The 226684-nt window shown below is 38.4% G+C and overlaps 15 protein-coding genes and 3 long non-coding RNA genes across 20 annotated transcripts; 7 read left to right on the top strand and 11 right to left on the bottom strand.

Moving 5' to 3' along the window:
- The first annotated feature begins 25711 nt into the window (after window positions 1–25711).
- Window positions 25712–29404, top strand: LOC106908658 (prostasin-like). The gene is made up of 6 exons (XM_014974810.2): window positions 25712–26364; window positions 26737–26757; window positions 26833–26998; window positions 27799–28070; window positions 28478–28623; window positions 28715–29404. Exons 1-6 carry the CDS (start codon window positions 26310–26312, stop codon window positions 28958–28960), a joined length of 906 nt encoding a protein of 301 aa, XP_014830296.2. The 5' UTR covers window positions 25712–26309; the 3' UTR covers window positions 28961–29404.
- Window positions 29405–31101: 1697 nt separating this feature from the next.
- LOC106908661 (testisin-like) lies at window positions 31102–35721 on the bottom strand. Its single transcript, XM_014974814.2, has 6 exons — window positions 35620–35721; window positions 35456–35476; window positions 35196–35358; window positions 33740–34011; window positions 32417–32562; window positions 31102–31643 (listed from the first exon to the last, which is right to left on the bottom strand). Exons 1-6 carry the CDS (start codon window positions 35672–35674, stop codon window positions 31398–31400), a joined length of 903 nt encoding a protein of 300 aa, XP_014830300.1. The 5' UTR covers window positions 35675–35721; the 3' UTR covers window positions 31102–31397.
- A 4818-nt stretch (window positions 35722–40539) lies between these two features.
- Window positions 40540–43265, bottom strand: vkorc1 (vitamin K epoxide reductase complex, subunit 1). The gene is made up of 3 exons (XM_014974815.2): window positions 42971–43265; window positions 41281–41390; window positions 40540–41146 (listed from the first exon to the last, which is right to left on the bottom strand). The coding sequence occupies exons 1-3, from the start codon at window positions 43150–43152 to the stop codon at window positions 40935–40937; spliced, it is 504 nt and encodes a 167-aa protein (XP_014830301.1). The 5' UTR covers window positions 43153–43265; the 3' UTR covers window positions 40540–40934.
- Window positions 43266–44204: 939 nt separating this feature from the next.
- Window positions 44205–52583, top strand: mapk7 (mitogen-activated protein kinase 7). The gene is made up of 7 exons (XM_014974811.2): window positions 44205–44321; window positions 45531–45811; window positions 45908–46073; window positions 46577–48015; window positions 48794–49845; window positions 49927–50057; window positions 51864–52583. The coding sequence occupies exons 2-7, from the start codon at window positions 45547–45549 to the stop codon at window positions 52009–52011; spliced, it is 3201 nt and encodes a 1066-aa protein (XP_014830297.2). The 5' UTR covers window positions 44205–44321; window positions 45531–45546; the 3' UTR covers window positions 52012–52583.
- An 18-nt stretch (window positions 52584–52601) lies between these two features.
- LOC106908660 (serine protease 33) lies at window positions 52602–57170 on the bottom strand. Its single transcript, XM_014974813.2, has 6 exons — window positions 56912–57170; window positions 56632–56741; window positions 56377–56453; window positions 55321–55592; window positions 54295–54455; window positions 52602–53077 (listed from the first exon to the last, which is right to left on the bottom strand). The coding sequence occupies exons 1-6, from the start codon at window positions 56955–56957 to the stop codon at window positions 52823–52825; spliced, it is 921 nt and encodes a 306-aa protein (XP_014830299.2). The 5' UTR covers window positions 56958–57170; the 3' UTR covers window positions 52602–52822.
- A 98-nt stretch (window positions 57171–57268) lies between these two features.
- Window positions 57269–62511, top strand: LOC106908663 (uncharacterized). The gene is made up of 3 exons (XR_015761512.1): window positions 57269–57534; window positions 62276–62333; window positions 62410–62511. It is a non-coding gene; the product is annotated as an uncharacterized LOC106908663 (long non-coding RNA).
- Window positions 62512–68969: 6458 nt separating this feature from the next.
- pax10 (paired box 10) lies at window positions 68970–77380 on the top strand. Its single transcript, XM_014974809.2, has 7 exons — window positions 68970–69172; window positions 70271–70471; window positions 73741–73823; window positions 74091–74247; window positions 74540–74613; window positions 76267–76399; window positions 76495–77380. Exons 1-7 carry the CDS (start codon window positions 69067–69069, stop codon window positions 76593–76595), a joined length of 855 nt encoding a protein of 284 aa, XP_014830295.2. The 5' UTR covers window positions 68970–69066; the 3' UTR covers window positions 76596–77380.
- A 7424-nt stretch (window positions 77381–84804) lies between these two features.
- Window positions 84805–97422, top strand: mmp25b (matrix metallopeptidase 25b). Its single transcript, XM_014974817.2, has 11 exons — window positions 84805–84883; window positions 84970–85073; window positions 86546–86678; window positions 87855–87999; window positions 88926–89212; window positions 89810–89989; window positions 91148–91232; window positions 93131–93213; window positions 93297–93449; window positions 94046–94333; window positions 95764–97422. Exons 1-11 carry the CDS (start codon window positions 84862–84864, stop codon window positions 96018–96020), a joined length of 1737 nt encoding a protein of 578 aa, XP_014830303.2. The 5' UTR covers window positions 84805–84861; the 3' UTR covers window positions 96021–97422.
- Window positions 97423–100097: 2675 nt separating this feature from the next.
- LOC106908666 (carbonic anhydrase 4-like) lies at window positions 100098–103805 on the bottom strand. Its single transcript, XM_014974819.2, has 9 exons — window positions 103704–103805; window positions 103463–103538; window positions 103329–103355; window positions 103085–103255; window positions 101454–101602; window positions 101273–101368; window positions 101116–101191; window positions 100741–100904; window positions 100098–100652 (listed from the first exon to the last, which is right to left on the bottom strand). Exons 2-9 carry the CDS (start codon window positions 103536–103538, stop codon window positions 100476–100478), a joined length of 936 nt encoding a protein of 311 aa, XP_014830305.2. The 5' UTR covers window positions 103704–103805; the 3' UTR covers window positions 100098–100475.
- Window positions 103806–109260: 5455 nt separating this feature from the next.
- Window positions 109261–122874, bottom strand: LOC106908665 (uncharacterized). Its single transcript, XM_014974818.2, has 17 exons — window positions 122728–122874; window positions 122532–122583; window positions 122330–122356; window positions 121414–121590; window positions 121180–121328; window positions 120997–121086; window positions 119320–119386; window positions 118715–118881; window positions 117267–117366; window positions 116269–116298; window positions 116004–116180; window positions 114781–114935; window positions 114611–114700; window positions 113272–113319; window positions 113108–113189; window positions 112850–113013; window positions 109261–109766 (listed from the first exon to the last, which is right to left on the bottom strand). Exons 2-17 carry the CDS (start codon window positions 122581–122583, stop codon window positions 109611–109613), a joined length of 1731 nt encoding a protein of 576 aa, XP_014830304.2. The 5' UTR covers window positions 122728–122874; the 3' UTR covers window positions 109261–109610.
- A 6233-nt stretch (window positions 122875–129107) lies between these two features.
- LOC106907700 (uncharacterized) lies at window positions 129108–133672 on the bottom strand. Its single transcript, XM_088000969.1, has 6 exons — window positions 132841–133672; window positions 130203–130306; window positions 129734–129805; window positions 129589–129643; window positions 129485–129521; window positions 129108–129391 (listed from the first exon to the last, which is right to left on the bottom strand). The coding sequence occupies exons 1-6, from the start codon at window positions 133418–133420 to the stop codon at window positions 129370–129372; spliced, it is 870 nt and encodes a 289-aa protein (XP_087857095.1). The 5' UTR covers window positions 133421–133672; the 3' UTR covers window positions 129108–129369.
- Window positions 133673–135782: 2110 nt separating this feature from the next.
- Window positions 135783–155997, bottom strand: LOC106907699 (transient receptor potential cation channel subfamily M member 4-like). Its single transcript, XM_014973525.2, has 28 exons — window positions 155794–155997; window positions 152909–152970; window positions 152662–152839; window positions 151654–151834; window positions 150493–150662; window positions 149131–149308; window positions 148943–149007; window positions 148635–148868; window positions 148260–148362; window positions 148061–148182; window positions 147670–147969; window positions 147287–147388; window positions 147034–147165; window positions 146332–146461; window positions 145750–145895; window positions 144734–144846; window positions 144527–144643; window positions 143332–143378; window positions 143020–143258; window positions 142830–142945; window positions 142056–142188; window positions 141806–141980; window positions 141257–141422; window positions 138389–138570; window positions 137754–137886; window positions 137606–137678; window positions 136701–136794; window positions 135783–136537 (listed from the first exon to the last, which is right to left on the bottom strand). Exons 1-28 carry the CDS (start codon window positions 155854–155856, stop codon window positions 136506–136508), a joined length of 3786 nt encoding a protein of 1261 aa, XP_014829011.2. The 5' UTR covers window positions 155857–155997; the 3' UTR covers window positions 135783–136505.
- A 2308-nt stretch (window positions 155998–158305) lies between these two features.
- LOC148153764 (uncharacterized) lies at window positions 158306–160570 on the bottom strand. The gene is made up of 4 exons (XR_015761511.1): window positions 160410–160570; window positions 160082–160169; window positions 159369–159413; window positions 158306–159189 (listed from the first exon to the last, which is right to left on the bottom strand). It is a non-coding gene; the product is annotated as an uncharacterized LOC148153764 (long non-coding RNA).
- Window positions 160571–163183: 2613 nt separating this feature from the next.
- LOC148153765 (uncharacterized) lies at window positions 163184–165024 on the bottom strand. The gene is made up of 4 exons (XM_088000975.1): window positions 164923–165024; window positions 164609–164690; window positions 163824–163967; window positions 163184–163730 (listed from the first exon to the last, which is right to left on the bottom strand). Exons 2-4 carry the CDS (start codon window positions 164677–164679, stop codon window positions 163568–163570), a joined length of 378 nt encoding a protein of 125 aa, XP_087857101.1. The 5' UTR covers window positions 164680–164690; window positions 164923–165024; the 3' UTR covers window positions 163184–163567.
- A 6911-nt stretch (window positions 165025–171935) lies between these two features.
- LOC106907698 (chaperone Ric-8A) lies at window positions 171936–182307 on the top strand. The gene is made up of 13 exons (XM_014973524.2): window positions 171936–172025; window positions 172121–172168; window positions 173037–173054; window positions 173147–173236; window positions 174423–175021; window positions 175474–175609; window positions 177323–177511; window positions 177761–177855; window positions 178841–178991; window positions 179071–179166; window positions 181015–181159; window positions 181249–181519; window positions 181874–182307. The coding sequence occupies exons 1-13, from the start codon at window positions 171936–171938 to the stop codon at window positions 181989–181991; spliced, it is 2046 nt and encodes a 681-aa protein (XP_014829010.2). The 3' UTR covers window positions 181992–182307.
- irf3 (interferon regulatory factor 3) lies at window positions 182001–190582 on the bottom strand. Of its 2 annotated transcripts, none has more exons than XM_088000964.1 (11): window positions 190351–190582; window positions 187653–187819; window positions 186838–187009; window positions 186686–186753; window positions 185811–185871; window positions 185670–185735; window positions 185314–185568; window positions 184637–184727; window positions 183741–184027; window positions 183544–183662; window positions 182001–183451 (listed from the first exon to the last, which is right to left on the bottom strand). In XM_088000964.1, the coding sequence occupies exons 2-11, from the start codon at window positions 187815–187817 to the stop codon at window positions 183338–183340; spliced, it is 1398 nt and encodes a 465-aa protein (XP_087857090.1). In that variant the 5' UTR covers window positions 187818–187819; window positions 190351–190582; the 3' UTR covers window positions 182001–183337. The 2 variants fall into 2 exon arrangements, with proteins under 2 accessions (XP_087857090.1, XP_014826696.2); XM_014971210.2 differs by having other exon boundaries at window positions 185670–185738.
- Window positions 190583–191590: 1008 nt separating this feature from the next.
- prr12a (proline rich 12a) lies at window positions 191591–220112 on the bottom strand. Of its 2 annotated transcripts, none has more exons than XM_088000955.1 (15): window positions 218932–220112; window positions 217066–217223; window positions 214888–215049; window positions 209352–214042; window positions 207696–207923; window positions 206213–206906; window positions 199527–200029; window positions 198367–198483; window positions 198131–198264; window positions 197022–197761; window positions 196810–196929; window positions 195524–195621; window positions 194434–194565; window positions 193056–193151; window positions 191591–192951 (listed from the first exon to the last, which is right to left on the bottom strand). In XM_088000955.1, the coding sequence occupies exons 1-15, from the start codon at window positions 219009–219011 to the stop codon at window positions 192817–192819; spliced, it is 8088 nt and encodes a 2695-aa protein (XP_087857081.1). In that variant the 5' UTR covers window positions 219012–220112; the 3' UTR covers window positions 191591–192816. The 2 variants fall into 2 exon arrangements, with proteins under 2 accessions (XP_087857081.1, XP_014826693.2); XM_014971207.2 differs by having other exon boundaries at window positions 197022–197779; window positions 218932–220106.
- A 2605-nt stretch (window positions 220113–222717) lies between these two features.
- LOC148153766 (uncharacterized) lies at window positions 222718–225714 on the top strand. The gene is made up of 3 exons (XR_015761515.1): window positions 222718–223286; window positions 225185–225295; window positions 225554–225714. It is a non-coding gene; the product is annotated as an uncharacterized LOC148153766 (long non-coding RNA).
- Window positions 225715–226684: the final 970 nt, after the last annotated feature.

The following is a 226684-nucleotide window of genomic DNA, read 5'->3' on the forward strand; positions in this document are numbered from 1 at the left end:
CAACCTCCTCATTAATGGGTTCCATGTTGTGGGATGTCACCAGCGGGACCGGAGGGTTTGATGCCCGCAGCTCTGCTAACCGACGGAGGGTGACCTCCCTCTTGATGTTATTAATTATGTCGGTCAGCAGGCTGGCGGGCAACTCCGGGTGAGACTTGGAGGAGAGGTGGACATCTAGCCGGGATGCGGCATAGCCGCACCCATGCAGATGTTTCCCTATGTGTACAGGGCGGAGCTCTGGGTGCAGCAGGCCGCTTGCCAATAATAATGGTTGCTGCTGCCTGAGGTCTGTGGGGCTCCTGTTCCTTAGGCATTCTCGTCTGCAAAAATACAACAAAACCACAGAAAGGACCATCACTAAGTGTTAGAAAATCTAAGCACACAGATAATCCAACTACTTTACAATATTAACTTCTTGTTTATTTCATTCATTTCTAGTTTAAAATAAACTTGACGCATGTTAACATGAATTAAGTTTTGAATGAAAAGTAGTAGTTGAATATTGTACAGTATCAAAAGAAAATCTACAAAACAATTACCGCTTTGCATTAAAATCCAAATATTAGCAAATAGTCAAACGTTATATAACGTTAATTATGTAAATAAATATTTAGCACAGATAGGATTTAAATACAGTGCTCAAAAAATAAAGGGAACACTTAAACACAATATAACTCCAAGTAAATCAAACTTCTGTGAAATCAAACTGTCCACTTAGGAAGCAACGCATTGATGATTTTTGTGTGATTTTGTTGTCGGCACATTCAACTTTGTACAGAACAAAGTATTCAATGAGAATATTTCATTCATTCGGATCTAGGATGTGTTATTTGAGTGTTCCCTTTATTTTTTTGAGCAGTATATAATTACTAGATCATGTCAAATCTTTTTTCACATTCCTGTCAATCCAAACAAACATGCAATCAGTTTTTGTTCTTATTGATCCTACGACGTTTGAGCTGCAAATGCGGTCGTCCACAAGCTTTAATCCAACCAAGGCTTTCCATTTCAGATTTTGGAAATCTGTGAATTTTAGTTCCACAAACACGATTAGGATACCTGACATCGCCTGTACAGATTCCCCACTGACTGTGGAGAACCCCCCCCCCCACACCCCCCGAATCCTGACGCAAAAACTTAGTCGGTCTGGATTGTCCACAATGTATATTAGCATGAGTTTGAGACTGTAAGGCTGCGCTGTGACGTGCCGCCAATGAAATGCGGCCCCTGTCCATTGAAAAAAAAGGTCTCCAGGGGGACCTCGAGGGTCCCTGGCCACCCACCTCCTCATTAATGGGTTCCAGGTTGTGGGATGTCACCAGCGGGACCGGAGGGTTTGATGCCCGCAGCTCTGCTAACCGACGGAGGGTGACCTCCCTCTTGATGTTATTAATTATGTCGGTCAGCAGGCTGGCGGGCAACTCCGGGTGAGACTTGGAGGAGAGGTGGACATCTAGCCGGGATGCGGCATAGCCGCACCCATCTGCGGGACAGGTCTGTCCCCTGATATTGACTCGCCCTGTCCCGTAGTTGGCTAATATCCTCCTCTCCTCCAAGTTCACAACACCATGCACTTCCTGCAGGTGTTTCCCTATGTTGTTAAATTGCTGGTGACATTCCGGGCAGAATCCCATCCTGGATCAATCTGTCAATGACAAATGAAATCAATTTTTAATTATCAACATACATACGGTAAGTATTTAAGCATAACAGTTATGCGTCACATCCAGGGTAGCTTGCTACCAAGTGAGCAGCTGGCGGGCGGGCTGGCTAGCGCCAGCTAGCCGGCTAGTTCATAGACATAAGAATAGACGCCTCATGGACCGCTCTCGCCTATTGTCGCTGACGAGTTTTAGGGCGGCCATCTTGGAGCGGTAGACCACTCCACTCAGCCTTTTGTGTTTAGCAGGCAAATGACGTATCAGTGCATTTAATCGATCAAAACACGCTTTTTTGTTATTGGAAACCATATATCAAAGCTAAATTTATAAACAATTGTATTACTCAAGTATGTTTTTAATACATAGTTCAGCATATTTAAATATGATTAGTGGCTATAACAATAGAATAAGAAAGAAATATTCTGATATCGATGTATGATGAGCATATTACAAAGTGTGTATAATTTATTATAATGCATATACAAACACAAATGATTAATACTGAGTAATATATATTGGATACACGTTTATATGTACATACACACACACACTATGACGTGTTGTTCACTATATACACATTTTTTTTTCAGCCTACGAGTTCTAGCTTCAGAGTGATTCCGCAGCTGAGATCGAGTCCAAAATCCGATGTGAGATTCATACCATAGACATAATATAAGAGTAGACCCCGCATGGACCTTACCAAGCTCCGTCCAGAAACGCCCCTCGACAGTCCCACGTGGCTGCATGTCTCACAAACAAAGCATTGCGGAGCTTAGTTTCTATGTAAACATGGCGTCTTTCGTTTCAACTGACTCTGCAGAGTATTTCTGAGTCGATTAGTGTAGCTTTTCTGTGATTTTCAAAAAATATCAGCCACGACAATGGACAGGGGAATCAACAAGTTCATGTCATCTTTTTTGGACGACATCAAGGTGTTTTAGCCACGCGATGCCTCCAACATTGTGTGCATCACAGCTAAATTCTACCGATCAATGAGGAAAACAGCAGATCCTCACACCCTCAGCATAAATATAGCTGTGGACAAGATCACTGATGCCTATTGTTCTTGCGAGGCTGGGCAAGTCGGGCATTCATGGTTTTGAGGGTTACTTTTGGAATCGGTGATTTCTGATGGCAAATGTTTGAGTGTGCCTCGGCCTGATACTCGGTGCTAGCGTGGCTACTTTACAATATTAACTTCTTGTTTATTTCATTCATTTCTAGTTTAAAATAAACTTGACGCATGTTAACATGAATTAAGTTTTGAATGAAAAGTAGTAGTTGAATATTGTACAGTATCAAAAGAAAATCTACAAAACAATTACCGCTTTGCATTAAAATCCAAATATTAGCAAATAGTCAAACGTTATATAACGTTAATTATGTAAATAAATATTTAGCACAGATAGGATTTAAATACAGTGCTCAAAAAATAAAGGGAACACTTAAACACAATATAACTCCAAGTAAATCAAACTTCTGTGAAATCAAACTGTCCACTTAGGAAGCAACGCATTGATGATTTTTATGTGATTTTGTTGTCGGCACATTCAACTTTGTACAGAACAAAGTATTCAATGAGAATATTTCATTCATTCGGATCTAGGATGTGTTATTTGAGTGTTCCCTTTATTTTTTTGAGCAGTATATAATTACTAGATCATGTCAAATCTTTTTTCACATTCCTGTCAATCCAAACAAACATGCAATCAGTTTTTGTTCTTATTGATCCTACGACGGTTGAGCTGCAAATGCGGTCGTCCACAAGCTTTAATCCAACCAAGGCTTTCCATTTCAGATTTTGGAAATCTGTGAATTTTAGTTCCACAAACACGATTAGGATACCCGACATCGCCTGTACAGATTCCCCACTGACGGTGGAGAACCTCCCCCCCTACACCCCCCCGAGTCCTGACGCAAAAACTTAGTCGGTCTGGATTGTCCACAATGTATATTAGCATGGGTTTGAGACGGTAAGGCTGCGCTGTGACGTGCCGCCAATGAAATGCGGCCCCTGTCCATTGAAAAAAAAAAGGTCTCCAGGGGGACCTCGAGGGTCCCTGGCCACCCACCTCCTCATTAATGGGTTCCAGGTTGTGGGATGTCACCAGCGGGACCGGAGGGTTTGATGCCCGCAGCTCTGCTAACCGACGGAGGGTGACCTCCCTCTTGATGTTATTAATCATGTCGGTCAGCAGGCTGGCGGGCAACTCCGGGTGAGACTTGGAGGAGAGGTGGACATCTAGCCGGGATGCGGCATAGCCGCACCCATCTGCGGGACAGGTCTGTCCCCTGATATTGACTCGCCCTGTCCCGTAGTTGGCTAATATCCTCCTCTCCTCCAAGTTCACAACACCATGCACTTCCTGCAGGTGTTTCCCTATGTTGTTAAATTGCTGGTGACATTCCGGGCAGAATCCCATCCTGGATCAATCCGTCAATGACAAATAAAATCAATTTTTAATTATCAACATACATACGGTAAGTATTTAAGCATAACAGTTATGCGTCACATCCAGGGTAGCTTGCTACCAAGTGAGCAGCTGGCGGGCGGGCTGGCTAGCGCCAGCTAGCCGGCTAGTTCATAGACATAATATAAGAATAGACGCCTCATGGACCGCTCTCGCCTATTGTCGCTGACGAGTTTTAGGGCGGCCATCTTGGAGCGGTAGACCACTCCACTCAGCCTTTTGTGTTTAGCAGGCAAATGACGTATCAGTGCATTTAATCGATCAAAACACGCTTTTTTGTTATTGGAAACCATATATCAAAGCTAAATTTATAAACAATTGTATTACTCAAGTATGTTTTTAATACATAGTTCAGCATATTTAAATATGATTAGTGGCTATAACAATAGAATAAGAGAAATATTCTGATATCGATGTATGATGAGCATATTACAAAGTGTGTATAATTTATTATAATGCATATACAAACACAAATGATTAATACTGAGTAATATATATTGGATACACGTTTATATGTACATACACACACACACACTATGACGTGTTGTTCACTATATACACATTTTTTTTCAGCCTACGAGTTCTAGCTTCAGAGTGATTCCGCAGCTGAGATCGAGTCCAAAATCCGATGTGAGATTCATACCATAGACATAATATAAGAGTAGACCCCGCATGGACCTTACCAAGCTCCGTCCAGAAACGCCCCTCGACAGTCCCACGTGGCTGCATGTCTCACAAACAAAGCATTGCGGAGCTTAGTTTCTATGTGTAAACATGGCGTCTTTCGTTTCAACTGACTCTGCAGAGTATTTCTGAGTCGATTAGTGTAGCTTTTCTGTGATTTTCAAAAAATATCAGCCACGACAATGGACAGGGGAATCAACAAGTTCATGTCATCTTTTTTGGACGACATCAAGGTGTTTTAGCCATGCGATGCCTCCAACATTGTGTGCATCACAGCTAAATTCTACCGATCAATGAGGAAAACGGCAGATCCTCACACCCTCAGCATAAATATAGCTGTGGACAAGATCACTGATGCCTATTGTTCTTGTAAGGCTGGGCAAGTCGGGCATTCATGGTTTTGAGGGTTACTTTTGGAATCAATGATTTCTGTTGTTGGCAAATGTTTGAGTGTGCCTAGGCCTGATACTCGGTGCTAGCGTGGCTAACACGATTACAGTTTCGTAAAAAGCCTTTTCAGGTAAAATAAAATCATTAATGTATGTCAGATACGGTACACATTTTATTGATCTTACGACGGTTGAGCTGCAAATGCGGTCGTGCACAAGCTTTGATCCAAGCTAGGCATTCCGTATCAGATTTGGGAAATCTGTGAATTTTAGTTCCACAAATACGATCAGGATACCTGACATCGCCTGTACAAATTCCCAACTGACAGTGGAGAACCATTCTTATTTGAGTTCCGTCGCAAAAACTTTGATTGTGTAGATTGTGGTCTGCTAGTCCACAATCTACATTAGCATGTGTTTACTACTGTAGCTTTTGTTTGTGAGACGGTCAAGCACGTGGTAGTGACGTCAAATGGGCATTAGCCAATGAAACGCGGACCCTGTGGTAGGGTCCATTAGCTGCTCCCGTGCAGGAAATACGGCGGCCATCTTGGAGCGGTATACCCTCCTACTTTGCTCAATCAAAACAGCAAAAGATGCCTCAGCACTGAGGGATATTGTTGTTCGGATCTATGGATTATTGATGTGAGGGCTTCACAGACAACATTTCACAAGTAAGATGGACATATTGTGTATATATTGATTAGAATATTACTGTACTGCATTTATGTCCACTTATGACTTAGATTATCTGACAAAAGAGCCTATATTAGAAATGAAACAATGCAACACATATTATAAAACTTATATTATGCGTTATAACATTCATCAGCAAAGTTTACACAGGTGGTAAAGACTATTATGGAATTTTTTCATTAGTAAGATGCATCCCAAATCTTCCATTTTTGTTTTGAAAGTTTCATAAAGACACGATGTGAGGAAGAAGAGGGAGATATCTATAAAGAGAGACGGATTCACTGCAGCACGGATGAATCTCACATCGGATTTTGGACTCGATATCAGCTGCTGAATCACGCTGAAGCTAGAACTCGTCGGCTGAAAAAAAAAATATAGTGATTCTTGAAAATAGGGACAAAATAGGTTTTAATTTTCCCATTTTTTTTATTATTTCTCAACCTTATGTATGCAAATATGACAAATAATGTTTAGGAAAAGTAAAGATGATATGGTGCAGGTTCCCAGTTGCAATTTTTTTTTATTACATTTTTAATCGACCTGACCCAGAACTTTGTCATCACCATCTGACAAAAATAAATATAGAATGATTTTTAAAATACCCCATTAGTGATATTTTTACTCATTTTACAGACAAATGCTTCTCAAGAAACATTTCTCAGCTTCTTCAGGAGAATATTGCTATATCTTTTGGTAAACTTCACTATTGCACTTTTTGAAATAATTGCCCTTTTGTGCAAATTTATTGCCCCATTGAAATACATGGTGGAATTCACTGACGTCAGTTGCTTGAGTGTCCACTCTAGTAACTGCTGTTTTTGAACTTTTTCTGCTTTTTGACAAACAAAATGATGCTGTTCATACATATTTCACTGTAGAAAAATAATTTAATCATTAAAATGTAGCTACGTGTGTCTACTTTATGGAATTATTACCATTATTGCTACAGGTCTTACTGTTTTCTGTCAAACTCTTCTGGAGTACAACCATGTCACACTTTCTCCTATTCTTTCAATGTATTTTTGTCTTGTGCTCTGTTTTTATCCGTTTCTATGCATTCTGCAAGTCTACTTTTCTGTTTTGCCTTCTGGTTCTACTGGTTTTTACCATCTTCTAAGGTCTTCTGCAATTTTTAATCAATTTTAGCAATTAATATATGAAAATGTTCTGCTTCTTCTGATCCTTTTTGCTTTTGCTGTGTTTTACTCCTTCAAATATTTCCGGTTTTTCTGCTTCCCTTAATGTAAGCTTATTGCTGTTTCACTCTTCAACTGTTTCAACTATTTATGGTTTTGCACTAATTTCCTCTTGTGCTAATTATGATTTTTTTACGCTCCGTTTCACTTTTTGACTTTTTCAAATAATTCATGTTGCACACAAACTTCTGCTTCTTCAGCTGAATTCTGCAAAACCTTTACTAAGTTTCACTACTTGACAAAGGATTTATACAATGTATAACTGCAGGTTTCTTATGCTTTTTTCCAACTTCTTACTCTTTCTTCTCAAGTTTCTTCTATTTCTCCATCAATCATTCTGCAAATATGCTTCTTTGGCCCTTTATGTTAAGTTTCACTCCTTCAAATATTTCTTCAAATATTTCTACTAATTTCTACTTCAACTAATTTCTGTTTGCTACGTTTCACTTTTCAACTATTTCAACTATTTTAATTTCTTCTGCCTTCTCTGACTTCTTACGCTTTTCGCTACTTTTTCTTGCATTTCTGCTGCAGTCATTCTGCAAATATGCATTCTCACGGCTGTTTCGCTAGGAACAGCCATTTCTCTAGTTGGGGCATGCCATTAGCAATGCATAAGGAGAGCAGTGACTGACCTACGACTTATTCCCGGCATTGGAGCTATTATTTTTATTGGGAATCGGAGTTACGATGGCGAAGTAAAAAGCGAACCAGCGAAATTTCCAACTGCCGAACCCTTAGAGTGTAACTGAAACCAACTCCCGCTTTTTAGAGTGAGAAAAAGGGTGGAATTGTGACCCCAAAATAATTTTGAAATCGCTCTCATGCGTGCAAAAATTGCTCGATTGGTATGAAAGTCGGTCATGACATTGATATGAATGCCTGCTCCGGTAAAACGTTTTCAAAATTTCCCTAGGGCTTACGGTTTTCGGTCCAGGTGCTTCGGAGCAAAGTTTTGGGACAGGACTAACTGACGCTCCTCCCCAGTGTTTTACATACATTTCTGCAAAAAGTTCTGAGCTCAGCGCACACCATTTCTCTCTCATCACTGCAATTACTGCGAATGAGCTACAGATATGAATCGCGGTACTAAATGAGACGCCAAATAGCCCCCTCATACGCTTTTTTTTGGATCGGTCTTACAGATCCTGAACGGGAAGCAGTTGTTCCGACTGCTTTTTCCATTAAAACTGACTGGGTGTCTCATAAAGATAGATAAGTCTGACACACACACACAAGGCACTTTCATCACTATAGCAACAGAATACAGAGATAGGGAGAACTGCTGGGGTTTGGACTACAAAAGCTGTGTCCGAATTCAGGGTCTGCATCCTTCGAATGACTGGTCTATGTAGGACGGTCCTTCGAAGGCCGGGAATAAACTAAGACCGGAAGAAAAATATCTGTGGATTCGGACAGGTCTAGCCTTCACCAACTGTCCCCGCCCCCACCTCAGCGTAGCTCATGTTGCCAAGCAACGGTGACAGCGCGAAGCAGAGAGGAGAAAAAACAACGGAGCCGAAGTTTGTTTTTCAGTCATGTATTACTGATTTCTATATTATTCTTCACTTTTTATAGTAAAGGATGTTCCATAGTAAAAATGAAATCTCTTAGTTTGATTATAAAATGTTCAAATGTGTACTGCACTTTTCTACGAGGAATACAAATTATTAATTTACAAATATAATACTCTCCACACCACAGATAGGACATTACGGTTAAATAAACATATTATATTTGAAGGCTTAACTTTAATTAATCAATCAAACCGATGTGCTCTGTTTTGAAATACTTTGTAAACCAAACATTTTCAACCAGACCTGTCTGAATAATATCGGTGTTTAACTCCCACTCATTGGGGAAAGCTAGCGGGAGTTTTTATAACAATGTGCCAGGAGTTAGGCGTTTTCTCTCGGTGTACCGAACCTGGAGCGCCCGGCCGGCTGACAGCTGGCGGGGAGCTGGCTGTTAAAGCAGCGGTAGCAGACAGGTCCGAAAATGTCAGAGCAATATTGCAATTAGGTGATGTATTGATGAACCGAGCATATATTTGAGATTTACACACTTACATTCTCGCCTAAAAACGTTGAACCAAATCACGTTGTCATTTAAAGTGTTATATAGCTAAATAATTTGTCGCTATTTACCGCCATTATCGCTCTGCCTGAATGCCCAGTTGGAACCCGCAATGAATTATGGGATATCGTGGGCCGTGAAGGACACACCGGACCCATCCTTCAAATCTGGGGAAAAGAAGGACGCATTTGAAGGATGCATTTGAAGGAGTCTTTGAATTCGGACAGGCCTTGTCGCCACGCTATGACGTAATCGGCCTACAAATCCGTCCTTCGAAGGATGCAGACCCTGAATTCGGACACAGCTAAAGACTCTGTAGTTCTAAACATGGCGGAACACTTTAATACAGAGGGCATAGCAGAAGGTCATGGCTGAACACTCAGTTATTACATAGGAGGGCTGAGCTGGCAGTTAGAACTACATCCTACTACATACATTAATAAACTGCCTTGCGCAGCACGGGTGTCTCAAAGATAGAAATCCTTGCCCAGCTTTCTGTCTCACACACAAAAAGCAGTGGGCAGAGGATTCATCACTATAGCAACAGAATACACAGAAAGACAGAGCTTTCTGTGTAATCCCCAGTAATCATGTTCAGTAGGTGCACCGCCGCAGGCGGTGCAATAATATTAAGCTTTTTTTAATGTTTGTTTTCTCAGGATAGTGAACTGCCTCTTGCATTAGCATTTTACCTAAAATAACCTATTAGTTAATTTTCTTATTTGCCAAGTTTAGTATACTGAATGGAGTAAGTCAATAACAGAGAACATGCTAGTGATGCCCCACATGCTACTGATAGTCTTCATGCTAACATTAGCATTTTGGCATATTTTAGTTTATGCATTAATTTTAACACACTGAATGGTACAAGTACAGCTTAGTCCATATGCTTCTGACTCTCCACAGGTTATTGACTACGTTGAAGCTTTTTTTAGCATCGGAATGCTGGGTCCAAACCGACGGGCACACTTTGGCAGGCCCCTTAAAATTTCTGCAGGAATTTTCTAGTTATATCCTTAAGATTATGAGAATGCGGGAATTTTTCAGCTTGGTTCCCAACGCAAAAATCACACCGGAAGTAAAGATACCCAGTTTTGAGTTATGGCGGCCATTGTTTGACATCGCTGTGAAAAGGGTCTAGGCGAGAGCGGTCCATGAGGAGTCCATCCTTATATTATGTCTATGGGCTAGCTAGCAGACTAGCAAGCCGGCCAGCTAGCGCTCGTTCTACCAAGCTACCCTGAAGAAGACTGTTAAAAATTCCAAGACTTTCTGCTTACATTAACTGAGCAATTACATGGATAAGCATCTCACGGTTAGATAAAATTCAAAACTAATCGGTAAGTATCATATGAAACAGTCACATCACGTTTTACATTAAATAAAAACTTACCCTTTTTGTGAGAATGCGTAGCGTATGAAACCCCTGCTCCTCGCCCACCTGTTCTTCTTCTTCTTTTCTATTATGGCAGATTGAAAGCAACTTTAAGGTGCATACCGCCACCTACTGTACACGAGTGTGTAGCAACATTTCTTTACATCTATTAAATTCTATTTATTAATCTTGTATTTTTAAGAAAAATAAATAATGCTTTCCTTAATCTATAAATATCCATTATGTTTCCTTCACTTCCTAATATTCCTTTAAGACTCCATTCTTTACCTGTCCTTCCATTAATTCTTTTCAGATTCATATGTTACTTTTCTTTCCTATTAAATATAAGGTGTCATTTAAATAGGTGTGTCCTACTCTTAATCTGGTCATAATTATTTCTTCACTTCTGTTTCTCTCATTAATATTTCTAATTAATACTTACTTTTGCACTTTATATAATTTTCTCCTTTTCTTATCTTCATTCCACCTTTTTTGCCATTCTTCCATTTCCTTATTTTTAATGCGTGATTTCCCTTCCCCTTTCCCAAAAGGGATTATAATCGTTATTGTCATTTCTAATGCCCTTTATGCCAATTTATCTACTTTTTCATTTCCTTTAACCCCTTCATGAGCTGGTACCCAGCAGAACCAAACATCAATACCACCTCTATATAATCTAAATAAACTATGCATAGTTTCTAATACTAAATCTTTCCTATCGTTTCCTCCTCCCTGAATAGTTTCTAATACTGCTTTAGAATCTGTACATGTCACCACCCCGTCTGGTCGAACCTCCTCTACCCACTGTAAGCTTAGTATAACTGCTGTATTTCTGCTGTGAAAACAGATAGGTGATCTGATAGTCTCTTGGAGATGTGAATTTCAAAATCTGGTATATTTATTCCTATTTCCACACATCCTTTAAGATTTTTAGAACCATCTGAATACATTTTAAGGTAGTTGTAATATGATTTTCTTAAATGTACATCAGTCTTAACCCCTATTTCACTTAAATTCCAGTCGTTTTTCATTTAAAAGTGGACTTGTTGATTTTTATATTAAACGAATTTCACTTTTACAAAATATATTATGAATAATCTCAGTTTTTAAGAAAGATATCTGCAATTTCAACAATACTTTTACTCAGTTAAACATTTATTTAAGTGCATTATGCATAAGAACTGATCTCAGTGATTGTACAATGTTGCAAAACATTTATTCACAGTTTTTGGAACTTAAAAACACTGTCCTGCATCACAAAATACAACAGACAAAAGTTAAGAAAAGATTTAAAATCAATTTTCCACATCTGGGAAGCAATTTGAACAAATTATCTGGCTTCACACATTTGAAATCTTAAGTGTCAGCTGTTTTAAACAGACATTTGATTAAGTACATTTGTTGATGCATAAAATGCATACATATAGAAAAACTTGCATACATAACATGTATGTATGTTAGCACGCACGAGAAATATGAGGTTGCCAGGGCCAAAATAAAAAGCTGGTAAAGCATAGAATCGAACTTTACAGAACCTGAAGCTCAGTGCTGCCATCTGCTGTTAGTTCCGCTGCAGTGTTGCATCATGTTGTGTGCTCTGAATAAAACACAGCGCCCCTCGTGGACAGCATAGGAACTGCAGATTTTCAATTAAACAAAGTATATGTTTTTTCATGAATAATGATAATGCATTTAGCCCCCGGGCCGGACTAAATATTTTATTAAATAATTGTAATATTAATTTCAATGTTACTTCTGGAATCTGTCGAAACATAGCATAACATAGATGATCTTCTCCTGGAGCTGAGTATCCTGTCCCTTTCAATACTGTTTTCTTTTCTTTCATGGTTATATTCATGTCTAATGTTGACATGCATTCTTGATATTTTTCCAAAAATATTTTTACAATTTCCAAGTTTTTGTATTTTCTGCCGTCTATGAATGTCTGCAAGATGTTCACCACTGTGAACTGCAGAGAATGTCTCCCCTAATGAATCTGCCTTATCTTTGTTTAAAACTAATATTTCCTGTCTTTGGACTAATGCTGGCATTTTAACTTCATTCCTTTTCCCTGTCATTTTCCTAAACATTGACCAAACGTTCTGCAATTTTATTTCTGAACCCATTTAGGAACAATATTCCCTCCATGTTTTTTTTTAGCTTCTTTAATAATTTTGCGAGTCATTGCCCTTTTCTTTTTATATTCAATAAGGCTTTCGGTTGTTACATTTTTCTGTAATGTTTTAAATGCTTTGCTACGTTCTTTAATTGCTCTACTGCGTTCATTATTCCACCAAGGAACTGCTTTTTTCTTACCTTTAACTTTGATCTTTGGGATGCTAGAATTTGCAGCATTTAAAATGTGTTCTGTTATCTGTTTTGAACATTCTTCAATGTTGCCTTTTAATGTAACCATATGGCTGGTATTTTCACAATTGATTTTAAATTTTTGCCAATTAGCTTTATTGAAGCACCATCTTGTTAAAATGAAATCTTGTTGCCCATTTACATTGTCATTAATTATTGTACTTACTGGAAAATGATCACTCCCTAATGTAGTCTCCCTGTTAATATCCCATTCACATGAACTAACATGACAGTCAGTTATTAATGTAACATCTAGACATGAAACTGTATTTTTATGTACATTTACTCTTGTACCTTTTCCATTATTAAGACAAACTAACGATCTTTTATCCATCATTTATTCAACTATGACACCATTATCTGTCTTCTTGCTGCCCATAGACTATTGTGTGCATTAAAATCACCACACCATAATTCTCGTATACATTTTTTCCCTGCTACTTCTTTAAACATTTCACTATCAAGACTTTTACAAGGATTATAGTAATTTATAATTTTAATATTTCCATATTTCCTTAAATTAAATATTCCTATATTAACACATTCTAATTCTTTATTTGTTATGTTTTTCTTATAAGCTATTCCATCTTTAATTAAAGTGGCACATCCACCTCCATTACCATTACTTCTATCTTGTCTTTCTATACTATATCCTGGAATTTTAAATTCTAGGTTAGGTTTCAACCATGTTTCTTGTATGCATATTATATCTGGGATTATTTCTAAATCATATATAATTTTTTTAAGTGCTTATCCATTGGTTATTAAACTTCTAGCATTCCAATGAAGAACCATTATAAAAGTTTGAATCCTAATCCTGAGCATTTTCTGTTGTTTCAGTGGCACTCAAAATGGTATGAATCTGATCTGCTTGGATTTCTTTCATATTTAAAAATCTTCCTGCTGCTGTTACGATTGCCTTTATTTGATCGCTTTTCTTCCTCATTTGTACTGTAACATTAATATGGCACATAAATGCTAAAATGTTTTCCTTTTTCACCATCATTGAGTTTTCATCCACTCTACATTTATGCAAGCATGCTTTCTGTATATTTGTTGTTAGTACTAAAATTTGTCTTTGTTCATTCTGCCCCTGATTTGAGCTCCAAATTGTGTTTCTTTGACCCGTTTCTCCTGACCTAATTTCTCTTGAGTCATCTTTCCTTACTCTTTTTAAAGCTTCGGCATATGAACTCTCTGTTATTTTAATTCTTTGAGCTTCTCTAGCTTCATTTTGTATTTTGCATCCACCATATGCTGCACTATGCTCTCCTCTGCAGTTACAACATTTAATTTTAGCATCTTTATCACATTTTCCATATTCATGTGGACCTCCACATCTTGCACACCTGGATTTTCCTTTGCAATGTGTCCCATTCTTTGACAAGCAAAACATCTGAGGGAATGTATTCTCTAACTCTGTAGTTCATATATCCTAGCTGAATATTTTCTGACATGATATTTTCAAATTTTAGGATTACTGCCATTGTGTCTTTAAGTTCCCCATCTCTTTTACTTTTAATCCTAGTGGCATCTGTTATCTTCCCTCCTTTGATTTCTTTTTTCAAATCTTCCATTGACATTTCCATTGGAACTCCTGATATTACTCCTCTCAGCCTTGCTAAAGTCCCTGGAATATATGATTTAATTCTTTCCCATCAAGTTTTTCATTCTGATTATTTTTTGTTGTTGTGTTTCACAGCTAGAATATATTAGCACTCTTCTGTTATTCATGATTCTAGCTGTTTTAATTTTCCCTATATCTTCCTCTATTGCTCTGGTCAACTTTATCAGGTGGATAAATCCTCCTTCTTGCTTGAATTCTACTATAACTTTAAATTCCACTTCTCTATTGCAGTCATTCTGTTCTCGTGAACTTGCCCTGTCGTTTGTTTTTGTCTTTTTGTTAGCTTCTTCTCTTGCTTCACTTTCTTCTGACCAACTTCTTGCCCTTTCTTGATATCATCCACTCCATCTCATTTCCAATATTCCCTCCTGATGTAGAAGCCATGTTGCTACAGTCAATGTACAGCTTATGCAATCCGCCAAATTCAAATCCTACCGCCTTCGTTGTTTGCACTCGCTCCAACCGGCAGCAGCAGCGTCGTCGTCGTCTTCTTCTTCTTTAGGTTTTAAAGGCAGCTTGCATCCATTTACGTTTCTCCCACCTGTTTTCGATTAACAGCTCATTTAATTGGACACAGGCGCGTGTGACGCAGGAAGTGGGAGCAGTGGCGGCTGGCCAGTAGGGGGCGCTTGGGCGCCGCCCCCTTTAAATTGTTTAGATAATAAATGATTTAATTCTGAACTGCAAAATACTTAGAAATGTATGTATTCATACTGTGTGTCCAATAGACATGTTAGAATTTATTAAAATAGTAAATACATAATTCTATTTAATTGCTCACATTGTGCACACTTCCTATGTGCAGGGCGCCGTTCTAATGAGAGTGTATGTAGGCGCATCAACTTTTGGCAAGCAGGTGATCTGAGGCTGACTTTTAATTGGTTATTTAAGGTTTTCCACAGGGCGCAGCGCTCTGCGTCCCGGACACACCCATTCTGTTGTGTCATTACTGGTAGAGTGTCAGTACTGGCTAATTTTTTTTTTTTAAAACATTGTGTGATTGGACAATCCCCGATTCGAGGGGAACAAGTTGCCCAGACGGAAGCGGATTGACAGTCTGCAGGAGGAGTAGAAACGACGGCTGGAGGAAGAAGGCGGAAAAACAAATTGCAAATTGAAATTGTAAAAGGCGGATTGAGCATAAACTGGTATGTGAATGGTTCGGGTGGTAATGGAGATAGGAGATGAGGAAGATATGGATTTTGATGGGTGGACGCCAGTGGGGAGAGGAAGAGGGAGAGGACGTGAAAGAAACAAAAAAGACGAAGGAAAGGGAATGGGTGAAAGTCAAGGAAGTAAACGAGAACTGGAAGAAAGTAGCTCAGAGGAAGAAAGGATAGTTAGGAGAAAAGTTGTGCGAGAGGAATTTAAAATAATATTAAAACTGAAAAATGAGGAAGGACAAGATAACATTAGCCCCATTGTGGTGTCAAGAGAAATAAAAAAGAAAATTGGAGAAGTTGAAATGGTAAAGATGTTGAGAGATGGGAATCTGTTGGTGGTTTGTAAAAACGAAGAACAAAAGAACAAGGCTCTAAACGTGGAGAATATTTGTAAAAAGAATGTGTTGGAGAAAAGAATCATTGGAGAAAATAAAAAAACTAGAGGAGTGATTTATGGGATCCCTCTGGATGAAGATCTTGATAAAATCAAGAAAAGTGTAGTTGGTGCCAAAGTGAGTAACTTAAAGAGACTGTCCAAAACAATAAACGGGGAAAGAGTGGGGAGTCTGTCAATACTCATGGAATTCGAAGAGAAAGAATTACCACTAAACATCAAAATAGGTTATCTCAGTTTTCAGGTCAGGCCTTATATCCCTCCACCACTTCGTTGCTTTAAATGTCAAAGATATGGACACATAGCAGCAGTTTGCAAAGGAAAGCAGAGATGTCCAAAATGTGGAGAAGATCACAAATTAGAAGAATGTAAAGAAGAAGTACAAGAAAAATGTTGTAACTGTGGAGGGAATCATAGAGTTACATTTGGAGGATGTGAAGTCAGGAAGAAGGCAAAAGAAGTCACACAGATTAAAATGACCAAAAATATAAGCTATGCAGAGGCAGTTAAAAATGTGAAAGAACTGAAAATAAGAGAGGTTGAAAAAACGAGGCAAATTCCACTGCAAAGTGAGATACAGACAGAGGAAAAGGTCGTGATACCAGTAGAAAAACTAATATTATTCATGGCATATGTCATCAACTGTACTGACCAAGCCAAGAATAAAACGGAGAAGATTAAAATTATAGTGAGGGGAGCGGAAAAGTTTTTGGGGTTTAAAGAGGGATCATGGGAGAGCATAAACAAAAAATTGGAGGTAGACAGGAAGCCAGGAGCATCTGGTGGAAATAATTCATGTTAATAATACAATGGAATGCAAGAAGTTTGATTGCTAACGGACAGGAACTTAAAGGATATATTGATAGTCTTGAGGAAAAACCAGAAATTATTTGTATTCAGGAAACATGGCTAAAAGAAACGTTAGATTTTGTGATTAACGGATATGGTAGTGTAAGAAGAGATAGGCAGGAGGGAGGAGGAGGTGGATGTGGTATATTTGTTAAAAAAGGGATACAATATCAGGTTTTAGGGAAAGGGAAAGAACTTGAATATATAATAATTGAAATTTGGGAACAAGGTGGTAAAGTTAAAATAATAAATTTTTATAATCCATGTAAATTATTATCAATTGAAATAATGGAGGAATTAACTGAATATTTGGAAGGAAATGTAATTTGGTGTGGGGATTTTAATGCTAATAGTACATTATGGGGTAAATGTAATGATAAAAATGGGAAAATAATAGAAGAATTAATAGAAAGTAAAAATCGTGTATGTATTAATGATGGGAGGGGAACTAGACTTAATATAAGAACAGGGATGGAATCAGCTATTGATTTAACAATAGTCTCAAATGGGTTAGCTAGTATTTGTGAATGGATCATTGATAAAAATACAACAATAGGTAGTGATCATTATCCCATTACAATAAAAGTAGGATTAAATATAAATAATAAAAGTAGGTCAGTAAAAAATGGGATTTTAATAAAGCAGATTGGATTAAATTTAGATTTTTAAGTCAAATAAAATTAGAAAAAGTGGATATGGAAATGAATATAGATGAAATAAATTTAAAAATTTGTGAGATAATCTTGGAAGCAGCAGATAAATCTATGAAGAAAGTAGGTTGTAAAAATTCAAAGAAAATAGTACCATGGTGGACAAATGAATGTAAAGAAGCAATAAAAGCAAGAAACAAAGCATTTAAGGTATTAAGAGGTAACTCAAAGTATGAGAATTTAATTGAGTATAAAAGAAAGCAAGCTATGGTAAGGAGAATAATTAAGAATGCTAAAAGAGAATACTGGAGAAATTTTTGTAGCACAATAGGGAAGGAAACAAAAATAGAAAAAATTTGGAGAATGATTAGAAGAATGAATGGCATTAAAAGAGAATTTGAATATCCTATATTAAAAGTAGATAATATAAATATAATTAAAGATGATGATAAAGTAGAAATATTGGCAAGAGCATTCAGTAAAATCCACAGTTCAGACAATATTAGTGAGGAGGGTAGAAAAGGAAGAGAAAATACAAAACTCAAATATAAAGATGTGTTGCGGAATGAAGAAGAAGCAAATAACTTGTTAAATGTTTAATTCACAAAAGCTGAATTGAACTCTACATTTACAAAACTTAAAAATACAGCACCAGGTAAAGATAAAATATGGTATAGAATGATAAGTCAGCTCAGTGAAAAATCTAAAGAGATAATATTGAAATTATATAATAAAATTTGGGAGGAGGGGAAATTACCAATGGAATGGAAAGAATCAATTATAGTACCAATAGCAAAACCAGGGAAAGATAAATCAATACCAGAAAATTATAGACCAATAGCTTTAACATCAAATTTGTGTAAAATAATGGAAAAAATGATTAACAATAGACTAGTATATTATTTAAATAGCAAGGGGTATATAGTAAATTATCAAAGTGGATTTCGAAAAGGGAGGAGTACTAATGATCCAACATTATGTCTAGAGCATGAAATTAGAAAGGCACAAGTAAATAAAGAAAATGTGGTGGCAATATTTTTTGATATAGAAAAAGCGTATGATATGATGTGGGTAGAGGGATTATTAATTAAATTATATAGGTTGGGCATTAAAGGAAAGATATATCAATGGATTAGAGACTTTTTAATAAATAGGAAAATTCAAGTTAGAATCGGTGAAGTAACATCAGGAGTATATAGAGTAGAGAATGGTACACCACAGGGGAGTATAATAAGTCCGTTATTATTCTCTATTATGATAAATGATATTTTTAAAGGTATTGATAAAGAAATGGGATGTTCACTCTTTGCGGATGATGGAGCGGTTTGGAAAAGAGGGAAGAATTTAGATTTCATTGTTAAAAAATTACAAGATGTTATTAATGAGCTAGAGAGATGGGCATGGCAATGGGGATTTAAGTTTTCGGTTGAAAAAACAAAAGTAATGGTATTTACTAGGAAAAAATAAACAGGGAAGTAAAATTAAAATTATATAGTCAAGAGTTAGAGCAAGTAAAATGTATTAAGTTTCTAGGATTATGGTTTGATGATAAACTAAAATGGAATGTACATATTCAGAAAGTTGTTGATAAAAGTAAGAAAATTTTAAATATTTTGAGATGCTTGGTTGGCAATGATTGGGGAGCAGATAGGCAATCTTTGAAACAGGTTTATACAGGTATGATAAGAGCTAACATAGATTTTGGTTGTATTGTTTACGGTTCAGCAGCAAAAGTACATTTGGCTAAATTAGATGTAATACAACATCAAGCATTAAGATTGTGTTCTGGAGCATTTAAAACCACACCAAGAGCAGCAATGGAAGTAGAGATGGGAGAAATGCCATTAGAATTAAGAAGATTAAGGTTGGAATTAAATTATTGGTTAAATTTGCAAAGCAATAATTCAGATCATCCAGCTATGGAAATTTTAAAACCATGTTGGGAAAAAGAAACACAAGAAATGGGGAGTCTTGGATGGACAATTGAAAACAAAATAAAAGAATTTAACATGAATAGTCTGGAAATTAGTCATACAACACCAACATCAGTAATACCACCATGGATTTTACCAGAAGCAACAGTAGATATGACAATCATGGAAAAGAAACAGAATAAATCTTTCATCATTGATAGTAGTTCAGTACAGGTACATTTAAACAATTACTATCAGTATATTCAAATCTATTCAGATGCATCAAAAATAACTGGAAAAGTAGGAATAGCGTTTGTAGTACCAGAATTCAATATAAGTATAGGAAAACGAATTACAGACGGATTATCAGTATACACAGGAGAAATGATGGCAATTTTATTGTCCTTACAATGGGTAGAAGAGATAAAACCATTAAAAACAATAATCTGTTCAGATTCAAGATCTGCATTATTAAGTATTAAAAACAAGCAATCGGATAGTAGAATGGACATTTTATTAGAAATATTTCACACATTATATAGAATAAAAAATATGGGTGTGATAGTTACTTTTGTATGGGTTCCAGCACATATTGGAATAGAAGGAAATGAGAGGGCAGATGAAATAGCAAAAGGGGCAATTCAAAATCCAATTAGCATTAAAGTTAAAACAAGTAAAGCTGAAGGAAAGAGTATGGTCAAGGAAAAACTGATGGAAAAGTGGCAGAAAAGGTGGGATGAAGAAATAACAGGAAGATGGTATTATAAAATTCAGAAGAAGGTTGAAGAAAGGGAAAAAGAAATAGAAAAGAGGAAAGAGTGATAACCAGGATAAGATTTGGGCATACAGGACTTAACTACTCACTTTTTAAAATTCAAAAGCATGCAACTGGTAAATGTGAGTATTGTGGAGAATGGGAAACAGTAGAACATGTTATTCTAGAATGTGATAAATACGAAAGAGAGAGAAGATGTATGAAAAAAGAGTTTGAAAGTATTAAGGAAAAGTTTATTTTAATAGATATTTTGAGGAAGAGTTTGGAGAGCAAACATATACAAATAGTTATTAGATTCTTAAAGAAAATTAAGATATTCAGTAGAATTTGATAGAGTAGACATAAGAGTTGATGTGTGGATGGGTGTATGTATGAGTATATATAGGTATATATATACAGAGAGAGCGTTAGACCAACGCGAGCCACACTCCATACCAGTAAGTGGCGGTAATGCTACTAGTAAGTTTGTTGCCAACCGCCAATAAACACAACAAGAAGAAGAAGAAGACAATCCCCGATTCGAGTCATTAGCACAGCTGCAAAGTGGAGTAGTTTCAAAATGAGAGAAAAATCGTCTTTACATTGTCTTTACAAAAAAATGCTTTTACAAAGCGTTCACTTGAAGAAGAAAAAAACAGGATAAAGGAGCTTGGACCGGATCGTCCCAATTTACAAATTCAGCAGCAGGCAAGTGATCGTGGACGATCCTACACGCTGGCTTTTTCCAGCTCTTCTTCTGACAAGCGGAGTTGGCTAGCTGGATGTGATGTAAGCAATGCCTTTTACTGCTGAATCGGCCCTTCTCCACAATCTTCCTCAGGGTCCGGTCACCTCTTCTCGTTGTGCAGCGTTTTCTGCCACACTTTTTTCTTCCTACTGACTTCCCACTGAGGTGCCTTGATATAACATTCTGCAAACAGCCGATTCGTTCAGAAATTTCTGTTTCTCACCCTCTTGCTTGAGGATGTCAGTGATGGCCTTCTGGACAGCAGTCAGGTCAGCAATCTGACCCATGATTGCGGTTTTGAGTAACGAACCAGGCTGGGAGTTTTTAAAGGCCTCAGGAATCTTTTTCAGGTGTTTAGAGTTACTTTGTTGATTCAGATGATTATTTTTATTGCTCGTTCAGAGAACCTTTTCATAATATTCTAATTTTTTGAGACAGGGATTTTGGGTTTTCATGAGCTGTTTGCCAAAATCATCAAAATTAAAACAATAAAAGACCTGAAATATTTCAGTTGGTGTGCAATGAATCTAAAATATGACAATTTAATTTTTATCATGACATTATGGAAAATAATGAACTTTATCACAATATTCTAATTTTATGACCAGCACCTGTAGTTGCAAGACGTTCTTTTAGGGCTGTAGCAATGGAATCAGCTGTAGCCGACTGCAGAGGGATAAACTCAAAAAACCTTTCCTGCACAGTGTTTTTGGCATCGATATAGCGTAGTACAAGCACAAGCTGGCACTGAGTAGCAACATCCACAGTCTCGTCTGCCTGGATTGAAAGAAAATCACTACTCTGTGCTTCTTTGATTACATGCTCCTTCAGAACAGAAAACATACAGTCCAGAAGCTCATTCTGCACAGTTTTCGAAGTTCCCTTAAACACAGTAGCATTCTCAAGGTGCTGTTTTAGTACTCCATCAAGAGAAGCAACAAAATCAACCAACTATGAGTATGAGAGGCCCCATAGGCCAAAACCTACAAACTCTCTTATACGTACTATCAAACTCCCTGACAGAGTTTGGAAGTTATCTTAAAATTTCAGTTTCTGATTGGACCCCTGGCAGGCTTTTCAAAATAAAAGCGGACCTCCGGTTTATGTTTGATTTATGTTTCTCTCCTGCGGCTTTAAAAATGTAAAACTTTGTGTTAATTGATTTGCTAAATGTTAGAGCCATAAATAGGAAATATTTAAGTTATTTGTAAGATGGTTTGTTTGTATTTTATAAAATTTAGTTAGGACGATTGATATTTGTTTAGGCATTTTTATTGTGCAATTTAGTTTTATTTTGAAAGGTCTAGGGAATGAAAGATATTGGATCTATTGCCATAACACTAAAGGAAATCATGTATCTGAAAATAAATTAAAACATATTATGTTGGCAAAAAATTCTGTAAACCACATATGTGCTACCTCAATCAAAACTGCTGACATTTGACATTTAACAAATCTTTCAGATTACATAAACAATACCTTACCAGGTACTTTTCTGACTTCAGGATGACACAGGGACACCTATCAGACCAATTTTAACTGAGGTTGCACATATGTGCTTTACAGGATTTTTTGCCCACACAATAATTTTTTTTCAGATACATAATGTTTTGCAAATTAAAACCCTCTATGGCCTGGCGTTGCCCTCGGGCAACAAACCACATTTCTGTACCTCACATTGCTCTGTAATTTTATTTTGGGGGTAATGATTTAAAATACCTCCAGGAGCTGCATCTGGTCCAGCTCCTTCCAGTTCTCTCCAAAAACTTGCCTTCCTTTTAGACTTGTCATTTCAACAATGATTTTCTGTATTGCACTAGACACGAGTAGCTCAGAATGACTTGATGTTTGTGATGTGAGTTACTGCCATCCTGGCATGATCAACAAGAAGTTCCAGAGCTTCCATGGTTGTCATCTTTTTATTTTATTTTTGTCCAAATAAAAGAGGTATCGAGGTTCATGTGACCTTTTACTGAGAAGAGGAACAGTCCTTTTTATGAAGCAGAAGTGGGATAGGGTTAGGTGGAAAGAAGTCATAAATGGACTATTTGTGAATTTGTAGCTTTACATTCAATTTTCAGCCTTGTGTTAGATGTTGGACAGCTCCGAAATGCTGAGCATCACCAGATATGGCTGTATTAAACTGAAATTAGTTGATCTGCTTATGTTCTAAATGATCAGCAAGCCAGAAGCCAAAAACGCTTTATTTCAGCGATAGAAGTCAAAAATGGACTATATGTGAATTTGCAGCTTTACATTCAATTTTCAGCCTTGTTAGATGTTGGACAGCTCCGAAATGCTGAGCAGAACTAGATCTGGCTGTATCAAACTGAAATTAGTTGATCTGCTTATGTTCTTAATGATCAGCAAGCCAGAAGCCAAAAACGCTTTATCTCAGCGAAAGAAGTCAAAAATGGACTATCCGTAAATTTGCAGCTTCGAAAATGCTGAGCAGAACTAGATCTGGCTGTATCAAACTGAAACTAGTTGATCTGCTTTTGTTCCAAATGATCAGAAAGCCAGAAGCCAAAAACGCTTTATCTCAGCGAAAGAAGTCATAAATGGACTATTTGTGAAATTGTAGCTTTACATTCAATTTTCAGCCTTGTCAGATGTTGGACAGCTCCGAAATGCTGAGCAGAACTAGAGGGAGACCCGCCGCCACCTGGTGTCAGGATGGTCAGCCGCCGCCACCTGGTGTCAGGAGGGAGACCCACCGCCACCTGGTGTCAGGAGGGAGACCCGCCACCACCTGGTGTCAGGATGGTCAGCCGCTGACACCTGGTGTCAGGAGGGAGACCCGCCACCACCTGGTGTCAGGAGGGAGACCCGCCACCACCTGGTGTCAGGAGGGAGACCCGCCGCCACCTGGTGTCAGGAGGGAGACCCGCCGCCACCTGGTGTCAAGAGGCAGACGCGCCGCCACCTGGTGTCAGGAGGGAGACCCGCCTCCACCTGGTGTCAGGAGGAAGACGCGCCGCCACCTGGTGTCAGGAGGGAGACGCGCCACCACCTGGTGTCAGGAGGGAGACCCGCCACCACCTGGTGTCAGGAGGGAGACCCACGGCCACCTGGTGTCAGGATGGTCAGCCGCCGACACCTGGTTTCAGGAGGGAGACCCGCCACCACCTGGTGTCAGGAGGGAGACCCGCCACCACCTGGTGTCAGGAGGGAGACCCGCCACCACCTGGTGTCAGGAGGGAGACCCGCCACCACCTGGTGTCAGGAGGGAGACCCGCCACCACCTGGTGTCAGGATGGTGGTCAGCCGCTGACACCTGGTGTCAGGAGGGAGACCCGCGACCACCTGGTGTCAGGATGGTCAGCCGCTGACACCTGGTGTCAGGAGGGATACGCGCCGCCACCTGGTGTCAGGAGGCAGAACCGCCGCCACCTGGCGTCAGGAGGAAGACGCGCCGCCACCTGGTGTCAGGAGGCAGACCCGCCACCACCTGGTGTCAGGAGGCAGACCCGCCACCACCTGGTGTCAGGAGGGAGACCCGCCACCACCTGGTGTCAGGAGGGAGACCCACGGCCACCTGGTGTCAGGATGGTCAGCCGCCGACACCTGGTTTCAGGAGGGAGACCCGCCACCACCTGGTGTCAGGCGGCAGACCAACCACCACCTGGTGTCAGGAGGGAGACCCGCCACCACCTGGTGTCAGGAGGGAGACCCGCCACCACCTGGTGTCAGGATGGTGGTCAGCCGCTGACACCTGGTGTCAGGAGGGAGACCCGCCACCACCTGGTGTCAGGAGGGAGACCCGCCACCACCTGGTGTCAGGAGGGAGACCCACCGCCTCCTGGTGTCAGGAGGGAGACCCGCCACCATCTGGTGTCAGGATGGTCAGCTGGTGCCACCTGGTGTCAGGATGGACAGCCGCTGCCACCTGGTGTCAGGATGGACAGCCGCTGACACTTGGTGTCAGGAGGCAGATCCGCCGCCACCTGGTCTCAGGAGGGAGACCCGCCGCCACCTGGTGTCAGGAGGGAGTCCCGCCGCCACCTGGTGTTAGGAGGAAGACCCGCCACCACCTAGTGTCATGATGGTCAGCCGCTGACACCTGGTGGTGGCAGGTCTGCCTTCTGACACCAGGTGGTGGCGGCTGACCATCCTGACACCAGGTGGTTGCGGGTCTCCCTCCTGACACCAGGTGGCGGTGGGTCTCCCTCCTGACACCAGGTGGCGGCGGGTCTCCCTCCTGACACCAGGTGGCGGCGGGTCTCCCTCCTGACACCAGGTGGCGGCGGGTCTCCCTCCTGACACCAGGTGGCGGCGGGTCTCCCTCCTGACACCAGGTGGCGGCGGGTCTCCCTCCTGACACCAGGTGTCGGCGGGTCTCCCTCCTGACACCAGGTGTCAGCGGCTGTCCATCCTGACACCAGGTAGCACCAGCTGACCATCCTGACACCAGGTGGCGGCGGCTCTCCCTCCTGACACCAGGTGTCGGTGGGTCTCCCTCCTGACACCAGGTGTCGGCGGGTCTCCCTCCTGACACCAGGTGTCGGCGGCTGTCCATCCTGACACCAGGTAGCACCAGCTGACCATCCTGACACCAGGTGGCGGCGGGTCTCCCTCCTGACACCAGGTGGCGGCGGATCTGCCTCCTGACACCAAGTGTCAGCGGCTGTCCATCCTGACACCAGGTGTCGGCGGCTGTCCATCCTGACACCAGGTAGCACCAGCTGTCCATCCTGACACCAGGTGGCGGCGGGTCTCCCTCCTGACACCAGGTGGCGGCGGATGTCCATCCTGAAAGGAAAAAAATAGAAAAACTGTTTGAAAATATATAATTTTTACTTTCTGCAGGTGAAAAACTTTATTTAAAGTAGTTTTGATTGATTTGACTGAAAACCCTGATTGGTAGTTTTAAATTACAGCAGATTCATTCAAAGTGATTTCAGGCAAACTTTAGAAATGGATGTACAAAAGACAGAAACTGGATACCATAAAAAAAAATCTTAGCATTTATTTTTTTAGATATTGACAAACCCTATCAAATATGTCAGTGTGATAAAAGTCATTTCACCAAAAGTAATTTTAAAAAATCAGTGCCTGACATAATCATGAGCTGTTATGAAACATGCACGTATCACAGTTTAATCTCTTCATAAGAAATCTGACTACTAAACCACAGAGTAGCTTATTCACTATGACTAAAGCTAAAGCTGCACGTTATGCACACAGGTTGGGGAGGGAGCGTCATCCTGCACCTTTAGGAGGGACACAGTGGACAGGGTGACTTAAGAACCTCAGATATAAAACCTGACAGGAGGATTCTGCTGCTACATTCACAATGGCTTCGTGGAAACCGCTGCAGGTTCTGGCTCTGCTGAGCCTCCTCTTTGCAGGTAAGTCTTTCTTTTGTTTAGAAACATTGAAAAAAGGATAAAGTTTAACTAAAACCTGCGATGCAATGCTTTGCATGGTTTGGTTGTTTAGAAAGAAAAATTATTCAAAACTAGCTGTGAAATCTAGTTTAATATGCACACAACTGAGTGTATGAGTCTTTTAAAATAAACGTTTTGGTTAAATATCAGACTAAAATATATTTTTTGCGCCTATAGAACTATTTTATTCAACATGTTTGATTTATTATTCGAAATAACCAAAATCTATAACTTTAAGAAACTTGAGATATGCACAGTACTGTTTTTACATGTTATTACTATGGAAAATAACAGATTTTTTAATGTCTTTGATGTGTTTTCTCTCCTTGTCAGAATCGCACGCACAGCTTGGCGGTATGTAGACAATTAAATCTGATTTTCTTTAAAGAATGTTAGAAATAAAATAAATTGACCCGATTTCTCTTTCAGAGTGCGGCATCGCTCCTCTAAATCCCAAAATAGTTGGCGGTCAGGATGCGACCCCTGGAAGTTGGCCTTGGCAGGTCAGCCTGCAGAGGACTGGACTCGGACATCTGTGTGGCGGCTCCCTGATCACCAAGAACTGGGTGCTGACCGCAGCTCACTGCGTCAGTCGGTTAGTAGAAAAATTATTTGTCTTTGAGAGCAAACATTACTTTACAAATGATTTACAATAGAGTTGCTGACATTCCGGAAATATTTGACTGGAAATGTTGCTTACATTGTAAAACATTTGAGCTCCATTTAGTTGTGTCTGCTATGTTCTAGTGAGTTTTAGATTTTGAACCTAAATGTGTGAGTTTGTGAAAGATAAACTTACAGCAGAAGTTCTGTTCACACTAAATGTTTCTGAGCTGAATTCATTGAGATGTTTAATAAAATTCATCATCAGATCAGAAATTTGGTTCATGCAATTTGAATTAAATTATTCTGAAGTGAAATAAGTAGTTATTATAACTTGATATTATGAGTAAAATAATAGAGAAATGTTCCTCTTTAAATGGGTGAGGACATATTTTTTTTCTTGCATATTGTGAAATAATTATTTGGTTTATATTACAGCATTAAGTTAAAACTCACAATTCAAGATTAATTAACTTAAAAACAATGTTTAGACAACTTGTCTCTTGTTGTTAAATCAACTTCATGAACTTTAATTTCTGAGTTAAAACCAAAACTATTTTCTTGTTGACTTAAATTCCATTTTTCAAGGCAGCAGGTGGACTTTCATCTTCAAGTTAAACCATCTTCAAATGTTTAACAGAGTTGTTGCTCAAAATGTCACATAGTTGCCCAATTTTTGAAAGAAAACACAACAAAGCAGCAGGGAAATCTAAATTAAATTATAAAAAATGCAAAGACTAATTCAAGAAGGAAGCTCCATGTTCTTGAATGAAACTTTCTTCTTTTATGCAGGTCCAGACCATCGGCATTTCAAGTTTTTCTCGGTCTGAATCAGCTGCAGGGTGGCAACACAAACACCCAAGTAAATGTGGGAATTGCTAAAATCTTCGTGCATCCTCGATATGACAGCAGTACCTCCAACAACGACATTGCGTTGCTCAGACTCTCCTCACCAGTGCAGTTCACAGACTACATCAGACCGGTGTGTTTGGCAGCGAGTGGCAGCCGGTTCAACAACGGCACCGATAGCTGGGTGACCGGCTGGGGAAACGTAGGAGAAGGAGGTGAGATTCGCATGAATACTGTATGGTTTTGTTCTGATTTGTTTGGGTCTCTGCCCAGAGTGGCATGCCCAGAGGGGCGGCACAAACTCTTAAAAAATGGGGATTAAAGAGCACAGCTGTGCCTTAGATTAAACCTGCAGGTACTTGAGACCCCTTCTGAAAACGCTTACAATTTCCAGAGGTGGTAAAGTGCCCAGAAATTGTTCTCAAGTAAGAGTAGCACTACTTTGTCTGTTAGAAATAATTAATGACATCAAGTTTTTATTAATTTAAAATACATTTTTCTGAGAGTTTGGACTAAAAACTGGATTCTGATAACAGATGTTTTCAGATGTTGATGCCTTGTGTTGCGTTGGTTGTTTGGTAAAAGTTGATCAATGTGTGCGCCTCCTCTTTTTGCTCCACAGTACCTTTACCCCCTCCTCAAACTCTCCAGGAAGTGGAGGTGCCAGTTATAGGAAACAGGCAGTGCAGCTGTTTCTATGGAAACATTTTAATCACCAACAACATGATCTGCTCTGGTGTTCTGTCCGGAGGAAAAGACTCATGTCAGGTAAACTCCTTGGTCCGATTTAACTTCAGGATGATAAACATGACCGTTAACGAGTTTTTACATTTCGAACTCGTCCTTCCTGTCGCTGCAGGGTGACTCAGGAGGTCCGATGGTCAGCAAGCAGCGCTCACGCTGGGTCCAGTCTGGGGTTGTTAGTTTTGGCAGAGGCTGCGCTCGGCCCAATCTGCCTGGCGTCTACACCAGAGTGTCCCAGTACCAGTCCTGGATAAACTCCGTCATCCCAGACAATAAACCAGGATTTGTACGGTTCACTTCCAGTGGAGTGGATCCTGACAGCAGCTTCATCTGCCAACGGCGGCCATTTTTACCCAAATAACAAGAACAACACTGAAACCAACAACTCCTGTGAAAAGGGGTTGGATCAGATGTTAAATTACAAATTTAAGTAACATAATTCACTGCAAAACCACAAAATCTTATGAAGTATTTTTGTCTAGTTTTTAGTGCAAATATTATTCCTTAATATTGATGAAGTACATGTTCCATGTTATACGTAAATTTATCTGCCAATGGATCTAGTATGTTTTCGTCAATATTAAGGAATTATTTACTTACATACTGCTGAAAAGTTACTTGTAAGTTAGTTTTGTTTTATTTCTATTTGACCAGAAATACTTGGTAAGCTTTGCTATTTTTTGCAGTGTTCTTAGTGTTGGTGGAAAACTGTTTTCTTTAGTCCTTCTGTAATTTTGCTAATGTTCCTGTTTCTGTGAATCATTTATAGTGATTTTGATCATTTAATAAACTCATTCTAGCATCACACCACTGCTTTTGTCCTTATTTAACACACACAGCATCAAATTTTAACAAATCAACAGACTGACACCAATATGGATGATATTATTGATGTAAAGAATACAAACAGAAACCAATGATGAGCGTTACTGATTGGTTTAAATGGGAGTTTGATTTTTTTTTTTAATTTTGAGAGATCAGTGATCAGCTGACATTTACATGTGAATCCAATCTTATCCACTGATCTTATTTATCTCAGAAAATGTCTAAAAATCATCCACTGTCCTCTGCTGTGCAGTGAGAGGTTTGACTGACAGACCGGACCACCAGGTCACTTCTGTCGCCCCATTGTTACCAACTCAGAGACCTTGATAATCTGTGATCAGCCAGAAAACTGCAATCGGTGCAGCACAAGTATTTTAGTCAGGAGTGGAAATTAAAAATTTTCAGAAATTTTTTACCGGCCACTCAGACATTTCACCAGCCACTGTTTTTTTATTACAAACCCCATAAGTGCAAGCAAATTATAGAAAATGTATGATTTATTCTTAACTCTATGAAAACCGATTTACTGACAATAAGTTTACCATACATATGTACATATACAGAATAAATGGACACCTTAACAGGGTTGTGGAGCAATAAGTTCATTTAAAGTAATTACTAACAGCAAACTAACTACAAAACTCTAACATTCTTGCAATCATATGTTGAACATTTCCACATTTTGGCAACAACTCTCCCTGACAGTATTCATTAAAGGTGTGTCTAGTCATATTTAGACATTTTAAAATTGTATCAATAGCGCTGTTTTCTATTTTATTTGTTTTCTTTATTTATTGCGTTTTCTATTAGAATTCACAATTATTATTACTAAAATATCTCAGAACGTGTTCATTATTAATTCCACAGGCCGTCATCATTCCTGTTTTATTACAGAGTTTACCTGGAGCTTAGTGTTCCAGGTAGTTTGGCCAGTGGCGGGGGCTAATTTCCACCCCTGATTTTAGTGAAGTTTTTGTATTTTTGACAGAAGTTCTTTGTTTTTTATTATGGATATATGTAACTCTTCTTGTTTAGTTGTCGGTCACCTAGTGCAATACAGAATAAAAAACTCTTCACAATGTGGCTTTGACTGCAGCCAAGTGGTCCGACAGGCTGAAAAATAAAAGACACAGTTAGCGCCGTGACTGAGTGGTCAGCCACGAACACCAACCGGCGCAGCTCCCACTCATAGGGTCACATGTTTCCAGCCCAACTACGAGAAAAACATTACAAATTATATTTGTAGATGTTAAATATTCTTACAGTACTTCGTTAATTGTTGAAGTAGAAAAATATGACCCTAAGTAAAAAAAAGGAGTGAAGAGCTGCCTCTCTCGCACCTGCCTCCACCAGCGCTCAGGTTTCTGGTGGGGGAAGCCGCCTGAGGGACCCGCTGCATGCAGTCACTCATCACACCACTAGGTGGCTCCAAACAAACGCATCGATCAAAAATCTCATAAACATACAATCCTACAATCATTTTGATCAAAACTCACACAGACACACACAAGCTTTTCTCTCTCTTACATATGTATACAGGGCTTTTTGTCTGAGACCAGCAGTGTGAAAACTCTTTCATCTGTTGTTCTATATCACCTCACTAAGCAGAAAACAATATTTGACAGAGTCTGAAAGCTTAAACCAGAGTTCAACAGAATGTGCAACACGGTTATAATTGCATTAGATTATCTTTATTAACAAAACATTTTAATTTATAACAACCTCATAAGTTAATTTATTGTGTGGAAAATACATATGTGCAGGAATTACAGTGATAACTGAAGAGCAAACAAATAAATATTAAAAACACAATTTTAAAATAATTTTCCTTAAATATTAATTACTTTTTTCTCTTTTTTCTTGTTTTTCTCGTTTTTGTTTGTTTTATTTTACTTTTTTGTGTAAGAAAATATGCATTAAAGGGTTTTGGGTGGAAACAAATTGTCAAAGTGAATCTCTGAGGTTTTGTTTTGTCATTTGGTGACAGGCGAACTGTGCTGGCAGGTGAAGCTGCTGTCTGGATCCTCTCCTCTGGAGGTGAACTCGACAAAGCCCGGTTTGTTAAATCTGATGCGGGCGTTTATCCAGGACTGGTACCGGGACACTCTGGTGTAGACGCCAGGCAGATTGGGCCGAGCACAGCCGTCGCCAAAGCTCACAACTCCAGACTGGATCCAGCGTGAGCGCTGCTTGCTGACCATCGGACCTCCTGAGTCACCCTGCAGTGCCAGGAAGTTAAAATTAATGACTTATTATTGTCTCTCCAGGCTGGGCCAGCACAAGCATAATATATAAAAGTTAGATACCTCATCATTACTATCCTTTAACATGCCTATTATTAGCTTTCAGTGCAAAAACAGATTTTCTCATATATTTTTGGTCTAAATTTCTAGTGCAAACTTAGAACACATGAAATAGGACAAAACTAGTAACTTTTTAGCAAGATGTAGGAGTTTAATTTAGGTAAATAATTCCTTAATATTGATAAAATAAAAAATTAGTAGTTCCACTGGCAGATAATTTCACTAATGGAAAAAATATTATTAGACATGAAACAATCTGCCAAATGTTTCATCAATATTAAGTATTTACTTAAAACAAGCTCCTATATCTTTCTAAAAAGACTAACTTGTAAATTATTTTTGCCTGATTTCAAGCGAATTAAGATAAATATCTTAGTTCCAAGAAAATACTTTGTAATATTTGTGTTTTTTGCAGTGTAAATTATGTTGGTGTTATTATTTGTCTTAATTTTAACCTTACAGGAGTAACAAGCAAGTAAAGATGCTCTAATTAATTTGCACTTTGATATGCAGAGTGGTTTTTACTGCAAGTACTGCATATTCATTTAACAATTTTAAAGTAACATCTGCAGACAAACACTGAATTTACAGTAAACAAGTTCAAAATTACTACAAAATAAACCAAAATTATGCTCTGGTGGTGTTGGGCCGGCTCTGCATCCAGGCGGCTGATGAAACGATCAGCCTACCTGACAAGAGTCTTTTCCTCCTGAAAGGACTCCGGCACAGATCATGTTGTCTGTGAGGCTTGTTGTTCTGAGCAAACAGTTGCACTGTCTGTTCCCAATAACAGGCACCTTCACTTCCTGAAGGGTTTGAGGATGAGGCAGAGGCTCTGTGGAGGATAACATTACTGAGATTAGTCATTAAACCAAACAATGTGATTGTAACAGAGAAAATGCATGTTTTTTTAAATGAAAAAAGTTAGTTTGGTTTAATTATGGGACTTCATAAAAACAAAAAACAAAAAAAGAATGATAAGTGACACTTTAAGCATTACTAAATATTATTGTTTTTAATTTACATTTTCCTTCATAATTCTCTTTTTTCCTTTTTTCTTGACCAGTAGGCTGGAAAAGGAGCCAGTTTTACCTCACAATGAACATAAATCTGTAAAACTCACTGTTAGAGAGCAGCAGCAGCTCTCATGTTGGAGATAAAATGGTTGTTATGCCAACCAAAACTATGGGAAGCAGTAAAAAGTCTTCTCTGTCTTCCCATCACAAACCTAAACCTGTGTAATTTATTAAACCCAACTGGAACTTTAAAGGTGACCTATTATACTTCCTTGAAGAGGTTTTGACTGGTACAAAACCTGTTCATTACATTTTGTTGCACAACATCAGTTTTGGATAATAAGATTTCAGTCTGCTCATTAAGCTGTTTAAATTCAAATAAGCTGCTGCTGGCCACACCCCAAAACTCAATATTTACACTCGCACATGAAAATAGCAGCAAACAGATATGCCATTATACAGCTGTATATCTGAAAAGCAGAAGTGGAGCCTCCTGTGCAACCAACAGGAACTCAGCAAGTTGTTTCTGGATGGTCAATCAACAACAAAACACTTATTTTTTCCAGCAGCCATTGTAAAATACTGTACAGTGATAAAATCAGCTGAACAAATATGTTGGAGCTCTGCTAACATTGCTTGGCTGGTGTTGCTGTTGACTGTGACTCAACAATTGGGAGATGTATTTAAATAGCTTATTTTAAAACATTGACTCATTGCCAAAAACTGGCTGAGTGTTTAATTTAATGATTTGAGTTGAGACTCAAATGGAAACATAAAAATGTGCAAAAAGTGAATCTTCCACAATAGATCCTCTGCAACTACTGATGTTGGTTGGATAGGAAAAAGGATTGAATGAAACCAAAGTGGTAAATCGAAACAAAATTAACTTTTTTTTGGTCATCTCAAAACAACAGGAGATAACTTAGCCACTCAATAAAGGCACTAAGATTAAAGTTTGGTCCCGTCAGGATGAGAGTCTTCTCAGGTGAATCTCACCTCCTTCTCCTATGTTTCCCCAGCCGGTGACCCAGCTATTGGTGCCGTTGTTGAACCGGCTGCCACTCGCTGCCAAACACACCGGTCTGATGTAGTCTGTGAAGTTCACTGGTGAGGAGAGTCTGAGCAACGCAATGTCGTTGTTCAAGGTGGTCCAATCGAACTTGGGGTGTACGATGATTTTTCCAATGTTCCTTTCCACTACGGTTTTCGTGTCTCTGTCTCTCTGGTTTTGCTGCCCCAGAACGGCCTTCCACATGGACGGAGCTGGACTGCAGGAAAACAAACAAAAAAATGCAAGGAATTTATTTCATTACAAAAAATCATGACAATGTTTTCAACTTCTTTCAGCTGGACTCAGACCTGAACCTTCAGAGTCACATAAAGACAGTTACAAAGTCAGCCTTCTATCACCTGAGTTCCTGAAACTCCACCTGTTTAGATTTGCTTCAGAACCAATGTAAATGGAACATTAACCAACATATTGGACGTTCTCTTTTAATGATGATGATTTTAATGATGAAACATAATAAAATCTTACATTGGGCTACTGAAATGTTGTGTTGTGTTATGTACAAAACACTGTAAAACATTTATGAAGCATTTAATTGTCTACTATCTTCTGCTCTTTCAGTGAAATAAATTTAGCGAGTTTTAGATTTTGAACCTAAATGTGAGTTTGTGAAAGATAGTAAGTTCTGTTAACTTTTTATTAAGAGTTGAATAAACAGAGTTTTTAGGTTAACACTTTAAAAAGCTGAAAGAAGAAAAAGACAGGAGTGGGAACTATTTCCCAGAATGCTTAGCGGTGTGTTTTTGTCTCCTGAGATGGAAGTGTGTTACGTTGTCCTGTTCACACTAAATGTTTCTGAGCTGAATTCATTCAGATGTTTAATAAAATTCATCATCAGATCAGAAATTTGGTTCATGTGATTTGAAACAAGAATTTAAATTATTCTACAGTAAAATAAGTCGTTATTTTAATTTGATATTGTGGGAAAAATAACAGAAAAATGTGGCTCTTTAACTGGGTGAGGACAGTTTTTTTTCTTGCATTTTGTGAAATAATTATTTGGTTTAAATTGCAGCATTAAGTTGAAACTCACAATTCAAGATTAATGAACTTAAAAACAATATTTAGACAACTTGAGTCTTGTCAGTAAATCAACTTCACGTTCTGATTTAACTCAGAACTTTAATATCTGAGTTAAATCCAAAACTATTTTCTTATTGACTTAAAGTTTATTTTCCAGGCAGCAGGTGGACTTTCAATTTCAAGTTAAACCACCTTCTAATGTTATAGTGTGCAAATAAACTGAATTGATTTTTACATCTTTCTTTCCAAATGACCCAGTTGAGAAACTTAATTTTTTTTATGACACGCTTCCTTTCACTGCAACCAGCAAGTTTTGCATATGAAAATCTTAACGTGAACTTTGTGTGTCTTTGAACTTACTCTTTGATGCAGTGAGCTGCAGTCAGAACCCACTTTTTGTTGATCAGGGAGCCTCCACACTTGAACCAGCCATAAAGCTGCAGCTCCACCTGCCAGGGCCAACTTCCAGGTGAGGCATCCTGACCTCCAACTATTTTGGGATTTTGAGGAGCAAAGCCACATTCTAAAACAAAAAATCAGTTCAAACGATATTAGGATGCAAACGTTCAACAAATCTTATTGCACAAGATATTTTAAAGAGGTTTTAGGTTTCTACCAACCATTAAGCTGTGCATCGGATCCTGGGAAACGGAGCAAAAACAGACAAATGTCAGTTGATTTTCTTCAACAAAATTTACACTAAAAATATATTGTTTTTATTTTGCATTTTTTGATGTTAATAATAATAACAGAGAGCAAAGAGAGAGAGAGAGCTTTCACCTACCTGCACAGAGGAAGTTCAGCAGAGCCAGGATGGGCAGCAGAGTCTTTGGAGCCATTGTGGAGGGAAATGCAGAATCTGTGTCTGAAGCTCTTTAAATATTTTCTCCCATCTGTCGCCTCTTCCTGTGTGTTTCACCTAAAAAACCAATCACATGGCAGCTGCTCAGCTGATTCCTCTTTCTGAGAATCATTTATGTTTCTTTCAAAGAACTACCATGATGCAATGCTGTCAAAAATAAACGCTACACGCTTCACTTTAGTCTTCCTACAGGTTTATACAGGGACTGTCCTGCTTGCGTAACTTTATGTTGACAAACATACTGCAACTTTTCTGTCAGTAGAATTTGAGTTTTGTATGTTTAAATGTTATCTCAAATAAAATAACAATAAGGAACTTCAACATGATTTGTCTCATCTGAGGCTTGAACTCCTTACAACGTTTTTACCAGTGTTTCACTGAGAAACAGCAGCTCCACCAGGTGTTTGCTAATTGCTGCTGGCTAGTCTGAAGGAGCCGAAAAAGGGAGTGCTGCTGTGCTCAGAAGCTTGGAAACACAATTTTTAGGTATTCCAACTATCTGCATTTGCATCACTGAAACAGATTTTAAACACATCCAATTTTCTGATTTATTTGTAAAGAATAGGATTCACAAAACTCTGTATATTTACTTAATAACAGACATGTTTTAATAATTCCCGTAAAACTAAAAGTTTACATACCTTAAAATGTCTGACTTTTAGAAATTTGAAGATGCCCAGATGATGATGTCATGAATTTGTACATTGTACATTTACAAAGTCAGATTAATTCACAACATGTGTTTTAATTGGAAGTACTGTGGATGCATTCGAGTAAAAACACCACAAAAATATTCAGCTGTCACACCGATAAGGAGGAAGGCAGGTAGAAATCGACCCAAGAAAAAAAAGCAAAAGACTTTTTAAATATCATGGTTTAGACTTGGACACGGATTGAAAAGCCATGAATCCAAAATCAACATACAAAGTGAAATCACAACAACCTCTCCTGATCAAAGTGCTTCACAACAATCACTTCGCAGGTAGATAAATGATAAAACAGAAAATAAAATTAAGTGTAGTAAAAATACAAAGACAGTTACAAAATTAGCAGAAAATACCAGAGAAATTTAAAGTCAGATTAAGTTTTCAAATGTTCTCAGGCAGAAAGAGCTTAAAGTTTGGAGACTAACAGTGAAGTGTTTCACTTCACTGTTAGTGAAGTGAAACACTTCACTAACAGTGAATCTTCTGTTAGATTAGAAGAAAAGTCATAAAGCTGGAGCTTCAATAAATCAACATAACCATGAAGAAAGAACGTTATGTAGAAATATTGAATCCACAAAGTGGAAGCTTGAGTAATGTGTCCTGCATGTTCTGGCCCAAATTAGTCATAAATTGACGTAATAAAAAAAGTTCTCATGTGTTTTTATTTAAATTTGGACAGAACTGGTTAAATTGCTCATTCTGATATGTTTACTGTTTAGTTATTGGCAACAATCTGTGACGTAAACATGAAAACCAGGCAGAGTCCACATCTGATTAATGTTTTCTGTTATTTCTAAAGAAAGAAGCAATAAAAAGGTCAATATGACACCAGGCAGTCCAGTCCTCCTGCCTCCGACTTCCTGGAGTGACTGTGTGGTTGATTGTCGTTACTATTCATCAGTATTCATGAAAATGACTGATCGACTATTGGGTATTAAGCTAAAAATATAGTTGGAAGTGATTTATTTCTAAAGAAATTTTAATTTTGCACGCAAGGAAATGACTAATTAGGGGAATTTAGGAACGTTTCTTTAAAACTCAGTGCGGACATTCAGTGGTATGGCTTCTGCCCAGGGCGACACAAACCAAGGGATAGCACCATGCAAAAAAATAAAAATAAAATAAAAATCAAGAAATAAGTGTAGCTGAGCAAGTTTTCTACTCATAATCTGCATCTCAAGTCAAAGAGAAACACTTTGACACAAATACAAACTTCAGCTGATGGAGGCTGAAGTTGGTATTTGATTCACAGCTTTATGCGAAACTGAGAAGTAATTAAACTTTTTTTAATTGATCTAATTAATCAGATTATCTTTTTTCCACTTTAGGCCATACAAATTGTCAGTCAGCTTTAAAAATAATATCACATGAAGATTTAATGGCTGTTGTAGTTAAATTAAACATAAATAATACATGATGCACTTTTTCTGCTAAATACAAATCCTCTCTCTCTCTCTCTCTCTCTCTCTCTCTCTCTACATATATATATATATATATATATATATATATATATATATATATATATATATATATATATATATATATGTAGGTATAACTTAGAAAATAACTACATTTCTAAGTTTTACTGAGTTAACGCGGCTATGGATGACATGTAAAAGATTAGTCTTTTTGCCCCCCAGCGTTGGATGCATGCGCGAAATTTCCGTACGTCCAATAACATGGATGGTGTCTAAGTCATAAGGCAGTGCCTCACCAGCAGTGAACCTCACCGCACATCACATATTATATATATATATATATATATATATATATATATATATATATATATATATATATATATATATATATATATATACACATTTTTATGATTGAAAGTGTCATTTTAAAAACATTTCCTGTCAAACAACATTAAATTGAGGATAACGAATGACAAATATCACAACGCTATAATAAAAATAAAGAACAACCACAGACATTGACAATAGACAAATTAGAATGAATAAAGTAAAAAATAAAAGTTAAATAAATACATACATTCATGTCTAAACAATGTCTATCTTTTAGTTTATCATTTTCTCTTAACAAAATGCACATTCAAATACAAATAAAAGATCTGCTACAGTAAAAAGAAAAGTAAAAACTATGACAGAAAGATCTGCAGATGACATCATTATGAGTTCATATCTTTACAAGTTTCTGATTATTAAAGTTACGTTTTTCAACAGAGGCAGTAAACGTTTTTAAGTGTATTATTAAATGAGGGGACATAATATGTGGACGTAATATTTTGCAAGGATTGTTATTAGATTTAATTTACATATTTCATCTGAAGAAAAGGTTGAGTTAATGGGAAAAGTACAAAATTACCAGAAAAATCATGAACAGCAACAAAGAGAATGAAAAGAATAACTTATTTTGGTTTTACTTAAAAACTTTAATGATTGTCACAGTACAGAGCTTATTACATGTCTTATTTACATCACAAAGATTATTTAATCTTATATTTCTAAAAAAAAATCACCTTCAGAGGAAGATGACGATGATGATGATGAAGTTTACAGCAGTGATTCTGGATTCATCATCAGAATAAGTCAGTTTATAAGGAAGCAGAAACAGAGGAATGTTTGTGACGCAACATTCAAATAATCAGCCAATTATTTGGAAAATGATTCATCTTTTGTACATTAATAGACTTTACCACATGTAGGATGGAGCTAAATATAATCTGTACTCTATAAATAAACACCAGTCGGGTAGGTCAATCCGTATTCTGTGGTATTTTATAAAAGTTCAATGAGGAGTTTAACTGTCTATTTAAATACTCCTCAGAAATGTTTAAGGTGTTTTCATTTTGCTTTTTGTCACACTAAAATCTTTTAAGTCATCAAAAAAGTTCAGCAACAGACTGAGATAATCTGAGTAAATACAAAGTACAGTTTTCAAATGAAGATTTCTTTTGTGAAGAGAAAAAAAATATATGTGAAAATTAATTTCCCCCCCTTTTTAAGTGATATGTTAGTTGTGATAAATCACATTTCTTAGTTGTTTCACTATCTGTACCCAGGCCTGAGAATTCACTGTCTTTATAAGATTAAAATAATTTCAAACCATAAAAAGTTTAGAACAACATGTAAATAACATAGAATACACGGTTATGTTTTATTTAATGTTTATTACTAAAATTATTATAATATGTAAAAAAATGTGGACTAAATTTGGCATAAAAATAAATGTTGATCTCTGCAGATTGAATTTCCTCTCCAAGAAAACAAAACCTGATATTTGTCTCCCTCTGCTGGTAAAATTGAGTAATTACACACATGATCCTACGAGTCTTTATAAGATTAAAATAATTTTAAACCATAAAATGCTTATAAAATTTTTTTGAAATATCACAAATAGAAAAATATTAAACCTAGGTATATTTTTTATTTAATGTTCATTACTAAAATTGTTAGAATATATAAAAAAACGGAACTAGTTTGACGTAAAAAAAAAAAAAAAAGTTAAGGTCTGCAAGAAAACAAAACCTGCTTTTACGACTCTGAACCAAAAACGGTTTGTCTCCACCTGCTGGTAAAACTGAGTAACTACACCAAGAATCATATGCTGCTTCATAAGATTAAAATAATTTCAAACCATAAAAAGTTTAGAAAAACATGTAAATAACATAAATACAGGGATATATGTTTTAATTAATGTTTACTAAAATTATAATATGTAAAAAATTTGGACTAGTTTGGCCTAAAAATAAATGTTGTTCTCTGCAGATTGAATTTCCTATTTAAGAAAACAAAACCTGCTTTAGCGCTGAAACAAAACCTGATATTTGTCTCCCTCTGCTGGGAGGGAGACAAATCATTGCATATACATGTGAAATATCACAAATAGAAAAATATTAAACCTAGGTATATTTTTAATTTAATGTTCATTACTAAATTGTTAGAATATATTAAAAAAAAAACCGAACTAGTTTGACGTAAAAAAAAATTGTTAAGGTCTGCAAGAAAACAAAACCTGCTTTTGCGACTCTGAACCAAAAACTATTTGTCTCCACCTGCTGGTAAAACTGAGTAATTACACCAAGAATCTTATGCTTCCTTATAAGTTTAAAATAATTTCAAACCAGTGTTTAGAAGAACTTGTAAAGGGTTTCATGAATGGAAAAATAGAATACATGAATACGTATTTTATTTAACATTTATTACAAAAATTATCAGGATAAATAATCTGAACCAGTTTGGCCTAAAACAAATGGAAATTCCAGCAGATCGTATTTCTCAGCCAGGAAAACAAAACCTGCTTTTGTGACTCTGAACCAAAAACTAATTTGTCTCCCTCTGCTGGTAAAACTGAGTAATTACATAAAGCATCCTATGCGTCTTTATAAGTTTGAAATAATTTAATAAAGTGTTTAAAAAACGTGTAAAGAGTGTCACAAATAAAAAAAAACAATATAGTACATAAAAATATGTTTTATTTAATGTTTATTACTAAAATTATCAGAACATATAAAACACTGAACCAGTTTATGTTAAAACAAATATTGCGCTCGACAGATAGCACTTCCTATCCAGTCTTTTTCTTCATTCCTTCGATTGCTTTCCGTCTCTTCAGGTTGGTGTAGAGCAGCGCGAAATTGATGACATAGGTTGAGACACACACCATGCAGAAATCTCCCAGAACAAAGGCGAGAATAGATGCGAGATAAAGCGAGCCGGCTACAGAGACCCAGGAGCAGATGACCAAGGCCAGGGCCGCCTTTTTAGACAGAGACAATCCTGCAGTAAAGAAAAATGAGTTTATATGCAGAAATCAACCCCTATAATTTCACACGCAGGCTGAGCTATAATAAACATAACGGTTAGCGTAAAATCCCTGCTCTGTAATTTTCAGAGGACAATGGTGGACCTACCAAGGCCCATCTGCAGAGTGTAAAACAGGATGCCGAGGACGCTGTTGGGCTGGTTCAGAACGCTGTCTTTGGCCACAAAGAACTGGACCAAACCAAAACCACGTCCCCATCTGCCAAAAAAAAAAAAGGAAAAAAAGGCAGTAACATCAACTAAATGCATTCTGAAATGCTAGTTAAAAAACTGCTGTGTGACAGAAATATTGGTGCTCTTTCCTGTGTTTTGTCACATTAGTCGGAAATCACAACGCCTTGTTCTGGTGTAATGGTTAGGTGGAAGGAAGAAAAAAAAAATCATCATTTAATCATAGTGAATCGTCAACTAATCAGCTAGTCACTAACTGGAGTACAGACTCAATAAAAGCTAATTAGCTGCAAGAACAACACAGAGCAGTAATTAAGCCAAACCGTACAAAAATACATACATTTTAATTTAATATAGAAAAAAAGTACCTCTGTGTATAAATATTTTATACCCAAAACTCCTGAAGTGGCAGTTTTAGCTTCACTTAGTTCAAGTTCTGTAAAAAATTAAGCTGCAGCATGTAACTTTTATTAAAAAAAACATTTTTTTCTTTTTACATATTTATTGAAACTGTCACAGTTTGTTATGAGACAATAATGCTCCTCTGCCTTCTCCCAATGCTAACTAAAAACAACCAATCAGAGCCAGGAGGCGGGACTTAGCGCTGTCAATCATAATCTGGTGTGGCCCATGTTGTGAATGCTCAATCTAGTTAGCATGACCATCAATAATGTCAGATAAAAGGTTTTCCTGTAAAGGTAAGTTGATTCTCTGCTGTTAGCTCAATTAGCAGCAAGTATATGAGATTGATTGACAGCGCCAAGACCCTCCTCCTGGCTCTGATTGGTTGTTTTTGGTCAAGCGTGCCACATTTTATCAGAGGGCAGCTTAGGAGATGGTGCTGTCACATGTTTGGCCAGTTTATTTAAGAATGAGGACAAAGATTTGCACAGTTGGAAGTTTTGTATTAATATTATTATTTAGTTTTGAATTTTAAACACTATACAAAGACTTGAGACTGAGGAGGTTCACCTCTCAGCAGGACACCCACCCTAAACAAACAGCCAGAGCTGCAGCGGAGTGGTTAAAATCCAACTGTACTATTGTGTTGTAACGGCCCAGTCAAAGTCCTGACACTCTATTTTTAATATGGTTTGCGAAGCAGAATAAGCACAGCTGGTAGAAACAAACCCCAAAAGTTTAACAGCTATAATGTCAGGAAAGATGGTTGTAAAACGTATTTAATCAAGGCGGACTGAATGCAAGTGTATGCCACACTTTTAAGATTTTAATTTATTATAAACATGCAAAAACAGAGTATAATTTCACTTATACTTCACAAATACAAACTTATTTTTCTTTTGAGGATAATATAAAATCCCCAAAAGAAAGAAAACGTATGTATTTGGTTGTTAATACTTATTCAATAGTCAAAATAATCAGCTATGCAGTTCATACACAGAAGAACGTTCACTTTGTGGGTTAAAAAGCACAAAATTCCCAAAGGAATTTCAAAAATTCAACACGTGGCAATAAAAAGGGGCTTAAATGTCTTTAAATATGTAGACACAATCCACTCTGAGCCACAGTTATGTAAATCTACATGGTTTACCTGCTTCATGGATTCTATGATTTAAAAAAAACAAAAGGTGTGAATGAAATTCATACCTGGAGGTAAAAACCTTGGAGCAGCTCACAGACTCCCCCAGGTCGCACATCGCCCTGTACTCTGGGTCTCTCTCTCTGGAAAGCTCCACATGAAGAGCATAAACAGACAAAACCAAACCCAGAAGACCCAAAACGATGCGCGCCGTCGGCTCCCACCGCGGCAGCCCCTGAGCCGCAGCCATGTGGAAAACCTCACGGAAACAGTAAATATATAAACTATAAATCGACTCTAATAGTTTCGGATTTCTTTCTAATCCAACCGAAGTCCGTTTACAGTGGGCGACGTGTTAAAAATCACATCCTCACTTCTGATTGGCTGGCTTCATTTGTGTCCCTGCCTGCCATTGGTCGGTCGGATCCAAACGTTGACTCGGCCAAAAATGCTTTTATTTTTCATTACATAATATAAAATTAATCCATTACAGCTTACTTTTATTACTGTTATAGCTATTTTTTTATATATCTAACAGTGGGTGGAGCAATTTTAAACTATTTTGTTGAATTGAAAACCAATAGATTTTTTTGTTTGTCTTTTGTGCAAAAACAATAAAAAGTTTGTTAATCTGGTGTAAGGGCATAGGTTTTCACTGGGATTTAATTAAGGTGTAGCTCTAAATTAGCTAATAAATAGTCTAAGAAGATTATTTAAACATTTTAATGTAAATACGATTAATTTAAGTGACCTTTCATTCACACTTTTTATGCTTAATATGTGGACATTTTGTGAACAGCTCTCACAGAGTGGTGTATCTTTTTTTAGAGAATATAATTGATTCCAAAACTTCAGAAATTATGTATTTATTCTATTAAGGCAAAAGTTGGAATAAATCAGTCTTGAACTTGAACTAACTTTAGCTTGAAATCAGACCAGCTGATTTCTATCATTAAAATATTTAATGTTTTGTTTATTACTGAGCAAATAAATCTTCCTTTCTTTCTTTCTTTCTTTCTTTCTTTCTTTCTTTCTTTCTTTCTTTCTTTCTTTCTTTCTTTCTTTCTTTCTTTCTTTCTTTCTTTCTTTCTTTCTAAAAATATATACCATTACTTCATAATTGCCCATATTTTTCTGCAACTTTCGTAAAATGTGGAAAACGACGTCACCTCACATGAATAAATAAACAAAATCACACAGACTCCATTCTATTTGGCATGAAGCCCCGCCTCAAAGTGCGTACTGTGCACCTATTGGACAATGGTGCCTCCCTCCCTTCGTCTAATTGGCTGGCCACATGACACTCAAAACAAATCCGGAAGTGGACGAGGAAGCGGCTGACAAAACAAGTGAATTATCGCGCTCGTTCGCTATTAAAACTGGAGTTATGGACGGTGTGGTTTCGCTCACAAGCTGAAAGTATGTTAATCTTTTTTGATTCGCATTCATTTGCAGTTTTGTTTGGTTTTATAACTGAGAAGGTGCAGGTTTAACGGTACGTAGGAACCCAGAGCTCCAGGTAACGTTAACAAGCCGACGCCCCTGCGTCAAGAAGTGGGAAAGGTTCACCCTTGACCAAAATAAACTAGCGTGCCTCTCTCTTCAGCTATAAAATGGGGTCTGTTTTAGACATTTGACTGAGATCTAAAGTCTTCCTTTCATTTAGTCAATCCAGGCCTCCACTTGTTAAATTTAAGGCAGCGTTTGCCTTATTCTGTTAATTTTATTCCTCTATTTTGAATCTTAAGAAATATTATCTGTCTGACTCTGTTGTCTATCATTGAGGAGAAAACGGAGATAGTTCTAGCATTGATTAAGTCAGTGTTGAATTTTGAATAATGTAGGTTTTGTGCACCATTCATAAGCACCTGCTTCCAGTTTCTCTCAGTTAATTAATAAGTAATCCCATTCAGTAATCTCACTATATGTCAATATATTAAACTTCTTCACACGGTTGTTTCACCATACATTTTTTTTCATTCGGAACACTAAAATGTAGTTATGTAAAGGTTTCTAAATAGATTGGACACAGAAACAGTTTAGTTTCATTGAAATCTCACGCTGAAAAGTTGAGAAAAATCCAACCTCTTATTTGAGTGAAAAAAGTCAATTTCAATAGATTATTTTAATATACATCACTGTGTGATGTGTGATTTTCCACTTCCCTGCAGGTGTTCAAAATCTATAAAATGTATTCACCATGTTGGAAGTTTTACCCTTTTATTGCTTTTACAAATCAATCATGTCCAGTAAAATTTGGCCTTATTTCACTCATTGTGAGTCTGTCAGTCACTGTAAAGGTCTTGGATATTTATGCAATCATTTGTCTTACGTTAAATAATTTTTATCTGTCATTATTTTTCTTAGAAATAAATTTTGGTTGATCATGATTGATTTGTAAAAGCAATAAAAGGGTAAAACATCCAATGGGGTGACTGCGTTTTAGAAGCACTGTAAATATGATGTGACAGAGCGCTGTACATCTTTGTGGTCCATAAAAATCTTCTAAAAGTAACAAATAACTGCAGATACAGGTAATATTTGACCAGAGGTGGACAGAGAAAAAAAAAGGCAAAAGGAACATTTTTAAAATCAATAAGGAACATTGTCTCTTGTTTTTTTGTTTAGGTCTCATTACAGCAACATGTCGACTAAAGAGGGTGGAGGTGCCAAAGTTTTGGCCTCTCCTGAAAAAATGGCCACAGATAAAGGCAGACAGAACCAGAACCAGTGTGGAGTTGAGGTGATACCAGGCAACACAGACACCAGCATAGCAGCAAAAAACTTGGCCCTGCTTAAAGCACACTCTCTGGACGTAAAGTTTGACGTCGGAGAAGAGTATGATGTCATCGAAACTATCGGCACCGGGGCGTACGGTGTCGTTTCATCTGCCAGAAGAAGGGACAACGGTACATCTCTTGATGTGCTTAATTGTGAATAATTTCACTTAGTTGAAATTACTCTGTGATCTTTTCCACTCTGTTCTTTATTTTTACTTCTTGTAGGCCAGCAGGTGGCAATAAAGAAGATCTCCAATGCTTTTGAGGTGGTGACAAACGCCAAGCGAACACTGAGAGAGCTGAAGATCTTAAAACACTTCAAACATGACAACATCATCGCCATCAAAGACATCCTGCAGCCGAACCTTCCTCACTCTGCCTTCAAGTCTGTGTATGTAATTATTTTCTCAAAATGCAATTTCTTTTTAATCATATACATAACGTGTAACCTTTCATAGATAGGACTAGACGTTAGTAGATAGGACTAGACGTTAGGGGATAGAGGATGTTTTCTTGATCGTTTTACTTTTTTCTAATTGTTTTCTCAAAATAACAACTTCATTTTCTAACGGTCTGTTTTCAGGTGATGAGTTAGTTTTCTGTTTACTGCATATACTTTTTCCAGATGGTTTTCTCAAGATGATGAGTTAATTTCTCGATGGTTTTCTCAAAATAAAGAGTTGACTGGTGTGTGTATTAAATGCGTGCATTTGAAGGATGGAATCAGGTTTCCCATCTCGTGATCTCGAACAAACAAACTTTGTTTTCTCAAGATTAACTCATCTAAAAGAACAGTGCATGCAGAAAATGTCCGCTCTAGGCTTCTGTGAAGGACAGCCCATGACTTGAGTTGCCATTCCTATTTATCTCTGTGCTGCTGTCCTGTGTTTGCAGATATGTTGTGTTGGACCTCATGGAGAGCGACCTGCACCAGATCATCCACTCTGCCCAGACTCTCACCCCTGAACACACGCGCTACTTTCTCTACCAGCTCCTCCGTGGCCTTAAGTACGTGCACTCTGCCAACGTCATCCACCGTGACCTCAAACCCTCCAACCTGCTGGTGAACGAGAGCTGTGAACTGAAAATAGGGGACTTTGGCATGGCGCGGGGTCTGAGCTCCCACCCGGAGGAGTCTTACTGCTTTATGACGGAGTACGTGGCGACCCGGTGGTACCGCGCTCCTGAGCTCCTGCTGTCTCTCAATCACTACAGTTTGGCCATTGACATGTGGTCTGTGGGCTGCATCTTTGCTGAGATGATGGGGCGCAAGCAGCTTTTCCCTGGGAAGAACTACGTGCACCAGCTGCAGCTCATCTTGAGCGTGTTGGGCACTCCCCCTGAGGGTTTGATCGGATCTATCAGGGCTGATAGGGTCCGCTCCTACGTTCAGAGTCTCCCATCCCGAACACCCGTTCCTTTGGCCAAGCTGTACCCGCAAGCTGAAGCCTCGGCTTTGGACCTCCTACAGGCCATGCTGCAGTTTGATCCTCGGGAACGCATCAGCGTGACGGAGGCGCTGGCGCATCCTTATGTGTCCAAGTACCACGACCCAGACGACGAGCCAACGTGCGTGCCAGCTTTTGACTTTGAGTTTGACAAGCTTCCGATGAACAAAGAGCAAATTAAGGAGGCTATTCTGATGGAGATTCAAGACTTTCACAAAAAGAAACTGAGTTCTCGTCCAAGGCTGCAGTTCAGGCCTTTGCCGAGGGTCGAACCTGCGGCGCAAAGAAGTAGCCAGCCAGCAAACGCTGACCTGACCAAAAAAACGATGGTCGCCATTTCACACCACCTTGAGGCAAAACAGATTCAGCAACAGAAAATGACAGAAGCAAACTCCCAGAAGCAACAAAACAACCCACCAGCAGATGTGAACCCAGCATTCCCAAACCAGGTGCGCCACCATCTACCCCTCCTCAGCAAACATGTAGGCGCTCCAGTCGACGTGGACATGCCCAGTGCCAACTCCGACAGCGGACAGCCAGAGACGATCGACCTCACCACACCAGTGTCCACTCAGGATGCTCCGTCAGAAACGATGAGAGACGGAGAAGGACAGGAGGGAATCCCAGCCATCCAGAGCCAGCCCATGGAGCCCAACGCCGTTCCCTCAACACAAGCACAGACCATGACCGCCCTGCCAACCAGCGTGCCTTCCCTGTCTCTGTCGGCAGCACAGGTCCAGTCTCTGTCTCAGGCTCTTTCACACTCGCTGTCCAAGAATGCAAGGCCTCCGCCTCGTGCCGCAGAGGGAACGAGGAAGGAAGGCGCCATTTCTGAAGACACCAAAAATGCCCTGAAAAAAGCTCTAAGAAATAAAGCCAGAGGCAGTAAGTGTATCAAATTAATCTACAGTACTCTGAGGAAGTATTCCTACACTTTAAACTTTTAGACATTTTGTCATGTTAGAACCAGAAATTATTACATATTTTATTGGGATTTTACGTGATACACCAACTAGGGCTAACTCAATTAATTCAGTGAATTGCATCATAAATTAAAATTCCATTTGCATCATTTATTGATTCCCTTTTTTCACATTTTCTACCAGAAATGGATGACAAAAGTCTTCAGTCTTCACTGCAAAAACACACAATCTTACCAAGTCTAGTTTCTACTGCAAATATCCGAGTGAACTTGAATTAAGACAAAACTAATTTAAAAGTATCTATTCAGCAAGATATAGCAGCTTGTTTTGAGTCAACAATTCAATAACATTGGTGAAAAAGTTCTTGTTCCATTGGCAGATAAATTTACTTATAAAAGATAATTTCTCCTTGTCAAGTGAAATAATCTGCTTTTTCGAAATTGTTGACTTACAACAAGCTACTATATCTTGCTGGAAAAATACTTGTAATAAGTTTGTTTTGTCTTATTTCAAGTGTAATAAAATACTTTCACTATAAAGTTTTTGGTGCTTTGGTCTCAGCTATCCCAACTTTGTTTACAGAGACTTCATAGATCTTTTGTTTTTTCTGTTGTTTTGTTTATTTATTTTAGATTCTTCCAGTTTCGGTGTTGAATGTTCATTAGAATACAACAAACTCTAATGACTAAGAGCAACATTCCTAAGTTTAAACTGAACTGAACTTAAGTTCCTTCTTGCAGACGGAGGCGGCTCTGGGTTGGGCATTGATGGAGGCGCAGGAGGAGGGAGCGTCTCGTCTGTGGTGTCTTCTGTTCCCGAGTCGCGGCGGCCCGTCACGGCCCAGGAACGTCAGCGAGAGAGAGAGGAGAAAAGAAGGAAGAGGCAGGAACGAGCACGAGAGAGGGAGAGAAAAATGAAGGAGAAGGAAAGAAAGGAGAAGAAACTGGGCGACTCGCTGGGCGGCGTCCTGCTGAGCGACAATGACAAAAGCCTCTTGCAGCGCTGGACGAAGATGATCGACAGCTGCAGCGACAAATCCCAAACTGCTAGTAACGACGGGAAAACTAAGGATTGTAACCTGAATTCCCAAAGAATCAGCGAGAACAATAAAACCAACATGGAGGCGAGGAAAAGTCAGTCTCATGAGCAGCTAGTTTCTCAAGTAAAACCGAACCAGCAGGGGCTGTTTCCGCCTCCAGCCACCACCCAGCAGCTCACTCTGCCTTTCTCCATGAGCCAGAGGAAGCCTCCAGGAGACGCTGTACGCGGCGGCATCGACATGATGGCCGTCACTGGTGGATATGTGAAAAACGACACACTCCAGCCGCACGCCGAGGGCAACAGGGAAACTGAATTCACCGGTGTGGGGAACTGGAGCGGCCAGCAGCTGGAAACGAGGCCAACGCAGCAGCCGAACAGGACGCCGCAACCGGCGTCCAGCTTCCTGCAGAGCCAGCCGCCGCCCGACCCCAAACCTCAGCCGCACCTGCTCCCCCTCGAGAGCTTTCTGCCCAAAGCTCCTCCGGTAGCCATCAGAGAGACAAATGGCAGCGTGGATGTCAGAGGTCAGAGTAACCTCAACCCGTTGACTGCGAGTCCCGGACTCATGGAGAAGCTTTGCTCTTCTCTGGGTGAGAAATCAGTAGCACAGAGTATAAGCCATCTCTGTGGGACTTCAGCGGTTCCTCCCTCCCAGCCACACCCCAGCTTAGGATTCACAGACACGGGGCAACAAGGGCCCTCTGTTGCCCCCGACATCCATACGGTAACGCTGCAGCTGTCAAAGTCACAGGTGAGCAGTTTTCTTCCTGGTTACACCAGGTTTTAGTTTTTATGAAGGGTTCATAATTTGTAATAATTCTCCCTCTGCCAGGTAGAGGACCCGTTGCCCCCCATGTTCTCTGTTACCCCAAAGGGCAGCGGGGCAGGGTACGGGGTGGGCTTCGATCTGGATGACCTTTTCAGCCAGTCTATGGCGGAGCTGCAGCACGGCGACCGGGACAGGTGAGTCCAGGACAGGCCTTAGTTTTTCTGTCTAGTAAGGATTATTAAAACCTGGGATTGTTTTACATCACCTTCATTTTACCACTTAAAGGAGATGTATTATGTAAACTTGACATTTTCAGGTTTACATTATGTTATATTGTCATTCCCTCATCAAAAACATGCTTTGATTCTTTCATTCATGTTTGAGAAATCCTTTAATCTCCATGGCAACCACTCAGCTGTGCAAAACATCACGGTGGGCTTAGCTCCGCCTTCAAGACGTAGCTCCAGTGTCCAAGCCTCTGAGCTCCTGCTTCACAAAGCACCCCTCCCCCACTCTGCTCCTTCAAACTAGCCAGCAGCAATTAGCAAACACCCGATGGAGCTGCACATCTGCTGAGCTCATTATGAGCTCCTTCTCAATGCAATGCTGCTAAAAAGGGTTAACAGAGGAGCATGTCTGCTAGAACCTTGTCCAGTTTCCATGATAATCAGCAGTTTCTAAATCTGCACCACAGCATGGTGCAGATTTGCAACAGAGCAGCTGATTAGTATCAGTTGTGTCCAAACGTTGCTGTTGTGGTTAAAAACAAAAACACAGCAGTTTTTCTTGTGACCGTTTATGCTCACAATAGCATGAATGTAAATAAGCACCCCTTTTATTTAAACATTGGCAAAAAATGCAGTTGTGTCAATAACAAGCTCCAATGAAAACCAAAACATTTCATATTTTTAAATGTTTAAATAACCAAAAACTCTAAAACTAAAGAAAGTAGAGCAGTGGATGGAAAAACAAGTAGACCAAAGCTAAATGACCTGACACAAGGACCAAACAGATGTACTATGAATTTTAATAAAAAGCTTTATTTCAGATTAAACATTATAACTATATGAAGGTTTACTGCAACCAGTCTCTTTAAACTATTTGACATGAGGGCCAAAAACATCACAGTGAGAAAAAGAGAAGCAGTCAGTCCGGATCCAGAACAGATGATTGTGTTAGAGAGGATTAGTTCTCAGTCCTGCTAAAGTCTTTACAGTAACTGCTACAGCATTGCTGTAACTACCGTTGTCATAGCAACAGCAGCAGGATGTGGTTGTTTCAAACTGCTGACTGCATTGACAAACTTCCTAAAATATCTGAATCTGAGTAAAAGTTACTGGATGTTTGTTCCATTTATGACAGAATTCAAAAGAAGAAACTTCATTTTTTTTTGTCAGAGAAAATGTTTCCCTAAAAGACGACGTTCAGTCAGGACAATTAAATTATAGTTTATTTATGGCGAAGTGAAATTAAATGTTTTAACTCTTGTCACTGAAGTATCTTTAAAGAGTTGTTGTGGACAGGAAGGATCTCCAGCATCAGTCTTGCAATGAATCTGAAAAAGCCTCTGACTGAAGACACTTAAAAACCCTTAACTGCTAATCCACCTCATTTGCTTTTGATGCTCTTCTTTAAATCTGTGGTCAGAGGACAGATTTTGGGTTTTAAAGGGAAACAAATCATATCAAATCTACAAAACGGAGCCACTAGATTAGATTAAGTTTAATCTCTTGGTCCAACATTGTTTTTTTTCTCCCAGGTTGGTAAACTCTACAGACCAGTTAGCTGAACTATGTGCAAACAGCATGACTCCTCGTTTGCCCATAGTAGATGATTAAACAATCTCATACTTATAAGCAACACATTAAGCTTTAAAATGGTTAATTCAGTGGATATTACCAACACGTCTAGATTATTGATGATCTGTACTACATGTAAAACACCTCTTTAAATAAAAAACCCTATTTAAATATTGACTTTTTGCATTTTTTTCCCATCAGCTTCGACTCGGCGCCTCTGTCTGCCTCCCTGTTATCTGATTGGAGCGAGGTCCACCGCATGACTCCGGCTGACCTCGAGTCTCTGCAGCAGGAGCTGCAGCTCGGCTCACCCATGATCCTCTCTGATACCATCCCCCATGATGCCTGACTTGACCTCCCTCCTCAAACACACTTGCATTTGTGTTTTAACCACCAACTTGGGCAACATGCATCAAGTCCATAAGGTTTCCTTCCATAGGCAACGTGTAGAGCATTTCTTAAATCATGCAGCTCTTTAACAAAAACATTTCGGCACCACCTGTCTGCTGCCGTTGGGTGCTACACGAGTTTTATGAATAAAATTTGATGATTTTGCATGAAGAAAATCTGTTATTTCCACTATGGATGGACAATAAATCAATGTATATAGCTGATCAATATCAATAGATAATACATCTGATTAAAATATTCAATTTCACTGAACTCCGATCCAGAATCGCACAGCATTCTGGGGGATTTAGGCAGAGGAAACGCTTTAGCTGTTCAACCTGATGGCCAGCTAGCAAATCACTAAATGGTTACCTAGCAACTCACTTGTCTTATTTCAAGATATTTTCACTAGAAACTACACCAAAAACACTACAACCTTGATTTTGCACACCTATTTGAAATGCTTATTATAAGTCTTCAGTCATATTGTCCAGCTTTAATTTCCATTCTGAGCTAAAAAAAAAAAAGAAACCCCAGAAGAGTCAAACATCTTAATCAAACTTTTTCTTTAATTCGAAATTAAACTTCTCATTTGTATTTAAAATCAAATAAATTTTCATTAAAAACAAGATCTGGTTACAAAGTTCCATATGGCTTAATGTGCAGACAGGATAAAAGAATTACAAATTTGATTAAAACTATCGGAAACAATTTAACTCCTTCATTCATAATGGGTTTCTTGTTCCAACTCTTGCATATCAAAAACAGTTTTATCTCCAAGTCAGCATCAGGAAGATGGACAGACAGCCGGTCAGCACAACAACACAGCCACACACACTCCGATGCGCTCCTCCGTACAGCTGGACCTCTGCTACTGTGGAGCGGATGAAGTCGGAGTAGCTGGTCAGCCTGGTGTAAACACCCGGCCTGTTCTGCTTCGCACAACCAAGTCCAAAGCTCACCACTCCCGCCTGCACCCAGGTGCCATTCACCATGCTGCAGACCAGCGGCCCCCCTGAGTCGCCCTGAAGAGATGAAGAGTTATTCAGATTGCAGTGTGATGTAATGTGTGCAAGATGCTGCCCTCTGCTGGACGAGGTCTGTCACAATAGTTTCCTGGATGATAAATTGTTCCAGAAGTTATGATGATAAATTAATAATATTGCAGTTTAGGGACCATTTTTAAGTGACATAATGGAAATGGAAAAATAATAATGCAAGAGCACATTCTACAAGATCAGTAAACTTTAAATCCTAATGAACATTTAACACAAACTTGAAGGCATTTTAAATAAATAAAGAAAAAAATAATTTAAGCCTTCGTAAACAAAATTGTCCTTCAAAAAAACAAAAAAACAAAATTTGTTGTGTTTGGTGAATTGAAGACTTCTCTCTTTTTGGTAGAAAGAGAAAAAAGAAACAAATTATGTCAATGGAAATTATTCAGTTTTAATTTTATTATGCGATAATTTATTGATGGAGGGCAAAATTGCTTTCTTGCAATGGCTGCCATTGGTTTTAGCTGTCCAGTTGTCAACATGAAGGACTAAATCTTAAATGTAAACCTGATGTATAAAAGAAAAACAAACAGAGCTTTGCTACTGATTGGCATCACTACAGCTAGATAAGATCAGTAAAAAGTTTTTAAAAAAAACAATAATGAGAGGGAAGTAGGTCAGTTGTACTAGCTTGACTATGACAACCTTCATGCAGATGTGCTGTGGAATTTGGTGTTTAGGTTCAGTTAAATTATTAAAAGACAAAAAAATAAGGCGACGCGCACAGACTGACACATCATCAGTGTTTAAATTAGCTGACCACCTGCTCTGCTGCAAAACAAACATAAAACATATTGAATTTCTGTTCTTTGTGTGGGTGTCAAATTCTGATACGTTAGCACCATTGCTGTAAGTCAGTTGCTATGGCAACACACAGCAGACCCAGAGTGAGTTGTTCTTCGATAGTTTTTTCTGTTTTTTTTTTTTTTTTTTGCCATGGCGGTTTCACACGGCACTAAATTAATACCCGCACCTCCAGGTTTCATTTTGTTCAGAGTGGTTCTACCACAACAGCACAGCTGTGGATAGCATGTAAAAAAAAAAAAAAAAAGAAAGTCTTTTCGCCCTTCAGTGTTGTGCACATGCGTGAAATTCCCAAATGTAAACAACGACATGCAACATGTCTTTATCTCAGGGAATGCACTCAAACGAGTGAATGTTTGTTAACATAAATTAAATGGTACCTGGCAGGAGTCTTTGCCGCCCTGCTGGTATCCTGCACAGATCATGTCGAATAGAATGTCCACCTGCTCCACCGGATTCATTTGGTACATTTCCTGACAGGAAGCCTGGGAGATGATTGGCACCGCCACTTCCTGCAGAGTCCCAACTCCTGACAGAGGCACTGGAGGAGATAAGCTAGTTAATTACAGGTGGTTTTCATTTAGCAAAGCATGTTTTAAAACTTAAGATCATCTTACATTAGAATAGTATTGTTTTAGTGTTTAGACGATATGGCTGAAACATAAAAGGGTTTTCTATCAGCTGTTACTCGGGATGCAAGTTATTGATTAATGAATTAATCAAAAGTTAACTGATCTTAATCAACTAACAATTGATAAGCAACTATTTTCCTGAAAATTGTTGTTTTGTGTTAAGGGGGCCGACCGTCTTTCCATAAGGGTCATTTTTCCACAATATGCTATTTTTTTTTTTTTTATAAAAAGGACTTTTTTTTTCTTTTTACAAATATTGTATATTAAGTGTTGAGTGAATAAACAGAAAATTCTGGTTTCTCTCATCAACTTTAGACATTAATGGAACAAAAAACAAGAACCTTTTAGGTTAGAAAAATATGGAGTAAAATGTATTTATATTTTGAAAACAGATTTGGATTATGTTTGGACTGTTCAGAAAAGCGCCCTCCACCATCTTGTTTCTCCTAGAACATGCACGTCTTAAGAATGACCAGTGGCGCCCTCTTCTGGATGGAGGTTTATCTACAACACTTATTAGTTAATCAATTGGAACTAATTTTAATCTGAACATTAATCATAAGTCAATTGTTTGCATCTGCAGTCGATATAATTATTGATTAGTTTTTTTTGCTTAATCATTTAAAGACACCCTTCTCTTTTTTATTTCTTTGCACTTGGATGTGTGACTAATATAACATCAGAGCCCCATGTTCTGAAATGAAATACATCAACTGAGGATATTCTACTTTCCAGAAAGCTGCCGGTACCACAACAGAAAGTTAACGGCTTTACCGTCTTCCCTGATGTTTCCCCAGCCAGTGACGTAGCAGGTCATCCCAGTGGGAAACAACGTTCCCGGCGCAGGCAAACACACAGGCTGGATGTAGTTGCTCCAGGACACGGGGCTGGACAGCTGCAGGAGAGCGATGTCTTTGCCACTGTTGGGGTCTTGGTAACCAGATGGAATCACTATGCGCTGCACTGTACGGGACAACTCGTGCTGGTTGATCCCATTCAGCTGGTACCGTCCGATGTACAGAACGTAGGAGGACAGATCGGATGGACTGAAAAATGACAAATTAGAGACGTTAAATAAGAAATAATTACGCTTTAATCTTTCAAATCAGAGCAGACCTCGAGAGCCATCATAGAAAGTAGTTCTAATAGGTGAATAACTTAAATACGTAGTGCCACATTTTACTACTGGAATGCTATGAACAAGAAAAGCACAGATTATGCAAACATTTTAAATCCAAGGCCCTCTCAGAGCAACGCTCTGGTCAGTCTTCATTTCCTCTTGTTGAAAACAATTTGGAAAATTTGAATTATTTTTGCCTACATGCCAAAATGCAGGCTTTGAGGATCGGCCTGACTCCATTTTCCTCCTCACACTTCTCCATTTCATGACCAAAATGCAAAAAAGCTGGGTGTTTAAAAGATTTTAAAAATGGTAGAAATGTGAACTTTAAAGGCTGTTACTCTTTTTTGCATGAAAAAAGGTTTAAATACAGATTTTCTGATAAATATTCACACCACACTGTGGTTCAATTTAAACAGCAAATACCACGAAAAAGCACATAATGGATTATGAATGTTGCTAAAAGTTGCTTATTTGTAATCTGTGCAAAGGTTTGACATAATTTAGCATTTGATTTAAATAATAAAATAAAGATATGCAATATGCATTTTTGAAAGGTCCTCTTTTGGTTTCACATATTGAATAAACAACTTAATCTTAAGGTCAGTTATAATGTTTCAGATTCTGATTAAATGCAAAACAACCCAGATACTTTCAATGCAGTGAAATGGCAACTTTTAGCAGTTTCTGTCCGGGTGGAGCTTTCTTACTTGAGGAAGCAATGTGCAGCTGAAAGCACCCAGTCCTGCGTGATGAGGGAGCCTCCACAGACATGTTCGTTAGCTTTCTGGAGGCAGAGAGGAGGGGAATGAAGGAAAACAGCAGTGAGTCACATCTGCATCACAGGCAAATCCCTCTCTCAGCAGGTCAGCTTCACAACAAAACCCAGACCAAAGCTTTCCTCCGGGCGCAGCTGTGAACCCACGGGATGAAAGTGGAAACATTTCCGTTTAATTGGGGTTTACCTGAATATCTATCTGCCATGGCCAAGCCCCATTCGAGGCGTCCACCCCTCCTACAATCCTGTCCTTCATCTGCAGACGGCCGCATACCTGCGCGTTGGAGCCCCGCAAACCTGAAGAAAATGCGACTTCATGACCCAAGAGCAAAGCATGGAAACATTTAATCACCGCTGAGCACAGACAGCCGAAAACAAGCCGAGAGTACAAAATGTCTGTTTATCAAACAAAGAAAAGGGCAAGGCGGGGAGGGAACCGACAGGAAGACCCTTCACTCTTCACTCACCTGTTACGCACAAAAAAAATACAGAAAGGAGCACCTTGGTCGCCATTTTGACGAACAAATACGTTAAAAAAATCTCTTTAAATAGTTTGAAGCTGGTTATTTCAATAAATCGTCAAACGATGCACTTAATCCTCCTCTTGATGACACAGCAGAAACTAAAGTTTAGGAAGTTGTATCACTTTTCTTAAAACTTTATTAAAAACGGACAGAAATCCGTTTGTCCTAAAAAACCTGCGGTCTCCGCTCAATTCTGACTCACAGTTTCAATGTAGAAACCTGTTACCTGAGCGGAACGTCACACCCTATAGGAACCTTCGTCCCGCCCATGCAGCGCACCTGAGCCAGTGAAATTAACGGAACTGCGTCCTTGCATTCCTTGCAGGTTGTTTTCCCATGAACCGGGTTAGTGTTCGGTGAAAAAATGGAAAATACGTGGTATGGATGTTTTATCAAAACCCCAGCAAGGAGAATCCAAAAGGTTAGCTTGGAGAATTACACAAAGTAGTTTAGTACAGCAGCAAGGCAGTTTCAGTGTTAAACCTGATAACGTGAGATTGAGGCCTTATAAAATGGAATTTGGATGCATTTGGAGCAGAAGAGAGAAGAATGGGAAGAATTTTCAGGTAGGATCCGGTTGGTTTGGAAAGCTCTTTTCTCTTCAGAATCACAATATATATTTTTTGTGGTGATACTATCTTTGATTTTTGTTCTTAAATTTCACATCAACTATAATTTAGATTTTTTTCATTTTTGGTACGAAATTGTGCCTGAGCAAGAAAATAATTATTATGCTTCTTAAAAGACAAGTTTGGCATCAGTTCTTAAAGTAGATTCCCATTTGATCAAATTTCTATCTTTAAAATTTTCTCAAACGATGTTCAATTTGTTTATTTTTTTTAATGGTAAAGACGTTTTCATGTATTTGGATTTGAAGTAAAAGGTGAAAAAGTTTTTTTTGTCTTTAGCATAGAGTTGAAAATATGAGTTTGAAATGTTGCATTTTCTTCTGTGGAGAAAAACAAAAAACAAACAAAAAATGGGCCAAGGATGGAACCATGTGGAGCGCCCTCATAGACCTGCAATAAATCTTAAGTGTATTTGCAAACTTTTAGCCACTTGTATTGGAAAATATGATGTTGAACTAAAATTAAGCCCACAACAGCAACAGTTTTTTACATATAGAAAAACACAAACAGAAAACTTGAAATTAAGAACTTTGTTTATGTCGCAGTCGACTTTCTCTGCAATTATTTTAGTTGTCACACTTTTAATAAAACTTCTTTTTAAATCAGAAACTATGTGGCAGATATGAATTCTTACATTTCTTCAGTAAGTATTGAAGCACTTTTGTCAAAATTATTGGGTAAACTCTAAAACTAAAATAAGAGCTTCATTTTCCTACTGTCTGATATGAAGTCAAACTAAAGTTTTCCATTTTTGCATTTCCAAAGTTTACAAAAAAATGTTTCTTTTAGCTAAACAGGATTTTTTTGGAGAGGTTTCTTCAAATTTAGACATTTACATCTATTTCATCAGTATTTGGTTAAAAAAAAAGTCAAACTTTTGGGTTTACTTAAACAAGATTTGGTTAAAAGTTTGCTGTAATTTTGACCATTTCCTCCTGACAGAACTGCTGAATCAGTTAAAATCCTATAAGTTCAGATTTGCCCATATATATTGTTTCAGGGGTTTCTGATGGCTGCTACAAAATGTTTGGGGTCATTGAGCATTTGGAAGACAATAATTCAAAGTTATGTTATTTTTTTGGTTTTGTCATATAATTTGAGAAGTGCACCAGTCCCTCCTGCAGCAAAGAAGCCCCACAGCATGATGCTGCCACTCCAGCCTGCATGGTTATCCAAAAGGACAATCCACATTTGTACATCTGGATCCTACAATAAACACTAAGTGTGATTAAATATGTTATCAATCAAATCAATGCAGTTTTTATCTGTTTACTGCCAAATTATTCCAGTTTCTTGAGAATTATCTTGGAAATTCATGGAAAATCAACAAATCCCCACACTTTTGGCACTAATTGGGAGTTTATTGCATATTTTTCGCAAAAATTGTCAAAAACTTTCTTACTTGCACTAAACAGCTGCCTCAGCTTTAATTGATATCAGGTTATAGTCCATGATCTACACAGCAAGGAATAAAAAGTCACATTTACCGTCACAAACAAGAGCAAATATTGCAAATATTTCCAAATTAGTACCACAAACACTTTGATTTTTATTTTTAAAAATCACAAAAGGAATCACAAAATCCTGGAGGGACTCAAAAGAAATTAAATAATGTATTTAATTTTAAGAACTATTGATATTTTAACAGTTTGTGATCAGGTTTTATCAATATACTCGGCACAGCCGGCCCTTTAAGAGCATTTATGATTTTGATTTGGCCCAAAATGAAAATGAGTTTGACACCCTGGTCTGATTTAAGGTCAGACAACGAGAACAAATAAGGCACAAATACAAATAATGCTGTTTACATGAGTCAGTATGAGCAATGGCAGCAGTTCTGAAAACACCTGCATGTTTTATGGTCGCCCAAAATAGTTTTAACAAAATAATTGATATCTGGTGCAAAAGAAGAGGAAAGTGAAGGATAAAAAATAAAATCTCAGGAGATTTTAAAGATCCTCAGCTTCTGTTTGTTCAGGATTCAGTTGTAAAGCTGTTTCCCTGTCAAACCAGTTCAGCAGGTTTAAAAACCTCATTTATTGTGTTTACGGCAACACACGCAAGCAGGTCAAGGGTCAAACACTCCCTGGTTCAGCTGAATTAGTCCTGTTGTTTTAAGTGTTTGATTATCTGGACAGAATGAAAACAACATGATCGATTTTTTTCTTTTCATGTGATAATCCTGTTTGTTTTACATGTCACACAGCGCTTATTCCTTCTGTCTGTCTGTAAAGCTGTCTGTCTCCCCTTTTCCCTCCCTTCCTGCGTCCCTCCCTCGCTCCGTCCCCCCGCCCGCCCCAGGCAGTGTGTCTAGTTTCACAGAGCAATTGAAGGTGACAGGGACAGAGAGAGAGGGAGCGGGAGGGAGGGACAGAGGGAGGACACATCACAGTATCGCCCGCGGCTACACAACAGTACAGGAAGAGCGAGAGATGGAGGGACAAAGAAAGGGAAGGAAAGACTCACCAAAGTCCTCCCAGTGAATCCGATAAGCAGGTAAAGTCACACAGGAACAGGTGAAAAAACTCAAAATGTGTGTGTGCCACATGCCCACCGCCTGCAGGGTCAGCAGATATTTTAAATAGATTTTTATTTTATTTTTTTATTTTTCATTTTTAACCTCCCTCCCACTCTGCCTCCCCTCACTCATAATATATGAACGCATTATTGGGTCCCAGTCAGTAAGAGCAATTATAATGCACTCCCATTTGTTTTTATTCTAACAACTTGATGAATATTTGTCGTGGCACGGTAACCATGGTGACTGGCTCCACCACCGCCCCTCCCTCCCCTGCCCCATCCCCCCTTCAGTGCTGAAAAAGCAGAGGATGGAGGGAGGGAGAGGGAGAGAGGTGACAGGAATGAACTAACAAGATGCACTAAAAAAATGCATGTCCTGGAGCAACATAAATCTTTGCAGTGAAGCACGCGCCACCTCACACACACACACACACACACACACACACACACACACACACACACACACACACACACACACACACACACACACACACACACACACACACACACACACACACACACACACACGTATTACTCCGCTCGGCATGCACAGGGATCAGATAGGTTCAACCAAATTCCAACAACTGAAAGACAATAAGAAAAACAAAAGCTTAAAATACACAGCCGACTGCTGCAATAAAACATTGTTTATTGATTTTATGGTTAAATTAATGTCACAATTTTAATCCTTTTTCTCATCCTCAAGTTTTGTTTGATTACTCAAATGTTTAAACAGGGATTTTCCTTCTCTGAGGTTTTAATCTCCTGGCATTAATGCTCAGAAATCCAGATTTTTTTTTCCAAACTATTATTTAATGTCTTACAATGTATTTTTTTTACAGCTTTGTCTGATTGGATAAAATTTGATAAAATCACCACACAGGATATTTCCAAAAGACAAACAGCATCAATCCAACTCATAGTTTCATTTTTTTTTTCGCAGATTAAGGGTTAAAAAATAAAAAGTACACCCTGTTACACACCTGAGTTCACACAGTTTTTATAGAGCAAAAATTTTTTATATCCTTACAATTCAATTAAATAAAACTTGTTTAGAATATTGACTGTCATTTTTAGAGGAAAATTATTTTATTTCTATTTTTAGGTTTTAAAATAAAGAAAAACATGAAGCTTTACAAAAAAGAGGATGGATACATTTGATCATATTTTGTGGGAAATTATGTAAACAAAACAAACGAATCGATGTACGTTTGAGAACATTACTGATACTTTTGTGGAAATTCAATGCTATTATTCCGTGAAAAATTTTAAACTGAAAAACTGCTTAAACCTGCATTTATTCTAATGACTATATTTAAAATCATTAGTTGGTTCTTTTGTAATTATTATCCAAAGTTATTGAGAGCTTTCCATTGTGTAAAGTCAAAAAGCCGCTTTCCGCTCCAGAGCCACAAGTAGCCAAACTAAGTACACCCCAGCAACCAATAAAAATCCAATATCAGGAATTTTATTCATAAATATATATATTTTTTGCTGTTTAAAGCAAACAGTTTAAGATATTTATTATTCTCTTTGATTTATTATCTTATTTAAATTCTAGTTTAACAGTTTTAGCATCTTTTTGTTGTAGCGTTTTAACTTCTAGATAAAATTATTACTTCAGTTTATTTAACATGTTCATCACTTTTGAGTCCTGTCATGTTTGTAACAATATCAGATGTCAATGTTTGATATTTATGTTTTTGTAGGTCTCTATTTATGGTTTTAAATGCTTTTATAAACCTGCGAAGCTTTTTTTTGTTACATTTGATTGTATGAAAGGAGCTTTACTGATAAAGTTTGATTCAAACATTCAGTCTGAAAATGACATTTCTTTGATTCTGATTGGTGAAGTGATCCGTTTTTCTTCATCCTTTCTAAACGAGGCTTGATTAAAGGGTCCATGAACAGATGAGCTGTAACTTGGTTCTGGTAACAGAGCCAAACCCAACTAAATGGGTTGGAAAACCAGTTGGATTTGCTTATTGACGTGCTCACTGAGCAAGCTAACCCCTGTTAGCAATTCAGCTAACAACAGTTCCTTTGCATTTTGTGGTTTAAAGTTGTGCACTTACCTGTTTATGTAAAAGAGGAGGATATAAGGAAAGATTTAATGAGATTCAACTCATCAGATGTGCAAATTTAATTTGTTTTACAGAAGCTACCGTTAACTTTTGGATGCAAGGCAGCCATCTTGGATTCAGTGGACGAGATTGGTGAGAAACTTTTGATTTGTTCACATGTAAATTCAACTTTTACTTATTTAAACTTGAATTTTTTTTATTTCTGCAGGCTTCGGCAAATCAAACATTGCAGTGGACAAGAACAAATTTTGTCTTTTTTTTTCATGTCCTGTTTGAAAATCGTTTATAGTTAAAAAAAAATGTTGGAGAACCACTGGTTTAGATTATTTTACATTTTTCACTTTATTACCAGAGACTGGAGCCAAATCATTGTAGTTTTGATCATTTCATTAAATGTCTTGTGGAGAATATTTTGCATCATTTGTACTCCATAGAGTGACATTTCATACCCAATTTCACACTTAAATATGTAATCCAGTCTTCTTTACGCTACTTAGAAAAGTTTTTCATGTGACTCCAATACAAATCGAACAACAGAAGCTTAGAGATGTTTTGATCTGGATTTTTAATCTGATTCATAAAATTCAACTGGTTTAAATGGGAGAAACTGACAATTTCATTAAAATATGAGATTTCACTAATTTTGTGACAATTTATCTTTATAATTAATGAATATGCTGATACAGTTTAAGTGGATGGATATTTAACTACAGATGGGAAATGGAGGAAGAGGAAGATGAAATGGGAAGGTAGAAATACAAAATGTGGTTACAAACTGGGAAAAATGGGAAGAAACTAGGATGAGAATCAACAACATGGACGTCCAAATTCATCCCAAATGTTTTCCTGAGGCATCGCTGCTGCTTGATTTAATAATTAATGATTATAGCAGTGATAATTGTAGTTGAGATTTTTTTTTAATCACATTTTTCCTGGATTTACCCGTACACAGAGCAGGGGCGTCCAAAGAGCGGCCATTCGTGGCCTTTGTGTTATTTTTGTGTGGCCACAACTCAAGAATGGCACGTTTGTCCCTCTGACACTTTTTTGCAATTTTTTAAAAATAATAAATGGGAAGAAAAAACAAATATCATTTTATTTTGATCTCATAATAAGTCTAACTAAAGCAAAGTTTGTAGAAGAAAAATCTTATTTTCATTGCTGGGAATAAACTAAAAACCTTTTATAGATTTTAAAAATGTAAAGTAATAAACCCAAACAGTTAAATGACTGTAGACGTTAATATTACATTTTATTTTTTTGTTCTCCAGGTAAAAGAGAAATAATTTACAATATTTTTTTATGACTGTGACATAAGTGTAAGTGTTGAAAGTTTCCTAGAGCATATTTTAGATGTTTCCTTGGTTCTGCACACCTGAAATGATAAATCCTGCAGAACCCGACGACACGCAGAGGAAATTCAGCATTTGAATCAAGCAGAAAGAACTGAAACATTTCACTCAGGTAGCAGCAGAACTACTTCAACATGTTTTTACTCAAGGATAAGTAAAAAGTAGTCGCCAAGGAATGACTCAGGTGTTTTGTAAAATGTTTACTCAAGTACTGAGTAACTGATCAAAACATCAACCGTTTAATATTTAAAATTTAAATCATCAGATGAACCAAAACCAAAATGTATGATTAGGACAAAAATGACAATAATTTATATGAGTACAAAAAATAACAAAATAATTTTTTTTTTCAATAAAAAACTTTTGAAACTTTAACAAAACTGCAGGTGTGTGTTTGGTGAATTTCTGGTTAAAACATGTTTTTCATTCAGTGGGTAGAAAATCCAGACGTTTTACTCAAGTAAGAGAAAAGATACTTCATAATAAAATGAGTCAAAGAACAATGTAGTAAAAATAGTCCTAAAATTAAATTTTTTCACACTCAAGTAAATGTAAGTAGTTATTACCCAACAGGTTCCCCAGGAGGACCGGAGTTTGACTCCTCTGATCGAAGGCCTTGAACTTCTGGCTCACATTTTGTTGCTGCTTCTCATTTTTATTGATTCATTTCTGGTTCGAAAGCAATCTGCCATCCTCCTTAGAGAGGCAGCCAAGGATAACCAAGATACTAAAATAAAAATAGGATTTTTTTCAAAACTTCATTTTATCTTTTGGGATTAAATGATCAACTTTCTTTGATTGTATTTCCTTAAATTAGCATCACATTTGACTGAATGTAGTTAATTTGAGGAGAAATAGAATTCATATGAAGTGAAGTTAGACATAAATAGATGATGTTTAGGTGAAATTTCTTGTATTTTGGTGTTTTATAAACAGATCTGAACTGTTCTGATCACATCTGGCCTCACTCCACTGCCTGCCTGTGCATTTTAGAGTTTATTTCATTTTCACTTTTAAATGTCTGAATGATCTTTCTCCACCAAATCTCTGAGCTTCTTCAATCTTACATACCTAGTTTGTTTCATGTTTAACTCTTGGTCTTTTTGTGTAATATTTGTATGTTTGTAGCTTAAAACAGCTGTGGCTGTTTTAAAGTGTTTTATAAATATATATTTTTAAAAGCCGTTAGCCTCCACCAGCAGGGAAAGTTTCCTTTCAATCAATTAAACACAAAATAACCCCAAAAGCATTAGGTGGAAAAGCATCCCAAATGAACCGATGGAAGTATTGCACAATGTTTACTTGTAGCCAAGCAAGAAACTTTTAATCAAGTATTGTAATTCCTTTGCTTAAGTGGAGTGTCTGCACGCATCTTCCACCACTGTTCTTTTTACCTTTGAACTTGTCATGTCCTTTCTTTTCTCCAAGGCGCATCTCGCAGGAAAGTAACAGAGAAGGGGGGAGCGGAGGGGGCAGCAGAGAAAGAATAGCAGAGTATGAAAGAGAGAGGGAGCGACAGAGAGAAAGGGAGCGCAAAGTCTTGTCAACCGGAAATAAAACAAGCTGGCACCCTCCCCATCCCCAAGCCCCTACTCCCACCCCAAAGTCATATACTTCCTCCTCACTCTCTTTTTCCTCCCCTCTGCCTCTCCCGCCTCCATCTTCCATCTCTCCCTTCCGCTGCATGGAGATATATTTAAACCCGGCTTCTGCTCGGCTCGGTGCTGTACATACCGTCATACCTGCGTCACCGCATAAACCTCACGTCGGGCCGTGTGTGTCCGTCGCCAGGCTGGAGTTCCTGGACGGATCCTTTAAGCTGCTCCGAAAGGCCCTGATGGAGCCTTTTGTTTGCTGTTTGGACCAAAAAGTGTCTGTGGAGAATCAGGAGTGTTGCTGCGTCTTCACAAGCTGCTGAGTCCAGTTGGACAAAAGACTCTAAAAAAGCAGAACAGGTTTACAAATCCAACAACGCATCACGTCTCCTTTCTCTGATGTTTCAAAACAAACATATGTGATCGGATTAAAAGTTTATTGTCCCTCCAGGTGGTTATTTACATGACATAATGAAAAAAACAATAATAAAAATACACCAAAATATTCATATTGCACATAGAACAATTACACAGCTGTGACCAGTGTCTGTTATTTTATTGTTTATATTTATATGTTTGAGTAAAATGAACATTGTTCTTTTATTCTATGAACTGCACAGCGTTGTCAATTCAACGCAAAATTTTTTATTTATCTGCAGAAAATGAGAAACGGTGAAAATAAGGAAAAACATGCAGAGCTTAAATAATGCAAAGAAGACAAGTTCATAATAACTTATAAACAACAATATTAATGTTTTAACCCAGGAAGAGTTCAGAAACGAATAACCAGGAGGTTTTCAGTGCTGTATTCCACCACAGTTTGTTTATGATTACCTGAGACCGACACTAATGGGGATAAATCAACATTTATACCTTTAGTGTTAAATTTAATCTCCATATATCTACAGGCTGAAGGCTCTTCAGACGGTTGTTACCTTCAAACTGTAGACAGAAGATTATTAAATGTAACATTTAATTTACCTTTTATTGTTTTCTCACATTACAGCCACATAATTATTTGGTGGTTCATTCAGCTCCTATTACTCTGATGCCACTGAATAAAATTGATCGTAATCAGTCAGAACTTATTCTTCTTCTTCTCACGACTGGAATAAAATATCAGGAAGCCTTTGAAATGATCTTCTAACATAAATGTCTGCTTTCTAGATAATCAACTATCCAGGCACTGATCATTTGATTCTTATGTTTATTCTGTTTTCATGTATTGTTAATGCACACCACACTTTTCAGATTGTTGAAAACTTTTAAAACCATCACAGTTATGTGCTGTATAATGTTTGTTGCTGTAGCCTGACGAAATATGAAGGATTTGAAGGGATGCAGATACTTTTTCACCGTTTCTGCTGCAGCTGCAGCTGAAACGTCGTTTTTCGGGTGAAAACAGAAACGGACTCTCTTTAAAACCCTCCAGTGAACCGTTTACACTCCCCATCATAATCTGGACCTCATGAAAAGTGCACCACTAAACCTTCATCAAATTTTAATAACGCTCCAATTCAACACAGGTCAACTTTTTAATTTACAACAAATTCGAACGAAAATCATTCTCATCATCAGACTTGTATCACTATATTTATGTTTTGGTGACCAAATGCAAACGTGTTTAACAGAAATAATGAAACTATTTAAGCCTGCAGTATTTTCAAAGATAAGGGGAAATCAACCACGTATTTGAAGATGCTCTTTAAAACGTCCAACCTGAGCTAAGAAACGAGGTGCTGTCGTTTCTGTTTGGCTGCTGCTGAGCGTGTTTGGACTCAGAGTCCAGCTCTCTGTTTGCTCTCAGTGGATGTAGGTCATTACTGCTAAAACTGCTCATGTTTTCCTCCTCTAACCTCAGACATGAGCTCCAGGTTCTGGTCCGGCTGGAAGACAAACGAGTTTTACCTTCAAGCAAGTTTCCCAAAGCTAATGGACGGATTTTTGTCTAAAACTCTTGATAATCACCTGCTGGTGTAGATTTCCAGACCTTGGTTTTGAAGATGTTTCACTGCATGAACACAAAGCAGAAAAATCTTCTTTTTCTTTCAGCTGTAACAGATTGTTATTAAAATGTGTCGTCATAAGGCCTTTATCCAAACTAGGTTTTGTTATTAAAGCTGCAGTGTTATAATAAAACACCTTGGATTGTTTCTGTCTTATTTCTTAGACGCTTTCTTGATATTTCTGACGTTTCCTCACAGCTTCAGAGCTTAAATATGTTTTAATTATCAAACATTAACCATTTGTTGCCATTGTGGGAAAAAAATGTTTTTTGTTTTTTTTGGTAAACTCAAATCATGAAATTATTTTGGTTGTGAAATAAATATGAAGTAAATTTTATCCTGCAAGAAAATGTTACATGTTTTAATTAATTAATCAGAAATATTTTTAAATGATCTTTTTTTTCTTTTTAAAAATTTATTGCTTTATTGTAAGATTTCAAGATATGGGTGAGATAAAGGCACATTTAATTTATTGCATTTATTTCTGAAAATATTTAAAGTACATACTGATTCTCACCACATCCAATTATTCACAGAAATATTGAAAAAAATAAAAATCCTCACACATTTTATCAGAGATAAAGAAAACACAAAATGTTCATAATTTAAAGGCCAAGAAATGAGAAAAATTCCTACAAATGAGCCAATAATTAAAGATTTGACCCGATTCAACGCAGTCTGGTCTGGAAATACCTCCCTGCTGATTTGACTCGGTGTTTATGTGTAATTTATGGCTAAAATTGAACCCCATCATCTATTTATCATCCCCTATCTTTCCATTATCTGTGCTTTATGCTCCTCTCTCCCAGCCTTCCCCCTCCTCCTCTCGCTGGCATTAAGTTCAAACTTGACACTGATGTTGACTCACTTTGTCACCCCTCGGTGGCTCCCTCTCCCTTCCTCTCTTCCTCTTCCTCTCTCTCCCCATCGCTCGGAGGACACGAGCGCCCGCAGACGCATTTCTCTCCAGAGCCCCCCTCCTTCCACCTCCCTCCATCCCTCCGTCCCTCTCCTCCCTCTTTCACTCTATCTCACCCTGTCCAACTCTCTTCATCTTTCTCCCTGCACTCTCCTTTGCAACACACACACACACAGCGTTGTCAACAAAGCCGGACGTTGGGGGAATAAAGGTCCGCCGAGGAGGAGAGGAACTCTCAGGACGACTGCGTCCGTCTCTCTGGTCAACTTGGTAAGTTGGTGAAAATTAATCTTTTAAGCTTTTAAATGTTTTATGCTGAATCATTTTCTTAACCCAGTTCTGAAATTTGTGAGATTGTTGAATCTAAATGAATCCAAATTGACCTTTGACACTTTTTCGCTTCAGTCGCACTCTTATACAACTTTTAAAAAATAATTTATTTTGCAACAACTATGTGTTTAAGCGTTATGCATCCTAACTTACAGCCTTTTCTTGCTTGTACAACACTGATTTTAAAGCTTTCCAACTCATGCAGTGGCTCCATTTCTGCACGTCTGCAAAGAAAGTTTATTTTCCTCACATAAATTCCTTCTTTTATGTGTTTCTTTGCTCATTTTTGATTGCATTCAAGCTTGAGTTCTGCACAAACGGAGCTAAAAGCAAGTCAAATGTCACGGCTCTCAGAGTGGGTTCTAATGTACCTCCTCTCCCCGTGGTATACTAGCACCGCAATGTATAACACACACACACGTTACGACAGCGAGCATGTAACTAACTCCATTTATGTCTGTCATCATGAGGCTAATTCGCCACAATGCCAACCATGTGTGAACTCATGCGATACGAACCCCTCCTTCCTCCTCCTCCTTCTTCTTCGTTTTTCTGCCGTTTCCAAACGGATCCAAGGAGGCGGACAGGAGTAAACGGAGGGGATCACACGCAGAGGACGGGGGTTCCTTTATTTCTCTCCATGCTGGTCTGGACGCCCGTAGTATGTATGAGAAGTTAACCATGCTGAACCTGCAGAGTGGCTCCAACTGGAGCGGGCCCAACAACTGGTACCATGACCCCACCGGGGTTCAGACGCAGCACAGCGCAGGTGAGGAGACGTCCAGGATGGATGGATGCATGTCAGCTGGTTAATGTCAGATCTGTTGAATTTTAGAGCACATTAACTTTTACAGCCAGCAAATCTGAGCCTGTAGTTTGTGATATGGGAGATGTGGCTCTCCACCCAGGACGCCAAGGCCTACGGGGCTACAACGTGCATCTGGGAGTGAGAGAAGTTGCTTCTCATTTGCATCCAGAATAAGTTTTTTTTGTTGCTTATATGCATGATTAGTCAATGAGTGGGCGCCCACTGCGTTATATATACAATTTAAAGAATGTTTTTATGCAGTTTGTGCAACATTTACATGTAAAATATTAAATATTAAATATTTAAACCTGTCAAACCTGAAGAGGACTGTTCCACAGAAACCAGACATGCTTAAAAACAAAAGGTTTGGATTGTTTACATTTTTATTCTGTTTGTAAAAACTTAAAAATTGAGAATTTTTCAGTATTTTTGGTGCATTTATTACTATCTTGAAGGCCAGCCTGAAGATTCAAGATACAGACTTGGACCAAATTATTTTATGCTGCTTACACATTGATCTACAGTATTTAGTACTATATTAAGAAAAAATAAATACAATTAAAGTTACGAGAATAATTTCATAAATTTACAAGAATAAAGTTATAATATTACAAGAATAAGGTAATAATATTATGAGAATAAAGTTCAGGAAGACGATAAAGTCATAGTATTATGTGAATAAAGCCGGATTATGATTTTAATCTCATAATTTTATGACTTTATTCTTGTATTTGTATTGATTTTTTTTTATAGTGTGACTCTAATAATCGGTCATATTGATCTACGTCTGTCCGTATAAATCTATGGGAAATTCTTTTAGCTAAGCACAAGATGTTACATTAAAAATATCTGTTAAAGTGGGTGGCTGACTCAGATAAGATACACTGTAAAAACATTTGTTTTTTGTAAAATTGGCTGTGTGTGTGTGACATGGGGGCCAGAAAGCGGGGCTCGCCCGGGGCGTCATTTATTTAGCAACCACCCCTGCTGCAGCCCTAAAAAGCAACATTTCTTTTAAATAAATTTCTCCGTGTGTGTTTTTCCTCTGCTTGCTGGCAGTGTCCGAGGGCTGCATGCTGGACACAGAGGGCAGCATGGGGGGAGAGGCGGGGGGAGGAGGCGCTGGCAGAGGAGGAGGAGGAGGAGTCCCCGTGGAGCGGGATGAAGGCGAGGAGTCTCAGCTGAGGCTGCAGCTCAAGAGGAAGCTGCAGAGGAACCGGACCAGCTTCACGCAGGAGCAGATCGAGGCTCTGGAGAAAGGTCAGAGCGATAACGCACGCAAAGCTCAAACCAGCCCCATGACGCAGCAGCAGCAGCAACAACAAACTGGTTTACGGCTTTCTGATTAATACAGTACCACAAACAAAACCAGTTTGCATATTTTGACAGGTCGTGATCTTTATTGGCGCCTGCAGCGGCCAACAACTCCACTTCCGATAGCAAATCATCCATTATCTTATCTCCGCAAATATTCCCGCTCTGTTCCAAAAAGGCCCGTAGCGGCGGAAAGCAGCAGAAAACGCGTCGTTGCTGCAGCGGGATGCGGCCCCCGGATCAGGGAGCCACCGCTGACTGGATGTGGCTGCGCAGGGCCCCGGGGCCAAATGAGGAGGCAGGGCCCACTGTGCGCCCGAGCAGAAACCGATGACTGCGGTCAGTCTGTGCAGATGACAGTAATGAGGTACACTGACCTCAGCGCGCAGCCGAAGCGCAGTAAACATGGCGCGTTAACACAGACGCCAGTTAAAACGAAGCCAATTAGAGGAATTTCTCACACAGGTTTAATTTAAACTCTGGTGGAGACATGATTATTAGAGATGCACCGATCCGATACTGATATTGAAAAGAGTTATTGTGATAATGTAGCCGATCCATAATTGCAGATCTATTCAGTCTAAATCTATTCTTTATTTATTTTATATTATTTAGAATTCCTAACTGCTCTTTCTGAACAATTGAAAAGGTTTGTTGCAGTTTATTTTTACATATTTGACCAAGATAGTCAACCTATTGTTTTTGTCAGTCTCATTTTATTTATTGGTATTTATTTTACATTGGCCCTTTTACTCCTAGTTGAACTAACTGGACAAAATAGTTGTTTTTACATATTTTACAAAGCTTGCAATACGATCGTGTGCTGCACTGGTGCAGAGTCGTCAAATAAACTTGTAATTCAGTAGATTTATGTCTGTGGTTAAAAAATGAAATGCTTTAAGTAAATTCAGTGGTTTTTCTGTATTGTATCAATATCAGCCAATACTAAACCTCAGATATCGATATCAGTATCGGAAGTCAAAAAAGTGAATTGTTGGGTATATTGGCTTAACTTAATGCTATACCTTCCTTTTGGAATTTTACTTTTTCTACACAAAAGATGTAATGCAAAACCTGAATATTGCCAAACGTATCCTCCTTATAAGGGAAGAAAATGACCTTTTGATTAGCCAGCTGACTAGCAGTGCTCAGTAGCAGGCAGCACAGCCCTGCTCTAGTTTTATAGTGGTTTTAAAACAGCTTCATTGTAACTGAATGCATTATTTGTCTGCTTTAAACAAACAAAAAATAAAAATAAAAAAGAATGCAAAATCACTTTCTGCACCATCATGCAAGAAATTATGAGTAATTTGTGATTTTCTTATTTCGGAAGTGAAAACATGGATACACTGTATTTACTTCTGATACAGATAACTGAGGTTTTGTATTGGCTGATACGGATCTAATACAGAAAAACAGTTTTGAAATGACTAAAACGCTTCATTTTTTTAAACGGAGACATAAATGTACTAAAATACAAATTTATTTGATAACTCTGCACAAGTACAATAATAAAGAAACTGACAAAATTAATAGGTTGACTACCAACTCTAGTTATTCGTCCATTTTATAGAAAGAAAACAAAAAAAAATCTGTTATATTGTTCATAACAGATGGCAGCTGTTACAGAAAAATGCATAATTTTTACTCTCCAAACCATAACTGTTTGTGTTTTTGGCGACAGAAACACCCAAATCGTTTTTTATATGTTTGACCAAGACAGTCAACCTATTGTTTGACTATCTTGATTATTGTGCACTGTCAGCACCAGTGCACAGCAACAGGTGGGGAAGGGGCACCGTGCGTTGATATGGCCTGAGAAACTCGGTAAGACAACTTTAGACTGTTACTGGTTTTGAAACTGCAACAAAAACTCAAAATATTACCAAGTATAATTTATAGTGCAAATATCTTAGTACACTTGAATGAAGACAAAACTATCTTACAAATATCTTTTTTAACAGGATATGGTAGCTTGTTTTGAGTCAATAATTTGTGAATATTGTTTTAAAAATGCACTGATTCCACTGGCAGAATATTTTACTTATGTTTTCCTATTTCATAAGCAGTACTTGTTCATCAATATTAAGGAATTATTTCCTTACAACAAGCTTGTATGTCTTGCTGTAAAGTTATTAAGATTTTCTTTTTGCAGTGTTGGAACATGTCTACTTATTCTCTAAGTGTTTGCAGAGGTTTGGGTTTTAAGTGATCGGTTTTGAAGTGTGAAGTTTGCAGCTTTCTGTGGAAGTAGACCTGAAAACTTGGGGATCAGGTTGTTGACTCAGCTGGCTGCTGACAGGGTGGGGCTTGTTCACGTTTTGACTTGTCAACAACAGAAATTAACCATCTGCTGAGCAATAATGAACCTAAAGCCTGACTGCAGCGACGAAGGACAGAGTTCACTCATACCCAGACTTAGTTTCTAATTTAGTACGCTGCAAAATCACAAGATCTTAATAGGCATCTTTAGTTTCTAGTATAAATATCTTAGCTTTGTCTTTTTTCTTAAAAGTAACTTTTAAGCAAGCACTAGGTGCTTGTTTTATGTAAATATCTCCTTAATATTGATTAATTAGTATTTGTTCCATTGGCAGATTATTTATATTTTAACAAGATATTTAGTGAAATAATCTGACAGTGGAACTACTACGTTTTCATCAATATTAAGGAATTATTGACTTGTAATTTAGTTTTGTCTCATTTCAAGTGAACTAATATATTTGCACCAGAAACTAGACCAAAATTGCTTGGTAATGTTTTGTGTTTTTGCAGTGTAACGCTGGTTTATCTCACCAAATTCAACCTGAAACCAGTTTTGATGAGATTAAAATCAAAGTGGACTTCTCTGCTGTTTAGCTTAAAGCAGCTCTGCTTTGAAATAAAATGCTAAGGCAGCTTCTCAACTTGAATCCTTTCAGTTGAAATTTGTGCGTGTTCCACGTGGATGAATAATTTACACAAAGTGCAACAGATAAATATTTCAAAACGGGTTTTAAGCATAGAAGCTTAACTTCCTGGATTTAAGGTTCCTGTAAAACATAATTAGAAATGCTAATACTCGACATAGAGCACAGTCTGTTAAAATTAGCCTCTTTTTCATTATAACTTTGAGTTCTGATGAACTTCATCTGAAGCTTCAGGGCGAACTGCTGTCTAGTGGTCCTGTGTTTTCCTTATTGTGCCGCGTGTCTGACGTTATGTATCCTCCACAGAGTTTGAAAGGACACATTACCCAGATGTTTTCGCAAGGGAGAGGCTGGCGAACAAGATCGATTTACCTGAGGCCCGGATACAGGTGAGCAAATCAGGACGGATTCCAGCAGATGACCTGAAGAGCAGACTGGAGATTAAAGTCAGAAATTTAAGTTGGAGTTCTGAGATTAAAGTCAAAATTCTGAGAAAAAAAAAATCATAATTCAAAAATTAGAGTCAGAATTCCAACCTTTTCTCATAACTTTGATTTTTTTCCCTCAGTATTCTGACGTTAGTCTCCTGAGATTAAAGTCAGATTTCTGAGGAAAAAGTGAATTTGTTTGGAGTCTGACTGGAGTCTGACTGTCAGGTGTGGTTCTCCAACCGGAGAGCCAAGTGGAGGAGGGAGGAGAAGCTGCGTAACCAGAGGAGGTCGGGCAGCGTCACCTCCTGCTCCCAGAGCCAGGCGCCGCTCAGCACCTCCTTCAACACGTCCGTCTACCATCAGCAGCACGGCAGCAGCTCAGGTAAAGCCCAGACCGTCACATCGGAGCAGCTGTCTGCATCTGCTGCACATGATTTAAACTTCCGAAGGCTGGAATATTTCAGTAGTTTATAATTACAATCCTCACAGCGGCTCCTGCAAAGCATCAGGGTTTCTCCATTAGAGTGCAAACGTATTAAATATTCCCACCTCGAGATGGTTTCAGTGAGTCTAAGTGTGTGTGTGTGTGTGTGTGTGTGTGTGTGTGTGTGTGTGCGTGTGTGTGTGTGTGTGTGTGTGTGCGTGCGTGTTCACCACCATCTCTGTCTCTGCAGGGTCCATGTTGAGTCAGACGGAGCCGTCGCTGCCCAGCTACAGCTCGCTGTCCGTCTTCTCATCTGGAGTCCAGGTTGGACATTCAACACTCATCATTCATCAACACCTTCCAGACCACGTCACGGTCCGAGCCACGTCTCTGTCTACGGAAGAGGATTAGGGCCAAAACAAAAAAGAATTATGAGATTCGAGTCAGAATTCTGAGGTTAACTAAATTTTGAAATTAACGTGAGAAATTAATGTCAGATTTCTGAGAAAAATGTCAGAAATTAAAGTTAAAATTGTGAATTAAAAGTCCGAATTCTGAAAGTAAAGTCAGAATTATAATTTTTTTATTTTTGGTGACCCTAATCCTCTTCCATACTCTCATTGCAGAGAAACCCTTATCTGAGCCAGTTTTCTAATGCAGACATTGTTGACTTATTTTAAGTCAGTTCTTTATTTGGATATTAAATGTGTAGCTCGTTGTCTTACAGCGAGTGGAGCGTTGTTACAAATGTTCCTGAAGGAAATGTCTGCACAATAATATAAAAATAATGTTTGGTTCTGCTTAAATATGAAAAAAAGAAAGGTAGAAATCCTACTTTTCAGTGTAATGCAGTACATACATGTAGATTAGACATAAATGATCATTTCCATGCAATTATTAAAGCATAACACACACGATTAGGAGTGATTCAGACTCCCGCTGATCTACACGCTGTTTTACACACCTCTAGCTCCTCCTAGTGGTGAAACTCCAGCATAGCTTTATCTGTTTGCGACTGTCTTGATCAGTGCTGTTGCTTTGGGGGCCAAAACTCCAAAACTGACAAATCTAAACTATTGGTGTGTCACAAAATGTATTGAATAAATAAATTTGACATTGACATTTGACATTGAATTAAAAATGCAAAATTAGTTTTCTGTGATTTGATTTATTATTTTTTTGTCTTTTGGTTTTACCTGCTCAAAAGTAAACAATCTTTTTTTTTTATAAAATCTGTGGGTAATTAAAACTGCAGTATGTAACTTTGATAAAACAATATATTTTTTACATTTATATTAAAACTGTCACCATGCTGTGACTGTTTGTTATGAGATAAATAATCTATGAAAAGATCTGCCTTCTGCCAGTGTTATTTAGAAACAACCAATCAGAGCCAGGAGGAGAGTCTTAGTGCTGTCAATCATCCTCCATGTGGCTACACTGCAGCTAGCACACCATGTTGGGAATACTAAGGCTAGTTAGTAGTGACAGAGGATAAATGGTTTTCCTGTAAAGGTAAGTTGTTTCTCCAACATCCAGCACATTCAGCAGGGAGAACATGAGATTGATTGACAGCACTAAGCCCCGCCTCCTGGCTCTGATTGTTGCATTTCTTCAGCTAGCAATAGCAACTCAGGAAGGAGGTGGAGGATGTAGATCTTTTCACAGATTATCTGTCAAATATTAAACTGTCACAACATAAAGACAGTTTCAACAAAACATATGTTTTTATCAAAGTTAAATGCTGCAGCTTTAAAGATCCAAAACATGAAAAGGGGCTTCAGACTTATTGAAAGAAAAACTGATCATTTCCAAATCATTTCGGTCATCAATTGTTTTTTACCCTTCTTGACCTGAGGTGCAAACAAAATCATTTCAAGGGCTACAAATGGCCCCCGACCCCCACTTTGAACCCCCCTGGTCTTGATGCTTCGTTCTCTAAAGCTGATTTTTTCCCCTCTCTTTCGTCGCTCTCAGTCTATTCCTCCCCAGTCGGCCTCCTCGTACTCCTGCATGTTGCCTCCGTCGCCCTCTGCGCCGCGCAGCTTCGACTCGTCGGCGTACTCCTCCCCTCACCTGCAGACTCCGCCCTCAGCCAGCTCCAACACAGGTGGGTGTTTGGTAGAAATGTCTCATTTTTCTCTTCCAGTTCCCTCTGTTTGCTGAAATCAGAACCGTGGCGTTTCCCTCTCTTCTCCCGCTCAGGGCTCATATCACCCGGCGTTTCGGTGCCAGTCCAGGTCCCAGGAACCGAGCCGCAGAGCATGAGTCAGAACCTGGGGCAGTACTGGGCCAGATTACAGTGAGCTCCAGGCGAATGCTGATGGACAGAAGAAGAAGAAGAGATGAGGAGGAAGAGGAGAAAGGGCATGTAAAGGTCGTGTCAACGTAGCAAGATTAGCATCCATGTTTAAAGGAAGCGCAGGTCGGAGCTGTAGAGGAGCCTTGGAGGGTTGAAGACCCCGAAATGCATTAAATGTTTACAGAATCAACCAAAAGCAGCTTTGGTTGCACTTCACAGTACTCTGCTGGGTCCGGTGTCGTTTCTGAACGGGTTCACCAATTTACAGGAGAGCTGAAAAAACAGGACCAAAGAAGTATTCACACCCTTTGAATTTCTCAGATTATTACTACGATGGAGCAACACGGCCACGCTAAGGGAAAAAAATTACAGTTATAATATTACAGTAGTAAACACGTACGAGAATAAAAATAGAGTTGAAATGATGCAAGAATAAAGTTGTATTTTGAGAATAGTTATAATTCTATAACTTTGTTGTTGACTTTATTCTCATATGTTTTAATTCTCATAATTTTATCACTTTATTTCCATAATTTTATTTATTTATTTATTTGTTTGTTTATTTATTTAAACTATGGCCCTTATTCTTTGTCGTATCCATAAGGTTTTTTGTGTTACTGGGATTTTATGTGATAAACCAAAACAGGTACTGCATGATTGTGAAGTGGAAGAAAATCCTCCATTGCTGGTCTGCACCTGTATTGAGACCCCTTTTACTCTGACACCACTCAATAAAAACCAGAAAGCACAATTGCCTTCATCAAAGTAGTATGAAGAGAAGATTTAAAATTCAAATGTCTTACATTTCAAAATCTGCACAGTGTGGCAGGCATTTGTATTTAGTCTCTCTGAGTCAGGACTTTGTAGAACCTACTTTTGTTGCAGTTAGATTTTTGTGGTGCATTTCTTCCAAATTTCCAGAGAAATAATTCAAGCAAGCATTTATTAACTCTTATTTGGAAGTCTTGTTTGAAATTATCTTTTATTTTGCATCCGGCCTTTGAGTAGGCCATTCCCACACATAATGTTGATGGTTGTTTCAAGTCTTTTTCAGGTTGGTTTTTCTCCAACATTGCGCTCCTTCCAACCCCCACAGCATTATGCTGCCAACACCATGTTTTGCAGGGTTAATTCTTCTCCATGCATATGAGGAAATTCATAAAGCAGTGCCATCTCCTTCATTGTTTACAATGTTTTTCCACAGGATAAATGAACCAAACTGCACTAAAGACAGTTGTGTTGCAGATTGTGCATAGAAAAATGCTTTAATTTAAATGTTTTAATTACATTTCTCAAGGACAGTTGTTGATGGCCTGAATTTTCAGGATTTTATTTCTAAAAAGTGTTTAGCACCATCACTGCAAAAATCCAAAGTTTTATTTAAGTATTTTTGGTCCAGTTTCTAGAACAAATATCTTTGTACATTTCAAATAAAACAAACTGATAAGTGACTTTTCAGCAAAATATAAAGGCTTGTTTTAAGCCAATAATTCTTTGATACTGATGAAAAAGGTTTCGTAACACTGGCAGATTATTTCACTTATAAATGGGAAGAATGTGATGTTATAAGTTAAATGATCTGGTAATTGAACTATTATTTTTTCATCAATATTAAGGAACCAATCAAGCTGGTATATCTCACTGAAAAGTTACTTGCAAGTTAATTTTGTCTTACAAAAATTACTGGGTAAGATTTTGTGTTTTTGCAGTGATTTTTGTTCCAAATCACAATTATGCAATACCTTGTGTCGGTCTCCCAGATAATCCATCCATCTATCATCTATAACCACAAATAAATGGAGAATTAAAATGTTCAAGAATGAATTCAAAACTCAAGATTTAGATTTTTATTTTTAGAAAAACTGATTCTAATTTTGAAACATTTGAATCTGAGGAAAGTGCGAGGCTGTGCCGCACACACAGATCACTCATCCCAGGTAAATACCAGCATATTTCAGGTGTATTGTGAAGTGTAACCACTGTCTCTTGTTACTTGAGCAGCTTAACCATATTGTTATAAACTAGCTTGTTCCCTAAGCTGTGAGACTACTGTGAAGATTTTAGACTCGCTTATGGCAATCACTTGTACTTAAAACTTTAAAAATCTACCATAAAAAGTGTAAATCCTGCCTATCCTGACTGCACTGAGGCTGCATATTTTTGTACAGACATCTGTGGGGGAAGAACGTAACTGTGGAAGACTGCAAAGCGTCATTAGAGGAAAGAATGTAGCATGATCTGGGCTCCAATCATCCTTAAAACACAAGACAATTTATCAGAAATAACAATATTGCCATTCTGTTATAGGTTTAGCCCTGAAACATGAAATCTGCAGCAAATTTCTTCTATATTTGATATTAATTTGGGGAATATTTTTATCAAGTCAGTTTAAAAGGACAGTAGCAGCTTGTAAAGCGATTAAAAACTGATTCACAAAGTCTTTTAAACTGTTTTATACATCACTAATGACACTTTTTCTTCAGCGAGGGACAATCAGAAATTCTTGCACGTCAAACTGAAATGCAAGCATTTCAAAGAAACAATAGGAGGTGGAGGAGAAAATGTAAAACTACTACAGACTTGAACCAGCTGTACATGACCAAAAGATGGCGCTATAGAGACAATCAGCTACTCAGAAACAAATCAAATATTATACAGAAGCCTTTATTGTACTTTTACAGAGATTTAGGCTCTGCTCACTTTTTTCCCTCTGGTTCTGTTGATGCAACTCATATGAAATGTCCTTAAAATCTCCTATTTATTTGTGTTTTCACTTGTTCTCACGGGTCATTTGTGTTGAGGTTTCATTGTTGTCACGTGTTGTGTTAGTACTCTATAGCTACCAAGAGTCAACCCCTTTTTGTGAAGGCCTTGGATCCCTTTAATGAAAATAAAATGGTGTGTCATACACTTATGTGCATTTGTGGTATATTTTACTCAGCACAAGTCTTAACAGATGATTAAATATTAAAATCGTTTCTAAGATAGAATAAAAAATGTGATCTTACCTGAATATGTGGTTTGTTTAATGTTCATCCATTGCTTTTTTTTTAAATCATCACCTCATAAAATAAGAGTAATACAAAAAAAAAATCAGCTAAAACAACTGTGATCAAAACCAGTGTGTTCTCTCTGCAAAGACAAATCATTGCAAAAAAATGACTTTCAAAGTAAAACTTAGGCTCTGTTCACACTGCAGCCTGAAGTGACCCAATTCTGACTGTTTGTCAAATCGGATTTTTTTTTTTTTTTTTTTTGCCGTGGTTGTTCACACTTCCAAATATGCGACCCGTATATGTTCTCCAGTGTGTAACGCATGTGCAGTTGAGGGTGCAATAACATTACAAATAGAGAGCGTGCTCAGTGTTTCGCCAACCCTCATAAAAAAGAAGAGCTCAGTGTTTGCGGAAGTAAACATAGATGCTAATGGTGTAGCATAGCTTACGATTTTGAAGTAGTTGTCCGACCGAAGCAGCACATTAACAACTTAATCCTCGTTATCGTCCACCATGGTGGTTGTTTTTCTTCCTGCTTGTGCATATCAGGCGCAGAATAGTGACGTTTGTCGAGTATCAATGACGACGTTCATGTCGGATCAATGCGACATGGCTATACAGACTCCGGTTATGTTTGAAAAGATCGGATACTATCGGATATCCAAATGGCCTGGATCGCATTCAGAATAATAATAAAAAACCTGATCTGAGTTGTTTAGACGGTTATAGTGATCAGATACATGTCACAAGAAGAAGAAGAAGAATCAGAATTGGGTCACTTCCGACCGCAGTGTGAACGGAGCCTGTGTGTGTAGAGTTCTGGTCATGTTTACATGCAGACATGATATGCATTGTAGATTTGAAACTGGGAGTAAACAATAATTTGGTAAATACCGATGCTTATCATAAACTAAAAGCTGTGCGATTCATAGAGTAAATGTGAGAAGAAAAAAACTTCTCCTAAATAAATATGTACAAGGCCTGTCTCGTTTCTAGTTCAAACATCTTACTACACTTGAAATATGAAAACTCTAACTTAAAAGTAACTTTTCAGCATGATGTAGGAGCTTGTTCTAAGTCTATTATTCATGAATATTAATTTTAAAAAGTACTAGTTGCAGTGGCAGATTATATTATTTCACTTTTAATATGGTAAAAACGTTTTGTTAAAAGTGAAATTATCTTCCAGTGGAACAAGTATGTTTTAACAAAATTCAAGACATATTAACTTAAAAGAAGCTTCTACATCTTGCTGAAAAGTTACTTGTTAGTTTTGTTTTATTTCAAGTGTAGTAGGATATTTGCACTTGAAACTAGACCAAACATACTTTGTGAAGTTTTGTGTTTTTTCAATGTATTCTGATAGAAACAAACAGCAATTTCTAAAATAGTAAAACCAAATTAATGATTTTATATGTCTTTGACCATTTTAAGGTTGAAATTGATCATTTTTGTGTCTTAAATAAGGAACTCAACTCTCCAAAATCTGGTGTGTTCAATCTGGCAACCAAATGACAAATAAAACTGGGAAACATTTAAAATCCAATATTTTCAGTTAAGAGCACAACACTTCAAAAAACTAATAAATATTAGATTTTGGATGATGGAAGAAAAATCCCCTAATAAATCATGGCTGTATCTGCTGAATATGTAAATGGCTAAGTGCTTAAAAACAGTTTCATTGAGTATGACATAAAGTAGTGGTGTCATGTTGCAGCTGCTGTCTGCTCCCTGAGCTTTGAAGAAATCAATAAGGTGGATTGAATACACACCTAACAGAAGAACAAAGATGGAGAACAAGCTGGGCTCACAGGCCTGTTGCTTTGTTGCCCAATTTGTTAACATCAATGTGACACTGGGACACACTGAGCAGCTAAAAAAAACGCGTTTATTTTTCCACAGGGCAGAAATAAAAACTAGACATGACGGAAACTGGACAGCCATTAGCAGCTCTGCACTATGTGCTAATGGCATGACTCACGTTAGTCCTGGGGGATGAACAGAAATTAAAGACAAGAAGAGAGGAGGAAGTGGAAGGGGGAGGAGGATGGAAAGATAATACTATGGATGGTTTGCAGTGAGTCAACATCAGAATAAAGACGCTGACCTGCAAACATAATGAGACTCTAAGAGGAGACAGGAAATGCCAGAGCACTTCGGCTCAATGCAGCATCATCTGCATCTGTACAGAATAAAGGGAGAATTATTTCCTGTTAAAATGTGAGAATGACAAAAAAAAGACATTTTTAATGCTAATTATGTTCTTTTCACTGAGTTAAAGTTGCACTTTTTATGATCAGAATTTATCCAAGATCCAGTTTAACCTTTTTAGAACTGATAATACAGTATTTCTCAAATGTAAAAAGGAATATATGTGTGGGAGGCACATTTTTCCAAATTATGCTTACATTTTAAAAAGGGACATTTTATGTAAAATTCACAGTTTTATACTTCTCTTTGAGTTTTTCCTGCTTCTAAAAAACACCCAACCATAAGTTAATGTTTTGTGGTTTTGTGTTTTGTGAGCCGTTTCAAAAACCTCACATGTGTTGAGTCTTGATCAACGGTCACTGCGCCTTTACTTAGCAACCCCGGTGGAGTTCCAGCATGTTTGGTCAGCTGGTTTTACCGCTGTATTTGCTGTGCAATGGCTGCTGGAAAAGACAAAGTGTTTTGTTATTGACTTATGGTCCAGAAACCACTTTCTGGATTTTTGCTGGTTTTGAAGGAGCCTCCACTTCTGCTTTTCAAAGATGTATGGTTGTATAATTGCATATGAGTTTGCAGATATTTTTACATGTGAGTGTAAATGTTGAGTTGGGGGCGCGGCCAGCAGCAGCTTATTTGGATTTAAAGTGACAAGGCACTCTAAAACACAATAGGCAGAACTGAGCAGACTGAAATCTCATTATATAAAATGATTTTGTTCAAGAAACATGGAACATGTTTTGTAAAGCCTACAGACCTATACTAACCTGTTCAAGGAAGCATAATACTGAGGTTTATAATGAACTTTTGACAGGATTTAATTTACACTTCTATGTCCAGAAACATCCCATCTTCAGAAAACGTTAAACTCTGTCAGAAAAGGACGTTTGTTCAGACTATTCTCTGCTGAGCATAATGGTGTCACAGTGCAGTTGACCTCTGGACTTACAGAAATAAATTGTTACCACCTCATCTGAGAGACTTTTGTGTAAAAACTGTCGGAATTAGAGAATGGATTCCTTTGATTCCTCATCTGATGTCAGAACTGCTGAGACCTATCACCTTTGACCCTCAACATGTAATCATGTCTTTGTTGAAGCCCTGTGGACAGCAGGGAACTTCCTCAAAGCGTTCCTGAAGAGTCGCTCATGGGAACGGGACGGAGGAGAGCAGAGAACCAGACTGGAAGAGCTGCTTGACTCAGGAGGAAAAAGGAACGAGTCGGCATTCTGAGGCTAAACTGCATTAAATTTTTGTTGTATTATCTTCTAAATAGGTTTCAGAGACCAAACCTGATCAAGTTGGAAAATAAATCAGTTTAATTTTAATTTATTTAGTTTGAGTTAAATAAATTTAAATAGAAAAAAAAAATCAATGATGTGTGATTGAAGATAAAAATTGATTTAAATGACAAAACTAGACAAAATGTAAAATGTGACTGTATGATGTTTTTATGAACCTTGTTTCTGAAATGTGCTACACAAATAAACTTGATTGATTTAGCTTGATTGAATGATTTTAAAATATAATAATAGTACTTATAATATTAAAAAAACTCTAAATATTTACAAAAACACAATGGACACTTATTCTGGGAAAGGGGGCGGAGCTTAAAGTAATCAGAGATAATTATTGGCTCAGATGTATTTGCTGACAAACTGAAGCTCAAACACAAAGACAAAGTTTAATTCCTGGCGTCAGATGGTAACTATGGCAACACAGCAATCACACTATAATATCATACTTTTAGAAAGTAATCTTTATAATTACTTTAAATGTTAAACTCTTTTAATGTGTCATTGACAAAACTATTAAATCAAACTTAATATTCTTGTTCTTTCTAAGCAGTTTTCATCTGTGGTTTGTGTTTAAATACAAGCATTTATTGGCATCTTCAGTTGCGGCTCGGTTCTCTTATTCCCTGGGCCGGCTCAGGAATGGATGTAATTAAATGCATCTGGACTTTTTATGAATCCTCTGAAAGTAACTGAACTGGATTTTCTGGAGGGGTTATACGAATTAAATCTGAAGTATGTAACTATATATATATATATATATATATATATATATATATATATATATATATATATATATATATATATATATATATATATATATATATATATATATATATATATATAAATATATAAAATTACATGTTTCTTGGAGCTGTCACTATATTGTGAGACAGATAATCTGTGAAAAAAAAAATCAAGCTTCTCTGTTTTCTCCCAGTATTAATTAGAAACAGAGTCAGGAGGCGGGTCTTAGCGCTGTCAGTCACTCCTCCATGTGGCGCATGTGCTCTGTGCTACATTCCAGATAACACTGCCATGAATGCTAAGGCTAGTTAGCGTAGCCACTGATGACCGCAGATAAACATTTTTTTTTCTGTTACAATAAGTTGTTTCTCCACCATTAGGACATTTACATGAGATTTATTGACAGCGCTAAGACCCTCCTCCTGGTTCTGATTGGTTGTTTTTGGCCAGGATGACTTGGGAGCTTGGGAGCGTGCATTTCTTTAGCAGCAGCTGGAGGTTGAGGAGATCGACCTGTCCATACATTATCTGTCTAATAACATACTGTCAAGACATGATGACAGGACTAACAAATATGTAAAATATATATGTTTAAATAAATGTTACATATTTTACCTTTGCGGTGGCAGAGAGAGAAAAAAAGCAAGCCACACCTTTCAGATTTTAGTAGCCATAAGAAATTTTAATATGTATAATAATTACTTTTTACTTCACAATTTCGCGCTGCTTTGTGTTGGACTTCTACACGAAATAAATCCAAACAAAATACAAACAGTTTTATTTTTATAGATATTATATTATAACGTAACGTCAGCCTACAGATCCGTGTAGGCGACCTGGACTTTGAGTATTTTGTGGGCTGCAGGAATCTAAGTTTAGATGAGCCTTTTCACCTTAAAGGGAACTTATGAGCTCGACATCCGCTTGTGGGAAATAAAAAAACAGAACCATTTTACTCTGCAGCCACAAGGAGCGCAGACGGTTCGGAGCGTCGATCAGCCCAGCCTAGTCCCCAGAGACAGCGATGCTCCGGAGCAGACGCAGCGGTGAGCTGAGGCTCTTCTTCGCTTTCATACGGATAAATGTCGGACTTTCCAAAGTTTCAGTGAATGACGCCGCGCTTTGTTTGCAGGGATGGAGCTTCTGCTGTGGATGATGATGATGATGATGATGATGATGATACTGAACTTCACGGGACGCGCAGTGGGGCAGTCCAATCAATACAGCAGAGCGGTGGTGAGTGAGCCGCTTCTCCAGTGGTGCAAAAATGTTCTGATTTGACGCAGAGAACTGCGCTTGTACTGGATTTAATGTTTGCAGCACATGTGAGGTTTTTAGGGGGGGAAAATTGCATCTTATTTGTATGTGTCGTTATATTGCAAAACCTTTAATATTTTAGTAACATGAGGCTCCCAAAAAGCTGGAAACATGAGATGAAACGAAAGCCGAAGATATTTATTTATTCATCCATTTATTTCTTAAATTATAACCCCCTTTCTGTCGTATTTTATATATAAAACATGGATTGTATAATTTTAAATGTTACAAGGTCCCAGAATTTCATATGAGAATTATTAAACACATATAAGACCAAAAACTCATACTTTATGAAGGATTAACAAAAGATTTATTTTTTTTACAGTAAAGAGTTCAATTAATATTCTGTCAAGAGTTACATGTATTTAAAAAAACATCCAGATTTATTATTTACTTTTCTCCTTGAGAATAAATATTAAGAATGACACAATAATAACTGATAAGTGTTATCGTCCTGAAAACAAGAACTTCTCTAACATTTCCTGACATCTTACATCTCAGTAACTTATTCTTGCACAGCTTCATTTTTCTAAGGCAGTTATGAATCAAAACAGTTTTTTTCACTTCTGTCTTTGAAGGTAATATTTCTTTAGATTAAAAAGAAAAAAGAAACAATATAAAATGTGTGTCAAACTCAAGGCCCGGGGGCCAAATCTGGCCCACCATATGATTTACGTGGCCCTCAGGGACACAGTTGTGTTATGAAATATTATTTTCACAATCAAATCAAAGCAGTTTTTTCTGCATTGTGCCAAACATAAAGAAAGTGAAAATATGTTTAATATTAATTTTAAGAAGTAGTTATCAAATGCAGAGAAAGCTTTTTATTAAAGTTTTAAAAATACATTCAGCCACAATCGGCTCTTTGAGGACATCGCCCAGAATGACACACCTGGGATAAAACATCTTAAGTTTTGCAGTATAACAGAACAAAACGTTTCCTTTTAGTCAGGTATAAACCAAGGAAACCAGCAACCACCCAGAAAGAAAACCACAAAGAAACCGTTGCCAACAGCTTTTTCTCTCGGCTGCAACATCAAACGTTTCTGTCAGGGTGGAGTCTGACACGGTTTCAAAATCACATTTCTTAATTTCTGAAGACATTTCTGTCACATCTGGGCTTTTTAATGTAATTTTAAGTAGAACATTTGATCTGGTATCTATCCTGCATAATGAGGATGGAGGTGTTGCATCAGTAATGGCCGGCATGCTGCTGGTCCAGACATCATCAGTGTAGCAGCTGGTGTGATATCAAATGATTCAGATTTCTTTCCCTGTTTCATTGTTGCAACAGCCAGTAATTTACTATAAGCAATAAAAACAAGGTCAGTTCTTTTTCTTGTTCTTCTTCCAGCAAATTGGTCAATTTCCTTATTTCTCTTCCTGTTTAGGACTGGCTAAGCAGATATGGCTACCTTCCTCCTCCAGATCCACGCACCAGCAAACTGCAGACCAAAGAAGGGATTGAGCAAGCAATCCGTGTCATGCAGAGATTTGGAGGGATCCAGGAAACCGGATTAATTGGTAGAACACACACACATGCCAAAAACATAATTTGTGAATGATGTTTTTCATGTATTGCCTTGCAAAAGTGTTCATTTTTTACATTTTGACATATTACAGTCAAACCTCCAGGGCCGGTCCAAGCCTTTTTGGGGCCCCAAGCAGATTTTCATTTAAACCCCCCATCCCAACATGTCAACACCAAATGCTTTAACATTCCTAAACTACTTAATATGTGTAGCATAGCTGCTATCATTAGCATCATTCATAATCCGTTTATGTCATAGCAGTGCTACTGTGGCTGTAGATTTTAACTTTACAGGAGCAGCAAAGTAAAACGAGAATATTTGGATTTTGAAATGCAGAGTAGTATTTAAGTGTGCTGTGTTATTTTTAACTATTTGAACGTAACAACTGCTGAAAAACACTAAATTTACAATAAACAAGTTAACAAGTTTGATATCTGTCCCCAACAGGAAAATATTAACCTATTATTTCTGTAACAACTACAAAAAAATAATATAGAAATTGTTTTTCCACATGTAGTACAGTTTTGTTTATATTATTCAATGTTATTTTAAATATAAATATATATTTTATCACACTAACTTGGTGCTCTTGGGGGTCCCCTGCTGGTGTGGGGGGGCTGTAAGCAGCTGCTTGCTTATCTTGCACATGTCTTAAAAGGCTGTTTGAAAAGGCCAAGACTGAACCTTTTCAACTGCTGTTTTTACAAAAGGAAATAAAAAGCTAAAACTCCACATAATCCCGAATACATCATCGCTGCCTTGTAACACAGGAGTGGCTGCATTATGCTGTGGGAATGCTTTTGTTTCAGAAGGAACAAGGAAGATGGTCAGATTTGATGAGATGATGGATGGAGCTCAATACAGAGCAAATGAATGGCTAAAGTGTTAGAATGACCTAGTCAAAGCCCATACCTGAATATAATTGAAGATCTTTGACAAACTATGCTTTTGATAGAATTCGCCTGAACTGAAAAGATGAATTTATGTAATTTTCTGTGAGTGCAAGCTAAATTTTCCAGACTTTATTTTTAAAATAAACATTTTAAATTTAAATCCCATTAAACCTCACTGAGGTTTGCGGCTCTTACATCATATCGAGTGGGAAGCCCAACATTGTCCAAGTTCTCCTTTTGTCAGTTTTAACACATGATATTGAACTTTGCTCCAGACAGCGAAACGCTGAAGCTCATGTCCACGCCGCGATGCTCGCTCCCAGACATCGTTGGAGGCGAGGAGATGAGGAGGAGGAGGAGGAGGAGGAAGAGATACGCTCTGTCAGGCCTGAAGTGGCACAAGACTGACCTCACATGGAGGTGGGTTTCCTGTCATGCTGGTCTGTAGGCTTAACACGCAGCTGCATGAATCATGGTAAAACCGCAGAGTTTCACAGCTTATCATCAGTCATATTAATAGATCTTAATATCAGGTGAACCAAATATTTATTTTTAACTCTTTGATGTTTCATATCAAACTAATTTTAGTATTAAAAGTAAATACATTTGAAAACCCTAGTCTATCTGAAAGTGTTCTTGTTAAATTATAAAGTAGTTTTGATTAATCGCAAATATTTTCTAATCATGAAATAAATTTATCCATTTACGCTTATTACTGTCTAATTTATAGAATCAAGAAACAAGTTAAAACTGCAAAAACAGAAAATCTTACCAAGTATTTTAGTCTAGAATCTATTGTAAATATTTATGTTTCATACTTGAAATGAGACAAAACTAACTTACCAGTAGCTTTTCAGCAAAGTACACAAGAATGTGTTAAGTAAACAATATTGATGAAAATGAGTTGGTTCCATTAGCAGACTATTTCCTTATAAAAAACATCTTTCAAATATTATAAAAGCAAGAAGTAGGAGTTAGTTTTAAGTCAATAATCCCTTAATATTGATGAAAAAATAGTTGTACGTGAAATAATCTGACAGTGATTATGAATGCATGTTTCTCATATTGTAACTTCTAATATTATGGGAATCATTATAAGATATTATATTGGGAAAAATGTCTTGGTTCACTGGCAGATTACTTACAACTAGTACTTCTATCAATATTTATGAATTATTGCCCTAAAACAAGCTCCTATGTCTTACTGAAAAGTTACTTATAAAATTGTTTTGTCTTAATTCAAGTGTATCAAAATATTTGCACTACTGATTAGGTCAAAAATACTTCTTTCTGGTTGAAGTGTAGCTGTATATTTGTTTTAATAAACTTTTTTGTCTTATTTGCAGCGTCCACAGTTTCCCGTCAAGATCCTCCTTTAGGCCTGAAGAGGTGAAAATTCTCCTGGCTCTCGCCTTGAAGGCCTGGAGCGACGCCGCTCCGCTGAACTTCAGAGAGCTGCCGGGCGACGGCGAGGCCGGAGGGGACATCAGAGTTTCTTTTGCCTCCCTGCTCCATAACGACGGGTATCCGTTCGACGGGCAGGGCGGCACTCTGGCCCACGCCTTCTTTCCTGGCATGGACGAAGTATGCGGTGACACACACTTTGATGACCATGAGACCTGGAGCTACAGAGGTACAAATTTACAATAACAGCGACATAAATATGAAACAGCACTGTAAAAACACAAAATCTTACCAAGTATTTTTGGTCTAGTTTCTACTGCAAATATGTTAGTGCACTTAAAAAAATCACAAAACTAACTCACAAGTGACTTTTCAGCAAGAGATAGGAGCTTGTTTTAAGTAAATAATTCCTTAGTATTGATGGAAAAAGTTCTAGTTCCACTGGCGCCGTCACCTAGCAACCCCAGCCAAGGTCAGTCCGTCACCTAGCAACCCCAGCCAAGGCCAGCCGTTACCTAGCAACCCAGTTCTAGTTCCACTGGCAGATTATTTCACTTACAGTTTAATATGGGGAAAATCTCTTATTATAAATGAAATAGTCTGCCACTTATAAAATTCATGAAACTAGTATTTGTTTTAATCAATATTAAGGGATTATTTACTTGAAACATGCTCTTATATCTGACTAAAAAGTTATTTGTAAGTTAGTTTTGTCTTATATCAACTGTACTGAGACAGTTGCAGTGGAAACTAGACCAAATCCTTGGTAAGATTTTGTGTTTTTGCAGTGCACAGCAGGTTTTTGCTGATGTTCTCACTTCCACAGAGGGTGGCAGCACCACAGACCTGTTCACCGTGGCGGTGCACGAGTTCGGCCACGCTCTCGGCCTCTCTCATTCCTCCTCGGATCCGTCTATCATGAGGCCGTATTACCAGGGTCCGGTGGGAGACGCCTCCCAGTACAAGCTGGATCTGGACGACAGGCTGGCCATCCAGCAGCTGTACGGTCAGTGGCTCTCACAGTCTCTGCTCTGTAAACTACAACGTTGCATTTAACTGAAAAATATCAGCGAATATAACTCGACTCTGGTCAAAGTTTATAACCCTCAATTAAAGACCAGTGAATTTTTGGGTGAAAAGTGAATTACAATGTTGACATTAGTGAAATAAATTAAGTGGATTTATTTCTCTTTTTTTAATGTAATTATAATAAGCACTTGATTTAAATAACTTTAGGGCCTTTTCTGGTAAAAACATTTTAAAATTGAACTAAAACACAAAATCTTCCCAAGTATTTTTGCCTTGCTTCTAGTGTAAATATCTTATTACACTTGAAATAAGACAAAACTAGCTAATACGTAACTTTTCAGCAAGATATAGGAGCTTGTTTTAAGGAAATAATTCATAAATATTGATGAAAATGTACCAGAACTGGCAGATAATTTCACCTATAATATGAGAAAAATCTTTAGCAAAACATAATGTTTTGTTCTTTTAATGTTTTTCCTGTGATGTCCTGTAAATTACTATGTTTCTTGTTGTGTTTGTATGTTGATATCTGAAAATCAACTGCCTGCTTTGCCTCTGAAAAAGCTGCAGTTAATATTTAGTTTGACCCACAAAGCAGCTCAGACTATTTACTCAGTTTAAACTTAAGTGCTTAAAAACACTTCAGTTCAAATGTTGCTGTTAACTTAAAGTGAAACATTAATTTGCAAATGTTTTAGAAGATCTTTAAGGGGTTAAATCATGTTACATTCTCAGGTAAAGCTGTATTTTTTTTAGATCAGTTGTAAAAATCTGGGGAAAATCTTCATCTTCAGCCACTTTCACTAAATAATAAAGTTTTGTTAAAGTTAAAATGTTTTACTGATTATCATAAAATAAAAATAAAAAAGTTCAGCTTGCTGTTTTTGGAAATGATGTTTGTGTTTGATTATAACTTTATTTTCTCTTAAAACAAGCGTTTTAAAATTTGTTATTGTTAGTTTTAATCTTTATCTTGAGATCTCAAGGACTCAGTGTTTGATTCCTTAATGCCTGTTTAGCTGCAAGCGGTTTGACAGAAACCCACGCTTCCAGAGAATAACGTCGGTTCCTCCACCACGTTTCTCATGCTGTCATCAGCTTTCAGTTCCTGTTTAAAGTCATGATTCTGTTTCAGGAGCGAGAGACGACACACAACCAGGTGGTGTTAATCCTGACCCACCGCTCTTTCCGACTCCTCTTCCCCCGAGACCAACAAGGCTGTGAGTTCACAGCCTCTACCACAACTTATAATTCTCTTCTGCTTAAATACAGCCATCGCAGACGTTTCAAATGCATGACTTCATGATTCATTGGAACTGTTCTATTTCAGTGAAAATACAGACTCAGTGACAGAAACTTTCTGAGGAACCACATGTTTTTGGAAACAACCAACAACATTATTCTGTTCAGATATTTGGCCACTTTTCTCTAAGAATTGGTAGAGCTGATTTAAACTGGTTGGTTTCCTGGTTCAGGACCAGTGAAGGGTATTAACTAGTGATGTGCGATGCATCAGCCTGTATTAGTCCGTTTATAACATATCCGATATTAATTGAAAAAAACCCTGATATTTATTTTCGTCTTTTTGCAATTTGTTTCTGAAGGCAGAATGTGATGCAGTGCAGGACGGTGGGGAATTCAACTGAAGCAGAAAAGCTTTTCTTCAATATGTCAAAAGATAGTGAAATTTATGTAATATGTATAATATCAAAAAGTGTTGAAAGATGGTAAAATATACAGCTCTGGAAAAAGTAAGAGCCCACTGAAAACCTCATGGTTATTCCACCAAATAGTTAAAACATTAGTGTTGTTTCTAAATGAACATGAACTTGTTTTCTTTGCATCATTTCAAGTCTGAAAGTTCTGCATCTTTTTTATTATTTTGACCATTTCTCATTTTCTGCTAATACTGTAAATAATACATTTTTGCTTTGAATTTCGGAGACATGTTGTCAGTAGAATAAAAGAACAATGTTCATTTTGCTCAAACATAAACCTATGAAGAGTAAAATCTGAGAAACTGACCATTTTGCAGTGGTCTCTTAATTTTTTCCAGAGCTGTATATATCTGTAAATATCGTTTATCAGCAAAATGGCAAAAATAATATTATTGTTATCGACCCAGATTTTCATATCGATGCATCCCTAACAGTCTGATTGCTTTTCTCAAGTACAGTAAAGGATTACAGTTTGTCTTGTCATTGTGGCCAAACTTTGTCTTCTCTGACCTTGAACTCTCCTTCAGAAGACATGAAGTTTGTAAATTTGGGTAGATGTTGGAGGAGGATTTTATTTTTTATTTGCTAGTTAATCCAGTCTGACTGTCAGGAATCAAAAGGATGAACATTAAAAATAATCCAAACTGGTTTTGGAATACAGAAAGCATCCTAGCATTGGCCTCCTTCACCTTGTCTCTATTAAAAATGCACAGACTGTTCTTAATCTGCAAAGTGTCAATGTTAGGAAGATTGAAAATTTAAAAAGAGCAACCAAGACAGAAATCAGAAGTCAGAGAGTCTCTGAGTGTTTTACTTGTCAACAAGGCAAAGTACATCAAATATGCAAAATCTGAATGTCAGGTTTCTTCTAATAATAATTCAAAGCATAATTTTTATATTCATGTCTGAATCTGTGGCCATCTAGCTGCAAGTAGAAAGGAAATGAACTCATCCTGTTAGCGCTCAAGGTGTTACAATGAGCAAAGGCAACTTTCCACGCAATATGGAAAGTTGTTATCGACCCAGATTAATCACATGTACATGTGATTAAATTTAAATTCTTTCTTTTTTCCTTTTGTTTTTGTTTTTGGTAAAGCTCCTCAAGATGATATTTGTTGTGTATTGACTCTATATAAGTACATGGAACTGAATTGAAATGAATGAGAATTAATAATAGGCCTCTACTTGTTCAGATACACACACACACACACACACACACACACACACACACACACACACACACACACACACACACACACACACACACACACACAATTTATTAACATATTTAATCAAACTTTAGTGTGTGTATATTTGTAAGCCTCGCTGTGGTCACATTTAGTCTTGTTCCGCCCTCTAGTGGTATTCTCCTGTAACTGCATTTAAAATCTCCTGTTTAGTCCTGAGCCTTCATCCGATGAGCGATGCCAGGGAAGCTTTGATGCAGTAGCAAACATCAGAGGGGAGGTTTTCTTTTTTAGAGGTAGGAAGAAACACATGAGTAAAAGTTTAACAATTAAAAATAAATATAGTTGTCATGTTTTAACCCTGTTCTTTGTTTAATAGGTGCACATTTCTGGAGAACTAAGCGAGACGGCTCTTTGGTATCCTTAAGGCCTGCTGTGATCACCAACTTTTGGATTGGCCTTCCGACAGGAACAAACAAAGTCGACGCCGTTTATGAGAGAAAGAGCGACAGCAAAATCATCTTCTTCATCGGTAATAAAGCTACAGATTAATCCGTAGTTCTGTTTAACAGTAGAAAGTTTGATCCTGGCTAATTCATCTCACATGTTTGCTCCTTTCTAAAACAGCATGCAGCAGTTTGCTCAAACTTTTATTAAGGAAGCAAAGAGAAACCAAACCAACACCGCAAAAACACAAAAACTAACCAAGTATTTTTGTCTAGTTTCACACAATTTCCCTTGAATATTAATAAAATATTCTTCACTGAAAGAAAACTAAATCTTATCCAGTATTTTGGTCTACTTTCCATTGCAAATGTCTTAGTATATTTAAAATAAGACAAAACTTCCGCACAAGAGCTTGTTTTAAGTAAATGAAAAGAAACTTAAGGTATTTTTCTTATATTGTAAGTGAAATAATCTGCCAGTTGAAGTAATATTTTTTGTCAATATTAGGACTTTTTTTTAAAACTTAAAACAAGCTCTTATGGCCCATTAAAAAGCATTAAAGTTTGAGATTATGTTAGAGAATATGTAAAAAATCAAGGAACATGAATATTGTTTGCGAGGCAGATGTCCGTATCAAAGCAGATATCCACCAAATGTTTTTAACCACTTTGATGTGTTCAGGCTCGCAGTACTGGGTCTTCAGCGACACAAAGGTGATGAGCGGTTACCCTCGGCCCCTGTCGGACTGGAGAATGACGATGCCGAGCGGCGCCGCGGTGGACCGGGTGGACGCCGCCTTCGTCTGGGCCCACAACGGGAAGACGTACCTGTTCAGCGGGGGGCAGTTTTGGAGGTTTGATGAAAGCCAAAGAACAGGCAATCAGGAGCCAGACCCCGGCTACCCACGGAGCAACGACGTCTGGACGGGAATGCCAACCCACATGGATGATGTCATCACCTGGGGTGAAGGTAACAACGATCCCAGTCGTTGGATGAGTAACAGAAGCTATAGGTAGACAAACCAAACTATGTGTTTTCATATGTAGGATGTAGTCAACACTGCACAGCAGACAGCTCTAGTTCTTTATAAAAAATAAACAATTAACAAAAAACATTCAAAAATGATTTAAGATATTTACAAGCTATGGGGGGAATCACAGTTTAAAATATGAAAATGCAGAACTACTGTAAAAAAACTTTAGTAACACTTTATTTGAAGGGGTGTGAGTAAGACTGACACGACTCTGTCATAAACATGAATCATGTTTATGACATGATAAACATGTCATAAACATGTTGTCATGAAGTGTCATTCTGTAAATAATCACATTTTTAATGCAAGTTGACACTTAATGGATATTTAATGCAACTTTTAATAGAACTTTGCATTAAAAGTGTCATTACTGTCCAAATGACAAGTCATGACCACACTTGTAAACATTCATGAAGACTCCTTCATGTTCATAACAGGTGTTTTATGTTTATGACGGCGTCATATCAGCCTTATGCACAGCCCTTCAAATAAAATGTTACCAATACTTTTGGTAAGGTAATTTTATCTTCATAGCACATTTTCAGCAACAAAGCAAATCAAAGTGCTTTACATGAATTAGAGGAAATACAAACAAAATAACAAAAGAAAGCAACATGTATAAACTAACAGGAGTTTCCCTGGATGAACTAATAGAAATCAGACTAACTAAATCAAACTACAGAACCATTCGACTTACACAATGTCCAAACATAAAACTGTTCAAATCACCATATAAACATGAGATTATTATATAGTATTATTAACCAATTAGTGTTGGTGTTTTTGTTATTGTTAGTTTTTTTTGTGTATTTAATAAAAACAATTATTCATCCTTTCAGTTAAAATTACATCTTTGTGGAAATTCAAGCAAAATCAACAAATCCTCACACTTTTCTGTGCTAATGCATAATTGTGAGTTTATTGTAGATTTTTTGACAAAAGTGGTGAAAAACATCAGGTTTAAATGATGCTGACTTTCTTACTGTCCAGTTATAGTCCATGACGGTGAGTAGTAAAACGTTGCATTTACTGTTATACATATGTGCAATTATTGCAAATGCTTCTAAATTAGTTCCATAAATGTTTGATTTTTATTGCAAATAGTCACAAACAGCATGCAGCAGGGTCTTATTGATGTATAAAAAAACAAATGTAATTTTAAGAATTTATTAATGTTTTAAAAGTTTGTTCCCAGGTTTTATCATTATATTCTGCCACAACCGGCCCTTTAAGAGCCTTCGTGGTCTTGATTTGGCCTAAAAATGACAATGAGTTTGATGCTCCTGGTGCAGAGAATCATCACAGCTGCAGAGAAAACAGAACTGTGGAGATGAAATGCAGCTGTTCTCTGGTTGTCGTTCTTCAGGAGACGCCTACTTCTTTAAGGGCGACTTCTACTGGGTGATGAAGGACGGAGGAATAAACCAGGAGTATGTCTCTCCCAAGGCCACCGGGATGGACTGGCTGCGGTGTCCGAGTCCTCCTCCGACGGCTGCGCCGCAGGATCCTGGGAAGCCAAAGGAATGCATCTGTGCCTTCAACAGATCATCTCTGAGGAACGACTGTCTGCTGCTGGTTGCCGTTATGCTGATAATTAACGGGTTGATTTCTGTAAATAATTAACTAATGTGGGCTGTTTTCTCTACACTGGAGCATAAACAGGACTCCTTTCTACCATCATACAGTTTTATTTCTTGAATTAAAGGTTTTACTTGCAGGATTTGGCACCCTAAGACAGTAGCACTCTCCCATCCCGGTTGTGTTTCACATATTTGTGTTTGTAGGATAAAAATGGACAAAAATGCTTAAATATCAGCCCCTTTGGTAGAGATTGGCATTTAACACCATTAGTCAGCAAATGGAGCTTTTCTTTCACATTATGACATCTGATCCAGACAAACGAATTTAGAAGATTAAAACTGAGGTGCCGTCTTCTGATTTCCAAATCTAGTTCTTCCAATATATTGTAGATATTTTAAAATGTATTCAACCAATTATGCATTAGTTTATTCTGTTTTTAAATTATTGCAATTTGAAATATGGTAGTTAGATTTTGTACATCTTGCACAACTTCTGGTTATATTTTCTTATCTTTGTTTCTTTACTAAGGTTCGCTGCTTTATAATCGTCTGAATTTACTAGTTTTTGTGTTAAAATTTGGATAAAGGGCTGTTATGAATGAAATCCTCAGAGATTCACACAGAAGAACTTGAAATGTTTGTTTTAATGGAGTGTAAAATGAACAATCAGACATATAATTGCAAATATTTAAAAATGTCATCAGAACCTCTCACTATCTGTCTGATTTTTTAGGTTTTTTAGGTACAATAAGAGCAGACAATGAATGTTGTGTGTATTGTTTTTGTCGGGTCTAAAGGTGGTTTGACTGGGTCACTGTGAACTCTTTCCCCAGGAAATTAATTTCCCAGAAGCTTTTATATTGCTTTGGCATTATGAGGGCTGCTGCCGTGTTGCTGCTTTGGAAACTTGGCAATTACAGGAACCTCTGAGACGCCGGATGGCCACCGGCAACGCTGGACACTTTTTTACTTCCACAGAGTCTAAATAAAATAAACAGTGAAAGCATAAAACCGTTACATTTTTAAAGAGCAGTTATGGTTTAAGATTTAAGTAAAGTAGGAAACAGGGATATTAAATTGCACCAATTGTAACTTCCTGTTGGGGTGAAATGAGAGTAAACAGGGTTTCTGTCACAGTGATTCTGACACTTGTATGCATGGAGAAAACCTGTAAGTTTCCTAAAGAGGAAGGCAAGCTTATCTAGCAACATGAATTGGATCAATTATCACAGCAATAAAAAAATCTGTGTATGTTTATAGCAACATGCAGTGTTTGTGAACACACACATTCTAACAGGTGGCATCAAAATTCACAGGTATTTTGGATTAATGAACTCGTGCAAAAGATTTTTTCAGATTTTTTTTTTTGTCAACGTTAAAGTTTGTATTTTCCTTTTATTGTTTTTTATTTTTTCTGTCTGAAATGAAGCAGATCTAAAGTGCTACACTGCATTCCAGTGTGTTTCCTTCCTGTACTCTAGCTAAGAGCCGGTGCTGGGTCTGTGCTCAGTGCAGCGTTTGAATGTTGTATTTGCAAACAATAAGACAAATCACCTCTGTGTTTAACTTTAAATAACTGCTGTGGAAAAGTTGAAAGTGGTTCCCTGTCAGGGTCTATTTATGTGGTAAATTTCCATCCATTCAACCAACCTCTGCTTGCAGAGGTGGGTTACACCCTGGAGAGGTTAACAAACAATACACACACACACACACACACACACACACACACACACACACACACACACACACACACACACACACACACACTCTCTCTTAAAGCGTGTGAAGACAGTGCTGACACCTGCCCCACCGCCACAGTAAATTTCCAGCCTGTTAGTTCGATTTTTGCCCCGTGGTTCTGTTGATTGAAAGAGAACTTCCCCGAATCATGGAAAAGGTCCCTGCTTTGAAAAATCACACAGTCAACGTACTACTGCAAGTTTATCTTTCACAAACGCACAGACTTTGGTTCAAAATCTAAAACTTGCTAAATTTATTTGACTTAAAGAGTAGAAGACAGTAGACACAACTAAATGCGGCTCAAATGTTTTACAGTGTAACTCAGGTTATTAAATACAGTAAGATAAATTTCCTTATTTAAGCAGATGATGTACAGTTATGCATTACAATGTCACTATGTGACTATGAACCAATCAAAATATTGAACAGATGGTCAGAACAAATCGATGCATGGATGCAGAATCAATTTAACCAAAGGAGGAGCGAAAACACGAGTCTGTAGAGCTTCAGGTATGACAGCTACAAACCACTGACTGGCCCTTAAACCTGACGAACTCAGACCTGAACCTTCAGAGACACATAAAGACGGTTAGGAAAGTCAGTCTTTTATCGCCTGAAGAACATTTCCAGGATTAAAGGACTAATATCTCAGCAAGATCTTTAGAAATTCAAACATTATCTTTATTCACATTGATTACTGCAACACACAGGTCTAACTAACGAATCCTCCAGCTGCAGCTGATCCACTGCGCTGCTGCTGGCGTTCTGACTAAACCCAGGAAGTTAAAGAACATCACACCAGCTTAGTGTCGTTACACCGGCTCCCCGTAGCTCAGAGAAAAGACTTTAAAATACTTTTGTTAGTTTATAAATCACTGAATGTTTTACCACCAAAATACATTAAAATCACTGAATCAATCTTCCAGACTCCTCAGGTCTTCTCGCTCTAGTCTCTGCAACCCCAGAACCAGAACCAAACATGGACAAGCAGCAAAACACCTAAAACACTGATTGTCTGTTTAGATTTGCCTTTGATTGTTGCTGAAAAGTGCTTTTCAAATAAACTTGCCTTGCCTAACAGAGGAATCTAAATGAGAAACGAGACGCTGTGAAAAAGTTCGAAAGCATTTGCTGATGAACAAGAGCTGCAACTTTCTTTCATCTGTTGAATAAACACAGATACAGGTGGAATGCACCTCAATTACCCGAACTACACTTTACACGTTAGTACTTCATAAATACCATGTTAGGTTGTAATGCAACCTCGTCTAATCGCCCTGAAGCAAATGTTTTAATGAATTTGTGATGTGCACCTGCACCATGTTGGAGAGGTGAAGGTTGTTGTGTTTGTCACGTCTGTCGCTGCACACAGGTAAATTCTGATCATTCTTCAGAGACACTACAACAGATCATGTCAAAGATCAACAGATTGTTCTAAGGAAATACTGGTACCACACAGCGTGACCTACGTATCTGAAAGACACTCGATGCTCAGCTGTTGTTAACCTTCTGTGTGATCAAACAAATCTGAATTTAACCAAACCTACAAAAGAAACATATTCAAAGGAAGACTGATTGGTTTGTATTTTAGAAAAACTTTTCCATTCAGACGTTTGATCTACATTTACTTAATGAATCAATTCAATCATTGTTTAGCTGTGACTCAGAGCAGGTGTTCAAAGTCTGTAATGTTATTTGTCCCATTCCTGAAGTGAAATATAGTTGCTAGGGTTACACAAGACTCAGGTGTGCCACAGTATTCTTAAAGGGACAGATACACTTTTTATGTGAATTACTGAGAAGGTATTAGTATTAGCAAATCCACCCATTCATGCTTCATCCATGCAATAAGAAAATCTTCTTGAAGAAAATGCATTTCTATCTTATCTCTAAACATAAAGGCATGCATAGTTTGTCCAAAACACAGAAAACTTTATAAATTAATTTAAATACTAAGCTGAGCTTAATGCACTGTTTGATCATTTGGATTAGTTTCTATTTATATTCAATTGAATTTATGAATTTGGGGACAGAGAAGATGGTTAGGGACAATTCAATTCAAGTAAAAGTCACACGACTTCAACATATTTTTACTCAAGTACAAGTAAAAAAAGAAATTACTCAAGAGTAAAAACGCCTTTGGGAAAAAGAGAAGAGTACTCAGGTACCAAATAACTGATCAAAACATCAATCATTTAATATTTAAACCAAAATATAAAGTTATGAGAAAAAGTCTGGCCTCTAATTGTAAACAAATTTTATACCGAATAAGTTTCATTTTATACAAGCATGAAACCATCACACAGAATCTCCTGTAAAAAAAAAAAAAAAAAACTAACTCAAAAACTATATTGAAAATTAAAACCCAAACACTCAGAAGTCATTGGTAAATATTTTATTGGTAAATATTTTATTGAAAAGGTTTTTATCTTCACTACAATGTGTGGATCATGCCGGAGAACAAACAAGCTCTTCATAAACCGGAGTTACACATTAAACCTTCATCACAAACTAAAAACATTCAGGTTCCATTTTAGTGCAATTTAAACACGCAGACATTTCTGAAAAGTGCAAGAAGAAGAAGAACAAGAATAAACGAGTAAAATAATAACAGATGCATTTGTGTAGCATGGTTAGTTCAAGACAGGCAATAATTTTCATTCTACACACATACAAAACCTGCAACATGTGAAGGGCTGAGGTTTGGCACTTTATGCATGTTTTATCCAAAAGTTGACCTTCCACCTTAGCTTTTGTTTTAATATCTTGCCATTATGAGGGCAAAGGTCATCAGAGCCAGAGAGTAGCCAGATTTGGTGGAGGAGCTTGCCCTCGGCTGCGTTGAGACCGGCTGTGACGGCTGGGTGCTTCGATACACATGAACCATCAGAGAAGTGGAGTTTTTGATGTACACGCTTGAGCTAAAGAGGTCGATCTGAAGGGAGGATCGACAATGCTTAGCCTCATGGGAAGAAACCACTCTGTAAGATCCAAATCAGAACCTCCCTTACGGAGACACTCACCAGGTTTTTGCTGACTTTAATCGGTTCCTTGAACACGGTCCAAACTACGGCCTCGTTACACAACGGAGTGGTCAGGGAGCCGAGGTAGCGGTAGTAATTGGTTCGGTTCACGCCAGAGAGGAGATCGTCTAGAGAAATATCACCTTGGATTGTGATTTTCTCACCTGAGGAGAGGAAGAAGCATCAAAGTGAGGAGATTCAACTCAAACACACATAAGCTTAATCACAGAAACAAAGAAAACAACAGACTAATATTTTCATTTCGGCTTGTATATATTAAGATGTGTTATTGTGTAATTTCAAGTCAGTTGGTTTGTTAACGAGGTTAAGTGGTGCTCATCCTGAAGAAGTTTCAGAAACACGGCCACAGCTTACCAGCAATTGAGATATTTGACAAGTAGGAGGTCAAAGTCTTCCAGCTGGCTGGTTGATCATCTACACCTGTCAGCTCCTTTAAAAGTGAAGAGCGATGCTGATAAAGCAGCAGCAGAAAATGAAAAAAGCTCTCAAACGTGACGTCATCTCTGCTCACCTCAATCAAGAAACCGAGAGCAGCGAGTCCTTCAGAATCCTCCACAGCGAGGGTGGTGTTCCGGCCGTAGGTCGACTTGCTGTTTACAATGTGAAGCTGAAGGAGGAACGAAAACAAAATAGGTTTTTAAAGAAAGTTAACACACACGAGGCTAAAAGGTTTGCATGAAGATTAGAAATACCTCCATGGGGAAGCGCTTGCCGTCCACAGTATGCTCCGATCCGGGCTCGGCCGTCCCGTTTCCCCAGTGAAGGTGGAACTGCAGGCTGTCGTAGCTCTCAGACAGGCCTCCTCCTGAGATCTTGACCCCAGTATTTAAGGTCACTTTGACTGGAAGAGTAAAAGGAAACAAAGACAAACTGAAGCTCTAGGTGATATATTTCCTCAAACACTACAAACCAAATTTCCGACAAACCACAGCACACCAGATTTATTACTGTTTGGACTCAAGTGGATCAACATTTAAACTCTACATCAGGGATATCAAACTCATTTTCCATTTGGGCCAAATCAAGATCATGAATGCTCTTAAAAGGCCATTTGTGCCAGAATATATTGATAAAAAGTACAAAATCATTGAATTCTTAAAGTTAAATAATATTGAACATCTTTATATTTCAAAACAGAATCCCAAAAAGTGCATTCAGCATCCCATATGGGACTCTGTTCCAGCTGTATTTCCTTCTCGTTCTGACATGGCCGCCATCTTTAACCGTGTACCAACGGCTGGATGACCAGCGGCGCCCTCTGCTGGATGGCGGCCAAACTACAACACTAAATGAAGGTCTAAGCGGCATTTATTACTTAATCGATTGGGACTAATTTTAATTTTAATAAAGAACTAATCATCCCAAAAACTAAATCTTTCTATTAAGGCCAAAGTTGACATATGATCTGTAATGAGTTTTATATGTGTGGCTATCTGACTCACCAATAAAAACATCACCATACTTTATAATGCCAAACAAATTAATTTATGCAGCATTGACTTCAGTTCTAAATGAATTTGACATGAAAAGCCTGAGCCTCAAAGTTGAAGTCCAGTTAATTGAAACAAGTTCAATTAACTATCAAACTAAATTTACTTGCATTGGTTTAAATTGACAACTTAATAAATTTGATAAATTAACTTAATTCAGTTACTTATTTGTGACTAAATGAAGCAACTTATTAAAGTCAGATAAAAGAAAAAGTCAGGCCAGAAAATTTTCGTTTTTGTGTTTTTCTTCAATTCAAAGTATTAATAGATTTTTCACAATTGATCACGGAGTAATTTGTGAATAACTGCCACACACTGAAGCATCCACATTAAAAAATGGGTTAAATCATTCCCAACTAGAACATCTTCTGCCCTTTTTATAGCCAACATAAATAAAACGCAGATAAGGAGGCTTAGGTGTAAGATGGTTCAAGAAATAGACTCTTAGATTTATGCAACTTATGAGTTAATGTTTATGTAAATCTGAGCACAATTACTCAGCATTTTCTACATATCAAACTTTACATTAACAAGTAAAATTAGTGTTTCATTTGAAAGCTATACGTTTTTTATATATTTATATTAAACTAAATCCCCGTTTACCGCGTCTGGAAAAAAGTGACTGAAGATGTCAAGAAGGCTTTTTTAAATCTGGTTAAATAAATATTAATATTATTTTTCCATGCCGTCTTTCAGTTTAGAGCTAATAGTGATCCAGCGTCTGATTCATGCAACTTATCTGGCCACAAAATAAATTCCGCGTCCGTCGGAAGCCGTATAATCTCGTCGGGATGCGCGAAGAGATGCTGCGCCCTTGCAGTCTCACCACATACCAGTGTCCCCGGTGTTCTCTATTATGTTCAAGGCGGATTTGCTGTTATATCCCTCGAAGGTGAACTCCGTCAAGTTTCCGTCCTCCGTCGCGCTGGCAGACACGATGTTGATGGGCGACTGACGCGTCCCGTTGCAGTACAGCGCAGCGATGGTCGGCCAGGTGCTGTCACCTGCGGAAGAGGGACGGAGCTGAGCGGCTGCAGCGAAATGATGTTGGAGCGGAGGAAACAGGCGGATACTTACTGCAGACTGGGTCATGGTAGCACCACTCTGGGAGAGAATTAAACCGGTTAGTAGGTTCCGTTTGTGTAGAAGTAGTGATGAAAATGTATGTGCATATTATTTTATTATTTACTTTTTTCGTTTTTTTCCCTTACCGACTGCAGATGACTCACAATAAGCACTTGGTGCAAGGATGCACACAGCAACAGCAATTACTGTCAGAAAATTCATCTGAGGAAGAAAAAAACATGAAAAATGCGAATAAAACTTGAAAAAAAATTATTTGCATTTAACAATTAATTAAATGCAAATAAATTGAAAATTAAAACTCAAATTTGCTGATTAGAAAGGGAGGGAAAGTGCAAAAATGTAAAAAGTCAGTCCAGCTGCCCCTACCTTTGGGTACAGGTGTTTCCACGCAGGTCTCTGCTGCCCGGCCTCATCTTAACCTTTTATAGCTCTTGATATCTGCAGGAATTCAGCGGATCCTTGAATGACGTCAATACCTGATTGCATGACTTACAAAAGGAACGAAATCACATGCAGAGCTAAAATACTTTACATTGGTAATGCAAGTTGAGGAGATTTAAACAATTTAAAGCGGAAATTTTTGGTTTTTGTTATAAAGGAAGTTTTTTTTTTCTGTATATAATCCAGAAATATCTCTTTGGTCATTTCTTTATTTTATCAGCGGAATCGAAGTTTAACCGTAATAGGAATGTAAATTATTCTAAATATTTGCTCACTGTTAATTTGATGCATAATTGCAGACTAAGCAGGCTTACAGTTTGTAGTCTGTAAATAGATCAACTAATAAACATTGGTGGGTCTGTGCTGCATTGTGTGAATTATTGAAGGTGTACACTCTAAAAAAAAATGTAACATATAAATACGGTAACCCTGAGCCGGCATTTACGCATCAAAATTGTATCGCATTTTACCGTAAATATGGTAAAATTCTGGCAACCACATAATTTTACCATATAAATACGGGAACCCTAAACTGGCATTTATATGGTAAACTTTTACCAAATTTTACCATAAATACGGTAAAATTTGGGCTACCACAGAGTTTTAAAGTATAAATACGGATTTTACCAAGTAAATATGGTAAAATATAATAAAATTCTGGCAACCACAGAATTTTGAGTATAAGTGTAGTAACATTTTACAGTACAAATACGGTAACCCTGAACTGTATTTTACCTTAAATACGGTAAAAATCGGGCAACGGTCTTTTACCGTAATTTATATACTTTTTTTACAGTGGAGATGTCAAACACAACTTCAGAATTTGTTATAAATTTAGACTACCAGCAATGGACTCACCTATTGTTTCACTCAGATTTCTCTGAGCTTAAACCACAGCTTGTGACGCTCAGATGTAAAAACAAAAGCATGAACTAAATAACAGAGATACTTCTAAGAAAACCACAACAAACTTCGAATAGTTCTTGGACGTCTGAGTCTCTATTTCCTCCTAAGTGTGATGATTTATTGCACTTAAATGAAGGAAGTAACTCTAATTAATAGTTACTGGCAGGACTTGCATGACTGATGCTAAGTCTGACATGTTCATTAAAATATCAGCTTAAAGCCTCCAATTCTTGGCATCAGTCAAGTAGATTAGTCTTTGTCTTGGCATAAAATGTTTCTCCAGAAGGGACTTGACTTGTTGGAAACACTTTATTTGAGGATTTCACTGTCATAAACATGACATGACAACGTTCATGAACATTCATGAAAAGTCCTTCATGTTCAGAACTTTGCGTTTTATACTGTTAGTTTATAAATCACTGAACGGCTTAAAGATCTGATGATGTTGGATCCACCTTCCAGACTTCTCAGCTATTCTGGTTCTGGTTCTGCTCTGCATCTCCAGAACCAGAACCAAACATGGAGCAGCAGCATTCAGTTTCTCTGCACCACAAATCTGGAACAAACTTCCAGAAAACTGCAAAACAACTGAAATACTGAGTTCCTTTACTAAAGGTCCAGTTGGTTTTGTCTCAATAAAATGGAACACTGTTCCAATATTTTGATTTGAAATGATGGAACTTGACAAAATGTAATGTTTCAGTTGTTGGCTGTGTTATTTTCTATGTTTTTATGATGTAAAGCACTTTGAACTGCTGAAAAGTGCTGCACAGGTAAACATGATAGATTGATATGGAGTCATAAAACCTAAAACTGCAGCTGCCATCTTTAAAAAACAGTTTTCAGTCGAGCTACTTTCACCTTGGACATATTCTTATATCCTTACTATCCAATCAACAGCTACAATTTGAAATTCACGCCTTTGTAAAATAAGAAGAAGAAAAATGGAAAGCTCTCCTTTGAACAGACCTCTTCTCCAAATGTTTTTCTTTTCCTTGGGTTTTTCATTAAGTTCATAGGTTGCTCGTCTTTGGTGAGTAAAAAAAAAAAGTGCTTTGTTCGTGCTAAACAAGAACCGGATCAAACACTTAGTGTGTGAAAATACAACTTTGATGATGGTGCCAAAACCATAAATGCCACTTCTATCACCTGTCTTCATGTTTGAAAGGTTTCACTTCAACCTGCCAAACATTCTGAAGCGATCATTTACAAAATTACTCTGGTCTCAGTCAGAAGGTTTCCGCCTGCAGGCACTGACAGAATGATCTCCTGCTTAACAGCAACACATTTCTGTGAAACCTGCTTTACTAGATGACAGCCAGGTCCGTTTTCACATGATTGACTCAACTGAGATGTTTCTCATAACCAGATGCTTTAGCTTCTCTACATCAAATTTCATTTGCAAACTTGATGCAAACTCCATTCTTAGAACATGTGGCTAAACAACACACTGGTGTGCTCTGTTTGTTAAAGAAGACAATCCTGTTATTGAGGAGTATCAAAGCGGAGATATTTAAAATACCAAATTTTCACTTTATTTTATAATTATGAACAACTTTGTGCTTGTGTGTTGCATAAAATCTCAGTAAATTAAGCTTTATTGCCAAAAGTATTTGCTCACCCATCCAAATGATCAGAACCAGGTGCTCCAATCCCTTCGTTGGCCTCAGGTGTATAAAATGAAGCACCTCGGCATGCAGACTGTTTCTACAAACAGGAATGGGTCGCTCTCAGCAGCTCAGTGAATATCAGAGTAGAACTGTGACAGGATGCCACCTGTGCAACAAATGCAGTCGTGAAATTTCCTGGTTTCCTAAATATTCCACAGTCAGCTGTATTATAAGAAAGTGGAGGAGTTTGGGAACGACAGCAACTCATCCACCAAGTGGTAGGTCACATAAACCAACATAGCGAGGTCAGCTGATGCTGAAGCGCGTAGTGCGACGAGGTCGCCAACTTTCTGCAATCACTACAGACCCCCAAACTTCATGTGACCTACAGATTAGCTCCAGAGCAAGGAGCAGAGAGCTTCATGAGATGGGTTTCAATGGTGGAGCAGCTGCATCCAAGCCATGCATCACCAAGTGATGCAGTGGTGTGAAGCACGCTGCTACTGGACTCTAGAGCAGCAGAGGTGCTTTCTCTGGAGGGACGGATCGCGCTTCTCCATCTGGCAATCTGATGGACGGGTCTGGGTTCGGCGGTACTTGTCTGACTGCATTGTGCTAAGTGTAAAGTTTGGTGGAGGGAGGATCATGGTGTGGGGTTGTTTTTCACTTAGATCCTGTAAAAGGAACTCTGAATGCTTCAGCATACCAAGACATTTTGGATAATTCAGCTTGGATCTTCCTCTTCCGACATGACTGAGCACCAGAGCACAAAGGAAAGTCCATGAAGACATGGATGGAGAGCCTGGTGTGGATGAACTTGACTGGCCTGGACAGAGACCTGACCTCAACCCGACAGGACACCTTCGGGTGGAAACTGATGCTGTGTTCACACCGAACGTGTTTGACGCACTTTGAAGTCAGACGTTGACATTTTGCTCCAGATGCATCAAAATCACTCCAGGTGGGCGGTGAGAGGAGACTCCTTGGCAAATGTGTCCTTCTAACTCCTCCACCGTCTCCTGCATACTTCATTCAAATAAATGTTTATTTAACGTCACTCAATGTTTTTGGTGGATGGATTTGGATAGCTGAATTGTGGAGAAGTATTTTCAAATAGTAAAAGTTATAACTTACCGGACATTCCAACTTCCTCGCTGATCCTCCTCCAAGCGAAGTCCTTTCTACTCCCGTTTCTGTAGTCATAACTTGATTGGTCATCGATTAAAGGATGAGAGCAAACAGCAACATTTAGTTTATCCTCCATAGTTGCTGGTTGGCGGTCTGCGTAGAGCGGCGAAAGTTCAGGTTTTCCAACTCCAGTGTTGGATGCGTCAAACGCTCAAAACTATTTCAGACAAAATATAAAACATGTTTAAATAATTGCATATTTAAGGATGGGAATGTGAGATTTATACGTCATGTAAGGTGGAAATAATTTAAGTTTATCTGGTGTTTGCAGATTTAATTGTTTATAAGTTGATGAGTATGAAAGGGGTAGGAACTCATGAGATCTCATATCGTCTATCTGATAATTTGTTTTAATTTTAATTTCTTCTTCTTTCTTGGTTTTACTTTTGTCTGTTTGAAATAAATAAATAAAAAACACTCGAAAAGCTTCAAATCATGCAACGTGCAAAACGTGTCACAACGAACCTGGTGCTCAAAACGTGTTTGGTGTGAATGCACCCTGAGAGCCAGGCCTTCTCGTCCAACATCAGTAGGTGACCTCACAAATGCGGTTCTCAAAGAATGGCAAAAGTTCCACATAAACTCTAATACACCTTGAGGACAATATTATGGCCTATTTTCTGTGATGCATAATTTTTTTATTACAGCAAACCAGCCAAACAGGAAATGTTCCCAGAAAATGAGTCATTAGTGAAAAGATATTTCACACAGCAGTACTAAAGAACTATAAAGGAGAAACTGATTGATAGGCCGCCTGACCGGCTCCAAAGACTATTATCCCATCCAATAACACACCCGTTTGAGGCCTAAGCTTGCTTAGCAGGGCAGTTTTAGAGAAACCAGTTAACCCAAAAGTTGTGTTTCTGGAATGCGGGAAGAAACTAGAATAGCCAGGGAGAACACGGATGCAGAAAGTATGGTTCTGTATTTCCTTTTGCAGTGACATCTGAGAAAGTTAAGCATAAAATAATTTAATGCTGAGACCTTCTAACATTTACATGCTATTTGGTTTTTACTGCAAACAGGCATTGGATCAGATTCCACCAAACACCAAATGAACCTCCTGCACACTGTAAAACATATGAAGTTGGTTTAACTTGAAAGTGAAAGTCCACCTGCTGCCTTCAAAATGCAACTTAAGTCAACAAAAATATTATTTTGTTTTTAAATTAAAGTCCATGAAGTTGATTTAACAAGAGACAAGTTGTCTAAACATTTGCCGTAATAACACAAGAGTCAGATCAATGTAACACACTTCCGTCTCAGGATACAAAAACACGCCACTAAGCATTCTGGGAAATAGTTCCCACTCCTGTCTTTTTCTTCTTTCAGTTTTTTAAGTGCTAACCTAAAAAGTTTATTCAACTCTTAATAAAAAGCTAACACAACTTACTATTGTAAGTTTATCTTTCACAAACTAATTTAGGTTCAAAATCTAAAACTCAGTAGATTTATTTGACTTAAAGAGTAAAAGATAGTAGACACAACTACATGTGCCTCCAATGTTTTACAGAGTATTTTTTTATTTATTGGTTTATGTTTTTTTGTCTTAGATTTTAAAATATTACCATCCAGTTTGTAATGAAAATAAATCCAAAGTCATAAAAGATGCTAAAAGTACGAACATTTCGCTCTGGGGGGTTTTATGTTCTTAAATATTCTGTACCTTTATATTAATCGTTATAATACATCATACTATCTTAGAAAATAAGAGAGAAATCAGCAAAAACCCCGGTTTTAACAGAAACATCAAAAATCACAAAACAGTAATTTTAAAAAAATATATTTTGTTTATTTTATAATATTTATCAATAATAATATTTGTATATCATTTGAAACAACAATATGCAAGGCAGAATCTGTATCACATACTTAAGAAACGTTAAATGAAGGCTACTTTAAAATCTTTACATTAACTTCTACATTTATTGTGCAAACGGCAAAATCATAAATATAAATTATAGACATGCAGACATTACAAAACATATTTAAAATCACGCTCCACCTCTCCGGCTTTAACAGCATCATGACTACTGATGAAATGTTACATTTGGTTTTGCAAGCAGATAATCTTTGAGGAATAGTCGTTTTAATTCACATTTTTAGCTCCGGTTTTGACGAAGGGATCTCAGCAGAAGAGAGTGCAGAGACAGGGCAGCAGCAGGTAAACCCAGACGGGAAGGAGGCCGGCGGCTGCAGCCGTGGTGAAGATCTTTCTGGAATGAAGAGGCTGAGTGGGCCGGAAGATGTTGTGATATCCTGTATTCTCCGGGAACATCGCCATCTGATGGAGTCAAACGTAACGTTAGTTCAGTCAGAGACGAAACTCACACAACCTGACATAATGACAGGAGAGGAAGAGACGAGTACAGGAAGAAAGGTTTAATTCTAATTGATGATTTTAAATCCAAGCAAGGACATTTTCAGGTCCATGTTCTTCCAGAATATAGTAAAGGAACTGGATATTATAGAGGAAAAAACACATTTTTATCATAAAGCAACCAGGAGATTAGAGAAGAGACTGCATCGCCCTGAGTCACATGGTTTTCGTCACATGATGATGATGATAACATCTGTCCTGATAGGAGCTGATTACCACAATTTTAACTAACCCAGGAAGACACAGATTTCACTTTTTGAATGCATTTAGACCCGTGCCATTTAAAGGACTGAATTTTAGTTAGTTTTTTTAAGTTTCTAAATACTGACATGAATATTTAAAGCAGATGCATAAACCCATAGGGTTTAAAACAGGATGTGCTTCTTATGTAATTTGTGACATTTTGATTCTGATCAGTTTTCTGTTTGACTTTTGAGAATGCAGCACGTGCCATCCGTACGCCGCCACCATTCTGTACTGACGCCGTCAGTTTGCAGGTGATAAACGGCCTTTTGTCTGAGCAGTTAGTCATCAAAACACATGACCTCTGCTGCGTGTGCACATTCATTTAGAGTTCGACATACATCAGGCTGGCATGTTTCACGTAGAATTTCCACCTTTTGGTTCCTTAATCTTGCAGAGTTTCTTCAAAGCTCCAATGTGACCATGTATAATCTTCTATTTACATACGGTCACTTGTTTTTATTCACCTCACTTTGCAGCTTTTTCAATAGGATTTATAAATTATTTCCTAGAATGTAATTAAATCAGGTCTACTTGTTCCATGAACACACTAAACATTTACAACTACTCATACAATTCAAGGTAATGCTAGAGTAAACACTGAGATACTGTAAAGAGTAACAGGAAATGTTCTTCTTAAATCTTTGATCATTCACCAGTGGTGTGTATCCATGTGTGTATAATGAAGATACCAAACAAACCGTAGCATTAAAAACTTTACAAGTGCAGCACTGTACTTCAGTCCTGCCTGCACTTTACTGCAAAAAGACAATAATACAACTGACCTAGCCACTTTCTGAACTACTTTAAGCTAAATTTAGGAAGCGCTCACATCTGTTGCACTTGACTCAACTTTCAATCCATGTCAGAAGTTTTGGGATTGCAACAGATGTTGTAATGCCAAAGTTTTTATGTTTTTGAAAGAGTTTAGGTGTTTTATACCACAAAGCCTTGTTGAGGTATTCAAACACCGAGAGTTTCTACATATTCTGTTGCAACCACAAACTTGAATGTCTTTTATGTAGAATTTAACAGAACAACACAAAGAAGAACAAAATCATAAAGTGGAATTGAAAAGATACAATGCTTCAGACAAAATTATAAAACGCCTTTAGGGCAGGTATGTTTTCTTTTTCCAGAAGGATCTGCCAGATAAAAACGTAATAAAATCCAATAATCTTTGTGTTTGTAATGTGGCAAATGTGAAAAACGGCTACCTACCTATGAAATAATGTTTTTTAATTAATTTTTTTCAGTTGCCTCTGAGACTAAATCTTTGCGTAAAGTCTATTATTTCTGCCCATGTGACTTGTTTCTATTATTTGTTTGCTCACCTTTAAACACTGATTTAAATATTGTAATTTTTAAACTGAGCAGTAATTTTTACATCCATGGAAACTCAAATGTAATATTTAAAACTTCAATACATAAAATCAGTTATTTAACAATATGAGGTGTTTAATGTATTTTTAACATTGTATTTTTATACATTTATGCTAGGGCTGCCCAAGTCTAGTTTTCCAGACCATCTGCAGCTTTAGATGCATTCCTTCTCTAACACACCTGGACCATTGAATCATTATAAGCCTCTACAGGCCTGAATGAGGGAAGTCAACCTTTTGTCTGGGTGTGTTTTAGCAGGGATGCCCTCCTGATTTGTACCATCAATGTGGCCCGTTGAGGGGGGCCAATATGCTGAAGTGGCCCTCGGTGAAATTGAGTTTGACACCCCTGGTTTAAAATAAAAAAATGTAAATCTGTATCTTAAAGCTTAAGCTGCGACCAAATCCATTAATTTCTCCTTTATCTTACGGACAGACTGACTGTTGAATGGTGACAGATCAACTGGGAATTGTTGACTTCTTGTGTTTGCAACGAATCCCTCTAAAACTTTCAGTTGCAATAAATTGTCTTCACATGCATAAATTCCTGCGAATAATACCGAAACTAAAACATTAATTCCCTGGAACATGAAACTCCAAAATAAATAATTCAGTTGAAGTAAAGAAAACTTCAGGAAGTCTGGAAATACCCAGCAGGCACTCAGATCACTTGAGACATAAAACTCTGTTGCCACCAGCGCAGAGCTTGATCTACGCTGGATGCTGCTACGCTGACAGATTTGGACCCAGGCCAAGGAAAATCCACTGATCTTGCACTTGTGTACAAATATTTAAAAGGAAGTGGATGAACAGATCAACAACTCCAGGCATCCATGAGGTCACGTTGGATCACCAAAATCCAGAATCTGACCCAGACGTTTATATCCAGCTTGTCAAAATGGACAAAAATAGATCTATTTCTGAAAGAAAAGTCTGTTTTAAGTTAGTTTTGTCTTATTTCAAGTTTACTAAGATATTTGCACTAGAAAATAGACAAAAAATACCTGACAAGATTATTTCTGCAGTAAAATTATTTTCATCGAGCGTAGAAGCCATCTTTGTTGAATGAATAACTGTTTGGTTTTTGACAGAAAAACTGCTCCTGCTTGTTTTAAGTCTTGTAATATTTCTGACTCCTGTTGTTTTGCGATTTATGGTTGTGATGGATGGTGAAAATATTTTCTTCCCACCAGCTTCCAGAGCGTCAAAAGGGATAAAAAAATTGGATCTATTCCTGAATAATGCTTTAAATTATATATTGTTCGCATGTTTTAACTGCTAAAACCTTTGTTAAACCAAAAGACTTAGCCGTATTTTCAGTTTTTGATGCGTTAGATGTTGGGGATGATGAGTGAAACATACCAGGACTTGGTCCACTTTGACTGATTCTTTAAAGATTGTCCAAACCACGGCTTCGTTGCAGGAAGGCGTGGTGAGAGAGCCGCTGTAGCGGAAATATGATTCACGGTTCACGTTGCCAAGCAAGTCGTCGATAGAAATCTCATCTGAGACTTCAACTTCTGACTCTGTTTCAGAGCGAAAGATGCAACAGATGAGCGGATGAACACACATCCTGCATCTATTCTGGTTTTACTATGTAACAAGGTAAACCGCGCTCACCGACATCTTTGATATCTGGCAGGTGATGAGTCAGAGCTTTCCAGGCTTCTGCGTTAGAGGCAGAACTCGATGTGGGCGACGTCTAAACAGAAAAATGAGACAAATAATTCGACTTATAACAGAACGACTGAAACACAGATTAAAAAATAATAATAATGCCTTACTGTTTCTGCTGGAGCCGTGGAGGAGGAGCTTTTAGTAGATGAAGGAGACTGAAAATGGATATAGAGAAAGTTTAACAAATTTCCATGAAGCAGAAAACATAATAAGTCAACTGAACTGGCCTATTAATTTTTATCTTATCCTCAGAAACAAACAATTTCTTCTAACTATTTTAGAGCTTTTATATCTCATAAAGAAATCTAATAAAATATGTTGTTTCCTCTTTCCTGCTCTGTAATCTTCATCAGGCGTGAGCGATACTGGACATCAGATAACAGAGAATGCTATGTACCGTATACAATAGGGGTAAGATGAGCTGTTCTTACTCTGCACACATCTTTGTCTAAAATATCACATGATTTACGTTTACAGTTGACAGTCATGCCATTTTGTCTCAGTTTACAGGCATTCCTCAGAGGAGACACCCACTGAGTTATGGAGGTCAGTCTGACATGGTTTGAAAACATTTTTTAAAAACAGGTTGCATGTTTTTAGCTACATTGGAAACTTTAAGTTTGCTTGAGTCATTCCTGACTGCAGGTATGTTCGCCCCCAAACGGGTTTTGGTGAGTTTGGATGGATAATAAGAGCTGGATCTCTGGTTATATGGGATCAAAACGTACACTGTAAAACATTAGAAGGTAGTTTAACGTGAAAATGAAAGTCCACCTGCTGCCTTGAAAATGAAATTTAAGTCAACAAGAAAATTATTTTGCTTTTAACTCAGAAATTAAAGTTGATGAAGTTAATTTAACAAGACACAAGTTGTCTAAACATTATCATTAATCTTAAATTGTGAGTTTTAACTTAATGCTGCAATTTAAACCAAATAATTATTTCACAAAATGCAAGAAAAACAAACTGTCCCAGTTAAAGAGCCACATTTCTCTGTTATTTTACTCACAATATGAAGTTAAAATAACTTATTTTACTGTAGAATAATTTAAATTCTTGTTTCAAATCACATGAACCAAATTTCTGATCTGATGATGAATTTTATGAAACATCTGAATGAATTCAGCTCAGAAACATTTAGTGTGAACAGATCAACGTAACACACTTCCATCTCAGGAGACAGAAACACGCCGCTAAGCATTCTGGGAAATAGTTCCCACTTCTGTCTGTTTCTTCTTTCAGTTTTTTAAGTGTGAACCTAAAAACTCTGTTTATTCAACTCTTAATAAAAAGTTAATACAACTTACTGCTGTAAGTTTATCTTTCACAAACTCACATTTAGGTTCACAATCTAAAACTCACTAAATTTATTTGACTTAAAGAGTAAAAGATGGTAGACATAACTAAATGTTGCTTAAATGTTTTACAGTGCATGTCAGTCTTTACCTCAATTAAAAACCCCAGCACTGCCAGGCCATCAGGAGTCTTTAGTGCCTCATCCAATGTTAAATCCTTCCTCTTGCTCACGATGTGCATCTGCACAAAACAAACCATTTATTGGATAAAACAGTCATAAAACAAACTCTTGTCTGAGTAACATGCTGGTGAATTGCTACCTCCATTGGGTATCGTTTCTGGTCCACGGTGTGCTCTGAGCCCACAGAGTCGGCTGAGTCGGTTCCCCAGTGGAAGTGGAACTGAAGAGTTGAGTAGACGTGACTCAGTCCACCTCCTGACACCTCCACCAATCCGTCCTCCAACACGCACTGCACTGGAAGATTAAAAGCAAATGTTGTGGTAACTCAACGGTTTGATCCAAAATGAAGGAAAACCTCAGATTTTTTTAAGATCATTTCTTTCAAAAGGGTCTAAAAACACAACGTCTTACCTGCAGTAGGTAACTCTATTGATATGCTGATTTACACTGCAAAAACACAAAATCCTACCAAGTATTTTTGCTTTCAAATACAAATATATTAGTAAACTTGAATAAGACAAAACTAACTTACAAGTATCTTTTTTAGCAAGCTATAAGAGCTTGTTTTTAAATAATTCCTTAATGTTGTAATGAAAAAGTTCAAGATCTACTGGCACCGTTACCTAGCAACGCCTGCCAAGCCCAGCCGGTCACCTAGCAACCAAGTTCAAGTTGCACAGGCAGATTATTTCACTTGTAAAAAGACAGTTTTACAATAAGTGCAATAATCTGCCTGTGGAACTAGAACTTTAGTTTAGTCTTATTTCAAGTGTACTAAGATATTTGTAGAAACTAGACAAAAACACTTGGTAAGATTTTATGTTTTTGCAGTGTAGCATAAATCTGAACCAGTCGTACTTGAAGGCTAAAACATTCAGCAGAGAGCGGCCTGGAGCAAAGCTGATGTTTACCGACTCAAAAATGTCATAGCAGTTAATGCAAATGCTATTTTAGGAACCTTAAAACTGCTGTCATGTTTCAAAGTCAAGTAAAGCTTTTCTGGTCACAATAACTGAAAATTATTGTAAAAAATAATTTTACAGTTCGACTTATTTTTTTTCCCTACAACACTGTGACTGCCCTTCAGATTTGTCATGTGAATGTATTTTAGCATCTACATTTGTTGTCTTTCCCAAAGGTCTCCAGTCCTCATCCTCAAAATCCATAGTCCTGCAGGTCTGAGAGGCAAACCTGAATCACCTGAGTGGCTTGTTACCTGGCCTTCTGCCAAACTTGAAAGCATGCTGAAGAGGAGATTCAACCATCTGATGCAAATGTTTTGCAGCAGGGATGCATCTAAAACTTGCAGGGCAGTACAACTCGAGGACAGTAACTACGTTTAAAAAACAAAACAATCCAAACCTGTGTGGCCTGTATTGGTGATAGACTTTATGGCATGTTTGTTGTCAAAATTAGTAAAGTTGAAAGAATTGAGAGCTCCATTCTCCACAACGGTATCAGTGCTGATGTCGATGGGTGACTGGCTTTCATCGCCACAGTGGGAACCAGACAGCTCAGACCAATGAGACGGCGTGTAATCTGGAGTTAGAAAGCATTTAAAACAATCGGAATGTCAGTAAACTCAGGATTATAATATTAAACTATATTTCACATAGTTGATACATACCACAGTGGTCCTCATAGCACCACAGATGAACTAAAGATGGAAAAAAAACAGACATATTTAATCAGAACAATAATAACAATCAAATTTCAGATTTTTCAGCTCAATTTAGAAGAAAAAATGAGCTTGTAATAAAGATTAAGACTACTTGGTGAGCTACATGCAGACAGAAGTTTTTCTGAGGATGTAAGACTTTGGAAGCAATCCTGTTAAATATTTAACCACTACTTTAGGTAAAATTGGTACAATGTAGAGAAATCAGACGTCTTCTGTCACAACCTTGCTTTTAAAAACAGACATCCTTGATTTAAATTTAATTTGAAAGAACTATTAATTTCCATCTTCTTCCTTGCACCAGTTGTGTTGTTGACGTATTTTGTTGTGTTGTGATCTAAACTGCCTGCTAATTTGCTAGCACCATATAGCTAAGTGCTGTAGGAGGTTTTGCTATGGAGGCTAATTCCTCAAAAATTAACTAAAACTATAATATGTGTCTTCTTCATAAATGTTTGCCAAATGTTTTTACAAGCAAATTATCACAAGTTGTTAACCACTGCTTTTCTAACTTAAAGGCCCAGCTAGCTAGGCTGGATGACAAGCAAGTTGCCATTCGTCTTTTTATTTCATTTTTACCTTAACACAGCTAAAGTTTCTATGTTTTTTTTAGCCCTAATAAAGAACTGCAGCCCTCTAAGCATCTTTCTTCCTGCAGAAATGTCCTCCTTCATTATTTTTCAGTTTAGGTCTTTTATCCTCACTATTAGCGACACAAATTAGCATCGCTAATTTTTCAGCAATGTTGCTGTGACTGAGGCCTCTGATTTCACCTTCCAGCACATTTTACCCTCATCCATCTGTTTGAATTAATCACACTGAATGTATTCCTTTCACTTAGTGTTGTTTTGTATAATACTGCTGTGTAATGTTGACACTGAAACTGTCCTGATCCTGAACCACATGCTAACTGCCCTTGAAAAGCTAAAACAAACCGTTTGACTTACGTGGAGGAGTTGCGGGGGAGGCGGTGATATTTCGTCCATTAAGAGGTTGTATAGGTCGGTAGTTTGGTGCGATGCCATTATCAGTGGAAAAACGCAGAAGCTGCGAACACAATATCTTACTTTATCACAAATTCAACTGTAATTTAATGGAAAAAAAAAAGAAAAATCAACATCTGTATATGTCTATATATACAGTATTAAGCATTTCAGCGCTGAAAATCTGCTGAATATAACAGCTCTGAGATACTTCGAGGTTCTCAGGACAGGTTTTGCATTTATTTGGTGTTAATTTATGATCATTTAGAAGTATTGCAATAAACCGTTGGTTTTAAATGGAGCCAATCCAAACTCAATATATAGTACACAGGTCAAATAAAGTTTCTATTTTCACACAATTCAGAAACAAGGCAATTCAAAGGGCTTTACAAGATAAAAACAACCAACTGCAATTTATATCTGAAATAAACAGCTGAATTTCTCTAACAACAGGCTGCGGAAAATGTGCTTTTACCTCCCCTATTTTGTACCCAATAGTGGGTGGTGGCAAAATAAACATAGGTGCTCATCCTACATTGCTTCTCACTGTACATAAGGGCTTTTTTTGCAACTTACTGACCCATTCCACGTATGTATACCTATGTGGCATGTTTGCTTAATGCCATATTTATGTAAATAACAGGATTAGATTAGAAGTAAGAACACCCTGATAAACTAGTAATTTTAAAAAGATTGGGTAAAAGTAGTTACCCAATACTTCTTGAGTTTTCTGTCCACTGCAGACGTAGTCAAATAAAATTATAGATTTTTTTTTCTCAGTCGTGAAGTGCGGAGATTTCTATGTAAAATCTTTAAAGATGCTACGCCTAACTCTAACTACAGGGAGTTTTGTGCTCTCTCTTAGTGCTTTAACTTGTTTTTCCTCTTCCCAGTTTGATATATTCAGCAAGCCCCTGCTGCACAATGAGAAGTGAAAACCACAGACTAAAGTATGAGCACCTGATAAATCAAAGTGTTATCACCTGACAGTTGGATCAGATAAAGAACTTTATCAACCTACTAACACGCAGATACGTCCGTGTTTGTTTGGAGTCACGTGTGGCGTGATCAACATGTTTGCTTGTTGATACAGTCAACAGAAGAAAAGAAGAGACTGAACCTGATTGTGAAACAGAAATTTCAAAGCAGACGCCGGCAGGTACCAGTATGTCTGCCAGTGCCTTCCTGTATGTCACTGTATCTCATGACACTTGAATGCATCAGTGGATGCTTATATAACAGATATTACAACCACGGGTCACATAATGGTTCAGCTGTTTGGAATGACTAAACCCTGAATGAAATGATTCATATATGCAAAATGACTGCAGGTTCATATAAAATAAACCCTTTTGCCCTCTTTGTTGGCTCAACATAACCTTAACCTCACTTGTTCTGGAAAGTAGACTTACCAAATCTTTGTGAACTTTTATCGGCTCTTGAAAGATCGTCCACACGACAGCTTCGTTGCAGTAGGGTGTAGTCAGAGAGCCCATGTATCGATAAAACTTTGTGCGATCCACGTTACCAATCAGATCATCGATAGTGATGTTGTCTACTTTCACACTCAAGCCCTCCTCTTTGAAATATATGAAACAAATCAGGAGAAAGTTCAACATCTAATTTTGATCATATTTAAGAATAATATACAGTATAAAGTACAACAAGAATGCCAACTTAATTAAAAGCAACAGCAAATAGATTTTAAACCCATCTGAGCTCAAAGTGGAACAATTTTTGAAACTGTGATATTGTGCAATTTGCTGCATCATGGTTTGAAGAAAGTGATGACTCTAAACACTGAAACCATGCATGGTATTTGTCATTGTTTCTCCCTGTGATAATTGCTGCTAGTTTTACTTGTGTTGTGTCTATCACGCTTCCTGTAGATGAAAATACAGTAAGCTTGGCGTTTATCCTGAACCGTAGTGACAACACGGTCCACTTCAGACTCTCCCAGGTTGGTAACAGTATTTAAATAGAAAACAGAGGAATTTAAGTGAAATGAAAAACTTACCTGGGATGTCTTTCAGGTAGGATGTAAACGTTTCCCACGGCGCAGATATGTTTCCATCTTCTGTTACCTTTAGGAATAAATCATTCAGTGTCAACTGTATACAATAAATACTATTTTTACATCCTATGTCAGACAGCATTGTTTTCACATTAGCTGTTTGACTGAAATTCACATTTAGACATGGGATAGCTCGATCTATTAGATCGGAGAAGACCCCTGTGAAACATTGGTAAGCCCCACCGCAGTTCTTGTGATAATGTATATTTTATAAAAGAATTCAGAGAAACTAAAAAAATGAGGGGCTTAAATATTGATCTTATATCTATAAGCCCAGATTACCAGTACTGTTTTTTTTTTTACATGATGAACTTGAAGGGAACGCAGCTCATTCTGACTGTGGGGAAAACTTTGGAAATATCTAGAAAGTGTGCTTAAGAGTGAATCAACCAGGCTACACAGAACGTGATTTCGTTTGATTTGACCTAAGTTTGACTGAAATATATGATGCACAGGTTTCAAACTAGCATGAAACAAACTTCTTAGAAAACTGGAGACAATTTGTGCCTCTGCTAAGGCATAGACCACCAGTGGATAGGAAAGTTTGCTACGTCAGAACTTGGGCTGCATTCACACTGTAGCCTGAAGTGACCCTATTCTGATTTTTTTTTTTCGTAACGCAACCTGTATCTGATCTTTTCATGGCAGTCTCAAAAACACAGGTCGGATTTATTAAGAATGCGGCCCAGACCACTTTCATATTGGACCTGTATCTGACTCAAATGTCACAAACCCCCAGGTCGCATCCAACCGATCTGAAAGTCACTGATACTCGACAAACGTCACTATTCTACGATCTGATACACGCAAGCGGGAAGAAAAACAACAACCATGGCGGACGACGATGAGGATTAACTTGTTAATGTGCTGCTCCGGTTGGACAACTACTTCGAAATCGCAAGTTACGCTCCACCGTTAGCATCCATGTTTACTTCCACAAACACAGTGAGCTCTTCTTCCTCATGGCGGTTGGCAGAACACTGAGCACGCGCTCAGTGTGTGACCTCACTGCGCCCTCTACTGTGCATGCGGGACACTTTCAGGTCATTTTCCGTTCACGCTGGAGATCACATAAAGGTCGCTTATATTTGGAAATGTGAACGACCGATGCAACAAAAAAAAAAAAAAATCAGATTTGACAAAAAATCGGAAGTGGGTCACTAAAGTCTGCAGTGTGAACATAGCCTTATTTGGCAAATGTGTTTCCATCTCTGCTCTAATGCTTTCAGAAAAAAATTTAAAAATAAAAAAAACAATGGAACTAGCAGCTAAAGCCCTCCAAGTGGAATAACCTGGACATCCAACAGAGCTCTGAGCTCAACCCAACAGATCTTTGAGAGGAATTAAAGCTCCAACATCACTTTCTGACTTTACACCTGCACACTTTGGAAGAATGGTAACAAATTCTTCCAAACTATTACACCTTGTGAAAAAAACCTTTCCAGAAAAAGGGGAACTGCTACAACAGCAAAATATAAGTCATGTCATAGTTAACCTTCAGACTGGGATGCAGCTCAAGCTCCTGTGTGGTACAGAGGCAGAAACCCTGTTCAGCATGTTTCTCAAGTCAGATAATGGAAATTTGTCAGAGGAATAAACTGGAGAAAGTTTATAACTCACGTCAATAAAAAACCCAAGAACAGCAAGTCCGTTGTTATGATTAAGAGTCTCAATTGGGAGGATTCCTTTTTTTGCAGTGACTATGTGCATCTACAGAAAAAAAGACAAAAACGCTTTGGTAAGCAAAGGATGCTCAACCAGACGAATCATTAGAAAACTAGAGGGGATGTTTAAAAACTTTACCTCCATTGGGTAACGATGGCCGTCTAGAGCATGCTCTGAACCTGAATTGTTTGCTACATCCCAGTGGAAATGAAACTGCAGTACAGAATATTCACCATCAAGTCCACCTCCACTCACTTCAACCATATCCGCTTCAATGTCACATTGCACTGAGGACAAGATCGAGAAAAATGAAAGTGGTTAAAATCAAGTTAAGCATGTTTTGAATACTGCTAAAAATGTCCAGCTCTGTACCTGAATGTCCATTATTTGTGATATTCTTGATGGCGGATTGAGAGGAGAAATTAACAAACGTGAAATTACCCAAATTTGGGTCAATGGTAACGACGCTGGTGACGATATCAATTGGAGATTGTTTTGTTCCTCCACAGTGAGATCCCTCTAAGGCTTCCCAATGCTGTGGAGTGTGACCTATAAAAGATCCAGAAAGATCCTGTGAGAGCATCCTGGAAACCAGCATGTATCACAGACAGAATTATATCCAAGTCAGAGTACTTCAACATAAGTTAAATGGAAATGTTGGTATTTTAAAGATAAAAATGACAATAATTCATATAAATAACAAAAAAATAACAAAATCAGACAAAAGAAAATTTCTTCAAATCACTAAGTTTTTTATTATATCAATAAAAAACTTATGAAACTTTAATAAAAACTGCAGGTGTGTGTCTGTGCCTGAAGTTTTGGTTAAAACATGTTTGTTTCTCATTCAGTGGGTAGAAAATCCAGAAATTTTAAAAAGTAATTTTTTTCAAAAAAGTTCCAACTCTGAATATTAGTTAGCTAAAATACTTGATTTTTCTATTTTTCTTGACAGTTTTTTTTATTTGTATTTATTTGTTTCATTATTTTCTAATATTCCTTGTTTTAATCAACTTAATGTCAAACAAAAATACTCCAACAATTAAATACAAACAACAAACATGTTTTCTGTAGGTATTATGTTGACTAAAATACGTTTTGGTTAAAACATGTTTGTTTTCCATTCGGAGGGTAGAAAATCCTGAAATTTGAGTCAAATAAGAGTAGAGATATTTCATAGTAAAATTACTCAAATAAAAGTAAAAAGTACAGAGGGTTTTTTCAAAGAAGTTACTAGTTACTGTCCAACTCTGACCATAAAATATATCAGAAATAATAGTTTACTTACCACAACCAGAGTAGCACCACAGATTGGCTAAAGCAGAGGAAGAGAAGCATGAATGATGGAGTTTGTGTATTTAAATGTTAAATGAAATGGATCTGACTTTGAAACTGAAATCTGTTTCAATTAAAGAACTTTATATTTTGCCAATTCATGCTACATTTACCCATAGCTCCAGAAGGAGGTGGAAACATGCAAAAATACTCACATTTCACCAGAGCCACCAAGGTCAGACCTAGCACCAACCTTAGGAGACACATCTTCAAATGAAGAAGAAATGTTTTCATTAATAATTATGCAGCCAGTGGTTTAAAGCAACTCCATCGGTTCCACCCAAAATAAGCCAAACACCTTAAAGTCCTGTAGGTTTTTCTGCATTTTTAGACTGTGAGATATTTACTAACCTTACAAATCAGTTAGTCTTCTCAAATGTTGTATGAAATGAATGATTCAGCTCAAATATGAGCATCTATCCAACAAAGAGTTTATGAACAAGAAAACAGAAACGTTACACCAGGATGAGTTGAGATGAATATATAGGCTCTCTCTGGGAGGGGCCCCCTGCTGTGTATACAACGCTGAGCCATGATGGAAACACAAACAGCTGTTTTCTAAATAGGCCTGATTACAAAAAAACAATCGACCTCATTTGCATTTTGTGTCAAAACAAAATAGCGTGTTCTGAAGGAATCTGAAGCTCTGATTTTCTTTACTTCTTCGCTGATCTGCATCCAAAATTAAAAATTAACAATTATGTATTCGTCTTTTTACATAAACCAGAACTTAACTGATGTATAATTTATTTGTCTTTCATCTGACAAGAAGTTATTTAACTCCAAATGATTCTCATTCTTAAACAGCTGCATAAAAACACAATCCGCAGTCGTGAAAAAGATGTTTATTGAAATTATCAAAAGAAATTGTTTAAAATACTAAAACTGGTTTAAGAACTTTTCATTGTTAATAAAAACTGTAGGGAAAGTAGGAAACCATTGCATTCAAATAAGAAATGTAGTTAGAAAATAATCTATAATGATCGTGATCAGCAAACATTTAAACGTTTCGTGAAATCAAGTAGAAGAAAAACGACAGCAGAATTAAGAGTTTTGTTTAGTAGTGAAAGTATTTCTACATGCACAAATCAGAGACAATAACCAGAGAAAGAGGCTTCAGTTTGCAAGAAAGCATAAAGATGAGATGGAAGAAGGAGATGTAATGATGAGTTCAGATTCACCCCGATGGGTCCATTAACCCCTTCATGCACAGCCGTCACTGCAGTGGACAGACACCTGAAAGCCATTTCCTTCTGTTTCTTGTGGATTTTTATGTTTTAAATGCACACAGACCACAAGTGGACACTAGTGCATCTAACAATAACCAACTACTGGCCATCTGCTGCAAGTGCAAGAAGATTTCTGCTAAATCCAACATGGCGGACAGATGAAAACTGCAGACCAACCCAGTCTGTCCTTCTGCTGTGAAGGACTCTGGCAGGTAAACAAAACATTGTGACGTCAAATAACCGCTAAAGACTAAAACTACTGATGTAGTTTCCAATTAACAATTTTGCATTTGGAGAAAATTACAACGGATCACCTAGAAAAGAAATACTAGAAAAAAAATCGCACTTTTTTTAATGCCTTATGAAAATCAAAAAAATTTTGGAAAAAAGTCCTGACATAAAGGATCATAATTCTGAATGAAAGGGCTGCAGAGGGAGATAAAGGGATGAACCCGTCATGCTGTACAAGCATTATGATCTGGAGTTACTGCAGCTGGTCAGGTCAAAGGTCAGCAACATTATGGCCCAAAGAATGAGATCAGCTGACCACCTGATTGTCTCAGGTCTGATGAATAAAGATAAAGTTCTTCTTCCTTTCATCCTCTAAACTGAAAACTCACAGAAAGTTTCTGAAATCCTCAGACCTCTCAGTCTGACACTAACAATCTTTACTGTCACTTAGGTTATTTTCATCTTGATCACTTTGACCTCTGGTCAAGTCATGCTGCAGCCTTGAGATTTGCTAATTCATTTGCTGTAACAAGCAGTTGCAGAAGTGGCCGGTAAGAGGATGAGCTCATAAACATGTTTGTTTGTGTTTAGTTTTCCATTTTGCCCGGATGATTGGCATAATTAGAATGACAGACTAATTCCTACAGGAACCAGCATACCATCAGGGTGACATAACTAATTCAGGTTCAGTGTTTTCACACGCAGCACTAAAGTTGTTATTATTTCAGATTTGGGCCAAATGTTCTTGCAATCTTACAAAGTGCTCTCTGTCAACAGCTCTCCATCTTTTCTGTTTGTTCATGTTCAGTTTTCCGTTGGATTTCGGTGAATTTTCCCGTTATGTCTGACTGACCATGTTCACAAAATGTTTAGCTACTTCTCTGGTCCCTGAATGTTTTAGTTTAGAAAATAGATAAACTGGCTTTCTCTCCACACACAAGTTCATTAAGTTTAATTTACAGCAAGCAGCTTCATGAAAATACTAAATGTAATGCTACAGAAGATGTTATCGTGTTAGCTGATGCCTCATCTAACTGGATATTTTGAAAAAGAATCGTATTTCTTTCTGGTTTTGGGTCTGGACTGTGCTGGATGTTTCTGTTTCTCTAAGATTCTGTTGATCTGCTGAAAGTGTCATTTTTAAAAAACACGAGAACTGGAGGGAAAATAGGTGAAAAGTCAGAGTCCAAAGAAAATTAGGTGAAAAATTGAAGACCAGCATCACATTCAGAAACCGACTTTTCAGTTCAGAGTTACTAGAGAACTGAAACTAACAGCAAACAATGCAAAATTGAAGAGCAGTAGGAGAAAGTACAATTATATACTAAACTGTCTGCATACCAGACGACCAGGTGTCTGATCCTTCCTTTCCTGTTGGCCTGTGGAAAAAATTGTTTTTACATAAGAACAATAAGACAAGAATACCTTGACATCTGGTCTCAGTACAGTTTGCAGGTAAATTTGCAAACTGATAGTACAGCAGATTACAGAAGTGACTGAAAAAGTGCAGCTTGTGCATAAAATCACAGTTTAGAAACGCTGATAGAAATTTCTTTAAAGAGAACTTTATATGTTTTATATTTATAAAAGAAGAACGATGTAAACTCACCGTTTCCTTTGTCAGAGCCTCACATGTCTGACCTTCTGGAAACGCCCGGCCTCTCTGTCCTTTTGTCGCACTTTGTATTTTGTATTTATTAAACTCGTGGCATTAGATGTTAATAATTGAGCTTCAGAGTTGCTTGCAGGCAGTTTTATTTCTAGCATTAAGCTCAGGAAGTGCCTTCTACTTTAACATATGACAGAAATATCATTTATGTACTGTTAACACTAGTTCTCTGCAGATTTTATTCACTTTCCTTGCCGTTTACAGGAACATGTAAGCACTGAGAGGTGAGGTAACAGCAGACGCTGTCCTGCAACAGGACCTCATGTCACAGCGCTCACTTCTGTTTAATGTAATTTTTCCTGTGTTTGTACAAACATCATTGCACTTAATGAACCGGTTGTTTGACCTTCACCCAGTGTTCTCACTCACGCTTCACCGCACATCATTAGTCCTCTTTTTATTTGTCCTTTTAAAGCACATGTCTATTTTTGGGGCCCTCTAGACTCTAGGTTACATCAATAAATCTCTCCAGTTTTTCACAAATCTGTAAAATTCATGCAAAAACAAACTTTTTTCAGATTTTACTGCAAATGTTTCTCAAAATTGCCCAAAAACATTGTGTTGAACTGACTACTGCCTCAGATATACTTGATGTCAAGTTATAGTCAGTGATCATGATCGAAGCAGTGATTTAAAAAAAGGTCACTTTTAACGTCATATATTAGTGCAAATATTGTAAAAATTCCTTTCAAATATTTCTAAATTAGCTCCACAAAATCTATAATTTTGATTACAAAAAAAACACAAAACAGTCACAAAATCCTGGAGGAACAGAAAATGTGTTCAATATTATTTCATTTTAAGGAACATTTACTGAAACCAACAGCTGTTTATTGATATTTTAACAGTTTAATCGTTTCTATCGGTACATAAACTGGCCTTTTACGAATGTTCACACTTTTGATGTGACCCAAAATGAAAATGAGTTTTTATTGTTTTGAAGGAAAAAACACGGAAAGATTTACAGTTATGAAATTTAGATCAATAAGGAAGGAGGCTGTTTCCCCCCAGTGTTTTAATTACGTAGCATAAACTCTGATATCATTCCATATGTTAATACTAAAGTTATTTCCCCTCCTTTGTTTCTGCTGAGTCACAGACGAACTTATTTTACCGAATCGCTGCCAAGCGATGAAGAATGTTTGTCGTCGACACACAACGACTTCCAAGAGCCAAGCTTTGATGTGCTTCCAGTTAAAGGCGTTTCCCCTGCCACTCCAATTAATGACGACCACAAACTACGTTGCATAAACATTTTTCTTCAGTCTGCTGCGAAGCTGAAGGACAGACGCCTCGATTTATTACCCCTGCATGCAAAAATCTCCCCAAAAAATTCAGAGATGCTGGAGTATGTGAGTAAATTAGAACAGCTGTAACGCTCCACATGGGAATGTGAATCTGTTGGGTTTCTCTTTGGCATCCAGACAGTAACACTGATGGCTGCATTTCTGCTCAGGAAACTTTAAAAAAGTAAACAGACACCCTGTGATGAGACGTGACAACCTGTCATTACCTGCACACAGGCGCCTCGTCTTTCATCAGTATTTTCGTTTTGTAAGATTTCCTGCTTAACCCCAAAATACTTTTACTCTTTAAGTCAAATAAATTTAGTGAGTTTCAAATTTTGAACCTAAATGTGTGAGTTTGAGAAAAATAAACTTACAGCAGCAAGCTGTGTTTACTTTTTATTAATTTAGTTTTTAGGTTAGCACTTAAAAAACTGAAAGAATAAAAAGACAGGAGTGGGAACTATTTCCCAGAAAGCTTAGCGGCATGTTTTGTGTCCTGAGATGGAAGTGCATTACATTAATCTGACTCTTGTGTTATTAAGGAAAATGTTTATTTTAATGCAGAATAAAAAATAAGCTTCCAGAGGCTCCTGAGCAAAACTGTCACTTTAACTTGATCATGAATCACATGACAGGCATGGTGGGAAACGTGCATCTCTGATGGAGGCCAAAATCATCGAGCCGATCCCAGACCAAGACCGAGGATCAAACCAATTCAAGACGTTTTTAAAAATCCATTACTATAAAAAATAACATCCTCAAAGTTCCAGACTAACTGGTTGCACTGGTGCACTTTGCTATTTCCATTTAACTCAAACTGGTATGCAAGTAAACTGCAAGTACATACCATACCACTTGTCTCATAAATATGGTTAAAAGTAAAACAGAAAACCAGACATTCAGCCTGTCAGCTGCCTCAACTGCAGGCAGCTGATTCTTTGATGCACAGGTTGGTTTCTAGGTAACAAGGAAACCTGAATGTTGAAACATCTGCATAAGTCTGGGCTGGGAGATGGTGGAGTTTGTGTTTACTTTGTATGAGAGCTTTTCTAAATTTGTTGAGTCAGCTGAATGAGGAGGAAGTGAGGAGAGGAAGCATTTCTTGGAAAGTATCAGATGTTTCCTGAACCTACGTTAGCTAACCTGGCGCTGTCTCTCTGCTTTGTTTGGGCTGCAAGCTTCTGCTTTTTTAGTGAAGGTTTATATATGAAATAAATTTAAGAGTCCCACAAGATTAGTTTCCCTTAAAGTTGCTGAATGCTACTTTCATAAAAAAAAAAAAAAGATTTTTCTCACGTATTTGTGGAAAAATGTCTGCATGTCGTGATAGTTTGGTCTAAAACAGATAATCTCATCTGTCAAAAATAAAAAATAAAACAGAAATCAAGCTCCTCTGCTTGCTCCCAGTGCAAGAAACAACCAATCAGAGCCCTGCTACTCATAGCGTCATGTCATGTGACTGCAGCTTTTCCAGTCAGCAGATCCTACTGTGAATGCTAAGGCTAGTTAGCATAACCACTGATAACTGAGGGTCAATGGGTTTCCTGTAACTGTAACCATTAGCACATTTAGCAGGGCGTTCTCAAGGTTGATTGACAGCGTTAAGACCCTCCTCCTGACTCTGATTGGTTGTTTTTGGCAGCAGAATGGTTTTAATTTAGCCACACTAGAGCATAAAAAGCCTGTTTAAGTTTATCAACACTAATGCTAACTGAGTTGAGGCCTGCAGGGTTTCAGATGCTTTTGGCTGTTTTGTGATGCAGGGTTAGAGTCGGGCACTCTGGGTGCGATCATCACCTTTTCCTCATAACGGCTCCAACCAGTGGGAGGCGGGACGAGCGCCCTGCCTCTCCCTCAGTCCTTAAACTTTACGATTTAGCAAATTGCCAATACTGGGTGCATTCTGAGTCTACTGTCATTTACACTATGTCAGTACAGCAGTCTTATTTCTTATATATTCAGTGTTTGAATATACAAAAGCTGATATTAACTCTATTGGGGAGAGTGCGGTGGTTCGCCCAGGGCGCCACACAGGCTGGGACCGCCTCTGGCTCCACTGCAGACCAAAAGTCTTTAAAATGTTTTCTAAACTGACGTTTCATGACTTCATTTCTCAACCATTCAAGAATTTCTTTGGGTTTCAGCTCCTTTTCTCTTACATCATGCTGTCATGAGAAGTGGACTGTGTTTTATAATGTTTTCCTTTTGCATTTCTGAAAGTGAAAAATTTGTTTATTTCCATATAATCCATGATTTAAGAAGAGGTGGATGTTACTTTTCTACATTTGTTTGGTATTTAAGTGGCAATAAACGTTACTTAAAACTTTTATTTATATTTTTGCCCCAACATGAAATGAGTGACTGTAGCTTTTATTTTTTTTACAATAAAATTCATACAAAAAATGTAATAAACCTCACAGCCTGACCTCCCAGCTCTTAATAACATTAAAGCTTTAATTAGGACATAAACAATGACTGCAGACTAACTCCTGCTGGATGTCAAGTCCTCGTTTTAATCCTGAATCAACCGTTTTATCCCAGTCATCTTCATGGAAGAAGCTTCTGTGCATTTTGCTCAAAGTAGAGAAGAAACGGACCTGAAAAGGCGTCAGAAACAGAAATCTATTAAAGCCACAGGAGCTTTTCTTCTGTCCAGACATCTATGTGAAGCAAGGAGGAATAAAACTCACTGAAAGATGGATCCGGTCAGTTCATCGACGAAACCGCCTGAGCAAAATCAAACAGTAAAACGTTACATCAGATTAATAAAAGAAAACAGAAGTGAGATATTCACCTGGAGTGCAAACGGTGTCACACAGGATGGGGCAGATGTAGCAGGACGAGCAATCCTGGACAGAAACACAGCAGAACGCCGTCAAACAAATAATCTGCAGAATAATAAAATCACTTTTCTGCTCAGATTTTCTGAAGGTTCTCACTTCGCAGCGCTCGCAGTGATCCGACTCGTCTCCCTCTGCGCACGGACACTTATCACAGAGTTCAGAGCAACGCTGGAAGAAAGTTTTACAGTGCAGAGTGAGAAACGGATGGACGACGCTGCGGATCCCCGATACCAATACTTTTTATCTAAGTTTTATGTATCATCAAACTTCTGACTTTTAGGAGTTTTTCTGCTTTTTTCTTTGATTTATTTTATTCAATGTTAGGACAGAATTAGGATAAGATTTAAGACTGTCAACAAAATACTTTAAAATAATTTCTGTTTATTTTTTCAAAAAGTTTAAAAAATTATAAATTTTGGCGGGTAGAGAAACTAAAAAAAATACAAAAATGAAAAACATTTCAAGAGAAAATCTGATTATAAGATTCAACAGAAACAACAAAAATCAGAAAAGTTAATTGAGACGTTCATAAAAACATAAAAAGTAAAAAAATGCTCTTTTATACCTCGCAGATGGAGCAAACGCTGCACAGCGATCCAGAGTGGAACTGCTGCTTGTCTGAAGTTTCCTCCTCTTCGTTTGTCTCATCTGCTGCGTTTTCCTCTTCATCTAAAACCAACAGAATAAAGAAAAAAATGTTTATTCGTTTGACTTAAAGAGTAGAAGACAGTAAACTCAACTAAATGAGGCTCAAATGTTTTACAGTGTAGTTAATGCAAAGAAACAAACACATTTAGTCCAAGTTATGACACATGAGCACAAAGTCAAAGAAAGGCTAGAAAGGAAAGCCGTGTTGCATAATGTCGGCTGATTTGGTCTCAGTTTTAGTTTCAGCTCAAACTCTTTTCTCTGTTCTTTCCTTTTGCCTTTTATCTGGTTTCCTCTGTGTGCCTGTAGTTTATTCCTCTTGGGTTCGACGTTTTCCCCTTTCTGTGCTGGTTCAGCTCCCTCTGTGCTCATTAGCCTCCTTCCTTCAGTAACCTCCACTCAGCAAACCCGCAGCTGTTCAGCGTTCCCCTAATTAGACTCACTTGGTTTCCATGTCATGGATTAAATCTCCTCTGTATTGAAGCTCCCTGGTTTCCGTTGTTCTCTGCTTATTTCTTTTATTGTTCCTGGTTCTGAAAGTTTTATTTTCTGTTATTATTAAAACCCGTCAGCTCACCATGTTGCTCCCAAACTCCTGTATATGTTTTGGTCCATAACATTTTCACCATAAACCGACCACAAATAAATTGCAAAATAACTCAGAAATGTTAGAACAATTGTTGTTGTTAGACGTAAAACAAGCAGGTGCATTTTTTTCTGTCAAAACTAAAAAGTTATTTGTTCAACAAAGATGGCTTCTATGCTCACTCACTGCACAAGACTCCACTCCTGAAGAAAAAGCATGATGAAAATCGTTTACACTCCAAAAACACAAAGTCTTATCAAGTATGTTTGGTTTAGTTTCTATCACAAATGTCTTAATACACTTGAAATAAGACAAAACTAACTTAAAAGTAACTTTCCAGAATATATAGAAGCTTGTTTAAAGTAAATAATTCCTTAAGAAATAGTTAATGTTCTATTGGCCGATAAATTAACTTGTAACATGGGAAAATGTCTTATTATGAGTTAAATAATCTGCCAATGGAACCATTATTTACTTAAAAAAACATTTATATCTTACTAAAAAGTTACAATAATTGTGTCTTACTTCATACAGCTCTGGAAAATCTGGTTATTCCAAGGAATATTGACTTCTGAACTGAGTTTAAACATTAGTGATGTTGTTTCTAAATGATTATGAATTTCTTTTCTTTGCATTATTTGAGGTTTGACAGAGTTGCATCCCTGCATTTCTCATTTTCTGCAAATAAATACTAAATTTCAGACACATGTTGTCAGTAGTTCATAGAATAAAAGAACAATGTTCATTTTACTCAAACATAAAGAGTAAAATCAGAGAAGCTGATTGTTTCAAGTGGTCTTTTTTTCCAGAGCTGCATCTGCACTAGAAACTAGACAAAAATACTTGATAAGATTTTATGTTGTTGCAGTGAACATTTAACTGAAACAATAAAAGTTGGTCAGAGTTGAAAACAATGGATGCCACAACACAAATGATGCTTAGAGGAGGAAACGGTTCTGGATGTCGTCCCTAAAACAGAAACAGTGAAACTTGGAAATGGGGAAATTAAAGTATTTATTGTTTTAGCATTTAATTCTGCCAGACTTTATGTAGCTCCAGGAAGGACTTCTGATGAAGAAATGAAGGTGGATAGTTTTAAAACAACTTCTTCCAACAAAAAGCATAAGAAAAATAATTTATTCAACTTGAAATAATTCATAAATCCTCAGAATAAATCAGAGTATAAAGAAGACACCAAACAAAACCTTCTCATCCAGATGTTTTTGTTGATTAATGGGTTAAATTCATACCTGAGAAACTGGTTTTCTCCGTAATATAATGGTATATAATATAATGGTGGCATTATATTAACATCTGATTTCTGATCATTATTCAGTCAGTAAGTTTCACATATAATTAAACTGAGAAGATTTAGGATTAAATAAGTGTTCACTTCTTCCTGCTGCTTTTTCAGACAGAAAAGTGTGAATTTCAGCATTTTTATTACCTGTTTACTGTTATTCCACTTTATTCCCGATAACTCAGTTCAGAGGCTAATTTGGTTTGATTTATTTTGTGCTTCTGGATTACAAACATCTGGTTTAAATGTCACATAAAAGGGAAAAAATACTGACAAACATGTTGAGTAGTTTAGATCTTAACCAGCAGTTTATGTTTAATAATCAGAGGCAGGCATGTTTAGTGACTGCTTATTATTCATTTTTTTAAATTTGGCAAACAGAAAGCAGATTAAAAACGTTTTAATCTAAGTGAGACGTTTTATTTCAGACTCACTGGAGCCTTTTGGAGGCTCAGAAACAAACAGAGCAAAGACGGGAGCAGCTTGATAAGCGGCTCTATTTCTGGACTGAAATGTGTGACGGCGGCTCGAAAGCAGCTGGAGGGACTTGAGCAGCGTCACAGATTAAAAATCTGCTCACATGACTGCAGATTAAGAGTTTATGCTCACAGTTTATGCTCATAGTTAAAGTCCCACCATCTGTAAAGGTGGGATGAAAAGCAGCCGTACCTTCTTCATCTTCAGCAGGATGATCCTCTGCTTCCTCTTCCTCAGCGTCGCCTTCCTCTTCCTCATCATTAGCTACTTCATCGTCTGCAGCTTCATCGTCCTCCTCTTCCTCATCATTAGCTACTTCATCGTCTGCAGCCTCATCGTCTTCTTCATCATCCTCTTCCTCTTCACTTCTGTCATCTGACTCTGATGCCTCATCTTCTTCTTCCTCTTCTCCATCGCTTTCATCATCTGCCTCTTCCTCCTGCTCTTCTTCATCCTCATCCTCATCCTCATCCTCCTCTTCCTCTCCATCCTCCTCATTTTCCTCTCCTTCCTCCTCATCTTCCTCCTCTTCCTCATCATCCTCCTGTTCTTCTCCAGCTTCCTCCTCGTCACTTTCTTCTTCATCCGCCTCTCCTACCTCTTCGTCTTCGTCAGCACCTTCCCCATCTTCATCCTCAGCTTCCTCCACATGTCTGGTGTCCACCTCCTCTTCCTCCTCAGCCACATCCTGGGCTAAGCCAGAGTGTGGAAGCTGCAGCGGCGACAGCAGCGCCAGCAGGAGGGCGACTACCCAGCTTCGTATGAAGCCCATGATGGAGCAAAAGCGAACGACGTCCAACTGTCTTTGCTCAGATCTTCCAAAACTTCCTGTTTTGAGCCGCAGCTTAAATTAGGAAAGTAAAAAAGTTTTGTCAGGCTGCAGAGGGGCAGCGAGGGGAGGGCCGGGAGCCGTGTGCTGGGAACACAGAGGACACAGAGGGACAGCAACGTGCAGCTGCAGGCTGGTGAGTGACAGAGGCACATGCCTGGGAAGAATGATCCTGAGGTCCTCAGCGGTGCATCATGGGAACGCCTGCTCAGGCTCTGTCCTGCATGAGGCAAAGGAGGACAAAAAAAGCACAAGCTGGAAAAAGACGGAATAATTATAGATATTTGGTAATATGAGATACACTTTGATCTATTCTACTTTTTTGTTCTAACAAAACTTTTGCTTAAAATTATTGAAAACCCAGACCAGAGTTGTACAGCAACTAGTTATATTTAATAATATTTTGGTGAAAATGTATTTGTAGGAGTATTTTTACTACGCTGTACTTTTTACTTTTACTTGAGTAATTTTATTATGAAGTATTTCTGCTCTTACTTGAGTAAAATTTCTGGATTTTCAACCGACTGAATGAAAAACAATCATGTTTTAACCAGAAATGAACCAGACACAGAGACACACCTGCTGCTTCTCTTAAAGCTTCGTCACTTTTTTATCGACAGAAACTGATTTGGAAAAAAAATGTTTTTTTACCTATATGAATTATTGTCATTTTTGTCTTAACATACCAACATTTCCATTTAACTTTATATTTTGGTTCATCTGATGATGTCATTTTTAAATATTAAATGAATGATGTTTCAGTTACTTTTTACCAAATACTTTTCGAGTCTTAATTTTTTTACTTGAGTAAAAATAAGCTTTAGTTCTGCTTTTATTTCTAAATGTTGGGCTTTTTTCCTCCCTTCTCAAACATCTCAATAATATAACTGAAAATGTGTTAATTTTCGTTGATTTCTTTTTTATTATGAGTTACAGCTGATGAATAAAGTGCAGGGCTGCTGTTGCATGAATGACTAAATAGACACAGTGCAGCGTTAATAGCAGCCAATCCTGTTAAAACTGCAGGTATTCCTTTTGTTTGGGGAACTTCCATCAAACTTTTTCCTTCCACTTAACTTTCCATCAATATTCTTCCGACCAACTTGTTTAACAGTTGCCTTTTGTGACTTGCCCTCTCTTTGGTTTGTCAAGCTGTTTGATTAATAATTGTGGTTTCCACACTCGGTGCTTTAATGCTGGTAGCCTGAATATTTTTAAAGGTTTCCCTGTTTTATCAAACCTGAATGAAGTGAATATGCAGTTTCCATGTTCCTACAGAACAATTCAAGCCAGGAGAACGTCTAAGGCAGGACACTGGGTGACATTTCTGTTTTGAAAATTATTTATATCCATGCCATGGGGTTAGCTGTGAGGCATAACTAGATAATCAGAGCAAACACTTGAACTAGCTCTCTGTGTTAATATGAGCTTCACTTTTTGCATTAACATGAAACAATGACTTTTTTATTCCCAAAAAGTCATTATTTTGAGAAATATTTCTAAATATTTCCCATTAAAATCACTGGTTTGGAATTAAAAATACAAAGTTGTGTTCATCTGTATTTACACCCAAACTGTTGCTTCCTGCTGCGTTTGGATCCTCTGCAGTGTGAGGAAGTGAAATATAATCTAAATAAATAAGATGCCAAACATTATGAGGTGCCAGTGATAAAAAGCAAAGTGAAATATCTTTAAATGCCAGTTTGTAAACTGATCTCGGGCTCAGAGGAGGACGGCGTGCCAGCATGATGAAAGGCCTGGATGCAAATAGAAATGAAGAAGATTGTTGTGTGCACATTCCACAGCCGCTTTTCAACCGTGTAATGCTTTCACTTTCAGGTTTTGTCAGCAAAAGCAGGACAAATGTATTTACTTCATATTTTAAATAATCTTAAACAGTCCTTGCTGTAAAGCTGCACAGTCAGAGGAAACGTAGGCAGAAAGTGATGTTTCGTTTCTCAGTGAGCTGATTGACAGGTGGCCCAGCCAACTATTTAGAGTAAAGGCTCCTTCAGTAGTTTGCTCCACTATGTGACCTTCAGTGGAGCCATGTCATGTTGAAACCGGGCACCAGGCCCCGTTTGCTCTCCTGTCCTCAGTAAATCCTCCATGAGCTTTACGTAACCTGAATGCAATTAACCGAACGGGAAAAGTCAAACCCCCCTCTGAAGATTACGCTTTAAATTAAGACAACTGGCTTCTAGACTTGGACAAAATCCATCTAATAAATATGAAAAGTATCCCAAATTTATGAAAACAAGTGTGAGGGAACAAAAGGTTAAGACTCTCAATAACACAATAAGCATTAAATCGACATCATTTAATGCATTTATTAGACAGAAGGTATAAAATCTTAGGCTCAATGAGAGACAACAGTTTTTGTAGCTAATTTTAAGCAACTGCTGACTGTAAATAAACACAATAAAATTAAACACTCATTATTTCCCCAAGTAAACACACACGCACTGCAAAAACAAAATCGTACCAAGTTGCTTTGGTCTAGTTTCTAGTGCCAGTATCTTACTACACTTTAAATGAGGTGAAACTAACTCAAAAAACTTTTCATCAAGATATGAACTTGTTTTAAGCTAATTCCTTAAAATGGGTGAAAAAGTTCTTGTTTCATTGGCAGATTATTTTCACTAATAAAACATTTTCCCCATGTTATCAGTGAAATAATCTGCCAACAGAAATATAAAACAAGCTGAAAAGTTACTTATAAGTCAGATTTGCCTGGTTTTAAGTGTAGTTAGGATTGTGTTTTTGCAGTGCAGTTTTAGATCAGATGTTAAAACTACAGCATAGATCATGTTAAACTGACTTCAATGCAAACGTAGTAAACAAACAATCAGCATTTCAATATCAGTTCATGAATACTGTTCCACGTTTAGGTGCGTCTGAACGTTTTACAGACAGATTGTTGTTTTTAACCCAGTGACACTGACGGGTGGGAACCACATGTATGAGCCGCAACAAGCTGCCAGTGTGTCATGTTCCTTCCTGGTTCACCTGTGTCCCAACGGTCCAGCTATGATGAACCGGAAGAACTGGGAATGCCATCTGTGTGGGAAACGACAGCAAAGACATGAAATGGTAGAAGTGAAGATAAATACCCAGTAGTTCTGAATAACTAGTCAAACAGGTTTAAAGTCTGTGTCACATTAAATCCCTGCATTATTCCCATAGACGCCTGTGAAGGTTTTTGCATAATTCTGGAGATTACCTCTGAACGTGGGCGGCGGTCTGGGCGGCTTAAACGCGCCGCCTTCTGCTAAAGTGTCAACAATCCATCTCAGAGCATTTGAGCAGTTCTCCATCTGAGGAGAAGAAGGAAAAACTGTTGAATTCATCAAGTTATTTTTCCTTAACAGAAGAAAATGATGCCAAACAACCTAAGAATCCTTTAGGTTTTGCATTTTTGACTTTAATTCAGCAAATGTGAGTCCAGCTCCAGGCCCTATTCTTAGGATTCATTCTGCAGAAACTCAGCAGCCATGTTGGAGAAATACAGGCATGCTGGTAAAACATAACAGTTTAAGAAGAAGGAGAAAAAAAATCTGCAATTTTTGTAATTAAACAGAACAAAAACAAAGGCTAAGCTAGCTATAATTAGCGTTACTGAAGGTCAAACTGATGTGACTTTCACTTTTTTGTTTACTGTTGCATCTTCCCTGCCTGCCTCATTACTTGTGGTTTTGTTTTGTTTGTTTCATTTAAAAATTACAAGAGAAAATTCTTGTTGTTTTCTGTATTTTAGCAAGAATAAAGGAACAAAGTCATGGCTACAGAACATATTTCAAATGGGTGAGGTGATTGGGGTATTAATTTCCTAAATTCACACGTATTTATATATAACTGGCTGATCAATACCTGTTCAGATAGGAAATAATCACCTGACCCATCAGTCCTTCCAGCTTTGGCCATCAGAGACCCTTTGACATAACACTGGATGCTACTTTATCGTTTCATCGTTTTCAGGTTGTTCCAACAGTGATGCATTCAAAGACATGATATTTAAGACTCAATCCTTCTGTAATTTTTCTGTCTTTTGTTATTTATTGATCACATTCATGAAGCCCAGCAGCGCTGCGACTGTCGGGACAAACGCAGCGTTAAGTCGATTCTCACCTCGTTCTCGAGAGCCCGAAGTCTCTGGTCAAGGTCTCTGTTTTCAGTCATGTGTTTAGCAACACTGTCCATCCTAGAGAGAAAAGCAGAGATCAGATGATAGTAATAATAATAAATCATCCTCATTAGTAGTAATCTATACACTCACTTGACAGACATCCGTTTCAGCCTCTCTGAGTCGCTGCTTTTCTGGATTTTGTTTTGGGCCGTCAGGAAGTCTTCCTTCTGGATCGTTTCCCACGTCATCAGTCTGTTGGCAGCCTTCTTACTTAACTGAAGAACTACAAAAAGGCAAAGGAGGGCAGGTTGTGATGTAAACGTAAAGTTGATCCTCATGTAATCCTCATTAAAAAGGAAGCAGTAAGCAAAAAATAATAATAAAAAAAGAGATGCTTGACTTCACACCCTCATGACTTTCCCTGGCTGAGGAATGTGTTTTGGAAATACCAAACCATCCAGGAGAGCCTTAGTAAGGTCACACACTAATGCTGGACGACTGCTGGCTCAGTCTCTCCTCTAACTTAACCTAAATGCTCTCTACTAAATATGAAGTCAATTCTGTGCTTGAATCAGTTAAAGGTCTCACAACTACATCATTTATAACATGGAGTCGGCATCCTCCCAACTTTTTCCCAAAGTTGGAAGCATGAAACAGTCTTTGTCTGAAATAAAGATGTAAAATTTGGACTCCAAAAGAACTTTATGTATATTTTAGTTTATACTCAAACTTTTAATCCCAAATAAAGAATAACCCAAATTTGTTAATCCAATCAAAATACTGACCAAAGTGCTGAACCTTGACAGAGGGAACTTTACGGATCTTCCTCTTGATGATGAGATTGATGTGGGAGAAGATGATGAACGGAGGAGCCAGTGACGGCTTGGAGTGATACTCGACAATCAGGTTGTAGCGCTGGAACTTCCAGTAGGACTCGCTGTTGGCCTGGACCTCAGTGAACGTGTTGCTGCGAGGACCAGAGTAATCAGAGTCATCTGGTTAAACCCAGAGTCACTTAGTTAAACCCAGAGTCACTTAGTTAAACCCAGAGTCACTTAGTTAAACCCAGAATCATCTAGTTAAACCCAGAGTCATCTAGTTAAACCCAGAATCATCTAGTTAAACCCAGAATCATCTAGTTAAACCCAGAATCACTTAGTTAAATCCAAAGTCATCTAGTTAAACCCAGAATCACTTAGTTAAATCCAAAGTCACTTAGTTAAACCCAAAGTCATCTAGTTAAACCCAGAATCATCTAGTTAAACCCAGAATCATCTAGTTAAACCCAGAATCACTTAGTTAAATCCAAAGTCATCTAGTTAAACCCAGAATCACTTAGTTAAATCCAAAGTCACTTAGTTAAATCCAAAGTCACTTAGTTAAATCCAAAGTCATCTAGTTAAACCCAGAATCATCTAGTTAAACCCAAAGTCATCTAGTTAAACCCAGAATCATCTAGTTAAACCCAAAATCATCTAGTTAAACTCAGAATCATCTAGTTAAACCCAGAATCACTTAACCCAGAATCATCTAGTTAAACCCAGAATCATTGAGTTAAACCCAGAATCATCTAGTTAAACCCAGAATCACTTAACCCAGAATCATCTAGTTAAACCCAGAATCATTGAGTTAAACCCAGAATCATCTAGTTAAACCCAGAATCACTTAGTTAAATCCAAAGTCATCTAGTTAAACCCAAAGTCATCTAGTTAAACCCAGAATCACTTAGTTAAACCCAAAGTCACTTAGTTAAATCCAAAGTCACTTAGTTAAATCCAAAGTCACTTAGTTAAATCCAAAGTCATCTAGTTAAACCCAGAATCATCTAGTTAAACCCAAAATCATCTAGTTAAACTCAGAATCATCTAGTTAAACCCAGAATCACTTAACCCAGAATCATCTAGTTAAACCCAGAATCATCTAGTTAAACTCAGAGTCATCTAGTTAAACCCAGAATCATCTAGTTAAACCCAGTGTCACTTAGTTAAACCCAGAATCATCTAGTTAAACTCAGAGTCATCTAGTTAAACCCAGAATCATCTAGTTAAATCCAATGTCATCTAGTTAAACCCAGAATCATCTAGTTAAACCCAAAGTCATCTAGTTAAACCCAGAATCATCTAGTTAAATCCAATGTCATCTAGTTAAACCCAGAATCATCTAGTTAAACCCAAAGTCATCTAGTTAAACCCAGAATCATCTAGTTAAACCCAGTGTCACTTAGTTAAACCCAGAATCATCTAGTTAAACCCAGAATCATCTAGTTAAATCCAAAGTCATCTAGTTAAACCCAGAATCATCTAGTTAAACCCAGAATCATCTAGTTAAACCCAGAGTCACTTAGTTAAATCCAAAGTCACTTAGTTAAATCCAAAGTCATCTAGTTAAACCCAGAATCATCTAGTTAAATCCAAAGTCATCTAGTTAAACCCAGAATCATCTAGTTAAACCCAAAGTCATCTAGTTAAACCCAAAGTCATCTAGTTAAACTCAGAATCACTTAGTTAAACCCAAAGTCACTTAGTTAAATCCAAAGTCATCTAGTTAAACCCAGAATCATCTAGTTAAATCCAATGTCATCTAGTTAAACCCAGAATCATCTAGTTAAACCCAAAGTCATCTAGTTAAACCCAGAATCATCTAGTTAAACCCAAAGTCATCTAGTTAAACCCAAAGTCATCTAGTTAAACCCAAAGTCATCTAGTTAAACCCAAAGTCATCTAGTTAAACTCAGAATCACTTAGTTAAACCCAAAGTCACTTAGTTAAATCCAAAGTCATCTAGTTAAACCCAGAATAATCTAGTTAAACCCAAAGTCATCTAGTTAAACCCAAAGTCATCTAGTTAAACTCAGAATCACTTAGTTAAACCCAAAGTCACTTAGTTAAATCCAAAGTCATCTAGTTAAACCCAGAATCATCTAGTTAAACCCAGTGTCACTTAGTTAAACCCAGAATCATCTAGTTAAACCCAGAATCATCTAGTTAAATCCAAAGTCATCTAGTTAAACCCAGAATCATCTAGTTAAACCCAGAATCACTTAGTTAAACCCAAAGTCATCTAGTTAAACCCAGAATCATCTAGTTAAACCCAGAATCATCTAGTTAAACCCAGAGTCACTTAGTTAAATCCAAAGTCACTTAGTTAAATCCAAAGTCATCTAGTTAAACCCAGAATCATCTAGTTAAATCCAAAGTCATCTAGTTAAACCCAGAATCATCTAGTTAAATCCAAAGTCATCTAGTTAAACCCAGAATCATCTAGTTAAATCCAAAGTCATCTAGTTAAACCCAAAGTCATCTAGTTAAACCCAGAATCTCTTAGTTAAACCCAGAATCATCTAGTTAAACCCAGAATCATCTAGTTAAACCCAGAATCTCTTAGTTAAACCCAGAATCTCTTAGTTAAACCCAGAATCATCTAGTTAAACCCAGAATCTCTTAATTAAACCCAGAATCTCTTAGTTAATCCCAGAATCATCTAGTTAAACCCAGAATCTCTTAATTAAACCCAGAATCTCTTAGTTAAACCCAGAATAATCTAGTTAAACCCAGAATCATCTAGTTAAACCCAGAATCTCTTAGTTAAACCCAGAATCATCTAGTTAAACCCAGAATCAGAGCCATCTGATGGTCCGTTCCTGGTCCACCGACCTGAACATGGCAATGAGCAGGTTGATGAGCAGGATGTTGGTCACCAGGAGATAAATCATCAGCAGGATGACCACCAACCAGTTACCGTTGAGATTTCTGCACTGCTCAGCACCTCCATCAACCAACGTCTGGTTATCCGTGCATTCTACATCCCAAACTTTTTTAACTGAAGCACAAAAACAAACAAACAAAAAAACACTGAGAAAAAGTAGTTATGTTTCATTCTATTGTCAATTTACTGTTTATCTGGGTTTATATACAAACCCAGATAAACCAGTGGACAACCAGTGGACAGACAGACGGATAGGATTTAGACGGATAGGATTTAGACGGACGGACGGACGGACGGACGGATGGATGGATTGATTAAGGGGAAAAAAGGAAAGATGCCTAGCTGCGTAAAGGGTTCAGGGATTATGGGACAAATCAGAGGACATCACCTGGTGGAAAACCAGATTTTTTTTTCTTTTTCAGTACTTTTCCAGACATGCATAAAATATCAAAATTAAATTCCAAAATGCTATAAAATCCATGAAACGCTCATCTTACCATCGACCTCCTCCACAGGAATCTGACCGTAGATGTGCAGGTACGGCCTGTAGAAAACTCTGCGAAAGATACGATCAAAATTGGGATCGTTGCGGTAAAGCAAAGCCTGATTCGCCACTCCGTACGCCATGATCCAAACTCCCAGGAAGAAGAGGAAGAAGAAGACGTCTTTCATCTCAAAAGAAAAGAGAGAGGCGTTTTGATGCAAAATGAAGTGCAATCACAATAATAATTTGGAAACTTTGCTCACCATTTTGCCAACAATGATAATTTTTGGTCCCAGCCGTTTGTGAATGGCAAAAATGTGAATGAGACGAAGGGTGAAGACCATGAAGTCCACACACAGGAGTTCCCTTCCATACTCATAAGACCATTCAAACATCCTGAAATAAATGTTAATGCAAACATAATTACTGTGGCAACAGCGCCATCTGGTGGTCAAACTTTAAAATACACTTAAGGGTTACCTATCATGCTTCCTTGAACAGGTTAGAATAGGTTTATGGCTGACATAAAGCATGTTAATTACATTTTGTTTTTGCACTAAATCATTGTTAGATGACTAGATTTTAGTCAGATCAGTTCTGCCTGTTTTGAGCACATAGAGCGGTAAAACCAGCTGACCAAATGTGCTGGAGATCTGCTTGGTTGCTAGGAAACGGGGCTGGGCTTAGGGTTGCTAGGTAACGGCGCAATGTCTGCTGAATGTGACTTAAATATTGGAAGGTTTTTCAGACATCAAAATAAATGAACTAAGTGACTAAAAACTGACTGGGTGGGAAATTTTAAGCAGTTGAGAGGAATAAAAACGTTCAAAAGGTAATTTTTGATACTCTTAACACAAAATAAATACTGCAGTAACAGCACCATCTAGTGGTCAGCCTTTAAAACCACATTTAAACCAACAGAACAGAGAAAATCATTTCTCAAGCTTTCTATGTCAACAATAATAAAAATGACTTTAGAAACTTTTGTTGTGAAATGGGAGAACATAAATAAGTTGAAATTAATTCAAAGTTCACACCTGCAAATTAATCCCAAGAGGAAAAGAGTTATAGCAAGAATGTCAAATTTATTCCACACATCCTGAATGTAAACTCTGAGCCTTTGACGCCAAGTCATCATGTCTGAAAAGAAACCCTGGAAGAGCAAAAAAATAAACAGATCACCTTATTGGAAAAGCAACAGAAAAATCAGTTTAAAGAATTCCTCACCTCTCGTATCTCCTCACACACGATGGTGAAAACCCAGAAGTAGAGCAAACACTCCGACACGGCCAGGTTTGAAGGGGGCGGCTTTTTGAAGTCCAACAGCAGCACAAACGCATACAGGATGAGAAACAGGAAGTACATCAAGACGTTCCCCAAAAACGCCGTGACAGGAGCAAACCAGAACTGGCGCCAGCGGGACAAGATGAACGGGCGCTGCGGCGGTCTGTAGGGTTCAGGAACGCCTGCGTCGAAGCAAAATGAACATTAATGATGTTTGAAGTGTTTTCAGTGACGGTGTCTGCAGAAGAGCCTCACCTCTGATGCTGGGACTCCTGGGGCTGGAGAGCTGGCCGTCAACTTCACTAATGAAATGAGAGATTTTCAGTTCAGAAAACAGCAAAAATGTGAGATAATAAAACCTCGCAGGGTTGAAACAACTAATCAGATTAAACGTAAAGAATCGATTATTGTAACCAATGTTGATTAATTGTTAATTGGAGTACATAGACTCACAAGAGAACATTTCCTGAAACAACACACTCAGAGCAGAAATTAAGAAAACAAAAGTGTTCAAAAGACAAAACACATTTTGCATCATTTAAGATATAAAAAACTTCCGTCTGCAAATATGTTCTACACAAAAATCAAGTGGAATAGTTTTAGCTTCACCAGATTAAAATGTTGCAAAAACTAAAATAAAAAATCTTTAGTAATCAGCTAATGTAAACAACAAATCATCCCTGACCTGAACTGATGTTAAGTCGAGCAGAAATGACTGAACTTTCCAAAAAGGATTTGTTTTACTGCAGATGCATCAAAAAGGTCAAGTGTTCACTCAAGGAATGAAGATAATCAATAAAATTTTTAGTTTTTTATCTAATGTATTTCTAATATTATACAAAAAAGGAATACATGAAAAATGTGCCAATATTTTTATTCGATTTACCATCATAATAATTTAACTGAATCATTAGTTGCAGGTGTATAGATGGACCATCATTTACAAAGAGAGAACCACAAACTTCCATTTATGTTGTTGACATTAAAGTAGCATGTAGAGTTGAAATGGAAGAAAAATGACATGAGGTTTTCAAACTTTTTGGAAACTAAACTAAGGAAAAGTCTGACATGCATATGTGTTCAACCCACTGAATCAAAACTCTTTTTAAAAATCAATATTAGGGAATTATTTACTGTGGTATAATAGGTCAGATTTGAGCTCTCTGTCTCTGCAGCTCCTCCAAAGTTTCCACCGCCCTCTTATCTGCTTCTCACAAACAGACTCTATTCACCTGGTACCAGGTACCTGATTGCACTGGATTTTATTTAGGGGCATTACGGTAAATGGAGGTGAAAACATAATGTACACTTTTCAGATTTTTATTGGTGAAAAAATTGCATAGTTGCAAAATGCCTAAATGTGAAAAGGTTCCTACTCCTGCAGGGAAAAAAGGTTTTTTGATGAAAAGGTCAAATAAGCAAATATAAAAGAATAATAATTAAGCCTTACATGTGTTTGATGTCAGAGAAAGAGAAGATGGTTGTCCCGTAGTGATTGTCCGAATCCCGACTCGGGTCTTCATCGCTGCTCCTTCCTTCCTCCTCCTCCTGTCGGTTCCCATTTTCCCTGGGTTGGAAACATTACAGGTAAACCAAGGTTACCGTGACGCCGACTCATTTGGAAACCTAATATCAACCGTGATTCTGCAGATTTTACCTGAAAGAAATGAAGTTTGTGTAGCAGAGGAAAGGGCAGAAAAAGGTCAGCAGCAGCTTCCAGACGGCCGTGTCTCTCTGCATGTCGCCCCACCAGATCTGGGACAAAAACGACTGGAAGGGAAAAGAGACGTGGTCCAGTGGGATCATCATGAAGAGATGCAGAAACAGGCTGAGCTGCTGTGGTTAAAGTGTCCAAAGTGTGGGTCAGGGGCCATTTGTGGCCCTTGCACTCATATTTTTGGAGTTTAAGAATGACACAAATGGCACCAGAAACTTTTTATTTAATGCAAAGTTATTGGTGACAAATTAAGATATTTTTGCAATAGAAAATTGTATGTATTGAACAAAGTGTTTTATTAACCAATCCCACCACATCCATTCAGAGGCTGACTTTGGTGCACACAAATATATTCAGTTAAATTTGGCTAAATACAGCAAACATTTTCATCATATAATAAATTTATATTTATTTATTTAAAGTAAACCTAAAATAATTAGTAAACTGGAAGTCTTTTTTAAATAATGAAAATGGATGAAACTACGTTTTGGATATTCAATAATTTACACGTCCCTTTCCTTTAAAGAAATCTGACTCTTTATTTGTTTAAAATATTAAATGCTCAGTTTATTTCTTTGGTCAACAAGGACCAAATCGTAATTCACTGCATATTATTTACAAACAGGAATATTTTTCGTTTGAAACATTTCCTTCACCATGTGGTGCATTTAGAAATGCACCACATGGTGCTGATGTCAACAAAAACATGAAAATGCAAAGGAGAGTCTGGATGAAGATTTACTGGAGGGAAAATGGAGCTCATGTTTTCTCCGTTACTGATGAAATGTTTCAGCACAATTTAAAACCAACAGCTAAATTCACAAATTTAAATAAAAGTCTTCAAATGGAAAAAGTCTGAATGGAAAGAACAGAACAGATCGTTTTGGACAGACAGCAACATTTTCTTCACCAAGTCGCGGTTTTGCTGTGAACCCAGATAAATAAGGATGACGCACCTGGACGCCGTCGTGGCTGAAGAAGAGGCGCGCGTCGGCGCCCATGCCCATCTGCAGGCAGGTGGTGCTTCCCCAAACGGGAGATTTCCTGATCAGCAGATCGAAGGAGCGACTTTCATCGCTGCGATAGCAAGAGCTGAAGATATCTTTGACAAAGGGAGGAGATTAGTTGGCCTGGTGGCTGTTAGAAACAGATTTACTGACGACACGAAGGCATCACAGTTAAGAGTTTAAAGGATGAGAATAATCTGAACAAACCGCAACCGACCTGTTAAAATTCATGCAATTCCTGCTAATTTTATGAATAAATAATCTAGGGATGTTCTGATAAAATTCCAAGCATCAATTTTAAACAATCAGTATCAGAAACCCTGACTAAATGACATTTCTTCCATAAAAATAGCAGAATTTTCCACAAAATAAAAATGCAGTTTTATGGAGTCAAACGACCTTCATCACTGAGACAAAAACCATTTGAAGTTTGGAGTCGTTTCCAAATTTAGCAGACAACTAAATATTATTTCTCAACATGTATTTTAGTGTTTGGCTGAATTAAGTGGAACATGTTGGTGTCCGTCTCACCGTGTGCCAGGTTCTCAAACGTCTGGGCCAGCTCTTTCATGGACAGTTTGATTTCGGTTTCAGACTCCAGCTTGGACAGCTCTCTGAGCATCTTACAGCCACTCAGAGCCGTCAGCACCGACTCGCCTGCCTGACAAACACGGGAGGACAAGCAAAGACGTGCAGCAGTTTTAGAGAATATTATTTTTTCAGGTCCATACAGTTGTTTATTTTCAATAAAAATGGAAAATCTGACAACCCAAGAAATGTTTCTGATACACCAAACTGAAAAAAACAAAACTAATGTTTATATAAATATTTTTGGTTGTCCTTAAAAACAACCTATTTCTCAATTACAGATGTCTAGTATCAATATAAAATGTTGAAAGCTGAAAGATTGAAAAAAATAACTAAAAGCTGCAGAAAGTTGTGCATAAATCATAATATGTTGGGTATAACGATGCACCCAAATATCGCTTCACGGTTCTGGGTCAGTTTCATATGAATAAATACAGTAAATAAGCTGAATGAGACAAATAAAAATGATTAATGCAAATTTATTCTTAATCTTTTAAACAGAAAATGAAACAAAAACAGGACAGAAACCACAATTCTTAGTTAGCATGTTAGATCTGAGACATTTCAAATTAGGATCCACATTTTAGCTTTTTGTCCAACAAAAAGAGGTTGTTATACATTCTTGTTTTGCGTCAGAAATTTTACCATCTCCCAGAAGAAAGTGGCCATCTCAGTACGGTTCTGCAGAACGCCCCAGATGAAGAGCGAAGCCCAGGGGTAGAGGCAGCGCTGGTTCTGATAGGACCGCCGATTTTCACACAGCAGCCTGCTGACACGCTGAGGAAAACACACAACGAGACCCAAATACATCCGTTCACAACGGCTGAGATTTAAAACATGAGACATAAAGGTTCTTATCCAAACACTAGACAAAAACACACAGGAAAACCAAGCGTACCTTGACAGCTTTCCTTCTAGAGCTGATTTGTAAAATGCCCAAAACGTCGTAGTAGAACGGCTGGCAGGTATCACCCAACAACAAATCCAGGACTCCTGAAATCTAAGAATATGGAAAATACAGTTTCATCAGTTGGTGTTTTATCCTCACGCGATAGAGAGAAAAACACCACCATGGGGATCTTCATGTGTCACAGCAGTATAAACGACAATGAAAAGTAATCTAAAATATAACAATATTTAGAGCAATGTGCTGGTTGTACGCAGTCAGAAAGCGGTTGGTAAGAATGACCTGCGGTACCTTCCAGTCGGCTGCTGAAGGAGTTTTTTAAGGCTCCCACTGTCTCATGTGATTTAATATCAATGAAGGAGGTGGAAACTCACCTCGAAAAGGGTGATGTCTGTCTGTGACCTGCTCTGAAAGTCCTCTTCTGGCCCTGTGAAAGGGGATTTTGACTCGCTAGTTGCTGCAGGCACAGTTGCTGCAGTTCCAGTTCTGACCACTAAGCGGCGCTGAAGCAGCTGATATAACAGCGTTGAATCGGGAACGGAGCGGTAGAGCTGCTCCAGTCTGCCGTAGGTCAGGTATTCAGTGATGTTTAGACCGTTCTCAGTGAAAAGCTGCACAAACTGGGGCTTATCATTGATCAGGACGTCCGTCATGGAATCCTTCAGATCCTCATACTGTTTGGACGAGAATTACATTTTTATAGCCAAGAAAAAGGTAAAACGATTGAAAGAAAATGTAAAAAACACTGCATTTCTTTCCATTTACCCTCCACTGAATGTCTCCATTGAAAAGTTCACTCTTGGCAATGTCAACCCTGTTCCATGCAACAGCGAGTTTCAGTTCTTCATTGTACGGACTGGCCTCAACCGACGTCCGCTGCTTACTGGCTGCAAGACAAACGGAAAACAATCATGTCTGACCACATAAAAACATCTGCAGGTTTTAGTTTTAAAAGTTTCCCCACCTCCAACCAATGCCTTGAGGAGGACTGTGTCAAAGTCTGTGGGACTCTCCTGCTCTCCATAGTGGATTGAAATCAAGTCTCTGCATTGGTAGATGCTCAGGGCCTGCAGACAGAGACGTCAAAATTAAAAGAAAACTGTCCTTCATCAGGACTGAAGAATCAAAGAAGGACTCCATCAGGAAACAAGAACTGAAGTTCAACCACCTTCTGTCCCGACCTGTTTGGGCAGCTGGACCAAAACTCTCACCACGAGCACTTGGGTAAATATTTTCTTGGTATTTTCTTAAATGTGACCTATTATGTTTCGAGTTGGACATGCAAAGAGCAGAAAGAACCACTTCCTCTTTAGGTACAGAAAAAACAAGCAGAACTCACACGCTCAACAAGTTTGTCAGACGCCGATTCTGCAGGGAAGTGCTTCTTGACTCGCTCTGCGACTTTTTCTTTCAGATCCACACTGGGACCGGGTTCGCCGTCACCTTCACTGCTGGACTGGAAGCCTGGGGCAGCCGACACGTTCTCCAGGAGGTCAGCGACGAAGTCTGCCAGGCCTCCAGAACCGGCCAGCACCAGCCAGGGCATGGAGTTCTTCAGCGACAGATCCATTCGCTGGCAGAGACCAGAAAATCCATGATTACCACGTAAACCAAGGCAAAACGACAGCAATCAAGTTGGCAATTCACCTCTAAGCTGCTTGTGTCTCCTGATATCAACATACAAAGAACAGGGATGTCAATTGTTCCGCTACCTGTTAAGAAAAATATTCATGTTACCCAAAAAGGTCAGAATAGTTCAAATTACAGATTACTAGAAGCCCTTGGATTATTTTTCATCATTTCATGCAAATAAAGTAAATCCATATATTTCTTACCCCATATTCCTGTGCGCTGATGGGAAATGTAGTCCTCCAGCTTGGCTCTGAAGACGGTGTCTCCTCCTCTGCGGCCCACACTCCCATCGTCCACCAGCAGGAAGGACTGGTAGTTGTTGTCCAGACAGCAGGAATCCCGAACCGGGTTCTGGACGTAGTACTTTGCAGGAAAGCTGCCCTGCTCAAGAAAGCATCCATGATCATTTATTTCAGATGAGGAACCTGCAAAATTAATGAATGTACCATTTTATCTGCAGTGAGTATAAATAGTGGAGACGTCCCTGAACAAATGGCAGCTTTTAGTGATGCACAAAATGGAGACAAAAGCATTACAGAACCTTTTCCACCATTAAAGGGGATCCATTATGTTTTCGTGAACAGATTAGGATTGAGCTATTGGTGATTTAAAAACATCTTCATTACATTCTTTCCATAAAATCCTCCTTCAGTAATGAGATTCCAGTCTACTCAGTTCTGCATGTTTTGAACTGTTTTAGAGCGTCTTGTCACTTTAAATCCAAATAATCTGCTGCTGGCCACGCCCCCAAAACCCAATGTTTACACTCGCACATGAAAACGGCTAAACAGATGCGCACTTAAACAACCGCACAATCTTTGAAAAGCATAAGTGGAGCCTCCTGCACAACCAACAAAATTTCAGTAAGTGGTTTATAGATCATAAGTCAACAACAAAACACTTTTCCAGCAGCCATTGTACAGCGGTGAAATCAGCTGACCACAAGTGCTGGAGCTCCTTGCGTTGCTAGGTGATGGGCTGGGTTTCATTGGGGTTGCTAGGTAACAGGCAGCCACTTTGCCTCAGTGCGGTTGTGATGCTCTGTTAGCAATGTGTAGGGTTGATTTTTTTTTCAATTTGTGTCCATTTTCTGTTTGTGTTTTGCCGTTTTGTGTAGCTGTGGAGACAAACACCATGACGAAAGTTCATACATGATTGATTTCAAGTGCTTTACTTTCTCTTTTCAATGTCTTTTCCTTTTTTTTTTTTCAAATAATTAATCATATTTGAACTTCCAGCTTCTGAAAGCTTGGAAAACAGTTGTTACAAACCGACCTAATGTGGAGCTGATTAAGACAGAAAATTAGTTTTCAAGTCCAACAGGTCAAGGTGGTATGTTTACTTTACGTTTTGTATTGTATACTTTGTGAATCATCTGTGTTTTTTTATTAGTTCTGCAGCGTACTTGTGGTGTAAAACAGAGACTGAAGATATACTCGTGTTTGTGAACAAGCCAACATAAATGCCTTTTACAAATGAAGGTGAAAATGTTCAGTAAACATCACACCTTCCTGCAGAGCATAGAAACCTCCAGGGTAAGATCATGTGACTCTTAAGACAACAACCTTGGGGTTGACGAGCTGCTCCCTGTTGTGCACTATTCCCCACGGAGCGACGCCCACGGCCACCACCTTGTTGAGGGAGTCGGAGGAGGCTGCAGTGGCGTGATCTCTCACCGCCTCGCCAACACACCTGCCGACGCCTTCACGCAGTCCTGTTGTAATAATCCACGCTCCTGGGCAGGGACAGTTCAACATTATGTGTTCAATAAAAAGCCTAAACAGGAGTCCATGACAAATCAATGTCTCTAAACTTGGTCCTTATCTTTCCATGAAAGATGTTTAAAGTATATCTGAGCCTTTTGGAGATTTAATCAGCCTAATTCTGCAGTTTTGTCAGATTTTTGTCTTCCGTTTGTTTGCAGCCGTGTGTGAAATAAGAGCTGTGATCAGCTGATTTGACTGTACACTGTAAAAATCACAAAATCTTACCAAGTATTCTTGCTCCAGATTTTAGTGCAAATATCTCAGCACACTTGAAATAAGACCAAACCTTAGAAGTAGCTTTTCGGCAAAACATAGGAGCTTATTTAGAGTCAATAATTCATTAATATTGATGAAAACATATTTGTTCTACTGGCAGATTATTTCACTTATAACAAGACATTTTTCCCATGTTATGAATGAAATAATCTGCCAATGTAACCAGTACATTTTAATCAATATTAAGGAATTATTGACTTAAAACAGGCTCACATATCTTGCCAAAATGCTACTTGTAAGTTAACTTTGTCTTCTTTCAAGAGGACCAAGATATTTGACAAGAAACTAGAACAAAGATACTTGGTGAGTTGTGTCTTTGCAGTGTGCAAGCAGTTCATTAACAAGCAGATTATTGCTTTGATCTATGTGATAAAATCGAAGGAGAATACACAAAAGTTAGAGCTTGTAATGTTGGACAGAGTGAAAATGTGGTATAAATGCTTTTAGCGCTGCACAAAGTGATATGATACAACAGCAACGTAATACTTAGCATTTCTGTGAGTTTTCAAGCTGATTGTGTGTGAACAAAATGAGTAAATAAATGTAAATGTGTAAAAGGTTCCTTGTCTAAAAGGACATTCTGTTCTGGATTATAATTGACTTTCCCAATTTGGAGAAAAACGTCTCGCTGCCCCTTTTCCATCTTTTCTGCTCTGGTTTTTAAAGACCTCGGTTTACATTCACCTGCTCTTTGTGCTGCTTTCACCAGTCCCTGCCTGAGGACTTCTCGGACCCATGTCTTCACCTTCGTTCTGCCCTCTCCACCCACAACGGAAACCACCAGGTTTGGTACAGGAAGATGCCAATGGGTCTTCATCAAGTTGTAGACCATCGACGGCTGGGTGTCCCACGACAGGCGCAAGAACTGACAGAAAGAAAAACATCAAAGAAACCAGCACACATCGGAGCGAGGGATCAGACATGAGGTCAATAACAGGTTTACGCAAATTTCTTACAGACCTGTGATTGTTTGATACACTGCAGAAACACAAAATCTTACCATGTAATTTTTGTCTAGTTTGTAGTGCAAATATTTTAGTATTCTTGAAATATGACAAATAAAACTTTTCAGCAAGAAATATGATCTAGTTTTAAGTCAATAATTCATTAATATTGATGAAAAAGGTCTAGTTTCTTTAGCAGATAAACTGACTTATAACATGCAAAAAATTTCTAATTATAAGTGAAATAATCTGCCAGTGGAACTAGAACTGGGTTTATTGACTTAAAACAGTAGTTTTAAGTCAATAAAACTTAAAACTATTGGAAAGTTTTTCTGGAAAGTTATGTTTAAGTTAAATTTGTCTTATTTCAAATGCGTTAAGATATTTACACTAAAATCTACAAAACTACGTGGGAGGATTTTGTGTTTTTACAGTGCATTAGGCTTTTCCACATAGAGCCAATTTGCTTCGGATCACTTTTACAAATAAAACCATAATTTAACAACTAGATTTTGTATTTACTCAGTTCTTTTTCTGATAGTAAAAGTAGTTTGATTGTCTGAAACAGAATAAATCCACAATGGGACAATTTATTTACGAGAGTGCAGCCACAGGTCAAAGGTCAGGAATCTCCAATGTGTTGACAAATTCTATAATCTCTCTTGATAATTAGGTCGTAAGATTAAGACAAAGACATTTATTAACCAACTCTGATAGGATTTCTTAAAGCCAAACAGAAGGGACCCACTTGACTGTGTCTCTTGCTGGCTCCTGCGAACTGAACCTCTCCAAAAGCGTCGGTCGGATATTCAGACGAGTGCTGGGCGCTGTCCCAGCGGTTCACAATGGCCGTGCTGAAGTAGTCCCCGAGCGCCACGGAGGAGTGGGCGTCTCTCGCTCCTCCACACTGACACAGCGCTCCATTACTGACACAAGGAGATCAGATGAGGGTCCGACATCCACACCGCGGCACGTAACCGTCAGGCTGCACTTACCTGAAAGAGTCCTCCACAAAGGTGGTGCAAACTCTCTTCTTGTAGATCTTGGCAATCCAAGTCTGTAAAGATTTCAAACAGTTCAGGAAGCTGAAGTGAAGCGTTTGCAGTTTAAACCCACTCTTACCCTTTTGTGCATGTTGCCTGCAGGGAGTTGAAAATGCAGCAGAGAGCAGAGAATGTCTCAAGCTGCAGAGTCAGGCTTGACCCGAACACCTGAATGTGACTTCTGACGGGGCGCTGCTGATTTGACAGGAATCTATGAAGCAAAGCAGCAGCGGACGTCCCCGACTTAGAGGCTGATTTTCTTTGATTATAATTGACTAATCAATTATAATAATTAATAGTATAGTTAATTTCTTTGATTATAATTGACTAATCAATTATAATAATTAATAGTATAGTTAATTTCTTTGATTATAATTGACAATCTAATAAAATTATACTTATTTTGAAAAACTGCAAAAAGCACTAATGTTAAATATTCTTGATCTAATTTCAAGTGAAATAAGACAAAGCTAACTAATTTTTATCAACATATAGGAGTTTGTTTAAAGTCAATAATCCTGTCATGTATAGCGGTCACTGATATCTAAAATTTGTGTTTCTTGTGGATTTTTATGTGATAAATGCACATAGACCACCGGTCAGCACCACAGGATGACCAAAGATGTCCTCTGTGTGATTTGGGGGAAACAGAGTGAAGAGCACTTTTTATTTTACTGTCCTACGGTCATCCACTGCAAGTGCAAGAAATGTTTTTGTTAAAAAACTTGACAAATTTCACAAACCGATGAAAAATGCCAACTAACTCAGGAATATACAGTCCCTCCTTCTACTGTAAAAGAATCTGGCAAGTAAAAAAAATATGTATTGTGACAGAAAATGGCATAAGCAAAGTACTGCACAGGTATGTGCAGAACAATGCAGAATACGTTTCTGACATGAGCTGACATGTTAAGCATGTTGGGTCTGCTCCGTTTAGTTCTGCGCATGACGCGGAACATGCAGAAGCCGTGCCAACTGGCAACAGTCTGGCTGCTGTGAGGAGTCAAGTTTCTCAGAAAAGTTAACTCTGCATTGCACTTCTATCCAGTGTTTTACAGTCAGAACAATAAACTTAATGTTCAAGTACACCTTGTACACTAGATTATTTATTTATATTTTTGTAATAAATGCCAATAAAAATAACTTAAACTGGTTATTCAATAATATATTAGTAAAAAAATATTTCAACTCAAATTGTTAGAAATTCTGCACACAATCGTTATGATAAACTGAAGAAAACCAATGTTTTCTATTGAAGCATCTTTTTAAATTGATGGAGTCAAATGAGATTAAACCGACAGATGTCAGGGTTTCAGTGTGTTGGAAGAATATAAATGTGCAAAACAGAGGATTTGCTTGTCCTTGAAAACTGGAAAAATTAACCATTCCTTAAGTCTGAACAAGAAAATAGAGGAGCCACAGGAAAACCTGAGTTTAATATTAATATCTCTGCTGTATGTGTATGCCATGTTGTGAAGGCTGCAGGAGTAAGTTATTTAACCAGAGAAACAAACTTTACTGATGGTATGCATGATGATAACAGGTGTGATGTCATTCCCAAAACCTCATAACCAACTAACCAAACCTGTCCTCTTTATTTGCATGCAGTTACTTTTATTAAAACTGCATGGTTTACAGGAAAAGCAGGAAATAATAAAACAGTCAGAAGACCAGGGAAGACTGGGATGGTTCCATTATCAAAGATCTTTAGCGAGCATTTCAAGTTGCAACAAAACTACAGTCTGGTTGATGACTTCGAATGAAAAGATATTCATGTCCAATTTTCTGCGAAATCGCTACAAGTCCAGGCCGTTCCAGGGAGACAAACTTACAATTTGATTCATCAGAACGCTGAGTGAAGAAATAAAACACAAAAATCCAACAACAAATTAGTTATCCTCCTGCACAACTCGCATCTAATCTAAAAAAAGATGGGCATTTCTTACTGCTTATCTGCATTAAAGTCTGAATTGTGGCATTCAGATTTGTTTGTTTTCTTTCTTTTTTTTTTAGTGCCATTAATCTTCTTCCATACAAATGCAACTTCAACGCTTCTAGATCTATTCAAAAAATGTGTAAGAAGTCGCTTGTTTTATGTTTACTGATGTTAGCAAATATGTTAGTGTAGATTTTAATTAAACCACTTGACAATATCTTTCAGAGTATTTAATTGTTAACAGATTAAATGCTAAAGAAATTCAAAGGACATTTTTTAATGTTTGTTTTCATAGTGCGTCTTTTAGTAACAAGTATCAAAACATTTCTTCTTATTTATAAAAATGTTATTTAGGAAGCCTGAATAAGTCAGAGGTGAACAGTAACGCTTATAAATTTACTAGTTTTATTGTACGGCTTGACTTAAACGCACCATGGATTTAGAACGAAGCCGTAAATCACAAAGTAGAAGCGCAAACAGATCCCGGCACAACACCTGCAACTGATTAAGCGTGGTCTCTGAAGTGTAAAAGCGTTTAATGTGTTGCTGGTCGGAGCTTTTATTCAGTTATCTGCCCAAGGCGATACGTCAGTTAACTTCCGGTAACTTGTTGGACAAGTGGTGGTGAAGATTACGCTGGACTTTTACGTTCCCTCCGTAATGACGCCGCTACAGAGACGTGGGTTTCCATAAACGGAACATTGTTATAACCGGTGTCGGTGACAGTAAGTAAGTGGGTGAGCGAGGTCCCGACAAAGCTAATGTTTCTCTACTTTCGAGACCCTCAACAATGCATACCACAGCTCCGAGGACACGTTTCAATTGTTCTTTTCCATCACCGCCGTCATGACACACCTCGCTTTACTTGTTTAGTTGCTTCTCTTCTTAAGGGTTTACCCACCTGGTCTTTCTCAGATTTACTGAGCTTGTCTGTGCTTCCTCGCACTTCTCCGGTATCTTTCATCTTCTCCTTCCTTTGATTTCCGTCCTTGTCAGTGGGAAGTTTTGTAGAGGAAATCCCTCGAGGTTAGGATTTCTCTCTGGCCATTTCCCTCCAGTTCCTGTTTGTATTGTCTCTGCAGCCAAAGAGGAAAAACGAGGTGCGCTGCAGCCCAGACACACCTAACAGGTGAGGGCGTGGTTTCACAGCTCAGCTGTTTGTCTACCGAACTCCAAAAAAAGTGGCGTGGCTTGTCAAAACCACAGGCATTTAAAAACAAATGACGTCAGCTGCTACCTTTTTGAGTCCACTTCCTGACATAACTGTAAATACAGATCTATTAATTTCATAAATTTTTTACTACTTTAGCTGGTTGTTTACATCAGGTGTATGGTATTTGTTTATGGTGTCACAGTTTTGAAGACAAAAGCTTAAAATGAAACAATTGTTTTAGTCACTTTTGGTTGATTATTCTGACGATTAATCAAATATTCTTATAAAAAATGTCACATTCTGCAGATTTTTCATTTAACCACTTTAGCCTTTTTTTAAACATTAGATGCAAATAATCCATCCCCTCCCCTTTTTTAAAAACAAGATAAACATTTTATTACCTAAAATGCAACAGTATTATTTTAATAATTTGTAGATAAACTGATTAATTTTTCAATAATTGGATTGCTAATGGTGCTTATTTTTCTATTTGTGTATTTCGTGTATAGTTTTGGTTTAATCACTGCTCTGAGTTTATCTTTTAGAAAATAATATTTTTTTCTGAGTCTGCATAATACTCAAGTTAACCATTATTCGATTACTAAGTTAGTTGATGATTATTTGAATTAATTACATTTAATGTGATTAATCATCCCAGCTGTAAATATGTATTTTTGTTAAAACTGTGTCGTAATTGGTGAGATTTTCCCTGAGATGATGGAAGCTGTGGAGTAGGGAGGATGTAGTAGCTGACACGGCTCTGTGGAGCCACGCTGGGGATGGACAACCCCTGTGGACCGGCAGATCAGGGCAGCGGGCCAAAAAAGAGGGGACCGGTCCGTGCCCTTCAACTAATCCTCTGAAGGAAAGTTTATTCTTGGACGTTGCTTTCACTGGTTTCCCTCAGTGAAATACTTCTCTGACGCCCACCAATTCTATTTCTAAAAGTGAATTTGTTTCTTTTGTAAGTGAGGAAAAAAGGTAGGATTTTTTTTCAGCCAGCTGATCCAGCAGTGTACAGCAGAAACTGGGTCCACCACTTCTGTGCTTCTCATTAAAGGAGCTTCAAACCATAAAAATAATATGGTGGAAATTATTGGGATGTTTGAACCCATAACTTTTTAAAGCCTTTTACAAACTGTGTAAGGTACACTTCCGTTGTATTTTTATTTTTATAAAGTAATTATATTTTCTAAGCTATAAACTTCCTACAACAGCTGACACACATCACCCATGAACAGCTCCAGAACTGCAGACACCCAAATAATATTAAGGAAATATTATAAATATTTTACCCCACATCATTTCTATTCAATATAATGTAAATAAATAAGGTATAACTTAAATAAATACATGAAAACTCACCTCAAAAATTGTGATTTGTGTTATTGGTCTGAGTCTGTACCGTCACTTTGGACCATCAGCGGCTGCAGGAACTGTTGTTGCAGTTCCAGGTCTCACCACTAAGAGGCGCTGAAGAAGCGGAGCTGTTCCAGGATGTTCAAGCTTTTCTTATTGAAAAGACGTAAAAACTGGTTTTCATCATTGATGTTGTTTTAAGTCATTTTATAAATGAAATATTAATTTGTCAGTGGAACTAGAACTTTTTCATCAATATTAAGGAATTATTGACTTAAAACAATTCCTATATCTTGCTGAAAAGTTACTTGGAAGTCAGTTTTCTATCAAATCTACTAAGATAGACTTACTTATGCTTTTTTAAAGATGGTGATGAATGTTTACTTGAAAGCTGTGGAGGACTTTAACTCAGGTCTTATGAGGAAAATATTAGATTTGCCCAACCTGGGAAAGTATTTTGAAGACGTTTCTTAAAGGGGACTCACTATGCAAAAATATAATTTTATGTGGGTTTCTACTGCTTAAAAAAAAAATACCCAACCGGTTTTTTTTAAATTAATGTTCCTAAACCTGTTGAGTCTTACTGTAACTAGAGCTTCTGGAACGATCTGTTTAAGCTGGTGCCACTATACTACCTAATCCAGGTGCCACGCCCTTTTTCAGTTAATGAAGCAAATCAAGTGAGTAGCCCTGCAGCTGCATAAGAGCCACACCTGTTAACAGTAGCTCTCTCTCTAACAATGAGCTCTTGTTATCAGGCTGGATTAATTTAGCAGCTCAACATGAGCTCCAAGGGTGTTGTAACCATTAAAAACCTCTAGAACTGTGTGCCATTAGTTTTTACAATCACTAAAAGAACTATAAATTAAAAAAACGACAACATTCATTTGATTGTCCACACTTTATCTTAGAATTTTTCATGATGCTTTATTTAGCCAGGTTAATCAACAGCATAAACTCAGTAATCAATAGTTTTAGATCCAAGTTAATTTCAAAATCACATATATTCAATCTACTGTCTTTCCCTAATCTGTGTTGCTAATTAATGAATGACTCAGTTCGACTCAGGCTCAGATGATCTCGGCGACAGAGGTTTGCTTCTTCCCTGCAGAGTCCTCCTCTGAATGGATGTGAGATGTTGTTGTCCTCAGTGTGGCTCAGCTTGTCATCAGCTGTGGAGTCTGTAGCCACAGTCTGTTGCAGCTGCTGGAGATCTTTGGGAGAGTCCAGGACAGCAGTCCAATCAGGAGCCAGGGCTGTAGGTCATGTCTTTCCGTGGCTCCATCCGTAGGTTTTCTGTCTGGACGTCTGCAGCCAGGGACGAAGCGCTTTGTTCCCCTTTTCAGAGCCTTTTATACTTTTTCAACAACAATTTCAAAGTACCTCTATTTTTTTAAGTTTCGTCCTGAGCCTAACCGATTTTTACCTTTACTACAGCACTAAGGTTACAATGTGATTCATCTTGTACATTTCACAATCATATTACTATTTAATCACAATAATAAACATCAAAAGATTACAACCACTTCTTACATGGGCCTGTTTTAGTAATAAGACTCTTTTCTTCTTAATCACCATTATTTTATTCTGTGCATGAAACTGGAACTATCTCAACATGCCGTCCGGCCCTAACGGCCAAATCCATGCGGGTCCTTGGCCTTCGCTCCCCCCTTCTCCAATTTACCATTGCTGAGTCGGTCCTGGTTGCGAATGCGACAATTCGTGTATGTGCATATTCTGCGAAACGGGACTCGACGGAAACGTAACTTTTCATTCAGGGTGTCACTGAAAAAAAAAGAAGGAGATCAGCTATATTACAAATTAATGATCAGGTTGAGTTTATTTAACATAAATCTAAAATAAGGAAGGGATTAAACAAAGAAGTAGGAAGACTGGACAGCTTAAACTGGTTGATGTTTGAATAATACGGTTTGGGAGCGTATGCTCTCTCCTTGACCTCTGACCTGTGAGTCTGGTCCTCTCTCAGGAGGCCGGCATCCATTCCAGTGCTGCAGAAACAAACAACGTGGTTCAGCTTTACAATCATTCAGCTTTGATTTTAATGATTACATAAACCTCTATGCAATAAGTTAACAAATAGTTTTTATACATTACACTGCAAAAACACAAAACCTACCAGGTTTATTTGGTCTAGAGTAAATATCTTAGTGCTACTGAAATAAGACAAAAGTAATTTAAACGTAACTTTTCAGCAAAATATAGGCGCTTGTTTCAAGTCAATCACTTTACTCAGGATTATTGATTATTTCACTAACTAGTTCTTTTTAAATAAATACTAAGGAATTATTTATTTAAAACAAGTTCCTAAGTCCTTCTGAAAAGTTGTAAGTTAGTTTTGTCTTATTTCAGTGTAACAAGATATTTGCGCTAAGAACTAAACCAAAGACGTTTAGTGAAATGTTGTGTTTTTGCAGTGTATTAATTTAACTGTGAAGACGATAAACTAATGATGAGCAAGTACAACCTTAAAATGAATATTCTTCAAAATAATCAGTAGGTATTTTTGATAAAAGTGTCTTAAAACTGCTTATTAATAATTTTTAAAGAGCTTATTGCTTCATTAGTAATGGTGTTTTTAGCATTATATTAATATTTTTATGGGAACGTCTTGCCTTATTACATTATGTACATTAGCAGGGAGTGAGATGTTGCTGACCTTTGACCTTCTTTCAGTGCCGAGGCAGAAGTCAAAGACACCATCAGCAGCAGCAGCAAAAGAAAAGTAATCCCCATTCTGTCGTCACCTGGAATGAAAAAAACAGTTAATCTGAGTTATTATCTCAGAAGTATGGAAGACAATTAGTGCCACTAAAAAACGACAAAGAATTATTATCCTCAGAATTGTGACTTTAATTCTGAGCAAAAAGGAAAGAAAGAAAATCTGACATTTTTCTCAGGATTCTTTTTTCCCAGTTTATCCCTAATCATCTTCCATAGCAAAGAAATAAAGCTCACTTAAAAAAGAAAAATAACTTCATACTTACAGAGAAAATGTGACTGTTTTCCGTTGCTTCTTGCAGAAACTATTGGTAGCGTCTCTCTGACTGTTGGCTTCCCCGGTCTGTCGCTGGTCCTTTTAAAGGCCGGCGGGGTGAGGGGGCGTGTCCATAAATGTCGTTTTAAATGTCGGCCGTTCGTTCATTACTGGTGTAATGAATCAGTCACTCTGGCAGCTTTACTCTCTGCTTACAGGAGCCAAGAAGGCAACATAAACTATCCTCAAGCCGAAACATCCCAGCACTTGTTCTTCATGTGACCTTGCAGGTTCTGATGTTTACATTGATACCCTACACACACACACACACACGCACACACACGCACACACATACATCTCCTCCATCCCTCCCTCGCTTCACTTGTTTCTGAGCAATTGTTCCAGAAATTACAGGTCCTTCACTCACATCCACCTCGCCTCCAACTTCGTTTGAGAGAAACAGGAGCAGCTCCTTGATCTCACAGCTGCTCTCAGGTTTTGCAGCGATCATAAAACAAACCACAGCAGCCAGTGTTGTTTACTGTCCCATGGATTTTTTTCCCTTTATTGAAATAAAAACAAAACGTGAACAACACAAGTATACAGAATGTCCATCCATATAACGGCCAGGAGCCGTCTACATCAAATACAGTTTAAGCTGAGGTACACATTGTTTTGCATGCCTGGAGGCAGTAAATTCTAGATCCTGCAAGTTCTGCCTTGCAGGATCTTGTTTTGCTCAATTATTTTTGTTCTTAAATCTCCCAGAGAGAGATAAAAAATGAAGAGGAAAACATGTTGGTGGACAGAAGATGATGATCTTTTCTAAAAATGGGACATTCTCCTGCACAAATTGCAATTTTGAAAAAGTAACTTTGTGGCTAAGAGCATGTAAATGTCTCAGCAGATAAGCTGTGTCTTTTGTGAGGACATACTGAAACAGTTCAGAGCCACCGGATAGGTGAGAGAATCTAAACTGTCTTTCAGCGCTGCATCATAGATTGTAGGGCTCTGATAAATGTCCAGGCATGACGCTGGAATTCAAAAATGTGTTGGAGAGGTCAGCTATAAATAATAAATTGTCATCAGGTGGAATAGTATTGGGGGTTTGGTACTGTTTGAGCTGGAGTCTAGAACCTCTGATGTTTTTATCAGGGAACAGAGGGACGTGTACAGCAGAAGGTTTGATGCTGGCAGCTTTAAGAAACTCAAAGTCAGGTGCAACAATTTGTACCCCAAACTCTGGCTCTGGTTGAACCGCCTGCTAATCATCAGCATGACTTTCATTAAACATCCCATTGAATTCAGCTCAGAAACATTTAGTGTGAACAGGACATTATCCTCAAGCTTTGCAAACTGTCAGCTGCATTAAAATACACATTTGCCTTAATAACACAAGAGTCAGATCAATGTAACACACTTCCATCTCAAGATACAAAACATGCCGCTAAGCATTCTGGGAAATAGTTCCCACTCCTGTCTTTTTCTTCTTTCAGTTTTTTAAAGTTGCATCCGACACGTAAATGTTTGTCCAGAGAGGCAGAAATGGATTGTTTCGTTCTCTGATTGTGCAGGACGAAGCAGCTCTTTACCGACACCTAGTGGCCATTCTGCGTCACTGCTTGATGAAGAAGCTTACGCTGCGTGAGGACGCCAACGAGCTGCAGGGGTGAGGACAAAAATAATAAATAAAAAGCCAAATAACTAAATAAATAATACTAAATAAAATATGATGGACAGTACAGATATGAACAAGTTTGGTGAGAGGAATTTCATATAATATTCTGACAAATGTTTTCTAAACAGTTAGCAATTATCAGGACTAGCATAGCACATTCATTATTAAAGAATAACATATTTTGTTATTGATTTGAATGATTACATTACTTGAAAGTTCTTTATAAATGTGGAGGAGTTTAACTCAGATCTTGCAGGGAGAATATAAAATTTTCACAACCTGGGAATGTATTTTCATGCCATTTTATTTAAAGGAGACGTATTATGCAATACAATTCACATTTTGCACATTTTTATTCTTTCATTTGGGTTTCTACTGCTTCTAAAAAAATAGCCCAACTGCTTAAAAAACACCCAACTGTTTCTTTTTTCAATAAATTAATGTTTTTTGGTGTCTGGAAAAGGAACCGTTTCACAAACCTGCCACTCACCTAGTAACCTTCACTTAGCTTGTTGCCTAGCAACACCAGAAAAGCCCAGCCTCGTTACATAATAAACAAAAAATGTTTTTATGTTTTTACTAAAGGCGGGTGAACTACAGGTTCTGTATGTGTAAATATTTAGTTCTTGTACTGAGCTGAATGTTTAGGTCATTTCTCACTCAGAGGATATTTTGGGTTTTAAGTTGTTGACAGAGGGAAACACACACACCCTAACACTATAAAATATCTCACACTCATTGTTTTTCCAGCATTTGAATTCTGGATTAAATGTTCCAGAGGAAACCTTGAGTTTTATTCATTTTCCTGTTGTAGATGCAGCCGCTTGAGATTAATTTAAGACACTTCCTGCTTTCAAAAGCATTGATTTAAATACATAGAAACTTTTAAATAAACTTTGAATAAATAATTGATTGAGCTACTGTTTGAAAACTAGGATCAATTGGAATGTATGTTAATGAATTTAAATGTTTTTTTGTACAGAGCCTTGTGAATTGCTGTCATATAAATAAACTGAATTATTTCTTAAAAATAAAATGTCAAAACATGTTTGTTAAATGTAGGTAGAAATTAATGTCTGGATTTAAAAATCTTGTAAATGAAATACTTTTACTGTAAAAACAGGGAAAAAAACTTTAATTTATGTTGTGAGGGATACAATTCTTTATGAAACACAAAAATGTGTGTTTTCTACACCAAAATACAACATTATTTACAGCTTTTTAAAAACATTACAATAAGTTCTGGTTTGACATTATCCTGCATAATACTGGTAAATAAACACAATGTAATGTTTTTTGCTTTACAGAATTTTTCTCATGAGTTTACCGACTTTTTATACAGTTTAAATTACTAAAATAAATACACTTTTCAGTGATAACGTAAGTAAATGCGATACATTTGAGCAGTACCAGGTAGTTGAGACGCATATATTTAATTCTGAAACATTGAGACTCTGCGTCAGTCCTTGTGAGCTGCTGTTCTGTCGGCGCTACCGGCCGTATCCGTACGGGTCGTTGGCGTCCTTCGACCCCTCTTTCCCTTCCGTCTTGCTGAGTTGGTGCAAAGAGTTGCCCAGGTTGTGAAGGAGACACGTCCCCAGCTGGCACACTGTCTTGTATGGGAGTCGACGAGGGCGTAACTTCAGGTTGTCACTGCAGAAAAAAGAAGTTAAACAGTTAAATCACAAATGAATCATCAGGTTGGGTTTATTTAACCCAAACAGGTAGGAGGGTTTCTGTTTCTACCTGTCTTTGAGACTGGACAGCTTGAACTGATTGACGTTTGAATAATACGGGATGATCTTCGGTTTGGGAGCGTATGCTCTCTCCTTGACCTCTGACCTCCGAGTCTGGTCTGCTCCCCCTGAGAGGTCGGTATTTATTCCATTCCTGCAGAAACGACACGGTGTGACGATGTGGTTCAGCTCACAGCAGTTACAACCATTCTGCTTTGATTTTAATGATTACATAACCCTCTATGCAGTAAGACTGTCAGTTATTAACCAATAGTTTTTATACATTACACTGCAAAAACACAAAATCTAACCAAGTATTTTTGGTCTAGTGTAAATGTCTTAGTGCAATTGAAATAAGACAAAAGTAAAAGTAATAGGAGCTTGTTATAAGTCAATAATTTTCATCAGAAATGTATTATTTCACTTAAAACTATAACTTTTTAAAATCATTTTTAAAGAATAATTGACTTAAAAGAAGCTCCTAAATCCTTTGAACAGTTACTTGTAAGTTAGTTTTGTTTTATTTCACATGTAATAAAATACTTGCGCTAGGAACCAGACCAAACTTCCTCAGTGAGATTTTGTGTGTTTGCAGTGAATTAATCTGTTAAAATAATAACATTAAAATTGATTCTTCTTCAAAATAATCAACATGAATTCAAATAAAAGTGCATTAAGACTGCTTATCAATAATGTATAAAGAGTTCATAGCTTTATTAGTAATGGTGTTTCAGTGTTACATTATTATTTTATGGGAAAGTTGTGCCTTATTACAGGGAGTGAGGTGATGCTGACCTTTGACCTTGTATCAATGGGGAGGCAGAAGTCAGAGACACAATCAGCAGCAGCAGAAAAACAATCCCCATTCTGCCCTCACCTGGAATAAATAAAAAAAAATATTATCGGTTATTACCATGGAAGTATGGAAGACAATTAGTGCCGCTAAAAAATACAAAGAATTTTTCTTCTGACTTTTGACCTCAGAAAATTAAAGTCTGAGGAAAAAGAAAAGAATGTTTTTTTTTTTAGTTCCCCCAGTTTATCCCTAATCATCTTCCATAGCAAAGAAATAAAGCTCACTTAAAAAAGAAAAATAACTTCATACTTACAGAGAAAATGTGACTGTTTTCCGTTGCTTCTTGCAGAAACTATTGGTAGCGTCTCTCTGACTGTTGGCTTCCCCGGTCTGTCGCTGGTCCTTTTAAAGGCCGGCGGGGTGAGGGGGCGTGTCCATAAATGTCGTTTTAAATGTCGGCCGTTCGTTCATTACTGGTGTAATGAATCAGTCACTCTGGCAGCTTTACTCTCTGCTTACAGGAGCCAAGAAGGCAACATAAACTATCCTCAAGCCAAAACATCCCAGCACTTGTTCTTCATGTGACCTTGTAGGTTCTGATGTTTACATTGATCCCCTACACACACACACACACACACACACACACACACACACACGCACACACACACACACACACACACACACACACACACACACACACACACACACACACCTCCCTTGCTTCACTTGTTGCTGAGCAATTGTTCCAGAAATCACTCATTCATTTCCATCACCTGCAGGAAGCCCGCTGAGCCCAGAATAACCCGATTCTCCTCCGAGCCTTTCTTTATCGCCTCTTTGTTTTTTTCCCTGGGCCTTTTCCCCCTTGAGTCATTTTTCCCTCATTGTGTTTATTCCTGAAATGTCCTTCACTCACATCCACCTCGCCTCCAACTTTGTTTGAGAGAAACAGGAGCAGCTCCTTGATCTCACAGCTGCTCTCAGGTTTTGCAGTGATCCCAAACAAACTGCAGCAGCCAGAGTTGTTTACTGTCCCGTGGATAAGTTTCCTTTATTGAAATAAAAACAAAAAAGGAAAGTATAGAGGGAACAGTATACAGAATGTCCATCCATACAACAGTCAGGGGTCATTTACAGGAAATATAGTCTAAATTGTGCTACACTTTATGTTTTAGATGTCTGGAGTTGTTTGGATCTGTTTTCAGTCTCTATGTGCACAATTATTTTTATTTTTAAATCTCCCAAAGAGCGATAAAAAAGAAGAGGAAAACTAAACAAACGAAGGGCGTTCCAGGGAAATGTACATTTTCCATCTCTTGCAGATGTTTTTGAATTTGGATTGTCGAAGTTTCTTTGGAAAGTGATTCTTTCCATCACAAATATATCACATATTACATCAAACCATTTCTAATTGTTTACCTTGCACTTAAACTTAGTATTCCAAATAAATACTTAATTTTAACACTCTCAGTAGCTGATTCTATAAACACAAGAAGAAGCTGCTTCCTAGTTAGATTTCATATTTTTTTCCAAAAATAATTACTATTTCTGTAAAAATGTAAGTTTTTATACATTGTGCATACACATGTTTTTACATGATGGACCAACAAGGTTATCATAGTGGAGAAGTAGACAGAAAATAAATAAACGTAAATATTTTGACAAATAAATAAATGAAAAGTGTGACGTATATTCTGCCTCCATTTACTCCCGTGCAGAAAGGTGTTTTCCCACCTGGTGGTCTGGTAGACGCAGTTCGACTGGGGATCAAAGGTGCAACTTTTATTACATTTTCAGCTGCTGCAGTTCGCTTTCACACTGCACTGAGTCGAATTTGAGCGACATGGTACCTCCACTCACCTGAGGTGGCGCTGCAACAAGAACCACTGAAGGAAAGACACAAAAACCTCAGAACTGAGCCCAACTTCCTGAATGGAGTCAATAAAGTTCACAAATGTAAAAAAAAAAGGAGAAGCATCAGATTAGAGCAGTTTTAGGATTCCTTTTATGTCTTTGGTAAAAAAAATTCAGGAGTCATTTCTCCCGCCAGCCCTCGGCTCTTGGTTTGTTTTGGTTGTATTTACCCATAATGCCCTGCACTGGAGTCATCTTCCTGCTTTTGGAGCGGTTAACATTCGTGGACCACATCAATTGAAATGTCCCCTGCAATAGCATAATATCTTAATATATATATAACCTGAAATGAAAATGTTGTCTTTTTTTTCTAAATGTGAAGGTAGTGCTGTTTTTTCACAATAAAATAAGTTTACCCTGTCATTTTGAGTTATTTATAGATTCTGAAAGCATGGATTCTTAGCTTTCCAATGATAGAAAACACATGGAAATCAAAAAAGAACTTCTTCACATGCTATAGTGCTCAAAAATAAAAGTTCTGCAACTCACCCTCAGAAACTTTCCACTGGTATCTTCAGGCTTTCTTTTTAGTGACCTGGTCTGAAGCCACTCATCCATCATTATCTTTAAACACAATCTTTGGTGAGCTAGCTGTAGCGTCGACTTTGAGCTCACGGCAAATTGTTTCCGTGCAGTACCTTATTAACAACTAGGGGGCGCCTGGACCACAGCTTGAGAAAAACTGATTTAAAGGAAACAGCGTAGAATAGCATGCTAAATTTAAATAAAATAAAGCTGTATTTTTAACAAAAATGTTAAAACTGATTCTCCAATTATTGTCCCTGTTAACATTAGCACTGCAGCACAGCCAGCTGGGGGTTAGAAAAGTAGATGTTTATTTTGTTATGGTCAGTTTAATAATTTTTTGACTCTTGAAATCATTTGAGCAAATGATTATGTTGATGAGGCATTAAGGTGTTAATGCTGATGAATATTAAAGGTTCCTTAGCAATAAAACTTTCCCATTGTCTCCAGAATGAATAAGAATATGACCAGTGGTCAAACTGTGTGTAATATGCCATAGTAGAAAATCACAACATCCACCTCTTACAGCTCTCATTTAGTAACATCCTATGCCTAATTCACCATGAAAAATATTATGTTTACTTTGTGAGGACTTTTCTGGACCTTTCTGCCTGTGACGTATTGAGCATCCTGTTGTTTTAGGCCCATATCTGCCCCCCGTTTCCTCCACTCACCGAACACACGGGAGAGTATCCGGGCAGGAAAACTTCATATTAGCTCATTCATTTCATCACAGGAGACACGTCGTCATCAGCATGTGAACCACTTCGTAAGGCTTCCAGTAAGCTGAAGATAACAGCTAAATGTTGGCTAGCAACCTTTAGCCCAGTCAAAGTCCAGACCTAAACCCAGATGAGAATCACTTTCAGGGCTTGATAGTTGATGTCTACATAAAATTTCTATCCAAACTAGATGAGCTTCAACTGCTTTGACCAACTCTTCTTTGCAGAATTGCTTTCATTCAGTCAGGATTGGAGGATTTGTGAGCATGAAATGACTATTTCAGCTCGATATCAACCCAAACTTTGACTAGGCCACTGCAACACCTTGTGCTTTGTATCATTATCATGATACAGAGCCAATTTGAAATTGAATTTAAGACAAGAGTTTTTAACACTTTGCTGACTGATGTCAGAGATTTTAATTTACATGAACAGGTGATATTTAGCATTTCAGCATAAACTGGATTCAAAGACCTCTGATAAAAATATGCAGAAATATAAGTAAAATATGTTTGTTACAAACTTCTACTTTTGTAGGAAGTTAATAGTGAAGTGAAATCACACTAACAATGGGTGACCCTCATAATAACTACTTAGCCCAGAGCTAAATATCTAGTTTGAAGATGAACATTAAGTTTGCTAACTAAGTATTTAGTTTGAAGATACATATTTAGCTTATTTAGAGTTTCTTTTGAAACATAATGAAAAATTAACAGTGGCATTTGACTAAATGTAATGTTTCAATTGTTTATGTGTTCTATGACTGTATTTTTTTTTTTTTTACGATGTAAAGCACTTTGAAATGCCTTGTTGCTCAAATGTCCTATAAAAATTTTATTTTATGGTTTGATCTGTGCACAGCTTGTGGTTGAGTCAAGTCAATACAGTGAAGACAAAATGCAAACATGGTGGCAAATTGGAAAGCTCTGATCCTTTTTCATAAGAGGATGCACAAGAATCTGCTTTGCATTTACACAGGATCACCACCAGGGGGCATTACAGGGCAAATGAAAGGTTGGACTGAGAATCATAAATGTATCAAAAACCGAACTTTGGCTTGAATAGGTTACATTAGTTTTGTACTTTTTTTACCTTCTGTGTGTGTGTGTGTGTGTGTGTGTGTGTGTGTGTGTGTGTGTGTGTGTGTGTGTGCGTGTGCGTGTGTGTGTGTGTGTGTGTGTGTGTGTGTGTTGCATTACCAAAACAATGAAAACAATCCAGCCTGGTTGGGACAGTATTTACTTCATAACCAATTCTGATTTGGTATCAGTTCTGTTGCTATTCTGGATCAATCCGTCCACCTCTACTGCTTCCTTCCTTCAGCAAACAACGGCTGTAGTTAAAGCTGATGGGAAAGCAAGAATAACATTAATTAAATTATTAATTATTAACCTTCTGAAAATAGAAACAATTTTAATTTATTAGCAGAGTTTAACAACGTTCCATAAATGCAAAAATAGGGTAAACTCTCCAGGTTTCTTTTTCTTATTTAATTCACTTCACCAGTTTTATTTTACAACACAGCTCCATTGAGAACCCAGCACCAGTCATCACAGGTGTGTGTGAATAAAAGAGCTCCAGCACTCAAATGATTATTATTTTACCTATGATTAATCGCGGATTATGTCCGACGGTAATCGGATAGAAGGGAGGGATTGTGTTCCCATCAGGAAGTGTCCCTGTTTACCTGCTGTGGCCTAACTCTGAGGAAATCAGTCAATCACCACACAAGGTTTTTATTTTACTCTTAATAAAATGTTTTAGCAATTTGAAAAACTTTTGCAGTCATATTTTGTTTAATGTTACTGAAAATACAGTAAAATTCAGTAAAATATGAATTATTTTTAATCCTCAGATTTATTTATGTCTTATTGTTTTGGGTTTAGGAAACAACGAGACACAAATAAATATTATCTTGTAATATTTACAGAGTAAACCAGAAATACATTTTTAAGTTCAAATTATTTGAATGGATATATTTAGCTTTCAAGCTATTTTGTTAACTAAAATATCTTTTTATCTAAATAGTTTGTTTGGAGATAAATATTTAGTTTGTAAACATAATATTTACCTAAATATGAAGCTAATTGTGCTAATTAAATGATTACTTTGAAACAGAGACAGTTGTAAATGAATGAATGAATGACATGGTGAAAATATGGCATTTTCCCTTTCCTGCTTACTAACTCAAACTATTGCTGCTAATTTTTCACTGTGCAATTTTTCAAACAGCAGGCAATGAAACCCGTACAAAATAAGTAGAAATCCATCCATTAACAAAAAATAGGAGAAAAAAAAACTACGAAAAGAAACCAACTTGACTTACAATAAAACTACACTCATGTTTACTGTATTTATTCTAACAAAAGACGAAATCAAGTTGGTGGCTAACATCAGTCCAGCAGCTTCTGCCTCTATACATTAAACAAAATGTAACAAATAACCCTAAACAAATTACAGAGCAATAACTGCCAATGAGCAGCTAACAGCAGTTAGCAGAGGCTAACGATAACACATTAATAATGATAACAGTTAAAAACGTATACAAAACATAGCAAACTTACTCACGAAACACTGTTAGATCAATTCTGTCTAAAAATACATGTTAAAATGCAATAATTGTAAAGAAAACAGAGTTAATCCTAATAGTGCCACAGTTACCAACGGCAACAGGAAAAGGGGGCGGAGCTGTCAGATACTGGTTGCTATGGTAACCACCAACCGTCAAGAGCAGCGTAACGGAACTTAATAAACCGACAATAAAAGTCTGGAGAAACAACTTGTTGACTAAACAAAACAACTTCGGAGAACAAATAAACAAATTTTGACAAACGTCACATCCACTGTACTGTTAAAATAAAATCCTGTCACACACACTTCGTCTCCAACCTTTTGATTTGGCAGAAATCCTCACAAAGGTTCGTTTTTCCCTTTAATTATGAGGGAAGCAGTCAGACACGCTGACAGCAGCAGCTGATGTTTTATTCAGTCGTTTTTCTCAGCCACATTTAGATCCAGTTTGGTTTTATAACATATAGAAAAGCTCAGCTGAAGAAAGAAGGAAGTTTTAATGGCTGTTTCTGCCGCTGCAGAGCGGCACACACATGGGAAACCTCCAACAGGTTGAAAGGTCAACACAGGGAGATATAAGCTTAGAGTCCATTAGTGGATTATAACCATAAACACTCGGCGGCTCCTGCATCTCCCTTGGATTAAAGAGAGAGAGAAACACGGAGAGGCAGGCAGGCTGCATGACAGGGACTGGAATCTGAAGCAAACTGCAGAGACGTGGAACGCTGAAGGAGCTGCGATCGACCCGAACTCTGAGATCTGAGGTGATCTTCCTCACCTGGAAGCTGCGGACGGTAGGTTGGCTCAGAGATTTAATCTGGAATATCACAGGAGTGACAGATTGGGAGCAATGCTGCCTTGCAGAAGGTTCTGGGTTTGAATCCCAGCCTCTAGTCTTCCTGCATGGAGTTTGCATGTTCTCCCCGTGCATGCATGAGTTCTCTCTGGGTACTCTGGATCCCTCACACAATCCACAAACATGACTGCTAGGTTAAACCACAAAATCCTACCAAGTATATTTGGTTATAATTATAAGTTATTATATTACACTGGCAGATTATTTCACTTATAATTAGAACTTTTTCTTCAATATTAAGGAATTACTGACTTAAAACAAGAACCTGTTTCTTGCTGAAATGTTACTTGTTTTATTTAAAGTGTACTCACTAAAAATTAGGACAAAAATACTATGTAAGATTTAGTGTTTTGCAGTGTAATTGGTTTTAGCTGAGTGTGTCCATGTGTGATGAATTGAACCCGTCCACAGTGTTTAATTATTGATAAAGACTCTGCAAGGATAAGTGCATATAGATAGTGAATGGATGGAGTTTTATGTTTGCATTCATCTATTAAATTTGCACAAACTGATCAAAAAAGGTGAAAAATCACTTGTATAAATCAATATTTAAGTAGGTTTCTCTTATTTTCTCATATTTCTTGCTTTTCTAGTTCCTCATTTGATCCAAAAAGCAGGTAAAATCTAGTCAGTTGCTTTTCATGTTGCCATCCCTGTTTACTGTTGTGTAAGTTTAATTCAGTTATGGTCCATCCGTGTGTGTGTGTGTGTGTGCGTGTGTGTGCCTGCGCAGGAAGCATGGACGTGGACATGGAGGGGATTATCCAGTGCATCAAGCAGGGGGACGAGGACGGCGTTCAGATGCAGCTGCAGCAGTTCAACAAAGAGGTAACGCCGCCACAGAGGGCCGCCGATTCCTCATGCATGAGTGATTTCTGATAAAAAAGCCTTTATTTTTATTGTGTGACTGTGTTGATCTGCAGTACGCCCAGTGCTTCTTCTTTGATGCAGATGAGCGGGAGAGGAGGAGGGTGAGTTCCTGCTGCGCCTGGAGAAAGTTTCGGCTCACATCCTTCAGTTAATCGCTCTCCACCTCCACCTCCACGCCGTCCTCGCTCCCCCGCCTCCACCCCACAGTCTGGCTGTGATTAGTAATTCTGCTGCATCAGTCGTTCCTGATCCTCTGCCTGCTCAGGCAGATTGAGTTCAGATGCAGCCACTGCAGACCTGTTGGATTAAAAAGGAGTTTTCAGGGATTTCAGTTTAGGTTCAGGTCCTGAAAATAATGTGTTTTAAGCAGAGGTGTCAAAAGTATTCACATTCAAGTCACGTGTTTCAAACTCGAGGCTCGTGGGCCAAATCCAGCCCGCCGTAGCTTTTTATGTGGCCCTCTAGATTCTAGACTAAACACTACATGTGCTTAAACATTGTTATAAATCAAATTAATGCCGTTTTCATTTGTTTACTACCAAATTCTATCAATCAGTCCCTCCAGTGGAAAATCAACAAATCCCCCGCACTTTTAAGCATCTTGATTATACTTTTCAACTACATAGGTTGCCATTTTTCACCTGTGCAATATTTTGCTACTTTTCTAGCATCCTGCACCAGGAAGCTGTGCTGCATAGCTGACTCTCCCTTATCTATAGACCAGAAATAGAGCTCCAGTTTTAACTGTTATTTTTACAGTCACTGCTAATAAAAGCTTGTTTTTTTACTTTGTTGCTTTTAGATTGTAAATGTTTAGTCCCTGGTTTCTGGCAGCCACCTACTTTTCATGTTAAAGTATAATTTAGCTTTTATAAGATATTTTAGAGGACATTCTTTGCTGTTCTTTTTTGATATATTTTCTCCTTTCCTCTGTTGCTGCCTGTAAAAATTGATTATTTGATTCTCCAGCAAAGAAAACTAGAGGAGGTAAAGTTCTGCCAAAGTTTAATTCCTGCAGTTTTGTGGAAACTAAAAGTTGGAAAAATGTGTTTTATTTATTCTTTCCACTGTTTTATCAGTTCAGGAAGAATAAAGTGAGGGACTTTGCTGATTCTGACTCCGACATTGACGACTTTGAGCAGGAAGATCGAGGCCTGATCCTCAGACAGGTAACATCTGATGAGCAGCACCAAACACATTTATGGACTATTTATGTCAAACACCTAAAAAAGATTTCTAAAAAAAAGTTTTCATTATTGCATACAGTCTATTGTTAAGAAATCCACAATGTCAAGTGCAAAATATTTTTTTATATATTTTATATTTAAAAAATAGAAAAAGATAAAAACTTTTTTACAGTTATTGAATTATTTTTTTTTATTTAAAAATACATTTTTAAATGATTTTGTATCACCCAGCTGTGTCACAACATTTAAAAAAAAAAACTAAATTGTATTTATATTTTTAGGACTTAGAATAAAGATAAAAGAGGATACATATATATATTTTAAAAAGCACATAGATTGTAAACTAATTTTTAAAACATTACTGGTAGTTTTTCTGTCATTTTTTGTTAAATTAAGAGCAGAATTATTTTTTTTAATTGTTAAAAACCTGCTTTTGTTATTATATTTGCATTTTAAAACATCAACTGGTTCTTTTTAAGTTTTAGAGTCTTTAAGAGCCACTTTGTGGCTGCAGAACAGATGAATAAAGACTGTCTGGCGTACAGCAGTCATGCCTCTGGTGCCGGAGAGTCAAACTCATTTTCATTTTGGGCCAAATCAAGGGCCGGCTGTGCCAGAATCTATTGATAAAACCCATAAACTGTTAAAATATCAATAAATAACTGTTTCTTAAAATTAAATTATATTGAACGTCTCTCCAGGATTTTATGATTGTTTTTGTGTATTTTTGCAATCAAAATCACAGATTTTGTGGTACTAATTTAGAAATGTTTGTAAGGAAGTTTTATGATATTTGTGCTCATTTATGATGCTAAATGTGACTTTTGTTAATCGCCGTAACTATCACAGACTACAACTTGACATCAAGTGAGGCTGATGCAGCAGTCACTTAAACCCAAAGATTTTGGCCAATTTGGAGAAAAATTTGCATTAAATCTATAAAAAAAAATTTTGATTTTGTGTGAATTTTGCATGACTTTTGTAGATTTGCAAAAGAAAACTGCTACGGCGGGCCAGATTTGGCCCCCAGACCTTCAGTTTGACACCTGTGCTGCAGTGGTTCTTGTATCAGGATGTCAAGTTTGTCCAATATTTTGAAGTTTCCATCTCTGTTAACAAATGTTTCCGATTCCTGGCCCTGTTGATGTTTTTCTGTCTCCCTCCTCAGAATCTAGCCGTCGTCATTGTGAGGTTCATGAGGTCAGGAGTGAAGCGCAGTCTGCTGAGAGTCTCTCTGCACTCACTAAGGATCCTGACCAGGGACAAAAAGATCCTGGGCCATCTGGTGACTGACGGCACTCTGCTGACTTTGGCCAAGTTGGCTGGCCTGACCACAAACGACGCCAGCGAGGAAGGCAACGACCCCGACTCTGATTTCTACGACAACATCATGGCCTCCCTCGCCGAGGCCAAACTGCTGCAGGGCTGCACAGAAGAGGACGGCGGCGAGGGCGAGGCCCTGGACCCCACTGAGGAGTTTCCTGCAGTGGACGAGGACTCCAGGAGCGTCAACAGCGGCGGCGACCTGGACAGCAACAGCTGGTTCGGCAGCCACAGGACCAGCATCAATGAAATGCACAGAGGGAGCATCCATCAGAAGGCGCTGGAGCGGGGAAGGAGAGACCGCAGAGAGAGCAAGATGGAGGGGGAAGGAGAGGTGGAGGAGGAGGAGCAGGGGGAGGAGGCGCTGAGGAAGGAGGCCATGAAGGTTCTGTGCAACGTGGTGTACAACAGCACCTGGGCTCAGGAGAGGTTCAGCGCGCTCAGGTGGGTCCAACGCTAACTTCAAAAACGAAAATTATTTATATACAACCGCCATCTCAAAAACAAGACGAAAAGTTTCATAGCATCTCATTAATTCATCATGCACACTGGGCGAATGTCCGCTAATAGTAGCGCTAATGTTTCATTCAGCGCACTTTCCTTCCCCTACATTTATATTTACAAAGTCTAAACTTTCAATTGGATAAAGTTGGACATCTGTGTTGAGGTTTTGATTATCAGCTGTTTAAAAGTATTTATGACAGTTCATCTTCCTCTCTACGGTTTTTTAAAAATAAAACTTTACTGAGCAAGTGGCAAGTGTACAAGAGGTGTACAGAAAAATAAAACACTTGCAGGAAAAAAAAAACAACCAACAACCAGGGGTGTTAATTAAACACTGACAGTTTTAAATCTACCAGAGATGTAATTAAACGTTTTCCCGCTTATGGTTTCAGGCTTCTGAGCGGCCTCATTGAGTGTCTTTCCTCCAGTGTAAGCTGGTCGTCTCCCTCCAGTGTTCAGTTTTACGAGCTTCGCCTCATGTTCCTCATCACCGCCCTGAGACCCGAACTCAGCATTCAGCTCAAACAGGTACATCCGTTTATGTAAAAGCACCCGAAGACGCGGAGTATGTCAAACAAAACCACAGACATCAGAACAGACGCCTCATGGACCGCTCTCACCTGTTGTTGCTGACGAGATTTAGGGCGGCCATCTTGGAGCGGTCGGCCGCTCCACTCAGCGTTATGTGTTTGGCAGCACAATGACGTATCAGCGCATTTAATTGATCATAAGATGATTTTTTGTTACTGGAAACCTTATTCAAACAGCTGTCAAGCCACATTTATAAACAACTCAAGTCATTTTGTGTCCTTGAAGATACAAAACGACCAAAACAAGACCAGAAGAAAATCAGCAGGCCGGAAGTTCGACCAGACGAGACTTTTTCCTGCATGGAGAAACTGAAGATCTGTTTTTCTTGCTGTCACGAAGATCAAACCCACTACATTTATGTAGCTCAACATGTCTCATGCATGCAGTGAATCCAAGATCTGTTGTGGTTGCTGTGAAAAAAGATCAGGCCACCTATGTTTATTTAGTCTACTGTGTTTTTCTAAAACTTCACAAATTATGCAAATTGGTAAAAAGTAACCTTAAGCAATGCCTCGTATTGAGGATTCTTGTGACAGTGGACATGAGAACTTCCCAGTTTAGCCTGCAGGGGGAACGCAAACCCTGTGGCCCGCCAAGCTTTTAAGACCCTGGGGAAACCCTGACTTCTGTCTCTATTTCTAAGTAGTCTTCAGGCTGCTCTGGGTCCGATCCCTCCCCTAGGAGCTGCAGACCCCACCCAGATTCATGGAGCCCCTGACAGCTCCGAGGACCTCACTCAAACCCCTCCAGCCCACGGAGGGGAAAAATAAAACCAGACACTGTTACTAACTGATCAGGAGAGGCCTGAAGGTGGCAGTCTAGAGTTAGATCTGGCAGCTGTCAATGTGTTGGTTCTGTTGGAGGAGAAAACACCAGACCAGTCAATATGTGTTTTTCTTGTGTGCAGCGAAACCAAGATTTGTTCTTGTTGCTGTGAAAATGAATGAGGCCACCTACATTTATGTGTTTTTCTAAAACTGCCCAAATTATGCAAATTGGTTAAAGACAACCGGAAGCAATGCCTCATACTGAGGATTCAAATGGTGACAGTGGAGAGGAGTAATTTCCGTTTAACAGGAAGACTTCCTAACAAAGCCAACACTGCACCAATTATTTAAATTCGTTAAAAGAAATCTTAGGCGTTTCCTCCTATTGAGGATCCATGAGGTGATTGTCAGGTTAAGACTACCAAAGAAAGCCAACATTGCGCCATGTATTTAAATTTGATCAAAGAAAGTTAGTTACTTTAACCTCTTATGACCATAATTGTAACTGGGCCACCTGGTATTTTTTATTTTATTTTATGGCTGTAAAATTCTCAAAAATTTTGCACTGAGTCTGTACTTTTGCTCTTTTTTCCAGAACGTCAGCTTTCAGTATCTCATAGTTATTTAACATTTGTGTCTATTAAAAATTGTGACAAACAGTTTAAAGAGAAAACAAAAATGGGAAATTTAAAGGTTTATTACTGAACAAGAACTTAAGGATGACAGTGGCAAACAATTTCAACTTTTATTTATATTACATAAATGCAGAGAAAACTGTGAATGCACCTCTGAATGGTAAATGAACAGGTTTACTCTGTGAGACGTTCAGGTTTAGCTAACCTCCTTCAGGGTTCCTCACTCTCTCTCCATTTTCCTCCTCCAGGAGGGAGGCGTTCCCATCCTCACAGCAGCCCTGGAGAGCTGCCTGGAGGTGCAGTGGAAGGAGCAGTACGAGTGTGTGCTGGAGCCCGCAGCACCACCCATCTCTCTGGAAGCCTCGCAGCGCATCGTGGAGATCCTCAAAATCCTCTTCAACATCACCTACAGCACCCACAAGCAGGAGCCAAGCGAGGTCAGACACTGTGCGGGTTAAAAGGAAGGGGGAAGTGTGTATTTAAGGCTTTTTTGGGAATATTTTAAAGCTCTGCAGATATATTATGATTATATATATCTGTGGTCAGATTTTTGTTCTGTTTTTATGGTTTACTTTTAATTATTTTTTAATCAAGATATTGCAACTTTTTACCTTTCAGTTGCATCTTACACGTAAAAGTTTGTTTCTAGAGAGAGAGAGAAATGAGTTGTTGGGTTGTCCGTGCAGGACGACGCGACTCTTTACCGACACCTAGTGGCCATTCTGCGCCTCTGCTTGATGAGGAAGTGTTTGCTGCCTGAGGACACGGACGAGCTGCAGGGGTGAGGAGAAATGTCCCAGCTGCTCCCAAAATAAATAAATGAACAAATAAATAAAATAGGACGGACGTTTTTATGTACAGCACAGATATGAACAAGTTTGGTGAGAGAAAGTTTGTATCTAAAATGATCTGACAAATGCTTTCTAAACAGTTACTAATTATCAGAAATAGCATAGCACGTTTATTGTTAAAACATTTTTTTTAACTAAATACATATAGTTAAAAGTATACAACAATTTCCAGATTTATCTCACATTACATAATATGCAACGTTTTGCATAATTTTTGATAAATATCTTTGACGGAAAATATTTTCTTGCATTTAAAGAACCATATTTTTATTTTAACTTTTTGTTTTTAATGGTTTTAAAACAAAGAAAGATGAAAAAAATCTTTGCAATGATGTGGTAAGAAACATTGTGTTGATATTTGTGGAAAATGCTATAAAAATAATTTGTTTCCTCTAAAGTTTATATATTTGTTACTAATATTTGTGCGCTTGAAATTGAAGTTAAAATTCTTGTTTGGACACAAAACTTTCATAGTTTCCACCCTATGACATAAAAATTACCTACAAGTTTTGCTAGTTGTCTTAGAGTCATTGTTTTGTAGATACTTTGTGCTATAATGTTTTTTTATTCCATCAAAAAAAATCCATCAAACTGTTAAAACCTGCATTTGTTAATATATTTTTATTTAAACAAATTAGTTGGTTCTTTATTACTTTTTATCAAAGTTATTAAGCTCGGTTAATTAGAAACGTGGAAAGCCATATCATCATTTTTCCTCCACTTAAATATATATTGCTTCACTTTGCATTGTTTTGTTTTTATTATAACTTGAAAAAATTAGTTCAAACGTCGTGGAGGTTTTTAAAGGCCGACTTTGAGAGCTGAATCTCACTTTTCTGTCAGTTTATTCAGAAACGGATCAACAAAAAGAAACTCCTGGTTTAATAAGCCTTGTGCTTCACTCTGTCGTTGCAGTCACACAGTGAACCTGCTGACGGCGCTTCCTCTGCAGTGTCTCAATGTGCTGCTCACGGTGCCGCTGGAGCCCGAATCCAAGCAGAGTCTGGGGGTCAACATGGACTGCGTCCACACGCTGCTGACCTTCATGGAGAGGCGCCTGGAGGCGGTGAGGGAGGGAGCGTTCCCGTTTTAAAGTTTGTTTTCTTTCTTGTGAACATGCAATCAACTGTCTCTGTTCTTCTCAGGGAGATCGAGTCAAAGAGAAACTGACGCCGATCCTCAACCTGCTGACAGAGAGCTGCAGGGCGCACAGAGAAACACGCCTGTACATCAGGAAACATGTAACGTCACATGAAAATCGACTCACACTAACATGCTAATTGCCCCACCCTGCAAAAACACAAAATCTTACCAAGTAATTTTGGTTTAGTTTCTAGTGCAAATATCTTAGCACACTTGGAATAAGAGAAACTAACTTGGAAGCAACTTTCCAGCAATATATGTTTGTTTTGAGTAAACAATTCCTTAATATTGATGAAAAATTGCTCGTTCTATTGGCAGAGAAATTGACTTAACATGGAAAAAAATGTCTTACTAGTTAAATAATCTGCTACTGAAACCAGAACTTTTGCATTAATGTTAAGGACTAATTTACTTAAGACAAGCCTCTAGATTAGCGGTTCTCAACGTGGGCGGTACCGCCCCCCAGCGGGCGTTCAGAGGACGGCAGGGGGCGCTGGCGGACATTTTTACAAATTCCTTTTGGGGGCTGGGATTCCTTTGGGGGGCGTTTGATCGAAGGTAAACTTTACACCTTATATGCACAACAATGCCAGTTTAGACTTTGAGCAACTTGGTAAAACTGTATTGTGTTACATTAAATCATGCTTGGCTGCAACTGTATCGATGGCAGCTCTTCTTCTTCTCTTCAGTGTTTGTAGCTTTTGGCGCAGCTCCGCTCCTGCTACTAGTAGCTTCACCGCATCAGTTCAGCGTTACACCGGCTGATGACGTTGCTGTGATTCACTTTGTCTGGTATTTTTGTACATATGTTTTGGCAGTTCTGTGATCATGTTAAGCAGCAACTTATATTAAAAAGTGTTTTATTTCCGTCTGGATGCTGCCCGCTTCCATGAAGGACAACAGAAAATCGCTCTTATAAACATGTAATTACTAAAATCACGAGACCCTCATTTTGTATCCCTCTGAAAAATGAACCCATTTAAATAAAGAAATCCCTCCATGGTGATATCACGATAGAGAGCGTTTTTTCCATTGATTGGCTGCTGTTCGGCCTACAGATTTTAACTTGAATGTTCATTGCATTTTTCATAGACGCCTGTGAAAATAATTTCTATTCCCATGGCTTCTTTGTTCTCTGGGAAATTATTTTTGATGATAAATACAGAAACAAGCATAAAAATCTAAACATCTACAATAGTGATAGTAATATTAATGATAAAATAATAGTCAGTGTAAAGTAGCCTGCAAATTCTTTGGTGGGGGCAGTGAGGGACCTGGATGATGGCTAAAAAGGTTGAGAAACACTGCTCTAGATCTTACTAAAAATGACTTTTAAGTTAGTTTTGTCTTAATTCAGATGTACTAAGATATTTGCACTAGAAACTAAACTAAAATTATTTGGTTTTTGCAGTGCAGAAATTGAGATAAACAATAATAATATTGTAATTTTGAGACCTTTTCCAGCTAATACAACAACAACAACAATAATAATAATAATAATAATAATAATAATAATAATAATAATAGTGGCATATTAATGTAAGTAGACCCTCCAAAAGATCAGAAAAACTTTAGTTTCTAAACAACAGTTAATACTGGAACTGGAAAATATTTTAAATAGCCAATATAAATACATAAAACAACTAAAAACAGCAATAATTGTAATGGATTATGAAGAAAACACGTAAAAGTGCAAGTTAGGACTTTGGTAAAAAAAAAAAAACTTACTACTTTGTACTGTTTGCTTTACAATGATAGATATGATGGTTTTGTGTTTTTCTTTCACCACCTTTGATTGAAGAAAAACTGGAAAAACAAGAGTTTCATGGTCCTGACTTCCTCTCCCATGTGTCTTTGCCAATACTTTGCTTTTGTTTCCACTTTGAAGTTGAGATCCATTGATTCTGTGTCTGTATTTGAACCTTTCTGTGTTTTCCTGCCGTCAGATCCTCCCTCCTCTGAGGGATGTGTCACACAGACCGGAGGATGGGGACACTGTGAAGAGTCGCCTGGTTCGTCTCATGACTCACCTGGACACCGACCTCAAACACTGCGCCGCCGACCTCCTGTTTGTCCTCTGCAAGGAGAACGGTAAACCTTTGTTTGGATCTGAAAAGTCTTGTCCTAAAGAAAAAATTAATACAGTTTTTAGAGAGTCTGCTGCTCCTCTTTGGTTTCAGTGCGGCGTTTTGTGAAGTACACTGGCTACGGCAACGCGGCAGGGCTGCTGGCCACCAGGGGGCTGCTGGGCGGCCAGAGAGCCGTCTCCGACGCCCAGTACTCCAGCGACTCGGACTCGGACACCGAGGAGTACCGGCAGATGAAGGACCGCATCAACCCGGTGACGGGGCGGGTGGAGGCGGAGCAGTCGAACCCGATGGAGGGCATGACGGAGGAGGAGAAGGAGGAGGAGGCCAAGAGGCTCATCATGCTCTTCAACAAGCTGTCCAAGTAGGAAAAACAACTTTAGCGTCAGAATGACAGAACTGCTACATTCTCAGTCACGTTTCTGTCGTTGGGTTGCAAATTATCTCTTTATTTTCCTTAAATGGTAAATGTATCACTCAAGAAAACATATTTATTCTCTAAAATCTAAAACTAGAAATAAAATCCTGCTTTTTTTTCACAATAAAAGAAACACATTTATATCGTATTTTTTAGTAAATGGCGCTTTATAAAGCTTGACAAATTTAATTGATCTCAAGCTCTTTGGGCTGTGAAGCTTTTTCATCTCCTGACAGAAAACAAAGCATAACCGCCATTTCCTCTACATGATTGATCCGCGTGTTGATCTGCTGTTTGCAGAGAAAACATCATCCAGCCGATGGGAGTGGATGAAGAGGGGAAGCTGGTCCCGATGGCGGGTCTGGAGGAAGCAAAGTCCGAGTCGGAAAACGAGGCAGAATCAGACAAAGACGACTGAAACACGACAACCTCATGAATCCACTTTATTGATTTGGTTTTGTAAACATTTAATTTCTCCAGTTTGGTCGGTACAGGAATGGGATGCTCTGTTTGGAACAACAGAGGACAAAAGATGAAATTGTTTGTCAGTGACGGATGGATAAAGAGGATTTAAAGAAACAAGATGTAGAGCACCTTTCACATTGGTCTGACTTCAGATTTCACTTCTTATTTGTGTTCTAGTTCCTGAGAAGAAATCAGTTTCGTTGTGATTATGACATCAGTGTTTTATTGCAGTTTGTTCTCTGTGTATTAAAAAGATGGCACTTTCTAAAGTTATCCAGTATTTCTTGATCAGCCAAGATTACAAACATGAGATGAAGTTTACAGCTTGCAGCAATTATTTAATGTAACAGGACATCATGGAGCACAGATGAATATAAAACTGCAGCATGTTTTGAAAACACATTGAGACAAATTCACATTTTGAGACAATCCCACATTGAAATAAAAGAACAATCGTCAAATGTACCACTGTTGCCTGTTGATGCATATTCAGCACACAGCAAGGCTAATATTAGAAATGTGCCGCCCCCAAGTGGCCTGAAGCCTAAATTAGTTAAATTTCACAGTAAATTCAAATGGACAGTAATGAAGCATTTTCTAATCCGTTCTTATGGGTTGAAAAGACAATCTGTCAATTTTTTATTAGTTATTCATGACATCCTGTTTCCATCATGTTGAAACATCATATGACAATTCAAAATGGGAAAAATAGAAGAACATGGCATTTAATAAATGCAGATGTGAAACAAGAAATGACATAAGAAAAGGGAAAACAGTTAATCCGTAGTTTAAAAAATTAAAACAAGAAACAAGAACAAATGGATCCAGATGAAGACTAAACTCAGATGAAAACATTTATTTTCTGCAGTAAATAAGATCATAATCAGGACAATATAATCACCTATGAGTGAATTAGAATCTGTGGTGGATGTTTTCATTGCAAGAAATTATTTTAAACCTCCATATTTTTGAAGGAACTCAAATAAGTTTTACAAATTATGCATTTTGTGTATTGAAATCCAAAGATAAAGGAGAAAAACAAACATATTTGTTTGTTTTTCAAACAAACAAATTGTAATACTTTGTTGCATTACAAAGTAATGCACAAAGTAATAACTTTGTGCATTACTTCGTATTACTTTGTGCAAAGTAATGCACAAAGTAAGTGCATTACTTTGTTCAGTCCCAGCTAACGCAGCGACAATGTGGTGATTATTTCTGCAGGATCTGTTTGGGGTCAAATAAAAACATAATAAACTGAGATGTCCTCACATTGAAAGAGGGACAAGAACAAACTCATCAGTAAAGATCCATCATTTCCTCGAGTGACATCTGCAGTTCCACAGACCGCAGGGAGGAGGCGCCACACTCAACAGCTGCGTTCTTCAGAAGCTCCATTGAAGTGGGAACCACCTGAGAGAGAAGAAAGGAGACGAATCAAACTCATGATCCTGACAACTGAAAGGATTTACGTTCAGTCATTTAAAATGAAAGCCTCCCTTCACCTCCACCATGATGAGCTTTTTCTCCCAAGGCTTGTTTTCCGGGTCAGGCCACTTTTCCCCGAGACAGAAGAACATGGAGGACGCTGGGGATTCCTTCCCATCAAAAAAGTCCATTAATCCTACAGGAAATAACAGGTAACATGCTGCATATCTAGTCACACACAGGCTCCCTTAAAGGCAGATGTTTCCGTACGCACCTCGGATGAAGTCCTTCACCTGGTAAAGAGGTTCAGGATTCAGTTTAGAAATCTCGCGCGGCTGCCTGCTGCTGTCAAACTTGGAGAAGCTCCAGTAGGCTTTGACGTCGCCGCGCCGCTGGCCGTAGATCACGTGCTGCGACATGCCCACATCCAGGCTGCCCAGGCTGTCCAGGATCCTTTGGGTCAGAGAGGCTTGGATTTGATCCAGGATGCCAACCGGGCGCGGCAGAGAGACGATGCAGAGGCCCGTCTCATGATCCAAAGCTGCATCGTTTAGATCAGGCCTGACGTGACGATGAGACGGAAGAAGAAGAGTGGGGTGAAGAGCCTTAAAGGTGACCTGTAGCGCTTCTGAGAACAGGTTAGCATAGATCTGTGGGTGATGCAAAATCATTCTTAGATGAGGAGATTTCAGTCTGCTCAGTTCTGCCTATTTTAGTTGTTTTAGAGCGTCTTGTCACTTTAAATCCAAGTAAGTTGCTCCTGGCCTGAAGTCAACGTTTACACTCACAAGTGAAAATAGCTGCAATCAGATGAACCATTATACGACCATACATCTTTGAAAAGCTTTAGTAGAGCCTCCTGCACAATCAGCAAGTGGTTTCTGGATGCTAAGTCAACAACAAAACACTCGTCTTTTCCAGCAGCCATTTTAAAAAACACAGTGATAAAACTAGCTGACCAAACGCAATGGAGCTCCACTTCGGTTGCTAGGTGATGGGCAGTGCCTGATGACCTTTGATCTTCTGAGATTAAAAGTCAGAATTCTGACTTTTATAAATGAAGGGTTATTTCTGAGTGAATGAATCAAGGTTTGGCTGAAATTTTCCTGCATGTTTTCCTGATTCGTGTTGGAACATTGAGCAACTCAAACATTGTCTCCTTCTTGATACCTGTAAACTAAGCGAAGTCCAGCTTCGTTGGGAACCTCCTGCTCAGAAACCTTCACCCCTCTGTAGAACACAGCCACCCTGAAATGAGTCTCTGGAGACGCACAAAGAGAAGAATTACAGCAAAAAAATAAACTAAATTAGTCAATTACAATTCTGACTGTTTTGTGTCTAAATCCAAATAAATAACTAAACATTCTTAGGATTATCTCAGTTATGTTGTTAGTATATAAAAACAATTACTAAACTGTTTCTTTCCTTGTTATACCTTTTCTTTGTTTAATTTGTTTTGTGTTTTTCCACTAATGTAACGTACCGTAACATGTATCATGTACTCTGATGTAAAATTAATTAATATATATATGGAGAGCGACACAGAGAGAGAGAGAAAGAGAGAGAGAGAGAGAGAGAGAGAGAGAGAAAGAGAGAGAGAGAGGTTGCACTTTATTACAAATCTGTGCAGTTTCAATATTAAGAAGTTTGCACAGAATCAAGTACTTTAATTGAAATTAAAGCATTTCTAAGGATTTCTGGCACCTGTACAAACTCTGTTATCAGAAACAGGAAGCTGAATTTCCCCAGAAACCTCCATGATGTGCATGTATGTAAACTTCTGGTCGTTTTTCTTGCTTCGTGTCGTTTTTTTTCAGGAATATTTCCTGTGAGAGTGAGTGACTCACTGAAATGATCTCCATCTCTGGTCTGGTTCACCGTTTCTAGGAACTGCGCTGCCTGCTGCCCGTCGCCGTAGCCCACCCCCTCCGCCGCTCCCCCCCCCGCTGGACGTGCCGGTTGCTCTGGCAACCCAGTTTCACGGGCTGCACCCTCAAACATCACTGGATCCTGCTGTTGCCCGGGCAACGGGTGCGCACCAATCACGAGCTGATTCTGCAGCTGCTGTTGCTCAGTAGGAGGCTGAAAGCCTGTGGTGCCCTCTGTGGAAAAGTTGGGTGAAAATGGGAAAGTGTTTTTTTTTTTTTTTTTTGCGGGGAAAGTACCGCTGGTTTGTTTTCTGCTGCAGAGATGAGGAGACTACCTGCTCCAGGGCTGATGTTCAGTCCTCTCAGGCACTCCTGGAGGATATCCTGGCTGCCTGGGCTTTCTGCTGACGGAGACTAATGTGCTTTAATAAAATCAGACAGTGATGGGTGAATCAGAATAAAAGCTCCTTGTTTACCTGCGATCAGAATGTCCTCTGGGTTATAAATAGGTCCAGTAAAGAATGGCACAACCCCACTCTAAAAATCACAGAAATATCTCAATAAATTCAGTCATTTTGCTGCAACTAATCATTAATTCATGCATCACGAAAAACTAGGATATGAACAGAAATCTGAGATGGTAATCGAACATTTAAAATCTAAATATAAATGTTCACGTCATTATTTAAGGTCTTGCATTCAATAATTTAAAATGTATGTACAAAGAGAATTTTAGCAAACACTATGCAGAACAGATGTGGAGAAATACAACTTAAAAGAAACTGAAAATTTCAAATTCAGAAAGGCATTTCAGTTAAAAGGATTATTTTGACAGTGAGATAAAATATAAATATTTTTCTGCATTTAAAAGAAATGAGAAAATGATGATGATGAAGCTATATGGGACTAAATGAGCTGATGTTTTTTTGTGTAAGTTTTGTATATTTGGAACATCTTCTGATCTGAAAGCTGATTTTCTTTTCATATGAATGGAGTTTATGCTTCTTTTCATTCACGATTTATATTAGATGAACTGTTCATATTTATTATTGAGTGAATAAAATAAAATGAATGAAATTAGTTTTATGTCTGATTGTGTATTTATTTTATTCTTTATTAATTTATGTACTCTTATAACTTTAACTATTACAAAAAAACAACATGACATACAAGCAATCCGTACTTCAATCTAGTGATGATTATTTGACTTTTTTTTCACTTTTTCTTTCCATGTTGTGGTCTCTTATGTCCTTGTGTGTTAAAATTCAAAGTCCATAAATAAAGTTGGGGTGGAAAACACACACACACACACGCACACACACACACACACACGCATTGCATCATTGCGTACCCCCTGGGGACTGTAGCCGTTCAGAACATTGGCGTCTTCTTGCTCCTGGGATCTAGAGGAAGATCGGGCTTTTGATGGTAAAGAAAAGTAAACAGATTGTTACAGTTTTAAGTTTTATAATCATCAGGAACATTTGGATCTTGACCCCTCACCTCCTGACGCCGACTCCTCCGGCCAGCGGTAGACCTTATGTGGGTTGGCGGCGTCGTTCTTGTTGTCAGACACCATTTTGAAGCCCTTCGCTCTCAGGGCGCTGCGGAAGTTCCTCTTCCAGATGGAGGGGTCTCCCTGAGCCCGGCCGTTCCCGCTCACCTCCGCCCAGGCCTGCAGGGGGAGAAACCAAACACAGACATTTTTACATCTTGTCATTTATCTCCATTGTAGCAAAGATGGAAGGTAAGCAGTCAATGATTTTCAGCCAAATTGATGGAGAGCCAGAGAAAGGACTATATCTCTAAAAATAACTCACTGAATGAATTAAGTTAATGTTACTTAGCATGTTAGTGTAAAACAACATGCTAATGACAGCATTTGAGCTAATTTTGGCTTCTCTACTCCATGTTTGTATTTTAAAATTAAGTTTAAATACAACTGTCATGGCCTAATAATGCAACTGCCATGAATTAATTGATGTTTTGCATAAGGTGGATAATATTTAACGTAATAAACACATTTTTACTCACTGAATCTGTGAATTTCTGACAGAAATGTATTATTTTATGCCTCCTTTTATGAATTTGTTGGAGTGTTTTACAGCCACCAACAGGATTTTTGATAAAGAAAATCATCCCCACAGCATCACGCAGCCACTACTGTGCTTTACAGTAGAGATGATATAAAAAAAGATGTTTTATATATTAAAATACACACAATTACTCTCTATTTTCTGATTAGGTGACTTCTGAAGAAAAACTGCTTGCACTGGTAAAGGTCGTACAGTAGGAGAAAATAACTAGTTTTTAATGACCTTAAAGATGAGAACATCCTCATTGGAGGAGTCCTGCCTCAGCGCGTGCTTCCATGGGATGCAGAACTCGGTTTGCTCAGGGTTGGTCCAATGGACGCCTGGATACCTCTTACTGTCGATGCTGGACTTGAGCCATGGGATCAGCAGAGGTTTTGAGTGAGCCATTTCTGTAAAACCAAAAGAAACAGACGCTGTCAACACCAGGCAGCTTTACAGAATCTGAAATCAAACTTTTAGAAAACACATATCTTCTTCGAAATCTAAGTGCCACAGTCATCCAGATTTTTTCTTGTGTGAGTCGCACACAGATTATAGGGAATTTATCCAATGTTAAAGTGATCCCTGAACTATTCTGGTCCTAAAAACACCCTCAATAAGAGCGGATTTTAACCGTCAACCAGTGGTGGGCTCTGCTAACTAAAAAGCTAGTTGTGCTATTCCTAGAACACTAATTATAAACATTAGTTCTGCTAACGATAAAGCGCTACACCAACACAGTTTAGTGGAAGCAAATGCTAAAGCATTACCTTCAATTTAAAGTATATCTCTTTTAAAGACTACAACCCTCGAGCACCAATTTCATTTTGAAATGCTAATTTACATACATATAAATGGCTTCTGTGTCTGTGGTTTATGTTGTCCCTTTATGTTTCTTGCTTTAAAGTTACTAAATTTATTAGGGCAAAAAGAGCAAACACATGGAGAGGAAATAGAACTGCGGTATAAACAGTCTTCATCCTCTTCAAAATAAGAGCATGAATACAAATGTGCACTTAACAGTTGATTACCAAGTAAATTAAAGCTTCAGAATTTATCTGGGAGATTCATTTAGAGGAAGGTATGTGTGCTACGTGTTTTCAGAGTTAGTAAAAGTGCTAAAGCGCTAAAATTAGCTACATTAGCTAGTAGCGCATTAGCATAAGTTTGTCATCTAATGACAGGAAGAAGCACATTCTTGGCAACTCGCATGACTTGGTAGAGATGCGTTCAAAGTTCGTTAGTCGTTCCTGAGATTTATTTACCTCAATAACCATCTTCCTCCTCCTCTTCCTCACTGTTCCTGGGGCAAAGTGGCAAATCTTTCTTTTTGTTGCCAATTTCTGAATTTTCCTCATCGATAAACACCTTTCTTATTTGAAAGCATGACCTTCATAAAATATCAGAAGGAAATGGATATATGTCTGATATTTAAATAGCAAATAATGTTTTACTAAATAAACATTTTAAAAAGTTAAATATACATATAAAAATTGTCAAATGCGATTATCTTTTCAACAAATTATTTTCGAAGGTGGATTTGTTGATATTTTCTCATTGTCAGAGTGAGTTGCATTTTATATCAGGAAAAAAATAACATAAGAGAAAACTCAAGTACAAACATTTGATATTGAGTGTTTTGTTTGATACAAAAAATTACAAGCATAAAACGGTTTCTGTTTCATTTCTGTTAACAAACTTCATGATCTCGATTGTGTTTTACAAGAATAACAGAAAACAGAAACTAACATTAAATTGCAGCAAAGCAAAGTGCAGTGCAAATATTAACTGGGTTGCTCTGGAAAAAACAAAGAGCCCACTGAAAACCTCCTGGGTTTTCCACCAAATACTGATTTCTGAGTTAAACATTGGTGTTGTTGTTTCTAAATGAATATGAACTTGTTTTCTTTGCATTATTTGAGGCTCTGCCTCTTTTTTATATTCACCGTTTCTCATTTTCTGCAAATAAATACTAAATTTTCGGGGGGCATTTCAGAGACATGTTGTCAGTAGTTCATAGAATAAAAGGACAACATTCATTTTTACTCAAACATAAACAGTAAAATCAGAGAACTGATTATTTTAATTGGTCTCTTAATATTTTCCAGAACTGTATATTCTAATAATAAATCCTGATGCAAGATTTTTTTCACACACTTTATTAGCTTGTACATGAATACATATAATACTTAATATATGGAAAATTGTCAATTTAATATATTAAAAATCACGCAAGCATTTATTTCATAAAATAGTTTAATGCTGCATTTGTCCTTGGTAAATAAAGGTTATAATAAGTTACAAATTAAGAAGAGGTTATATTAAATCCTTCTTTAAATAAAGTCTTGAAAGTGAATCCATGTAGCTGCTTTTCTCCCCACTTCCTCTAAAATATCAGAAATTTCATGAAAAAAAACAAAGAGTTGAGAAATTTGGTAAATATTACAACTAAGAAAGAGGAAACTGACTGAAGTCAGCAAAAGTGTAATAGTTGCATCACGTATTATGATAATAAATAAAGCTGATATAGAATTAAAATACTTAAAATATGCACATCTGATAATGGTAAATAGTGAAAAATGCATAAGGATATCTTATGCATTCTGATGAGGTTTAGCAGAAATTAAAAAACAATAAGCAGGTGATAATCACACTTTTCATTAAGCCTAATTTCTATATTAAAATGTTCTTGCTGTGCTGTAATATTAGAATGTTAAATGCTGTTTTCAGTAGTGCTTAGCAGAAAAACATCAAAATGAACAGAAATAAATGCTTGACAACATCATTCTGTATGTATTTAATCTGTAAAATCTGCTTCACTTTGCAAATAGAGTTACTGACATACATAAACTTTTCAATAATATTCAGTCTTTTTAAATGTATCGTATGTGTACTACCTTTATCTTTCGCCACAATAACAGAATAATTGATCCTCTCGTACCTTTTAGTGATGCAGGTTCGGTTCGTTCGGCTCAGGTCGGTCCAGCGGTCGTTTTCGGAACTCGAAGAGAGAAAAACCAGCTCAGAGGTGGAGACACGGCGGGGGACGGCGACCAGCTGCCCTCCAATCCGAGATGCGGCTGTCTTAAAAGCTGACACCTCCTGATTTCTGACTTTCGGAGCTTCTCACTTCTCGGGAAACTCCGACTGTTTGTTTCGTTTTCCTGATGTGACGTCAGCACGTCGAGCCACGCTTGCCAGGGCAAGACGTGCCTACAAACACTCACGAGACTGGTGCCTACTTCTGAGTACCAGCGTTATGCACTTTGAAGTACGAAGATTTAACAGTATTAAAGTGATTCATTTGTCAGATTGTGTTATTTCACAATAACATATAGCACTTCCCCATAAGTATAAGCGGTTTTAGATATTGAGTAAATTAGTATAAATTTGTTTTACGTTCAAATGTAGCTGTAAAATATTTATCTAGTTAGCTTACTTTTATCAAGTCTTACATCGATAAATGTTCTAAACTGGATTCTATAATCCTCTTTTTGTACATTCACCGTTTTACATTAAAGAAATGCCAAATTTATTCTGCAAGATTTCAGTTGACTTGAGATTATCTGAAAAATGCACGGACATACCGTGCTTAGTAAATGTATTCACACCCTTCAAGCTTTTCACCCTCACTTTGTTACATAAAAACTAAACGATTACATTTATCAAGATTTTTTGTGTAACAGATCTACACAAGGTAGTTTTTCAATTTCTGTAATAAAAAATCTGAAAAGTGTGGTGTGCATTTGTATTCAAACATCCTGAGTACTGGCAAATTCTTCTTCATCAGTTCAAGGTCTGTCAGATTTGATGGGTAGAGCAGCTGTGAGTCATTTTATATATTCTCAATTTGGCTCAAGTCTGTACTTTGACTACACCACTGTAGCACATAAATATCCTTTCATTTAAACCATTCAGTTGTCGCGACGGCGGTACGTTTATGGTTAATTTCCTGCAGAATACAAACCTCTGCCCAAGTTTCAGCCATTTTCCAGCTTCTAACAGTTTTCTTACAGGATTTATCTCCATCTTTAACCAACACACAGCATGATGCAGCCATCTTTAATATTTTAATTGGAAAGAATTTAGAAATAATTTATCTCTAGCTCACAATGGAATGTGACGAGATGTGGGAAACATTTCCCCTGAGCCTCGACATTGAGCTGGAGGAAATGAAACCATTTGTTCTTTGTAGATTTTATTTGTTTTTCAAATACAGGAGAGTTAATGTACAGAAGGACAAAGAGTTTCATCAAGAACTGTACAGTATTTACACATCTTTTTTTTTCCTTTTTTATGGAAAATCAGATTGTTTTCAAAATAAGTCATAGTATGCACAGACATCAAAATGATAAAAATGAAATGACTATTTCCTCTTTAAATATTACTTATTTATACTCCTCCTTCCCACACGGGAAAGGGATAGTTCTTTTCTTTGCACCTGCATGACTGATGATTGAACTGAAGCACAACAATGTTAAGTTTCAAATAAATGTTACCATTCTTTTTTCTTTTTTTTTTTTTTCCTAATTTTTTTCAATTTTACACCCACTGTATTTGATACAATAGTTCTGTCTCGACGCCTGTTCTTCTGTATAGAGGGGAAGACGACTCGGATATGTGGGTTATGATTGTATACTGATCCTGTGGAAAATAAAAAGCTATTTAAATCGTCTGGGGCAGCAAACCAGCGCGTGTCAGAGTTTTTAAGTTAAAAACCTCCTCATATAAATAATAAAAATGCGTTCATATATTACCACACGGCCGACTGGTGCTGCCCGTCCACGTAAGCTCATGACGACCAGAGCGCCCCCCAACACTTCTCACGCTGCTATCCGCGATCGCGCTGCTCAAAAAGCACAAAGCACTCCCGCCGCCTTCCTCTCTTCTCAAAAGCCGACAGCTGATGTTAGTCTTTTCAAAAAAATAATTTATGTAAAAACTAAGCAGTAATAGTTTCTCTTTGAACTATTGTCTTTTTATGACACACAGTTAACAAGACGTCAGTGACTCTCCTCCGTCGACTTGGTTTTCCGGCTCCTCCTGGTTTCTCTCTCCATCTTTTTTTTTCTTTTTTTTTGTTTTAAACAACGATCCGGTTCCCCCTCTCCTTTCTTCCAGAAGGGTCCCACTCTCACAAAGTAAGACATTTCTTTAGTGATTGGTCAACAACAAGACAAAATAAAAACAGGCCAGCGTCCGAGGTCGGGTCAACAGGCCCTCTTGTGTTCGTCGAGGGCCTGGAAAACTTCCTGCTCGGATCTGAAGAGATTTTCAAAGAGGGTCTGGGGTCTGTACAGCGGGATTCATCTGGGCTTTTCCTCCAGATTCTCATTTCATCTATTTATTATTTCTTTTTTTCCTTTTTTTTTAAAGTTAGCTCTGTGTGTCTCCTCATTAGGCGGACTCAGGCTTTGGTGCTGAGTGTGAGCAGCTCGATGAAGGAGCTGAAGAGGGTGTCCAGCCAGCTCTGGTTGGCCATGCACTGCTGCACCACTTCCTCTTGGCCCGGATCCTCGGCCGCCTGCTCGATGGTGTTGGTCTGCAAACGCAAACACAGGCAGCTCTGAGCCAAACGCAAAGCCTTCAGCACGCCAAAAACGCAGAAATCCTAAAAAATGATTGGAGTCTGGACGCGTAACTGACCTCTTTCTTGCACTGCAGGAAGGTGTGGTACTTATAGTGATGCAGGGAGTGGTAGAGACTGTATATCCGGTACGTCTCAGACGACAGCTTAAGGTCCTGGAGGAAGAAACGAAGCAGGAGTTATTGGAAAATTAAAGAAAAATTATTTAATGGAATCTCTGAGTGTTTGAAATAAATCAGTTAATTGCATTATAAATCAAAATAAGCTCAAAAATCACAAAACAATTTTAATTATCATCTGAGCCTAATAATATTTTTGGTTGCATTTGGTTTTTATTCTCCATTTTATTTATTATTTAGTTTTTTAGATATTCCAGTTCCATAGTTTAGAAATTATTGATTGTTGGCAGGGAATATTTGGATTATCATGTCATTATCATTATATTACACAAAAATATTAGTTTATCGCATTAATTTCTAGGATAATTTATCGTCCAATAAAGCTTAGGATGGTGATGCGCAGTCCTCTGCTCCTCCAACATGTTTGAAATATGCTCCATCCTCACCATCATGCTGCCACCACCGTGTTGCACAGAGGGATGTGCAGAGTTAGTTTTCTGCCTTTTACAGCAAAAATGTTTTGCCCAAAAATAGGCAATTAAGAAAAAACATATGCCACTTTTTCAGATTTTAACCAGCAAAAATACATCAAAAATCAGGTGTTTTCCTCATTACTTAAACAATTACAAATTAAACCTCAATAAAATATACTGAAATTTTATAGTGGAAGGTAACAAAAGGTGAAAAAGATATGAGCGCAATACAATTTTTTTCTTAAAATTTACAAATAAATTGTCTAAATTAACATAAAAACACAGAAGTATAACTGATAGCTGCACTCCCACTAGAAGTTTCCAAATCTCCCAGAATTCCTCCTCAACACTTTCACACACTTTTGCCGTAACTTAATTCTGCTAGTCTGAATTATTTTGGGTGACAGAGAGAAAACGTGAAGCTGTTCTGCAAACCTGCAGCAGGTGTTACTCTCCATTTAGAGCAAATGTTAATTCTGTCAAACCAAAGTTTCAGTGTCTATTTATAAACACACACAACGCTGCAGCTATTCCTGTCGAGATGCGTCAATCACAAGAGTTTTATTTTCATTTAATTTGATGTTTTCTCTCATTTTTGACAGTAGAAAAATATTCAGAAACACCAGTTTCTACTTCACTGTAAATATTTATCAAATACTTAAAACAATTATAGGTTTCTCGGACTGATGTGCAGTAGACGTTTTGCAGGTGCATGAAAACATTTCTAGAATCTATGCTGAAGATTGGACAAAAACTCGACTTTATATCAGTATTTTATGTCTAATTTCAACATCCAATGTTTTTATATGTCTGGTGATGAAATAATCCATGTCCTGTGACACTACCTGTGGTTTAGGCAGGGTTTTCTTGACTCTGTTGAGGGTCTTTCGGTTGTAGGCGTCGCCGGTTAGCCGCACCCTGACCACTACGGTGTCCAGAGAGTCCGTCATCATTTGGGGGTAAGCATGCAGAACATCCTGACGAACAAAAACAGGGAAAAAGTTGCTTAGAAGGAGCCAAAAGTTGTAGTTTATTTCATGGTTTTGATTTTTTTAGCTACCAAGACTGAAACATTAAACAGTGGAAGGATTGATTTGATTTTTTTTTTCAAAGTTTTTATTTAGTATTTAGCTGGATTAAAAAAAAAAGTCAAAGATTGTGATTTCAGTGACTTTTAAAAAGAAAAACATCAATTTGATGCAAAGAAATTTTATTTTGAAATAAATTACTGCATCAAATAAACATTGCGATCAGATTTAAATTTACTGACAACTACAGATGTAAGGAAATTAATAATAATAAGATGCATGTAGATAATAGTCTCATGCATATAAAAGGGGTTGTAAATGTTTCCCACAGTAAAATTTATGAACTTTTCAAGCAGTTTTTGGTTTTCAAACATTTTCTGCAAAACTCTGGAGAGAAAAAAAAAAACTATCCAAATGAAGTAAGGAAAACGGTTTCAATTGAATACTATATGATGTTATTTATCACTTTTATTAATAATATAATGTGATAGTATTCTACAGCAGGAAAAGGTAAACTAAAACATAGCAAATTTTTATGCTTTGAAAAGTCTCACACACACAACCCGACTGGTCTGAAAAAGTTGAAAAATATCAAACATGTTTTGAAATACTGATTTAAAACGAGAAGTTTTAACTTCAGACAGTGAGAAAAATGTGCCTTAAATACCTGCTTTCAGATATAAGTAATATTTTCCAAATGTAGGCTTTTAATCAAACCTTAAATTCCACTTTGCTGCCAAACGCTGCAGTTTAAATATCATGCAATTTCAAGGACTTTACACAGAAATCAAGCAACATCCAATCCTTGAAAACACACAAGCATTTTCAAGGATTTAAATCAAGAAAAGGCCCAAAATAAATAAAGAAAAAGCTGAACTGATGAAAGCTGCCAGGCAGGCCGGATTACCTGGTGCTGGGAACTCATGCTGACTTTCCTCAACAGCCTCCTCTTCTGTTCGCTCAAGATGCTGTCGATCTTCCTCATCGGGGGCAGGTACAGCTCGTCTGCCGGCCAATCAGGGGGAGGAAAGTCTCCATTACTCATCATTCATGCAGCTGCCAGTCATTTTAATATCAAAGGCCAAACGTAAAGCGACTCGTTCTGGCTGCGGATCTGCATTTCCAGACTGTCACACCTTGTTTATTTAAGCTTGAGGAACTCATTAAAGGGCCGGTATGAATATGCAAACTCAACAGTCGACTAATCCTCTTCTGCTTTGAAGTAAGTTTGCTCAGCTGGCCCAGCAAGCTGACACTTGGCAGCGGTGCCGGTTATTCAACCTGACCCAACTTCCTATTTTAAAGGCAAAACAACTTAATGTATTTAAATAAATCCGCCTGAACGTTACACATGCAGGAAAGTCTCATCGGGTGAGAAACTAGAGATGCACCAATTTGGTATTAATATCTGTATTGGTCCCGATATTCAATTCCAGATCCATAATATCTATTCATTCTTAGTCTATGCTTTCTACTCAGTGATTTATTATTTATTTTATATTATATGTAGAAATCTTAACTGAACTTTCTGAACCATTAGAGGCTGAGTTTGTTTTTTAAATGAGTGTACCTATCATTTTTCTTGGTTTATTATTTATTTTGCACAGAATGAATAAAATAAAGTTGTTTTTAAATGTCTGAGGAAGGAGTGTACCTATCATTTTTCTTAGTTTATTATTTATTTTGCACAGACTGAATAAAATAAAGTTGTTTTTAAATGTTTTACAAAGTTTGTGAAGCTAATAGTGTAAGTATGTGTGCTGTACTGGTGCAGTTATCAAATAAGTTTGTAATTCAGAACATTTTATGTCTGTTTTAAAAAATAGAAGCATTTAAAGTCAAATCAGAGCCGTTTTGCTCCGATCGGCTTGATATCAGCCGATAGTTCTGAACAAACTTCCTGAAAACTGCAAAACAGCTGAAACACTGAGTGGTTAGAGATGTTGCATTTGAAACATAATCAATGAAACATTGAGCAACAATTTGATGTGCAACAATGGCAAAATGTGGTCTTTCAATTGTTCACTGTGCTCTGTGGCCTTGTAATTGTGTAAAGCATTTTGAAATGCCCTGTTGCTGAAATGTGCATCACACATAATATTAGATGTGACTGACTGATAAACCTCATATCTCTGTTGGTGTCAGAAGTGAGGAAAGCGGATGGGTGCATCAGAAAGACGGAGGCGTTCTCACCGTCTGTGTCTTCCAGAGCTTGGATCATGTCTGGGTCCAGGGCCGTGCTCACCAGCATCTCCACGTAGCTCCTGAACATCTCCCTCATGGCCCGGTTGTCCACTCCTCCCTTAACCGGCACTGAGAGGGGAAACAGCAACGGTTTACAGCTGGAAAGTGGAAAAAGCAGACTGAGCAAGACGCAGGGCGTAATAATCCAACTGATATCTCACTTTCATTCTCGCTCGCTGCCTCGTCAGAGGAGTCGGAGTCAGAAGACGAAGGTACGGATGAGGGAACGTTCAGCCACTTCTTCCTCTTCTTGGGTGGAGGTTCGGCCTTCACTTTGGTCGACTTGGACTTGGGCGGTCGCTCGGCCTTCTCCTTCTCCTTCTTCTCCAAGGTTTTCTTATCCTCCTTCACCCGACCGCGGTCCGCAGCTCCGGCGCGTTTCTCCACCTTCTCCTGCTGCTGCTGTATCCGCCGCTCCGCTTTCTCCTGCTGTGGATGTATCCGCTTCTCCGCCTTGTCCTGTTGAGGCTGCGCCCGCTTCTCCGCCTTGTCCTGTTGAGGCTGGGCCCGCTTCTCCGCCTTGTCCTGTTGAGGCTGCGCCCGCTTCTCCGCCTTTTCCTGCTGTATTTGTGCTCTCTTCTCCGCCTTTTCCTGCTGCATCTGGATCCGCTTCTCCGCCTTTTCTTGCTGCATCTGTATCCGCTTCTCCGCCTTTTCCTGCAGCATCTGTACCCGCTTCAGCCTCTCTCTTTCCTTCTCAGACTCCTTCTCTTTCTCCTTCTCCTTGGCTTTGGGCACAGCAGCTGCAGCCTCCTTCTTCACTTGATGTTCTGTGGTGGTTGCAGGTTTGGACGTTTTCTCTTTTTGTTCTTGATGGACAGGTGGAGTCACGCGCTCGTCTTTCTCTGCTGCCCTCGGTGGAGGCGGCGGCGGCGCCTGGGTGGCAGGTGGAGACGCCATTCTAGGAAGGGACTGTCGCCTGTTAGGTAAAATATAACTGGAAGCTTAACTTCTAGCACTAAATAAATGATTGCCAATTAGAAAAATAACAAATGCTGATCTCTAATAATATAGAGAACACACTGTAGGACCCACTGGTGTTTCAAGTTCAAGATACTTTATTTATCCCAAAAGGACAATTCAGTTTAGAATGAAAAACCTTTTCAGCTGAGAAGGTGCCTGTGGTGTACCACAAGGCTTTCTCCTCGGTCACACTTTTTTCCCCATAACATTTTCTGCAACTTACTCGATTTGATGATGTTACGTTATTCTACCGTGGCTAAAGTTCAGAGCTAGGTGTGCACCGAATGTTAGGGTGAAGGAAAGTTACCTGAGTCCGGGAGCAGATCGCCGCCAAGGCCTCCGGGAGCAAACCCTCACATAATCCTTTTTGTTAACGTTCTCCAGAAACTTCACATATATCCGCTGGTAGCGTCTCTTAGCATCTCCAAAGTAGCCGAGATACTAGAACAGAAATATATTGTGTAAGATGTTGTGTTTGTCTAAGCGTGTAAGAGTTAAAGCTGAAACGGGGCGGCTAGCGGCCGTTGGGAGGTGAGAACTCACGTTGCTCGTGGCGCAGAACTGCCTCTGGCCATCTTTGATCTCCGGGCTGAACTTCTGCAGCAGAGCTTTCTGGACCCTCCAGATGGGCGGCGGCTCGCGGCCCGTCTGCAGAGCCAGCTGTGCACAAACGCAGGACGCACAGCGGTTCAGTCACAGAAACAGAGACGCACATTTACAACCTACTGCACACTATGGCTGGCCGGTACAGACTAAAAACAAAAACTCAGATATTTTCATACAAGATCCGATTCAATCAATTTTTTCTCTTCTTTTCTAAAAAGGAAGTTATGAATTACAGAAAATATTCTCAAAAAGCGGCCATTATTGCAATCATCACTTCTGTAAGTTGTTTGACAGAGTATTAAAGTGCAAATGTGTCAAAAGAACCTCTTAAAATTACGTTTTAATGAGGAAAAAAATCTTCTATAGTCGTCAAGATTTGATGTGATCACGAGTCTGTGGTTCTTTCTTCTAAATAGACAATTGTCTATTTGCACAATTGTTTTAAAGTCCTGCTATTTATGATCATTTTAATGCTGAATTTAAAAAAAATGCAGAATTTGCTAATTTATAAAACTTCACCAGATGCTCAGCATCCCTCATTTCAAACGTGGATGAGAATAAAGTCATGGCATTACCAGAATAAATTCATATTGTGATAGTAGACATGCATGAGAATAAAGTCAAAATAATACAAAAATAAAGCCAAAACAATGAGAATAAAGTCTTAATATTTCCAGATTACAGTTATAGTATCACAAGAATAAATTTGTAAAATTGCAAGATAAACTCATATAAAAATGAAGTCATAACATTACGAGAATAAATTCATATTACCAGAATAAACATGTATGGAAATGAAGAAGGAATAATACACAAACAGTCATAATATTTTGAGATTACAGTCATACTATTACGAGAAAATATTTGTAATACTATGAAAAAGACGTATGAGAATGAAGTCAAAATATTTTGACTTTAGTCACACCAGTATTTGTTTTTCATTAGCGTGGCTCTAATACTCCGTCGTAGAGTTTAAAGTTCAAATAAGCAGAAGCTGTAAAACCAGCTTGTTAAATGGGCTGAAATTCATTGGTGAAAAAAATCCCAGTTTTACAAAAGTGTAATCCTGACTCATTGCCCTCATTAGACAAACACACCTTGAGAGTCCGGATGTCCTCCACCCGCACCACAAACTCGTCCCTTTCTCTGAAGATTCCCTCTCCTCCGCTCTCGCTCTCATCCTCCTCGCTTTCTCCAACAATGGCTGCATCTTCCTGCTTCTGGGCGAGGTGCAGAGACGTGATCTTAGGGGCCGGGGGCTCTTCGGGGGACGCAGGAGACTCCGGCGACGGCATGGGGGACTCCTTCTGGGCCGAGGACGGAGGAGGCAGCGCAGGAGGAGGAGGAGGAGAAGCTGGAGGTGGCGTGGTCGGCTGAGGGACAGCGGCTGGTTCAGGAGGCGGAGGCGGGGAAGGAGACGTGGGAGCGGCGGGGCTTGGAGGCAGGGAATCGGCCTGCTGCTCCTCTTGAGGAGGTTGGGGTGAGGGGAGAGAGAGGGGAGGCAGGGGCGAGTGAGAGGGAGAGGAGGATGAAGCAGGAGATGGAGGGACAGACGCTTGTTCAGGAGTTTCTGGCTCTGGAGGAATCTCAGGAAGAGGAGCTGGAAGGAACAAGGAGAAGATTACATTCATGAAGGTGTTTTCAGGTGACTGAGACTCTCGATTGGGGACCAAAGTTGCAACATTTGTTCCTTTTAAAGATGCACAATATTGGATTTTTGGTCGATATTTATGTGCCAATATACTAAAACTACTTTGGCTGATAACAATACCGATATTTTTCAAGTACTTACTGAAACTATATAGCTTTCTCTACTGTGGAATTAAAATACTGCATTATAAAATGATGCTACCAAATGCAAATGCTAAAAATGAGGCTGAAAATGTTGCAACACTTTCAACTTATGCTTAATGTCAAATTTATTCATGGCATCTGCTCTCCAAGACATCAACCAGAGCTCATTGTAAATATTCACAAAACTAAACCTGTTCACAAGCAACAAGTGAGAAGCACATCAGTCATAAGAAAATGTTAATACTCAACAGTTTCTGACTTTGTGCTTCAGGCGTCATCGTCACTGGTTTGCCATAAAAATACCTTTTAAATCGAATTATTTTGACCGAATGGCCGATATTAAATTTCACAGCTAATATCAGCCGATACCATCGTGCATCCCTACTTCCTTTCTTCTTATATCACTTAATGATCATTTTGTCACTCTCGTATGAAGTGACACCAAACCTCTGAAGAAGAGACTGAGCACAACTTCCTTCTTCACAAAATGTGACGCAGCATCAGATTTTAGAGGTTGTAGGATTCCTCTTTTGTCTTTGGTGAAAGACAATGAGACGGTTCTCCTTCGTGTTTGTTTTCGTTGCATTTACCCAGAATGCCCTGTCCTCTAGTTTGCGTCCTGCTTTTGGAGCCAGAGTTTACTTCAACCAAACAGAGACGAAGGTTTTTAAGACGGTCCAGAGTTTGATTAGCATTCACACCTCCGCAAACGAACTGGACTTTCTAGACAAACGGACTGGAGTTGGGTTAAAGCGGACTAAACGGGGCTGGTGTGAATGACCCACAACCGTCTGTGGAAGATATTCCAGCTCTCTTCTCAGGTGTCTTCACTTTGTTTAACAGTTTAGGTTTCGTGCTTTTGAAGCCTCGCTCAGGGATCCCCATTAGACGAGTGGTCAGGTTTAACTGAACCACAGACTCAGCTGTTCCTCCTGAATGGACTGAAATGATCATTTTAGTTATCAATTAAACCACAGATTATTCTGGTGGATTAAAAAATGCCATTTCATTTAAACCTTTTTATGCAATATTAGAAATACATTAAATAAATGATTTAAAATAACAAAATAAACATGTTATTGCCTACAATGCCATTCCTTTAATGCACGTTGATCATTTGTAGCATAGGATGCATCTGCAGCTTAAATTTATTTAAACTCCACCTTTTTCTGCTTGACTTGACATCAATACAGAGTATTACTGCTCTGTTGGATTAACTAGTTAATAAATGAGTAGAAAACACTACTTAGTAAGAGATTTTCTCTTTTTTTTACTGATTTTGAACAAAGCGAAGCTAAAACTGCCATTTGAGGAGTTCCTTCTGGGTAAAATATATTTACATATTTTCTTCTTTAAATCTTAAACGCATAATATATTTTTTATTATTTTTTTACTGCTCTGAGAATGTTGTTCTTTCAACAATTTGCCTTTTTGAGTCTCCATTCTCCAGTTAATTAATCGATTACTGGATTAGTCGACGATTATTCCAATAATCGATTCATCGTGATTCATCTGAATAATCGCTGCAGCGTTGCTCCCCAGCCTGGTCTAACTAGTCGTTAATTGTGGATTTTTGTTTACCAGTCTGACTAAAGATATTTTGAACCGTTTCAAGGTGTGAATGAAGAAAAAGTCGAGGCTTCACTGGAGGTGTTGAATGTGGGGGTGTTTTTTTATTCCTATACTCAACTGCCTTCAATATTATACCTATAATGCATAAAGTAATTGCATTTAATAATATTTTCAACCCTAACCCTAAACAGTAAAAGTTGCAATCCCAACAATTCTGACAAAGTGAATTTTTTGGTCTCGTCATCCAACAAACACCTGTTGCTATTCACATGTAAGGATTTACCGTTTGTGTTCTTTTATCTGTGGTCATCAGTGGGAAAATGTGATTTTATAACTTGCATAAATCACATCCAGCAGCAGGAGATGACAGAGTTATTTTGGTTTGGTCAGGGGTCATAATCTGTCATATGTCATGAAAATCAATTCCAACGAACAGGAATAAAACAAAATGGAGTTTAATAATAAAAACTGTTCAGAGATGAACATTTTATTACTAATCATCTCTATTATTTTCTAAAAATAAACCTATTAATTGGTTGCACAATATCAGTAAAATAAGTGAAACATTATTATATCACTGAATGTTGCAATAACTACATAACTTGACAACAAAAAAAACAATTAAAACAGTTGATGTCTTTCTGCTTTCATAGCAAACAACTCTATTGGAAAAATAGATTTTTATTGACTGCACTAAAACAACTTGATTATAGTTTATTAATGAGTTTACAACCTTATAACCTTCTAAACCGTTTTATTCTGCGCTAAACACAAAGTGTCCGAAACCTGAACTTAAATAAAAAGTAAAACTTATTGCAGTTAAATCACTGGACACAATAATGTTACAGTAACAAACTCTCCAAATATTGTGCTGCTTTAATGAGCAATCGATTAAAATGTTTTGCTTATGAGAACAAAATGAAAGTATGAATGGATAAAACTACGTGTCGGGAGTGAAATGTTTGAATCTGACTTTCTAGAATTCCCCACCCAACAACACTCGTTTTATTTAGTGGACACTAATAATTATACTTCTAGATGATGATATAACATTCATTCTCAGCAAACAGTATTTTGATTAAGAACAAACAAACATATACATATATATATATATAAAGGTCAAACTCACTGCAGTGGGAAGAACTAAATCTACTTTAAAGCATTAGATTATTGATAATTTATTACCGTTTCAAAGTAGCAGACTTAAAGTAGCTAAATTCAACAATGTTAGAGATACAATTAGTCTGAGTGCTTTATTTAATATATTTAGTGCATTTATTTGAGACTAATAAGACATGAAAGTAGACATTACAGAAGATTTTGTTTTTGTTCTAACATTATACTCCTTAACATTTAATACACGTTTCAAATCAAAGACAGAATGGCTGCTATCCTGCAACTTTAAGGTTTATAAAATACATTTAAATTTATTAAATTCATTAAATTTCCCTTTAGGATTAATAAAGTATCTTTGAACTTGAATTTATTCCTTCTCACCTGGATTAGCCGAACGGCTAATCTCATAAAGCACATGTTAAATGCTCAAAATTATAAAACAGAGAACTTTGGATGTATTTCATTCAGCCTTCTTCTTAATTGCTTAAAGTTTTGCTCTCTCTCGCCCTATCGCAGCCTGACTGAGTAACTGAAATTACAGGTGCTTTTTGCTTTTTCTTTGTATATGTCCTCAAAATTTCTCTTTAAACACACCACAGACAGATAATTAGGGATGCAAATTATATTAGCACCAACATCAATATCAGCTAATGTTTTTATTTTTAACATACTGTTATCAGCTAGATAACAAAAGGTTGGTCGTGTGGCATTCGTGTGGTCATGTGACATGGACAGTAACTACGCCAAAACTGTACAAAATATAAATGCATTTTGTATTTAAGATTAAAAACCCATAATTGTCTGTAAATTTGTCCTACCCAGATGTTCTCAGGTGGCATTTTTAACTTCATTTGCTTCAAATTCAGGAAAAGAATCTCCTATTAATAACCTTGTGCAATTCAATTATCAAAACAATAATCACCAGATTATTACGCTGGACTGATATCAAACCAAAAGAGCTGAGCTTTTACCATGTTGATAATAAATGTATTTTTATTTTTTTTAGCTGCAAAGACATTCTTTGCTACAAATGATTAAGTATGCACTAAAAAAAAAATGCTGCACATGCTAGTGCATTTTAGGCAATAACGTTTATTTTGTCGTTTAGAAAATTTATTTTATTTATTTGCATTTTCGTTTGTATAAAATCAGCTTGAGAGGTTAAATGAAAAATCTGCAGAAGGTGCCAATTCAATTACTCAATTAGTAAGTAATTGTTAGCTGAAGTCTTTACTCTGCAGCAGCTTCAAAGAGTGTCATGTGGTGCATTTACTGACTGGAAAAAAATTGGATTTTTGAGTGACAGGAAAAATCAGTTGATTCTAGTCACAGGTCAATTTCTCGATGCATCTCTAGAAGGAATCTGAGCAAAGGCAACCGACCAGAACCTGTTTAGATCTTTTTACAGACAGAAACTAAACAGCTAAGTTTAGAAAAAGCTCCACCTAAACCTGCCGCATAGTTTGGCAGAGAAGTAATTATAGCCGTCTTTGGTAAACAGGAAAAACAACCACCAAGAACAAAGTTTTCAAAATCACTCAGACCTTTAGACACAACCCTGGTTGAGTCAAAAAGCCAAGTCACAGTGACCCCAACGACTCGCAGGGGAGACACTGAGATCCGCCAATCATGTGGTTTCTGACCTTTCAGAGTGACTGTCCCCGCTTACGTTAAGAAACCTGAACGTCTCCGACCGAAGAAATCTGAACGTCTCCAACCAAAGAAACCTGAACGTCTCCTACCGAAGAAACCTGAACGTCTCCAACCAAAGAAACCTGAACGTCTCCAACCAAAGAAACCTGAACGTCTCCAACCAAAGAAACCTGAACGTCTCCAACCAAAGAAACCTGAACGTCTCCAACCAAAGAAACCTGAACGTCTCCAACCAAAGAAACCTGAACGTCTCCAACCAAAGAAACCTGAACGTCTCCAACCAAAGAAACCTGAACGTCTCCAACCAAAGAAACCTGAACGTCTCCAACCGAAGCAACCTGAACGTCTCCAACCGAAGCAACCTGAACGTCTCCAACCGAAGCAACCTGAACGTCTCCAACCGAAGCAACCTGAACGTCTCCGACCGAAGAAACCTGAACGTCTCCGACCGAAGAAACCTGAACGTCTCCGACCGAAGAAACCTGAACGTCTCCGACCGAAGAAACCTGAACGTCTCCGACCGAAGAAACCTGAACGTCTCCGACCGAAGAAACCTGAACGTCTCCGACCGAAGAAACCTGAACGTCTCCGACCGAAGAAACCTGAACGTCTCCGACCGAAGAAACCTGAACGTCTCCGACCGAAGAAACCTGAACGTCTCCGACCGAAGAAACCTGAACGTCTCCGACCAAAGAAACCTGAACGTCTCCGACCAAAGAAACCTGAACATCTCCAACCGAAGAAACCTGAACGTCTCCAACTAAAGAAACCTGAACGTCTCCAACCGAAGAAACCTGAACGTCTCCGACCGAAGAAACTTGAACGTCTCCGACCGAAGAAACCTGAACGTCTCCGACCGAAGAAATCTGAACGTCTCCGACCGAAGAAATCTGAACGTCTCCGACCGAAGAAACCTGAACGTCTCCGACCGAAGAAACCTGAACGTCTCCGACCAAAGAAACCTGAACGTCTCCGACCAAAGAAACCTGAACGTCTCCGACCAAAGAAACCTGAACGTCTCCGACCAAAGAAACCTGAACGTCTCCAACCAAAGAAACCTGAACGTTAAATGTCACACTTAATTACTCTTTGGCACATAACATAATGAAGCTTTTCTGATCACGTTTACATAGAAAATAAGATAATTGTGTCTCCACTGCTCAATAGTTAAGACACATCAGGTTACTTTACTGATGTAAGGCATCATGTTGGGAGTTTTTAATGTGTTTTCAGATTCAGAGTTTGATGTAAAGCAGATTATATTTATATGCAGGTCTGGAGACCACTGCACTGAAAACTTCATGGTTTTTCCACCAAATATTGATTTCTGAACTCTTCCAGAGTTAAAACATTAGCATTGTTGTTTCTAAATAAACTTTGACATACATATTATTCATATATATTATTATATATTTATCAATATGTCTAAAACCAACATTATCATTTATTGCAATAATTTCTGGGGTAATTCATCGTCCAGCAAAGTGAAATATTGTGACAGAACTAATGACCGAGAATTATTGTCGTTTTGAAACTATGCCTTTTTAATTTCGCGGTTATTGGCCCATACCTGTTTAAAAAAAAAAAAAATAATGGTGATCTGTAGGATAAAAATATTCCAGATCGTAAGATTTCTGGTGAAACTCACCATCTAGTTTCGGAGCGCCCAGCGTCTCCAGCTGGGGTTCCCTTTCCTCCGTTATATCCCGCTCTTCGTCCTCTCCTGTACTCCGTTCCTCCTCGATCTCCTCCTCTTTGTCCTCCTCCATGTCCCCGTCTTCTGGAGGGAGGATGTCCGGTTCGTCAGACTCGGGCTGGGAGTGTGCGGTTTGCACGGTGGGCTGTGGGCTCAGCGCGGGAGGCTCCATGGTGGGGGTGAGGGGAGCCTGGATAGGCTGAGCCTGGGGCTGGGGCGGCGGAGGAGGCAGAGGAGCCTGGAGGTTGGACGTCAGCTGAGGGGTGTCGTACAGAGCTGAAATGGCCGAGGAGATGCTCTTCTGCAGGTCCTGGTTCTTCCCCACCGAATCCTCCTCGTCGGAGGAGAAAGACGGCAGCGTCTCCAGGTTTCTCTTCAGCTCGTCCTCTAAACGCTTGGGGCTGGGGCAGTTGCCGAGAGCCAGTCCGCCATTCCCCTCACCGTCCCCAAACGGAGGCGGCGGCGGCGGGGGAGGCGGCGCGGGAGAAAGCGGGCGCAGACCCCCGGCCTTGCAGGGCGACGTCTCGCCGTTGTCGTGGTCCATTCCCGGTGAGATGTCCAAACCCGGAGGCCGCTTCCCCGTCTTCAGGAAGTCCAAGAACGAAGCCACAAAGCCAGCTTTAGACTCGGAGTCCTTCTCATCTCCCTGGAAGAAGCACAACAGACGTCAGCTGCAGGAGTGAACCTCACAACTATCAGACATTCAACTTCCAGCTGCTGTAATGGAGCTACTGCAGGGTCGGGCGGTACGGATCAAAAACTAAATCAGTTTTTTCTTCTTCTTTTGATTCTGACAGAAATTTTTAAAAAGTGTTTTTTATTTCAGTCGACCTTTCTGTGAGTTGTACAACAGAGTATTAGGAGAAGGCTACGAAAACTTTTATTTAATTACGAGAATAAAGTCATAATGTTAGAAGAACAACGATGCAATTTTAAGAGAAAAAAACTTCCTGAAGTGAGAATAATGAGAAGAAAAAGCTTTTAGAGTTATAATGATCTGATGTAGTTATTTCTTCAAAATAGAATAAGTCTGATTTAAAATCCTCTTACTGATAATTTAATGCTGATGTGTTAAAAGACAAAGTATTTGAATTAAGTGTCTATAAAACCAGTCCTTAAATTCACAAGCTGCTCCACATTCCTCATTTAAATTTATTGTTTTTTTTGTGTTGGAGTTCTCATAAAATTACTATTTATTCTAATATGATTTAATTCTCGTATTATTTCGACTATTTATTCCTATAATATTCCATCACAGAATTGACCATTCAGTCCAAATAAACAGAAGTTATAAAATACCCTCCATGAACAAGATGGTGAGCTGATATCACTCTGAACTACGGAAATGTAAATTTCAAATACCAAAAATGTGATTAATATTATGGATTTGTCACCCAGCCATGAACTGAATTCATTCTGTGCCGAGAACCTTTACCCTTTCATCCAGCCCCTCTTCATCAACTCCTTCACTTATCATCTGGCTCTTCTGTTTGCTCTTGTCTTGGCTCCTGGTGCTCTCGGTGCTGCAGGGAGGCCCAGGACTTAAACCGAGCGACGGAGCCGAGCCAACCGAGCCGTCTGACAAAGCCGGGTCGGTGCCAGACAGAGAGTCTGTCCTCAGCAAGGCGTCAGAGGAGGACAGGGTACCAACTGGCAACTTGATCTGCACCAACAGAGAGAAAGTCACGAATCTAAAGACGACTTAAAAGGCATCCATTTGAAATTAAATGACTTTAAAATAAGAGTGGGGATAAATTAATCACATTACACAATGTCTGGTTCCTCATAATGCCAGCAGCGCCACATCTGCTAAAGTCTGGGCCAGATGTTTACATACAGGAGAATAATTATGATGATTTGAACTGTTCTGTTTTGATAAAACAAGTTCAAGATTTTACTTACTGAAGATTTTCTCTAAACCAAACAGGCTAAAATACACAAGGGCTGAAACAATTTATCAGCTTAATCATGATTAATCGATTACTGAAATAATCTGCTAATGTAGTAATCAATAAATCACTAGGTTGGAGTTTACAGACTCAAAAAAGGCCATTCACAAAAAAAAAAAAAAAACATTCAGAGCAGTAATTAAGCCAAAACTGTACAAAATATATGCACATGTAAGATAAAAACACTTTTTTATACAAATGTGTTTCAGACAAAACTCCTGGAGTGGCAAAGTTTTAAAATCCACTAAAGGAATGCTGTTATTAAACTGTATTAAGCATTTAACTAGTTTATTTACTTCTTTTATTGTATTTGTATAAAAATGGCTTAAGTGGTCAAGTAAAAAATATGTAACATTGCCATTTTTTAAAAGTCTGATTACTCAATTAATCACAATAATTAATAGAAGAACCCATTAAAATAATCACAAGTTGCAGCCCAAGTTTACACACTTCTTGCTAAAAATTTGATAAATTTCAGGCAAACCATCAACTTTTTATTGCCATTAACAAGGTTCTGGTAAAATTCTGGGCTGGATATTTGACTATTCCTTCAATTAGAAACATTCCAGCTGATTTAAGTTACTAAATTTAAAATCTCCTTTACTTCCAGTGTCAAGTAGACCTGCCACAAATCTTAAATTTTGCTGGACGATAAATTTTCCCAGAAATTATGATAAAGATAACATTGTCGTTTTGAGACGATATAATGATAATGAAAGTTTGACCTCTCAAATATCAATAAACTTTATTTCTGTAAAGAACATTTATCACTGGAACTGAAAGATAATTTCCAATATCCAAAATAAATACATAAACAACAAATAAATAAATACTGCACACAACCAAAACCAGACATTAAATGGATGATGGCCTTTAAAACATATTAATAATCAGAATGGAAATAATCAAACTCATTGACTGACTTGGTGTTAAGTTTTCTTTACAAAATTAAAGTTAATTGATGTTTAAGAGGACAACCTTATTATGCCGTTATTATTATTATATTACTTAAAAATGGTGTCAAAACACCAATATTATCGTTTATCTCAATCATTTCTGGGACAATTTATTGTCCAGTAAAACTTGTTATTGGCCTAGCGACCAATCAGATCTGTTCTTTGTTTTGATGGAGACCCACTGACCTTGAGAGGCGGGATGGGTTCATGCTGCTGCTGGGGCTGGTGATGGAGCTGCTGCTGCTGCAGGTGGTGCGAATGCATCTGATCCTGCTCCTTCCCGCTCATCTCCATGTACATATCCTCCCTCCTTCCTCCTCTTCCTCGGCTTCCACGCCCCCTACCTCTACCCCGCCCCTCCACGCTGAACCCCCCGCCAACACCTGATCCACCCATCTCTCCCATCATGCCCCGTGGGGTGTAGGGCTCCGGCATGGGGCGGATACGCGGCCTGCCTCTGGGCCTTGGAGGGCCCTCTCTTTTTGGCCTGGTGGGCTTTCGGCCTCTCTTCTTCGGTCCGTCTGGAGGAAGGATAGAGTGTGAACCCATAGAGGAGTAGCCAGAGGCGTGGTAAAAATCGATGTCGCCCATTAAGGGGCTCAGTGATCCGCCGCCTCCTCCCTTTCTGCAACTGGACACTAAATCTGGTAAAAGGTCAGGCAGCCTGCGGCTGTTCAGCCGGATGTCGGCAGGCTGGTCAGCTTTATCTTCGTCATCCTCAAATTCATATTCTTGGGCGTAGCTTTTCTTAGGTAGTGTGTTGGGGTCCCTGCGCTCCTTTAACAGATGGAACGAACTGGATTTGAGGAGTTTCTTGGGACGAGACGAGCAGAAAATGGGCGACTGGAGGCCTCCGGACCCGGGTCCTGAGCCGGTTCCTCCAGGACCAGAGGAGAGCTTCGCTCCGGCGTTGTTTGGACCAGCTGGGTTGGAGCCCATCCCCATGGCTGGGGGCTGGGACTGTATCAGACCCAACTGTTCAGTGTTGACCGTAGAGGGAAGCTCGTGGGTTTTGAGAGAGTCTAGATCCAGAGTCATGGTGTTGCTGCTGGGTTCCTCCAGGCCGTGGCAGTACGGTTCATACGCCTGATCGCCACCATGGTGACCCATCATGTCATAACCGGGTCCACTACTGCCCGCAGATCCTCCTGCACTCTGTCCGGCTTTCATCGAGTCCATCCCTTCCTGCCCGGGGTGGCTTTCATTCATCTCCTCCGGGCCTGGACCGGCACCACCAGCACAGCTCGACTTGTAGTCCTCTGCGCAAAACATGTCTTCCATCCCTGGGAAGAAGGAGCGGTCCTCATCCTGAAGGAGGGAGTCCGGGAAGCAGATGGAGGTCAATGGAACGAAGCGGTTGCTCTGTTGGTTCTGGTCCGCTTTCTCCACCGGGCTGACCGTATCGAACTGATGCTGGTCGGAGCGCTGCTGGTCCAGCTGGCTCTGCTGCGAGGCGAGCTGACTTTGGAGCGGTTGCTGGGGGTCGGGCTGATTCTGGGGGTGGGCTGAAGCAGAGGGTGGGGGTATGTGGTGAGGGTGAGGCGGTTGCTGCTGAGGGTGAGGGAGGTGGTGTTGAGAAGTCTGTTGCTGTTGCGCGTGATGCTGCGACAGATGGTGCATGTGAGACGGCGTGGACAAGCCGATGTCAGGCTCCGTCAGGAAGGAGTGGAGCTCTGGGGCCGAATGGTGGGACTGCTGCGGCTGATGGTGGGGAGGGTGCTGCCTCTGAGGCTCCTGCTGAGGCTGCCGGTGGCGCTCACTGCCGCCGGATCCGCCACCGCTTCGCCCTGCGCTGCCCGGTCCTCCACGCCGGTCTTCTGCTACGCCAACGTCAGCGCTGGAGGTCTGGGAGAGCGAGCGCTCCAGCATGTCCAGGGAGGAGACCACGGAGCTCTGCTTGACCTGGCTCTGGTCATGCTGATGTGCGCCATGGTTATAGTGGGCGGCTGCCACTTCCAACGCCTGCGACTGCAGCTGAAGCTGGAGCTGGGTGGTTTGAGACTGGGACTGAGCCTGGTGTTTACTGGAGCCCAGTCTCCCGCCGGCTCCTTCCATCACCGCTTGCTGCTGGCTGATGGAGTGCTGCTGTTGTTGGCTATGGGAGTCCATTTTATGGTGCTGTTGGTGCTGAGAGTGAGAGTCTATTTTGTGGTGCTGTGGGTGCTGATGGGAGTCCATTTTCTGGTGCTGCTGATGCTGAGGGTGGGAGTCCATTTTCGAATGTTGATGCGGCGGGAGGGGATCCATTTTGTGGTGCTGTTGGTGTTGGCGGTGGGAGTCCATCTTGTGGTGCGGCTGATGAGGCTCCAGCTTGTTGCGGGTGGTGTGGGACAGCACCGACTGCAGCAGGTGTGGTGGCTGACGGGACTGGTCCGTGGGGGAGTCCATCAGGGACACAGTGGCTTGGGACTGCGGGTGCTGCTGCAGCTCCGGCGTTTTCCGAGGATACGGGATTTCCGCACGCTCCTGCGGCTTCTTCTGAAGCTCCATCTGGTGAGGCGGCATCTGAGAATGCGAGGACACGTGCTGACTGTGAGAGGAGTGTTGGGCAGCAAGGGAGTGTTGGGAGTAGGGGTCGCCCCGGCCGTAGTGGACAACAGAACCGAGGCCGTCGTGATGATGGAGGTGTGAGTGCACTTGCTCGGCGCTGCCTCTTCCATTGCCGTTTCTGCTGCCCCCAACAGATCGGTCGCTCCTTTGTTGCGGTTGCTGAGGCTGATGATGGTGTTGATGCTGCTGCTTCTTAAGTGACATCTCTAGCTGGTTGTCAAGCCCAGAAATGGACCCTCCAGAACCTGTATTCCCCACCCCAGCAGAAGATGTTGCACTGTGCGTACGTATAACGCTCTGGGGGTGGTACCTCTCCTCTGGGGTCTTGCCCATGTCATAACTCATCCCTTTGCCTGAATCGCTGGTCGGGGGTCCCGACTGTGGCTGCGGTTGCGTTTGCTGCGACGCCTGCTGAGGCTGTTGCTGAGCGTGGTGATGAGCAGCCTGTGGAGCGGGGCTCGCTTGGGCTTGCAGCAGATGCTGAATCAAGAACTCGTCGTCATCGTCCACTTCCTCCTGGGATCTCTGGGAGCCCACGCCCATCATAGACCCGTCCGGTTTTGCTTTGGAGGAATTGGAATGATACGGCTGGGGTTGAGAGGAAGGACCTCTGGCATCAGGGTACGCCTGGGGCGATGCGAGAAAAGTAGGAGAGAGAACAGAGGGAATGTATTTATTTGAGCCAGCGCCTCCTGGAGACTGAGTGGGACAGGTGGGCACTGGGGAGTGCAGACCCGGCCGGATTATGCCCGAGTTGCCCGATGGAGAGGGGCTGGAGTCGGGAATATGATAGGAACCTCCCCCGCTGCCTCCTCCACCTCTCTCGCTGGTCATACTGTTTCCCGTTGCTCCTCCGGATCCGGAGTTCCCGCTCCCTGCGCCGCTGCTGCTTCCTCCTCCAGACGCTCCACTACCTGAGGAACCACTTGACCTTAGAAGGGCAGGTGAGTGACCTGGAGCTCCATAACCAAGTGATGGGCTGCCCGCTCCACCTAAAGAGGAGGGCAGTGATCCATAAGCAGAATCAGCGCCGTATAGATCAGTGGAATACGAATGGCTCCGCCCACCTAAACTTCCGTAACCTTTTCCAGCCGTACCAGAGCTCAGGTCTTGGGCTTGTGGTGAATTAAAGCCTCCATAGGACTGTCCCAGGTGGGATGTAGGGGGCTGATTGGGAGAATAAGACTGAGTCTGTTGTTGAGGTGGAGTCTGACCAGTAAGAGCAGAGGTGGGGGTCTTTACAGGGGGCACTGGGGAGCCGTAACCAGACAAGCAGGACTTGGGGAGAGACTGGGGAGCTGAAGTGGAGGTGGAGGGAGGCTGCTGCTGAGGAGTAGGGGGAGGCGGAGCAGGTTGAGGGGGCGGCTGCTGTCGAGACGGAGCAGCGCTGGAGCTAGACGTGGGAATCGAGTTTGAAGGATGAGCTCCTGACGTTGCAGAAGAAGAGGACGAGGAGGAGGAGGTTGAGGAAGCTGAGGGGGGGGTATGAGGAGTCCTTGATGACGACGCAGAACTGCCTGAAGAATAACCACTACTGGAACTACTTTTTGTACCCTTTCCAGCAGAGGAAGAAGAAGAAGAGGAAGATGAGGAGTAGGGAGGCTGAATGATGGGTCGATACTGTTCAGTGCGAGGGGCAGGCTTGTGGTCAGAGGAGGGGCTCTGGTCACCCAGCGGGCTGCAGGGAAGGCCAGCGTGCCTGTGGTGGGTGGCGATCTGCTGGTAGCCCGCTCCTCCACAGCTGAGATAGTGCTGGAGAGAGTGAGCAGCCGAGGAGGAGAGCTGCGACTGAGCAGGCGTGGGCCGCTGGTAGTGCTTGATGACGCTGTCCTGTCGGGGCATTGCCCTTTCCTGAGCCGAGTTTGACTGCGACTGGGATTGAGGTTGGGGCTGGGCTGAGGAGAACACGGACGGGTTGTACAGCTGGGAGGACTGGTCTTGAAGCTGAGATGATAGCAGATTGAACTGGTGCGACTGCAGGTGCCTGGCAGAAGACGCCTGGGCCGATGAAGCGCCCGTGGGGTCCTGGCTGCCCCTGTAGGCGGCGGCGGCAGCGGCACCTTGTGACGATAGGAGTCTATCAAAACCCAGGCTGGACTGGGACGGCGCTTTGATGTGTATAAGAGGGTCGTGGGGGGAGAGCAGACCGTTGGAGGTGGGGCTAAATGTGGGCGTTTCCTGGAGGGAAAGGGAGGCTGCGGGGAAAGAGCGACTGGAGAAGGATGCTGGATGTTGATAGGCTGATAGAGCTGAAGAGGAAGGGAAGGATCCAGAGCCAGGGAGGGCTCCAGAGATGAACAGTTCAGGAGGAGCAGGCGTGTGCATCGCTGTCAGAAAAGGAAAACATTGGAAAATTAATCAAATCATCTAAATAAATTTAAATAGAGGCTTTATGTACAGTTAAATCCTTAAAGGTGACCTATTATGGTTACTTAGATTGGGATGGGTCTAAAGGCTATATAAAACATGTTCATTTTTTGCATGAACTCATTCTTAGATAATGACATTTTTGTTCTGCCTTTCAGAATGAGCTGTTATAGGGCCTCCTGTCACTTTAAATAAAAAATAAACTGCTGTTGGCCACGCCCCCAACTCAACATTTACAGTTGCATGTGAAAATGGCTGCAAACTGATGCACAATGATGCAACAGTCCATCTTTGAAAAGCATAAGTGGAGCCACCTGTACAAACAACAATGTAGCAAATGGTTTATGAATGGTAAGTCAGCAACAACACATTTATCTTATCCAGCAGTCATTGTACAGCTCATACTGTGGTAAAACCAGCTGACCAAAAGTGCTGGAGCTCTGCTTGGGTTGCTAGGTGACAGCATATCGCCTGTTGAACATAATTTAACATTTGGGAGGTTTTTGGAAAGGCAAATTTTCCTGACACCAAAAAAAACATTAATTTATTGTCAAAAAATAGCTTGGTGGCTTTTTTAAGCGCTTGGGCTGTTACATTAGAGACACAAATGTAAGTAGTAAAAACGTGCAAAATGTGGATTTTGCATAATGGATCCCTTTCAAATCTTTTAACAGAATGCACCCACACACAAATTGTCCAAATATTAATGTAGGCAAACATTGGAGGGTTGCTTTTTTTAAATGTCATATTGACATTGGGTCTGGTTGAATGTCAACACATCAGGGAGGATTTAACATGGCCCCACCTGTCTGCCAGGATGGTGTGCGGAACTGAGAGAGGAGCGAGGAGGCGGAGGGCGGAGGCTGGGGACCTCGGGACTCCAGAGCTGAGATCAGGTTCATGACCGAGGCGTCAGGAGCGGAGGGGCTGGCGTGGTGCAGGCCGGTGTCAAACAGCCCAGAAAGACCTTACACAAGGAAATAATACATAATTACAACAATCGCTTAAAAAGTTTCATTATGTTTTTACTAATATGTGGGAAGAACAGTACAAAAATAAAAGAGAGAACTACAGATTATGCAAATGTTGAGCTATAAGGACAGTGACAGTGAAAAAATGTAAAGTTTTATTCAAAAATTAGTATTTAGAATAATTTATATTGCAATTTTTACAGTAAATAACCTAAAAAAATATGTAATATAAGTTGCTAACATTTATTATACAATATAATAAGCGTTAAAAACTTTGAATTTAGTTTCTTTTAGCTCAAATAAGCCAAAACGATCCATAAAAGCTCAACTACATACATTAATTCCCACTAATATTTAGTAAGTCGACCTTTACCGGGTTGCTAAGTAACCACAGGGCTTTTGAAGCCATTCCCAAACGTCTGATGTAATACCGACTTCTTCAACAGGGGTAGGGTCAGAGGTCAAATCAATGTTCGCTTCTTTATCCATTCTAAGACCAATACTAGTGTGTGTTTAGATTGTTGTCCTATTGGTTAGCTTTGGTTTAAGATGAAAATGAATAATTTGAAAGTAGTTCCCTTTCCTTATCACATGTCAAACAGACCCTCAGTATGATGCTCCCACCACCATGCCTGACAAGAGGTACAGGCTTCTCTATTGGGGGCTTAAAATTGGCTGCTTTTTCAGTTGTTCATTAAAAATAACCAATTTATTTTTGCTATTTTTGGATCAAACAGCTGGAACCTGGACACAGTTGGGTGTCCCAACAGGATATTATCCCAAACCCACATGAAAACTAAATGCTTATATGCAAAATGAGTCTAAGTGTATTTCTGAGTATGTATAATTTTGTGACAAAAACTCAAAACTAAGCTCAAACTCGTTTACCCAACTCTTATTTTTATAATTTACTAAATTATATGATGTATGGTCATGACATTTGGATTATTTTACCAATTTCACTATAACAATTTCACAATAACAATTTTGCTGAAATTTGCCTAACTCTGTTGTTTGCACAGCTTTATCTTCTTTTATTGGGAATAATCTGTCTTTTTTAGAAGCACATGCACATTTTGTACACTTCTTAAAATGATCTCACTCAGTTGCACATTCCTTTGGAGTCGAGTACACTATTTTTAATAAATGCAATGTAATTTTGCTCTTACTGTACAGCATCTTATTTTTAATTTTGCTTTGACATATTTTTATACTTTTATCTGTGTGCAAATCAACGTTACACCTGAACTTCCCCACTGTGGTTTAATACTGAATATTGTATTTATTCTGACTTGACAGAAGAATTGGGCCTGATTCAAAAAGCAATAAACCAATTAATTGAATGATAATTAAAACGAGTGCAATAATTTCTATTTGCATGATTTATTGTTTTTCTCTTTTTTTCCCTGGTTATTTGGTCTCAACTAGACTTTTTGTAGGACATTTTGTTAAAGGAGACTTCATAATTCATTTATAATTTCTGTTGTTTTGTTTGTTTATTTAAATATCTTCCAGTTTCAGTGTTAAATGTCCACAGGAATTTAAAGTTTATTCATCTTTGAGAACGTGTTCTTGTATTATTATGACATTACTATTATATTACATGAAAATGGTCTTAAAATAACAATATTATTGTTTATTGCAATAATTTCTGGGACAATTTCTCGCCCAGAAAAAATAGTTATTGTAACAGGCTTAAGAAGAATGGTTAAAACTCATAATATTTATGTTATTATTAATAAGATAATTACATAATTAAATTCAGTGGTGAGTTTATGTAAACTTGCAAGCAGCACTGGAACTCCAACTCCACCTTTCAATATATTAATCACTGTTGCTCAAAACAACCTGCAGAACACTTGCAAAGCGGCACAGGAATGAATGCAGGGTTTAGCCAAAATTTGCACATTTGTCTGCGACAATAACTTACCAGACCCTGCACAGGCTGACCAAATAATTCACCGGCAGGGCCCCTTATGGTGGCGACATGGAAGGTATGACATTTATCTTACCCAAACTCCGTCCAGCTGCTCCCCAAGCCCCGCCTTGGCCAGAGCTCCCTGGGTGGTGATTGGTGGCATAGCCCTGCAGAGGGTGTGGGGTGGAGTAGGCTTGTCTGTGAAGGAGCTCAGAGTCAGGGTGGGATGATCTGGAACTCCCATAAACCAGACTGGGAAGGAAGAGGATATGGGGAGGGCACGGAGGGTGGAAGTGTCAATCAATCTTCAGAGCATATTAACATAAATCCAGTCAGTTTCCCAAATGTGACCCCTGAAAACGACTAGGTGGAGGTTAGCTTCAGTGCACACAAAATCACACAAGTGAATTACTCTATTCTTCTATCATAAGGGTAATTAATTATATTTGTTAAAATTACAATTAAGTTTTCTATTAACAAGAAAACCAAAAATTATTAATGAAATCAATTTATTTTTGAAGGAATCACACAATTACAACCATCCTCATTTCACTAATATCCATTACAGCAGTCATAAATCTGTCAAACCCATACAGTGAGGCATACTTAATTATAAAATAATGGCTTACTTCCAATCAATAAAACGCAATCAAAAGGCAATTTCATTTCATAATTTTCTCCTAACTTCCTTTATATGGTTTTTGTAGCTGGATAATTTGGCCTTTGAGAAGGCAGATGAAATGCGTGGCTGCCTGCCTGTTCAGATGCATGCTAGCATTTGGTAGCATCATTTGGGAGAAATGCAGAGACTAGGCCCGAACTGTGCAAGGCCTGCGGTGCGTATAAATAAAGCATATGACACCGCAGTGCAATGTGCAGCTAAGTAAAAAAAATATACTTCGTCGGTTTGGTCCGCAGTCAAACAATTAGCATGTCTGTAACCGCTAATTAGTATGGCGATGCAGCTAACAACTGAATGGTGCATGCCGACGCAAATATGCGAGCTAAGCTGCATGCAAAAACAAATAAGCATATTTCTTTGGCAAAAATCGGCTTTAATGAAAGGCGCATATTCCGTTTTGAGTTTTATCACGCAAATCTATTTTTGCCTTAAACGTTTCGAGCAGAAATGCGGGGATGATGTTTGCGTGGACAGGCCTCTGCTTTGCTTCCCTGCAACACGGAGCGCTAGCTGCCAGGCTAACCAAGGCTAAACTACAGAGCTCCCCTTCACGCATTCTGTGCACCTTTCATCCTCTAATTTGATTTGTTCATATGGATTCTGGTTCTATTCGAGTCAAATTGCTGATTGCACCTTCGATGCACAGGATGGAGATTTTTTTTTTTTGGCAGAGCTGTAATATGCAAATGAGCACCAAACCACGCAAAACCATCACAAATCCGCTAGATCACAAACGCACCCAAGTTGACATCTAAACAGTGATGCATTATTTCTATACGTCTGTTTCTGCTATGCGTGACAGTGTAGTACGTGTTAAATGAATATGCATCAGTTTATCTGGCTGATTACTGTCAGGGGGGTTGCTCAGAGGGGGTTTGCTGCGTCTGCACTCCTCGCAGTTTTCCCATCAATCCCTATGAATATATCTGTGTTCAGGCCTGCAACACAGGGAACAATAATTCCAATGGACACTCAGACATCCCCCACCTCCATCCATCCCGCCAGGTCCTACCTAAAGCCCCATGTATGTCAATCACATTCAATTCACCCCCCCAACCTTCTCCTTTCTCCACCCCGCCCACCCCCACGACACACGTTTATCCATTCCTGTTTATAATAATATTACTATGCAAACTGTTTGGATGACAATGCACTACGCACGGCGCTGTAAATGAAGCTCCTGGCTGCCCAATTTGTTTACACGGGAGGTCACACCGTGCCCTGCACAAAGTAGCACGGATTTGATGCATGCACATTGTCTGGATCCCGATGCATTACCTTTTTGCCGTTCTGTCGTAACTCCATCCTGCTCCTGCGCCCAAATCACCAAATCCTGTTCCCGGGTAATTTCTATCCATTTAGGAGCGGTTTCAGTGAAAGCGACGAGAACGTAGCAGGGCACGAAAAAATATCCAGTCTTTCCACGTTCTCGCTTTCAAGCTATTTTCCCCGGTTTCATAAGCAAGTCCTCAGGAGTGGAAAACAGCATATTGAAAGAGAAATGGTGGGGAGGAGGAGAAAGCTGGATGAAAAAAGAGGGGGGTCTACGGGGTTACAATCCAACCACCTCCAAAAAAAGCCAGTCTTTCACCTTTTCCTGTGCCTTTATCATTTCCTCGGTCTGAAACCAGTCACGGTCATGATGAAGATGCCGCGGATTTGCTCTCTAATGGGCGAATTGCTTTTAAACATTTGACTTGAACGCGTCCTTTTTCCACCGTCTCTCCTCCCCTTTCTTCAGGCTAGTTTTGGCTACGCTGATGCTAGCTCTAGAAAAGATAGCGATCGACGGGGCCACGTTGGTACCAATCATTCCCCATGGACGAGCAAAAAGAAAATCCCCAATTTGAAAATCTCTGTTTTTCCCCTCTTGCTCTCTCTTCGCATGCAAATGGTTCCCACCCCCCTCCGGAGCGGAGCTGTGTGGGGCTAGCAGCGGATGCTAGCTGTCAGCAACGACGCATCAAAATAAAACGGGGCTGCTTTTATTTCCCCCAAAATACTCGCTCCCCTCTTTTCTCCGAAGGCCATCCGAGTAAAAGCAAAAACTGGATCGCTCACACCTCAAAGGCTGACGCAAGAACACGAAAAAGATACATAAAAGCCGAACGAGGAAGTGTAGAGAAATAGGCCGCGTTTAAATATTTTTTACTCATTTTCCTCCGGAGACGCCATTTTTGAAGGCGGATAGCCGCTGTCCGTCCTCCCTCTCCTCTCTGTCTCACTCGCTGTCTGCTGTGACCTCCATTCACCGGCTACCAGTCTGCCAACAAGCCCTGCTCGCTCTTCCACATTTTCATTCTTTTGAAGGGATAACTATTAATCAACACCAAATGCCGAGCAGCTCGCCCTGCACGCTGCAGTTTGCTGAGACGCATTCGAGTGCAAGCGGAGAAAATCCCGAGATAACCAGATTTATTGAGCTGGAGAATTTAGTTTGCAAATTTATATCCTGATCTTGACACACATTTGCAAACTAAATACTGCCAAATGGTCTATGTTTTCAAAAGGTTTGATAATGGAGCAGTAAAGCTGAAATGTAATGACAAATATCAGACACCAAGTCAAAGAAGAAGAATACTGATAAAAAAGATTTATTAATGATAAACTGTGAATAAATATACGTTACTACAAAACAACGAAAAAAAGACCAAAATAAACAAGACTACATAAATCTATATGAATTAAGTTGATAAAGAATGATTAAATATATATATACTCTTAAAAATATTAATATAAGCTATAAACAGGCAATGTATAATCAAAACAACTTAAAAGAAACAGTTATACTGTCTATCTATCTATCTATCTATCTATCTATCTATCTATCTATCTATCTATCTATCTATCTATCTATCTATCTATCTATCTATCTATCTATCTATCTATCTATCTATCTATCTATCTATGAAAGAAATGTAACATCATAAAACAACCAAATATGTAAATATAAGAAATATACTTTAAATGACCAACAACATAAGTCAAGTGCATTAAGAAAAACAAAACTAATGCAACATATAGAATAAATTCCATTAGATGTAGTAAAAATTTAATTACTTTCTATTTTGTGTAATAAAATTGCCCTGTAGTTGCATATTATCAACTGCAAATAAGCCATTATTTTATGATGACATTTGCCTCAAAATTTTGGCTTGACAGATTTATGGCAACTGTATTAGACATTATTAACCCAACCAAAAGAGGCAATGTAACATTATATGAACCCAAATCTATAGATTGCATATAAAAGATGAACATAAAGAACAAAGAGGTGGACATCTTCCAACTGTCTCACAACAGATGACATTTCCTGTTTTAAACCTGTTGTAAATCCTTCTGACTCTGGATTTAACCCTGCTTGGCCTCCGCCAAAGTTTCGGATTCCATTCATGTCTTCTCCTCCCAACATGGCAACAGTTGTTTACATGCTTCTGTTAAAGCTTATTATTTAGAGAACCTGCCTGGCAGACGATATGTACATAATTGTTCAGGCCAGCAGATGGCACACTGAGCTTTCTAGTAATTACAGTAATGGAGGATCATTGAGCCCTGGCTGGTAGAGATGGTCTAGTAGTTCACACCTACTTGGGGTTTTTTCTGACACTTTAAACGGCTAGACCTTGTGTCACTTCTCGGTTTAAAAATAAACTGAAATACAACCAAGAAGGTTTTTATTAAACTGTCACACAAAGACAGAAGAGCATGAAATACAAACCAATTCAACAAATTAGAATATTATTGGAAAATTAATTTATTCCAGTAACTCATAAACGTGTAATATAGAATAACTACACATCTACAAGTCTTTATTTCTGTTAATTGTAATGATTTCCACGCACAGCCAATGAAAACATGATATTTAAGACTAGAAAATTACATCAAACCAATAAAAATATATATTTAATACAAAAATCTGGCCTTAATCAAAAACCATGTTTAACACCTTTAACACTTTGTTATCTTAATCTGACCGGAACACATTTCTGGTTTATTTAATATGACAGTATGATCCTTTTTGTCCCACATGTATTCTAAAGGCCATTCAGCTGACTGTTCATTGTCGTGTCAGTGTTTGCTGCCCTCTAGTGGAGAGGTTTGATTTTTCCAGTTAAAAATATTAGGTCTTGTAATATAGCTTATATCCTATATGTCCTATAACTTATACCAAATATATAAATATATTATATTTATATATATTATATTATATATTATATCAAATATGATATATTTGATATAAATGATCTTTACTATACAATCTGTCAAGTGAACACATTATTAATGCTTGTGCTACCTTGCAAATTTGATATTTTATGCGAACAAAGTTTTGGTTGCAAAAGGCAATTATACCATTTGAACTTTGTCATATCCTTTAATATTAGAACAATAAAAAAAATAGTCACAGTAAAAGCATTTACAGATTTCTAATAAATATTTTTAAAAATTTGAAAGGTGTGGCATACATCTTTATTTAATCCCAACAAAACAACATTTTGTAGGACAATAGAACTTATTTTGGCCTATAAGATTGTGATAAAATATATTAAAGTTTATAAAGTGACAAAATGTGCAAAGTTCAAGGATTACAAATACTTTCATAATTTATTCTTCAATAACACTTAGACTGGACACAGGTATAAAAACTTGTTTTGTTAATGAATCTAACCATAAAACACTGCAGTTTTAGTGTGGTCTGATTTACATATTTTAATAAATAATGTAATAAATACGACCATATTTTTGAGAAACTGATTTATTTTACAAAAAAGCAGAAGACAATAAAAGTATAAAATAAAATATCACACTTTTGTTTGTTCTTTTTATTAATTATGATCTTGATGCTTTTTTTCAGTATTTTCAACTTTGCTATGATAAATGATAAAGCTCTGAAAATTACTAGATTAGTTATTCTAATTTGTTTCAAACAGCTATGCATATTTTCCTGTAAATTTGCAGTGGTATGCTAAATGATAATTAATAACAATACACCAGATGAAAATTAAATAAAGATAAATTTAAAATGAGAAAATTAGACTTTTCAGGGAATTCTTTAATAGATGCTTCTCCATTTTCATCCTGGAAAATGCCTGTTTGCTTCTTTCATCCTTTCCTAATTGTTTCCGTTTTCTTATTTTGTATGCAAATGAAACTTCTCCCAGTTCAGCAACAAACTGGTTTAAAATTGACTGACATCCTGCAGAGAGCACTAAGAGGGCATAGTGATGCATAACAGCTGATCCCAAAGGTCACACAGTCATTAGAAGAATAACAAAACAAAGGATATAAAGCAGGGAATATTACTTAGACAGGATAATGCATTTATGTAAATAAAAGAAAAAACAAATTAAAAAAAGAGAGAAAATCTGTAACAAGGCTTTCCCCCAACGTCTGAGTTGAATCTTTCTACTAATTTAATTTCAATTTGTTTTACGGCTAAAAAAGGACAAAAACTTTAAAATAAATTTAAATATAACCCACCCACCCAGTCAACTGTGCTAGCGCCTCTCTCTGTCATCCCACTTGACTGCAGCTGTTGTTGCAGCAAACCTCCGGTTCTGTTCAGTCCAAATGCCGGTTCCTGTTGACGCGGCGCCAGCTCCATGCCAGATTATCAAGGCGGACGCTGACAAGTGGTGAGTTTTAACACTAATTGCTGGCAGTAAATACACATTGGATCTGAACGATAAAGTGAATCCATGCCAACAGAAACTTTATTGACTCCATCAATCACAGATCATTTGTTTATGTTGTTTGACAAACCACAATAGAGCTTGAAGTCCAGGAACACCAAGGTCTTAAGATGCATAAATAGATCAGAAGCCTAAAATAGACTCCACACATGAGGAGCGGCACATACAGTACCAGGGTGTCAACTCACGTTACAGAGCCACGTTTATTGGCACCCAAGGTAAGGATGTCAATAAAAATAATTAAATGGGTCAATCTTTTATTCCAGAATAATTCTTAAGAATCTGACAGTAAAAACAAAAAACAGCTTTTAATTTAAGGATATTTAGTCACTTGGAGAAGGAAGACTGTGTAACAAAACCATTATTGTTTTTAAATTAGCACCAGTGACACTATTAGTCGTTCCTCTAACATTTGACAAGGAGGAAGCAGACAGAGACGATCGCTCTCCTTTGCTATCCTATTTTTAAGCTCACCCTCTAAACATAGAAGAAGCATTCATTTTGGATCATTTTTCTGTTATTTGGGTCATATGTTTTGATTTATTATCCTGCCAAAAGACTGTCGTTATGACCACTTTTACATTTACTGATTGAAGCCAAGAGATTATTTAAGATGAACTTATATTTCATCTACATGGTGGAGCAGTTGGCAGAACTGTTCAGAGGTGGATAGTAACTGGATGCATTTACTCAGTTACATTTACTTGTGTAACTTTGGGGGAAAATACTTTTAGGAGTAGTTGCACATTTTTACTTACTAAAGTAATATTATAATTAATAATTCCTAATCTTACTTGAGTAAAAATTGGGTTACTCTGCTCACTGTGAGTAACTTCTGAATGAAGAACAAACACGATTTGAGCAAAAATACACCAGACACATATCTAAAGTTTGTTGAAGTGAGACCTCTTGTTTCTACACAAGCTTTGTTAATCTGATGTAATTTTCTGTCTGCTGAGCTTGTTGCTGCATTTAGAGGTCAAATAAATATCTGGTGAACACCAAATGCTGTCACTGGAAGAACTTCTTATTCTGTTCTCAGATATATTTACATTACCTTCTGTGAGTGTTGACATATTGAAGAAACTGATTTAGAAAATTGTTTCTTCTGCTTGAAATTTATTTTGAAACTTTCACTTATAAGCTTTTTCATGTTAGTCTTTAAAATACCAGAATTTGCACTGCACATGACTTTATATTTTTGTCTGATGACATCATTGTAAAATATTAAATCACATGTTACTTAGTACTTCCATAGATTGGATACTTTTTTACTCTTTAAATAATTTCATGCTTGATAATGTTACCTCTTGTTTTAAAATGTATTTAATCTTCTTACTTTTTTCAATTTAGTTTCAAAAATGATATATATTAAAGCAAATAATGTAGATTTTACTGGTTTTAAAATGATTTTTTTATGTTTTTCTTTTTACTCACAGGTGCATTTTATGGAGGGCTGATCATAGTTAAAAACTTTTTTCCTTCTGAAAAAATGTACTGGAATTAAAGTCTGTTTCTTTATAAATACAGATTTTCTGTATGAAATCATGCAACAAGAGCAATAAAACATGAATTTAACATACAGCTTTTTACACAACAGATTTGTTTGTCACTTTAAGAAGGAGCAGATATTTGGTGATGGAACTTGTTCCTGATGACAGTTTACAAAGATGCACAAATTTGAGCTGCAAAAAAGAAAAACTTAGCAGATTACAGTAAAAAAAAATTCCACTGATGCACTTCTAGAAAACATTTAGCATGTTTGTAATTCTATGTTGACTAACTTCTATAAGGTGTGTGTTTGTGAGTACAGACTAAGTGTGTCCTGTCTTGTGTTACAGCGTTCTAGAAAAGAAAGCGGTGGCCTGCCAGGATCTGATGGATGCTTTCCACGCCTGCATAAAAACTCTGTGTGACGGATCCTGATAAACGAAGAAACATGGATTTAAAAAGTAAGTTCACATCCCTACAAACTACCACAGCCTGCCTTCTGGGAAGGCTTTGGTTATTTCATTGCTTTCCTAAATAAACCTTGTACCATAAACTTTGTATGAAAAATCTCTGCTTCGTCTGAATCTTAAGGAGAGAAAGTGTTTGAAGTCAAAGATTTTTACTTAGAATCATTCTCACAGCTAGTAACACATTAACCAAATTTTGCTAATCGGTGAAGCTAATGTTTGTTTCTTCCTCTTTTTCTTCCTTCTTCTTAGGTTGCGTTCAGGTGGCCACCAGTTAAAGGTTTTTCTACCTTCCAGATCTTCCAGTGAGGAGAAATATGGAACTGAGTTACCAGAAAAGTCAAGATGAATGTGATTTCAATATGTCCAACAGCACAACACTTGTTTAAATTAAAATAATGCAAATGACATAATGATCCAGCGTGTCTTTTTCTGGCATGATGTTTGATCCTTAAACAGCAAGATGGAGGGAAATCTACATCTATAATAAATAAACAAAATTATTTATTTATTATAAATAATTTTATAATAAATTATTTTTAAAAAATTATCACGATAAATGATAAACTATGTGATAAATACCCAGCTGTTCTTACAGCAGGTGACTAATTATTTATTCTGGAAGCAATCACATGCACTTCATTTTCCTCAACAGTATAAAAGTACAAAAAGGGGGCATTAATACAAATACACTCCACACTTTTCAGATCTGTATTTGTAACAAAAACATTTGTGTTTTTCTGTCTCATTAAAATCCTAATGAAATATATTTTAATTTCTAGTTGTGAACAAAAGAGAAAAAGTTCAAGGGGGCATAAATGTTTGCAAGGAACAGTTACAAAAATATCCCTGTCGTGTTAAATAAAGTACTGCAGGCCTACCAAGTTATACTGAAATCTCTCTGGGTCAGCAGCTCCTCATCGTCCCATCCGCAGCCTTAGCCGATGTTTACACACGTCTTTTCATAATAACAGGGAGGGAGGTGTCCTCTGCGGCCCACGGAGCCCACGGTGTGGCAGGTGCTGAGGTGAATGCAGAGATAAGCGTATTTTGAGGAAGGCGACCAGGAGGGCGGGGAAGAGAAGCCAAGAGGAGAGAGGATGGAGAGGGAGTGAGACCCGGATGCTGATGCGAGCGGGGCGAAGGAAGGGAAGAGGGGAGCGAAAATATCGATTTACGGCAAGAAAACGGAGTATCATCCAAAGGGGGCCTTTCGCTTGCGTGAACTGGGATCCGAAACGAGGAGGAAGATAAGCTAATTTGTGCGGTGTTGCTTCACCTGTATGTGTCACCGCCCATGGAGGACACGCCGAAGGAGAGGAGAGGGGGAAGAAGATGCTGTGATCCGCCACTTGCAGTGATGTAGGGAGGCAGAGACGAGCA

Source organism: Poecilia mexicana, unplaced genomic scaffold (assembly GCF_051168715.1).
Source record: "Poecilia mexicana isolate PSO_F unplaced genomic scaffold, ASM5116871v1 scaffold_19, whole genome shotgun sequence".
NCBI lineage: Eukaryota > Metazoa > Chordata > Actinopteri > Cyprinodontiformes > Poeciliidae > Poecilia > Poecilia mexicana.

What these genes read in the sequence shown, in the direction of transcription:
- LOC106908658 (XM_014974810.2), top strand. Translation starts at nt 26,310, where the DNA reads ATGGCTTCGTGGAAACCGCTGCAGGTTCTGGCTCTGCTGAGCCTCCTC. An exon ending in ATCGCACGCACAGCTTGGCG is followed by an intron (nt 26,758 to 26,832) that starts GTATGTAGACAA and finishes TTTCTCTTTCAG; the next exon opens with AGTGCGGCATCGCTCCTCTA. An exon ending in GCAGCTCACTGCGTCAGTCG is followed by an intron (nt 26,999 to 27,798) that starts GTTAGTAGAAAA and finishes TCTTTTATGCAG; the next exon opens with GTCCAGACCATCGGCATTTC.
- LOC106908661 (XM_014974814.2), bottom strand. Translation starts at nt 35,674, where the DNA reads ATGGCTCCAAAGACTCTGCTGCCCATCCTGGCTCTGCTGAACTTCCTC. An exon ending in GCAGCTCACTGCATCAAAGA is followed by an intron (nt 34,012 to 35,195) that starts GTAAGTTCAAAG and finishes GTTTTCCTGCAG; the next exon opens with TCCAGCTCCGTCCATGTGGA. An exon ending in GGGAAACATAGGAGAAGGAG is followed by an intron (nt 32,563 to 33,739) that starts GTGAGATTCACC and finishes TATCCTCCACAG; the next exon opens with AGCCTCTGCCTCATCCTCAA.
- vkorc1 (XM_014974815.2), bottom strand. Translation starts at nt 43,152, where the DNA reads ATGGCTGCGGCTCAGGGGCTGCCGCGGTGGGAGCCGACGGCGCGCATC. An exon ending in TCCAAGGTTTTTACCTCCAG is followed by an intron (nt 41,391 to 42,970) that starts GTATGAATTTCA and finishes TTTTTTTGGCAG; the next exon opens with ATGGGGACGTGGTTTTGGTT. An exon ending in CACTCTGCAGATGGGCCTTG is followed by an intron (nt 41,147 to 41,280) that starts GTAGGTCCACCA and finishes TCTTTACTGCAG; the next exon opens with GATTGTCTCTGTCTAAAAAG.
- mapk7 (XM_014974811.2), top strand. Translation starts at nt 45,547, where the DNA reads ATGTCGACTAAAGAGGGTGGAGGTGCCAAAGTTTTGGCCTCTCCTGAA. An exon ending in TGCAGCTGTCAAAGTCACAG is followed by an intron (nt 49,846 to 49,926) that starts GTGAGCAGTTTT and finishes TCCCTCTGCCAG; the next exon opens with GTAGAGGACCCGTTGCCCCC. An exon ending in CAGCACGGCGACCGGGACAG is followed by an intron (nt 50,058 to 51,863) that starts GTGAGTCCAGGA and finishes TTTTCCCATCAG; the next exon opens with CTTCGACTCGGCGCCTCTGT.
- LOC106908660 (XM_014974813.2), bottom strand. Translation starts at nt 56,957, where the DNA reads ATGGCGACCAAGGTGCTCCTTTCTGTATTTTTTTTGTGCGTAACAG. An exon ending in CATGGCAGATAGATATTCAG is followed by an intron (nt 56,454 to 56,631) that starts GTAAACCCCAAT and finishes CTCTGCCTCCAG; the next exon opens with AAAGCTAACGAACATGTCTG. An exon ending in GCGGCAAAGACTCCTGCCAG is followed by an intron (nt 53,078 to 54,294) that starts GTACCATTTAAT and finishes TCATCTCTTCAG; the next exon opens with GGCGACTCAGGGGGGCCGCT.
- pax10 (XM_014974809.2), top strand. Translation starts at nt 69,067, where the DNA reads ATGTATGAGAAGTTAACCATGCTGAACCTGCAGAGTGGCTCCAACTGG. An exon ending in TACCTGAGGCCCGGATACAG is followed by an intron (nt 73,824 to 74,090) that starts GTGAGCAAATCA and finishes TCTGACTGTCAG; the next exon opens with GTGTGGTTCTCCAACCGGAG. An exon ending in GCAGCACGGCAGCAGCTCAG is followed by an intron (nt 74,248 to 74,539) that starts GTAAAGCCCAGA and finishes CTGTCTCTGCAG; the next exon opens with GGTCCATGTTGAGTCAGACG.
- mmp25b (XM_014974817.2), top strand. Translation starts at nt 84,862, where the DNA reads ATGCTCCGGAGCAGACGCAGCG. An exon ending in AAGACTGACCTCACATGGAG is followed by an intron (nt 88,000 to 88,925) that starts GTGGGTTTCCTG and finishes TCTTATTTGCAG; the next exon opens with CGTCCACAGTTTCCCGTCAA. An exon ending in CCCCCGAGACCAACAAGGCT is followed by an intron (nt 91,233 to 93,130) that starts GTGAGTTCACAG and finishes TCTCCTGTTTAG; the next exon opens with TCCTGAGCCTTCATCCGATG.
- LOC106908666 (XM_014974819.2), bottom strand. Translation starts at nt 103,538, where the DNA reads ATGAATTTTCTGACAGTAATTGCTGTTGCTGTGTGCATCCTTGCACCA. An exon ending in CTCTCGGTTTCTTGATTGAG is followed by an intron (nt 101,192 to 101,272) that starts GTGAGCAGAGAT and finishes TCACTTTTAAAG; the next exon opens with GAGCTGACAGGTGTAGATGA. An exon ending in GTCAAATATCTCAATTGCTG is followed by an intron (nt 100,905 to 101,115) that starts GTAAGCTGTGGC and finishes TCCTCTCCTCAG; the next exon opens with GTGAGAAAATCACAATCCAA.
- LOC106908665 (XM_014974818.2), bottom strand. Translation starts at nt 122,583, where the DNA reads ATGTGTCTCCTAAGGTTGGTGCTAGGTCTGACCTTGGTGGCTCTGGTG. An exon ending in CACAAATAATGGACATTCAG is followed by an intron (nt 121,329 to 121,413) that starts GTACAGAGCTGG and finishes TCTTGTCCTCAG; the next exon opens with TGCAATGTGACATTGAAGCG. An exon ending in CTCCCCCGCAACTCCTCCAC is followed by an intron (nt 116,299 to 117,266) that starts GTAAGTCAAACG and finishes TTCCATCTTTAG; the next exon opens with TTCATCTGTGGTGCTATGAG.
- LOC106907700 (XM_088000969.1), bottom strand. Translation starts at nt 133,420, where the DNA reads ATGGGCTTCATACGAAGCTGGGTAGTCGCCCTCCTGCTGGCGCTGCTG. An exon ending in TCCTGCTGAAGATGAAGAAG is followed by an intron (nt 130,307 to 132,840) that starts GTACGGCTGCTT and finishes TGTTGGTTTTAG; the next exon opens with ATGAAGAGGAAAACGCAGCA. An exon ending in CTGACCGGATCCATCTTTCA is followed by an intron (nt 129,392 to 129,484) that starts GTGAGTTTTATT and finishes ACGCCTTTTCAG; the next exon opens with GTCCGTTTCTTCTCTACTTT.
- LOC106907699 (XM_014973525.2), bottom strand. Translation starts at nt 155,856, where the DNA reads ATGAAAGATACCGGAGAAGTGCGAGGAAGCACAGACAAGCTCAGTAAA. An exon ending in ACAAACTTCATTTCTTTCAG is followed by an intron (nt 144,644 to 144,733) that starts GTAAAATCTGCA and finishes TTTCCAACCCAG; the next exon opens with GGAAAATGGGAACCGACAGG. An exon ending in TGTCAAGGTTCAGCACTTTG is followed by an intron (nt 137,887 to 138,388) that starts GTCAGTATTTTG and finishes GCCTTTTTGTAG; the next exon opens with TTCTTCAGTTAAGTAAGAAG.
- LOC148153765 (XM_088000975.1), bottom strand. Translation starts at nt 164,679, where the DNA reads ATGGGGATTGTTTTTCTGCTGCTGCTGATTGTGTCTCTGACTTCTGCC. An exon ending in CCATTGATACAAGGTCAAAG is followed by an intron (nt 163,968 to 164,608) that starts GTCAGCATCACC and finishes TCGTTTCTGCAG; the next exon opens with GAATGGAATAAATACCGACC. An exon ending in CTGTCCAGTCTCAAAGACAG is followed by an intron (nt 163,731 to 163,823) that starts GTAGAAACAGAA and finishes TTTTTTCTGCAG; the next exon opens with TGACAACCTGAAGTTACGCC.
- LOC106907698 (XM_014973524.2), top strand. Translation starts at nt 171,936, where the DNA reads ATGGACGTGGACATGGAGGGGATTATCCAGTGCATCAAGCAGGGGGAC. An exon ending in GAGAGGTTCAGCGCGCTCAG is followed by an intron (nt 175,022 to 175,473) that starts GTGGGTCCAACG and finishes TTATGGTTTCAG; the next exon opens with GCTTCTGAGCGGCCTCATTG. An exon ending in TGGAGAGGCGCCTGGAGGCG is followed by an intron (nt 178,992 to 179,070) that starts GTGAGGGAGGGA and finishes TGTTCTTCTCAG; the next exon opens with GGAGATCGAGTCAAAGAGAA.
- irf3 (XM_014971210.2), bottom strand. Translation starts at nt 187,817, where the DNA reads ATGGCTCACTCAAAACCTCTGCTGATCCCATGGCTCAAGTCCAGCATC. An exon ending in AGGATGTTCTCATCTTTAAG is followed by an intron (nt 187,010 to 187,652) that starts GTCATTAAAAAC and finishes CTCCCCCTGCAG; the next exon opens with GCCTGGGCGGAGGTGAGCGG. An exon ending in AGAGGACATTCTGATCGCAG is followed by an intron (nt 185,739 to 185,810) that starts GTAAACAAGGAG and finishes AGTCTCCGTCAG; the next exon opens with CAGAAAGCCCAGGCAGCCAG.
- prr12a (XM_014971207.2), bottom strand. Translation starts at nt 219,011, where the DNA reads ATGGATAGAAATTACCCGGGAACAGGATTTGGTGATTTGGGCGCAGGA. An exon ending in AACCCATCCCGCCTCTCAAG is followed by an intron (nt 207,924 to 209,351) that starts GTCAGTGGGTCT and finishes CTGTTGGTGCAG; the next exon opens with ATCAAGTTGCCAGTTGGTAC. An exon ending in AAACCCTGCCTAAACCACAG is followed by an intron (nt 193,152 to 194,433) that starts GTAGTGTCACAG and finishes TTCTTCCTCCAG; the next exon opens with GACCTTAAGCTGTCGTCTGA.